The 257,110-nt window shown below is 32.1% G+C and overlaps 3 protein-coding genes across 6 annotated transcripts; 2 read left to right on the forward strand and 1 right to left on the reverse strand.

Annotated features, from left to right (window-relative positions):
- Positions 1-84,086: 84,086 nt before the first annotated feature.
- On the forward strand, positions 84,087-173,640 carry DNAH2_1 (Dynein heavy chain 2, axonemal; the record flags this gene model as incomplete). Of its 2 annotated transcripts, XM_035732276.2 has the most annotated exons (46): positions 84,087-84,128; positions 88,024-89,423; positions 92,355-92,690; positions 94,211-94,399; positions 95,763-95,900; positions 98,976-99,494; positions 101,726-101,850; positions 102,692-102,971; positions 104,248-104,459; positions 105,872-106,072; positions 107,453-107,681; positions 109,461-109,727; positions 111,304-111,465; positions 113,496-113,879; positions 115,569-115,848; positions 118,161-118,378; positions 119,710-119,991; positions 121,532-121,771; positions 125,870-126,198; positions 127,624-127,921; positions 129,720-129,998; positions 130,682-131,018; positions 132,024-132,160; positions 133,773-134,072; positions 136,715-136,959; positions 138,706-138,904; positions 139,592-139,921; positions 141,528-141,716; positions 144,635-145,001; positions 146,132-146,299; positions 147,649-147,866; positions 149,115-149,333; positions 151,268-151,413; positions 152,937-153,031; positions 154,508-154,623; positions 155,333-155,524; positions 157,801-157,989; positions 159,256-159,465; positions 160,840-161,151; positions 161,767-162,119; positions 163,179-163,485; positions 164,994-166,136; positions 167,546-168,067; positions 169,001-169,303; positions 171,155-171,557; positions 173,486-173,640. In XM_035732276.2, exons 1-46 carry the CDS (start codon positions 84,101-84,103, stop codon positions 173,638-173,640), a joined length of 13,551 nt encoding a protein of 4,516 aa, XP_035588195.2. In that variant the 5' UTR covers positions 84,087-84,100. The 2 variants fall into 2 exon arrangements, with proteins under 2 accessions (XP_035588195.2, XP_051067715.1); XM_051214526.1 differs by lacking the exons at positions 84,087-84,128; positions 88,024-89,423; positions 92,355-92,690; ... (9 more) ...; positions 111,304-111,465; positions 113,496-113,879 and adding an exon at positions 150,207-150,230 and having other exon boundaries at positions 115,559-115,848.
- Positions 173,587-185,311, reverse strand: YARS2_1 (Tyrosine--tRNA ligase, mitochondrial). Of its 2 annotated transcripts, XM_051214527.1 has the most exons (9): positions 185,165-185,311; positions 184,976-185,134; positions 184,865-184,938; positions 184,652-184,831; positions 183,146-183,260; positions 183,033-183,111; positions 180,607-180,836; positions 179,821-179,887; positions 173,587-179,064 (listed from the first exon to the last, which is right to left on the reverse strand). In XM_051214527.1, the coding sequence occupies exons 5-9, from the start codon at positions 183,245-183,247 to the stop codon at positions 178,586-178,588; spliced, it is 957 nt and encodes a 318-aa protein (XP_051067716.1). In that variant the 5' UTR covers positions 183,248-183,260; positions 184,652-184,831; positions 184,865-184,938; positions 184,976-185,134; positions 185,165-185,311; the 3' UTR covers positions 173,587-178,585. The 2 variants fall into 2 exon arrangements, with proteins under 2 accessions (XP_051067716.1, XP_051067717.1); XM_051214528.1 differs by having other exon boundaries at positions 177,413-177,606; positions 178,615-179,064; positions 184,652-184,938; positions 184,976-185,311.
- Positions 185,312-192,178: 6,867 nt separating this feature from the next.
- On the forward strand, positions 192,179-209,202 carry TRAPPC1 (Trafficking protein particle complex subunit 1). Of its 2 annotated transcripts, none has more exons than XM_051214530.1 (10): positions 192,179-192,217; positions 192,248-192,499; positions 195,143-195,979; positions 199,151-199,216; positions 203,104-203,536; positions 204,823-205,079; positions 206,079-206,165; positions 206,295-206,697; positions 206,823-207,225; positions 208,597-209,202. In XM_051214530.1, the coding sequence occupies exon 3, from the start codon at positions 195,143-195,145 to the stop codon at positions 195,566-195,568; it is 426 nt and encodes a 141-aa protein (XP_051067719.1). In that variant the 5' UTR covers positions 192,179-192,217; positions 192,248-192,499; the 3' UTR covers positions 195,569-195,979; positions 199,151-199,216; positions 203,104-203,536; positions 204,823-205,079; positions 206,079-206,165; positions 206,295-206,697; positions 206,823-207,225; positions 208,597-209,202. Both variants share the same exon structure in this region, with proteins under 2 accessions (XP_051067719.1, XP_051067718.1).
- The last annotated feature ends 47,908 nt before the right edge of the window (positions 209,203-257,110 follow it).

A 257,110-nucleotide genomic window follows, 5' to 3' on the forward strand; every position in this document is an offset into this window, starting at 1 on the left:
ATTGTTTAGTGTATTGTTCTCAGATTTTATTAAGGTATTCTGTAATTTTGTATTCATTTTGTTATCTCCGCTTGTGTTCTCATTCATTACAATAGGAAAACCAATAAAAAATGTTAAACTTTGACTATATTATAATTCTGTATTGAATATGGCAATCAGTATGACCCATCTGGTTAAACATTTTCTAGTCATAACGAAAGATAATTATGTTTATGCTTTTGTATGGACCTCAAACAAAATATTGTTATATCAAGTTAAAAGAATAACTTATTGCGTAAAGTTTATAATTCTGAAAATCACAGATGTGGTTAGTCAATAAGAAGAATAGAAAAAAGAACGTTTTGAGATAACGTATATAAATAAAAGAAAAACGGTAAGGAATAAACTGGTATGCCTTTTTTAATTTGTATCGGAATGTGTATTCTTAGCTGGGTACTTGGTTATACATAAATTGTATCGAGAATGGTTCTATAAATTTTAGATATTCAATTATATTAAAAAGATGATAAAAGTCGCTGAGTTTAAATTGAGAGAATCTTGAGTACTGAAATCTGTGTAAATAATTATCTTGTTTAATCAAGCCATGTTGCCTGATAAAGAACATATGAGATTTTTAGGACAAAAGAAGTGATTTCGATATTCTACAGGTTTTGTATTCTGTGGTGTTAGATATAAGAGAGTATGTAAGAAAAGTGGAGCATTCTGAACCACTCCAGCTAGAATTCTAATATATGTTTCTTTTGGTAGATTATTAAGTATCTACTTAATGGTATTTTTAATATTGCCGTTACCATAATCTTTCAGTTTACCAGTTAACAGTTGAAACATTTCTTACCTTTCCAAAATTGCTGTTCATTCATCACCCATTTACTACTCAGCTTTGTATCACATATGACCTGGTTATGTACAAATAGTATAAATAATACGATATATTTTTGAGTAAGGGGAATAATATAATTAAGATAGGATAAATCAGCGAGCTGTCTTTGTGTTCTGAGTGGTAACTGAGTATGGAATGAGTTTTTGTATCTCTGGTCGTTGTTGAGATTCATTGGTATTATTGTTCGAACGGAGGTCATCCGTATTATTCACGTGATGCAAACTCCTCATTATTAAAATAAACTTGGTAAAAACAGATCAAACTTTCTTGATTCAGTTTACTAATTATCACATGAACTCAAAAATATTTTTTGTTCAGATATTTACTGTTTACAGTATCCATTTTTATTCTGGTTTTATAATAGAGAAGTAATATGCAAAGATGGATAGTGGCTAGCAGTGGAATTTAGGACGCGTGTTTCATCCCATTTGGGACTCGTCAGCTGAATGTACCTGCATCCCGGAGTTAGTGTTCACCGCGAGACTTGAACTCAGTACCGTTCCAAGTAGGATGAAACGCGTATCCTGGATTTCACTACTAGCCACTATCCATCTTTGCTTATAAAGCTTTTGACTTAAAGCAATATCGAGGCAGTCCTCACAGAATGTACATATCCCAAGAAGAGACTGATCAATTGCAGTCCTAAACAAGAATAGGAAAATACAAGCAAACAATACCATGAGGAATTTTATGTTGTCGAATAGTTGTGGGATCGATCGCTTAAAATGTTATGAAATCGATATTTTGATACTTAGAGTTTAAATGAATTGTCTTTTATTAATTATCCATGCTGCAGAACATATTCAGGAATTGATGTGGTTTTTTGAATAAAACACAATAACTAATTGTATCTCATGAAAATTATTAGATCACTTTATCCATGTTGTAAGTAATAGCTTAATAAAACAAATGTCTTGACATTTCAAGGTTAATTTCAATATAGATTATGGAAGACTAATTTATTTCGGATAAAATTTCTTTCCTTTGTAGCTGACAAGTATCAACAAAATTATACTTCATAAAAATTCAGAAATTAATTAATTTTGCTAGCAAATGCCGTAATGTGTCCGAGGATGAGGAGAGTCACTCTCCCTCTCGAAATGGTCTCACCTAGACATGCGTTGGCAGTCACTTCCAAGGACGTCCCACTCACTGCCGTCTCGTGGTGGGGTTACTGATTATGAAATCGAAAGAACGAAAAGCTAATATCTGACTCGTTAACCGGGTTGCTGGACACGGATGGGTAGTCGAAAAACCCTCATTCAAACCAGTGCTGCACATAGGCTCCAGGATCATAAAATGCATATGAACCAATTATTGGTCACTGTCTACCATCGGACTGCATCTCCTAAAGTTGCCTCACTGCCTTGTGGATCAGACCTTTAGGTCAAAGACTCCGGGTGTGCCCATCTAAGTAGTCCACCTGCTTCGGTCTAGGCACCCGGGCAGTATCGCAGCCCACACACAAATCAAGTGACTAGTGTGGAGAATATGTATTCAGTGCCTCTTTGTACCAATATATATGTGTTCAAATAAATAATAATAATAAATGACACATTATATATTGATATACAGGAAATTGTTTGTTCAATATTGAAATCATACTTAAAAAAACAAATACCAAAATGTAATTGATTTTACACCATCTTATATGTTCAGTGAATTAAATTGAAACCTAGTAGCACTCATGATTCACCATACCTGTTGAATCAAACCACACTTGATTTGTCTTATGGATAAATTCAATTGAAATTATTCTGATCTTGTTTTTTCTTATTTTGTTACATACTATTTAAGTTACCTAATATTCAACTTCATTTACATTCAAAAATAGACTATCATAAGTTCTAAATAAAACTGCCAACAACTGACAGTTTTTATTCATATGACTTATGATTAATATGAAATCGTGTTTCTTGTTTCAAATTCAATATACTATTCTTTTAAATGTTACACAATTCTATTTAAAGATAGGCTGTCAGTAGGATAAAAACAACTTTTACTTTCATTGATTTTTTTTGTTGGTTTTAATCACCTACGATGATATTATTTATGTGTTTATGTTGCGTCATTTATTTGCCAGTCTTCAAATCTCAGTCGTCTACACAGTAAGTTAAGTAGTAGTTTCATCTAATTTATCAGTTTTAAATATCATTTCTTTGAACATATTCTACTTAGGTAATTGATTATCGATAAATTATAGTTTTTTGATTCTGATAATATGGTAGTACATTTTGTTTAAACTGTTTATTTAATCGATTTCAATATATCAACATTTTTGACATAGTTTCATCAGCGCTGTTTTGATAGTGTCCGAGGAAACTTCTACCTGGATTAGAACGCTTATTCGACTTCTATCAAGTTAAATCTGTGGCCGTAGCGATATTCACGTCTGTCAATGAAAGAGCGAGTATAATACACAACTGACTTTTTTCTCTTACTGACAAACAAGGTCAATTGATGTAGACACTATGTGTAGGTTTCACGTTAGGTATAATAACCAAATGGTCAGAGCTAATGTTAACCAAAGGGTATTAAAAAAGCCAATAAATCAGTTAAATGGTCGTGAGTCTTAATCGACCAAAGTTGTTAGGTCATGTGTAAGATGAGTTTAGCGACGGTCTTCTTCGATGAGTAATTCTGTCTGGCGTAGAAGTAATTTAAAAGACAGCTAGTGGCTAATCAACTGAAATATGGGATTTAGCTATGAAGTCATTGGCTATTGATTTGAATCACGTTGTTAGATGCAGACTACCTTGTTGGGGTTTGCAAAATAAATTCGTTCAATGCTTAGAGATGTTGGATGAAATCGATCATAATCGGTTACAGTGGTACAGGTATCATTCTCCAAATCTTTAGGTCCATTATTCATTCGGAGATACCTATTCATCCCATCTCATATTCTTATTCTTTAATATTTCTCATTAGTATTGGTGCTGCAACTTTTTTGACCACTTCTTCATGTTAATTTTCTCATCGTACTGATATAGTGAACCGATACTCATCTTTTTTAGCCATTTTTCTGATTAGATATTTATACTTGGAATAATGCTAATTGATGCTTAAGCTACATTAAATCTCATTAGGTTACTCGAATACTCAAAATAATCGTTTATTACCAACAGTTGGTCATGATTTTAAGATCTTGTTTCAGATCGGCTATTGAATCTGGTAGTTTAAATGGTCATATAGTCATTTGTATTTGTAGCTCTGACGTTCTGAAAGTAATGATTAGATTTTTGACTAAAATGAAAGCTGAATATCAAAGTTTTGACAACTTATCATATTATTTTTTCTATCTATCTCAACCTAGAAATTTAGATAAGATCAGTTATATTATAACCTTCATAGTTATTAATTCTCCTTTAAACAAAAGTAATTCGATCATTCATGTAATGATGGATATCATTTTTCGACCGACCGTTGCTGCTACCTTGAAGTGGTGGTCGGGCTTGTCTATCGTGATGAACCAGTCGAGCTATACTGGCTGGAACAACCATTCCTCAAAGTCCAACCATGTCAAACATATCGGTTGAAGAGCAGTAAGATTAAAAGCAGCAAACACGAGGTGTGAGGGCGAAGTCGTACTGTTGACTGTATGGAGGTGTGACGGCAGTAAAGTGTTTCCTTCATACAACCAGCATAACAGCGACGCTGCCTGGGGTTAAAAGATGCACACCTCGCCTTATCCCACAGATATCCGTCTCCGGCGGTAAGGTCTCAACAAGTACGGAGCTATTACGGAAATCACCCACAAAAAGGTCATGTGTGACCGACCTCAAGCAGTTTTCTTAACTGAACTGTTTTAATTGAATATATTTCCAGAGATTTTTAAAAATATTTTATTACCATGATATCTATATTAATTATATAATACATAGAAACTATAGCATCATCTTTAGTAAATCAATTAGTTTAATATTAATTTATTTCCTTATTGTTATATAATCAATTTATTAGATTTTCTCATCGAATAATTCAGAAGATCACTGTTAATCAAAACAATTAATTGTAATTATCTTCATTGGCCAAAATATTCCATATTCTATAATTCAGTTATGAATAGAAACCTTTATTCATTTATTCATAACAATCAAAACAATCAGATCAAATTACTTTTCCTTTTTCTTTCTTTCATTTTTTTAAGAGAAATTTAAACTTACGAATTTAAACAAATCCTAATTGAATCACATTGTTTTATTGAATAAATTAGTAGTGTTAAAAGGAAAAAAATGAAATTTTGCCAAAAATATCTTCTTTTTTTTTGTTTGTTTGTTTACATTTTTCACTGAATACAAACAAAAGAATTATTGGACATGTTAATTAAATTAAATAACATTCTATTATTAAAACAATTGGTTCATTTCATACTACTAAATAATGCAATGAAAAGTTAAAGTTTATTAGAACTTTTTAAAATGTTAATCCAGTACAGTTTGAACAAGATTAATTTAGTAACAGATTCATTCAAAGATAGTAATAACAATCAATGTGAAGAGGAGATAAATACCTAGATCTCTATTATGGATATACTAATAAGTAGAGAAGATGATTGCTACATTAAACATTCTATCTGTTGGAAGCCTACATAGTCAGGGCGTTATCTCAGATTTTATAATTATTTTCCACTTGAGTAAAATGCTTATTTGATAAAACCAGTCGTGTATCGCTAGCGATCGTACTGAGGAAGAAATAAGGATCTTAACTAAAACACTGATGAAAAACTGATATCGATTGAATTTCGTAAATTGATAAGAAATGGCAATAAATTGAGGCTTACGGCACTCTCGGTACGTAAACGTTTACAAATCATTTGGTTATTTAGAGGTCTAGTCTTGAAATGAAGACGTAAATAGGTAATCAATAGAACTTTGTAAACGGGCCAACTATTCATCACCAAAATTTCAATCTTCATGCCTGACCAAAAACTTAAACAACATATTAATAAGTGCTACACCCAGTTGTGTTTAGCAGTTTGCATATTTGTTTGAACATACGTATGTAGAGAGTAGCGATCATCAACCTTACATATGTGCAACTGAACGTCTTCCTCCAGTGTTAAACATTCGTTTGGGAAAAGTCATAGAACTAGTATCAATTGATTTTCCTATTATATAGCAGTGCACAGAGGTATACATTTAGGATTATGGTAGTCTTAGTTGTGTGAAAGTTTATACCCACCTTTTAAGTTCAAAACAGTCTGCTATCATCAGGAACCTATCCTGGAAATATAGATCTAATATCTATTGTATTGTAGTCCACGCTAATTGTCACTTTATTTTATTTATTATCTTTTTGCTACATAAACGTCCTAACAAGAAACCTTATGACCAGATTGCTAGAAAAATATTATGCTAAAACGTCACCTTGTTCTACTTAACTTCACCTTCTTGTTGAATTATTTAAATTTGTTACGGATTTTAACAAAATTAGAAAACATTGTTGATAATATTTTTTGACTCGAATGCGATCGTTTGAAAAGTAATAAATAGTAAAAACCGATAAATATAAATCATATCTAAAGTCTTAATGAAGACGTAAATGTGAAGTAGTAGTTGAGCACATTTCACTGAGATAAATCCCACTTTGGTTCATTAGTAATGTAAATGCAGCTATGAAACATCTTAAAATGGGCATATTCACATTATGCTAGAATGTTTTTAACCGTAGGTCATCTTTTAAAAGGTATCTTAATCAAAGATATAAACATTTTACTACAATTTACTTGAACGAATCTATGTCAAATAAAATTAGTTTGGTAGATGACACATTTGGTGCTCTACAGATAAAGGAAAAACCCTAATACTCATCATAAATGCAATACTAAAAAATGAACTGTTTTGCATCTTATAAGCTTTGATATTTGTACCTGATTGTGTTACTAATAAAACTCTAACACAAAAGTATTACCTAAAATTGTGTACAGCAAACTGACTGTGGATACCTATTTGAATGATACTCTCACATACTTTTTTCAATAAGGTTTGAAGTAGTATAAATGTAAAATGAGTAATGAACATGTTCTAAAATTTATGACATATTATTATAACTTATCTAAGTACACAGTTCATTACTAGAGCAAACAGTCTAGATCATAATAGCATAGTTTGGAAGACTCAAGATATTATCTGCAGATCCTTCTTTCGTTTTCAATATCCCATATTATTCTTAACATTCAAACTTCGATGCCTAATCTCTATCGATTTTTCTAATGTTACTACCATTAGCTTTGTATAGAATTTGTAATTAGGATTTCTTCTTTCATTTGGATATTTAATTATTTAAAAATAAAGGGAAAAAATAATGCGATACTTGTGTATATATGAAAAACGTTGTTTTTCAGAAATATACCTTAAATAACCAATCTAAATCCCAATTCCCATTAGTTCTACTCTATTTCCTTCATACGATATATATATAGACGAACTTGTGCTTTATATAAAGGTTCTGTATATGTTCAACACTAAACTAATTTAAGATCATCGAAACATCTATTTTGATTGTATGTAGGCTTTTGTTGTTTTTGTATACATATATATATATATATATATATATATATGTAAGTGATGTTTATGCCTTCTATGTTTACGTCGACAAATACAGAAATCTATATGATAATCAGACATGATTAAATTTGTCACATTTTTATATTTTCTATAAAATTTCTCGCCGTTTGGTAAAGAAACTACATTACTTACCATAGTTTTACATAAAAATCTAAAGAAAGAAACTGCTTTTATAAGTTGTGACATTCTATATTTCAATAAGTTATTTTTGAAAAAAACAATACTTTTTCCTTATAAATTGTATTTAGATTTTGGTATTCCTACAATTTCAGTGTAAAGTCTGTTTTGAAAGATTTATTTTGAAAATTTACTGTCTGATTTCTTTAATTTAAGTAGGTAGTTCAAGTTTTCAAGCAGTAAGTGAATAATGTACAATTTGTTGACGTACTGCTAACAAAAATATTGTTCTTTTATATTCAAGTAATAAATTATCAATCGTGTTGTGTGTGAGGTAGTTACCTACCGAAGACAATGGAAAATGATCATATAGTCTAGAGGTTGACGATTCATGTAAGGTCGAAGGCACTTATTTTGATCTTTGTGTGCAGGATCGTCAATACATACTGTTGAGGAGTCCTATACTATGATCAACATTTATTTGGTTCATAATTTCAATGTAGTAAATTGTGATCTCTTTCATGAAGTTCTTACATAACAAAACGTTGAGTTCCCTAGTTAGATTAGGTTTTCAACCTTAAATCTTCCTGTCCTTACATAAATAGACTTCAACCAATATTAACATTTTTGGCGTTACATTTGAACAAATGTCTATAGAATAATCTTAATGTATGGAGTCATTATTAATTGTTTCAATTATGTATCGCAACGATATCTGTCTTGTAAAAGAACGTGTAATATTAAGACTTATATGCAGCAACTTACAAAGAGCTCCAAAAGTTAATAAATAGTATTTTTAATTCACAACCGAAATACTCATTCAACACTAACAAAAACAGAATAACTAAATTATTCAGCACAATTTACGAATATACAATTGACGTTGTAGCATTTAATTGTAACGGTCACTGTAGATAGGTTTTATTAGACAAAGATATAGGTCGACCACAACTACCTAATAATCAAGTGTAGTCACTCTAAATCACACTGTTTAATTAAAAGACAAGTTAAACTGTCGTTTGTGAATAGCTTGTACCTTTTAAGTGAATTATATGCAAAGTTCAGTAGGTTTTGAACTCCTGATTACTGATCGACTTGTGAAATTTTAATCAATAGTTTGAAAGGGCGAAATTTGTTTGTCAGATTAATCTACTATTGAGTGACTAGTTTACAAAAGATGTATTAATTGAATTCATTTGTGAAGAAAATTTACTAGTTTACCAATTTCCATCACAGATAGAAATCATATGGATAAGTACTTAAACTATGTGCATTGGAAAGCTGATACATTCGATTTCATGACATAACAACACGAACTTATTTAAGAGGTTTAACTTAGACCTATCAGAAAAAGAATTATTAAATTTGAAACATGTGGGTTATTAAATCTATTTCTTCTCAAAAAGGTTGACTCTAAACTGAACCTATTTTGGAATGTATGGATGATAACAGATCCATTTTGATAATGGTGTAATAAAACTTCATTATGTTTTAATTCAGTTTTGATTCAGAAATATAGAAATCTCACAGATCATAGTACTTCACTGACATTTGACTTTACGAGAACATACCAAAAAAATACAACAAATAAGTGAAAATACCTTCGTAAAATTAACCTTCGAATAGATACATTCATGATTCATATAATTTCCTTTATATAACATGTTTTTTGTACTCAAAAACAAAGAAAGTTCATTAGCATCTCATCAGATATAACACTTATTCGTTCAAGTAATTGACAAAAAGATAATAGCTGATTTTGAGGTTAATGTATTACATTTTGCCAAAAAACAATGTAGAATGTAAATGTATATAACTAGATTAGTATTTGTAAATGCCGAAACAATTAGTACACGATGATAACTTAAATGAATAATAGAAACCGAAATAAAGATCATCAAAATAAAACGAAATAATAATGATATTAACGGTTTTATTCATTAACATAATTTTCTTCACAGTAAGGAATTCTCAACATAAATTGAGCAATATTTTAGTAAATTTATCTTTAACTTATACTTGGATTGTAATAAATGGAAAATTGTATCCTATAAATACCTTCTCAGATATTCTAGTCTTTTTTATTCATCAGATACTGAAAGCCTGAATTCTGTAACGTCTGTATCTCAATTAATAAAAAGAGTAGATATAGAGGAAAACAGGCCAACAAGCACATTATTTCAGTTTGGAATTTCCACTAGTTAAAATTGCTATCGGCTTTAAAACTTTCTGTTGAGGACGTTAGATCCCCAGAACTCACTTAGAAAAAGTCCTGATTTTGTAATTTTATTCTCAAAATTTGAATTTTATGTTGTTCGCGCCAAAAGACGCTTAGTTGACCTACAGCTTACATTTCCCATTCGGAAATCCTTTACTGTCATTGGTTGACGGATTTTTTAGTACGCTATTTTGTGGCTCTCTCAAGAGTGTTTCTATCATTGTATAAATAAGCGTAACTTGTGTGTTTAGTGACCTCGTATTTCTGGGTGCATTTAGAATACACTTTCTATGCCTCATCAAGACTTCTTGATCTAGTTAGCATGGTTGGGGACAACGGATTAGAATGGCCTATCGTGTCACTGTATCGTTAACCTTCGTTCTGCTTACCGAGTAAGGTGAACTCGTAATAGCATTCAAGCACATCACTTTCGCAATATTAGATAAAAAAACGCTGCTGAAATTCATAAATATTTGTTTCAAACGAATCTTAAACAGAAAGATTTATTGCACGGTTGTAAAATAAATGGCGCATACGATTGGATAGATCTCCTTATCGACCGGTGAAAAAGTTATTTAGCATATTTAGAAGTGAAATAAAATTCCAAACCATAGATTCCTCACTCCATTTAATAATAATCAGGAGCATGGAAGATAAAAATACTATACTCTTTCCACTGGTTTCATTTGAATCTGTAGAAAAGTAAATTCAAAAAAATAACGGCCTACCCACAATGTATTTGGATTAAATGTGCTAAAACTCTAGTTTTCACGACCTCAGGGAGAAAATTCTAAGAAAGCTCCCTGACTCTCATGTGCAGTAAGATCTATTGTCTACAAAATAAAGGGATTAGACTTAGTGATTTTTCTCTCACAATAACAGTTACCCTCACCCTTCACACATATAAATCTCAAATTATGGTTATTGTAAATCAAAAAGTCATTTAAACTGCTTAGTGTAATCCCGAGTTATACATTTCACAAAACACAACTTTTTAATTTTAGACGACAAATTCATTTTAGTTTAATTATATCAATAAAACATCAAGACAAACTTTCGATTAATAAGATTTCCACATATAATGCTTGTATTGAATACCTATTTAATGTTTCATGAATTCTTCAACTATTCGAATTCTTAGAACATAGATATTTCAGTTTTATATTCCATGTCAGATTAAACTTCTTCTTTGAATACCTTGATCAAATGACTTGGAAATTTCATGCAAGTAGTTCCTTTTATGAATTTAAATAAATCCAGAACAAATATTGATGCAGAATAATACGAATTCATTATATTTCGTGATTTCTTGTCAGCTGCTTACAACCAAATATGTGTTAGAATTTTATATAGTTATAAGAAGTAGTATGGAACAATTGACATAAGTGAATGTAAAGAACTGGAATGACAAAAGTTATCAATAATAACTATATATATATGTGTAAGAACAGGTCAGAGATTACTAGGTGTTAGAGTTAAGGTGGCGGAGTTCAGAGACAGATAAGATAAATTGTGTGATAATTTAAGAGGTCATAAAGGAATCATGGAATAAAAAACTGATAAGATGGGTTACGTAATAATTGAATAGAATTTGAAGAGTTCATATGATTTATGGGAATCAAGGGAGTGGATATGTGTGTGTGAAAGGGTGTCAGTTATTTCTAATACATATTAGGTTGTTAGCAGCTGACGAGAAACCACGAAATGTAATGAATTCATATTATTCTGCATCAATATTTGTTCTGACTTTATTTAAAGACTAAGAAATTTTTGAACTTCTCTTTGTTCCTTCTTACCATGATATAAACTCAACAAAACATTTCTTTTTCACTGATTAAAATCATGAGTCAACTGAAGCTAGACCGCCATGGAAAACCTGAAAGCACTGAATGGCCGTTTCGTCCTAGTACGAGACTCCTCAGCAGTGCGCATCCACGATCTCGCATTGCGCGAGATTCGAACCCAGGACCTATCAGTATTGCGCCAGGCGCTTAACCAAGTAGACCACTGACTCATGATTTCAATCAGTGAAATTTCTAAAATCTCCACAAAATCTCTTCTGACAATAATCATCTCCTCACGAGTGACTGACTACAAGAGATACTCCTGGAGTCCTAGTGAGAAGCCGTTACCAGTGGAGTTCAACCAGGTCTGTTGTGAGATATCAACTCACTGAAGATAATGGTGTACGGTGGCACAACTTCGTGGATTAGTTGAAGTTAGACATTAACACTGTTGGACGCCGGCCAGCTCAGTGGTCTAGTAGTTAAGCGCTCGCGCGCGAGACTGATAGGTCCTGGGTTCGAATGTCGTGAGGTGTGGGATCGTCGATGGGCACTGCTGAGGAGTCCCATACTAGGACGAAACGGCCGTCCAGCGCTTTCAGGTTTTCCACGGTGGTCTAGGTTTAATTGACTCATGATTTCAATCAGTGAACTTTCTAAAAAATCTCCACAAACCCCTTCTGATCGTTTTTTTTATCGATAAAATCTTAAACGTTACTTTATTTAAATGAAAAATTGCAAATGAAAGAACTATTTTGTTACATTTAATATTAATATTACATAATCAACGATCCCCCCCTTAAATTTATAACATGTTTCTTTTGGGAATTTATAAAATTCACGCCTTCTTAAAAAAATTTGTGCTTATTCAAAACGGTATTTGTTTCATTTAAGATTAAAAATTATAAAAGAAAGAAGAAAAAAAAGTGATACATAAAATGAAATTTTATAGATTGAAACTAAATAAATAATTTAGTCATCAACAATTTAACAACTAACGCAAATTGAATTTTCAACGTTTGCTTCCCATGAGAATTATGCATTAGTGTATATAAATATATATGAGTTTAGAGAACATCTTTCTCTTTTTTTCTTTCATAATTTTTCTTTATTTTCTATGTTCTTTACAAAATAATCTGACCACCCCGTTTAGCATTTTCATTTTAAGACATAAAATACTTTTATTGTTTCATTACAGTAATAAGTATATAAAAAGAATGTTGAATGGATGTATTTAAGAAGAGGTAGGTAAAATTAAATTTTGTTTAGTATTTCTTAGTATGACGTAGAAAATTTTATAGAAAAGGAAATAAGGAAGGAACACAACACATTTAATCAAAACAACAACAAAAATCTAACATTGATCTATACATTATTCTTAAATAAAGTTGAAGCGGTTCTTTTGAAGCTTGTTATTCATTGGAAATTCGATTAATACATTAATATAGTAAGTTTAAAATTAATTGGAAAACGAATAATAATCATGAAATAATTTTATTTTTTTGTATTTATTACTGACGACTAAAAAAACAAACAAATTAGTTGGAATGGTAACTGAAAAGTTAAATATTCTGTTAGTCAAGTAATTGCTGAAATATTGACATACTCAACTTAAATACCATTTACTTGATAATTATTATTCATTTAATTATTAACTGTGCTGTTTCTGCGATTACTTTGAATTTATATAATATAACTGCCAGGGTTGAAGCTATCACAAGTTCACTTAATCTGGGAACGAGAAACAAGACTCTGTGACCAAAGACCAGTAAGCTAACTATTGATGCGTCCCAGCCCCGTTAACTAGAGGGAGAAGTCCAAGCTTGGGATGGGGAAGTATATTCTGTAAACAGCCAGGAACGAGCGATAACAAAAAACACAATTCAAAATGTATATATACAGTACAAAACCGTCCTTAGGAGAGTTACCAAATAGTATACTAAAAGACGCAACGGACCAATAACATTTAAGATATTTCCCAGTGGTAAATACGACATGAAGGTGACAAGAGCGCCTTTGACGCAAAAATAAAGAAATTCAAATTTTCTAAATAAAATGACAAAATTAGGTCCTTTCCTAAGTGAGTTCTGGGGATCTAACGTCCCCAACAATTACATAACAAAATGAAGTCGAAAATTTTATCCATTTGAAATTAAGAGAGTAACAATTATTAAGTTGATTCTCTCCAAACGAATCCGCTTATTTGATAGTGTAAACAAATAATTATAAATAAAAATATTTTTGTTTCATACTTACTTGAGTTATCAATTCAGTAAACAAATACTTACTGATTGGTCCATAAACAGTTACGGTAAGTTCACTTGGTATTGTTTTGCTTGTATCTTCCCATTAAGGTTTATGACTGCAATTGATCAGTCTCTTATTGGCATATGTGCATACTGTGAGTATGCCTCGATATCGCCTTAATTCACAAGCTTTTATAAGCGAAGATGTAGAGTGGCTAGCAATGGAAACTAGAACGCGCGTTTTTTCCAGTTGACGAGTCCCAAGTGGGACGAAACGCACATCCTGGACTCCAGTTTTAGCCACTATCCATCTTTGCTTATAAAAGTCACGGTGTCCATTTAGAACTATTTGGTTTGAATCGTGATTTAATTTTTGGCTTTGTCTATACGTATATTACATTCGCTATGTCAAATTAAATGATTTCATATATTCTAAATGGTAAGAGGAAGTAATTTATGCTGATTTCATTTGAGGATCAAGTTAATATTAAATTATATATTGCATTAAGCCATTTAAATATTAGGTTGATAATGTGATAATTTAAATTTCTGAAAAAATTAGTTGTCTATTGACAGACAAAATAGATATGCTTAATTCACCAGTCAATTTAAGCTAGACCACCATTGAAAACATGGAATCAATGGACGGTCGTTTATTTCTTAGTATAAGACTATTCAAAAGTACACATCCTAGATCTCAGTTCTGCGTACGAGATTGTGGATGTGCACTGCTGAGAAATCCCATACTAGGGTGGTGGTCTGGCTTAGCCTGACTCGTGAATTCAACTTTGAAAATTCTACAATCCCCACAATTCCCAAAATAGATATGAATTGTTTTAAAGACATATCATGGCTTGTAGAATCATTCCAGTCAAAATTGAAGCTCCTATCTACCGATGATATCAAATAACAATTGTATTGCACAATAAACCTTAATTTTTCAGTTAATAATCGATCATATTTAAAAACAAATTATAGCAAGAATAAAAACCTAAGTAATTCTAGTATGTTAATTAAGAGTCTGTTCAAAGAAAAAATTACTGCTTAGTGTGAATTCACTGTGGTAATATCCTGATAGATTTTACGACAGTGCATATCTCAAAATCACTACATCATGATAAGGAAGGCATAACTGACAATAAATTGACTAAAACTCAACAAAACTTATGAAAAATGGTCTATTTACCAATTTATTAATGGTAATCTCTAACGATAAAGAAAGAGCCAATAAAGTATCGACTTTATTCATGATAATTTAACCTAAAGAGGAAACAGCACTAGAGATCCTGAAAAACTAAATTCTGTGATCTCTGCTAATGAGGTGAGCTATGAATTGTTTTCTACGGTATATACTAGATACGAGTAGTAATTAACGATAAACTGCTCTTTGATTCATTTTGGTGTGTGTATTAAGGAGCTTACTTGAACGCGTGAGGATAGATGTGGAGAAGTAAATCTCTTCTTCACAAAAGTATACTCGAGAGATATATTACATGATTAATTAAAGATGAATTCAAATCAACAGTTCTCCTCTTGAAGACTGGTAAATTCTGATCATCCGATGAGACCAGAAACATCCATCTAAACTATCCACACACATAAACAAACCGTTCATAAGGGAGTTTAGATCAGAAAATTGTGCACATGAGAGTCTTCAGCGATTCAGTAGTTCATTCCTGGTCTTCATGTTCACCTTTCATGCACACCTTTTTAATTCCCAGTTTTAGAATGCACGTAAACTCTTTTATGATCTTTGTGTTGTTATTAACACATATTTCTTTCTTTTTTATGATCTTTCTAATATTCAAGTAAACAGTGATCTCATGTATCATTTTCCTACTGTTTTTATCAGCTTTGGACAATTACGTAAATTATGCCTGTATGAAATTTAAAAGTAAACCATAGTGTTTAAAATCGCATATGTAGGTTATTTAGCTGAAATTCTATACGCCAACTAACCTGATAATAAAACCATACCTGTTTTCATACTTACTCTGGCTAAAACATTAAACTGAAAAATGAATCAACTAATCAACAATTGTTTAATTAACAGGCAGCTAATGATTCACTTAATGACATGAATTAGAATCGCTTGGATGGAAACACACAAGCCGTATAATTTCTCATTCGTAAAATCCCCCTCACAAATGTTATTAGACATGGTCGACTCACAATGTATAAAATCTTATGTAACTGCTAACTGCTTATAGAAGTTTACATGTATCTGGGAAAGCAGTCACATTGGTAGAACAGGAGGAAGTGTCTATTTTCGATCCAAAGAATATATCCAAAACGGTCTTAAGTCAAATGGAATTAATGGCTTTTAAGAACGATGTTTCAGAAAAATTCTCTTCTTACAAGACATCAGATTGGTAGACTGAAATCTTTCAGGATCATCGTTCGACAGTCAAACTTCAGTCCTCCTAAATTTGATAAAATCATACCCATCAAACGCCTCAAGCTGAACTTATGTATCCTTGAGAAAGAAATACCAAATATTTTATTGCAATGAAAGCGTTATCCCCATTTTGCTACATCAGTTTTGCAACTCTCTTATTTCGATTACATCACTTCCTTAAAATTCATGATTCTATTTTAACTGACTGATTCAAAATCATGTCACTATTAAACTACTATCGGTTTGTGTTTATTTACTTCACTTCATAATCAATTAATTCTTTAGATCTTGTTGCTATGTCTCGCTACATTTAATTCAATCACCATTTCACGATAAAGATATACATCCAAATCTAATTAGTTCCAGAGTTATAATTATAGTATCTTCGTGATCATTTCGATTTTTAAATACTACAGATTGTAATGATCTAATGGGAAACTCATGAAATCAAATCAACGCTTCCTATTCTGTTGAATGTTTTGAAGAAAATAAGGGAAATAAATTCACGAAATTTATAATATGTCCTCAAAAATTAAATGGATTTATAAAAAATAGTTTAAAAATAAAGCAGTAATTTCTGATAGTTTTAGAGAATTCAACAAACAAAAAATATGTCACATATATATTCTATGAGAGATCTTGACAAAGATATCACTCATCTCTTGATTATTTCTTCTGACATAAGTATTTTATATTTAAGGTTATATTTTGAACTCATTCATGTATTCATATACATCTATAATCCATGATTTATGATAAGTGACCTTGTCATGAAAATGTTTCACAACAATCATTATCAGGAAACTGAATGATTTCATTTTTATGTATAAGTCCTAATAGTCCGGTTTATTTGATTACTTGATAATGAAAACGAATACTAGAAGGTAAAAAATAAAAGCGAGATGATAGGATACGATCATACTTTTACTTGTTTTTTTCCTAATAATTGTCTAGCCGTTTATTCTTTATTCTTTGTTTGATTTCTAACTATTGTAGATATGTATATGTAGAATCGGATTTATTAGTGTTAATGCTAAGATTATTCTCTTAACTGAGAATCATTAGTAAAGTAGAGATTAAGGTAATCTAATGTTTTGACACTTCTAATACTGCTTTACAGAGCATCACTTTAACGAAGTGTTTTCAATGCATAGCCTCATCATAAAATGACTAAAAGTAAAGATGACTATATAAACTAATTATCTTTGAAATGTGAGACAGTCATAAAATAAAATTTATTCAGTTTATCCAATTTAATCCTCATAGTTGCAAATGATGATGAATTGTATGCAAACATGGAAATAATTTAGTCTCAACTCCTTCAACCATTTTCATTCTGAGTTTATGGAGATTGTTGAGCATCATCAATATCATAAACCAATATATGTCTGACCAACATTGAAAACTTGGAAGCACTGCACAGCCGATTCGTCATAGTATGTGACTGTTTAACTGTATGCATCGATGATCCCGCACAGAGCAATCGAACTCAGTGAATTTAGTCTCTCATGAACCACTAAGCTCTAGACTACTGAGCCTGAATTCAATGGTGTTGATGTTTGGTTTCAGTCAATACAACAACAAAGTTGACTGATTTGTTTACATATTTGATGTTTATATTTTTTTCGTCACCCCCCTCTCGTTAAGGTAAAATATTGTCTGAAAGAGAAATTGTGAAGTGAATCAGACTATATTTTTTATAATAACATGGTAGCTAATATATATGTTTATTTGTTAAGGACAGTAGATTCTATTCACTTTCGAATCGAACATTGAATTTCTTAGAAATAATTCACTTTATTAGTATGATGCATAGTAATACTATATAGTTAAGAGACCAATTTTCACTTTCAACTACATTTGAAATCCTTCATTCTTATAACACTCTAGTTCATCATGAACAAGAAACATTCTTGAATATTGATAGACAAAGAATTAACGTCTATACAATCACTAGTTAAATTGTTCTTATGTAAAACTAAATATAGTCAGCTCTGTTTTTTCTATTGTATCCTTCTTGTAAAAAATGTTTTATAGTTATGGATTTTTCTCTTTTTTGATGATATGTCTGTGAAATAATAAAAAAACCCGGTAACAATCAACTATCAAGTTCTCTAAGGTTTACATAGACTTGCCAATTAATAATAATCAGAATCAAAATCATATTAATTTGACTAGGCAACTCTAATTTACATAGAAAATTGGGTGTTTTTTTCTTTTGTTACAAATGAAAAATATTATTGTATCAGTCTCTTACTATCGATTTCTAAAATCCCCTAAACACCTATATCAAAGAGTTTAATTAAATTTTATACCATTCAACATTTACCTTACTGTTATCAATTATTGGACAATCTAAAAGCACCAATAACAAATCTTTCAACAAATTAAGAATGAAAAATTTTAGAAAAGTGTTGTACTTTGCACTAAAATGTTTGTCTTTTTCTGCCTTTTATTATAGACAACTAATCGATAGGTATATTACTTAGTTTTTCAAATGTCCCAGTCGTTGATTGTGTGCAGTAACTGAGAAACATTCGCATGTTTGCATGTTTGTATTATTGGGCTAAACATAAAGGTCTGGTCGATTAAGTGTAAAATGGTTTAATGGAAAAGTAGTGTCTATATAATTGTTAAGTCACTCTTTGAATATTATGATAATTACTGTTATCAGACAATAAATCTAAATAAGTTTGATTGACAATAAGACTGATTAAAATAATACATTATTAAGTCAATTATTCTTATTACACATTATTAAGAAAGATCCACGTTTCAGGATAAAAGATTTATTCCTTTAGAAACACAACTTTGAAGCTTGGTCAATCGAACCTTTGCTAATAATCATTAAAAATATGTGTGTTTATCGGCGACATTCATTATATTAGGTAAGAATTATTTTCAGGTATTCCAAATAACTGCGTTCTGTTTCACTGAATGATATTTTCTTTATCGTACCAAGAATTTCCGTGATTTCCAAAAATCGCTACATTACATTGCTTGATAACTTCTCGAGTAGTTTATAAAGCGTTCTCACTCTTAGAATTTATTTTGCAGATACTTGTCGTTTGTAACTGTATATGAGATTTCCATGAATTTATTAGTCAAAATCTATATAACAGGAAGATTAAAGGATTTTTAATGCAGAATATGAATCAGCTATATTTTCCCAATGTCATCATAATATGTTTATCATTATTTCGAACCGTGGTGTTCGTGAGGTTATCCGTATATTTAGAGAAGAGTAATAATATGCACTGGTTATTTTAATCTTTTCGCTGGTGTTTAGGGATGCAGTTAATCAGTCCGTTTTGGCACATGTGTATCCTGTGCAGACCAACTCAGTGATGCTTTTATTTTACAAGTATAATAAGCGGAGTTAAATGTTGGATAAGGATGGAACCTATTGCTGGGCTCAAGTTTTGAAATGTACATCAAACATGGAATTCAGGTACATCAGGTAGCTGATGATTACTAAACGTAACTGTTGCTATTCATTATCTAACTCGAGGTATTGATACGTTTGGCTAATTTAGCACAAATTCTGTAGCTAAAATCATTTCTATGTCCGAAGTTGATTTTCACATAAAAAGGCTACCACATAGAATGATTGGTAAAATTTCGGATTTTTTTAATTTATACAGATGATAGTCGCATGTTTATAATAACTGACTGCTTGAAAGTAAATAATGTCATGCTGTCTAGTATTCATCGACTATGAAATCATGTTTATTAAAATATTATCTGTTGAATATTCAAAACGAATCAATACTACAATTCAATTTATTTGATGGTAAGAGATGAATATCACGAAGCCTTGAACCTGAGTTTCATCGCTTAATTTGTGTTTATAAGGAATGAAAATATATCAACGAATAAAAACTTCCTACTAGATAATTCAAAACTGAAAACTAGACTTTTTAAGAACTATTTAGTCTGCCATTAAATTTCTGTGATCCATGACAAAGTATAAATATGTAAATGGAATACAGAAGATGGAATTAGTATTAATTAGTCAAAAAAATATGAGGAACCAAGTAAATTAGAAGTAAATATTTGGCAATACAGTAATGGTAAATGACTGTGACAGTATAACCTTTTAATTAAGGAGAACTGTTTAGTAAATGAGAGATATGTATTTGGTTAAAAGAAATGGCAACAATATTGAATTGCGATCACGGAAGTTATGAATATAGCCAAGTTAATAGCATGATAATTGGGATAAAAACGATGAAAGCATTTAAATGAACTATTTTCATGCATACACATTTGTCTCTGAATTGAATACAACCAAAGATTTTTTCAGTATTTTTTGATTGAGATCATGAACCGATTGATGTTAGACCACCACTGAAAACCTGGAAGCACTGAACGGCCGTTTCGTGTTATTGTGGGACTCTTCATCAGTGCGCATCCACGATGCCGCTCGCGGGGTTCGAACCCAGTGGAGCTAATCCATGTCGGGTAAAAATAAGTGTCTACCTCAGTACAATGGGAGATGGTCGTACAACTTTGTGGATTGGTTGAGGTTAGACAATAACACCATTGGATGCCGTCTCAGTGGTCCAGTAGATTAAGCGTTCGCGCGCGACACTGAAGGCCCTGGGTTCGAATCCTGCGAGCGGGATCATGGATGCGCACTGCTGAGGAGTCCCACAATAGGACGAAACGGCAATCCAGTGCTTACAGGTTTTTAATGGTGGTCTAACATCAATCGGTTCATGATCTCAATAAAAAACCTAACAGTCTCCACAACCCCCAAACTGATTTTTTTAGTCTAAGAAAAATTTAAAGTTTGAATTTTTGTCAAATTTTGTAAATAGCGTTAAATAATAGATACGAAGTTGGTCCAAAGCGTGATCTAAACAGTCTTAAAGGTCTACATATCCCTTAATAAATTTGACAATACTGAATAATTCCAAAGCATATTTTTATCCATAATTGTATAAACGTACTTAGATATACAGTAGCCAGTTAGCAAGTAAATATATTTTATTCATTAACTGGAAGAAAACACTTTGAATTGAATGCAATGAGACTGTTTGATATTTAGTTTAACATTAGACCCCTACAAAGATAATGAAATGTCGTTGTTTTATCACTAATTTTACATTTTATTACATTGGCTTAGAAATGCAGTGCTTAACAAAGACTAACACTTATTTTCTGGTCCATCAGAGATGTTAGTACATATGTGGTGATTGATTTGTGCTGTATAGGTCGCAGTGTGAAAGACTGGATGGTGTCTGGTTCTGTCGAAAACTAATGTGAAATCACCCACATGCAACATATATATGTAATTCTGAACAGTGAACATTTGTCCCATACATATAATTCTCATTTCACCAATTGATAATAAAATACTTGGTTTTATTGTAAACTATTCAAACTTTTGACTTTTATAGCCATTAGATGCAACACTAAAAAATTGAGAGATATTAGTGTTGTATCTTCTCAATAAAGCTACCCATAAAATGAACTAATATTCACTTATGAGCTTAAATATTGCAACTCAAAATCTATATGAAATATAATGCTGTTTTATATAGTGAGAAGTGGTCCATTCAATAGAAATTAATTAATATAGAATTGTAGACTCAGTGATACAAATTTAACAAAATCATGAATTATCCAACATTTATGTTGTAATATAATTGATTCTTTCTAATTTAATCGACTTTTACAAACATTAGTCTTGGCCGAACGTTTTCTTAATTATCGATGTAGTTTAAACGAAAATAAACACTTTTTCAGGTATCCAAACTCATATAAGAGGTTGATAATAAATATTTGTACCTGATAGTACTTATTTTATCATATATCTGAACATTAATAATCACTGATAAAGTCTTCTGGACAAAAGGGAGATTGGATTTATAACTTCAACGAACTTCTGTGAGCTTTAAATATGCATCACTAGCTATCTGAATGATACCCTGAATGAAACATCAGAAACCAATAATTTTTTGTCATTGCAACTAACTGATACTCTCGCCTTAATATGTTCTGATATCCAAAAATATGTCCAAAAATATTGAACATCTGTAGTTAGACGAAACAGAAATTATAACTATCAATGCCTTAATCAGTAAAGCTATCAAAATTTTCTTAATTTTCCTTTTACAAAAAATGATACTGTTGTGTTTCTGAAAATCAGTTACCATCTTCAAAATTAGATAGCCATCATAACAACAACTAGTATTTCATTAAATAAATACCATTTCATTCAATTGTCCATAATGAAAAGTAAATTAGTATTCGGAGTTTGATTGTTATAATCACTAACATTGAACCACCATAACTGTACAACATATTGGGAGCAGTGGAGATCGTGCTATAAAGTAATATGAAAAGTTGATTTGTTGATTATTCGTCTTATAGTGGACTACTCATTTACCATATTTCCATTTACTCAACCATACCCAATCTTTTATTTATGAACAGTCTAAAGTCATTATTATTCATGTCGTGTTTTTATTTCATTTTAAAATAATCATGACAGGAAAATTTGTATAGTAAAATGTTCAACTTGAAACCAATAAATAAAGATTTCACTGGTTGAAATCATGAACCAATTGAAGCTAGATCACTATGGAAAACCTGGAAGCACTGGACGGCCGTTTCGTCCTAGTATGGAACTCCTCAGCTGTGCGCATCCACGATCCCGCACCCCGCGAGACTCGAACCCAGGACCTATCAGTCTCGCGCCAGGCCTCCAGGTTTTCCATGGTGGTCTAGCTTCAATTGACTTATGATTTCAACCAGTGAAATTTTTAAAATCTCCACAAAACCTCTTCTGAAAATAAAGATTTCTAAAAGAAATTTACCCTGACTTTTTGTATGAAATGTTCGGTTCAGTAATAATTAGTAGAAAGCACTTAAGTGATATCATATAACCAGTTACATCAACATTGTTAACAGTCCATCTTGGGATGGAGCTTGTTCGTCTGTTTGTTTCGAAAATTTGTTTCTCTTCTAAGGACGAATTCCGTGAAATGTGGTCGAAACAAATCAAAATTTTTTTCTCTACGCTCTTAACCACAATTTATTAGTGCAGACTATCGAGCTTCCAGTTAGATGATACCGATTCGATGATCGGTACCCTAGTATGTACTAAGACATCTGATGCATTGTATATACTTCACTCAGTGTTGTAAAAAGGTTTGCTGATTAATCAATGAGCAGTAATTGTCTAGCCCTTGTTGATGATCGAAGTTGATGAATCAAGTTGAAAAATTCGTAACAACCATAATTACTGAAAATCGCTTGCATTGCGTTTTAATGTTTGATGACTTGGTTAATTTCTGACACAGCATTCAACGTATTACCATAATAACTGGTAGTTATCGGAGACGCTGTTAGTGCCCGAGATGCGACTCCGATTGTATTGTATTGCTATTTTTATTGCTATTAAAATATATATAATCATCGACTTAACTCGCATAGGTGAATAATGGAATTAAATCAGTCAAATATGAGAATGGATTTTCGACACATATTTCATATAATCGTTGATTCAGATAAACGATCAAAAAAGCGGAGACAAGAGAGCGAAACGAAATACCGCGCGGTGGAGAATACGAGTGAGCCAACTCAATTTAATCAAGCCTCAATCCATATTTGTAGTCAGATAAAAATACGTTACAGACATGTAAAGAACTGCGCACACATACGCTCATATAAAAACAGTCAAAGTTGATAAGTGAATAATGAACAAGGTGATAACGTGACTCAAGTTGAATGAATCGATTGATCTCTCTGGAAGCTAGAGTAAACTATATGTGCTTGCATAGCACTACAAGCTTGTCTATAAACTTATCTAACCCCATTATGATACGTTCCATTCATTACAATAGATTGGTTTACGATCTTTAGCAAGTTATCCCTAATCATGAAATATCTATATCATGGGATTTTCTTTACAGAAACTTAAAGTATCAAGCTAACCACCTTTAACTTATTTTCATTTGTCAACTTTGAATCGGTTCATTTCAGTGAATTTACATGAAATTACTAATCAATAAACAACGTTTATTTGTCAACTTTAATCACTTCATTTTATGTAAATATATGTAAACAATAAACAATATTTACATCTTTTGAATCTTGTCCATGAAATTCTTTTTTTCCTTTAAATTTGAAGTTTTAACTACAGTTTCTCTTTTTCTTTTGAAATATTCTTCAAATCAGAAAAACCTAATTGTTGATCACGATAAACAATGAAACAACAAAAGAAAAGGAAGAAAGAAAAGAAAAAAAATTTGTTTACAAGATTCTTTACATAATTTTCTATTATTTGTTGTATAGTTGATTAATTGAAAAATATAAAATTGACATAAAAACTGAAAGAATGAAAATCATGAAATGTTGTTTGACATTAATGAAATTGCCTATATTATATAAGATATAGAAGATGTAATCGTTAGATCAAACTGACATGGTATAGAACTGACAATGTTTAGAATGGTCGCACTGAAATATAAATAATAATCTCGTTTGACAATGTAATTTTATCATAACATTCTAGGTTAAGTCGCTTGGTTTAATTAAAACCTTACAGGTCGTAAGAGGTCGATAAAAACCTAATAAAACAAAACAAACTTTTATGACTTTGTTCAGTTCAATGTTTATGCTGTTTTCAAACAAACTAAAAGGATTTAAAATGGAGCGATAACAATAATTTATAAGGAATAATACAAGTTCATCTTATTGTGGTGTGTGCTATTGATATCGACAGATATAGGCAGTATGTGTCATCAATCGAAAGTGAAATGCCCGTAAGCAGACGGTTAAGAAGATCAAAGAAAAGAGAATAAGAACAAAGAAGAATTGGTGTGGAAATGAAAGAACAATGATGTTTGAGACGATCGATTGACATTTTGCAAATAAATTGTTTACTATGTGATTCTCAGATTATAGTAAGAAATTCTGTAATACATTCGATTGTCCCCATTTGTGTTCTTATTCACTACATTATTACTTATTAACAGATATATACTTATTCAAGTGAAGTACAATATTCAATAAGGGATATTAGTGACTGAAAGACTTGAAACAACTATGATTATCGGTATATATATATATATATATATATACATATTTCGGTTTTACAACTATTTTCAATAATATAATCAGAAATAAAATAATTATATTCATAAGGGAGCTTTGTTGTTTAGATTGTTTATTAAAATTGTCAACAAAATAATTCACATTTAAATGATATTTAGTCCATTCAACAAAAAGATGATATTTATTAAGTTATATCAACTTCAACTCAAACAATTATAGTGACATCCATCAATAAAACTGCTAAGTGAAATGTGAAACATTACAATCTATTTACGAATTATGGTACTTTAATCAGTTGTGTTACATACTAGACTAAATAGTTCAATAGAAAACAGCTTTTCAAAAGAATGGGCAGTTTTTTTATTTGAAATATTTTAAGACATCATAAAAATGATTATCGTGTTTACAAATTTAGTAATCAAGTCAAAAGTTGCTTTGGAAACTCAGAATATAAGGATCTTATATATATATATATATATTGGAAAATGTTTTCATAAATCATTGTCATTAATCAAATATCAGGTCATATGCAAAACAATACTTTGAAAATTCTATAATTCATATATAAATGAAAATCTATTGCAATAGAGAAAAATCGATACTTTTTATGTATAGTGTTGTAGAGATTATTAAGTTATTGATTGAAATTTTGAAGTGATTGATGTAAGATCATCATTGAAATCCTAGAAGCACTGGACGGCCGTTTCGTCCTATTTTAGGACTCCTCAGCAGTGAGCATTCAATCGGTTCAAGATCTCAATCATTACCTTTTTATGTATTTCATTATTTACCCGTACCTGTCAAAGTAGCTACATTGAGCGAACAGAAAGGAGGGTATATCTTAAATTTTTTGGACATACTCCAAAAAGGAAGACTCTAAACGGTGCATCAGGTCGATATCTTGCAATCTTTTTAGGTGATTATTAAGCAAATAAACTTCAGTTTTTTAAAGTCTGCTGAAGCCGTTGCTATCAGACGTCAAAAATCTGACTTATGTGTTCAAAAGGAGACGGTTAATAATCTTTCCTTGCCTAGGTGACAAATACCCTTTCGCTGCACCTTAACTTTTTTTTCTATTACTTTAAACTCTTTCTCGTATTTATTACATCATTGAGTTTTATTTCAACTATCCTCCAATTTAACAATCTCATTTTATCAACTGAGCTCTACTCACTTTATTCCTATCAATGTTTATTCATTATGTAATCACTTGTTTCCGGTCGTTTGAACTGTTGTCACAATCAAGGTTGTAGAATGTTCTTTCAAATAGTTTATATCTTTGAAATATTCAGTCTAATAAATTTATTTACACCCTTGCTATACTATACTGATATGACTTTAATATAACTTCCAACCAAACTCTTTCATGTAAGTAATTTAAACCCATTATGTAACTATAATTGTAAATATCACAGGTCGTAAGCAGCTGACGAGAACCTATGAAATAAAAATGAATTCATGCTATTCTGCTAGAGTGTTTGTTCTCGATCTTTTCAAAATGATAAAGGGAACTATGTGTATGAAAAAAATTCTCTGTTTATCTAGATAATGTAACATAATTGTTGTTATGAAGGGATGAAAGGTAAAATTTAGATTGATTTACTCATTATGATTTTTGTTCAACACTAATTCCGTTTAATTTAATTTGATAATCATTCAGTGTAGTATTTGTTTTGTTTTCCTCTATGACATTTTATTAAGTTAACATGAACTATATTCAATATATGATTTGTTATAATTAAGTATTTTACGTTTATGTGATATCATTCTGATTATTAAATAAAAAAGGGTGCATTAATCACTATATAAATGAGTGTATATCCGACTAGACTTGTCGTGGTTGCTCATGCTTCTGGCTACTTGTAGAATACATTTCCTATTACCGAACATGGACTTTTCTCTCTCTAGTTAGCGGAGCTGGGTTGCGTTAGAATAGCTAACTTCCTGTCATTGTGTCACAGAATCTTCGTTCCGTTCTCAAACTAGGTGAACTCGTCATCGCTTCAAACATAAAAATTGTATATGAACATTTTATAGAATATATAAACAAATTTTCGGCAAGCATTATAATCTTTTTTTGATTAGCATCATGAGCTGATTAATGTTAGACCACTATTGAAAACCTGGAAGCACTGAACGGCCGTTTCGTCCTATTTTGGTTTTACTCAGCGTTGCGCATCCACGATCCCACCTCACGAGATCCAAACCCGGGGCCTTCAGTCTTGCGCGAGAACGCTTAAACTCTATACCACTCAGACGGCATCCAACGGTGTTAATGTCCAACTACTAAGGAGTCCCTAAATAGGACAAAACGGCCGTCAAGTGCTTCCAGGTTTTCAGTGGTGGTCTAACATCAATCGGCTCATGATCTCAATCATAAAATTAATCATCTCCACAACCCTATACTGATAATCATTATAATTGTTCACTATTTTCCACACCTCTCTACGCTGTATTATTAAATAGACATAATTGGTTAGATATACGTTAATATATTTAATATTTTTACTTCAAGATGATTTCATTATGAACGTTACTAATTGATTTGAGTTCATTACAAAATTCTTATAAATTGATAATTACATTTATATATTATAATCTAGATGGTATATTTACTATCCTGTCTTACCATTACGTACTTTTTGCATTGTTACCATACTTGTTAAAAGTATTGATTAAATATATTTTGATGTTTACTTGATTTCAAAAAGAACAATTTAACATATGATCAATAAATTTGTTTCTAATCCTTTTTTGCTAATTAACTATTCTATTAAAGATGCTATTTTTATTGTCTTCTGTAACCCAATCACTGAAAAGGATCATATAAAATTGTTTTTCTGTCTCCCTCCTGTTTTATTATTTCTCTTTGATGGTATTTTTCAACATTGTCGAATATCATATGAAAAATGCTTGTCAGAACATTCTAGGTAAGTAATCTTCTACTTTTCAAAACAAACTGATTCTTCTTTTTTTGTTTGTAAATCAACCAGATGAAATATTATTCTTCATCAATAACTTTCAAAGTCAACTTTAGAAATTTTTTTTTATTTTGATGATAATACCATTTTAAAGGTAATTGAAAGATACTGAACATTACAAATTATTCATGACTAATTTTCATACTACTAGAAATGGGCTATTTCAGTGTTATGTTTAGTTTTACTTCGAATGTCATCATTCTGTGATTTATTACACCAATAATCGATTACAAATAATATCTGTGTAGTGAGTGCTCTTTAAAATGTTTGTTTTTTCAGAATGTGATAGTAAACTACTTTTTAGAAATTTTCATAAATTTAAACACAATTTATTGTTCAAGTGAATTATCTAATTGAACTTGTAGAAAATCAAAGATATTTTATTGTTTCAGTTGTGTATTGTTAGCATGTAGAAATATTTGCAGTAGATCATAGTGAAAAGGACTGCTGGATGTGATTTAGTATTAGATCTTCATCAAATTAGAAGTGTCAACTGTGGTTAGCGATCTATGACACTCAAGTGAATGATACTATTTCAATGTGCCCCAATAAATATTGGTTCAACTGTAAGAATTCAAACTAAATACACTATTTTGTTGTTTTGAGAATGCCACGTTTCATTCTTGTTCTTTACATAACCATTAATAATAAAAGATTATCTTAATAAGTATATCTACCATTTTCTCTTCATATTAACTGTTTTGATTTTTATTACTCGTATGTGTAAGGTGGTTTTCCATACACTTCTCATTGCGTAATTTAAATGATTATTGTTTTAATAAGTTTAATTGCCTATTTCCTAACCCACCACTTATGTTATAATTTCTGTCCAAGCTATCATGCTGTATTTATTAGTTTTATTAATATAACCCATCATATTTCTCATTATACTATCAATTTAAACATTATAAAGTTTATTATTTTCAATAGTTGAGATCATGAGTCAATTGAAGCTAGACCACTATGGAAAACCTGGAGGCAGTCGACAGCCGTTTCGTCTTATTGTGGGACTCCTCAGTAGTGCGCATTCACGACCCAGCCTCGCGTCAGGGGCTTAATCAACTAGACCACTGAGCCGGTATCCAACGGTGTTAATGTCTAACTTCAACTAGTCCACGAAATTGAGCGACACACCCACCATTGTCGTCATTTTATTATAACTAATTATTTCTTTTATTGCCAATAATAACTCACAGATTGACTTGGTTTTACAAATACACCCTTTTCACAAATATAACATCATTTCGTCGTAAAACCTGACGAAAATATAACAGGAAACAATAATGTTCGTCAAGATGTCATATTCAAGTACCTGAGTTAATTGATGACAGACTTAATTAGATGAATTTCAAAAAATTTTCAGGAAAAAATTCTCATATTTGGAATTTAATAAACACTTCTTAGAAAAATTTAAAATTATCAACGAAGTTAACAAAGAAAGCAATAATTACTTACGCCTGTTACTCCTAATGGAGCATAGGCTGCAGACCAGCATTCTCCAACCCACTCTGTCCTGGGCCTTCTTTTCTAGTTCCATCCAATTCTCGTTCATTTTCCTAATGTCTGTCTCGATTTCCCGGCGTATTGTGTTCTTTGGTCTTCCTCTTCTCCTTTGGCCTTGAGGATTCCGTGTGAAAGCTGGGATCTGATTTCTTCTCTCCCATAGTAGGTTATTGCTATTAGTGTCCGGCCAACGAATAAAGCAATAATACTCTAGTAATTTTGGTTAATTAAGCTTGGTGTCATGTAGATATCTTCCACAAATAACATCTTAATTATCTTTCCAGCTAAAGCTTTTTTAGCGTTAAAACGAATCAACTTTGTTTGGCGATTTATGTAAGGCTATACATATGTAACCAAATATTCAGACTTCCATAATTCTGGTTCATTCACGAACATGTAATAACATAGGTGGGTTTTTGATAGAGTATCGAAATATTTTTCATTATTATTAAAGATCAAATTGCTCTTACTATTTTTGTTTCTCGATAATCATCGATTCTTTACTATAAAAATTAAACTTTTCAGCAGCTTCAAAAATGAATTAAATATTTCCTTGAAACATAAACAATCACTTAATTCTTCTACTGCCTGATATAATGGAAAGAAAAGTCAATTTCGATTGAATTACATCCGTTTTGATTCAACGTGAGGATCTATCAGTCTAGTATTTGATTGTTTTTCCAGTATGATATTTTCTTCTGTATAATAAACGATATTCTTGTATTCACTTGACATAAAGTATGCTCAGTATGTGATTTGTTATTTATGTGATTTCGTCCTAATTATCAATCAAAATGGGTGTACAATCAATGTATGAACCACTGTATTTTAGACTATTATGATTCGTCGTCGTCATAGTGTTTTGGGGCTAATAAATCTTCACTTATACCAGTTTTTGTGTTTTTACTTTCGCATCGTGGGAATTGCAGAGGTTCCTCGTTTCGAGTATAAGTGATCAGTGTTTTCCCGGTACAGCAATCGGCGACGACCGAATATAACACTACCATGTTTGGAAAACACCATTTTCCTCTGTCTTACAATAGACTAAGTTATTGTCTTTTCCGTGCCCTTTCTGTTTACATTATCATTTTGAGATGGTAGAGAAGATTTGTAGCTCAGGTGAATGATTTTGGTGGAGTTTTGTTCTCTGAGCTGGATGGTTTGGTCGTGGAGCTTTCATCGTTCTTCTGAACGACATCATCAGCACAAACTTCAGATAGAAGTCTATCCACGACCAAATCATCCAGCTCAGAGAACAGAACTCCACCAAAAACATTATCATTTTACATATTTTGTATTTATAACTATTAATGTTTACCATGTGTTTACTGCATTCCTTATTAATTTCTAAGTCACAACAACAATTCTGTTTTTAGCTTCTTCAATATTTTTTTACTTCCTTTGTTACTATTTTCGATAGATTATTGTCAGTAATAAGTATAAAGTTGAATAGATTTTTGGGATTTTGTATATTTTTTTTCCAAAAAGAAAAAGAAATAAAACTGTCAAAGAAACAATGTTTTCACCGATGAACATACATATTCACCTTTACTTCTTTCTGTTTTTGTCGTTTTCCTGCGTATTTCCGAATTCTATATTACAATTATTACCTGTCTATATTTAACTTATTAGTTATGTAGTCATTTAATAAGGATTTTTTTTTGGAAAAAAATGTCAAGTAGATCATTGAGCGATTTATCCATTCAACGTACTTATTGTTTAGTCTCGTAATAAATTGTTGTCAAAGATGATGAACAATTTCAGACTAACTGATTGTATTAACATTGTACATAATGTAATTGATGTATTTATGTAAGAGAAACAAAAAAACACAATAGTCTAAAATGTCTTATAAATTACTTAAATGTCAAATAAAGTTAGAATCATAATTAATGGTTGAATACTTTTCAATTATTTTGTTTACTTATTCATAGCCGCTTCCTTACAAAAAAACAATTGCCAACTTATAAACTTAATATCAGAAAGGGTTTTCGTGAATATTATAGTAGTTTTAATAGTTGAAATCATGATTCAATTAAAGCTAGACCACCATGGAAAACCTGAAAGCATTGAACAGCCATTTCATTTTATTGTGGGACTCCTCGGCAGTGTCCATACACGACCGCGTCTCGCGAGACTTGAACTCAGGACCAGTACTTCCAGGTTTTTCATAGTGATCTAGCTTCAATTGTCTCATGATCTCAACTACTGAAATTATAAATTGAAGTAAGAATTAACTTATAGTAAAGGAAATGGAATGTGTGATATGTAAGTTCACAAATCCTTATCCAAGGGGAAAACTATGGTTTGATTTGACTAATCAGTTAACATTATATTTGTAACTTGTGAAAATTAGTCAACAAGCAACAGAATAAAATAATAATAATTTATCATTAAAAGACTTGTATGTTAAATTACAATCAATATGTTGATTTCATAAGCATCTAAACTTTCCAGCTAGAATTTATTAAAATTTCTAGGATGAATGTTAGTAGAAACCTGTTATATTCCTGTTAAGTATAATAGTTTCATAGGGAACAACTATAAAATACAGAAAACAACTACGGAACAATCATAGAACTAATTTATTTATAAAAATTAGGTATATGATAACTAGCTATTCTTATTTTATTATAGTTGTAGTAATTCTCAAAGTTCTATTGTCGTACAATAAAACTAACATTGACGGTTTTATTTAGAATACTGACATTTGTGTAGACTGACAGTTGTTTTGATTTCAAGATGTTCTTCAGTTGCAGGAATCCTGCCCTTGGTTTTTCGATCTGTGCCTTCCCATTTGCATAAAATCCCATTGTTTATAGATGGTACTTTTCATGTTCGTAAAGATTCCCGAATCGTCTAGTCGCATCCAAGCTGTCCATTGCATTCCATGCCTCCCCTTAGTTGTGGAGGTTTTCGTAATCCAGTCGACCACCAGAAGAAAGAGGAAGGGGGAGAGTTAGCAGCCTTGTCAGACACCAATCTTCAATTGGAATGTATCCATCAACCGTCCCTCATCCACGATGTTTCAGTGTAGTCCGTCGTATGAATTCCGTATGATGTTGACGGTACAGCATAGTGTTGAAGAAGGTTTAGTAGGGCTCTCTTGACTGTAGTATGTTCATTGAGCATGCTAGATGCCCATAAATCACTTGGTAAACGTTTCATTTCCGTAATTGAATTGTGAGCATGTGAATTTCTCATTTTCACACAAAAAGCGTCCATTATTACCTTCAGTTTGCGTTTCCTGCCGGAAAGAATCTTAAACAACATTTGCTAATTTTCTTTTTCATTACGCTAACTTGTGAAGATTTTCAAGAACATTTTTGTACTGTATATATACTCATGAATTGTGTGCATGTTCGTTCGTGCTTCTAACTCTTTGTTGAATATATATTTTTCCTGGCTGAATCTGTCTTTTTTATTCTAGTTAGCAGAGATGGGGCACAAAAGAGTAGCTTAGCTCTCTCATGTTATAGCGTTACTGGTTTTTGTTACATTTGCCATTCCCAAGTGATGTCATAATACCGCAAACATAGCAGTATTAGATAGCTGAACCGACTTTACAGCTTTCAGTAAGATAGAAGTTTCTATCTTCAACAGCCAATACCAGGAAGATATTCATCTCATTGTTTATGATATAAACAGGTACATATAGATAGATATATTCCAATACAGTGGTTTTATGTCTAATATAACCATAAAATAGCAATAAATCATTAGTTTACATCTATATTTAGTAAAAACATTTCATTTAATTCATGTTATCTTTAACTACCTAATGACTATATATATGGTTATTATCATAATAACGTTTTAATTTACTATCCCTCAATGTTAATATTGATTTTCTCGAAATAGAAACGAATATCATTGAATTGTACATCATATAATAAAAACAACTTTTATGCCAATAAGAGACTGATCAATTTCAGTCCTAAAAATCAATGGGAAGATTCAAACAATCAATACAAAATAAATTTAAACTTCATCCATTGCACAAGCTAGTAGCTATTAGGACCCAATAGCTAAAGGGATAACCCGATAGTGTTTGAAGTGAACGGTACTTGGATCGAGTTCTGAGGTGAACAAAAACTCTGAGATGAGTGTACGTCCAGCTGACGAGTCTCAAATTGGGAAGAAACACGTTTCCTGGATTCCGCTACTAGCCTTCATCAATCTTTGCCAATAATTTGTATTTGTGTGGGATTCTGCAGGAATGTTGAATGATAAATGCCAATATTTTCATCCATAAAGATGATGGAGTTGTTGATTGCTAAAATGTCCCGCATCTGATGAGAGAAGTTTACATCATTAAATCAGAATTTCAATTTTAAAGATGGTACTAGATATGTGGGCAATCTGGATACGAATACATGTTTACACCAAGAAACATATTTTAATCGATTTAAAAGGGTAGAAAGAAGTGTAACCTGACATTTCAATTTGACATAAATACAATAAACTAATCTATTATTAACAGAAAATAAATTTCAACCTAATTACCCGTTTCATTTTTTTGAAAACTGATTATTAGTTTACAACCTATAATGTTGTAATAAATCTTCTCGTACAGCTAACTTTAGTTATGGACTGAATCCTTCATCTTTAAATACTCCATTTGAGACATATAGTATGATGTTACAAAACAAATGTAAAACCTGAATGATGTAAAATGATGGTCTAAAGCAGTGTTGTTCTGTAAATCATTTCATTATTCATTCCTAGCTCTTTTCTAACACATTGAAAGTTTCGAGAATTTTTGAAGTGCTGAAACTTACTTACTTACTTACGCCTGTTACTCCCAATGGAGCATAGGCCGCCGACCAGCATTCTCCATCCCACTCTATCCTGGGCCTTCCTCTCCAGTTCTATCCAGTTGTTGTTCATTCTTCTCATGTCTGTCTCCACTGCTTGACGTAATATATTCTTTGGTCTTCATCTTCTCCTTTGGCCTTGAGGATTACAAGTAAATTCGTGCCTTGTGACGCAGTTGGATGCTTTCCTCAATATGTGTCCTTTCCACTTCCAGCGCTTCCTCTTGATGTCTTCCTCCACTGGGACCTGGTTTGTTCTCCCCCATAGTAGGTTGCTGCTCATAGTATCTGGCGGACGGATCGGAAGTATTTTGCGTAGACAGCTGTTAATAAACACTTGTATCTTCTGGATAATGGCTTTCGTAGTTCTCCAGGTTTCCACCCCATACAGTAGAACTGTTTTGACATTTGTATTAAAAATTCTGAACTTGGTGCTGAAAATACATCATTTTTTACTCCATTCGCGTTTTTATTGACTGTCAGGATGAGAATTTATTATTATTATTATTAGAAGCTTTATTCAACATTAAATTTTTTGATACAACATAGAATTCTCAGCATAAAGTATTTCAACAAGTTTCCTTTTCTTATATCTTGATCGATTGTGACGATAAATTTTGAATGATGACCAGTTAAATGTTAGGAGTTCGGTAATCCACATTTGATTAATGTTCATTCGTTTCAATGCATATTGTCAGCCACCATAATGTCGCTGATTGTACCTTTTTGCATCCCGTATAGCGAAAGGTTGTAAACTTTTCATAAACGCGCCTGAATAGATTGTGAGCACAATAGACATAATGATGTGCTAAAACAAACAACAAAACAGATAACTTGAAGACATATCTAGATCGGAGGAACAGATAGCCCAGATATTCAAGCAGGCCGCTGTGTGTATAATTTAAACTGGTTATTTTTTAGTTTCGACACAGTATATGGTGTGTGCTATTTGTGTTTGAAGATATATGTAGTAGGTAACAGCAGTCAGAAGTGGAATGCCTGCGACCAGATGATTGAGAAGATTGAAATGAAGAGAAAGGAGAAGGAAACTGAAAGCACTCAAGATAACATCGGTGATGAAGCTTGTAAGAGAAAATTCAAAGATGTGCAAACGATGCACTTGATGTACGATTTTCACACTTTACTAATGTATGATTATGCACTAAACAATAAATTATTTCTTACCTGGTTTCTCGTTCACTACAAGTATGCCGACGAATAACATGAACAATACGGGATTTTTTCTTATGAATTAATACGATAGTTGGACACACTTAATAAGGTTTAACTGATAATTGAAATTGAAATAATGTATTATGGTATTTCAAGTAGCAAGTAATGAACAATGAACGAAGTGAGATTATGAATAAAATGTTTCCTTAAAATTGAAAGATAACATTGGCAATCCACTCCATTCTTACAAGATATTGATTTCAAATTGATTTAACAGAACATATCAGCTAAAATCAAGTCCGTTAATAAAGAATTAGCTTATGCATGGTAATAAATAGCAGTACATTATACACACATAAATGTAGTTACGAACCAGTGATTTAGACAATACAGGCCTGCATTAAATTTAAGTATTTAGTTATTATGAAGTAAAAAATGAACATAATGGTATTTCGCGCGATTGTCATTGAGAATATCCTGATACATAAGTAACTCTCCATAGAAGTACATCATTGTACGTTCGATTAAATAAATTATAAACTATATTCATATAATAGTAATAAGTGTCACGTTTAATTCATTCACTGACTAGATAACATGATATCAAATACTACTAATTATTCAATTAATTACTGGGATAGTTCTCAAAACACCATAGTAACAACGTTTATAACTATCATAATGGATTAAATCTCACATCAATAGTACAAATAGACTTCATTGATCAGTCATAATGATCTATATTACATTAATAGAACAGTAAAATCATTATCTTTGTTACAAATATAAACATAAATTCATATTGAAACATAATACATTACTGAATTGTGACAATAAGTATACATTCTGAACTTCCGTTGTTAAGTTTCAGAAGGAAATTATATAAATATAATTTTCAAACTTAATCCTCGTTAAAAAATTAATTTCCTGATAAAACCATATAAAAATCTATGGAATTAAATTGATTTCTGTCGTTTATTTGTTTTTTTTTTTCAATCAAGAATAGTAGTTGTAGTCGTTATAAAGATATTGATAATAAAAATTTATCATATTTATTCGTGTACATCATAACGACAGTAAATAGGGAAAGAAAAAAGAAGAAAAAAAGCAGACCAACAGTGAAAATAAAGAAAACTGATCATATCAATGATAAAAACAAGGCTATGTTTTTACTTTTACTTACTTACGCCTGTTACTCCTCGTGAAGGATAATAGGCCACTCACTTGTATTCTCCATCCAACTCTGTCCTGGGCAATCCTTTTTAGCTTCTTCCAGTTGTTATTCATCCTTTTCATATCTGCTTCTATTTCCCGACGTAATGTGTTCTTTGGCCTTCCTCTTTTCCTCTTCCCTTCAGGATTCCAAGTTAGGGCTTGCCTCGTGATGCAGTTTGATGATTTGCGTAATGTATGTCCTATCCATTTCCATCGTCTTTTCCTAATTTCTTCTTCATTTGAGAGCTGGTTTGTTCTCTCCTACAAAAGGCTGCTGCTGATGGTATCTGGCCAATGGATGTTGAGTATCTTGCGTAGACAACCATTTAAAAATACTTGTACATTCTTGAGGGTGATTGTTGAAGTTCTCTAAGTTTCAGCTCTGTACATTAGAACTGCCTTGACGCTAACCAGAAAAAATAATACAAACCATTTAGACAAGACTATGTAGTTTTATTTATTAATTTATTTTTTAAATTAGGTATTATTCTATTCTGTCGTTTTTTCCCTTTGATTCCATATTTAATAGACAAGAATACTAGTTTTTCTTTGTCAAACATTTAATTAACTTGTCAATAAAATATGTATTTTAAGGATAACTAATATTTATTCACATAAATAATATCGTATCAATGGAGTATAAGTGTCTTGGGTTTTGTTTATTATTTTAAAGTTTTATAACATACAAATACAGTGATTTAGAGATTATGGCGTTCGCACGCAAAACTGATAGGTTCCGTGATGATGGATGCGCACTGATGAGGAGTCCCACAATAGGACGGAATGGCTGGCCAGTGCTTTCAGGTTTTTTTTAATGATGGTCTAGCTTGACTCATGAACTCAATTATTAAATTATTTTAACATCCGCAAAATCCCTTTCTGCTAACAGTAAATAAATTTTAATATCTATGAAATAAAGGATAAATAGATAACATTGATAGTTGAGATTTAATAAGTACTTCAATTTTCAGTATATATAGATTACCATATGGATAAATAGAAGACACCGTAGTTTGATGTAGGTAGCTCTCTCAGTGTACATGTTTCATTTTAAGTTATTCACCCAAGGACATTTTATAAATAATTAAACTTTTTGGTTAATAATTTTGTAATAAAGTTTACTATTGACTGAGATCAATTTTCTATATGATTGAAAACAAACCAAATGAATACATTTGACTAATTGTTAAAGTTCATTAATTTTTACATTGATGCATAAGGTTTGCTTTCAAATCATAAGAACAATAGTTTGAAGAGGCTAATGCTATGTCGAGCACACATAGGCTACCCTAGCTTCTGGACAGACCAATTTATTCATACTACTCAAGCTACATTTTGACTTTGTCACTTAATCGTTTATTATTCTTGACTGTTTTATGTTCCGGTCTTAAACAATTACCAAAAATAGGCCAAGTATACGTCCATATTAGTTGTTTAGACATAAATGTAAAAGGTGCGGTATAATTCCGATTATGTTGCCAAAAATTCGTGAAAATATTAGGTTTATGTTCTTTCTCCTGACAATTATATATCCCCACGTGTGCAGTGACATCAACAAAAAATTAGTTGATGGTTCCTTAATTTGGTAGTATCCGTTGGATATTTTGAGTATCTCCACTTATCGCAAGTGGTTAGGACCACTAGAAATGTATTTGAATGCTAAAGGTAGTTAAATCCCATGATATTCAGAATGATTTTAAGTTTTTATTCTCAATACTACTTATTTAGATATTTACTTCATCACTATTTTCTTTCAAGCAGAACGACAATAAACTTTCAACAATATAATGTTATTGACAAAGATACTTCGTACTTCATATACTTTCTTCTAAGTCTGATACTAATACATACGCTATTTATGTGCAAGCACAACCTGCTACTCGAATGAGATGGATAAGAATTGATAGGAAGCTTTTATTGACAACTGAAATCGAAATATGTACACAATCTTATTTATAAACACAGATCTATGTCCCTCAGAAAATTAAGCATATTCTCAATTAATAGTGAATGTTTGTCTACTTGAGACGAGTAAACCAAATCTCAGAAACGTAGCGTGTATTCATAGCATTTCTCACTTGTCGTTTGGCCTTGAGTTAATCCATGTTGAAAGAAGAACAACTTTTCTTAACAGCCTATTTATTAATACTTATTCGAATGCAAGTTATTTGTATCATCAGCAAGGAATAAATTTAGCACTTCAGTAAGTCATAGTATGTTATTATGTCAACAGTATTTATTGTACCAACGTAGTCAAATTCAGTTAAAGTGGAATTTTCAATAAGGTCAAAAGTCAGAGTTTTGTTATACATAATACGAATACTAATACAAAACATAAATAATAAACATTGAAGAGGAAAACCAACTTTATTCATCTAGCTTTGCCTAAATGATAACGATGAACAAAAGTGATCAAAAATAAAGTACACATAATCTCCACTTACAATACCGCTAAGTGATATAATATAAAACGCTTGTTGTGCCTTTAGGATTTCTCAAGTAATTGATACTTAGAACTGATGTGAATAAACCATGTTAACGAAGAAATCATTCAGTAAGAACTCTTAACTGATTGAGCATTTTCTACTGTGGTCAGCACTTGAGTCTCAAGAAAGCCATTTTATCCTTCTTAAGACTTGTCAACTGAATATTAAGAATTCAAAACTTTCAATGAAATTATACTACCAATCTTAAAGGTTGAGAAATACACTAAGAGGTTTATTACACTTCTTAGCCACTGGGTAAACTATCTGAATAAATCAGAATAATTTTGGCAGAAAAGTAAGAAAGATTGAACAAACTAGTCCTGCAAATGCTATGAATTTAAAACGTTTTTTGTGACTTTTTCCATCTTGGTATCAAGACGATTTTGCTGCAAAATGTTATTCATCTAGGTATAAAGAAGTTTCTTCCTGGTTACTTTATAAGTTCAAAAATATTTTTAGAGATAATTAATCATTGCTTTTATAGTTCAGTGAACATTTGGTGAAATGAAATTACCGAATAAAGATATGAAGAAACTTATCCATAAAATTTATAATCTATTATAGCGTATTTATTCCATCGGGACACTCATTAATCAGTGGATTATTCATAAAGTGATTTCTTTGAGAGTCTACTCTTGGAGTGTTATGTGATAGATATCAGAGAAGAAAGGCATTCAGCTACCTAAAGGTCTGTAATATCAAACACCTGGAAGCAAAATCCCAGCCGACCACAAAATGTATGTGCATAATTTCCCAAATGTTGAACTAGACCAATAAAAACTGGGGGTATTATCCTTAGACCTGAAATTCTGTCAGATATCAGTTCGACTGCTCCTGTGGAGCAAGTTATATTTGTCATAGTTCTAGGAATTTACATTTTAATGCTCGTGAATACCTCGCTGAGTGGCTAAGCAAAGGACTGATAAAGAAAGTGAACAGCTCGATATTAGCTCATTTAGTGCCAGTATAAACCAATTCTTTTCAATTATTTGTCGGGTCCGTGATTTTTTGCAAAAGCCTTTCAGACTCAAAGTCCTACAAACGGCTAAAGCAGTAGTCATCCGGATTAAGAAACCGGGGGTATGTGTACAAAAGAAATATTTTCAACCCATTCTCTTCCACTGGCCGAACACAAGGCCAATTGATCAACAGAAATCCTAGAGATTGAGTGATCTAATTTGACCATTGTGTTTGCAACCTTTCGTAGTCAAATATAATCCACTAAACTTTTGATCAAATTTGTAGTTGTACTATTATTTCTATCATCATATCTGATCTATATTTATTCGGATTATGGATCTTAAAATTTCACTTAACACATAAGATGATTCAATTTAACATCTTATATGAGTCATATCAACATTAACAATATATTCTACTTTGTTTCACAATCTTAAATTCACATCATATAACTTTAAACGATGCACTTTGCCGTAAACCTGACCATTTTTTAGGATTATTAATTCGGATATATAATTGTAGAACCTGAAGAGAATTGATCGAAAAGAATATTCTACTTGATATTGTTTTCTTGGATCTTCCCATTGATGTTTATGGCTGCGATTGACCAGTCATATATTGGCATATGTGCATCCTATGCGTATTGCCTTGATATTGCCTTAAGTCATAAGCGTTATAAGCAAAGATGGATGATGGCTAGCAGTGGAATCCAGGACGCGCTCGTCAGCTCGTCAGCTGGGTGTACCTGCATCTCAGAGTTGATGTTCACTCCGAGACTCGTACCCAGCACCGTTCGCTTAAAATGCCATCGCGTTATGCATTTAGTCACTGAGTCCTGATAGCCACTTGCTTGTGTGATGGGGTGGAATTAAAATTCACTTGATATTGTTTGCTTGAATATTCTTCGTTTATAAATTAATCTTTTTATATGGTGAGGATCTTTAAATAATTTTATAGGCCTTTCACGTTATTTCCACATCAAGAAGACAAAAGAAATCTCGCTTGTCATGTACAATTGTTTTAAACATCATATAAACATAATTATGGAAAACCTTTACGATTTTGTGTGATAACTGCCATTACATTTTGCATTTCGAGCAAAACAAAAGTTATCCCTATGTTGTAATTGAATAATTGATATATTATTGGTTTTAATGAATTTCCAACAATCAGTTTAAGGTTGTACAGATTGTTAAATTTAACTCTTATACCTCATACTTTGTATGAACACAAAATACATAATAAAAATTTTCAATAGTAACTTTGACATTTGTCAACCTTTGTTCTTACTCTTTATTGCGTATTATGTAAAGTACTTAAAATTCCATTTAAATTCCACTGAACTATTGACAAAACTTTAGACCATGGACTTTGTTTTGTTGAGTTTCTTATATAATACTGTTTTAAAGTGAATAAGCCAAGAAATTGTCATTTACTGATAGCTTCTTGTTTTCCAGTGTCAGTGGTGAAAATGTTGTTAGGCGTTTAAACCGACTACTTTCTGGATTCAAATATATGTTTCTATGGTTTCTTATAACTATTTTATGAGTAATTAATACTTAAAATCTAGAAAACTTATTAAACTCACAGTATTTCAGAGTAACAAAGAGCTTAAGGCTCATGACTATATGTAATGCTCATCAGATGACATGCAGCATTCGCGACTATAAGTGAATTTATTTTAAAAAATCCATAACAAACTATAAATGTTTTTCTATACTAAAACTAGTTTTGTGTAAAGTTGATTTTCACCATAAGTGAGCACTAACTGTGTTAAATACTAAATATGAAAGATCATCAACATTATTTTACCCTGAAGTTATGGTCCATATAACTGCACAGATTAACAATTACCGTAAGATTTAAAATTCGCCCTAATCAACATATGATTTAAGCCTAATATATTCAAATCTTTGAGTTGATAATTGATTATTAATATCTTTAATTGCAAACCAACATGACCATCATTCAATGCCATCAAAGATAATAATTTTGCTGTTAACATGGATGAACTCTATTAATGTACATAGGAATAGCTTATTCAGTTTTTATTTCAGTAAAATATTATGACAAAAGTCATTATTCATAAGATTAAAAAATGGTAAATAATTATGCCAAAACCACATATATCTTATAATAATAAGCTGACATTGACAGAATAAAAGGAAAAGAAATTAAAGCATAAATTTAATAAACAACAAATTATGAAATCGAAATTTACGAATAGCGCATATAAAATGAAGAAAACATTATAACATTAAACAAAGTTCATACGAAACAAAACAAACAAAAAGAGATTTTCAGTTTAGGGGTTGTGGAGATTGTTAGCTTTTTTATTGAGATCATGAACCGATTGATGTTAGACCACCATTAAAAACCTGGAAGCACTGAACGGCCGTCTCGTCCTATTATGAGACTCCTCAGCAGGGTGTATCCACGATCCCACTCGTGGGATCCCAACTCAGGGCCTTCAGTCTCGCGCGCGAACGCTTAATCTACTGGACCACTGAGACGGCATCCAATGGTGTTAATGTCAAACCTCAACCAATCCACAAAGTTGCACGACCATCTCCCATTGTACTGAGGTAGACACTTATTTCTACCTGACATGGATTAGCTCCACTGGGTTCGAACCCCGCGAGCGGCATCGTGGATGCGCACTGATGAAGAGTCCCACAATAACACGAAACGGCCGTTCAGTGCTTCCAGGTTTTCAATGGTGGTCTAAAATTACTTCATGATCTCAATAAAAAAAGAGATTTTATCTTAATATTCATGATAATCGAAAGCATTAACTGTTTATCACTTATCATTTAGTAAACAATTTAGTTTGAATGATCATACTGAGGTCAAGTTTTATTCATAATTAAACTAAGCTTGAATGAAATATTGACATTTTTAATACTTTTTTAAAATTTATTAATTGAATTCATAAGTCGATTAAAGTTAGATCATCATAGAAAACTTGGAAACACCTAGAGGCCGCTTCGTCTTAGCATAGGACACTTCAGCAGTGTACACCCATGATCCCGCTCGCGAGATTCGAACCCAGTACCTTTGGTCTGTTGTTTATAAATATAAAATTTGGAACTTGACAAATTTTCACCCTTCACTTTGAATATTTCAGTGTAACTATAAGAGAAAACTAATTATCATATATATATATATATATATATATATATATATATATTGTAGATATACATAATTTTTTGTTTTACGATTCATTAACCATTCATCTAATTAAAAGTTTCATTTTTCACTGTCATATATTCAGTCATTAGAACATTTATAAAGTAGTTAATTATAATAAATGAATTGTAATTATTCATAGATGTTATACATTTAATTATTATATTATTTTAAATAGACAGTTTTATAAGAACTTCCAGTGGATCAATCAATCTGACGTTATTGTATAGTGACTGAATTGTTGTATATAAATTTTTCAAAAGGAATAATTCAATCCTTAACAAATATTGATATTTGTGACTATTTTTTAAAATATAAAATAACTGAACAGCTTCACAGAGCAACAGACTGATTATCAACTGAGTGTACTGTATCAGAATATTTTTTTGATTTAAGGAAATTGTGGTAAGATACTCAGTGAGCGGGTATACGTTGACCCTACTTCGTTTGTTTTATCTAAGTTTTATGTGATACATTTACTAAAGATAGTAAAAGAGAGTTGTCATGGAGTTTGTTTAAGTTGGAAATTAAAAATGAAACATGGTTAACTTTGAAAGCCAGTTACTCAGTGGATGTTAAATGATTATACCCTAATAAATATTGATTTGTATCATTTCATCACTCTCAGTTCATCTAGTACTTCATAACACATAATGCTAGAGACCTATATTCAATAGTTTACAATAGTGAGATATGTTCATATTTTGTCCAATCTTAAATCAAACTTTTACTGTTCTCAAGTATAGTTGTTATTTGTAGTCAAATATATCCCTATATTTTCAACGTACCAAGAAGCAGTCCTTTTTGGCCGATATTTATATACTAGGTCGGTTACGTCATTTTCATCAGAGCTTTAATTTACCGTCATATGACTGAAGATCGATTGTACAGTTGGTCTAAGGTGAAATCCTAAATATCATTAGGCTCCTTCTGAAATACAAATATCTCCGCTTTTGAATTTACAGGTTCAATGCGGACTTTGATGGTGAAAAATGTGTTTACTTGACTTCATGATACCACAACATGATTCGATGTATTTAACTATTTAGTATCAATTTCGCATTAAGCTCAGTCACAAAAAATACATCCGTCTATCAATGCATATTCTTACTTCACTCAGATCTGTGGACAAATGTCCTAATTATATTATAAGAGCCTTATCTTTTTGGAAAAATCTCAGACAATTAGTGACGCAGCTCTTAGCACAATAGAATTTCTTTGCTTCTTTACTTAATATGAGTATGTAAAGACGTTGCGGCTTAAAAACATCTTGGAAAACGTTTCTCCACAAATTAAACAAACCTTCCTGATTAATCATAGCTATGAAAATCTTAAACAAATACTTCATGCATCATGATAAATAAACAATTCCTAAAAAGAAAACAAATGTTTATTCAAGGATTCATTGTAATAGAAGTGCATTCTTAATCAAGGTTTCAATAATTAACTCCAAATAAAATTATTTAACATCGTAGATATTCAAGTGTTTGCTAGGAAAATCCACTATTGTTGCGTAGAAATGTACATACTGAAGCGTTAATAACTGATATGTTTATGTTATTGAAATTAACTTGAATAACTAATAAAACTTAGATCTTCTTGGTTAGGTTTAGTGAAAAAAGGCAGTCTGATTGTTAAAGTAAATCTTAATATTGATGAGGCTAGTAAATAATCCAGTTCTTAACCTGACCTAACGGTGATAACGTTCTTTTGTTTACATTTGAATTATGTATTATCTAAAGATAGAACTTGAAATTTAAAAATTCGCGGTATGATAGAAATTCTTTAATAAAAGTTAAATTTATATTACCGAGTGGATGAAATATCACTATGTAATCACGACACGACTCTATGCTAAACGATACTCCTAATCTAGATACCCTGTTCAAAAGCCTAACCTCCCCTTACCTCTGCATAAAATTACATACATATTTGCCTAACAACCATTATCTCCTTCTTCCTCCTATTGTATCCAGTGCATCTTCAATCACAAAAGGAAATTTTACAATTAAGAATGTATAAAACTATCAAAAAGTGATGACTCAGTAAATACCATCTTAGTGATAACGAGATAATGCACTAAAAAATAATTAGTTACTAATGTATCATATTTCTATCTTTGCTCATATTCATCCAACGATTGATATGTCTGTTGATTTATTATCTAATAACCAGTGTTATCATTAATTCTAATTATTATTTTGTCATAATATTAAACACACTACTAATTAAAAGATAACTATCGATCTGTTTACAACAAACACTGTTCTGTTCTTGTTTTCTTTTTGTACCGTTTTAATTGAATTGTTCAGTTTATTTACTTTTATTGTACAATTTTATCAATGTAATTTTTTTCTTTTCAAGATTATTTGCATGAAAAGAAATTGAATATAGAATATAGGAAATCGCTTTGTGAGTGAATCAATTGTCATTAACATGACTATATTGTTTATTTTAAACTTTGTCTTTCCATTGCATTATCAAACTTTAACGAAAGGACTAATTGTTTTAAATGATGATAACAAAAGATCACATAGGAATAATTCACCGAGAAAACTCATTTGAATATGTTAATACTTGCAGTTTTATAACTATAACTACAAGCACTCACTTTGAAGTTATCTATATCAATTGTAATTGTTACAATTGATTGATCATTGGGTGGTGATCAATGTCATGTATGTCAAGCTCTTCTTAGTGCAGATCGAATCCTATCGACCAAGTTGCAGTGTGGCTACTAGACTAGGTGACTCGACATTGAGTGCACTATGTTGAGATAAGATGGTGGTTAGAGGTAGTCAACAGGAAACACTGGACCTAGGTTTCGTGCTATTTGGAACTCGTCAGCCAGGCATGCCTGTAATCTTGAGGTAACTGATACTCCCTGACGGATTCGATCCCGTGTCATTCAGCTTCACGGTCAAAGATATCACTACTGAGCTATGTGGGCCACGACTCGCCTCCAGTAGGACTGAGATGTATTTACAATTGATTGGTCACTGGGTGGTGATTAACGTCATATATGTCAGTACAATTATCTACGTTACTGATAGAATTCTCTTAATTTCTGTTAAAAGAATCCGGTTATTCTAAAGTGATCTGCATATTGTTATGCTTTATACTAATTAGCTGATTATTAACACTAATATGGCTGTTGGTTATGACTGTATAATAACAGCTACTAACCACATTTTCAACGGAATAAGACAAACTTTTCGATGAAAGAGAAGAAACAAATCTGCAAGGTGAAGTTTTACTTATGTATCAAACACTCACTAAACCACCGATTTAAAACACTGAAATATATAAAGTTATATATCATTTCAAAAGTCTGATCAATGAGTAAATCTGAATGCATTTAACTAGCAAATAAATAATTCTTTAATGTATAATCAATTGGATTGACTAACAAAAGTATCTGAATTACAGAGATATATATGCTTTTCTGTCTTCTAATTTATACAATATAGAATTAGTCCATTAATGAAAAAAGTAAATGTCAAAACAAACATCTAAGATGATAATTAGTCTTCTTTAATGTTTAATGTATGCCAACATTTTGAAAGAAAAATATCTTGTCACAAGGAAAACATCCTTTCTACTTCATCATGTTAAGTAATATATTGGGAGAAATGTTAACGCATCTAAACAGACATTCAAAAATTTGATTATATTTGTAAACGTTGGATGGATTGAAATGCAACATTACTGACGATTCAATGAATATATAGTTCAAATCTTCTTAAAAGAAATTATCATGAATATATCAGATTAAAACAAATGTTTACCAAATAATTAACTAAACATTTTCAGATACTGAGTTTAGTTGATAGTTTAAACAATTTATTGTAGGATTTCTTCCACTTGTGTTACGTTAAGCATGTATATTCTATTATTATTCGAATTTAATTAAGACTTGTGATCAGAATGACTTTAATCCTTACAATTATCACAGAAATGAAAATCTAAAATAATGAGTTTTATATGTCAGAGGGATTGAAAGCTAATTAAGTAATTGCATGAATGTATGTGTACAGGTTCAATTATTTAATTAAAGATATAGCCAGTGATAATGACTAAGCAAACAATTCAATGTTTGTTATTGTTCATTACAGTTATCATTCCATTGAGATCAACTGTGGATTATATTTATACTAAATGAAGTGTTATCGGTAATCTATTCTTAAACTTTGCTATACCTGATGATTTAGAAATATACTATACATATTGTATGTAATCGAATGCATTCACATTTTTTGTGAAATTTCTTTTTAGAGTGTTCCACAATTTTGGCCCAGACTCCTGAGTTTTTGTTCGAGTCAGTCTTGACCGAACACATTAGTAGATTAGTAGCTCTCCTAAGAAAGGATTTTTAAACATAAAACAATAACCACTATTATTTTTTTACAGGCATTGTATGTATGTATAATCTTGATTTTTAGTTACATAAGTTTGTTAATTGTGTAGGTATTTCTTAAAAAAATGAAGAGCAATTGGAAACAACTGAGAAAATGTCCAGCACCATGTTTGATGGAGAACCCTGGTAGGTGACTTATGCTTTCCCATGAGGGGTAACAAACGTATATAAATAAGAAGCAATATTGTTTACGAAAAGATTATTCCGATAAATGTAGAATGAAACGTTACAGTTTAGAATCTAATATCAATCGATAAAATCGCCTTATAAAAGTATAACAATACAGTCTGAACAAATATTCTAACGTGTGATTGCAGTTAACCTTGACATTCATTTATACGGTTCCATGGGGGCAACAGTTCAGTTCATTTAAATCCTCAAACAATGCCTAATAACAGCATTTCATTAAAATTCAAGTCAACCGAATTCATTTCCGATGTATTCGCTCAACAGGTTTGTTATACTATAAATTAAGAGAAAAAAAACGTTTATTTACGAAAAGTGTTTAATCATATTTAGATCATCCATTATAGCCTTATATCTGTCTTTGCCATCTAAACAATTAACTCTGTACTTTCTTTGTTATATACAAATCTTTAAAATTTGTATAAACTTTGTATAAATTATAAGGTCATAGGGAGTAAACTAGGTGATGGATAATTACAAACAACAAAATGATTGAAAAAAAACTCTTAGTTGTTATTTCAAAGGTAAAATCACTTATTGATTAGATCTTTTGTCAACATTTCAATACAAATACTTCGAAACAACATAAAATTGTAACTGCTAGAATGATTTTATGCTGTTCATTGTATATGGTAAGTATGATTTTAAAAAGTACAATGACAATTACTTTGTTAGCTCAGTTTTTTTATATAAGTAAACAAAAATGTCATTTTCAAATAATAATTAAAGAAATAATAAATATATTTTTAATGATATCTCAATGAGTAGAAAAATTTTATTTCTAACGTTTCGTGACTTAACGTAAGCCGCTTCTTCAGAAATGCAATTATTCTACTCACTGAAATATAAGCAACAGTATATTTATCATTAATGTCCTACTCAATGCCTAATTTATTTGAAAATATCTTGTCCAACTCTGGCATTGATATCTACAATAATTGGAGAAATGGTATGTTTATAAACTCACAAATTGTTTGACTGAAAAATTATATGGTTTGAAATACAATATGGTAGAAACAGCCTGTAAATTTAATTTACGAGATGACTAGGAATTATTGAATATTTCAGAGATTTGTTTAGTTACAACGCTGATATATGATTAGCGAAGCTAAGTAGACCTGTCCGTAAATTACATCAAACATTATTTATGTCAATTTATTGTGTGTTGGGAAATATTTTTAGGGAAATCCAATGATGAAATTTAAAGTTAGCTTATAACATATCTTGATGCTAATCATATAATAACTGATATTCATTGAGGCAACAATTTGCTCTAACTGCAAGTCATTCAATCTAATAATTTTTTCGTCGAAATCATGACCAAATAAACAATAGACAACCATTGAAAACCTGGAAGTATTGAACAGCTACTTTGTTCTAGTATGGGATTACTCAGCAGTATTCTTGGAGGCATCCATGACCTCACACGCGAACACTTAACCTTTAGGCAGTTGAGTTGGCATCCAAGGGTGTTGTCTAACTTCAGTCAATTGACAATATTAGGGGACCGGTTTCCATTGTCTTTGGTAGATATTTGCCTCACACCAACAGGAATTAGCTCCACTGGTCACGGCCTTTTAGATTTCTACTCGAAGCTAGCTCTAGGGAACACCATAAAGTAATTTTACAAGTACTTGTCAAATGCAGTAGTTATTTGATGAATTCTATAATTTGAGTTTTTATATGCCACATTAGTGAGATGTACATAATTCTCAGGTAACTCGACTTAGAGATGAAGTATATCTGAGAACTATTCAGTGATCAATGAATAATATTTCCATAATAAAACAAATTGTGACTTACTCGAAACTAAATCCATGAATACAAATAATAGGAAGTTCTAAACTTTCACAAATGAAATATAATCCATACATATTGTCCAATCCGATAGTTATGCCAAATAATTAGTTCTCTGCATAACATGCTGGCAGTTGAAGCGAAGGACACTAGGCTGCATCTCGGAGAGACTATCGATACTTGAATAAAGGTACACATAACTAACGAGACCAAAATAGAAAGAAGCTCAAATTATGTACACTACTGTTAGACACTAGTGAACTTTGCTTAAAAATAGTTAACTCACCATCGATATTGTAGCTCTCGAATTGTGGTTATTTTTGTTTTTTCTAACAGATTTTATCATTAGAAATGACAGAAAATATGTTGACAGTTTGTTAGTAGGCAAAAGTAATAATTCCAAATAATCTTATAATCAATTTCTTCCTGACATATGTAAATTCGTGTATATCACAAAATAATACTTCACTAATCTATATTACAGTTGTCGACATTCTCCCACTATTATCTTTCCTACCTAATACAGTGGTACTTATTTATTAGTGATTGGAAGTTAAATTATTATATATTCGGTACATACTATGAAAAACAATCTAGTTTGAGCATAGAGGAATGAAGATGTAAGTAGAAATAAAATCATGAGTTACAATGAGCTTTAAACAAACAATTATTTTTTTGGTTTACTTACCATTCTACGTGACTAGATTTGTAATAAAACTTCTAAATTTGTCCAAAACCTAATTTAAATTATTGATCTTCATAACCATTGTATTGCTGATGTTTTGTTCACATATAATTCATGCGTATATAAACCAGACTCTAAATGACAGGCATTGCTAAGTGTAAACAGGAAACCATAGGAAACTAAGGAGTTTTGGACAGTCAATTTCTCTATATGTGTGAAATCATTAATGAATGTTTATGACTCTGTCAGGAATCAAACCCAGAAACTTTAGGTTTCTCATCTAGGGAAATACATTTGGTCATCTGGGATGATAACCGATAGATAGTATTTTCACCTTCAGTCAACTTTTGATGCCGTGCATTCATCATTCTTAGGCAACAATGTTATTTATTTCATATATTATCATCATTTAAAACGAGTTGCTGAAATTTTGGCATAAATCAGAAGTTTCTTTACTTCAATTAAATGTTAAGTGTTTTATTAAGTTAATATTCATCTAATCTAACTTTTCTAATACAATTATATTAATTTTCAAATAATAATTACGTCACATCAATTTGATTAGTACGTAAGAGATAATGATCTTATATTCATACATCTGGCAACAATATGAATGTAAAATAAGTCGAATAATCAACAAAACTTTATAAAAAAGCAAAGGAATGAAGATATACTGGATTTGAGATTGTTGTTATGACAAAATTACAACAATGTAATAATTTAAAACAATCTGCAAAGAATATAAAAAGCAAATGTCTACAATATATTTGCAAAACTGAAGACTATATATATAGGATGAAAAAATAAAACTGTTCTCATTTTGACTTTTATATGCACTTTAAGCCTCCGAAATGCAAATAAACCTTTGTAAACTGTAGCGATGGTTTATAGCAACACAGACTTGTCTATTATTATTTCTTTACCTCACTATACTACACGCATCAGTTTACACATTTGTTTTGTATTAATCAGCTTTTTTATGTTTTTGATTAAAACATTTCATGAAACTCCTACCATCTATGTTTTCCGTACTAATGAGATTAATAATGTTAGTACCAACAGCTACGCATGAGATTCATTCTGTGTAAGGCTAGGAAGACCTGATTAAGGTGTAATGTAATTCTGTTATAGCCTTGACAGAACCTGAATAAAGTCCTATTTTAAAAGTCAGTGTTAGAGGTTATTACTTACTATTTACACTGTGATACATTAAACAAAAAAAACAAAAAAGAAACGAACAGCAACACATTGAATACAACAACGAAATTAACAAAAATGCCTAATAGTTATAATAACAATTAACAAACTACACTAGGAAAATTACATAAAAAATAAATGAGTAAATCATAGCAAAAGTGAAGTGAACTACAATATATAATACCAAGTAAAAAGTAGTTTTTATTCTCAGTTATAATTGTTACATAAATCATTATTAACTTTTGTAACCATAACAATATCTAAACTAATATTAAATAATAATAGTCCCTTTCTTACTTTGATTACTTAATTTATCATAACTATTCAGTTTATTGACTTTTTTCGGGAGGGGGGTTTAAAAACAAAATACACTAATCGATAACTTTTCATTATCAATATTCATAATAAATTCTTCTTTTTCTTCTTTAAAATGAAACCTTAGAAACATAAAAAAATTCTTTAGAAATACATCATAGTAACAAGGGAAAAAGAAAAAAATTTTTTCATATGTCACTTTGTATTTTCTTTATAAAAACAAACAACAGCAAAAAAAAGTGAATTTTGACAGTTGAAAAATTCTAAGCACAAATTTCATTTTGGTTTTTTATCAAAATAATATTTCATGACAATAACCTTGAAATGATTGGGGGTTTCTCAAAAAAAAATTATTTTTAATGAAAGGAAAATTGAAAATATGAAAGTAGATAGGAATCAGTAAAGAATAAATGAGTAATGAATATGATATTAGTAAATATCATTATTAATTTAACGGTGTTTTATTAATGAGTGTAAACTAATGAAATATCTAAGTTTATCGTTTTATTACAGTTGTCGTCAACTAGAAAATCTACTTTGAATATATATAGATATTCGCCATTACTGTACAGATTAATTAAAGTGAAGGGAAAAAAAGACATAAACGCGCGAAGGATTTGTTGACAAGAAACAAATCAGTGTCCAATAATTAGATGAATATTGTATTTATGATAATTTTTCTGACGTCTGAAAGATATTTGTGAAACGATTAGTTAAAGAAGAATAATTCAACTCTTATCAAACTTAATATTTGATAAGAATTAAATATACTAAAGTGTTGCTGAATATTTACAAGCGTTCATAACTATACGGATCAAAAATGTGAATATAGTATTTCTTACAGAAGTGACTAGTCTTAAAATGTGATATATCAATTAAGTTTCAATACTTTTCGTACCAAACCTTGAAATATCTTTCTTCGTATATAAACATTTTTCCTCTGCGTGAAACATTCAAACCAATCCAATTAGAGGAGAATGTCGAAAATTCTATGTTGGAAAATATTAAAGTGTTGGAAATTTTAGATTCCTAGAATTCACCTAGTAAATGTCTTATCTTCGTAATTCTGTTTTAAAAATTTGAATTTTTTGGTTTTCGCGCCGAAAGCAGCTATTTTTATCTTCACGTCGTATTTCCTATTAGGGAGGATCTTAAGCATTATTTGTTCGTTATCTCTTATAGTTTGCAATTTTGTGCCGTTTTCCTAGGACATTTTTTGCTGTGTATATACGCTTGATTTCTGCTTATTGTTATTGTTCGTGTTTCTGGCCACTTGTAGAATATATTTCCCTCTTCCGAACTTGGACTTCTCTCTCTAGTTGGCAGGCCTGAGACGCATTAAAATAACTAGCTTATTGGTCATTGTGTCAAAAAGCCTTCGTTCCGTTCTCACATTAGATGAACTCGTACTCTCTTCAAATAAAGCAGATTTGGCGACGAGGCCGGTACAAACGTGGATCCCTCAAAAGTGGAATTATTGCTCGAGAAGCAGCTGAAACTTATCCAGACTTCAATAGATACAAAGATTACGCCTAACACACAACCAACCACTTCTAATTCTAGTGCTACTGCACCATCAATTGATGATATCGCAAGCAGAATCTTTGAGTTTCATTACGATTCTGTGTAAAATGACACATTTGATGTGTTGATTCGGCATTATGAAGACATAAATAAAAATAATATATTTGTAATATCCCAATGAGTAAAAAATTGGATTTTCTGACGTTTCGTGACTTAGTGTAAGTCACTTCTTCAGAGAATAAATAACTAAGTCACGAAACGTCAGAAAATCCAATTTTCTACTCATTGGAATATTACAAATATATTATTTTTATTTATAACAATCAACCCAATGCTCAATTTATTCGAAATTATCAAATCAATCCTTGGTAATGACACCTACAAACTCGTTATGAAGACATGTTGAAGTTTGATTTCGCTAACCAAGATGACGCTTGGAATGTCTGCTTGCTGCTTAGAAAACTGGGTTCAAGTGAACTAGATAGATACGGTAACTTAATTCTGCCTCTAAACCCACATGATCGCTCATTCTTGGACGCCGTCCAGTAACTGAGCCAACAGTTCACTGTTCAACACACAATGACCATGAACAAAGACGCCAATTTTCCGACGCATGTGGGCATTGTCAACCGCGAATGCGAACGCTTCTGGTTGAAGTCGCTGACTGAAGACAAGTTCAAAGCCCTCATTCTCATCTGCAGTCTCCAATCGCAAAAGTTCAGTGATAACACAACACTGTTGCTGTGAAGGTTTTTTTCCAAAAATTCATTTGCAGTTTATGATATCAGCATTACTTGGATTTTAGTTTTAGGCCCTGAAAAAAGTTATTGACAGAATTGATACAACAAGCCAGTTCAAAATGCTTTTCAACATTAAACTGACTATCACTTATTCAGTAAGAATTTAAAAGCTATTCTGAAGGAATTCCGGACCAGAAAGAAACAATTGTCTTCTGCTACATTATTTCCTTGCTGTTTTTAATTTGTGATTAAGATTGTTACAAGAAACAGTTTATTTTCACACAGTTTAAGTAAGTATCTATTGAAAACATTTTACTACTTTAAAACAACTGACTGCTCAATTTGGAATCATATAATTTTGATGATTCTTTTGTTAGTAAAGTTAAACCTAAGTCTTCCCTCAAGCTTCCTATTTAACATATTTAATTGTCTCTTCACGTAGATAATATCAGAAAGTTATTTTCCATGCACTTTACGTCGTTATATCATGTTAGTTCGTTCGACAGACAGTGCTATTGGCCGATACGAGACCTCAAATGCAAGATATAACATTTATCAATAAAAAAAAATCGTCTGAGCTGGGCATTATTAGCATAACTCACCTCAAATAACTATAGTGTGAGGAAGTCATAAACTTTCTACCCGTTACGTATCACACGTTCACTTTAATGAATTACTGAGTCCACAATAGCTTATTCAACGGTGATGAACATCTACTTATCCAAATCTTATCAAAATAAATAAAATGTGTGAAACTCGAAAGTTTGTGTTTAGAAGTGTATATAGTTGATCAATAACTGTTAGTTTGATTATTACAAACACTTTCTGAAACACAAAACAACAAAAATTATTTACCACATTTACCGCTAAGTGACTAGCAAAGAACTACGCAGAAATGAAACATTTAAAATACCATGGCTTCCATTTTGTAAACCACTTAGATTACTTGTTCACTCAAAGTAGATAAACTCAACAATGCTGTAGATTAAAGTTCATATTAACTGGATGCTATTTTCATGAAATTAGTTCCCTTTATAATTTGAATAAAATCAGGGCACCAAATGAAGCAGAATAACATGAATATTCTATATTTCGTGCTTTCTGGTTATAGAGATTGCCCGTTCATTAAAATTTATCAACAGACAAAAAACGCAGCCTCTCTTTGATCTGCCGAGTCAGTAGTAGTTGAAAACTTTAACTCGATGTATGTGCCCAGAAAGAGATACTGATCAATTTATCTTTCTATTGGTAGGTTGACAGCCTTGACTAATATTAGCAGAAATTGTTATTCTTGTTATGACGCTTCTGGCACCCAAAAAGCGAGTTTATATTACGTTGCCATACAGAGGCGACACAAACAGTCTCATGTTGAGACGAAGACTTAAATTAGCTATCAACCGGACATTTTATGCATCCCAACTTGTCATTATCGAAAAGACAAGGTCTATGTTTCACCAAAAGCCCGAACAGCACGAAAGCGATAGTCTCACATCCCATTGTGTCTATCAATTTACATGTATGTGTGGAAACACGTACATAGGGAGGAGCAATCGTAATTTACAATTAAGGGTAGGTGAACCAAAATGGTTGCAGAAACAAATGGATTCCAGTGGTCAAATAAGATCACAGGATAGACAGACATCATCCTCCATTGCGAAACATTTGATTGAGACGAGTCATGAGGTTGACATCAAATCAGCATTTGTAGTGTTATACAAAAGCCTTCATGAACGTATACTAAGGTTTATTGAAGCCTTGGCTATACGGAGACCCCCTTTATGTGTTCAAAAACAATTTGTACTTACACTTAACCTATCCTGGTAATACAGATTTATTATTCAGAGTGTTAATCACATTTGTTTTTGTGTGCTTTAATATTTTTTCCTTTATTATGACTTACCCTTAACTTGTCTAGTTGACCTTTTAATTTTCATATATAAATGTTCTTAACAAGTATATGTGTGATCAGATTGTTCGAAATGTATTGGGCAAATAAATCACATGATTCTGAAAAACTTCGTCTTCTCATTGCATTATCGAAATTCTTGTTATTGTTATTTTTATTACTATTCCGTTAATATTTCCTTTGTTACTTAATCTTCGCCAAACTAATTCGTATTTCATGAACGCCAAAACCGTCCTTTCATTCATTGGTTTTCTCTACCCAGTCAGTTCTCCAAACTCATGCCAACTCCTCAAATATCGTTTGATTTTTGCGATGGAAATCAAGAGTCGATCCAGGCTAGACCACGATTCAAGACCTGGAAGCACTGGACGATCAATTTTTTCGAGTATGGGACTCCTTAGCAGTGCACACTTACGATCCCGCACGCGAAACTCAAACCCAGGACCTCTAGCCTCGGGCGCAAATACTTAACCTCTGAACCACTGTTTAATTGTTGCGCAACTTTGAATTTCAAAGTCTAAATAATTGCCGCTGCATTTCTCTAAATTCTCTGTAACTGTGTTTAAGCAGTCTGAAACTTGAGTAAATTCTTCATGACTTCTTTAATTATTATTCGGTTCATATAATCTGTTTCAGGAATTCATTTAATTACTGACTCACCCTTTTCCTATAATTTTGAAATTCATCTTCAAATGACCCCGTACATTTTCATGAACGGATAGTTATAACTGTTATTGTTAATCTTTGTTACCTTACTTCATTTCGTCATCATTGTCATACTATAACGTATATTAACATTAAACCTTTAGAGACATATGGTTGAACTAATAGAATTACATAGTTCATATACCGTCTAACTTCAGCATAAATCCTATGTTCTTTGATAGCTTGTTTCAAATAAATTCTATGTATAATTACATCTATCAGTTTTAAATTGCATGTGCTCTATGTATACATTAATTCATTGATGATAGTACATGAATCATTAGAGTAATTAATCAAAATATAACTATATTCACAAGCTGAAATAAATAAGATGTCATTCATTATCTAGCTAAGATTTTTCAATTCACTTTATTTCAACTACTTTTTAGAAATAACTTTCAGCAACGTTTACTTCTTTGATTACAAATAGATAACTTTAAATGAAATTGAAAATTAACTGTATGACAATTAGTTATCATTCTTCTATCAGGCATATCACAACAATCGATAATTTATTTTATATTACTTCACAGAAGACCGGCATCTTTCATTCGCCTAAGTTTCACTGGCGAAATTTGACAAACCTGTGTTGATGTTTGTACTTATAGTGCGGTGTGTGCTACTGATGTCAACAGATATAAGTAGTATGTATCACCAATAGAAAATGAAATGGCTTATGGCAGAATGTTAGGAACATCGAAAAATTTGGTTGGTCAAAATGTCAAGCTATTACATCATTTTACCGAAAATCTAATTTTCAACTTCGAGTCTACAGGAGATGAATATTTTAACTCAACAATACTATAAGTTTCATACACATAGTTCCCTTTATCATTTTGAAAAGAGCAAGAACAAAGATTCTAGCAGAACAGTATGAATCTATTTTATAAAATACAAACTTAAACAAAAAAAGTTTATTTTATAATGGACTGGCATCATAAGAAGAATCCATGAAATTTAATTCACCATAATGATAATTATGGAAATACATATTAATGAATCCCAAATTTTAATTCTAAACATTTTCCGAAATAATTCAACACTCAGTCTGAAATAATCATTACTCATCTTCAGTGTTAATCGTTCACTTTACTGAAAAGTTCAGTAAATACACCGATGAGATTCTTTAACTGACATTTTATAACATTCATTTCAGTAAAAGTTATCACTGAAAAACTGAATGATTATTCAATTATACCTGTGGTTTGTGCTACTTATATCGATATAAGTAGTATATGACGTTAGTCAGGAACAGAATATCTGGCAGCAGAGAGACAAGAGGATCGAACAGTAAAGAATGGGAACAGAATGCAATTTGTATGAAAAAGCAAGAACAATGAAGTCTGAGTCAAGTTGAATAATATACATTTAGCAGATTAGACATTTACTATATGATTGTTAGATTTTATTAACAAGTTCTGTGATTTTCCCCACTCGTGTTCTGTTCACTGCAAATCCATAAGACCTGTAGGTATATGAGAAGAACTACATACTTCTCTGCAAAAATCATAACTTATAAAATCAATCAATTGAGAAGTCGATATTCAATCACTGATAAGACTTGTTGATTATAAAACTGAAAGATACCTTCTACCTTGAATAAGTTTTCACAAAATATCCATTAATCTAAGTCTCTTTTCTGAATAACATCAACATATAAAACTATAATAAGAGAACTTATATACATAGATTAAACTTTTCTTATTTCAGTATTTATTTATCTATTAAGAGAAATGACACAAATTTGAAGTTGATTAGGCATGACCTTATATATATATATGCATGAATAACTTCATATCTTAATTAAAGGAAGGTAATATTTACTTCTCCTTCCTGTTTTAATGAAGCATATCACATGTTTTATAAGTTCTATTCATTTCATTAACTTGTATCTTGTGTTTAATCCAGAGTATATTTCGTTTATATTCTTTATATAACTGAAATGTATACTAATAAATGATTTCAATATATCTATGGTATACCTTCATCATTTCCCAACGGAGTTCGTTCCCATCTCCTACATATAGTTGAAGCCATAGGAATTCGTGCATTTAACCCCAATTTATGTGTACAGAAGAAATTCGTGACCCCCTATCCCTTCCATGGCCGGATACAACTTAAAAAGCGACTTTTCTTATTATTTTATTTTTGTTATCATAAGCATTATTTTCACATCCTGTATTTGTTTGTAATTTTCCGCCTCTTTCTGTTTGTATTCTCCACTATCTACTTATTTACACACTTCTCATTACGCAATGGTTTTGATGTTTTATGATGATTATTTTAAGTTTATTTACCCACGTCTGACCTTCTATTTCCAATGCTGAACTACTGATAAGACTTTTGTTATCATATTTTACTATTCTTACTACTATCAGTATGCAGTGAACACGAACACCAGTGGGGACAATTGAATATATTTGACTCACAATTACAGAACTTTTTAGTAAAATCTAACAATCAAATAGTAAATTCGTAATTTGCAAAATGTCCATCGATTGTCTCATAATGACTCAGACTTCATTGTTCTTGCATTTTCATACAAATTGCATTCTGTTTCCATTCTTTACTGTTCGATCCTCTTGTCTCTCTGTTGCCAGACCTTCTGTTCCTGACTAACGTCATATACTACTTATGTCAGTATAAGTAGCACAAGTACACCTGTTTTCCCATTATCAACTTGTACTTTTACCTGTTATATACGGTGACGTATTCTATTTCATTATGATTATTGACCTAAATCCCCTTGATTAATTTAACATTTTCATATAAATATTCTTGTATATTAAAGAAAAGCCTGATGACGATCTAATATCGACACTGATCAAACATTTCGCCATTTGTAAATTATATTTCATTACGTGTTTCACAAACGCAATCGATTTCATTCCATCTTCGAAAAGTTCATTTTTCTCAAAATACAACAGTCAACATAAAATATTTTAAATTAATCATGAAAAATACTTTCATCTCTTTCCAAAATATCAGGTATCAGTTTTATCGTAAATTAATATAGTAAAGTATTTAGGCTTTTTAAAAAAACTATCTAACTGTACTATAACTACATGTTTCTTTTCCGTAAATTTGTATCTGATCCCAATTATAACTATTCCAACTATAAATTATCTCTACTCCTTACGCTGACTAATGTAATTTACCATTTATGACTTTATAACTGATACAGTAGTTAAAGAAATCATTACGCTACATTGATGCTTTCCTACAAAATTTCGATATTTAGATGAATAGCGGATATTTAAAACACAGACAATTGAGAAATAAAGAGATCTCAAATGAGAAGCTATAGAGAAGCATGTAATAATGGTTTACTTATTGCCATTAATTAAACAGATTCCCGTCCACTAATTTGAGATAAATATCACAACCTCCAGGTTTGAGGTGGAGCTTGTTAGTTTAGATTACTAAATTGTAATTGATTGATTCATATCTCTGAATTCAGTCAGTTTGTGAAATTATTTGACAATCATCCAATAAAAACGATATACAGCTGTCTCATTCCCTATATGGTACTTTCCTCTAACCATGACTGATCAATAGGACTTTGAGAAGTCATCGCAAAGACTGAGGCCAGTGACCATATGGTTACATTTTCGTTCATAGATGAATTTCATCACGGAACGATATCAGCTATAAGGCCATGGTTCTACTAATGTGATATGATAGAAAGAAGTCAAAATTCGATTATGAGTTTTATTCAACATTACTTCTGTCCTGATTCAATGTGGTGATAATTCAGTGCAGTATCTGTTTTGTTTTCTCGTATGATATCCTATTCTGTATAATATACGATATTCTTGTATTCAATTGACATGAACTATGCTCAGAATATGATTTGTTATATATGTGATTTCATCCTTATTATTAATCAAAATGGGTGTACAATCAGTACATAAATGAGTTTATTTTCTACTAGGGTCGTCGTCATATTTTGGGGTTAACAAATCTTCATTTATACCAGTTTTTGTGTTCTTACTTTCGCGTCGTGTGGATTGCAGAGATCCCTCGTATCCAGTATATGTGATGAGCGTTTCCGGCATAACAATCAGTGACGACCAGATATAACAAGCAACATTCAATTGACAAGTTATGACATAATACATTTAAGAATTCCCATTCTAGTACAAAGCAGCCATTTGGTCTGCTCTAGTTTCTCATGATTCATATGCTGATGTCAGCAATTACTGAAAATCACTTAGAAACAACAATCTTTATAAATACTTCATTAAACAAACGCTTTATTTAGGAGTTTTTATGAAATCTCTTCAAGCTTTACTTATCTTATTTTTCTGAACATCAATTACATAAACGTTTAATTCAGTAGACTATTAAAAGTATTTCCCTTTTTATAAGATCAGGTACAAACATAAACACTGTCTTTTTAGAAACTTTTATCGCCTTTCTTATTATTATTAACTTTATATATATATACATAACACAATAAATGATTCTGCTGGAAATAAAATAGTGAGAACATTTGTGTAAGCAATCTATCATTCTGATAAAATTTCATTTGATGAAACATACATCGATGTAACTAAAGATAATGATTAGTCTAGTTGGTTAATGTAATCTTAATCCACTTTTTAAATCAAGTACAATTTTATTTTATCTTTTTTACCTACGCTTATCTTCTAGACCACTGAGCTGGCATCCAACGGTGTTAATGTCTTACCTCAACCATGTGCTCACTAATGACTAGCTTCGTGAGGGCGTTCTCGTAGTTATAGTAAGAAGCCGTTACCAGTGGAGCTAATTTATATCAGGTAGAGACAGGTATCGACCTCAATACAATGGATGCTGGTAGCACAATTTCGTGGGATGGTTGATATTAGACATTAACACCGCTGAATGTCGGTTAAGTGGTCTAGAGGATAAACCTTAGCGCTCGAGACCGAAGGCCTTGGGTTAGGATTCTGCGGGCAGGATCGTAGATGCACACTGCTCAGGAGTCGCACAATAGGACGAAACTGCCATCCAGTGCTTCCAGGTTTTCAATCATGGTCTAACATCAATCGGTTCATGATCTCAATGGAAAACTTAATAGTCTTCACAACCCCATATTGTCAATTAAAAACTCTTATTTTCGAGTATTAAACTTTAAGTAAAACACTACAGGGTTTCACTAAGTTTATGTTTGACGAGTAAGTTGAAATCAACCGCGATTAAATGGCGTCTTTAATGTATGAATACAGCTATCATATAAAAATTAACAAACATTTATTGAATTTCCGTCAAACATTAGCAAACTAGCAAATGATGTTTTATCTTGAATAAAACAAGTTAAAATAACGTTTTCATTAAAACACCATTGACATTTGTTTCTATATTCAACATAAAAGTCTTTAATATAACTATACTTTTGTCCTTATCCTAATCATTATAACATAAAACAAAGTTTTATGTGTTATTACAGTGTATTTAACCATTCGTAAACAAAGTTGTTGTTTTCTAACAGTTTTATCAAAGTATTAATGGTTAAAATGAAACTCTTTAAAATATAAATATGAATAATTATTTTAATGTTCTTTCTATTGAATAATGTTGTCATAGTTATGGGATTGATAAAGAATAATCCACGTGAGGAATACCTTAAGTGAATGATTAATTCAGTCATATATATTTGCCTATCTACAATTAATTCCTAGTAGACATATATAGAACTAACTATCTTGCTTATCATAGTTAAATTTACATTCGATTCACAGTTAAATAGACTGGATCCCATCTTGTGTGTAAACAGTTGTTTTAAACACTATCAAGAATGTTTTTTTCTAAATCGATATTATAGTACACAGCAAAGTCTAATGAGAATGAGGCTATATCCAGTAAATAGTTGATACGCTTTATTGACAAGAGTTAACTAGATCAAAACTCAATATTTTCAATTATCTTCCGGTTACCTACGGGAACTGATATCATTATTCAACATTTATTAGTCATGGAATCTAGGAATTGATTTCAGTTTTGATTTATACACAAAAAGTATTTCATGTACCTTAAATGTATTACTTCTTAATTTTAACTAATTTTCACAAATTGTGATATAATTTTGGTAAGATGGTATTTATGGAATTTTCGTGAAAACGTATTGAATAACTCATACCATCTTTTCATTTATAGTTATAATAGCTTGTGAATAACAATAAATGAAGTCTTGAAAGTTGTATAACCGTAATAAAATTGATAATACGTGTTATGACAAACAAAAGCCAGTAATTATTAAGTATTATTATCATCATCATTATTTCGCATTCACTGTGTTGACAACTGTGAAGTTAATTAAGACTAATAATGATAAACCTTATTCAATATGAATTTCTTTAGGATACTCTTATTAACTAAACAAATCTTGATTAAAACGAATACAATTTCGTAAAAGAAAAATTTTGATTGCATAATAATTATGACTAGACAGAAGAAAATGAAATAAGACTGTTACTAATCCTTTTTTTTTCAGAATTAAATCGATTTTAACAATATAACTGATGCATATGTAACCGAACTGAATATGATCTGGTTATCAATTAGATAATGATATCGAGTGCGAAATATCTTTATCAAATCGTATGTTAATTAGATATATTACTACCTATTTGGTAAAAAAAATAGACGAATTAATCAATAATTAGCCAGCAAGTGAAGACGTAAAGGTGAGGATTGGCAAAGCTAGGACAGCATTCCTACAACTGAAGAACATGTGGAACTCAAAATAACTGTCAAGCAATATTAGAGTGAGGAACTTCAATACGAACGTCAAGATAGTTCTACTTTATGAAGCTGGAACTTGGAGAACTCCCACAACTACCATTAAAAAGGTTCAAGTATTTATAAACAATTGTCTACGTAAAATACTGAATGTCTATTGGCCGGATACCATCAACAGCAGCTTACTGTCTGAGTGAACAAACCAGCTTCCAGCTGAAGAGGAGATTAGAAAAGACGTTGGAGGTGGATAAGACATATATTACGGAAATCACCAAACTGCACCATGAGGCAAGCGCAAACTTGGGACCCTGAAGGTTATAGAGAAAGTGGAAGACTAAAGAACACGCTGCGTCAAGAATCGGAAGTCGACATGAAAAGAATGAATAGCAACTGGAAAGCATTGAATGGAGAACGCTAGCGGGCAGCCTATGATCCTCCATGAAGGGTAACTGGTGTCAAAACTTAAAACTATGTATTTTTAGAGCTAAATATTATTTAATTAAGTAGTATGTAAGACGAATGATCATAATGAAATAAATAGAAACTTCCACTAATTATTTGAACTGATTAGTTCCAATATGCTTTAGTTTATTCAACGGACATTGTGTTGAATAATTTTGCATTTTACCATATTATTCCTGTGAGATAGTTTATTACTTCTTAACAACTTTGTTATAACAAATCAGAATGTTCAATGAGGCATTCTAACTTAATACAATTTGCATTCATTTCAGTACGAAGCTCACGTTGCTCCCAGATGGCCAAGAAACAATTTATAGTATTGTATATATATTCCAGAAAAGTGCTATTACAGATCCGAACATTTTTACATTAGAACAGTTTAAAACTATTTATTTATTATAATTTGTAACTATTTTCTATTTTCCCCTTGTCAACGTCAGTGATTATGATTAATCAACCTCTGTTGACATGTGTATCTTAAGAGGATTACCTTAACATTGTCGTTTATTCAAACGTATTTGTTATAAGTATCTATCGGCTGGTAGTGGAATCTATGATTCTCATTTTATTTTATTTAAGATTTGTTCACGAGATTTCTCTACATCTATAGTCGAGGTCTACACAGAGAATCGAACTCAGTGCCGTCTTTTTCGGACAACCAACACGTTAACTAGTATTCAACTTCCTCAAAAACGTGTGACTAGATGATAGGATCAAAACACGTTACTTGGGATGAGCATATATCAACAAAGGTGGGCTAATCTGAGCCCTTTTTCTCAATAACGGTAAAATACAAACCCTTGAAGATCAAGTTCATACTCATGATACATGCCAGTAGCTACCTCAACTCAGTAGCTAACTGGATAATATATTGACCCTCAAAGAGAAAGTTATCAGGTTCGAGTGTCAGTATGAAAATCAACAATAAGCCGTCGAGTATCGAATAGACTGAAACACACTTCCTGGATTCTACTGATAGTCACCATCCAACTTTAATCTTGATTTCCTAGTAATTGCGCAATTATTAAAATACTTTTTCGATTCTGCTTGATGTAAATTTCATACTTATCAAAAATGAATCCTATCGTTTTTGTAATGTTAATATTAACTACCAACAAAAATGTTGTCTACTGTCAAAAAGCATAAACAGTTTTCCATTAAGTAACAAGATTGTTGGTCAAGTAAACATACTAAAAGTGTTATGCTATTAATATAAATGACATTCATATTTCTATTTTTAAACAACTTACGTTTGTAATAATCTAAAACTTGATCATCTATATTATAATTTTACCAAACAAATTAGAAAGTATTCTTAAACTAGTTCACTCTTGATTATTACTTCTCTAGAGCTAGAACTAACAACTCTATAATACATTTGTACTATTCCATACAGATGTACATCTATGAGTCAATTTAGAATTATAATTTTAGGTATAAATTATTGTTATAACTTGTGACCACCGATTAGAGGGCAGTGAATTATCGATCGGACCAAGGACGAGTAAAACACGTGCCGAGCAGCCAAGAGCCCTAATTGGTCCTGCTTTCCGCCTAGCCCAGCCAATTAAGTCCAGAACACCAATCCGAGCCTCTGCGATATGAATTATGTACTTCAAGAATACTGAGTTTATATACCAATCAAACAGACCACAACGTAGCATAAAATAGAAAATAACATTTGTACAAAATTTGGCCAAATGTGGCTGTGAATGTGGAAGGTAGTAATTAATATACTGGGTATAACTCAAGAATGGTAAAGCGTATAATAGTAGTTTATGGGTCAAAATAAAGCTTATAATAAGAGGAACACGAATATGAATAGTTTAGTTACATAACAGTTATACGATAAAAATATACTCATAGTAGTGGTCCATCAATAGATCCCAAAAGTTACCATTCATTATTCTTGTCGGGACATAACAATTATAATTAAATATTTCTATGTTATATATCTAATTTGAAAACCATCTTTTTTATAGCATCAAATGTAGTGGCATTATTCTTTTGATAGAAAAAATAATATATAAGAGAGTAATTTGATTGATTAAAATTGGATTTGATATCTTGTTGAGTGTTTTTAATTAAATAAAGGGTAGTTATGGTGATTATGGATGCATAAAATGTCTATTACTTATCCAAATCATTTTAATTCAACTGATAAAATATGTTGTATAATTTATTATTTCTTGTATTGTGGTGCATGCTACTTATATTGATATAAGTAGTATATGACGCGAGTCAGCAATGTAATGTCTGGCGGCAGAAGATGGGGAAGATCAAGAAAGGAAGAGCGGGAATAGAAAGCAATTAGTATAGAAATTCAAGAACAATGGAGTCCGAGACAATTATTGAACATTCTGTAAATTAAGTATTATAGTATGGTTTTTCTATTTTACCAAGTAACTGTAATTTTGTGCTAAATATAATTCGGTTGTCCTCACCTGTGTTCTCCTTCACTATAGTATGGCCAAAAACTAATGGCTTATAACCCTTGAGAGTAATCAAAATTCATTAAATGTAAAAATTTTAAAAATGTAAAACAACTGTTATAGATTTATATGTATCATTACTAAGGTTTTATTTGATTGTAGGGCAAGCGAAATGTCACTAAGCCCTAGCCAAATCATCCGACAGTTTGGTCATTGAATATCGATCCTCGTCAGGGCCAGGGACAACCAACGCGCATCAGTTAATCGTACGCAATGGACTGGTCCATGCGGCAGTGGTCTTACTTTCGCTTGTATCTACTTTAACTAATATATTTCTGTAATAACGTCCTCTGTGTTGTACAGTCTTCAAAGCATCTATGGTACCTTGATACGTCAATGAAGTAGTCCATGTAAAGCGCTGACTACGAGGTGTAACTTCGACGTTAGCTAGTTTGTCACACCATTCACGTATAACTCGAGTAGGCCTTCAATCATTTCGACATAGATCATCTACTTTGGTGATCCACATGATAAATTCGAATAAATTGAACATTGGATAGATTGTTGTAAATAAATTAATATATTTGTAATATCCCAATGAGTAGAAATACTAAATTTTCTGACGTTTCGTGATTCATTGTATGCCACTTCTTTAGAGAATAAATAATCAAATCAACATTAATTCAAGTTGGATTAATTTGATTAATTTTAATCTGATTATTTGTTCTCTGAAGAAGTGGCATACAATGAATCACGAAACGTCAGAAAATTTAGTATTTCTACTCATTGGGATATTACAAATATATTACTTTTATTTATGTTATAAATTTAGTAAGTGTCATTGGCTAACTTATGTTTGCAATTAAGTCCATGTATGAATGTTAATGAATATATAGTCATTTCAATGAGTATACAGAATTTATGTCAGTTACTGTAGAATTTATTACTCTGAATTTCTTCAGTACTGTTAATTATAACTTAAAACATACTGGGCTTAATATGTATTGTACTGTTCGAAAAAACTAAAACATAAAAAATGTATACAAGTGATAAAAGATGACTTCTGTAATTATTATTTTCATAATATATAACTAAGGTAACATATATTCCTTATCAAGGAACGAGAAACAAATAAACCTTTACACAGATGTGCAAGGGTCTATGATAACTACACTGAACGTATTGTCTAGTTTTTACGGATAGATATTTCACAGCATTATTAATATTGTACATGTTCATGCAGAAGCCGTAATAATTTCATGCTGGATGACAACTGTTTAATTTCTAGTCTTACTTTATCATTATCACATATCATACTAAGTGTAAGTACATTTCTAACCGTTTCTCATATTAAATGATTATTGGTTTGTATTATGTCTTATAAATACAATTAATGGATGATCGGTATAACGAATTGACGTACTGATTACAGAAGAAGGGCATTTAACGACAAATTACAATAGTTCATTTAAAGTTGCTATCTAGATCATTTCACATCTTAAACTGCTCATACATTTCTACTTCTACATTAAGAATTTATTGATCAATATCTAAACTTTTACTGAATGTTTCGTATATCACAATGTATGACTAAGGTATTTAGTTAGCGGAGAGTTATTACATTAACACTGTGATTTTAATTAATTATATATTGTTGTGAAGTAGCTAAAAACATTAATTATTAGGCAGTAGTGAAATGATTCCCAGAGAACTTTAGAAAAAATCATTTTTAAGTCATAAATTTCAGAAAACTTCCAGATCTAATCAAAAGTAAGTTCTTCTCATGAAATTCAAATAATAAGAACACATATAGAAATTATTCAGAACTAATAAAATAATTATTTTCTTGAAAGGAAAGCTTTTTATTTTGTGTTTGTTATGTTATATATGAATAAATCATTTTGCTGAAAGGTAAGATTTTCTTAGCTGATGAGTTATAGAGTCTTTTGATGTCATTTTATTCCGTTATTTGCATCATTTCAGTCGATTACAATGTATCATCATCTGTCATCGATTGACTAGCCATCAATTCATCCGTTGACTAACCAATATCCTCACAATTAGTTCTAAAACTTCCTTAATCATTCTAAACCCAATGTAAAAATAAGTTCTATCATACAAGTGTTCATTCTAAAAGCATGATACATGATTTCTACATCTTTTTTTCCTTATACATAAGTGAAGAGTCTGTTACTTATTTAATAATAAAAGATAAAAGCTAAACTGAACCAATGAAAAACAAATCAAATTTACAGTTGATGTGTTTTGTGTTTCGTGTGAACTTTTATATATGGTGATGAAGAGTTCGAATCTAGTTATAAAAACGTTTAGAATTTGGTCAGTGAAACAAGACTAAGTAATCGCAATAAACATCGGTTATCAAATAATAATCATATGAAAGTTTTCCCGTTTTTTATTGATTTTTTTAAATTTAAAAATGTATAATTTAAATGTATATTGCACTTTAACATGATTAATGTACTTTTAACTTTATACTCAAATCTGTTTTAAACTTGAAATCGAAGAATCAACTGCCTATGTATCCGTTAGCTTGACTACAAAATATTTTTTTTCATTTTAATTCCTAATTTCAACCTAAATTTCTAATCTTGACCATAATCTCTAAGTCTAATTCACAAGCCAAATTCTTAACTCTATTCCTAACATTTCTAACAATTATTCATATAAAAAGTATGTATACATTCTAATACTTCTCTTTTTCTCTAATAAATTATTCATTCACACCACCTACATTATGACTGGCTAATATCAGAGTTAAAATTTTACAAAGTCGCCTATGGAGTCTTTCAGGGTTGTCTGAGAAGTGTATCACTGATATCAAATTAACGATTTCAGTTCAAGAAATCAATACTCAAATTATGGAGTTGAAATATATATAAATGCACTAATATTATAACTGAGCTACAGCCAACATGACTTAATGTAAGGAAAAAGCCAAAGATTTATGATGCACGAAAAATAAATCAAAATTCACTTCGCCTGAGGCCCCTCTGAGGCTCCTGCCGGTCCCAAGCCCGGGTAAAGGAGGAGGGTTAGGCATATGGTAAGCGACCCCATCTCGTAGATAACTAACTCTCTAAAAAATCGCTAAACATAAAAAATAATTCAAACCATTTAAACTCTGCCCTAGGAGTTAGTAGGTCCTCATTTAGAAGATTTGTCACGCCTCATGGTGAGGGCCGAGTTCCTTCGAAAGTCGCGAAGCTGATGCCTTTTCTGAGAACCAGAGCAACCATTAATTTAGGTACATGAAATACTCGTACAATGTGGGAGACCGTGAGAGTCATGCAAATTGTTGCACATTTAAAAACTGGCTTTTTAATATTTTGCTTACACTGAAAAAGTCAAATTTCCAATAAATTTAACAGAGTAGCACTTGCTATTAACTAATAAATAAATTAAATTCCACCAAATGACTTGCCATTTTTATTTGATTCCATGTAAATATTTCTTTTATTTGGGATAAGCTTGGTTATCTGTTTCTCAAACAATAATTTCACTTTAGCACTGGATAGAAACATCTACCAGTTTTACCCCATTGCTAGTTGTTATAACTGGGACACTGTTATTTGTACAAATCAAGGAATAAGTAAAAACAAAGATGAAGGAAAGTGATTTTATTCATCCCTTAAAAAACGCGACAACTATATGGTGATGAAATGCATTCATTTTTTTACATTGATTTTACTGTCATTTGGTGATTGGTCGACGAACATCATGCACGACTGATGTAATTGGAATACACAATGGATTCTATGCTGAATTAATACAAACGAATTTTTCGGTTTATACTAAAAGGTATACTATAATATCTTATCCTGACAACATGGTTAAATACATTTTACTAATAATGTTTACTAAGCCATCTTTAGTTTAAATACCTGACTTGTTTAATTATGGTCAATTTCAGATATTAATTTTATTGATTATATAATTAATTCTCAATTTCTAGGACAACATAGATTTGAAAAATTTGTTAACATTGGTTAATAAGCGAGTGGTGTTTTGTAAGCTATCAGATACTATACATGAATATAAGACATGATGTAATCATTATTGGTAATAGTTCACTATTTGACACAATGTATGAATGATCACTCGTTTCAAAGAGGCAAATGGTTAGATTTCTATGTAAAATAACGCTTGAAAAATCAGAAAATAATACTTACCGATAAATTATATTTAAAGATATAATATAATATTTAAAGACTACATTTAATCACTCTTATTCAAAATAGAGTTATGTGCGATTATAAGATAATCATTACTCGACAAAACTATGGTTTTCTAGCAAAGATGGATAGTGGCTAGCAGTGGAATTCAGGACGCGCGTCTCTTCCTATTTGGGACTCGTCAGCTGGATGTATCTGCATCGCAGTGTTGATGTTCACTCAGGAACTCGAACCCAGTACCGTTGAATTCAAACGCCAACTCGTTATCCACTTAGTTACTGAGTTCTGATAGCCACTTGCTTTTGCAATGAAGTGAAGCTTTAATTCACTTAGTGTTGTCTTACTTGTATCTTCCTGTTGTTATTTAAGACTTCAGTTGATCAGTCTCATGTTGGTATATGTGCATCCTGTGAGGATTGCCTCGATATAGCCGTATGGTTCCCTAGTATTAATTGATATACTTCTACTAATTAGATTTATCGCTTCAAAATGAATTTTAAGTTATGAACTGAAAATAATGTTAATTTACACAGATGAGTCACTTTACGTGAACATACATGTAGTTTATACAGGGCCGTCGTATCACGATCATTGTATTCAGACGTTTAATTTTAAGATTTAGGATAGCTAAAAGGTTGATAAAAATCTGAAAAGTTAGTTGCCAATAGTAAATTACTTGTTTTGTAGTAGTCAATTCTAATTGCTAGTTAGTGGCTTTGTCTAATGTTTCGGTTTACAGCTCTCTACAAACACTATTCCTTTTGGTTACATTGTCCCTTAAACTAAGCTAAATGTCTTAGTTTAGCAATCGGAAATTTTTTATTACCAAAATCGTGGTCCTACAGAAGGTACGTTTAGCCCTAAATAGCTCAGTAATAATATCCTCGATGGTGAACTAAATGACTTCAGCTTGAGTCCCATGGAAAACCTAATTGCGAATCCCCATATGTGGCAAATAACACAAAACCTAGGTTCATGGTTTGATATTGATTGCCTTTAGTCAGCCGATATCAAACTACTGTCGAATCACTTAGACTCATGTTGATATTCTGAATTGATTGAGGAAATTTGATCAGTAATGCAAACAAACGATGTAACATTTCTTGCCATTAAGTAATCCACCAGTGTAAGTTTATCATGAAATTGTATCAACCATTCTAGAATCGAAATTGTAAAGTTCAACATATAAACTTGGTTATTTTGAATATAAAAAGTCTAGGACAGACATTTTTCATTGAAAGTTGTGCTTCACTGCTTACTGTGTAGACTTTTTATGCATGATCTAATATGTTGTGGAAAAATATAGTTGGTCTATAGAAAATTAAACTTCGGCTTAAAAATACACTATACTTTATGGTGACAAAGTCATGATATTATGAATTTAGAATATATGACAGTAGCTTGGTAACTGGCAAGCGCGATAAGATCACAGTAAGTCAGCCAGTCAGTTACAACGTAGGACCAGACACATGTGTGCGTCGTTCCAAGTTGCCACACCTCAATAACACAAAAAGATGAACACCGGATTCGTAGAAGCTGTTAACTCAATGGTTTAATGAATAAAGGAAAGATTTTATGTAAGGATATAATACAGAAAGAAAGAATTAGTTCGTAGAATGAAAGATATGAAGCGATTTTCATATCACGATTTAAGGGAAGACGGAGAGTGTATACACGGACGCCATTGCGATCGACTTTGAGCCATGTCACTCGGAGTCTCCAACCATTGATTACAATAGTCATGTGGACCCCAACAAAGTAGTGTGCATCTACCAACATGACTAAGACTAGAAGTTAATGACTTTAAGCACTGATGCCACGTTTTGGTTTGGCCACCCCTAAATTTCTTCCAACCATTCCCAACACAGTAAGCATTGCGCGTCGTGGTAATCGAGATGCGATTCTCCCCCTCGAGATGTAAAATGTTGCTTCGGGATTGGGTTGCATTGAAACCCGAACTAATGATAGTGAGTGAAGTAATTGGGCGTGTCGATCGCTTCACTTATCTTGGAAGTCTCATCAGCCCTTGTGGTCTGGTGTGTGACGAAATCTCAGCACGGATACAGAAGGCTCGACTAGTTTTTACCAACTTGCGTCATTTATGGCTTAGGCGAGATATCCGTGTTTACTGCGCAGCAGTTCGTTCCGTCCTACTTTATGGCAGTGAAACATGGCCGGTAAGAGTAAAGGATATCCGTAGGTTACTAGTATTTGATCATAGGTGTCTTCGATATATTGCTCGTATATCCTGGGACCATCGAGTAAGTAACGCAGTTGTTAGGAAACGGGTACTAGATAAGGATGGCTGAAGTGATGAAACTTCATCAGTTGAGATGGCTGGGACACGTGTTACGTATGCCCAACCACCAACTGCCTCGACGTGCGATGTTCAGTGGTATAGGAGAAGGTTGGAAGAAAGCTAGGGGCGGCCAGACCAAAACATGGCGCAAGTCCATGAAGTCACTGACAAGTAGAGTGAGTCATGTTGGCAGGTGTGGACTACCTGGTTTGGGACCGCAAGATGATAGTAACCGATGAATAGAGACCCTGAATGACATGGTTCAAAATCGTTTGCAATGGCGCAGTTGCATACACTCTTTGTGTTCTCCCAAATTTTAATCTCCTGATTCTTCCTTGTCTCTTTTTTCTCTTCCCAAATTTATTTCACTGGATTATACTCTTTAAATAACATCTTCAAACCCTAATTTTTCTGATTACAACTTATAATTTTACTACATCTAGCACTACGGGATTTGAATCGACCACTGCATCTCTGTGCTAATGTGGTGTGGCAACTCGAAGTGATGTACGTACGTACGTACGAAGTTCTACGTTGTTATTGACTGACTGACTGACTGACTGACTGACTGACTAATCGGTATTCTGACATACGTGACACGTGACCCAACCATCTCAGTCGATGAAGATTCACAACCTGATAAACTGATTTACCATCATTCTCTAAAACCCTGCGTCTAACCTCACTATTACTGACACGATGATTCCATCAGATGCGAGCAATATTTCTAAGACATCTGTGTAGAAATACTAGTTGCTCACGGATATCTTCCACTCTTAATGGCTACGTTTGGCAGCTGTAACGAAAAACAGAACGAACTGCTGCACAGTACACTCGTTCTTTAATTGATAGGCGGATATCTCATCTTCGCCATAGGTGATGTAATTTGGCAAAAGCCAAATGAGCTTTTCAAATCCATGCAGAGATTTCGTCGGACACCAACCCATTAGGTCTGATCATACTCTCAAGGTAGATGAAGTTATCAACGCGTTCGACCACTTCACTCCCTGTTCTTAGTTCAGGTGTTGACGCAGGCCGGTCCTGAAGAGATCATTTGCATTTAGAGAGGTGAAATGCATCCTAAACACCCTATCATTGTTGCTTAGTGCTGTCGAGAGACTTTGCATTTTATCAACGTCTTCACTAAATAGGACAATATGATTCGCGTATGCTAAGCCGATAAGTGGACCTCCTGGTAAGAAATTAATGCCTGATAATTCAGTCGACAAGAGAGTTATTTCCATCAGTAGGGTCTGTGATGAATTTAAACCAAAATGGAGAAAGTGGACAGCCTTGACAGACACCACTTGAGTAAGTAATTAAGTAGTTCAAATCAAATGTATGCACATGTTTACATCTATGAAAATCAACTGTTCAATCATAATTTTATAAAGAAACTCTCTGATCCCAAATGAATGAATGAAAAAAATAAACAAACAGAACAAATATTCACTACCTCATGATCTATTTATTATTAACCCATTACAAACAATATCTCAGAAAATCAATAAAACGATCCAATCAATTAAAATACAAATTCAACAAATACGTTGATTTCAATGATTGACGTCATGAGTCAATTGAGATTAGGCCACCATGGAAAACCTGGAAGCACTGGACGGCCGTTTCGTCCTAGTACGGGACTCCTCAGCAGTGCGCATCCATGATGTTGATTGTTAATAAGTGGATTCAATGATGTAACCATAACATTTAAACGATTAAATGGCAAAATGAATAGTATTTATTTCTGATTATATCTCCACGCTATATATATTGAATAAGCAATAATCTTTAAGGAAATGTAAATAAAATGATTGTCATATAATTACCTTTTAAGAGTTTATTTATTCATCTCTTAGGATAGTATTTAATTGAAGTAAATAAATTTTTTATTAACCCACAAGTTAGATAATATCAGTCGATAACTTTTTGTTTAAATTAATAAGTTTCTTTATATCTTCCTCTTTCTTCCCCTCTCTCACTCTCCCTCTCTCTCTCTCTCTCTACCTATCTATCTATATATTTATCGTTCATTTGTTTATCTATTTATTTACTTATTTATTTTGTTTAGTTAAATATTGTTTATGTTAATTTAGTTAGAAACATCTGCTCATTTATTGGCTTTTTTTTCTCTCTAAGATTACTACTGACAAAATAAATCTACAAGTTAACTTAATTGTAGATTATTAATTTTGTTTTAAATAAACGTTGTTATAAAATGTCTCTTTTAAAAGAAAATCTTGAATGAAAATGTAATGATAAATAATAGTTGATTGTTGATTCAACAAAATGTCAATCTACATAACTTTAATTGATTGAATTATCACTGTACCAAATATACCAAGTAGTATTTGAATAAAACTTATAAATAATATATACCTTTTTTTCCTATTGTTGAGTTGAAATTCTAAATTTTAACCTGAATATTTAAAACAACAGAATAATAGATCATATTTCAATATAATGCCATTTGGTAGATGAGGGTTATAAGTGTAAGAAGTGAGGTTAAGCTATTGTACTTAAGATCATTGGTTATATATGTCTTTAAATTATTTCAGACACATATAGGAAAGAGTTGTTGGAATCATCTCAAGAGAACTTATCATTGAGTCTTTTACTTATTTTTCCTTAATACTGAACTGGCTAGATGTTTGGGAGCGTGCGTTAGTAATGTAGTCACACATTGGAACACAAAAAATTTATTTTAGTAGTGAACCCGAATAATATCTTTAACCTGAGAGTATCTAATGTAAATTAACACTACATTCTATATTTCGTTACTGAATATTATATTATTGACAGTGCGATTCAATTAAAACACTATTAATTATGTGCGAATGCCGTTGTTCAAATATAATGGAATCTAGACTGGATTTAATTAGCCACAGGGTGACTATCTCAATTATATGGTACTTATCTTTACTGAAAAGACATATGTTCTGGTGGTGGAAGTTATACAACTCTTTAATTTAAAGCAACATTTTATTTCTAAAACTACTGACGTTAATTTCTAATAAGGTACGATGATGTTCATGACTTCCAAGTCCTTGGAAAGAATGTTTTATCAGTTAGATGTTACTAAAACACTGTTCTTAGTTACATCTCACATAAATATAAAAACGTATAAAGCCAAACGTTGTAGTCATATGAAAGCATTATACTGATTTTTGAAGTAAAAATTTCTCTAGCCTAAACTATCATTGAAGTTATGTATCACTCCTGAATCATAGACAAAACTTTCTTGATATGCTCTAATGAGATCTCTTGGGATCCGAAACTATTGGAGGTATCAAGAATAATGAATATAATTATTTATTTATATAGATTTGGTTGGTAAGCACTTAAATGAAATATACGTGTATTGAAAAACACTGACTTTTAATGATGAGTATCAAGAAATCGAAAAATTATTCGCTTTAGCAATGTAAACTAACAACCCATTCAGTTTCATACGAATCAAGTAAGGTAATTTAAAATACTAAAATTGATCAAATCGGGGTAGTCAGATCAATATTCAAGCTTTATCTATGTCTAGCATAGAAATCCTCAACAGAGTAGGGAAAACTAAGACAATATTACAAATGTGAGGGAACCAGTGGTTAGATCTAGTGAAGTATCTGTATTTGACAACAATTAAAGGCTCCATATAATTGATTTGAAATAAAAATATGGTGCTAACGGACGAGAAAAAAATAGCAGAAATCCATCCAAATGTACAAATATGAAACTTGAACCCCAGATGCGATAGACTTGAAGGTAATACTTGGTAGTTTTTTTCTGTAGCAATATGATTGTGAATATTGAGTAATCCACGAAAAGTAAAGTCCACACCTCTATTATTATAGCACGCACATGCTACTTGGGAAATGTTCCAGGAAAGATCGTCACTTTAACCATGTCTTGAATGCTTTATATTCGTTTATATGATGATAATATGAATTAGGTTTAAATTAAAACATAAGAAAATGTACCATAACTTATTTAAAATAATCACTATTTATTATGGAACCTCACGTTTAGTTACTTTATAAAAACATATTTCATTTGAAAATAAAGCAATGGATAAAAAGATATATTTTAAGTAATGAACGTTATATGTTATATAAAGAATAAATAGTAAACTATGTGATACTAGTACAAATCAACTTACTAATAATAATAGTCGTCTAGACTGTGGTAATATTTCGAATTTTCATAGGTAACCAGCTTAATTTCATTATCCTGAGATCAAAATATTGGTGTTACGGTCTAAGATCTCAATGAGACAGTTTGTAAAGTTCTTTATAACCGTTAAAAACGGGAGTAGAACAGTATTCAATCTGATGGACAGAGAGAAATCTCTGCTGAAAAATTCTAATTACTAAGAAAATTTGACCTCTTAAATATAACTTTTCACTTGTTCACCCAATATACGTGAATTGTTTACTTTTCATTTTTACAGTACAACGATACACTCAAATACATTTTTACTAGATTTCACATTATCTGACAAGAATTAGGTTAACGGTGTCCAGAATGTTGAAAATTATCAAATCTTGTTGGCTTTAAACTATCCAGGCTCAATTATTGCGCGCCAACTGTTGGGATATGAATATTTTGAGATGATTTATCAGCAAATATTTAGTCTTGGTAAGTGTGAAAAGGAAATTCCAAACAAAGGACAGGAAGATTAGCCTATAACCACAAATAATCATTTGATTTAGATAAAAGATTATATATATATATATATATATATATATATATATATAATGTGGGCTTAACCTAGTAACCGACACTACAACCTACACAACTTCAAATACCTTAAAATGAGTTACATTTTTGCTGCAGGGCTAATTCGGAATTTGGACAAGATTGGAAAAAGTTTTTCTAGATCTTTCTTAGACCTTATGTATCTTCCATGATTTTAACTAAATCTCTAAAACAAAGCCCTGACAAGACTTTCCTGAAGAAAACATAGAAGCTATCTTATGTTAATTACTGAAACTCGGAAAGTTAATTTCTTAGCCTATGATCGTTATTTCGATATACGGCACTGAATAAGGAGATGAAAAAACAAATAGACAAAGGACCAGATTTATATTACATGGTACATTTGCTACAAAATCCAGGATGTACATATGTACTTTGAAAAATAGGTCTGTAGTTTAAGCATGTACATATAGTTAGAGAACAGATTACAACTAAGTTGGCTGAAAACCAGCATAATAATTTGGAGCTGTGATTAGAACATCTTTGGTACTACTTCATTTCCTCTAATTCTAAGTAAGTATAAATAATAGTTCGACATTAATGTGTTTATGAAATTCCCCAGATAGTCTATTCACTTTGCTCTCTCTTACCATGGTGAAAATCAGCTCAATATTGCTTCTAATGAATCGATATCAAGTTTTTACCGCTAAGTAATTCCCCAAAGTCAGTAGCTCTTTAAGCTTTCGACATTTGATGCTAACCTCATTACTTTTAATGAACTCACCTAGCTGAAAACTCTCGGTCATGCATCCGCACTAAATCACGAGTAGGAACATTGTCTACAACCACTAGCCAGTTTAGATCAGTCACTTCTAGATATATCGATATTGTATCAGTTATATCTTCGAACCTCTTTGCTTCTGACTTCTTATTTCACTGTATTGGCATGTTCTGATTATAAAAGGCGTTACTGTTTAACGTGTTGTCAAACCCCAAATCCTTGTGACATCTTTAAGTTTAACGATAACTTTGATTTTATATCCCATCAGATATGTACTGATATTGTTGCTTAACTCACCCTTTATCAGCTAATCAGATAGCCACACATGTCATCTAAATTGTTCAGTATTGTTGAGAATGTTTAATCTTATTTTTAATATGTCAAGCTAATAAATAGTTACTTAAAATAAATAGATTGTGATCGCGAGACTAATATCTATGGACGAACTAATCAGATTTACGATAACAGGTCTTGGATTTTGGCACGAGACTCATTCATCTATTCGGCTAAATAGCGTGTTGGTATTTTAGCACCAGTTCCCTCAAGATTACAGTTACACCTTGCTGATGAGTGCAAAGTAGCACGAAACCCGGATCTAGGGTTTCCTGTCGACTACCTCCAACCACCATCTAATCTCAATATATAGTGTCCGTAATGTAGAGTCACCTAGACTGGTGGCCACATTGCAGCATGATCGATAGCATTCGATCTGCACTAATAAGGACTAGACACGCATGACATTGATCGTCACCCAGTGATCAATCAATTGTGATTACATTTCAGTTCTACAGGAGGTCGTTCGCGGCTCGGATAGCTCAGTGGTAACGTTTCTGACTGTGAAGCTGGGTGACATGAGATCTAATCCGCCAGGGAGCACCAGTTCCCTCAAGATTACAGGTACACCTTGCTGACGAGTGCCAAGTAGCACGAAACCCGGGTCTAGAGTTTCCTGTCGACTACCTCCAACCACCATCTAATAATAAATGTACAATGCTATAGATAATTTGCCATTGTACGAATGACTCTATCCGTTAAATAAGTTAAGAAATGGCTTAACCAAGTTGGTTGTGAACAAACTCAATTGCACGTGGGCTGCTATAGACTCTTACTTTCAATTACCTGCTGTTATGATAACAGAACTCCTAACGACGTCTACTGATCACAGTGATATTGTCATCATGTGATTTGTCTGGATATATATCTCGAACTATAACTATTGTGATTGAAATTATTAACTACTTATAATTAAGAGTCATGAAACCAAAAGAAACTCAAATACGCCAATTCCTGACGATTTAAGTAACGTCCGGTATATTTGTCTTGTGTGTATAGATTATACTTAATGTATTATTACATTAATGTTTGGGCGTGAAAACTTTATCATCGTTTTTAGAATTGATATATTTTTGGTCCACCACATGTTTCATTGCACATTATCAATCATTCAAAAAGTGAAATCCAAAAATAACATCCGTAAATTAGGCTAACTCACAAAATTACTAGTTTCTTTATTTAACTTTACCTTTTAAATACTTAAACAAAGATCAGGTCATTTCTTTATGTTTTCATTCAATATAACTAAATAAAATAGCTACAGAATTAACTTAACAATCTAAGATAGTCACTACTGGTTGATGATGAATAATGAATTATTTTTGTCGTATCGTTAACAATAAACCAACTAGGCAACTTATATACTCATAATATGACTATTATCCAGTATTTATCGCTTTGAGCAAAACTGATATTTTTTTCGTTCTTCAATTATACCGAGAAAAACTATGCAATTGTGGCAGTGGTCATACTCTGTTTCTTTGGCTACTCTTACTAATATATTTCTGTAATAACATTGTTCATATATGAGTAATTCACGCCAAATTCTGACATTGAGTTGTGATTTTGACGTAAGCAGTTCCTGTCCAATTCGAGTTAGCTACCAATTCTCAACACTGATCACCCAAGTTAGTGAATTACATTTTGTTCACTATGGTGGGATTGTCTGTAATAAAGTTACTAATGTGTTAATTGAATGATAGCTAATGTATTCTGTGATGTTTCAAATAATCTAGAAGAATCTTTTGTTCCAGTCTACAGGTACATGGTAGATAGTTGCGAACTAAACTGCTTTGTCGGAAAGATATTGCTGATGTCACTATCTCGAACGACCAGAATCTCCTTTGTAGAAAACAGCCACGAAGCTAGAAATAAAGTCACTGACTGTGACAGGTAAATAAAAACTGTATAATAATATGCTTATAATGTACAATCACTGTACTTTTGATCGTATAAATCCAATTGTTACGGGAGAACTGAAGACATTTGTCTGATTAAAACCTTTTTCTTTGTATATTAATAATTTTACAGTGTTTTTGGATGTATTCGTTTTACATAACTTCTGAACTTGTTTGTCTATATCATTAATTTCGGACATTTCGGTTTCTTTTAGTGGCCCGTTGAGTGTGTTCGTCGAATGTATCAAGTGCAAAAATCTCTTCATCGACGTAGCTTGCTGCGTTAGGTTCGTCGTCGGCGGGCTCACCATTTTAGTGGCCCGTGGATCTGACTCCAAGATCGTACGAATGTTTGTTATCGCCTATTCTCGTATATAATCGTCGACTTAAATCGCGTTAGTCAATAACAAAATTAAATAAGTCGAATAACGAGAACTGACTTGAGGATACATATATTTTGTATATGAAGCGAATGAAACAGAGCAAAGTAAAATGACATGCAGGGAAGATGGCTGGGAAGCCAACTCCATTTTAGTCAAGCGTTACTCAATATTTATAGTCAGACAAAATAAAGCTACGGACATGTGATTAATGAGATAAGAAGGGCACACACATATACGCTCACATAAAAACAGTCTAGGCTGATAAGCGAATAATTGACAAGGTCAAAATATGACTCAAGTAGAATGAATAGAATGGAATGTCCGAAAGTTAGAATAAGATATATGGGCTTAAAATAATGAATGACACAACATTCTCTCTGTTATTGGTTTGGTATTTAGGAGTTTTTGCTCCGGGAACCTACAAAATTGAAGGTTTGTTCTGTAATTGTTATAATTATTGTTGTTAGAACGACATTTGGGTCGACTATTTGCAAATCGCGAATAAACTTTGATATCTAATTGGAATTTGGTTCTATTGCTAATTCGGGTTCGTTAATCGCAAATAGATCGAGCCAAAACTCGGACTTAACACTAATCCCTAATTGTTTTGACGGAGATTTCTTTTCTCGGCTGGATGGCTTGGTCGAAGTTCTCGTCGCTATTCCCAATGGCATCGCCAGCACAAACTTTAGGTCACGCTTCTGATTTGTCATACAGGAAACCTCTAAACAAATGATGCGCATAACGGCTTACCGATTGTTGCGGCAAAAGGACTGGAAATCCACAAGTCTAAGGGTTGCTGTGTAGCTTTATATATTGTGGTTCGAATATTGGTTTGTATTTTACTCCAGTAGCTCAAACTTCCATCTTTGCTCACTATAAACTGTAGTGGCTTAGTCTTTTTAGTCAGTCACCTTGATAACCGTTATTATATAAATGCTAACTGTGGTTTTGGAATCAGAAGGCAATAGGAAGCGGTGACTACAGTTTATTAGCAAATAGTACGGATAACAAATCTATGAGTACATCGAGCGGATATAAAGTATGAAGGCGAATGTGTGTATGTGAGTAAATACAGAGGCGAATTTATTGTCAAATCGAATAAATGCACGGCAAGGCAAAAGCCAATAATAGGATTCGAACACATATAAACATGGAAAAGTGACTAATTCGTCTAGCGATACTTAAGCGACTAACATTTAAGCTATAGATATATGCGTAGTCTGCTACATGTGATCAGGTATAAATGTTTTTGCAGGTATGATGATGATAATAACAGTACAAAGAAATAAGCGAATTTTTAATGTCCGAGTAACGCTGTCTGTTAAATAAGTTAGTTAAAGGGTTTAACAAAAATTACCCATGATCGAAATTCATTGTAGGAGGGTTGATATGAAATAACTAACTTTTTGTTATGTGGGTTGTCGTTTATTGGTAGAAGGAGTAAAAGTGTCATTTTTCCGTTGTTTTATTTGAATCTAAAGATTGAAAGTTGGTTAATAACGGTTGAAGAGACCAAGAGAGAAAATATACGATTATCTCCCCATGCACTTCCGGAACTACGTGAACCCACTTGAAATCGAAGATGCACTAAATAAGACAAAAATAAACAACTTTAATAGCCGCTTATTGTCAAAAGATGACGTAAATAAGTCGAAGTGAACTGGCTACAATCAGGGGTATTTGAAGGTCAGAAAAAAGGTCAGGATAATCGTTTTATAATAGATTGTGGTGTGATCTGTTGGTAATGACAGACCGAATCCGCTCATCTAGTTGGTGTCCAGTAGAACTTACAAAGTTAACATCATTTCAAGTGGTAAGGAAACCATTCATAACGAAGAATTCAGAAAGAGATATCACAACCGTCGCTATTGGCAGGAAAATTTTGACCTAACTGGTTCTACCAATAAAAATGTTTGTGGAAATATTGTGGGCCCATACTCTATCCTAACTGGACTTCGTCTGTACTTACTCCAAACTCAGACGACTTAACGAAACAAACAAATAATGGTGATACTGAAATAATTACAAGTGACGTTTTTTAAAAATTATAGTTAACTGATTTCAGGACGTAAAAATGGTTTGATGGGAATCAGAATGGGTTTTGTGGAGAGTTTTAGAAATGTCACAGGTTGAAATCATGAATCGATTGAAGTTAGACCACCATGGAAAACCTGGAAGCACTGGGCGGCCGTTTCTTCCTAGTATGGGACTCCTCAGCAGTGCCCATCGACGATCCCGCACCACGCGGGGCTCGAACCCAGGACCTACTGGTTTCGCGCGCGAGCACTTAACCACTAGACCACTGAGCCGGCATCCAACGGTGTTAATGTCTAACTTCAACCAATCCACGAAGTTGCGCCACCGTACACCATTGTCTTCAGTGAGTTGTTATCTCACAACAGACCTGGTTGAACTCCACTGGTAACGGCTTCTCACTAGAACTCCAGGAGTTTTTCCTGAAGTCAGTCACTGGTGAGCAGTTGATTATTATCAGAATGGGTTTTGTGGAGGGTTTTAGAAATTTCACAGGTTGAAATCGTGGATGCGCACTGCCGAGGACTCCCATACTAGGACTAAACGGCCGTCCAGTGCTTCCAGGTTTTCCATGGTGGTCTAGCTTCAATCGACTCATGATTTCAACGTTTGATGGAAAGTTTAAAATTCCAGACAATTCATTTCACCAGGTGTGATTGTTGTAACTGAACATTTTCACTACCGGAAGTGCCTGCTTATTTTCAACCCGATTATTGAGCCCTATCACTCGATCGTTTTAAGTAATATGAAGGTCATGTTATGACAACTGGCCATTTTTCAACTTTAACTCTGAATGGTTGGGGTTACTGAGGAGACAGATGGTAAGTTCACTTAAACCAAAATTAGTAAACGCGTACATAAAAATGTCAATTTTATCAATAACTAGCTGACATACGAACTTGTTATTTGAAAACATTCGTATACGTCATGATTTATATTGTCCCCATGAATCATGAAAACCAGCTGCAAAAGCCATATGTTCTCGACTGTTATGTATTTTATGTCCATTTTATCAGCTTTTGACTTTTTTATGAAGGTGAATTTTCAATCCGCCAATTAACAAGAGCTTGTGAAGCAATAATGTCAAATAAATCTAGATACCTAGAACTATGTTCAAGACTTAATGATGTCATTTAGGTTACTCGCTTATAAACGTTATATCAGGCGTTTTGTCAACATAATATAATATGCTAAACCCTTTAGCTCGATTGTAGGGTGTAGGACAACTTACTTTATAGAACTGTTGCGCATAAATGCGGTCAAATTTTGACCATTTTCTCAAATAACTGTTTAAAACTTTGATTAAACCAAATAAATGAACTAAGTTATTCACGGAGTTGACTGGTCTAGACCCTTTATATCAGAAATAACAACATGATTGTAAATTGGGACCAACGTTTGTGTTATGGAAAGCAGTTCTTGTACTTTAAATGTTGTCTGATGATCTTGAAGATACGTGTTCACTTATTTAACTTTAACCTAGAGAAAATGATGGGTGTAAACTCCGTCCAAGGTGTTCTTAGGATTGCATGTGAAAAAGCATGCTAATATGCTGATGATTACTTATTCTACTGTCGTGATAGACCAGAATAATTAAGAAACGAGATCTCATCAACAGTTCAATAATTACAGTGATATTTCTGCGCTCTTTTGACTCCATATAAGACATGTTTAAGTGTCTGCCTGCAAATGCAGTTCAGGCATGTTATTCTTATTCAGGTGTATCAGGCTGTTCGACATGAATCGTATCTGACATAACTTGAACGTAGTACATAGAAGTTATCAACCTGGTTAACTGAAATAAGGTATATTGCACCACACAAAAAATTGTCTGACAGTGACATTCCCCTCTTTTCCCCGAAGGACCGGTTGTATGTTGTGGCTAAGCGTACGTTATTGTGGAGCTATTCCTTTTGCTCACGGTTGTACCCGGTCTAACATAAATGGGTTGAAAAAACAATGCATCCTCTACATTTGTTACAGCCAGTATCTTTGTGATTGATCCTAAATATCTTAAATATTTTCAAGGCTTAAAATATCAGAATTACTCGTAATAAACATGTCTACAGAAAAAAGCTGACTACCTTAATTTTTTCATGGGTTTCTAATTTCGAATGCAATGTGATGGTAACTAAATTGGCAAAGTGAATGTCTGCGTCAATCTGCGACACGGATGCTAACCTTATTAGTTTTATATGACATATGATAAGCTGAGATGGATAATTCATCTATCCATGTCATATCACGTTTCAACCCACCGTTCTAAGCACCCCTTCTTCTGACTAACCAGCTTCGATATTATGCGCTGCCGATGTTTCAAATATATTTTCTTTCCTAATAATCCTAAATCTCTGATTTCATTGCCTTTGGAATCGTTTTATTTGAGGGGATTTAAACAGTAGTACGATCAAATTCTACAGACCCGATACCTATTCAATACTATCGTCACCATTAACTTTTTATGATCTAAGGTAGATATTTCAACACATTCTTCAATCTCCGTGACTTTAGTAACGTTTAGTTCATACAAGCTTTCGAACAAAAGACATAGCATATTAGGCTTCACTGTCTGTACATCAGTTGTCTGATATTCGCTGGATTATAAGCCAACTAATACTTCTAAGCTTGATGAGGTTAAAACACGTGGAATCAGTTCATCTATAGAACTGTGGTTTACAAAATTCATAGCTTTTCACCGATTCAGTTAGCCGTTTTTGGCTAAAATGCTATGATATTTTCCATTTTAAAATTACTGGGAGTGGCGGATGCAAGTATCAAACTTCAAAACACGACTTATCTCTCATGTTTACAAATAAATTGCTTGACATTTTCTGAAACTAACTGTTCGACGAGATGTAATATAGAAGCCTAATGATAGTCTTCTTCCCGAATTAATAATGTCTCTTAGCTTCCTGAACATTGATAGTGACCAACGAGGAAAACTTTTTCGGTAGGATAAAAACTGATTTTCACATACTAGTAGATCCGTATGACTCAAAACCATTTTGTCGAGATCAAAAGTTATTTGGCTGTTTTCTGACCCGTGTGGCTTAATAACAAAATTATCACTGTCCCTTTGGACGACATCAATACTTACCTCACGTAAAAGTTAGGATCTTTATTATTCCAAGAGCTTGTTAATCAATCCGTTCTAATGTGATCGGTTGCATTTTTAGACTTTGCTATCTCTATTCAATCTTGAATTGCTGTTGATTTCTTGCTTCGTTGATCTGTTTTTCTTGGCGTTTTCTTCAGTGTGTGTTGTAGCGAGTTTCTGCTCTTCTGAATAGTTTCAGTAAATAATTGCCTTTAAAAGCAGCTAAGTTACAACTATTTTAATCGAGTATTTAATTTGTGTGGTTTAATTTCATGCATACAATTGTTTCCGAAATTCTTGTGTTTGTTTGATCAAGTAATAAGTTTAGTAAAGGAATTTTGTCTGCTTATTCTCTTCCTTTTGACTTGATCGCCTCAAAGGTATTGTTAACCAACTTGTGCTTGTTTCTTGAACTATTGTCTCTTAGTAATATAAATGTTTCATTTCCATGACGTATTCAGACCTTCAGTTTAATTATTGATGGAACTATAGCCCCTAGTCTTGCACACCAGTCTTATGATTAACCCCGATATAGGCAAATCGTTTGAATTCCTTAGATTTATTTGTAAATCTTTTCGTCAAATTAGAAATAAATTTCAAGACGCGGATCAATGAGTTTAATTGAGCTTGAATATTACATTTATAGATTTTATAAGAGCTTACAGTTGCTGCTGAGTATCTCTGATTCGGTACTGAATCAAGTGGATCTGTAACTCTGAATTTCATCACGATTTCGTTATTGTATTATTGTAGGGATTTGATTTTGGAATTGTGTTGACGAGTTGGTAGAGTGATAGCTTAGTCACATCACATGATCTTCTAACTACGAGACCATAATTTTTAGAGGATCCTGAGGACTAATGCTCAACACTTTATTGTAACTACAAGCTTCCATCTCAGAATGCATCTTTTACCCTTAAGAATGATAACATAGGCTACCCTTCTTTAATTAGCCATGTAATGGTGAGAAATCTTCCAATGTCACAACGTTTTAACTGGTATTCGGTCTTAGTAATAGCTTGTTAAGCTACCAAGTTATATTTACGTTTCCCCATTTTGTGATCCATCACTACCAATATGAACTAATTCGTACCTTTTCAAATCACTATGAGATGTAAGAAGTGATCATTTGACCTCTTTTGAAGGTTCATTGACGTTTATTTGAGAAAGGTGAAAATTGCATAGTGGAAACTGTTTATGAGAATAGTATGGTTATTAATAATTTTCCATGACCATTAGGTCTTAGTTTACCTTGTGTTAAACAGTGGCAGTGATATCAGCAATTTGAATTAATTGATCTAGATGAGGTAACGCTGTCAAGTATGTAAAATTCATGAAGGTTCGTTGCGGTGTGCTGTTTTTCCCGTTCACACTAAGTAATTGAATCTTAATTTCATAGATTCGTTTTACTGTTTATCAAAATTCTGTCACCTCGATAATTAAAAGATACTTCATTCTAAACCACTAGCTCATTCAAAATTGGCATCAATGAAAAAATACTCAACAGTAAACCAACTACATTTCATTGTATTTTAAAAACGTTTGATTATCATTCAAAGCTTGGTTTTTTTATATGACTAACATTTATTTTATTACATTTTTCCCATCTTCATGCATAGAAAATGGTATGTTTACCCATCATAATAATCTTGATGAAGACAAATCACAAGGTGATTCCAAAGATTCGAAAACACCAAACAGTTTGCATCTAAATGATAAACTTGACATCTCAACAAACAATGGTCCTCACGAAACTGAAAGTGTTGATAATTTGGATAATATATCTAGTCCTACACCGAAAGGTGACATAATCAGTCTAGCAGATCTTATAAAAAATCGTATCTGTTTGACAGATTTTGATCCAGAATCTCACTGGCATGATATACATAACAGCATAATTGAAAAAGAGTTTGCCATTGATGGACATAACTTACTTATATGTTATATGTTAAACAAAAATGAATTAAAATTGCAATTTGAAATACCAAGATTTCTATGCAATGAAATTAACTATTTTATTTTCACACCAAATATAAATAAAGAAAAACTAACTGTTGATAATTTTGATTTATGTATACAATATGGTAATATATCTGGTTCAGCTATTCAAAGTTTACTTGGTATTATGTCATCATTATTTGCACCAAATCTATTTACTAATATATCATGGCCAGATAGTATACGTAATGATTTTTCATTACAATTACAACGTTTTATGTCATCATTAACTGATACAAGATGGAAATTAGATAATAAAACTGTATTATATATTCCATTAGGTAGTTTAAATGTATTACCAGAAATAGCTATTAAAGATAAAGAATTAATAAATCGTTTAGAAATGATTATTATACATTGGACAAGACAAATTAAAACTGTATTAAATATACAAAATATAAATGATCATTCAACTATTATAAGTCCATTAGATGAAATACAATTTTGGCATAATCGTTGTGATGATTTAACTGGTATTAGTAATCAATTAAATAAATCAATTATTCAACAGATTATCAATATTTTATTGATTGCTAAATCCACATATATTACAAATTTTTTAAAGTTAGCAGATGAAATTAAATGGAATACAGAACAAGCACAAAATAATATTAAATTTTTAGATAAAATTAAAGATCTATGTTTACAATTAAATGAATTAAAACCAAAGGATATACCTGATAAATTACCACAACTTATTAATATGATACGTATAATATGGACTAATTCAAAATATTATAATAATAATGAATTAATAACTAATTTATTTAATAAATTATCTAATCAAATAATCATTCGATGTTGTTCTATTATATCATTAAATGATATCTATAATGGAAAAATTATAAGTAGTATATTCAATTTAAATCAATGTATTTATTGTTGTGAACAATATAAAGATATTTATAATAAATTACAATTAATGCATATACATAATTCAATAAAACCATGGGATATACAAAAAAATAGTATATTTGCACAAATTGATGCATTTATACAAAGATGTCGTGATTTATTAGAAGTAAGATTTGTTTCTTTTCTTTTTTAAACTAATTTTGTTCATATAATATATGTATACTTAGTATTGTTTAGGTGAATCTTCCTATTAATGTTTAGCATTGCAATTGATTAGTCTCTTATTGGCATATATGAATACTGTGTGTATTGTCACGATATTGCATTAAGTTACAAACATTCTAGGCGAAGATAGATAGTGGTTAGCAGTAAAATTTAAGATGCGCATTTCGTAATATTAGAGACTCGTCAGCTAGATGTATCCGCATTCGCGTTGCTGTTCACTCCGGGTCTTGAACCCAGTACCGTTGATTTCAAACACCATCGCGTTATCCACTTAGTTACTGAGTTTTGATAGCCATCTGCTTGTGCAATAAGGTGAAGTTTAAATTCAGTCAGTCAGTCAGTTAGCTGCAACGTAGGACCAGGCAATACATGCATCGGTCCAATATGCCACATCTCATTAGCACAGCAGGACGAAGACCGGATTTATAGTAGTTACTTCAATGATGGTAATATATAAAAGAAAGATTACATATAAGGACATAGTACAGGAAGAAAGAATTAGTTCGTAGAATGAAATATGTGAAGCGATTTTCATATCACGATTTAAGGGAAGACGGAGAGTGTATACACCGATGCCGTCGTGACCGATTCTGAGCAATGTAACTCAAAGTCTCCAACCATTGGTTACGATAGCCATATGGACCCCAACGAAGTAGTCTGCATCTACCAACATGGTTAAGACTAGAAGTTAATAACTTCAAGCACTGATGCCACTGTTTGGTTTGGCCACCCCTAACCTTCATCCAACCATTCCGAACACCGGTTAGCATTGCGCGTCGTGATAATCGGTGTTCTGGCATACGTGACACGTGACCCAACCATCTCAGTCGATGAAGATTCACAACCTGATAAACTGATTTACCATCATTCTCTAATACCTTGCGTCTAACCTCACTATTTTTGATACGATGATTCCATCAGATGCGAGCAATATTTCTAAGACATCTGTGTAGAAATACTAGTAGCTTACGGATATCTTCTACTTTTAATGATCACATTTCGCGGCTGTAAAGTTGTTTTACTTGTATCTTCTTATTGTTATTTAAGATTGCAATTGTTCTGTCTCTTGTTGGCATATGTGAACATTAACTCTGGAGTGCAGGTACATCCAGCTGACGAGTCCCAAATAGGACGGAACGCACGTCCTGGATTCTACTGCTAGCCATGATCCATCTTTGCTTACATATAAAATAGTTTTATTTAACTCAATGTTTAATTTGCTATGAACATATCAAAGAGTAACTAAGTAAAGGACTTCAGAATAAGAATTCAGTCTAGTTTTTAACATTTTAACCCTGATGGCTTACATGATTTATAATTTTTTATTCACAAATTTATTTAAAAGAAGAAATGTAAATAAAAAAATATTGGTCAGTATGTTATGGTTTAGATGTCAACTAAATGATAATTCTAGTGATGAAATCAATTGAGGTTTCAAATTTCAGACAAATAGTACAAATAGTCATTTAGTCAATGAATTGTTATTTCGTCTAACGATGTGATTCTTATTTCAGGCATTTCATGCACATAGGAAAATCCAAGCTTTACCATCGAGTTGACTTCCTAGTTAGGTTTGTCAGACATTTTCATAATTTGGTTTCGTCATTTATATCATGCTCTCAAGCTAGTTTAACTATTTAATTTAAATAGGAAAATATAATGTAAAATTAAGTGCTAAAGTATATATGATAACCTTATGAAAATCTACTATAAAGCTACGCTTTGTTTCATTAGATAGGTTATACAAAATAAATGTTTCGGAGTTAAATAATGTTGAGTAAATCTTACACGTAACTATGATTTTCCTTTCTGATAATAATGATAATGATGATTCAGTCTTCTGATATAGATTTGAATCGGTATTTAATCCAGTTGTTTGGTTTGATAGCGTAACTTCTGTAGGGTGGCATGTAAGTAATCAATCAACTGAAAGGATTGGCTTATCAGTCTTCAGCAAATGTTTGACTACATTAAAGACTACCTTCATTTTATCGTATGATTCAGCATTATAACCATTCTAACCATTCAAACAAATTGTTATTCATGAATATTCAATAAAATGTATCACAATACATGAGAATCGAATGTTTATCACTCCAGTAACTATTAAATAATATGAACCCTACAAAATCATATGAAGAAATAAATTGTCTATTTACATTCTCGGTTATGAACTATGGCTCACTTTCTTTATTACACGAAGTCATCAACTCAATTCGATATTCCTTTTTTTGTATTGGGGAACTGACGATATAATAAAGTATAGAAAAACAGAGATTTTAACATGTGACAAATAAGTCATTGCACTTCCTAAAAGTATGAAATTCAGATATTCAACGTCATGAAAGTTCATTTAACTATATCAGCTACAAACCTTTTCTCTGTTTGACAGTCATTGTTTCCTTTGTAGTGCAGCGTCGAGTCGCGATTGTCTATGATCACCACTACAGGAAGACTACGTGCCATTTAACCGATAACATCCTTCGTAAGTCAAATATCAGAAGGCAGTTGATGGCTGTAGTCGAGATGTATTCGTGAGTGATCTCGTGGTATCGAAAGAATACCGAGATCGTGCCAAAGGAGTACAAATGTGGTTACTGAACGTAACCGAATTCGTGCAAGGTCACAATCAAAGGAAGGAGGAATGTCTTTAATACAGATAAACAAGCAAGTACAGTAAAACAATCACTGGTACAATTGGTTATAATAATAATTGTTTCCATTTAGCCAATCGTGTTCTCTTGATAAAAATAGGTCACTACACCCTATTCATCTAATTACGCCCGAAGTAAATTAATTTGCTATTTTCAGTGATTCATTAGCTTTACTGCATTTTGTAGAAAAACTTTATTTTCTTTTACATCTATTTAAGGTATGTCAATGTCTAAAACATTTTGGCCGATACGAAGATGGTAATAAAACAACAATGCCAATACTTCAAGGAATTCGTGGCCCAGAAGTTGAAAACCTCCTGTTAACGATTGAACAAATGTTTGAGAAATTGATGAATAACCTATTTGAGAATCGTCATTGTATATTGGATATAAAGGCCACATCATGGCACGACAATTATAATCGTTTTAGAATTGGTATTAAAGATTTAGAGGTGATGATGCAAAATGCAATTAACACAGCCTTTGAAACGGTCACAACTATACAACAAGGTGTCGAAATACTAGATATTTTTGCTCATCTTCGAAGTCGTGAGGTGATTTTTACTTTTTAGGAAATATATTTCTACCTTGATTATTATTAGATACCTTAACAAATAGACACTGAAGCAATTGACTAATGCATAACTGAAATCTAGCAAACAGTCTGTACCTAAGAATTAAGGCTACCAATAGCATTAATAATGAAATGTATAAAAAATAACTTCAGACAACTAAGCTATTTTATACACTCGAATATTCAGTAACAAGTAGACATAAGTAAACAACACCAACGAAACTCTTCTCCACAAACCCGAATCTTCGTCACCACAATAGGAATGTTATTAAGCTGAAATTAATATCAGAATTACTAATTGTGGATGAGAAGTGAACAAGAAGCATGCCTAAATTTCAATATCACTGGATAATTACAGATGGTGAAAATAATAATTATCCAATTCAGTATTCTCATCAGTCTCATAACGCCCCCTAAATTTCAATACAATTCGAACATCTGAAAATACGAAAAGTAACATGGTATGCGAACTGAAAACTTAAAATAGCAGAATGATGAAATCGAAATCGAAATCCTGAGAATACCGAATGTAGCGATCTGAAATGCGCGTTTTTTCAAATAATTAGATTGATTTACGTTACTTGGTAAAATCATATAAAACTTTCTGACATTATTACAACCTTACTACTCATTTTTTACTTAGTAGCAATTATCCATTCACAATTCTTTTTTTTTTCAGAGCTTGATAAACATGTTAAAATGAATGTCTAAATTATAACTTGATCATATCCTGTTTTATAAAGTCTCCTAGCTGCATACCGAATATCTGAGGCATTATTGTTCATATGTATTATTTTTGTAAAAAAAAATAATCCCCAACATTTATGATTAAGCTAGTGTTACTCCAAAGACACATCTTGACATGATTAATCCTTACCATAAGCTTATATATAGTGTACTCAAATGAAACATAAGCAACTTATGCTTAGAAATCGAAATTGAACTTCATATTGATTATAACATTAGGCAATTAGAGATCGAAAGCATTTAATTTCCTTTCTAAAAACAGTTCTTTTCAACACTGCCACTTAAAATTGAAAAAACGAGTACTAGAACTATGTTGACTGATGCCATATAGACAATACGGCAAGATTACATTTTCAAACTATAAGAGGTGAAGAATATTAGGTTCTAGATTTAGTCCTTGTACCTAATCGAAACTGTGTGAAAGATTCGATGATTACAGCCTATAGTTAGGCATTAACTGTATTAGATACCGGCTCAGTGTTTTTGTGGTTAGGTGATCGTGCGCGAGATTGGTAGGTCCTGGGTTGGAGTCCCGCGAAGCGGAATCGTGGATGCGCACTGCTGAGGAATCCCACAATAGAACGAAACGGTCGTCCAGTGCTTTCAGGCTTTCCATAGTGGTCTAGCTTCAATTGACTCCTGATCTCAACTATTGAAATTAATTAAATAATGTGTTTTTAATTTTCTGCATATAGGAAACGCTGAAATTTATTATTAATTTTCATTTGGTTTACTAATGTGTATTACTTTAAGACTATTCGAAGAACTATTGATCATCGAACAAGTGAATTAGTTTCACGTTTTGGTGATTGTTTAAATCAAATCAAAAAAGAGATGACACAACGTGTTAATACTGGCCTCCCCATACCAACTGAAGCGTATTATAGTGGACAAGCTTTATACTGGAAATTTTTACGTCGCCGATTAGAAAAAGATATGCTGGTTGGTCATATGAATATTTGCACTATTTTTTTTCTTATGGTATTCTAAGGAACAAAATGAATAACTTTTTTTTTCGTTTAAAGAATAATTAGTGTATAAAATGATACATATTTGTTTCTGTATGATTTTATACAATCTGATGAATTATTTGAATGGAAACATTTGATTCTTCAATTGTTATAGTTCGGTTACAATCTGTGCAAAATGACTTAGATGTCTATGCAAATACCAGAACGTCCTAATATCAGTGGTCACCGACCGTAACTCCTTATATTGCATAATAAACTCAAGCCCATGAAACCCAAGAAAGAAGAGTGGAATTAATAATACAAAACTGATTGCTTTGAGAAGATAAAACTAAATATGGAAGTAGAAACATGTATAAACTAACTCATTTGGTTCACATTAGTTGTATTTGAAATAGAAAAATCTTTATTTGTTCTATGTATTCCCTGATTGTCTAATAGTGATAATTTTGAAACGTTGAGTAAAGAATAAAAACAAAACTTCATTGTATGACCTCCTTAAAAATGTAATACTATTTTATGACTTTTTAGTTAATTCCTTCAACTATTTAATACTTGTTCATTAGACTATGATTTGCAGATGAGTACAAGATAATTAGCCATGTTTATGAAAAGTACCAAGTTAATAGATAATAATCACCCACATTTGTGTTTTTAACATGTCAGTTCTGTTCGTAACAAACTATTTATATCTTTTTAATAAATATAAAAAAAGATTTACATCCATGATACCCCCGCCTTCAAGCAGAATGCTCAAGAAATGCTAAAGAATCGATTACATTATCATGTATTTATACTGTCTTAATTCCAACTGTGTTACACTCTAAATTTGAAAAGTTGTAATAATTCATAAATATAGTTTTATTTAGTAAATTACTTGATAGAAAGATAAATTCCTGAAGTTTTACTCACGAATTTCAAAATCTTTTTGTTACCAAATGTATTTATATTGGGAAAGCACTTGCTGAATTACTGACGTTCATGTCAGACGATCTATTGGATTTCTTCAGTTTAAACCATTTCATCATCATTAGTACATAAAAATATTAAAATAATCTGATATTTAACTCAGCTATTAAAATATTCTTATGATTTTTCCCGCACTGAATAGGCGTAAGAACCACATAGACTGAATAAATTACTCTATTTATCTGAAAATAATACCTACAGCACATATAATTTCACGGACGGTCAGAATAAACAAAGCAATGTAAATGTAAACCTTGTTTGACTCAGAAGTCTCTTTTCGACTTGTTCAAGATCACAATGATAAGCATAGATAAATTATTATCAATATATAAAAACAAAAAATGTTTATTTCTTTATTTGTTTCCTAGGCTTTAGATCAAGCTTTTTTCTTACCATTATCTGACGCTGGTATGTCAGAATATCGTCAACAATGTACACAACTAACTGATGCACTAGATGATTTAACTAAGAAAATATTTAATGAATTTCAAACAACCATTGAACCAGTAAGTTTAATTTAATCACAGTCAATAAAAAGTAATGATAATAATAGAACTAATTAATCCAATTGTTCTTACATGGATCTTCATTATAACTCTATTTGAGAAAATAATAGCTGTATGGAAACTGAAAAGAGCATAAACTAACATGGATGAGATCCAATCTAGATGATATTCTTTATGAGAAGTAAGAAATGACATCATTCAATTGTTCAACTTAGAAAATTCTCTTCTCACTGTTGTGACTTTAAGTCCGGCTAGTTATCACGTAATTTATTCGCCAATTAAAATACGACTTATTCGCTCTGGTACTGTACTAAACCAATGACGTTCATCCGGTCTGATCAGCCTAGCGTCTTATTGGCCCGTTGCTCGCCTAGCCCGTCCAGCTGAGTCCAGAATGCCAATAACAGCCTCCACTATGCGAATCATACTTGGTTTATATACTGACCAAACAGACCGCAACGCATCATAAAATAGGAAATAATATTTATATAAAATAAAGCCAAAAGGTGGCTGTGAACCTGGGAGACAGTAATTAATAAACTGAACATAACTTAAGAACGGTAAATCGTTACTTACTTACTTACTTACGCCTGTTACTCCTAATGGAGCATAGGCCGCCGACCAGCATTCTCCAACCCACTCTATCCTGTAACTTCTTTTCTAGTTCCATCCAATTCTTGTTCATCTTTCTCATGTCTATTTCCATTTCCCGGCGTAATATGTTCTTTGGTCTTCCTTTTTTCCTTTGGCCTTGAGGATTCCATGTGAGGGCTTGTCTTGTGACGCAGTTGAGTGCTTTCCTCAATGTGTGTCCTATCCACTTCCAGCGCTTCTTCCTAATTTCTTCCTCCGCTGGGATCTGGTTTGTTCTTTCCCACAGTACGTTGTTGTTAATAGTGTCCGGTCAACGGATCCGAAGTATTTTGCGTAGACAACTGTTAATAAACACCTGTATTTTCTGGATGATGACTTTCGTAGTTTTCCAGGTTTATGCCCCATACAGTAGAACAGTATTTGTGACTTGTATTTGCTTGGGTCAGTCTTTCTCATAAAGTCTTTTATTATAAGAGTGCCACCTAGATAACAAGAGTAAAAAGCATGTCTACATATTTTCAAATTTTTTAACAATTTTGTTTGTCTTAAAGTTTATGCAATATGATTCAGCTTGAATACTTCTAAGTTCGTATGGTTCTTTCCAAAGTTCCAGAAACATTTTTATCTCTGCAACTAAGTTAAAATAATTTGTTTTTTGAAAAATTATGATTATTTGAAGGTGGGAAGTCTTAAGTAATCGATTTTGAACTAAGAAATAGATCGTAATATTTGAAAAATCCTAAAGTTTAAACTCTATCAGAAGGTTGTCCTGAGGCCCTCCTCACTCTTCCGACAATATCATGTTCTAGCATAGACAATCAGTTATTAGGAAATCAGCAGGAACATGATAAAACATTGTTTATCACCAACATTTTCCTAAATATAACCGGGAAGCAATTCATCAATAATAATATATTGAGGAGTTTTCTAATAGTCGATCATCATAAATGTTTGGTATTTCTTTGAATCATTTTAATATGGTCCTCAATAACTTAGCATAACAAGCAAATTTTAAATAGTCTATCAATTAATTTTCTCTAACCGCCTGTAACACTTTATCGTGTTTGTTTATTGTGAATATTTTATGTATAAGCATACCATTTTATTAAATAAAACACGTACTTTTCTAGGGATTAGTCTTATACTTGATTTATAATCATTTTGGAGGCTAACGTCAATGATAGTTTTGCCTACAGCTATCATATCATTGTTTGTAATTCATTAATTGGCATTCTTTTATTTTGTTTTAAAAATTGTAATTCCATCTCATCAATTACTAAAATCTTATTTCATGACATATTTATTCCCACTAAACTGGCTTCATCAGTTATCTGAGTAAAAAACATCCAAACCTTTTGTGATAGTGGAACCCTGATAGCATTCTTTTATAAATTCATGTTAATGAGTGATTTTAGGTTGATTATAGAACACTTTTTTTCAATTAAGACTTGACGTTAGACGTACAACAATTTCGAACATCCACATTTTAATCGAAACAATTAATTTTTAAACATAATCCAGTCGGTCAGTCACAACGTAGGACCAGGAACGTATATGCATCTATCCAAGTTATCATACCTCATTAGCACAGCAGGACGAACACCGGACTAATAGACGCAGTCGACTCAATGGTGTAATATATAAAGGAAAGATTTTATGTAAGGATATAATACAGAAAGAAAGAATTAGTTCGTAGAATGAAATATGTGAAGCGATTTTCATATCACGATTTAAGGGAAGACGGAGAGTGTATACACCGATACCATCGTGACCGATTCTGAGCAATGTAACTCAAAGTCTCCAACCATTGGTTACGATAGCCATATGGACCCCAACGAAGTAGTCTGCATCTACCAACATGGTTAAGACTAGAAGTTAATAACTTCAAGCACTGATGCCACTGTTTGGTTTGGCCACCCCTAACCTTCATCCAACCATTCCGAACACCGGTTAGCATTGCGCGTCGTGATAATCGGTGTTCTGGCATACGTGACACGTGACCCAACCATCTCAGTCGATGAAGATTCACAACCTGATAAACTGATTTACCATCATTCTCTAATACCTTGCGTCTAACCTCACTATTTTTGATACGATGATTCCATCAGATGCGAGCAATATTTCTAAGACATCTGTGTAGAAATACTAGTTGCTCACGGATATCTTCCACTCTTAATGGCTACGTTTGGCAGTTGTAACGAAAAACAGAACGAACTGCTGCACAGTACACTCGTTCTTTAATTGATAGGCGGATATCTCATCTTCGCTATAGGTGATGTAATTTGGCAAAAGCCAAACGAGCTTTTCAAATCCATGCAGAGATTTTGTCGGACACCAACCCATTAGGTCCGATCATACTCTCAAGGTAGATGAAGTTATCAACGCGTTCGACCACTTCACTCCCTATTCTTAGTTCAGAAGTTTACGCAGCTCAATAAATCTAACATTATATTTTTATTTCATTTTATTTATTCATTTCAGGATCCATTGAAATGTCTTGATTTACCTGTATTAACACGTAGTACATTACAATCTGGTATGCTTGAACCAAATTTCAATGGAACAACTCTTAAATTACTTAATGAATTACATTATTGGTCTAGGCTTGGTTTCGAACTACCAACAAATACTAATGAAGCATATCGAAGACGAATAGAATTAAAATATCTCTATGATATCATATTAACCATTGTTCGTGATTATAATCATATCATAAATTCATTAAATAATGATGAACGTGCATTATTTAAAGAACGTATTAAGATGTTAGATATAAAATTAATACCAGGTTTAACAAAATTACATTGGACAGTAAAAGGTTTAGTTGAAATGTTTGTTAATGATTGTCGTATACAAGCAAATAAATTACAATTAAAAGTTGATGAATATAAATTAGCAAATATAAATATTAAAGAAAATTGTGAAGAAATTGCACAAACTTTATTAATTAAATTACAATCAAATCGTATTTATGAAAATACTGAATTTGATGATTGTCAAGTGAGTAATTTTTTTCCTCATTAATATAAAAATAATTTCAACAATTGAAATCATGAGTCCGTTGAAGCTAGACAACCATGAAAAACCTGGAAGCACTGAACGGCCGTTTCGTCCTAGTATGGGACTCCTCAGCAGTGCGCATCCACGATCCCGCCCCCGCGAGAATGCGGATGCTCCCTGCTGTGGAGTTCCATACTAGGACGAAATGACCGTCCAGTGCTTCCAGGTTTTCATGGTTGTTAGCTTCAACGGACTCATGATTTCAACTATTGAAGTTAGTGAAATTTCCACAAAACCCCTTCTGATAATAAAAATAAATGTTTACATTAGTGAATAAATCTTGATGTTTATTAAATTTTATATTCATACAATAACTATGAGGGAAATATTCCATGTGTATATATACCTTATGGATGCTTATACAAAACCTACTTTAATCATTGACTTCATAAAGTATAAAGAAATTGCACTAATTACGTTCCATTAAGATTTAGAGAAAATCATATTTTAAGCAGGAACACGTTTCACTTACTTTGGTATGATGATTCCTCAATGATTGAAAATACTGTATAACATAGCTCAGAATTAATCATATTGACATAGATCCATTCACTCTTTATCTCCTTTGATATTCCTAGTCTCCAAACAACCTCACAGTTTTTATTGACCAAATTCATTTATTCTTTTAAAATAATACTATATCCACTGTTATTTGCTGTCACTAAAGCTGTTACTGATTCTACCATTCACCTTCATAATTTTATCTCACTATTTTAGCATGAGGTGGAAACTAGAACCCAAGCGCATGTGCGGCAGGTTTTACGTTACGTTTTACTGAATGATTAACCCTTAAATCGGAACTTGTGCGATAATTATAAACCATTTACAAAAAAAACTCCCTATTCCAATAAACAGGCAATTTTATTGGCTAAATCAGTTTGATTTCAACTATGGTCGTTGCTTTCATCGATATCTTGAGTTATTAATGTTTTTCCTGGAATGAATTCAACTCAGAACTGTAATTTATTTCATTATTTACGGAAACTTTTATATAACCATTAATAAATTTCAAATAGAAAGCAGACCAATATCAAGGGTAATGCTGATCAGTTTATATAACCGCTTTAAACCACATTCACATAAGTATCTACAAACTATAACTTAATGACATATATTAAAAATTTATCTATTAATTCCATCGAAATTCAATGAATTATTTTTCTTCGTTGTCCACTTATTGTTAATCAAATAATAACTACATATTCTTCTATGACATTAAGAATAATATCAGATGGGTTTTTGTGGAGATTGTAGTAATTTCAATGGTTAAGATCATGAGTCAGTTGAAGCTAGACCACCATCTGATATTAATCAACATATGCTCACTAGTGACTGGCTTCACGAGGTATATCCTGGAGTTCTAGTGAGATGTAGTGACCAGTGGAGTTCAACCAGGTCTGTTGTTAGGTAGTAACTCACTGAAGACAATGGTGAATGTGTCGCTCAATTTCGTGGATTAGTTGAAGTTAGACATTAACACCGTTGGATGCCGGCTCATTGGTCTAGTGGTTAAGTGCTCGAGCGCGAAACCAGTAGGTCCTGGGTTCGAATCTCGCAGGGGGCGAGGTCGTGGATGCGCACTGCTTAGGAGTCCCACAATAGGACGAAACGGCCGTCCAGTGCTTCCAGGTTTTCCATGGTGGTCTAGGTTCAACCGACTCATGATCTTAACCATTGAAATTAAGAATAATAGTCGAGCGGAAAAATATTTCTTCTCAATTAAGATTCTCATCAAGACTGGAGACTAATATATAGGCTATACAATAAAGTATCAGATGGACACTGAATAGATCATGGTGGTTCTATTTAACAATATAATCAGTTAGTAATACAACATAATTCAAATAAAAATCGAGGTGAAATTTTCGTAATCAAATGATTATCACAACTAGTTACGTAAGAGTAACATTGGGGATTGAACTTGAACATAAATCTAAATGTTTTATGTTATTTAAAATTAAGAATTGATAACTAATAAAATGGGTACGATAAAGATAACGTAATAGGATTATTCAGCAAGTTATGTCATATTAAAATTAGAAAATGTTAACATGATCGAAGTTTGAAAGACTCGAAAAATGTGATAACAACTAAGATAAATGGAGAGGCTGTATAAACTTTCCCTTATCTTTTATTTTACATATCATAAGCATATATTTTTTTCATTTTAGTCTGAGCATAGAAAGGTAACAAAAGAAAAACTTATTGCCATCCATAAAGATATCATAAGAAAGTTGCATGAAGTGAAAGAAACATTTGTTTCTGAAAGTGCCGATATTCAAATGCATTGGTGGAAGTAAGTTTTATTCTTTTTATGTAATAGTTATGTTAACTTTATTGGAATAATATCTCTCCTGTTAAATGTAGTCAACATTCTGGATTTATTACAAACTTAATAAAGATAATTTAAACTCGAAGAGGTTAGAATGTTTCCACAACTCACTCATCTTGGTAAGAAGATATTAATTTTTATGCACATACAGAAACTTGTTGTGATGATAAACGTTTTCCATTCGGTCTCAGTCTTGCTTTAATTTTTACAAATAAATCTGCGTAATTCCTATTGCTTTCCTGGTAGGACAGTCAATCATCTTTGAGATGGTGGAGAAAATTTATGGCTTAGGTGGATGATTTTGATGAAGTTTTGTTATCTAAGATGGATGAAGCTTTCATCGTCCTTCGAAACACTTCACTTCTACTTGAAGTTTGGGCTGATGATGTCGTTCAGAAGAACGATGAAAGCTTCACGACTAAACCATCCGGCTCAGAGAACAAACTCCATCAAAAAATCAATCAACTTTACACACCAATCATATTGGATTGTGACAAGTTATTATTTTAAAGCTACGTCGGTGATATAACACTGAAATCCTAAACTGTAAATGTTGTTCCTAAATCTTTAATTCACTCATTTTTTGTTTAAGCCACTGGCCTTTCTAACTTTCTAATCTTCATCTAAACAGATTTTCTTCGGTGATCCCCAAAGTTGATTTTGTACCGTTAAGTGACAAATATAGTTTGAACTAGTTTTTTATCCAAAAATCCCTAAAACTAGTTCAAAATGTTAAATGTTTTGGTTATTTCGCTCATATTTAATTTGATAATCGTTGTTAGTTGTTATTTTTTTTAAATCTTAGATATACAGAGAAAATGGATCATTTTTGTGAAGAAGCATTCAGAATAAACGTTAAATCATCATTATGTGAATTGCAGAAAGCAATAAACGGTGATGGACGAAATGATCCTAATCCTCTATTCAAAGTATCATTGAATTTAGATAATGATGTTTTAATATTTTCTCCAACACTTGGTCAACTTACACTTGTTGTAGCTTCATTAGGCAGTAAATTCGCAGAAATCATTTCAGTTATTCCTCGTCTACCTGATTTGTTAGCCCAAGCTAAGTCTACAAAACCAGTGAGCTTTTTTTAATACTGTTTGTTGCTTGTTTTGCAGATTTCATCGCTCACCTTGAGCAATATTAATTATAACCCTGAACTAACCTTCCACTTAGTAGCTCATAAATAGATACAGTTTTATTCTGAAATCTACAACTAGAAAAGAATGAGACCTAATTATGTACAACATTCTAACATAGTATATAGATTTCTCAACATCTGTAACCAGTTTTTTATCTTAGTGCCAAAGAACTTCAACGTACCGAAACTCATCTTTTTAAACATAGGTCAGTTTTATTTTATCATCTTCGTTGAAGTTACTCATAATTTGAATAATAATCCCATATTTTTGATTTTCGCACAGAAGGACTAAAACTTTTTATTTTTGTAACTTTACAGCTTTGCAGTATCGAGTCAGCTTTTCATTTTTCACTGTCATATGTGTCTGGGTTCTTTTGATATTATGAGTCACTAGAAATTAGTTGCCTTTGAGTAATGACTGGTTTTTAATAGCCAAACAACTGTTAACCCAATGCATATCGAGCCAAATAAGATGTAATTGACTGACAAGACTTTCCTCGATTTATTACTATCCTAATAGACTATTCAGTCAACACACACGTACAATCTTGTGAGTTCATACTTCTCTCATTATATAGTCGTATTGAAAAAAATTTAAACCCTTTATATGGCATGCTTTACTACTCAAACAGCCATGTGTTCGTTGTGATCACTTGATATTCATTAAATCATAATAGTGGTATGTTTTCTTCTTTAATCAGGTAATACTCTCGAAATTAACAATAATGACTATTATTGTAATAATGACAATGAAAACAACGTTATCAAGTTGGCTGAAATCAGATTCTCGATGGCTTTTATCATTTAAAATCATACCATCAATTGTGATATGAATTGTAGATAGCTGAATGATTGTTTTCATCTGTTCTAAATAATGTTCACATTCATATGATACGCTTGTAAAATTATTTATTAGACTGATACTATTATAAGCTTCCAAGAGCACCAATGCATATTTGCGTATCTTTACCACTTTGGCGTAACCTGAGTACGAACTACAAAAATATGAAAAGATAGTAAGGTTTTGAGAAAACATAATAAAAAGGAATGCAAGCTAGTAAACAACATCTCTCAACGAACTGATTTTACTTTAGTTTAAGGTGATCAATTGTATAATGCAACATTTAGCTTTTAAAACAAAATGAATGAGTTTGATTTATAAATAAATGGTACATATTTGACTTAATTTTTATCTTATTTGGAACTAATTTTAGCCAATTAGTGAAGTTATTGCAACAGATGAAGAAATTAATAAAATACAAGCAAGTATTAAACGTGGAATGCAAGAAATTGGTACAGCAGTTCATGAACCTCTTAGTTATTGGGATCAATTTAGAGAAATATGGGAATTGCCTAAAGATGATTTTATACAAAGATATCGACAATTAAATCCACATGTTACTTCAATTGATGCTGATATATCTAGGTGATTGTTTATAAAGCTTACTTCTGATCTATATTTATTCGATTTTTAAGTATTTTCTCTAGAATTCTTAGTTCACTAGTTACCACAGTGAATTCAGAATACATAAGGTTACATTTCACCTGTCAGTTTTGAAAGAAATACATTTATCATATAAACAATTATTATTTACTCTGATATGAATGTAAGATAATATCATTCAACCTACTCTGATACTGATAGTTGAGACGCTGTTTTTATTTTCAGAACTTGCGCTCGATTATTAAATTACTTCGTACAGTTAAGAAATTACAATATGGATGTAGAGTAGAGCCAGTCATCAAAATTTGATTAAAAGTTCTCACATAATATAGATAATATGAATAACTGATCACTTAAAATTTCTACCTTACCGGTTGTTGGCTTATGAACAGGTAGATTTCTTTGTGCGTTATATTCTCTTACATATCATATGTTGACACCATTGGGTTCCACCTCAGTGATCTAGAAAATAGGCGATCGTGCACGAGACTGAAGTTCCTCGGTTCAAGTCACGCGCTCGAGATTGTGAATGCGCACTGCCGTTGAGTCCCGCATTAGGACGAAACGGCCGTCCGGTACTTTCAGGTTTATTCATGGTGGTCTACCTTAGATTGACTCATGAATTCAACCGTGAAAATATTACTAAACACCTATCCTTATATATTTTAATGGAGACATTCTTGCGTACATATTGAGACGTAAAACTAATTGAAGTATAGAATAAAATGACTCACTTGGTTTTCATTGATTATGTTTCTAGAGGAATTCATGTAGTGCTATTTTGATTGGTTATATTATAGCAGATCTAAATGAAATAATGTAAGCAATATTTTAATCGCCGAATATTGTGATGTAGGATGTTTAAAATTTTGAAGATCCCACTAGATCGATTTATACACCGTGAAGTTTTGATTCGTATTTAAGCATTTATCAATTAAAATTAATAGTTGGAATCATGAGTCGATCTAAGCCAGACCACCATTGAAAACCTGGAAGCACTAGAAGGCCATTTCGTTCTAATATGGGACTCCTGAGCAGTGCACATCCACGGTCCCACACAGGGCACTCGAATCAAAGACATTTGGCTTCGCGCGCGAACGCTTAATCTCTATATCCCTGAGCCAGGATCGTGGATATGCACTGCCTAGAAGTCCCATACTAGGATGAAGCGGCCATCTAGAGCTTCCATGTTTTCAATGGTAGTCTAGCTTAGATCAACTCATGAATCCAACTGTTAAAATTACTACAGTCTTCATAAATCTCCATTTTGACAAAATCAGAATTAATTGATATTGTCCACAGACTTTATTATAAAATTTCCTACAACTCAACATAGTGTTTAAAAACAGATATCTAGATGCATAAATTACATTACTTACTATTTATCATTTCAGATATACGGAAGTAAGTAATAAAGTCTTAGATGCAGACACTATGGTTACGACAAAGTTTTTACAATTGGACTTTAGTTTATTAAAAAATGCAATAGCTGCTCACTGTCGAGACTGGCAGATGCGTTTAATCAACCTTTTACTTTCAATGACAGAATATTCATTAAATGGGGTTTATATATATATGAATGATGTTCAAGAAAGGTAAGATTTTATTAAACTTTTTAATTATGATATTACTAATGATAAGTATAAAAAGCCATACAAATGTTTATATAGTTCGTTAATGATTTGTATATCTATGTGGAACAGAAGAAGAGTCTTGTATAAATAACATTATAAATGAATCACTAATCAACTACATGAGTAAAGAATGTGGAGTTAAGATTGAGGCTGATAATAGCAATAAAAACGTAGCCAAGGTATACATGAAGAATATCTATAACTATTCGATACAAACGGGGAACAGAATGATTATGGCTATAACCCAATATCCGGTGAAGTACGTGGGATGTAAAATAATCAAACAAATGATTTTTGTATCTATCACTTGAGTTGGAAAATTCTGATGACTTTCCCCCACCATGGTTGTTAAACGAGGATGCCCAAACATTAAGAGCTTAACTGAGACTTTACGTATGATAATGAAATGTAGATTTTGAACGGTTGTAAACTTTGCTTTCCAGCACATTACTGTTGTCTGTAATCTTTTTTCTTCGTTCATGCTAAATGTGTCTGTGTTTACTGAAATATTCCATATTTTGCAGTATATTTGTCCATAATAAGTTATGAATGATGAAAAGTATTTGGTCATCAATGAGTTTAAGTGTTGACCTAATACAACGTTTATGCTGACATCTCTACACCGTTATTCCCGTATATATAAAAAGTAACTTGTCTTATAATGTTTTTTTTCCATCATAAACTAATGAATAACGCGCATGATCCTTGCCGTTGTTATGAAAGGGAAAATGTGATTGTCTACGTGTGTATATATATTCTCTTTTCATCGATGTTTTCCTTTGGTCAAGGTCACCTCGTTCAACGTTATTTGAATTCTTATATCAGTGGTGTTAAAATGATTATAGTTTAAGGTAATGCAGTATCGTATGAGATTCTATAAATGTCGAGTTTTTCACAATGATGATCTACAAAACGTTTTACAGTAAACAGTTATGATATCACTTTATAACTGTCTCTGTTAGGTGATAATAAGTACAACTGACTTAGAAAAGCTTAAGAATTTTAAGAATTTCTAAGTTTACACAGTGGAAAAATTCTTAAGTAGATAACTGATAATAACCAGGAGGGCTATGTAAACCACTGGATGCTAGATCACTGATCTTAAGTTTAAGCTCTCGCCTTGAGACCTGAAAATTCTAGATTTTCGCCCCTCTGGGACAAATGCGCACTGCTGACTAATCCCATACTGGAACGAATTAGCTGTCAAATACTTCCCAGTTTTCAATGATTGTCTAATTAAGATCAATCTGTGTTGTGAAATATGGAATTCAACAATCCATATAAACATCCTATTGTGATTTTATTAATAAATAATGTGAACTTATTAATTTTTTTCTGTAGAATTCTTCGACCACCATTGAATTTAGATGAACTTGGCGATTCTATCCAACTATTGGAACAAATATTATCTGAGCAAATTGAAATTCAAGCGAAATTTGGACCTTTGGAAGAACAATTCGCTATTCTAGATAAATGTGAAGTAACGTATTCTGATGAAATATCAAATCGTAGAGTAAACTTGGCTAATGATTGGGTACAATTTCAAAGTTCATTAACTTCAGCTGAAGTGGTAAGGCATTAAATTTTCTGTTTTACAAAATACATATACGTACATTTTTAGTTTCTCCTACTATTAAGTGGTGAAAACAATCCATCATTTCAGTAAACGAATTAAATTAATGAGTACAGTTTAATTTACAAGGCTCTCACTGTAACATAACTAATCACACTATTATATTAGTATCTTGAATATAACCGTAGTATGCATTGAATTTTTATTTATTGAATTACTGAATTCATAACTAAGTTAATCAAATATGAAAGCTGTAAAAGAAAGACCACTTACGTTTCCTCTTTTGTAATAGAACATATTTTCTGATATCAGACATCGTTCTTAAAAAACATATGTTTACCTCAATTTTGCTACTTTACTGAAAGTTACAATAAATCCTGAAGTTTTCATCATATAAGGTATTAATTCACTTGGTATTATTTGGCTTGTATCTTCCCATTGAGGTTTGAGACTTCAAATGATCAGTCTGTTATCGGCATATGTGCATACTGTGCGTATGCCTCGATATTGCCTTAATTCACAAGCTTTTTATAAGCAATGATTGCACAAGCCAAGTGGCTATCAGGACTCAGTAGCTAAGTAAATAACGCGATGGCGTTTGAAGCGAACAGTACTGGCTTCGAGTCCCAGAGTGAACATCAACTCTGAGATACAGGTATATCTTGATGACGAGTCCCAAATAGGACGAAACGCGCGTCCTGGATTCCACTGCTAGCCACTATCCATCATTGCTTACATATAAGGTATTATTTTGAAGACATCCCATCAATATTACCAGTTGTAGAACACTGATCAAAAGTATTATTTGTTTATGTCACCATTCATAAAAGCTAAATAAACCAGTTTCACCGAATTTCACAGTATCATAATATCTAAATGATCAATAATTTCTCTTTATCATTTATATGTTTAGCAAGACTTCGTGAATGGATAGATGACAAAGAAAGATTGGATGAAAATATGCCTATTTTCCGTTATCACCTAAGATTTTGTTTTACTTAAGTCTTCCGATACTCTGTTTAGATTCACTCGGAAATGTCAAGTTAAACTTATGATTGAATGATAGACAAGCTAGTTAAAGCCGGCTAAGATTTGATTGGATTGAACTAATAAAGAGAATTGCAAATAAGTTTTTCTGGATGATTGCTTATTGTTTAGCTTTTTCTGACAGGTCTAAAATGTTGATAATTGTTACCAACTGTTAATTATTTTTAAGATCTACACTACTGACGAATATTTTTTATCACTTATCATCATCATTTCTGTTTCTCCGATCATTCACCGAGATCATTACAAAATTTGATACTAAATGTGAGGTATTATTTTTTGTACTCATAAGCTCCGATACGTATATGTTTTAGAAGGTAGGATAATTACAGAAACAGAAAGATACGAAGAACTTAGGTCCTGGCATAAATATTCATTGATTCAGGTTTCCACAACCATTACCAATAAGGCTGTAAAAATAAGATTTCATCGAACACAGAAAATGAATGTACAGTTATTGTGTTGGTCATTCAACACAAATCAGTCTTTGTATATTGAATTGTATGTTGTTATTTGACAGTTATGGACTGCAGACATAATTTCACCATCTGTTGTAAAAATTTACAAAGTGCTCTTTCATGACGACGCATTATATCCAATTGACTACATTTGTTATGACAGTTGTACAGCATGTTTATTTAACACCTCATAAATTGTAATGAATTTCTTTTAACTTTTAAAGTATTAAAACTTTCTAAAAGTTAACTATTGTTATTTTTAATACAAAAGATGATTAAAAAATCCAAAGAGAAATTCAAAGTTGGTTTATTGAATGATACGGAAGAATTTAAACGTGCAGTATCAAATCTTTTACAAGAACTACAAATGAAAGGACCATATGCAGCTAATCTTAAACCACAAGAAGCAATTGATATTATCAACCAATTCTTGGAACAATTAGATAATCTTAAAAGTCATGAATTAGAACTACGTCATGGATTAAATTTATTTAAAATAGAACAGCCACCTTTTAAAGAAATTGCGATCATAGAGAAAGTAATTATTATTTCATTAATTAATTATAATTATTATTTTGACCTCAAACTATTTATTTTGATACCTCTACTTGAAACAATGGATTCATTAGTGTAAATCATTTCATTTCAAAATACTTAAAGGAAAAGTAATTAATCAAATTAATCAAAATATTAATCAACATATGCTCACTAGTGATTGGTTTCAAGAGGTATTTCCTGAAGTTCTAGTGAGAAGCAGTGACCAGTGGAGTTCAACCGAGTGTGTTGTGGGATAGTAACTCACTGAAGACAATGCTGGACATGTCGCTCAATTTCGTGGATTAGTTTAAGTTAGATATTATTACCGTTGGCTGCCGGCTCAGTGGTCTAGAGGTTAAGCGTTCGCGCCGGAGACCGATAGGTCGCGGGTTCAAATCTCTCAAGGCCAAGTCGTGGATGTGCACAATGCTTTCGGACTTTCCATGGTGGTTTAGCTTCGATTGATTCATGATCTCAACTATTGAAATAACTATAATATCCACAAAATCTCCTTCAAATAAGTATTTGTTCATGGCTTATAACTGTTTACAAAACTTCATATTATAACATATAAAAGACAATCGTTGGATCATTCTAATAAGAATGGACAAGTTGTTATTTACACTTAACATTTAATCCCACTGAATGTATTGTTAAGATAATTTCTTAAAAAAATAATAGCTAGTAATACTACCCTAAAATCATTAGTAAAGGGAATTCTTAGTTGAATAATAGTGGTAGTGAATTATACTTCATATGAAGTGCATCATTATTGTTCTGAAACTAATTTCCATAACTGGTTAATATAAATTTTAATTTAACTGAAAACCAATACGTAAATCCTGTTGATTGAATATTGAAGCAAAATTACTTTGTAGTGTATATTCAAAACTCAAGCATAACTTTCTTGATTAGGTAAGCTAAGTGTGGTTACGGCTCCCTGTGAACTCAAAGAAGCGTTGAAAAAGCCGAAAACATTCTATCTGATCATCGTTCGGGAGAATATTCCATAATCTTCACGAGTAACTACACGATTGGGCAAGTGCTAAAACCATTCGATGAGGATTGGATAATGGTATTGATGATTGAGTTTTTACTAAAAACTATAATTACCCGAGTGTTTTGTATTATATATGACTGGTTGAGCTAAGATTTTTTTCCACTCGTTTTCCGTCTTCTAACTTGTTACTTGGAGGGTTCAGACATTCGAGTGCTCAATTTGTATGCGGTATAGAAAAAAACTCAATTTCTGGATATGACTCTAAGAATTTCGGAACTGTTTATATTTTTAATCTACTAACATACATATGCACCCTAAAATTAGTAGTGATAAATTGTGATGTGATATTATTTCATTCATTTTATTACTGGAGGCTCAGTTCAACCTAGTTTAATGCTTTTAACAAGTTCACGGAATGTGTTTAACCGTTAGTAGTCCATTGATCTGACTGTAGCATTAGGTTGTATGAGATTTTTTATACAAATAACTATTTGTAACTTTCTAGATTTCATATCAAAATTTTACATCACAAGTACCAACTAGACACATCCATTTTCAAATGTTTACACCCCTTAAGGATTTAGATATATTGAGCACTATTTGGACTACAAACATGGAGTGGGAAAATAACTGGGAAAGTTGGAAGGCTGGACGATTTTATGATCTACAAACAAATGAAATGGAAAACTTGGCTAATGCACAATTTCGTAAATTTACCAAATGGGCACGTGATTTGAAAGTTAGTTGTATGTATGATGTTGAATTAATACCGGGAATTTTTCAGTATATAATCACCATATTTAGTATCCATGATTGCACTGATTTTGTCATTTACAATTTGTATTCACATCGGGTGCCAAGATGTTGATCTTATGCAAGAAACTGATAACAGCATTGTAATAAGTTACACGTTCATTATCGTAGGAGAAATCAGTTGCATAACGAAATGTCCGACTGACATTTTCCTTAGCCTTTTCACAACATAAACAAAATAAGAAGAGACCCCATATTTGATAACTTGTCGAATTCATACGTTTTCGTATATCTTACGAAATATCTAGATAGTCAATATATTCTGGTTGAAAGCAACTAGAGTTCATTCTTTATATGTTGATCGAAAAGCGTTATCCACTAGGTTTTTTGAAGAAATAATGGACAGTAAAATAGTCAAATCGGCGGTTAAAGAGAAAATCTTCCTGAAGCTACAATTCGATGGAGATATAGCTAGTCATATACTACTGTAATAAAGGAACGCTCAATTGCGAATAAACAAATTATTGCTCGACACAAAATTATAGAGAGGTTTTTCATAAAATGTGAAAACCATACATTCAGAACTGCATTTGTAAATCCTCCATCAATTGCCTCAAACTTCATCGTTCCTTCCTTGTTATTACAATTACTCTCTGTTTTCATTCTCTTCGGTTCGATCTCCCCAACCTTGTGCTGTCTGTCGACATAAGTAACATACTCCACACTATGAGTTAGATTAACTAAAGCAATGAAAAGGGCTTTCAGTGCAGCTAACCTCGATTTACCGTTTACTATATAATTATCATCACTTACCATATTCCTTATTTCTCTTCACTCTGTTTTCTCAAATATACGCTTCACTGACCCATTATCTGAACACTTCTTATTACGTAATTTTATAATTTTTAATGAATGTCATTTCAGTGTCCATTTTTTCATGTTGTTAACATAAGTCCTATTATAAAACATTGATTCAAGCCTTTAATATCTGTTTCACAACTACTACACCAGTGATTACACGATTAACTTGTACTTTTTATTTATTATTTAATTATATAACCTATTTCACTATTATCACTGACTCACAAATTTCATTGATTGGTTTAACAATTTCATATATGTATATAAAGATTGTTGTACATTAGAATAAAGCCTGATGAGGATCTAATTGAAGATAGTATGATTAGTTATATATGTTCTAATTATGTACTGTTTACTTCATTTCTCTCCCACTTGTGACCTGATTGTGATTGAAGTATAATTTCGTATTTAGTGTTCTGTATGATCAGAGATAAATCTCTGTATGTGTTTTCATTCAAAGTTGGATTGAGTACAATGGAGATCTAATCCACTTATCATCTGGGTTTTCCTATTGGTTACTGGGTTAGAATGGGTTGGAGGACCAAGCTCTAAGGCTTTGGTTTTGGTTCATTTGTAAATTCGTGAAATAGAAGGTCATCAGTTTTACGGATCATATAAGTAAATTAATCCGTGATAATATTAGACTTCAATCAATTCACGATATTTTACAATAATCATTCGTCGCTTGCAGTGGATAATTGTCTTACACTCGACACAGATGAAAAATACAACTTAATGTCATTTTGCTAAGAATTTCAATTTTTTAACAAATCACAATCAGTAAACTGTATTTCTGGTCATCCAGCTTATTGAGAGTAACTATCATTCAAGCTCAACTATCCGTATGTTTTATATTTATTCTAGTGATTAAAACTATTATGCATCGTTTAAACAAGTGTCACAATATCCAAAGGCTTAAACAAAAGTAGGTATGCTATCATCATAATTTTCGAATCTGTTATGACTCCTTATTGACATAATGAGCTAAAAGAATGAAAATGGTGAACATTATACAAAGTAATATACTGTTCACACTGATGATTTATTATATAGAGGATGTTTAGATAATCTTCCAGCTCATTGAAAGCATTATTATTATCTCATTCTTTTCACAATTTCGTATAACATTTTTATTTCTTTGTTTAAAAAAAACAGGATAGAAATTGGGAAATTATTGAAGTTAGTAGAAAAAAAGTTGATCAGTTTCGTCGTACATTACCATTGATCACGGATTTACGTAATTCAGCTATGCGTACAAGACATTGGGATAAGATTAAAGAAGAAATGAATACACAATTCAATGTAGATTCTGATGAATTTACATTAGAATGTATAGTAGAATTAGGATTTGAACAATATTCTGATTTAATCAGTGAAATATCCGGTGCAGCAACTAAAGAATTAGCTATTGAAAAAGCCCTTGATACAATGGAACGTTTTTGGCAAAATAATGAACTTGATATGATATCATACAAAGATAAAAGTATTTATAAGATTAGATCTACAGATGAAATATTTGAAGCATTGGAAGATAATCAAGTATGTGTATTCACTGATTGGTTATCTAATTATTTTTTATATCAGTAACTGATAGTGGTTTTATGTAAAGTTAGATTCTATCTATTGAAGTTTGTGTATTATATGATGTGTAAATGTAAACAATTGTCTAGTTAATTTACCTTAAACGTTTCTCATTTTTAAACAAATTAACTTTGACAAACCTGAACTGAAATGTAAAACAAAAGATTTAAAGGATTAATATAACCAAAAAAGAAAAAAAACCTATGTGTATCAGGTTCATTTGATGTATTTATTGAAATCATGATAACTAACAGTGATTGTGGATCATATTGTATTACTAGAATTGATTTGGAATGAAAATGTGGATCATTAAATTCTACCAAAATTGATAAAGTGAAAATTCACTGCAAGGTTTAAAAAAACTTAGGATTTGATTCTGTGTAGGTCAAAAGTTCAAAACTGGAAAAATAACGATTATCTGATTATTAATGATGATCATAATTGTTCAACAGTTATTTGTAAGTTGCACATTCATAAGGAGACTAATTTCAGGCTGTTCAAAATCTGCATAAACGCTGTTTTAAGGGTTAAAATTGTTCCCATTGTTTGAACAAATGTTTTTTTATAAATTATATTAAGGCATAGACACTTAAGCTCACTGAGGCTACAACTGTCGTTAAACTATATCAATGGGCAGTATTCGTTGAATTAAAGGTGAAAGCAATTATCATAATCTGTTATTTAAATGCTTAATCCAATATAAAATCAATCTTTCAAGTGTTTTTATTTGGTAAATAATAACGTTGACTGAACTGTCTAAAAAACAGATTGTCTTAAAAGAAATACTGTAACTTTGAGTCAATATTCACGTTTTATTCTTTGAAATTTAGATAACCTTACTTTGTTTCTTTTTGTCTGATCTTTTCAAAAAGTTTTTAAACTTAACCCAATGATTTTCCTTAATTTTGACACTGAGAAATGTAGATACGGTAGATTGTATTTGTAAATCAAACAAACTTTACATAAAGTAACAGAGATTTACTTCATTTGTAGGTTATATTCATCATAGATTTACCCAAACTAAGGTATCTTTGGATAACATAGAGGACTAGATTTCTGTTCTGTTTTAGTGTAAGATTACCCAAGAATGTGTACCTACGACCCCACAAGTACCGAACCCAGGGCCTTCGTGTCACTCACCAAATGCTTAATGTTTTTAAGGAAGTTCGTTTGGTTTTAGTGAGACTTCATGACTGGTGAAGTACATACATGTTGCAAGTGAAACGTTTATCACCAATAATACTTGGTGATAAATGCGCTACGTCGTAAATTGAGTGGTAGTAGAACTGTACTATTTGGTTCCTACATAATTGTTCCAATGATTAGGTGTTCGACACGAATTCAAAAGATCCTTGATGGGTTCGTGTGCGTGAACTCCTGAGGAGTCCCATACTAATAAGAAACGACTGCTTAGGACTCTCATGTCTTCAATGGTACTCTAACTGAGACCAATCTGTGACAAATACGATTTAGAAATTTTACTTTAATTGGTTCTAGAAAATACATTAACTATGGGTGTTCATTGCCTTAAGAAAACTCAAACTAGAACGAAACATTTGTTCAGTATTACCTGGTTTGTTATGAAAATTACTTCCGAATCAAAATGTCATTATTTTTGTAAAATTAATGATCTGATACTTTTTCCAGGTTCAATTGTCAACAATGAAAACATCGCGATTTGTCAAACCATTTGAACATCTTGTTGATAATTGGGAACGAGTACTTTCATTAATTACAGAAACTATTGAAGCTTTATTAACTGTACAAAGGCAATATATGTATATGGAAACTATATTTCTTGGTGAAGATATTCGTAAACAATTACCAAAAGAATCTGTATCATTTGATATGATCAATATACAATGGCAATCGATCACAACATATTTATTTGAAACACGTAATACAAGAACATGTGCAAGTAAACCAGGTTAGAATTTCTACTTAATCTGTCAGTGATTTAACTAATACTGAATAGTATATGCACTGTGATATACAACAATGAGTTGAATAGTATATTGAATTTATGATATACTATGTTGCTGTATTTACAGATTCTGTTTCCTAAAATTACAGTAAGGTTGATCAACTATTTAACAATTCAAGTAAATTTATCCTATTCTGAACTTCGTATATTAAATGAGATTCATTCATATACATGAAGCTTAAGAGTAGATTTCCCAGATTGATAGACAAACAGACACTATTGTTATAGTGCCTGGTACGGTTATGCATTGGTCCAACTAATAATTGATTAGCACAACCATATGATTATAACAATAATGATAGAAATACCAAACCGTGGGAATATTATTTGACATGATACCTTAGAAGAGATATTGCAATTCAAGATTAAGAGAAAGATAAAGAAAAAATGCATCTTGGTTACTATTAAAAATTCTAAACCATGTCATCCAAAACATAATATTATTTCACAAAACCATTGGTTATTAATCCATGTTGTTATAAACTGTGATTGTTTCATAACAAATAATCCTTAATAGATTTTAAATACTATATATTCGTTTTGAACTTAATTATAATTACAATCAATGTCGAAGATGCATTTACTTTTAGTCATACATCTACTACTTAGAAAGTTTGTTGTTTTTCTATTTTATTCATCTTTCCATCATTGTCACCTCTGCCAATTTTCTCGACCTCCGCTTTCTCTATGCTGTTCTGAAATGTCATATTGTAAATAAGAACGATATTGTACCAAATATTTCAAATCCCAATAAATTCCTTATTAGATACAGAAACATTGAGCATCACTACTATGTACTTAAATTAATTTGAAATTTCACAATAAAAGTATTATCATACTGATAATTAACATGTGCTCACTAGTGACTAGCTTCGTGAGGGAATTCTCGGAGTTCTAGTGAGAAGTCGTGACCAGTGGAGCTAATCCGTGTCGGGTAGAGACAGGTATCTACCTCAGTACAATGGAAGGTGGTCGCGCAACTTCGTGGATTGGTTGATGTTAGACACTAACACCATTGGATGCCGGCTCAGTGGTCTGATGGTTAAGTGCTCAGGTGCGAAGCCAGTAGGTCCTGGGTTCGAATCCCGCGGGGTGAGGGATCGTGGATGCGCACTGCTGAGGAGTCCCATACTAGGACGAAACGGCCGTCCAGTGCTTCCAGGTTTCCAACGGTGGTCCAACATCAATTAATTCATGATCTCAACCAAAAAAATAAAAGTATTGTTAACTATTATTATTATCATCCACAAAGAACGTCTAATTCCCACTTAAAGTACCAAAATAAAAACACGAAGTTCAGAGAAATGATATTTTTCCAGCAAATTTGTTATTAAGTTGTACAACCGTGTACGACCTGTTTCTATTCACAGAGGTTGAGAATTTCAGAAATAATTTCACAAGTAAATATCATTGATATTATTTAGAGGCTTAAATGATTCTCCATTTTACCATAATATCGACCAGAAAGTATTATTTGATTCACAATGATGATGAGTTTCCATAGAGCATTGTAATCAGTTGATGAACCGTTGAAATTGGGATTCACTTGCATTGATAATCCCCATAAACAAACAAGATATTGATAGTTGCATTCATGAGTCAATTAAAGCTAGACCACCATGAAAACCTGGAAGTACTGGACGGCTATTTTTTCCTAGTGTGGGACTCCTCAACAGTACACATCCACAAACCTGCTTGCGGGATTCGAAACCAGGACCTTCAATCTGGTGTGCAGGCGCTTAACTTCTAGACCACTAAGTCGGCACCCAATGGTGTCTAACTTCAACCAATCTACGAAATGGCCGTCCAGTGCTTCCAGATTTTCTATGGTGATCTAGTTTTAGTTGACTCATGAATTCGACTATTAAAATTACTACGATCTCCACAAAACCCGTTTCTAATAATAAACAAGATACTTTTTTTTCTTTACACATGAACGATTTTAAAACGTTCGTTTTTTTGCTCCTTGTATTTATATAACTATTGATCGATTAACGTTTCGATCTTTTTGTAAGTGAGATTATTGCTTATTATTTAATCATTTGAACTTCTGGTTTTAACCAAACCTGCACATATTTTGACAAGATCCAATTAAGAGGATAACTCAAATATGGTATTTGTTAAATAAAAATAACTTTTATTCACTAGATTGCTATTTCATTTCAATTGAATTTTATCCAACAATACATATACGGGATAAGATAATCATTAATGTTGAATTTTCCAATTCAATATTATGATCCTTTTTTTATCAGGTTTATTGGATCAAATCAATAAACTTGTACAAAGTTTAGAAGAAATACAACAATCATTAGATATGTATTTAGAGACAAAACGTCAAATATTTCCTCGGTTCTATTTTATATCAAATGATGATTTACTCGAAGTATTAGGACAAGGTAGAAATCCCGAAGCTGTTATGCCACACCTGAAAAAATGTTTCGACAATATTACTCTCTTGAGATTAGAAAAGGTAAGTGAAAATAAACCAACTGCTATATAATCTGGTTTTCACAGTATTAGTTAGTTGTATATTATGGTGGCCATGTATCTGACTCCAGTTAAATATTATGCTGATTGTTATCGAAATATACATGCCGCCAATTCTTGTATGTTTTTATCAACTTAATTCGCGTCAGAGAATAACGGGATAAAATAAGCCAAATAGGAGAATGAATGTTGAATACGTATATTTCATACAATCATAGATCCAGACAGACAATCCGAGAAACGAAGGGATGCGCGGTGTAGAAGTCATGTGAGCCAACTCGTTTCGATCAAGCGTGACTCAATATTTATAGTCAGACCAAAAATAAATTACTGACACTTAATGAATCAAAAAAGCAATTAACAGACATGCGACCATAAAAAAAACAGTCCGGATTAACAAGCGAATAATCAAAACAAGGTGGGAATATGGCTTGAGAAGAATGAATAGATTGGTCTGTTTAAAGGCTACACAACCTATATGAGCTTGAAATAGTACCTGCCAACACAATATCTAATGGATGAAAAGAAGTGACCAACCTATATTTTATATTTTTCTGACTGATACTTATTTTTCCTCTCTAACATAACGGTGTTCATTATTGAGGATTTTTACTCAAAGACAATTAACTGCACAAAATCACGTTAAGTTAGATAACAGTGTAATTACATTCTGGTAACTTGATTGGATGAAGATGTCAGCACCACATTATTAGAATTCAGTGCGGAAATTTTAATAAGTTAACTTTTGCAAATCACGACTACAGATTCGATGACTAGAAAGCTAAAGAAACTTTATAGAAGTCATATGAGTTGCTGAATAACCAAGTTCAAATTAACTAATATGGATAGCAATTAGGCCAACTACTTTTAGTTGTTTTAAAAGGTTTTAACTTATTGTTGCCGACCACGGATTTCAGCTTTTCATAATCACATTCAGGTAGTTAGAATGATGAATAGATAGCTAATTGACTGATAGTTCTAAACTATACAACTTGTTGTCTCGCTTACGTGGATTAATTCAGAACGGGCCTTAGTCAAGTGGTAATACAGTTTAATAAACAAGTGACGAAGAAATTAGATCTGATCACGATTCACAAACATAACACGTTAACTGAAGGAGAAGACAAAATAAACACAACTAGAACATGGATTCAGAATGAATTATTGATTTTGGCAGGAGAAAAGTCAATATCATGCAGATATTGATTTTACCCGTAAATATTCTTACAATCGTATATTGGCATCGTTTGTAGGAATGCGAATTTAATTTACCAGTCACTTTCTTTGAATTTTATTTTTATTTCTTATATTCAGACAAATTTTCTAGTATATAATGCCTTATCAATGTTTTCATTGGATGGTGAAGAAGTGCCATTCAAAAATAAAGTTCGCCTTGATGGTCCTGTAGAATCATGGTTAGGCGATATTGAAGAACAAATGTATAAAACATTAAAGGATATGTTAAGAGATTGTAGAATTGCTTTAAAGAAAGCAGCAAACAAGCGTGATAAATTTATTAAAGAATGGCCAGGGCAGTTATGTATTACATCAAGTCAAATTCAATGGACAGCTGATGTTACAAGAGCATTACAGTTGGTAAGAAATAATGTTGTTACTGTATTTATTTGAACCGTTTTGACTGGATTTTAGCAAATTTGGGTGTATATATGTAAATAGAGACTGATCAATTGTATTCCACAATATTGACAAAGAGAAGATCCAAACCGTTCAATAAACTTTGATTGTATCCCTCCCTTTGAAACAGTTAGTCCCTTTGATAAATTCGGCCAATATGATGAGAAGATAAAGGTTATCAGAATTATGTGATATATTTTCTCAATACATTTCGAACAACCTAATCACGTATACTTGTTGAGACATTATATATGAAAAATAAAAAGTCATCTAGATAAATTAATGGTTAAAAGGAAAGATGATAATAAAGTACACACAGACTGTGAAAACCACTCTGTATAATAAATTCGCATTATCAGGGAAGGTTAAGGGTTAGAACAAACTGTTTTTGGATATATAAGGAGGTCTCGTTTTTTGTCTAGCCAAGACTTCAATAAACCCTAGTGTGCGTCCTCGAAAGCTATCGTATAAAACTCCAAAGGATGATTTCATGTCAACTTTATGACCGGTCTCAACCAAATGTTTTGCACTGTAGGAAGATATTTGTCTATCTTGTGATCTTATTTGACCATTGGGATTCATTTGTTTTTACAACCATTTGGGTATGTGTTCAGCCACCCTTACATGCTTGATTTTTCGATAATGATGAGTTGGGCTGTATAAAAAGTCTTATTGATAGCTAATTTAATCGTTTGTTTCAACATGAGATTTTGAGTCACTTCTCGCTTGTAATGTTATGTAGACTCGCTTTTTGGGTACCAGAAGCGTCATATGTCTTATCATATTACTACCTTTCCAACAGTTTATAAATATCAATGAATAACGTTATTTATTAATGTTTCAGTTGAGCGCTTCGTGTCTCCTTCGATAGAATCGCTAGTACAAAAACGATTGATTCTATTGAATAAGCCTTTTATTAATCCGTGTTTGTACTGGATTGAATAGAGACTATGGAAACAAAGATATTGCTCTGTCCATGTCGGCTTTCTATGCAAGTAAAGTCTCCCCTACTAATTAGTATGTCTAGAAAAGGGAACTGATTATTCAGCTTTTCTTTGCATGTAAGAGAAATGGTTTTTAACTTGTGTTAAGTTCTTTTAACAAGCGGTCATATCTTCACGTTTGTCACCTATTTCTATGATGTCATCCACGTACCGCCGATACAAACACATCTTTTGAATTGAGTCTGCAACTAGATTTTCCACATACCTCATAAACAAATCAGCAAACAATGGTCCTAAAAGACTTACCCTTGAAAATGAAATTCGCATTGTCAGTATGTAATAATAAATTGTTAAGTGTCTTTACTGGCCTTATTTACAATATCTTACTAATTAACCGTCGTCAACCTACCAAAGAAAACATGTTTCCTTGTTCATTTATTAAATAGGACATAGTTAATTCAGTGTTCCATAATATATGTTTATGAGTATTGTTGTGACTTTATATTGAACTTGGTAATGATAAATATGTTTCTAAAAATAATTTCTTATATAAACAGGTATCAAATAGACAAGACAAAAGACCATTGAAATCATTAAAACATAAACAAAAGAATCTTTTAGAAAAATTTTCAGAAATAATACGTTCAAATTTAACAAAAATTCAACGTTTAAAAATTAATGCTCTCGCTGTTATTGAAGTTCATCAACGTGATATTATTGACAAACTTTATAAAATAGGCTGTAATGATATAAATGCTTTTGATTGGTTAAGTCAACTTCGATTTTATTGGGAAAAGGTAGGTTGAAATCAAGTTATTAACTTTTACATAAATAAAATAATTTTATCAGAATGGGTTTTGTGGATATTATAGCAATTTTACTAGTTAAAATCATGAGTCAATTGAGGCTAAACCACCATGGAAAACCTGGAAGCGTTGAATGACCGTTTCGTCCTATTATGAGACTCCTCAGTAGTAGAGTTCTAGTGAGAAGCCGTTACCAGTGGAGTTCAACCAGGTCTGTTGTGAGATAGGAACTCACTGAAGACAATGGTGTACGGTGGCGCAACTTCGTGGATTGGTTGAAGTTAGACATTAACACCGTTGGATGCCGGCTCAGTGGTCTAGTGGTTAAGTGCTCGCGCGCGGAGCCAGTAGGTCCTGGGTTCGAGCCCCGCGTGGTGCGGGGTCGTCGATGGGCACTGCTGGGGAGTCCCATACTAGGACGAAGCGGCCGTCCAGTGCTCCCGGGTTTTCAATGGTGGTCTACCTTCAACTGACTCATGATTTCAATCTGTAAAATAATTTTAGTGTTAAAGGTTCAATTGATATATCATAAGAATGATAAATTATACTGATATTGTATAGTTATTTCTTTATCAAATCTTTATGATTATGAAAGAGATGATCGATTCAGCAATATGATAACTTTCTCTACATTCTAATATTTGGCTTTATGTTCAAAATACGACAATATGCAGCATAAATGTTTGTTTATTGTGAGAAGTTACAAAGTATCTATATAATACATAAATTTCAGTCATATATTTGCATCTTTCGGTGTATTCTGTAGTCTGAACTGTCTTCTCCCCTGATCTTTAAGTGTTCACCCAACACCGTGCTTTGGATGCACTGAAACTCTTTACTCCGTCAGACAACTGTTGTAGCTCCTACGTCACTTTCCGCTACCCATCGCCTACAAACAGTCTAGTGATTAGCGTCCAATACACTTAGCTCATTATAATGTTTTAATCTTTCAACTGATTGCTGAGCTGTTGAGCTCTCTAAACCAATCATGTTTTCAACAAATTTATAAGTTAGATTAAAGGGTATGAAATTTCAAACATCTTATTATGAAAATATAGTAATTAAAGGATTGTTAATTGTGTTTGTAATTTTTTAAAGACAATTCATTTATAACCTGATTCAATGAACGTTCAAAAATTTTATCTACCGGATCTTAATGTAATCAGTCGTTCGTGTGATGGTCACTCAGGGGTTCAAAGGTTCCAAACATAATTATGGAAGATCAGTCCGTCAGCTAGAACGTAGAACCAAGCACATATGTGCATCGGTCCAAGTTGTCATACTTCATTAGCACAACAAGATGAACACCGGATTCATAGAAGTGGTTAATTCAGTGGCGGTAATATATAAAAGAAAGATTGCATATAAGGACATAGTACAGGAAGAAGGATTTAGTTTGTAGAAAGAAAGATATGAAGCGATCTTAATCTCACAGTTTAAGGGAAGACCCTAAATTATTGAAGATATTTAGGGTTTAAGCTATTACATAGAAGTAAACTAACATTACAAACTTTTTCAGTACTCTATAGCTTTCAGTAGTTATCCAAGCACCGTCAGTGTAAAACGACCATAGGATATTTCAACAAGTTATCTACTTTTGCTTGTTTTAACACATCATTATGCTTATTGATCGCACAACCTATGAAGGTGCTTTTATGAAAAGTTTACAACCTTCCGTTGTACAATTTACAAAAAAGATATCATGTTTGTTGGCAATATGCATCTAAAAGAATGTACATTATTCAGATGTCGATTCATAGACTGCTAACTTCTAGCTGGCGACCACTCAACATATGTCGTCAGAACCGACCAAGAAGTAAGAAATGGAAACTTGGTGAAATACTTTGTGCTGAGAATTCAATATTTTACCAAAAATATAATAATAAATAAAGCTAATAATAATAACGAATCATACATTCAGTTTGGTTGTGAAATATAGTCCAGAATAATTAATTTCGAAAGCTAAACAATCCCACTTTGAACAGCAACTAAAAACATAAGCCATTGAGGCTAGGTTTTTTATTATTTGTCCTAAAATTTTGATCTTATATACCGCCAGTTTTTGAATTTCCTATTATAAATGTGCACTATGACCTAGTAACATCACGTTAGTGAGGTACGAAATAAATGAACTTTAAAACATCCATTTTCATTTATGACTCTCCACTGGAGGTTTGGAAGCACGTCGTTTTATTGGTCAAAAAGTGCACGAGACGAAGGTTGTGTGTAAGGGTTGAGTCGAACAAATTTCATGTTGTTCCTCAAGAAAAATCCACTAGCTCTTTTACTGTGGTTGTCGAGAGATTAATAAGACATGGAAGTCTCCACATTCCTAAATCTTCCATTAGAACATCAGAAGGTCGAATAAATGATTGGAAACATTGTTTTACTATTTAAGCTTATATCTCTTGATACTATAAAAGTTAGTTATATGATCACAACGTTTCACACATGACAAATCAAAGTTGACACAAAACTAGTTGAGTAGTAGACTTCTTGTTATTTGTTTATAGTTAATGAAGATTGAAAGATGTAACAGTAATTAATGGGCCTGAAGATAGTTTACAGTCAATATTGTATAAAATGCTATATATGAAATACTCAATGAAAATCTCGACTAATTCACTAAGCAATAGCTATCCAAGTTCTATACTTCCATGTCCTCATCTCTTATCAAACATGTGAATATTATATTGTTAGTGATAATTACTCTTAAAAAAAGAAGCAGGTATGCTCACCACTTCAGTGAAATATGCCACTGTGTTGTTTAACTTTTGTAAGATTTGTTTCTGTGTAAAATTATTTAACCTGATGCTTACGCGTAAGTACACTTTGTAAATACTTTATTCATATGAAAGCCAAAGTTAAAACACGCTCTAAAAATAATCCACCAATTACCAGGACATAATAGTAACCAGTTATCCAGAAACAAAACACCAAACACGCTAAACAGCATCATTATAATATGAAATGATTAGCTGCTACAAATAAGAAAAACGAAACACATCTTCTTGACTTAAAATTCATTAATGTGATAAAACCATACAGCACAAATTTAAGCAGTATTAGACTATAGAGTTTAATCATACCTATTTATATCTGTGACATATAATCAACATTCCTTATTGAAATTAAGATGGTGGTTGGAGGTAGTCAACAGGAAACCCTGGACCCGGGTTTCGTGCTACTTGGCACTCGTCAGCAAGGTGTACCTGTAATCTTGAGGGAACTGGTGCGAGATCGAATCCGCCAGGGAGCACCAGTTCCCTCAAGATTACAGGTACACCTTGCTGACGAGTGCCAAGTAGCACGAAACCCGGGTCCAGGGTTTCCTGTTGACTACCTCCAACCACCATCTTAATTTCAATACATAGTGCCCGCAGTGTCGAGTCACCTAGACTGGTGGCCACATTGCAACATGATCGATAGCATTCGATCTGCACTAATAAGGACTAGACAAGCATGACATTGATCATCACCCAGTGATCAATCAATTGTGAGAACATTCCTTATATTACACTAAAAGAAATAATGCTGAGTGCTTTCTTTTAGATTAGCAACTTTAGAATATTAGTTCATTTTAACACAATTGTCACTCATTAGTTAATACGATTGTTAAGGGAATATTATTAAATTATAAACATCTTACTTGTGTATTCATTTATTTCTGATAAAAAATGACTAAACAAATTTATATTTATCAGAAGGGGTTTTTGTAGATATTATAGTAATTTTAGTAGTTGAGATCATGGACAGCCGTTTCTTCATATTGTGGAACTCCTTAGCAGTGTGCATCCACGATCCCGCCTCGCGAGATTCGAATCTCGCGCTTCCAGGTTTTCAATGGTCGTTCAACTTCAATTGACTGATGACCCCAACTACTGAAATTTATTTTTAATAAACCTTAAAATGAATTTCATTTGTTGCAAAACGTTTGCCTAGTTTTCCAGAAGATGATTAGTGCTCATTTTTTTATAGAAACATACGAATACACTTATAAACTATTGAAATTTTTTAGTTCCTATCACATTAAATTTATTTGTACACTTATTTTTACTATTTTTACGATTTTTTTATATTTTACATTAGGAAGCAGATGACTGTTTTGTTCGACAAACAAATACATCTTTTCGTTATGGTTATGAATATTTAGGCAATTCTGGACGACTAGTTATTACACCTCTTACTGATCGTTGTTACATAACACTGACAACTGCATTACATTTACATAGAGGTGGTTCGCCTAAAGGACCTGCTGGAACTGGTAAAACAGAAACAACTAAAGATTTAGGCAAATCGCTTGGGGATTATGTAATTGTTGTTAATTGTTCAGAAGGTTTAGATTATAAGTCTATGGGTCGTATGTTTGCAGGTTTAGCTCAAACTGGTGCATGGGGATGTTTCGATGAATTCAATCGGTGAGTTGGTACTGTAATCTATCAAACTCTTAACAAAATGAAAGCTCCAATTTGGTAGACTGAGATCAAACGTAGTTAGTGTTTTGTCACATTTGTTTGATAATAACGCGAAACATAGGACTAAAGAACGTAGAGCAACTTATTATATCGCGCCACATTTTTTCAACTTTAGTTTGAAGGTCAGATATAGAGATTTGAGTCATCTTTCGTATTTGTGTTCAAAAAGAGCTCATGTTTTCTTTACGATTGTAACTAGGAAAAATTTGGTGAACAGTTTATGTCACTTTTCTTACAATTTTGCTTCACCATTTTCATAATTACTAGTTACTACTCATATACTCTATCTAACTTAATAAATATTATCTTAGCAAGTTTCTTTTTCCTATAACATGGTACCTATTAAAAGTGTTGAATTACTAACTCATTTTATTGTGTTGTCTTCGTTATCGTTATCACTACAGCATCTGACTTCCTAATATTAAAGTTGGTAATGGTTAATAGTCACGTAATGCACTTCGTTATAATACCTTCATTCACAAATCATCCTGATTGCTTCAATATTTTGTATATAGGTGTATGAATCTAAATCTATGTTAAAGCCTGAGATGAGAATCAAAACAACATAGTTCACATTATTTCATATAACGTGTGCTCGTTAGTTGTGTGTGTGCTGCTTATGTTGACAGATATGATTAGTTTGTGACAACAATCGGAAGTGAAATGCCTTCCAGCAGAAGATTAAGACGATTGAATTGTAAAGAACAGGTAGGGAAATAGAAGGCAGTTGTATTGACAATAGAATTGAAAGAACAACTCGAGGAATATATGCAGATAATGTATTTAATGTATGGCTTTCAAATTTTAAGGAGGCACTCCGTAATTTTGGATTGCACAATAAAATGATATTTCCCAACTGAGTGCCTGTTCACAACATCGTAATTTATTCCAAGAAGAATTCTGGTTAGCAATCTTGACTGTTCGATAGCGACTATGTCAATGATAAGACAGGTATCAACGAAGCCAAAATATATTGGTCGCGCAATATCGTAAACTGAATGAGTTGTAAATGATCTGCACTGAATGCCAATAAAATTATACAGATCAAGCAGTTGCCGCGAAGCCTAAAGACCTCGGTACAGATTATCGATTTGGTTTATGGTGCGCAGTATAGAATAAAACACAAAATAAGACGAAATACCTGATCGACGCTATTTGGCTATCAATGGTTGTTTAACTAAAGTTGTTCCATGATATAAAGTAACTTCAAATTATGTATACTTATATTCTTAACCAAATCAAGGTAAGACAGTTAACAGTCCTTCTACCATACCGAATTAGTTTTATTTGTGTTAACGTCAAATAAGTACATCATTATTTTAAGTGTGTACATAACTAAATCTTTCATTATTTAATCTATTCTGACAGTATAAATATAGAAGTATTATCAGTCGTAGCGCAACAAATACTATCAATTCTATCTGCATTAGCGGTAGCTGATCAATCAGACAATCAAAATACTAAAACAAGATTTATGTTTGAAGGTCGAATGATTCAGTTAGTATGGTCATGCGGTATATTTATTACAATGAATCCTGGTTATGCTGGACGTACAGAATTACCAGATAATTTAAAATCTATGTTTAGACCAATTGCAATGGTGGTACCAGACTCATCAATGATAGCAGAAATTACATTATTTGCCGAAGGTTTTAGTTCCACAAAGGTAGTGCTACAATGATGTAGAATTTTTTTTCTTTGAAGTAATAATTATATGAAGATTTTGGTTTTAATATCAATTAACACAACAGATATTCCAGTTCATGGCGATTCTTTTCAACATCTTAACAATTTTAACAAACGTGAACAACATGAGTATACTAAGTGAAAATCATGCAGTGCACTTTGTATGATGAATAATAAATAACTGGATCATTAAACGTACTAGAAATTATTGGATAAATGAGAGGCTAAAGGTCAATTAAATTAATTCGATGTTGTAAAATCAATTTTGAGCAGTTCATCTTATTTGACCAGAAAATCACTGTCACTCTTAAAATAGTTCGATTTGCTTACGCACCTAAAAAGATATATTCGAATAATTCGTTCAGAAACACCATTGACACAAGGATACTGTGAGAATAAAAGTTGTTCGGTACACAATTTCATATGTCTTTATTCATTTCATCAGTATCAGTGTGGATCCAACTTCATCAAAGATCATTTGGATCAGGTGCTAACCAAATGTGTAATATACTAGATGTACAAAATCGGGCGTTCTTCTAAATAAAACGATAGAATCCTCTAATATATAAAGGAATATATTGAGATTATGTTTCCTGTTAGTTTATAGACGTTGAAGCAACTAGATATTAGGTTGGTTGTAATAAAAGATTTATCTTTTGCAAAAGACGACCGATGCTCAAAAACATAGATCAGGCTATTTTTGTCACAATTTATTAATGTTACTTTAGGAATCCAATCGATTTTATCTACCAAGAAACATCATTTGTTTGGCAAATGGTCTTGGTAAATTCAGCATCTAAATTCAACTTTCTTTACAAAGTAAAATCAGCTACCTAAATACCGTAAATTAAGATAAACCTGATAGTCAGTTGTACTATTTAATCACCCTACCCTATACCATGTGTAGTCGTCGGTACGAAATAACTATTCGGTAACATCTTTTAACTGGTTCTTTAATCAATTTCAGCTGACAGAAAACCATTTTCAACATATAATGTTAAACTCATACTCATAAGGGTTTGTATCATTTCATCGTTGATAAGTGTGTACAAATTTAGGTCACATTGTAAGAATGATCAAAAGTTAGTTGCAGTTATCGACAATGAGACAAGCCAAACCACTAACAATTATCGATAAAATTTCTGGAAAGTGCTAGGAAAGCCAGAAATTATCTTGGATTTTCTTTAGGTAATGTTTTGTAGTTTTGATAAGTAAGCAAATCCTTGATAACTTTAAGCTCACCGTATCACATTGGCCTTGACCACCATGGTGATGGTTACTTTTTTAATGTTCGTTGTTTTGTTACATGATCTGAAGGTTCTAACTATTACTATGTAAGCATTACTGTTACTTTTTCGAATAGAAAAGTTCTCTTATAAAAACTTCCTTCTCTCATTCCTTATAGAGATTGAGGTTAAATTACGGTTGAATTGATACAAAGTAGGAACAACTAAGAGACGAGAGTAAAAACGGGAAATTTCATTTGAGTTTTAATAGGCTAGGAGTAAGGCTTAAGTACAATTTAATATCTAACTGGACCAAGTAGCTTAGTAGATCATGCGTTGGCGTTTCAAGTGGCATATACCGGATGGGAGTTTCAGGGTGATAAACATCAACGGAATTCGTGGACATCCAGGTGTCAAGTCTCGAGTGGAATGAAATCTGCGTCATCGATACCACTCTTCGCTACAGCCCAGATATAATATAAACTAATTGAATAAGTGAAATCTCTAACTTTTTATCTTGGTAATTAATTAGAGTATTTCTTTTACTTGCAGATTTTAGCCAAGAAAGTATTTACACTGTATAATTTAACTGTACAACAATTAAGTAAACAAGATCATTATGATTTTGGTCTACGCGCACTAGTATCTGTACTACGTTATGCTGGTAAGAAGAAACGTGCCAATCCAAATATGTCAGATGAAGAATTGTTATTATTATCATTGAATGACATGAATCTAGCTAAGCTTACTTCAGTGGATTTACCATTATTTGAAGGTATTATTACTGATTTATTCCCAAGTATTGAACCACCTACAATCGATTATTCAAAGGTACGTCATTGTGTAGAAACATTATAAGAATTATGAAAAGTACTTTAACATTATTTGCATGTCATTTACTTAGTTAAAATAAGCTAGACAATATTTTTTTATCATACCAAATTTACTGAAATTTTCTAAATACATTTTTGCTTATAAAGATTAGAAGCGAATACGAACCAGCTCAAAAGCGGAAACATATGATAACACACGAACCCATATTAGTGTAAGACTAATCAAAATTTTAAGTGTGATAGTATTCTTTTGAAATGGTATAATACTGTTTTAAGAATAATTATTACACATACATGCTTTTACTGCCTATTCTGAACAGCTGTACCGATTTCCCACAAGCTCCCCAACAAGAACGAGAAGATCGGCTTAGTGTTTTCTTCGTCATTGTATAAAGCCCTCCTAAATAACTATGGAAATGAAATCCATAAATAACTTAGTATTAAATCAGAATTTGCTTCGGTTGTTGAATTCGTTCATATCTTTCCCAAGGTTAGGATATTAAACATAAGTACTTAAAAATGTCTTGCTTCTCATAGAGTTAAACCACTTAAATCACTACACTCATTACTTTCGAAAACAACTTAGTTATAAATATGTTCTAAGATTATGTAATTCGCATAATATATCATGGTACTTTCATGTACATGAACCATAATTATTATGTTAAATCATTTTCATAGATTAAAAATGCTCTGCAAGAAGAATGTAATAAAATCAATCTGCGTATGACACCGTTTACACTAACCAAAGTTATACAACTGTATGAAACCAAAAGTTCGAGACATTCAGTTATGATAGTTGGCAAAGCATTATCAGGGAAATCTACAACATGGCGCCTACTTAAAGCGGTCCACAATTCATTGGCCAAAGTACCTAACTCTGACTTTGAAATGGTTACAGAATATTCATTAAATCCTAAATCCTTATCTTTAGGCGAATTATATGGAGAATTTAATTTATCAACAAATGAATGGACAGACGGTGTACTTTCAAGTATTATGCGACAAACGTGTTCAGGTAAACTATCATGTTTATCCATGATAACGTTAGGATTGTACGTCTATTAACTTATGAATACTTTTCTATTGTAAAAGATATTTACTACTTTAGTGAAGCATTAAAAGAATAATAGTGAATGGTAGTTAATTGTAGGACTCTTTTTACTTAGGTTATTTCTTTATCAAATAGCATATGTAGTCATCGGTGCATATGTTTTTTTTCTTCTAATCGTTTTAATCACATTAATACTTTTCTATTCAATGATACTAAATACTCAGCAAGTAATTTATGTTCATGCAGGTTATCTATATCACAACCTCAAGTATTTAGTTTGGTACATTATCTGTTCATGTATAATTTTTGGACTAAAACTACAACATCATTCTGTTACACCGATTACAGACCGTTTTCACAACTTTCCTTGCACTTCGCAAAACCCATTTGCTGTCTCAGTTCAAAACTGTTGACTGAAAACATTCATAGAAAACAAAGTGTGATCTGATGAAAGACAATTAACAGCTGATCCTTATCATTCAATTGACTAATCAGTAGTACTCGACTAAAGATAACAACTCAGTGATCAGTTAATGTAAATATCTCATTCTAACAGGAGATCACATATGATCGAAACAGCTTGATAGTAACGTTTTTCTGTGACTGAATAATGTGATTTTAAATGCAAAACGAGAACATCAGTTCCCTTAAGATTGCAGATATACCTCATTGAGTAGTGTCAACTAGTACAAGGTCTAAGTGAAGGACTTTACTTTGGTTGCTTTCAAGCACTCAACACTAAAGATGAGGTTAATTTACTATGAAGAACTAAATTTTCCGTAGTTATGTTGATAATACTTGTTTTATGGCTTAAAAATACTCTTCAATATTTAATATTATTCACTGGTCTAGGGTGAGTGACAAAGAGATTCTATCAACTACCGATTTATGCAAATAAATTACAATCAATTCACACTGGTATTTTTTGTTTGTCTAACAGAAATTTACAAACGTTTTTAATCATTACAGATGGGTCGCCAACATTAAAATGGATAATATTCGATGGACCAGTAGACACGTTATGGATTGAAAGCATGAACAGTGTTATGGACGATAATAAAATCTTAACATTGATCAATGGAGAAAGAATTTCAATGCCTGAACAAGTAAGTTGTACTTTATTATTTGTGATTATTTTTGAAATACGTCACTGGAAATAAACTTTTCAAACTTCACTTTGAATTGAGCATTACAACTGCAGTTGTCTTATTTGATCCTGGTGACAATTATCTGTAAAATGTGTTTATCAGGATGGAAAAATTAATTTTAAATCCATAGTTAGGTCCTAAATGATTTCCTGAGGAGACTAAATTAAGAAAAGATGATATAGCGAGGTCCGCGTTGCCAAAATGAGTATTTTCTAATTTAATGGTTGAGTTCATGAATCAGTTAAACCTAGACCACCATAGAAAATCTGGAAGCAATGGGCGGCCGTTTCGTCCTAATATGAGACTTCTCAACAGTGCACATCTACGATCCCGCTCTCGGGATTCAAACCCAGGACCTTTGGTTTCGCGCGCGAGCGCTTTACCTCTAACCCACTGAGTCAGCATCCAACGGTGTTAATGTCTAGCTTCTAATTATTTAGTGGTTCCCACCACGATTTATTTTATATTCTGATTCACCATTTTGAATAACACCTTCCACATATACAAAAGCCTACTCGGAAAAGCTTTGTTGCTTTATAATTAACTATAGGATTCTTCACCTTATCTCAAGTTGATGTATATGTTTGATGTCTAATATTTCACTATATTTCTATGTTCAGTATTCAATTTTCCCTTTATTTGTGGAGTAAGTGTATTTACTTAAAACAGTTCGATTACTAAATTTTACCTAACATTTTCAGCGCATTCAAAAAATTACAGAGATAATTATATCCCTTATGATGCTTTGTATGATAAGTTCTAATCAATCTTTTTATTCATCGTATTAAGAATTCATTCATTCGCGTACATTCAAATATACATATGTATATTAGCATGAAAATACAACTCATGTTGTAATTGTTTTATTTAGATATGACTTAATAATTTAAGAGCTTCATTAATGGTAAACTACGTCGACGGTTTAAAACCTTATCGTATGCAGATCATCTTTTATAACTTGTGGCCTCGTACCCTATTAATATATGATGTAATTATACCGCCAATTAGAGAACAGTGATTTATCGACCGGATCAATGACGCGCAAACCCGTATGAGCAGTTCAGAGTCTTAACCAGTCCTTCTTTCTACCTAACACTGCCTGTTAAGTCCAGAACACAAATCTCAGCCTACGCGATATGAATCATTTATTTCAAACATACTGGGTTTATATACCAACCACACAGACCACATCGTACCATAAAACGGAAAATAACAGTTGTACAAGATTTAGCCAAATGTGGCTGTGAATAAGGGAGGTAGTAATTAATAAACAGGATATAATTCAAGAATGGTAGATCTTATAATAATAGTTTATGAGTCAAAATAAAGCTTATAATAAGAGGAACATGAATATCCATAGTTTAGTTACGTAACAGTGATACAATAAAAATATATATATCGTAGTTCTCAAGAGTTACCATTGATAATTCTTGTCGGGATATAACATCATCATCACCGACGTTCAAGTATTAGGTATGATTAAAAAATTCTTAGATTTGTGTTTGGTTATTGATCTGAATTCTTATGAACTTATGAACTAATTCTTGTTTTTCGCTTTTTTTATACATAGGTCTCACTACTTTTTGAAGTGGAAGATTTATCTGTAGCATCTCCCGCGACTGTATCACGTTGTGGTATGGTTTACAATGATGTAAATGATTTAGGCTGGTGGCCGTATGTTGAATCATGGTTGTCGAAAAAGACAAATAAGGTATTAGTTGAAGAAACAAAACGTTTCTTCACTAAATACATTGACAATTTATATGAATATATCAGATTGAACTGCAATATTATCATTCCAATGAGTTTAACTAATACAATTATTTCGTTATGTAAATTATATGATAGTTTGGCGACTCCTGAAGTATGGGTAAGTACTAAATCAAAATAACAACAGATTATGTTTATGCTTAGAAATGTTTTTTTGTCAGAAGTCATCAGTTGGTTGAAGAAAAATATGGTTGCAACATTCACGCGGGAATTTTAATCGAATAATCGAATCAACTCAAATATTATGAAACAAACTATATTGATCTGACAGTATGACATTATCATATACAACGGAATACATGGGATTTGTCACAACCTTCGGATCTATGATATCGGTTGATGCTCACTTGCAAATTCCATAAGTTCTAAAAGACGTTGAGGTTGATCTAACTTAGTTGATCGACAGAATTTTAGCAATCTGATGATACACTTGTTTATGATGCAGTATAAATGAAAACTAAGAAAGCTGAGTAAAATGAAAGGTCCAGTAACTAGTGGAAATTGGAAATATGTGAAAGGTAGAAATAGGTAGTGTAGTATAAAATGGTGTCTTATCAATCTCGGCACTATGAATGGATTATTTTTTAGCAAACAAAGATAAAAATTTAGTTGAAATCAAAAGTGGATTGTTTAAAGAACCATCTAACTGTTTGAAACATGGATACGCATATAACCATCTGTAATTAACTTGCGAATTCCTAGACACATATAAATAATAATTTAACTCACATTACATTTTATGTATCTGATTAGTCTTGTTAATTAAACACTATATTCGGTTCCTAAGCTATTCTCGTAACCCCCAAGCTAGAACTACACAGCGATCTGAACACGAGAGAAAAGGTGTAAGTATGCGAGAAGTACTTTACTCCAAAGGTTCGTTTTAGTACAGAAAATATAGGGTTTTTATAGTATTTCAGATGTCCTTGGGTTTCCCGAAAATTCTGGAATGATACTAAACATAGTAGCAGTACAGTAATCAGCCAATCAGAAACTCTATATGTGACTTTTCACTTTTTTGATGTTTCTGGCTAAACTTCAAGTTAACACTGATTAGATAAAGTGCTTCTTGGAGTTTCCTGAGCCTTTCTTGTCTTTTGCGAGAAGTTTTCTGGATCACTGCAACAGTATCGCATTCATTTTCTTAAGGTTAAAGATATGATTTAACAACACTGACTGGTGCATATTGGAACTAAATATGATCTGAATATTTTTAAGATATAGTGTTATTGAGTTATAATGCTACTATTATATAGGCGAAACATGCATTGCATTACATTATTTGCATCTTTGAATTTAAGTCTGGAATTATCCCGGTTAACTTCAAACATAATTCTGCCGGCTCCGCAAAAGCCACCCATTTCCTGATGATTTACGAGTTCTGCATATAAGCCAAATTATTTGGTGCATTAGAACCATCGTACCTCATGGACCTTGAATGAGGGCCAAACATTTTTTATGCGTACAGATAAAACCAAACAGTTACACGAGATGCGAATTAAGATATAAGTAAGGAATTAAATCATAAAATCCGCATAAAACTGTCAGAACCTCAATTTCCATTCCAAAATGATTATCTCCTATGACCCACCAAACATCATGTGACGAAAATCACCTGTCAGAATACCGACTTCGATGGTCTCGTCCCTGTGATAAACCAATTGTGCGTTAACACGCGCGAGCAGCCTTGAGTCAGCTCTTAGTCCTTATTGATCTTTTGTATGGTAACTTCTTGCCCAACCCAGCTCGCTAAGTTGAGATCACTAATACCAACCTTCATTGGATGAGTCGTATATTTCAAGACATACATGTTTTATATACAGTCAAACTAGACCGCATCACACCATAAAATAATTATCTAATAAGAATATATGTAGTAACAGTCCATAAATAATTCCTAGCAGTTACCGTTCATTTATTATTCGTTCGGATATAACAGATTTTAACAGTTTAAACAAAAAAACTTAAATTGTATTAAGGTTCAAACTACCGTTTTCTAGAATTCCAGTCAGGATATTTATGGATTTAAACATGAAACCAAGCTACGCAGCGGTTACCAATTTCCAATAATCCACTACTATTTCTTACGTCATAAAGCTAAACATCGATTCAGATCTTTTATTCAAATTAAAACCAAGAAAAAATGAATTATTGAAAGTAGACTGAAACAGCTATTTAAAGGCTCTCAATCCGATATCAGTCTATAGAAATTATTTGCGGTTCATTTAAGTCTCCATCAGTTACCTAACTGATTTGTATTCTACACGCCACTGAGGATAGTCCTTTATAGTTAGTAGTTTTATTTGTTGCTAATTTGACACACATTAAAACCGTTAGTCATATTTCATAATAACAGTTTCGGATTACATAAACGAAATTTACACTAGTACTTTCTATTATTACACTGTTAATATTCTTAATATTACAGCAATACAGAGATGTTCATCTTTATTGAACGAACGCCGATCGGTTTTTTATTGATGCAAAATATAAATTCAGAAAATGAAATTGTTTTGCATTCATTGTCAGCTAAGTGAACATCTGATAGTTCAAAGGTCTAGTTATACACCATTAATGTGAATCTTCATCAATAACTTATCCAAGCTTTTGATTTTGATAGTCATTTCATCATAATGAAAAATTAATATTACGAGGTATTTTGTTCATTTACATAAAAACGCATTACCTTTATTTACATCTCTTACGTCATTCTACCTTTTATTACCACTCGAAATATTCTAGGCAAATCCTGCAGATGTAGACTATTATCCGCGTTTATTGGAAATGACGTTTCAATTTTGTATGATATGGTCTGTTGCATGTCTAGTTGATGAAGATGGTCGTAAAAAAGTTGATGCATATATCCGTGAAATTGAAGGAAGTTTTCCAAATAAAGATTCAATCTATGAATATTATGTAGATCCTAAATCAAGATCATGGATTCACTGGGAGGAGAAGTTAAATACTGGATGGAAATATTCACCGAAGTATGTTACTTTGTTTCTTTTCTTATAATTCTGTTGATTTGTATCTAATCTCTTGTGATCAACTACTGAATTGATCACTTAAGCCATTTGTTTCTTTTCATGTAACTTTTCTTGCAATTATACAAATCAGCATTAAAATGTTTCATAAATTTCTTGAGTCTGCCAGTGATAATTAATGAATTATAATTTGAATATAACTGTAGTCTGAAGGAAGGACAAACTAATTACAGATATCTAAAACTTGGTTTACATATCAAACGCACTTTTTATATGCTATTTACATACAAGTTCAAGTAAATTCTTTGTAGAATAGCAGTGAAAACGTTTATCATTACATCAAAAGATTACTTCGTAAATATTATCAAGACTCTATATAGCGCCTTAATTTGTAACGATTTGCATTATACAGTTGTTGATATTTTGACTGAACTTTTATCAGCCTTAGTTTCATAATGACTTTATCTAGATCAGCATAGGATGACAATATAATATGACTGATCAAATGTTAGTATGATTTCGGTGGATTCAGTAACTAAATGGATAACGCGTTGAGATTTGAAACAAACGGTGCCGGGGTTCTGAACATAAGCTCTTGGATGTAGGTATATGCAGCTGAAGAGTTCCGAATCGGAGAGAGCACGCGTCCTGGATTCCACTGCTAAGCACATTTCATCTATTCTTTGTTCACACGCTACCGCTTCGAGACAATCAATCATGTAAATTAAATTCTTCTGCAAAGACTTTCTAGTTAAGTGATAAAATTACTGGTTCCTCAAATATTCTTAAATTATTCGTAAAATACTTATGTATACCTGTCCAAACAGAATATTCCAGTGTTACATTCGTTTATGATTAGAAATTTACTTCAAAATACCATATGTAAATCATTAACCGTAATCGAAAAAAGGTGGAAATTCAGTTTTTCAACTTTAGATACAGAACAATATGGCTAAACTCAAAACGATACACTGGAAGGGCAAATAGTCGTTTTAAATTGGTTTAAAACAATTGATGGTGAAATGAATTTTGTTGAAACTGACTTTCAGAGAACTCTAAACTAATGCATATATTATGAAAGAAAAAAATATATTATCTTACCGTTATCTTAGTGATCTTATATTAAATTTCCCTGTCATAATTTTCTTTTTACTCTACAGTTTTTTCTACTTCGTCAAACTAACACCTACTTTAAGGCCTTGTTTCAACATATCTTGTTAAGTAGCTTACAATGACAATGTTCTAGTTCTCTATATTTCCTGTTTCTATTCTTTGTTCATTTTGCTTTCTGTTTTAAGGAATAGTTATCTATAGTTTTGCTTAGAAGCAAGCATACTAAAAATCCTTTGTTGTAACAACTTTCTACCTTCGTCAGTAGTGATTATCTTAGAATATATAACTGCTTATTCTTGTCACTATGTTCTATTGCCTCGATGAGTTCTGTAGACAAGTGAGAAAATTAAAACCAACACAGTTTTATTCTAATTCATTAATTCTTTTCTACCTAATCAAATTGCAAAATTTTTTTATTTGAATCTATGGATTATTGAAGTGTGCGGATAAGTAGTTCCAGTATGAGATGAAACGTACGTACATTGTTTATCATAATTCTTTTTGACATATCAACTGCTAGTTTTATGGCATAAAATCCACTTTTATGTATGTTTTTTATTCCCTTACAATTTTTTTTTTACCAATAATAGAACCTGACTACCATCATTAATCATTTGCTTTATAATTTACTTTCAGTGTACCATTTCATAAAATACTAGTACCAACTGCAGATACAATTCGGTATAATTTTCTCCTGGATTGCACAGTTAAACAAAAATATCCTGCTCTACTAGTTGGTTCTGTTGGGACTGGAAAAACATCATTAGCTTTGGATTTATTAAGGAATTTAGATTCAACACAATGGATTAATCTAATAATTAATATGTCTTCACAAGTTGGTGACAATTTCATATGAATTTTCATTTATATTATGTATATGATTTCTACTTTCCTAATTTCATTATTATTATTGTTATTATTAGTATGCTATTAAACTAATAGTTACCAATAATGAAATCTTTTTTTTGACGTTAACATTCGACTAGTAATATATTCCTGCAGAGGACGTTTTAGTAAACCGTAGCAACGTTTGATTTCTCATGATGTATGTGGTTCATATCATTGTATCCGATTAAAGTATTTCGAATGACATTAGTGTAATTTGACAACTCACAATTAATCATATTGTCATCGAAAAAAGTGCACACTCAAGTTCATTTATAAATACGATCTCTATTTTCCTTAAACGAAAGAGTATGGAGTTTCACTTATTTGTATAGCATAACACAAAACAAGAAACGTTTTTTTAAATAACTATACTATGGCGATTACCAAGGTATATTTATTTTATAGTTTTGAGTCACATTGTTGAGACTTTGCCCGTTAGTTTAGACTTACAATTGCTTTCATCTCTTCGGCCTATTATTGAGTACACTCGAGTGTATGATAGACCAACTCAGTTAAATCTATATTAAGAGCTGTATGATAATAGGTGTTATAATGTCGCAACATAAAAAGTAATGTGAACATGATCTCACAAAAGATGATATGTGCACTATAGTAATTTTCTTCTTTTATATAGACAACATCAAACAATGTTCAAGATATTATTGAAGGACGGGTAGAGAAACGTACAAAAGATACATTTGTACCTGTTGGAGGTGGTAAAATGCTTACATTTATGGATGATTTTAATATGCCTGCTAAAGATAGCTCTGGTTCTCAACCACCTCTTGAATTAATTCGTCAATGGTTAGAATATGGATTTTGGTATGATCGTGCAAAACAAACTAGAAAGAAAATAAAAGGTATGCAACTTTTTGCAGCAATGGGTATACCGGGTGGTGGAAGAATGATATTATCTCAACGATTACAAGCCCATTTTCATCAAATTGTTGTTACATTCCCAACGGTACGAATTTTGTTTTGGAATTAAAAGTTATCATTATACTTTTTCTAAAACTTGAAGAGAGTTTTGTTTACACTTTTATGTTGGGATTAGATGAAGATTTTGTTAACAGGCTATTTTAAATTTGATCCATGCAACATTCAGTATTTTGATTGTTTTCCTTGTGTGCATCTCCATTGTATCATGATATTATTATCTAAACATCTCCCAATACTTCATAAAGGTAATCAACTACTTTTGTCCATATATAATGTATCGATAATTTTTGACACTATGTTAACACAGGCTGAGACGTTTTAGAAATAAAATCGTTTTAATTTTCATAATGCCAGTAAAACTTTTGAGTTACTAAATTTCATGTGCGTGTAGTTTGATCAGTTTCAGTCCCAGTTTTTTTTTATAACCATTAACTTTTAGCGAAGTTGATGGACTATTATAAACAGCTTTTACTTGTCGATACCCACGAAACCATAAAACTTGAGAAGGTTGCATCATTATTACTTTACGAAATCCGAAATTAGTAACAATCATCCTTTCATTATTCGTCAATCTTGTGAATAGGACTTATAAAAAAACACAATCAAATATATAATATCAATAGCGTTTACTCCGAATAAGGATGAATAAATATTAATAAAGTATCACAACAAATTCCGTTTTAAATTGTCCGTAACCAATAAATGTTATCAAGTCCCTCGAATATGTAAAGTAATATACATATCAATTACTCAGAGCATAAAAAATAATTTAACTCAATGATAGCCATTCAGCATCTGATCGAAAATGACTGGTTAAAGGTAGAAACTTAATCATAGTCAAACCCACGGGGTTATTCATATTAAACCTACTTTATCTTCATCTTGTGCTTGACAAGTTAAAATGAAATATAGTTAGGAGTTAAAATTAATGGAAAAATTCAAGAACTTTTCACCCGCGAATTGGTAATTTAACATTGTGCGATTCATAATGAAAGTTCAGCTAGGTCTGAATGTTTAAAATGCTTAAAAATTAAATACTGGAACCCCTATTGACGCTTAATGCTTGTTTTAATCCAGATATTTAATTATTACATTGATTTAAATTGACCATTGAAATCACACTTCATGATAATTTTTTTGTCATATCACTTGAAGTCTTCAACTAAAAATTTATAACATCACAATGACTTTCGATAGGATTTTTAGTTTTCTCTCAGTTTAGCAATAGACAAAGTCAACCACTTTCTCATTACTAGCGCTTAGTAAATTTTAGGCGGTTTTCGACTGGAATCTACTTAACTAACACTTCATTTTAAGTTTGATAATTGTTATTGATGAAGTACAAGCTTATGTATTCAGTTTGAGTCACCGTCTAGATGAACGAACCAAGATAGGTGTAATAGTGTTTAAAACTATGATCTACTGGTTGGTGAATATTTGAGTGAGGTAAGACTACTTATTATTCAACAACTAATTATTTGAAGGATAAATATTTTTTGCAAATAATAGTGTAATTGACGTTGATATCGTCTTCTTTAACCTTGATTGTTTAATCGTTACGTTTTCATTACGTTCTTAGAAAACATTATCAGTTTAAACCCTAATTAGGAGTTGTTTTACTTTTGTATCAGGAGGCCAATCTTAAACGAATTTATGGAACTATGATCACTCAAAAATTACAAGAATTTCAAGATGAAGTTAAATCGATGGCTGATAATTTAACTCAGGCTTCAATTGATTTATATCATGCAATTGTTAATAAATTTTTGCCAACTCCAACAAAAATACACTACTTATTCAATTTAAGAGATATTTCCAAAGTAAGTTTCTTTTATTATTTATAATTTACAGTCAGTAGTGAAATTGTTTCACAATAAACAAATCTTTTAGTCAATCGATATATTGTTTCATATGATTTAAACTAATTTATTGCTGTCAAATTGAAGTTGCTTTTTGGTGGAGTTTTGTTCGCTGAGCTGGATGGTTTGGTCGTGGAGCTTTCATCGTTCTTCTGAACGACATCATCAGCACAAACTTCAGATAGGAGTGAAATGTTCGAATTTCTCCATATGTGTTTCACAGCTTGTTCTGTGCACCTCGATGTTGATTGGTTCTTATTGACCTCAAATTTGTCATTGTTTACTTCTTTGTTTTGATTGTGTCTCCCATTGGTCTGATTTTTGTTCCTATATTTGCACATGAATTTCCTGATTGGTTGGTAAATTGGATTGATTTCAATATGCTTGTTGATTGCTGATTGACCTGAGTGCCAGGCTTCTAAATATTCTCTGGTGTTTTTGGAGTTTCCTCTGTCTAATATTTCCACATTTTTCCAATCGAATGAGTGTCCGCAGTTGTCCACGTGTATTGATATAAGTGAGGAGATATCATGGCGGCTAATTCATGTTCATGTAGGCGAAGGTGAAGGGGGCGTCCGCTTTGTTCGATGTAGTGTTTGTCGCAGTTGGTACAATTTATTTTGTAGATGATGTTTGATTTGTTTTTCTTTGTTATTTCATCCTTTGGTTTGCATAGGATTGATTGTAGTGATTTTGTCGGTTTGTGTGCCACACTTATCCCGAAGGTTTTCAGCAGTCTCGTTGCGGTTTCTGATATTCCTTGTATGTATGGTAGGGTGGTCCTTTTGTTGATTTTTCTGCTTGACATGGATTTGAATGCTGCGTGCGGTTGGTATTTTTTGATGAAGTTGATTGGGTAGCCGTTCTTTTGAAATACATCCATCAGGTATTTCTCTTCATTTTTTCGTGCCGCCAGTGTGCTGCAGTGCGTCCTCGCCCTCTTGAAAAAAAGTGTGTACGCAGTTGATTTTGTGGGCTCTTGGGTTGTTGCTATTGTAGTTGAAGATTTGATCTGTATGGGTCGGTTTTCTATATACTTGGGTTTCCAGTTTTCCTGTGTCAGTTCTAGTGATCAATATATCCAAGAATGATAGTTTATTGTTTGACTCCTGTTCCATCGTGAACTTGATGTCATCGAAAACGTTGTTGATCAGTTTGTAAGTGTTTTCCAGCTCATTCTTTTTGACGATGACGAAAGTGTTGTCTACATAGAGAATCCAAATTTTTGGCTTGATCACTGATAGTATCGCGGCTTCTATTCTTCGCATCACTGCCTCTGCGATGAGTCTTGATATTGGTGATCCCATTGGTGTCCCTTTCGTTTGTTCGTAGATTTTGTTGTTGGATTGAAAATATGTTGTTAGGCATAAATCGATGAGTTCCAGTAGACTTTGAATTTGAAGCTTCGTGTATTTGGTGAGATTTTTGTCGTTATTGAGCAGCAGGGATGTAGGTTCTTTTGTTAATTTTGGTTCGATTGAGGTGAATAGTGCTGTTATGTCGAAGGGTATCATCAGTTCGTCGTTGTTGATTTGAATGTCCTTAATTTGGTCCGGGGGAAATTCGAACACTTCACTTCTATCTAAAGTTTGTGCTGATGACGTCGTTCAGAAGAACAGTGAAAGCTCCACGACCAAACCATCCAGCTCAGAGAACAAAACTCCACCAAAATCATCCACCTGAGCTACAAATCTTCTCCACTATCTGAAGTTTCTTTACTTTGTTAATCTCTTTCATCTTAATGAAAAAGTATTTGGTTCGTTATAAGCTTTTAATGAGTTATTTAATAGTTCAATTCATGAGTGAATTAAAGCTAGACCACCATGGGAAACCTGGAAGAACTGGATGGCCGTTTCGTCCCAGTATGGGACACATTAGCAGTGTGCATCCACGATCCTGCCCGCGGGAGTCGTATCCCAGTACCTATTGATCTCGCGCGCGAATGTATAACCTCTAAACCACTGAGCCGGCATCCAACAGTGTTAATGTCTAGTGCTTCCAGGTTTCCCACAATGGTCTAGCTTTAATTGACTTATGAATTCAACTATTTAATGAACAAAATCTCCACAAAATCCTCTTTTGATTTTAATCAGTTGTTAGAATGAAAATTGAACAGTGTTTGTATAAGGCTATTTCTAGTAACGTTTTATATAATAAATATTAAGATCATAAGTGGTTCTAAAGGACAGAAATTTTTGATTGTCCTTGAAACAAATATTTTTGTGAAATGTTCCGATGAATCAGTAGTTGTTTTCAGGGCTTCTGTTTAGCTAATGACACACAAAAATCCTGCTGGTGAGATAGCCACACAAAATCAAATCATTTTATGATGAGACTATAACTGACAGACGACCTTTGATAGATGCTCAATTGACTTTTAGATTGTCGACTTGCTTAGTCGGGGCAAATGAGAGTTATAAATGAAGATTAGGATTTGGGTTAGAAATTGGAGTTAGGGTTTTCAGCACTAACTGTTATCAGCTCAAATGTCAATATGTCATTTCACGCTAAAATCTAAGAGCTGCTCTTTAAAATATGATTGATTCGTCTATAAATTATAGTCTTGTCTCTATTACAAAGGCATATTGTTAGTACAAAATAATATTATGAGCAAAGAGTGCAAATAGTAATAGTGAAGTAAATATATAAAACTAAGGAATTTTCTTCGAAAAGAACGGATGAAATTGAAGAATGAAAAACATGGAATATCATAAAACCGAAGATTCAGAGTGAAATTAAGAATGAATGCAATTTTACTACTACGTCACATGGTATGTTTTATGATTAAGAAAAATTTGCTTTACTTTCTTCGTTGTCATTCTTATCCTAGATGTTTAGCTTACCGCATATGCGTGAGGTCATTCTTTTTTATATTTGAGATCTTTCAAGGTTTACTTCGAGCTAGTAAAAAGTATATTGATACTCGTAACTCAATGCTTCGTTTATGGATTCACGAAGGATTACGTGTATTTTATGATCGTTTGGTAGATGAAAAAGACAGGGCAACATATCTCGATCTGGTAGGTGAATCATTGGCCAGTTACTTCGATCAAACATATCATGGTTTGTGTCCGTCTAAACAGTCTCCAATATTTGTGGATTTTATGAATCCTGATAATTCATATGAAGATGTTACAGATTTAGATAGACTACGTAAATTTATGGCCCAAACTTTAAAAGAATATAATGAATCTCCTGGTATGGTACACGTAGATTTAGTCATGTTTCGTGATGCTATTGAACATAGTAAGTGTGTTTTTTCACTTTTTGATTTGAAAAACAACACGTTTATTCTTTATAGCATTCAAACACTTAACTTATCAGTAGAATAATTACTGACACCGAAGAAATAACTTGTCCCTTAAGTATACCACATTATCATCGCCTTTATATCATGCAAAATACCAATGTTTTACTTTGCTATTCAAAAACACTGAAATTTCCTAGGACTCAAATTTTAGTATACTTACTTCATGGCATTTACATACCTTTACACTGTGAGACCATAATTTATGGACGACCTTTGAGTGACGCTAAACTGGCCTTGAGAATGTCTACCTAATAACTAGGATCAAACGGGGATTATAAACCAGCGTGGGGAATCAGAATTATGATTTGCAGTTGATGATTAAGGTTAGGAAATAAATTTAGGGTTTTCATAACGAACTGGCATCAGCTTTAATGCCAAAATTCTATTTAGCCAAACGGATGAGTGGATTTCGTGCCAAAATCCGAACCTGTTATCTTATACCTGATTGGTTCGTCCACTTATGTCAATCTACAGACTCAAATATTTTGCTATAATGTACGAAAACAATGCATCTAAGAAATCGAATTTCAATTGAGAACTGCAAACTTAATAGTAAAATCAGCTTATCGAGGAGATTGAGTTTCAACTAATTAGTGGATCAAGGATATGAGACATAGTAAGAGGAAGCTTTCATCTTTGACCATACACTTCCTTCTGTGATCACTTGAACAAAATGGATTCTGAGGTTATGCAATTCATAAAATAATCTTAAAATTCATTCATTTAAGCTCAGTGTAAATTCTTTTTCATAGTTTGTTCAGATGAGCTTATTATGATCATTCAAAGCAAACTATGCAAAAGATTATTTGACAACTTTCTAATTTGTAAGCGACCACAGTTTAAATTTACTATATTATATTTCAATAGAATTTCATCCGGGTAATGGACTTGATGAAATATACTGATAGAACACTTTCACCGTGTCATGCATTATGACATTACGTGTAACCTATACTAATACACTTCACAAACACATTGATTATAACTTTTTAAGTATACCTGATAGTAATTCGTCTAGCATTTAATAATAATGCCAATGATAATAATATCACTCTTTTTCAATTAGCGTGCAAAGTTGTTCGTGTAATTAATCAACCAAGAGGTAATATGCTATTAATTGGGATTGGAGGTAGTGGTCGTCAAAGTTTAAGTCGTTTAGCAGCCTATATATGTGAATATAAAACATTTCAAGTTGAAGTCACAAAACACTATCGTAAACAGGAATTTCGAGAAGGTATGTTGTATTACGTTCTTTTACAATATATTAATAATTTTATTATCACCATTATAATCTTAGAATTTGTTCAGTTAAATACAAGTTATAGTTATCTGTGCTCATCGAACTAGTTTGAGTCGGTTTGATGCTATTCTAAACCGAAAGCTGGATTCTTTAAACAATCTACCACTACTGGAGTTTTCACCCATGCAGACTGCAAACTATTACATTCTTTACTTCATGTTAAACACATGAATTCTTCCTTAGTGAGTTAACATATAGAAAGAATACTTTTGTGTGGGAGTGTAATAATATTACACGAAATTTCTCGTATAATAACTTTCATTCACTAATTATTACTATGTCCCGACATCGGATAGACCTATAGTATTTAGGAAGAAGCTGTATGGTATTATGGAAGGCTCAATTGTAGTTGATATATAACAGAAATTAGACGAGGAACTTTCAGTTTTCATAAAAGATCTTAAATTGAATATTTCTGCATTCTACTTCTGCATATTACTGTAAATTGCGGTTCTAAAATATAATATCTTAATTGGTTTAGAAATTTCATTCACTTGGTTTCTATGATTTAGTTAAAACTTAAGTATTCACAAGCATCATAAATACTTGCTGATTGTTGTATGCTGTGGTAAATCATGAGACATTCTTTATTGAAGGCTAATGAAAGTGAATCACAACCGAAAGTTAATCAACACTAATTTCTTGCATGAAAACGTATAATATGTCAATCATATGTTTACGATGAATACTATTAACATCATGCAGCTTAACGACATGTGATTCGAAATGAATTCATGTCTGTACAACTATCTTTTCCTTCAAATTAGATCCATATGCTCCCATTTGTTATGTTCAGTAAATAAGAAAAGTAAGTAGCTAGAATAAATAGTTTCTCCAAAAGGCAAGCCGGATGTCTGTTTTTATAAAAATTTAAAAAATGAACGGAATCACTTCAAAAACCAATAGGACATATGATGAGGTTTTTACCTTTTCGTTTCGACCCTGTAAGCAACAGTGAATGATTGGTGTTTGTGTTCTGTAATTCAGTTATCGTAGATGACGAGTAACTTAGTCAATAAGAATATGTGATATTAACACAGTTGCATTAACAGAGTGTAAGTTTGTTCGAAAAGTTAACCAGTTGGTAAGAATCACTCATATCTACAGCAAGTTACATATGCATCATTACTAAACAGTTAGGAAGTAAACGTTTCATCACACTTATACACTGTCTTGTTCAATGATAACAAGAAATCATAGTAATTCATATTCTCTTGTAACTGCCTTAGTATTGTATGTTAGCAAATTGACTGTTTTAAATTGTATTATTATATTGAATATAGATTTAAAGAAAATGTATTTTCAAGCTGGTGTTGAAAATAAACCAACAGTATTCTTATTTACTGATGCACAAGTGTTAGATGAGTCATTTTTAGAAGATATTAATAATATGTTAAGTTCTGGTGAAGTGCCTATTTTATACAAATCAGATGAATTTGAAGAGGTTAAACAAGAATTACTTGAAGTTGCTAAACAAGAAGGTATTGCAGAGTCGACTCAGGTAAACTACAAGTGAAAACATTCACTTTAAATTTAAATACATGGAATATCGTATTTTGATTATTAAGTTCACCTAATTGGTTCGTTGGGTCTAAAACTGGTAAAATATTCTTCAAACTCATCTTTCCTTATTCCTATATGTCAGTAAAAGTCAATTTTCAACATAATATTTGATCCATACTAGCACAAGTAGACAATTTAAAGTTGCTGCTGTAAGACTATTCAGAAATTTAGACCACTCCGATTTACTCACAAACTGGGAACAGGTTATTTGAAACTCATGAGTTGTATACTACTTCCGAATTATTCAGTTAAAATTCACCTTCACATACAGTAAAACTGCTGCATCAGCAATACTGAATCTCCAGCGACCACCTACCCTGACGCCTTATATAAGTTAACATAAAAGTAGATTGGGATAGAGATGAGACATCCAAGTCAGGATACGACGTTATTCTGCAATGCTATAAACTATTGATCTGAGATGTTTCTAGAAGTGCACATGTTTATTGTGACGTTTGCTGGATATTCGTAGCCTTTGAATGGATCAAAATAATGTCAATAATATCTGTATAACTATTCTTCGTCTTCCCCTTATTATCTAATTCGGTATTTTGTCATACTTTTTGTTTTCTAACATCGTTTATTATAATTCTTATACTCAGTTTTCTGCCACTAACAGTATGCATAGTTTCTTCCCCTTGATTTTTAACGTCGTTAACTTGTTCACCATAGCTTCTAGAATCCAATGTGAAAATTAATCAGTGGTTTAGAATTGATATAATATGCTCCAAACCCAATACTCTGAAAACCTGATTTGTTTAATTTTATTACCATTGATCTCTCGTCTGTTTATTTTATTTGTCATTTAATTCTTTCCATGTTAGTTTAATTCATTTGTTAAATTCTTTAGATTTAACCAACCTATTTTCGTTGCACAGTGAGATTTATTTCAGCTCATTCGAGAAATGTTAAATATGGTATTAAACATTATTTGAATAAGAATATAACGTTAAGGTAGTTACATCGATTGGAAGAGGTTGGTCAGTGGTTGAAGTACTTGACTTCTAAACATTAGGTAGAGGGTTGGGATCCCATCTCATTAAGTAGTGTGGCTCAAATTTCAGTAATTAAACATGTATTTAGTAAATCAATTATTTTTATTAACTGTTAGCTATTTAATTCATGGTGGTATAACATCAAACATTTATTTCTCATATTCATTTGGCATTCTGTTTTATTAATATAGGCAATATTTCGTTTCTTCATTGAACGAGTTCGTGCTAATCTACATATTATTTTATGTATGAGTCCTATTGGTGAACCATTTCGTAATCGTATTCGAATGTTTCCAGCATTCGTTAATTGTACTACAATTGATTGGTTTAGTGAATGGCCACTTGAAGCTTTACTAGAAGTAGCTGAGAAATATTTAGCATCCGTTGATATTAACATTAATGAAACAGATGTAAGTTTTTCTCCACTACAATTACCATTATCAATTTCCTTAATAACTTTATTTAAGGATAAATCACTTCATTTTTATTCACACTAACTACCTGTCAGTTATAGAAATAGTTGGTCTGTTAATAAATACTATTTCAAACAATCAGTATTCTCATTCAACAAGATCATTGAAGAAGCATTAATTGAGCAATAATTTTCATTTGATTACTTATTTACCAAGAAATGTAATTTTATTTTTATTAACCACAACATATATGGATTCAACTAGTGAATGCACATAACAAATACAACTTACCAGTCAGTATACGTTTGTCTTCATTGTCTAGTTAAAGAGTTGTAGAAAAAAAGTTAGTTATAAACAGTGAACTGAAAACACTGCATGCTATCAAAAATTGACAAGATCTCTTTCTACTGTACAGGTCATAAGCACCTTTATTGATCTTTTTTCACGTCACTTTTTCCTCATTTCACTTGTAGTTGATATTTCGCTATGGAAGTAATGAATTGAATTGATAAAGCATTGTTGTTATTAATGTCGATTACCACAAAATTGTGTAATTCCTACTGTAGAGTTTGAATTAACTCCCGAAATCCACCCAGCTAATAGTCTTTTTGATCTGCCATTGGTCCATATGTTAGTCAGTTATCATTAATCTCAGTTATTTCATTTCTTTTCAGACAATTACTTCTAAGAATTATAATCGATTTTGTTTTATGCTTGAATCATACCAGTAACGAGAACAAAACTATGTGTTTGGCTTTGACATTTGATTAAATAAAGTTACTGATATTCTGTATCACAATATAATATATTTAAGTAGCCTGTCATTATTGAGTATTTCCATAATCTTTTTTTTCATTGATATATTTTTAGCCCCAACTTTTGGTTAAAAAACAGGTAAGTTTTTTATTGTAATCAACATTGTATGACGTAACTGTAAGCTTATAATTATTATTCTGATAGGTCATGTTTTTGTTATGTGCTAGAATTTATTTAGTTGTGAAGCGGGAATTGATTGTATAACAATGAGAGAATTTATGAAACATGAGAAATATTTGACCAATAGGATGAACAGAGTAACTGAGTGTATCATCAGATTTAAATGAATGAGTTATGTGAATGATCACCAATAAATCCGAATAGACATAATTATTATGATAATAGTAATAACAATGGTAATAATTAGTAGAATATAGTTGAACGGTTTTTCATGAAGCAAGAGTGAAGTACGAACAGAAAAGAACAAAGAATTATAATAAAACTGTAGACCAAGACCACGGTAGAGCGAGGAATCAAATAAATTATCTTTGTATGCATAGATTGGGCTTCAAATAATGGATGACTAAAGCTTCTGCAATTTAAATTAGATTTGGACACACACCTGAGATTTTATAAATGGTGTTAATAGATGAATCTAAAGCTAAATATTCTTTCGCAACTACATCTTACAGAATAGATTATTTTGTTTATCAGTGTTGTTTTTTGCTGAGCCATATCAGTAGATGCACCCCGAATTTAACGAAGAGATGTCCTCGACGACTAACTGAAATCAGTTGTAAGGTAACTGCTTCTGTTTTGCTTTGAAACTAACCAGTACCGAAAGAATCTATAAAATTTTACTTGAATTGTAATCACAATATTACTCAAAAAAAGACTCATAACTCAATGGTTTACGTCAACTTTCAGTCAGCTTCCAGGATCATTACCCAAATTATCCAATTAGACAGTGTTTCGCTCTCGACGTAGTTGTTTCCTAACATCACTGAATCTTGATAAAAATCATAAAAACTCTATCACAGTACTAGCTAGTAAAATGCAGTGAATTAATATTTAATTAAGTGGATTATGGGAGGTTTTCGAAATCATATCTTTATTTCATATTGTTCGAAGTTTTCATTTGTGCTTTTAAACATTTCTTTTTTTTGAATAAACAGGGAAAAATGAGAATAAGTGTTGCGAAAATATTCGCTAACATGCATCGATCAGTTACTGATATGGCTGTGGTCATGCTTAATGAATTGAAACGACATAATTACATTACACCAACCAATTACTTAGAATTTGTATCTGGGTACAAAATGTAAGTGTAATTGGTGGAAATTCATTATGGTATAATTTATAATGATGGTTACTAGTATTGCTAAAACGAATATGTTAACGAATAACCAAATGATGTTTGAATGTTGTTCAAATTCTAAAAGCTTCAAAACAAAATATTTAAAGGCCACATGGAGGGGAAATGTTTTACTCCAGATGAATGCTTCTCATTATGTTCTATTCTCTGAAGTGAATAGCAGAATTGTGAAGCTTTGACTGGTGTTTCGTAAACTTTACCAATTGTTACTTGAGATGGCACTTTCAAAATAATCTATATGTCCTAATAAAAATATTTCAATTCTGCTACGGCTACTCTTAACTATTTCTCATCTAAGGTCTTAATGTCTTCATATACCTCTGTACTCCCATTGACCATTGTTTCCTTTCGGCATCTGATTATTTTCTAAATGATTTTCATCGTATACTTTGATAGATTGAATCTATTACACTCAACCTATTGACTGCATGTTGACTTACGTTTCAGGCTTCTAAAATTATTCTAGCTTCGTAGAATTTCCTCGATCTAACATTATGATATTTTATTAGTCAGATTCAAGTCCATTGTTGTTTGTGTGTACTGAGATAGGCGACGATATCCAGTCATCAAACAAATACAGGGAGTTCAAATACAAACTTATGCACAAAGCCAATACACACAAATTAAATTAAATTCAATAATAAACAAAACTAATTATATACAGGCACTGTTTAGAGGAGTTGAAACTCTGTGCTACTCCTACTTACCATGCAAATTAAAGGGATTTAGTTGCATTTTATTGGCATCGTTATTTAAACAACCTCATCAAAGCTGTCTTGGAAATCAACACCGTTTTTCTCATTACCGCTTGTTTAATTACCTTAGATGGCTATATGGAAATAGTTTTGTCTTAGTCACCTTCAAATTTCAAACATTCTCACTTCTATACTTATTTATCAAAACGCCCATTTTTTTATTATTAAAACAATAAATGCAAATTTCATGCAGTTTGTCAGTCATAATGTAGAATTATGCAACATATTTGCAGTGGTTTAAGTTGTCGCCGTACACGAGCACAGCTAGATGAAAGTATCAAATGTCAGAGTATTAGAAGTAATCACAATATCAATTACAGTTAAAGACATTAGACATAGAATAAAAGATCGGCAAAGAAAATACAAATTAATGCGATAAAAAAGGATAAATTTGAAAGTCGAGATATAAGGTAAGGAAATGAGTGAATACATTTGCATCATGCTGAATGATACCGAACCATACCACCCAAAGTCTCCAACCATTGGTTGCATTGATCAACTTTCACCTGAAAATATTGGTTGTTAAACATTGAGGATGTTATAAATTTGAATACTGTCTAGTTACTTCTGTTTACGTAATCATGATATCGACAAAAATACAAGGATAATATTGAAGAATTTTATTTATGCTAACCATTTTTATGTACATAGTACAAATGAATATTTCGCTCATACACTTATTCATACTCTGCATTGAATTCTTTTCTTTTACAGTCTTCTTTATCAAAAACGTCAAGAATTGAGTGATAAAGCAAATAAATTAACAAATGGTCTTGATAAGATTGATGAAACAAGAAAAAAAGTTGAAGGTAATTTTAATTTTTGTATTTTTCATTGTCAGACTTTATGTTACTGTTTTTTCCCTTTTAAAACAATTAAATGAGTCCTCAATTGATTGGATAGTACGTTAGGAGTTTTAGGCGAAAATATTCAGTTCAAGTCGATTGTGAGGATTAACACAGATTTAGGTACATTTTGCTAAGAAGTCCCTAACAGGACAAAATATATATCATTGATTCCACTCCTAACGACAGCCTATCTATTCTAAACACGTGAATAAAATTAAAAATACCTCTGACCATTTCACTGTTGAATATTAACATGTTCGCAGTTATTTCTAGCTAATTATACATTATTTTAACCTGATAACTCAACACAAGCGCAATGAAACTACCTAGAAGCTGAAGGCAAAAAATGATGTATATGCGAACTAGCATAAAACATATTCATCCCGTTGCAAAGTGATAATCCACGTATTTGTTTATTATTCATAGTGTTAATGTTGAGAATTGTTATCTTTTCTTAGTATACTTATGTTTTCTTCAAGCAACAAAAACAAATTCTTGAATATTTGGATCAGTGTATAATTAAAACAGATTGTTTCTTTAGCAAATTCACCTGAGTAAATTATTTCATTAACACATTCCGTTTTAATTAAAAAAACTTCCGAGTCGTAAGTGACTCCATTCAGGAATGTATTGATGGGAGTATATAAGAAGGAAATACACATACAGCATAAATATCGCTTATCACAGTGAATTAAAATAACAAATCTAGGTATGTTCGTATATGGAGACTTTAGTGTTGTTACATAAACTTTGGGAAAGTGAGGTTTCATGGTTAAGTATTCCTACAAAGGCTGTTGGCTATCAAGTCAAATTTTACTTCGAGATCAGTAACGTTAGTTGATAGTGTGTCAAAATCCATACTCATTTTTCTAGGATACAGTAAACAATAAAACTTGGACCACCTGGATATAACTACTTTTGTCGCTTCTAATTAATATTAAGACAGCAAACGAGAACCAATCTTGTTCTCTCTAAGACCATAATAATCATTGCAAAGTCATTACAAAACAGATAATATAGCACTTGTAAACCAAACATATAAGTGTGATATATGTTTCATAACCCTAATCATTAGCAATTTCAACAGTTTGTGTTCTTAGTCTATGCTTTATTATTTTGGGAAATTTCAACATACCTTTACCTTTTGTAAGTCGAAAAACATTGCTGTACATTAAAAATTACACTTTTCAGAATGAACTAATATTTTAGACAATAAAACCTAATACTTTATGCCTCCTGAAGTCAATTACAACTAACAATGCTGATAGACGGTAAAATAAAACAAAAGACTCAAAAATAGATTACTTTACTACAAACTTTAAGAATCTAATTACTAATACACAACATGGGTATATTTTCTTGATGTTCCTTGAAGTGCTTTTGAATATAATTCAGTGAAGGAATATGTACAAGTTTAGCATTACTTTTAATTTTCAGTAATGTCTGTGGAATTAGAAGAAGCTAAAAAGAAAGTGTCAACATTTCAAAAAGAATGTGATGATTACTTAGTAGTTATTGTTCAACAAAAACGTGAAGCTGATGAACAGGCTAAAGTAAGTGATCTTTTAAATTTTCAGTCAAACTACTACTGTAATGTGTGCTACTGATGTCGACAGATATAAATAGTATGTATCATCAATCGAAAGTGAAATACCTGGAGGTAGAAGGGTAAGAAGACCAAAGAAAAGTGAACGAGAACTTACCTTCAAAGCATGGAAGATGTTTAATATCAGAATTGAAAATAAATAAAAATATTACTGTGAGATAGTTTATTTATCAACATCAAGAATTATCATGCGAGTAAACTGTTTTCAAATCCTTACACTTTTACAAACAAACTGTTGACTACCTATCAACAAAACAAATTTCTATACTACATTAGTTCACTGAAACCAGGGACATTTTGAATTTGATTAGTTTATTAAATTTTGTTGTCGAAATTTAATCTAAGTTTTAATGAACATTAAGATTTAAACATGTATAGATCAATCATTATTAGATATGGTATAGTTAAGACTCAGTGATTAAAATACCTAGACTTTTAACAAATAAATTGAAGATTGAAAATTGATCTTCCCTTCTCTCACTTATTTCGTTTTGATACCTTAAGTAATACTACTTATGATCAAACTATAGAAATGCTGGCTCAAATCTTAGTATATAAATATGGAATTGGCAAGTGAATCTTAGTAATTTATCTAAACGGATATTATTGACAACATTGACATCGTAATTTTTTTCACCTTTAACTATTATTTCTAGTCTGTTATGCAAACTCAAGAAAAAATTAAAATAGATGAAGCTAAATGTTTACATATGGCTGAATTAGCTCAAGCTGATTTAGCACAAGCTATGCCAGCTTTAGAAGCAGCTGTACAAGCATTGGAGTCATTAAATAAAAAAGACATCACGGAAATTAAATCATATGGCAAACCACCTCTCCTAGTGCAAAAGGTTTGTTTGTTGTATTTTTGTTTTCATTAAATTAATGATCTAGTTTTATTGTAAGCAAATAAGTTGGTATTTTCTCTATATTTTAATCCCGGAGATGAAAATGAAGAATAAAATCTTTCATGTCTTGGGTCTGAGTCCGATGTGAGGCATCATGAATGAACATTGCCGAGTTGTCCCATCCTGGGACGAAACAGTCGCCCAGTGCTTCCAGGCTTTCAATGGTGGTCTAAAATTGGTGAGTTTATGATCGCGATAAAAACTCAGCAATCCCCACAACCTTATACCAATAAAAACTAGTGAACTGAATATCGTTCATTTAAGTGGATGAATTGACGGCATAGAAGACTGTCTTTGCTAAGTAATATTTAGATTTTATTTGAGTTCTGTCATTTTGCATTAATGAGGTCATTAATTCAATTTTTATAAACTGTCATCACTTGGTTACGTTGCATCATCCCAGGCTGTCGATATAACAACCATAAACTCACTATATTTTTTACCATATCAGTAAATGGGGTCGTTTTTAGTACCTTACTGACGACTAATTTGTTTTAATTACTTTTTTTTATCAAATCTACAACGAATCTATGAATAACAGAAATCATAAAGATATTTACATAAACTTGATACTGACCCACAGTTATATACTGTTTATTAACTAAAGAGTTGGTCCTAAGTGATTTACTTTGATTGAAACACTTTATCGTCACAATACGAATCACAATGATTTTTTAAAATAACTTGTCTACTTTAAATGTTACATGGACTTGTAAGACTTTTAGGTATTTTTAACTGATCAGTAGGACTTCGAATACATTTGCATAAGATTAGCGAAACAGATAAATGATTCAAATTGTTTGAAAAAAAAAACAGTCATTAAGGATAGTGAACTGTCAATCTCTAGTATTTACTTCAGCTTTAAATTTAGTTGATTCCATTACTGTTGTGTGTAGTCGTTTGTTTGCTTCAACTACGGTAGTTGATGATTACGAACAACTGAGATTATTTTAAAACGAACGAAATCTATTGAGACATTGATATGTCAGCAACTGACGCACACAATTGTCCAGCAACAATCCTTAACGATGGAATCCAAGAAGAAGGGATTAGTATGGAAAAAACTGTTTTATCCGAACGAACTATAAAGGTATATTAACTTCCAGGTCTAATTTATGGATTGCTATATGTATATTCTTACTGTATAATTATTAAGTAGCTAGTCTTTATTTACATGTATGTCTTTCAATTACCCCATTAACTACTCCTGTATGATTTGCCATTCTTAATTTGTTGCCAGTTTATTATTCATAACTTTCCCTACTCTGTCGTTGCGTTCTGAACTCAACGGACAGTACAGAGAGAAAAGCTACTGAGTCGAGGACCAATGAGAGCTTAGCGTCAACTCAAGGTTATTAGTGGTGCCTTTGTCACGTGATATTATTGAACGGACATAAGTCATAACAAAACTTGATACCTTATGAAGAAAACACCAAAGCGGAACAACATTCCATATATAGTAAAACAACAGGACCTTGAGATACAAGAAGGTCAGCTACCTGAACGAGACAACAGTCAATCAGAAAATAACAAAAGTAGTAAGGAAATACGAGTTAGGGAGATTTTATTTGTGGTTGTTCTTACAAGAAAGAATTACCGCGCAGCTAGATAACCTGAGATTTCCTTAACAATTCTTTTACGAGATCATCTGGTTTAAACGACTCAATCGACCCCCAATCGTAATGTCAAGTTGGAAAATAGTCTACAGTGTAAATAAGGAATTGCATTTGAGTTAAATATTAATTCTCCTTAGTCTTGTGATATTCCTGTGGTGCACTAAAACTTCAATTGTCAGGCGACAACAATTAGGTTGAATGTTCATTCGTATTACTCATTTAAATTCACTTGTTGTTATCGTAACGATTAGCTTGATTTCTCCATTACTATTTCTGCTTAGTATAATTTCCACATGGTAAAATGTTTCTCTTGATCAAACCCCGATTTCATTACTTCTCCCTGCTATTCTTTATCTTGTCTTGTACAAAATGAACTCAAAGAGACTAAATTTTATTGTTACGAATTCATCTTTTGAAATACTTTGTACAATAACACTCCGAAAATTAGAATCAATTCCTTCCATTTTGATTATTGTGTTTATTTCCACAAAAATTATTTTGTTTTAAGAGATTAAGAAACAAATTAACGTTTTCAGAAACCTAATGAGTCACATATTCTCCCAGTTACTTGCCTACAGAATAAAATATAAAGTTTTCTTTCAGGTTCTTGAAGCCGTAATGATTCTTCGAGGGGCTGATCCAAGTTGGGCTGAATCAAAAAGACAATTAGGTGAACAAGATTTTATTAAACAACTTATAAATTTTGATAAAGACAATATTAGTGATAAAACTTTGAAAAAAATTGGTCAGTATTGCTCACAAGATGATTTTCAACCTGATGTAGTTGGTAAAGTAAGTATAATTAATAATTATCATTCATACTGTCATTACATTATCATAATAGATGGAATGACAAAGTGGTAACTAAATGAAATGTTTGGCTTCAAACCACTCTATCGTATCAAAACCAAACAGGTGTATATTCAGTTAGTAACTGAGTTAGATAATGATATAAGTGTAAGCGTTAATCATAAGTAAAGGTGATATAAACCTAGATAATGGTTGATAATATTCTACCAACGACTACAACACTATGTAAAATGATGTTGAGATAATTCACTTTGTAAAATATATGACCAGTAGTCAGTATTTCAGATATTTTATTTTAATTGTTATCATGGTTTGCTTTATATTTTACTTATTAATTAGGTAAAAAACCCTTTTTTGATAGTCATAAGTTTCATTGTCAGCACTTAACCTACAATTGAATAAATTTGTCTGAAATAATGGAAATCAGTCAGTGTGGCATGGTCAAAGTCAGTTCAGATGGGAATTTCATAAAATAACAAATACTGAACAACATGAATTTTTTATGGGATACACAATCATTTCATTCCTAGAAGAATATAGTATATGTTAAGTTAATGTTCGTTTATGCTCAAACTTGTTTCAAATGGCTCATAAATTAGACCTATACTAACTTTTGAGGCAAATTTTTTTAAGATACGGTTATGTATTCAGACCTCAGTCTATAGTCTTCCGTCTCCCCAGCTCATTGGTATCAATAACTGTCACAAAATGTGCAGGTCAGATCAGAGTTTACGAACTTGTACTTGTTAAATGAGCCACATTATTGAACTGACAAGACAGATTTATACTTTTTCTTGCGACAATTCCTTATTTAGTCTTTTTTAGAACTATTCGGGATTTCATTTCAACCTGTAGTGCAAGTTTTATAATGAAAAGACAAATACGGTGGAAGATAATTTATTTCTTGTCTCCTTAACCTTAAGCGACCAGATAAGTCACTACACTTTTCTCCTTATAAGAACGTTGTGATTCTGTTTATCCCCTAAAGGTAATTTCAATCGTCACACTGAATGTTAATGTTAGTTCATCATCATTCAAAATTAGAAAAGCAGATAAACTAATATGAAAGATGACATCTTTTATACTTATGAACTACACCAAGTGAAGTACAACAATTTTCACAGAGGTTTGAGGTTAAAGTTGAGTTTAAAATAACGAAGATCATTTGAAATTTTTTAAAATAACATTTCTACAAACAAACTGTTAACAATTAAAGAGGGTTACTCATAATGCTTACAATTCTCATAGGTTTCAAGTGCAGCGAAATCGTTATGTATGTGGGTTCGAGCAATGGATGTTTACGGTCGTGTTTACAGAGTTGTTGAACCAAAGCGTCAGAGACTTAAACAAGCTGAAGAAGTATTACATGAGAAACAAGCACAATTAGCAGCTGCACAAGCTAAACTTGATGAAGTGAATGCTGAAATGCGCCGTTTACAACAAGAATATAATGAAAAGGTAGATCATTGCATTTATTTTGTAAAATTTATTTCAATTTGTGATAGTACTTATTACTTTAAATAGTCTACATATATTATAACTAAATTTATCCTTAAATAGGTAATAGTAAGTTCTCAAAATTTACGGACGAGACTTGTTGACATTATGATTAACAAATTAATAGTTACATGTTCAAAATCCCTAATTTTACGATGCATTATGTAAGAATTATGATACCTAAGGAAATTAACTTGTAATTTTACTACATATTTATGATCTGTTAGTGGGACATAGAACAATTAAGAGCAGAACTTTAAATACTGTAGTATTTTTTTCTTAATCCAGGACATTACTTAATACTTACTTACATAGATGTAATATTAAATACAAATTTTCATATCTATTTGATAAATTTCAGACGTTAAAATACAATCGTCGCAAGACTCAAATCACCCATAAAGGTGTAATTACATCTAGTTACTCAGTTTTGGATCACCACTGCTTACTCACTGACAAATAACCTGTTTACGTCCTTTCTTAAGTTCATAACATTTTAAAATCCTTCTTGTAACCTTTTATTTCTTGATTGTTAATTAATGAAACAACTTGAAACGATATATTTTAACATGGTGTTTACACTGTTATGTCTATACACAATTTCCAAGTGTGATTACTTTAAATTCTCTTCAATATTAGTATCGAACATTGGTCAGCATCCGCCTAAAAGTAAATAACGATCTAACTAACCCAACTAATTTGTAATCCTAACACAAATCTAATTTAACTCCTATTACTTAATCCTGACATTATGAAATTATAGCCGATGTCGTTTGGTGACGAAAACCCCACATGGTTGTATCCCTAACTCATAACATTCGCACAACTCTTAATATGTCAAAATTAACCTTTTTTATGGTAACAAATAATAGAGTTTGTAGAAAATTATGAGTCATTTCGAAACAACTGTTTCATGGCAGTTTTATTGCTTCTCGTCATTAATTGTTTTGGAGCTAGGCAACGCTTCTTGATTGGTTAATAAGTCTGTCAAGGTTGTCAGTATAGTATACACTTACTTCAAGAACTAGTTGGAATAAGAAATCCTGTTACCCGCTTAAGAATATCGTAATTTCTGATTTAAAAATAGTATTCTGGTGTATATGTTTGAGTATCCACAAACTTTTAAGGCTCGTCACAAGTCCTCGGTTTGATCTTTAATTGGGTCTTGTGTGCCAACTTTCAATGGAGTATGTAATCTAAACTAAATTTCCATTCAGTTATTAACTTACTTTTCACTCTTACTGCTGAAGGATTTACTTAACAGGTTTATACGCTGAATATGCTTACTATTCGATGTTTATTTCACTTTTTCTCTTCTAATATTATTTTCTTTAGATGGAACAAAAAGAAGAGTTACGTAAAAAAGCTGAACACACGGAGAAAATGTTAGACAGAGCTAGTAAATTAGTCAGTGGTTTAGCTGGTGAGAAACTACGATGGGAAGCTAGTGTTGCTGATCTACTACGTAGAATTGATCTATTACCTGGTGATTGTTTATTAGCTTCCGCTTTCTTATCTTATATGGGTCCATTTTTAAGTGAATATCGTGAGAAATTAATTACTAATTGGTTGGAATTAATTAGAACTGAGAGTATACCAGTAACTGATCCATTTGTCTTTACTGAATTTTTAGCTGATCCAACACAAGTATGTGAAATAACATTCATTATTATTTTAACTATTTTTCGTAAGTTGTAGAAAATTAAATATGCGAGAGTAAATCATGTTTTAGGGTCATGATTTTTTATTAAATTAAATAGAAGCCAAAAATCCATATTTCTTTAATTGATAACTCAATAAAGTGGACATAGATAAAAGCGCCAACAAAAGGTATTTAGAGTGAAAGTTTTATATTTTTTGTTTGATGATTAGCCTCAATTTACAGAGAACTGACAAAAGGCTGTAATACTGAGTTCTAAAGCTTGGATAAAGTTAGTCAGTAAGATGCAACTTAAAATTTCCAGTTCTAATCGTTCGGTATAATATTCACAAACTTTGTTGGGCTTCATAAGCTCTTTCTAATTTGTCCCATTTTATTACCAACTATCTACACTCCATAGATTATTAAAAATATCTAAATTTATTCTAAGTATTGTAGTGAATGCAATGAGTCGATACAGTGTTCATTTTTCCGTGAATATGAAGAATATCATTTCTATGACTTACAATATATTAAACTAAATTGTTTTCATCTTAGTTTACCCCACGGCTTCACAGCTTCTCGCTAATTCCATACTAACTATTTTTCTCATTTTTTACAAGGTTAGAGAATGGAATATACAAGGATTACCACGTGATACATTTTCAGTTGAAAATGGTGTAATTGTAACGCGAGGTAATAGGTGGCCATTAATGGTTGATCCACAAAATCAAGCTTTAAAATGGATTAAATCAATGGAAGGCAAAGAATTACGAATAATTGACTTACAAACACCGGATTATATGCGTACATTAGAAATTGCTGTACAACATGGTCAACCAGTTTTATTGCAAAATGTTCATGAACAATTAGATCAGGCTTTAGATCCATTATTAACTAAATCACTGATTAAAGTTGGTGGTACATTATTAATGAAATTGGGTGATAAAGAAATTGAATATAATGATAAGTTTAGGTCAGTACCGAATTTTTCTTTATTTCAATCATGAAGATATATTTTAAAAGTGCTACGTAAATTTCATTTATTGTCAATTTATATTTTTTCTATTTACTCAATGGCTTACTCAAATGTTTAGTTTAAACGTCTGGCGAGACTATAATTTATAGACGAACCAATCAGATATAAGATAATGAGTCTTGGATTTTGGCGCGAAATTCATCCATACATTTTTAAAAAATATCATTTTGGCATTTATAGCTGATATCAGTTCGCGACGAAAACCATAAATCTAATTCCTGACCCTAACCATCAACTGTGAATCCTAATTCTAGTTCATTGCCCTGGTTTATGACCCTCATTTAGTCTTAGTTAGTAGAACATTCTCAAGGTCACTTCGGTTTCGCTCAAAGGTCGTCCATAAATTAAAGTCTCACCAAAAGTCTCTTTAAAGGTTTTTCTATACACTTAACTGTATTACAGTTTTTTATTCAAAGTCGTTATCATTTATTTTGATTTGTCTGACTCTATTACACTATAATTATCATCACTCAAAAACTGCTTTTGATTTGTGGGTTATTACGTATCTTTTTGAGTAAGTTTAATTATTCATTTGGGTTTTGTTTTAAAGGTACTTAACGATAACCATTATCGTTAATGTTATTCTCACTTTAGTTTAAATTAGACATTTCGCACCAAGTTGGAAGAACAAATAACTAGTGTAATGTAAGGAATATAAAAATTTCTGAAGAACTTCCGTGGAATTTCTACTATTATTTTCAATCTCTTGACAATGATCAATATGTTTATGAAGATTCATACTGATTAGTAGTTGCCTGACATAGGTTCGTCATGTTAACGTTAAAATGTAAAGTTTGTCCTTAAATTTTGTACTCTATTCAGATAATTATTAATAAATATAAGGTGTTTCATACAGGACAGTTCAATTATCTTACTTACCAATTCAATATTCGTTATCACATTATGTGAATATTAAACCGTATTTACATCATTTTAAACTATTCTTCTTTAAAAGCGAATGAATTAAACTAAATTTGATATATTTTTAAATTCTAGACTTTATATCACCACTAAACTACCTAATCCTCATTATACACCAGAAATATCCTCTAAAGCGTTAATTGTAAATTTTGCTGTAAAACAACAAGGATTAGAAGCACAACTGCTTGGTATTGTAGTACGTAAAGAACGTCCTGAATTAGAAGAACAAAAAGATAATTTAGTCATAGGGATTGCAGCTGGTAAACGTAAACTTACAGAATTAGAAGATGAAATTTTAAGACTGTTAAATGAAGCACAAGGATCTTTATTGGATGATGAACAACTTGTAAATACTTTGCAAACATCGAAAGTTACATCATCTGTAAGTCATTTTTTGATTAAATATTTTATTATTTATTGAGCATATTATTCTATTGACTGAATTCATGAATTATTGCTAACTTTCGCTTGATTCGTTTTATAAGAAATATTGTTGTTTCATTTGTTTAACTGAAGTTTTATTACTGAAGACTAATGACTGATAACAAAAGTAAACTTCATAATGTCCTAATAAAATCCTAGAGTACATACTATATATCGATTTATATTTGAGAGTAAAAATATAATTGATGTACTGTAGTGAACAGAACACCAGTGGGGACAATCGAATGTATTTAACACAAAATTACTGAACTTGTTAATAAAATCTAGCAATCATAAAGTAAATGCTTAATTTGCAAAATGTCCATCAATTGTCTCAAAATGACTTCATTGTTCTTGAATTTTCATACAAATTGCATTCTGTTTCCATTCTTTACTGTTCGATCCTCTTTGCTCTCTGCTGCCAGACATTCTGTTCATGACTAACATCATATACTACTTATGTCAATATAACTAGCACACACCACAGTACTACTAATTCACTGAAACTGAAGGATAGTAAACAACTAACTCCATCTGAATAGTTTAGGAGAAACTCATCTATAAAATGAATGAAGAAATTTAATATGCCCTAAACTACAATGGTTTTCCCATATTTAGTTAATTGTTGACAAAAACTGTATTTCACTTCAAGTTCAAATAGAATACAATGTAATATAATATTAATAGCATTTTACTCCATTATGGTACTGTTAAGCTAGTCAGGAATAAAAATATTTTTTATGAAATGAAAAAGTTTGTATTACATGAAGCTTCTGTAAGACTGATGAGGATTGTTTCACTCATTTAGCCTCCTCGATGAATCCATCACTAAATCTAAGGTACACTAATACTTTCATATATATCAGGTAGCTATAAAACAAAGGTTGGAAGTAGAAAGTATTTGACCTTCCATACATTTGCTCATATTTAATAAAACCTGAAAGTTGTATTACCTATATTTTTGCAAGTAACCGGTTTACAAGTACTTTCTTGACTGCTTTTCTGGATAGATTGAATTTAGTCTGGTCCTTGCCTTCTGTTTCTTTTTGTCTGGTTATTTTTTAAATTACTTTTTCGCTATCACTTTATTTTATTTTATCATTAACTCAAATTATGTGATACCTTGAAGTAACTCAGCAATAAGCTCCATCCCATATTTCATTGTTTATGTAACTAACATGAACATTTTAATATCGTGGTCAATACAAGATATCGATCATCTATATTAGCTTTTAATTTTGACTAGTTGGACCACTGAATCTGATATTTAGTAAATAAGTAACTTTCATGGAATATTCAAGCATCACTAATGATGGTTTACTATATAATGTTTTAATTTAAACGTTTATTCTATGATGTTGTCTTCTGCTTTAGAGTATTTCTCAATATGAAAACTGAATTCTGTTTACTTTCTACCATGTTCATATTTTGTCTCATGAAGTATTTCAACCTTTTTTTCATCGTCAGGAAGTCACTGAACAATTGAATGTTGCTGAAAAAACTGAAATACAAATTGACAAAGCTCGTGAAGGTTATCGTCCATCTGCACAACGTTCTTCAATTTTATTCTTTGTATTGAATGATATGAGTCGAATAGATCCCATGTATCAATTTTCTTTAGAAGCATACATTGATTTATTCACTTTAAGCATTGATAAAAGCCCAAAATCAACAAAATTAGATGATCGTATCACAAATTTAAATGACTATCACACTTATGCTGTGTATCGTTACACATGTCGTGGTTTATTTGAACGACATAAACTACTATTTTCATTTCATATTTGCTTAAAAATACTTGAGTCAGCTGGTAAAGTTAATGAAGATGAATATAATTTTTTTCTACGTGGTGGTGTTGTATTAGATCGTGAAAATCAATTTGATAACCCATGTACAACATGGTGTACAGAACAATGTTGGGATAATATTACAGAATTAGATAAATTAGCTAGTTTTCATGGTATTGTTACATCATTTGAACAATATTCAAGAGATTGGAATTTATGGTATACATCAGCTGAACCAGAAAATAGTTCTTTACCTGGTGAATGGGATAATACATTAAATGAATTTCAACGTATGCTTATTGTACGTTCATTAAGACCAGATCGTGTATCGTTTTGTGCAACACGTTTTATTGTAAATAATTTAGGTAGTCGATTTGTTGAACCCCCTGTTTTGGATATGAAACAAGTAGTTGATGATAGTTCAACTAGAACACCATTAATATTTGTATTATCACCAGGTGTTGATCCTACAGCTGGTCTATTACAACTAGCTGATAATTGTGGAATGAGTAAGAAATTCCATGCGTTATCATTAGGTCAAGGTCAATCACCGATTGCTACACGATTAATTAAAGAAGGTATACGTGAAGGAAATTGGATATTTCTTGCTAATTGTCATCTTTCATTATCATGGATGCCAGCATTGGATAAAATTGTTGAACAATTGGGTATGGAAGAAATACATACTGATTTTCGTTTATGGCTTTCATCAAGTCCAAACCCAGCTTTTCCTATTTCAATTCTACAAGCTGGTATTAAAATGACTACAGAACCGCCAAAAGGTTTACGTTCAAATATGAAACGGCTTTATCATCTTATTAAAGTAAGTTATACTTTGATAAAGAAATTTAATTAGCATTGATTTAATTTAGTATATACGTATGTATATGTTTACAGTTCTAATTGGTGCAGGTTTATCTCGTTATTAAAACTACAGGTTTAGACCATTTTACAAATCCCCCATAACAACTCAATTATCGATTTCATTTATTCTACAGAAAAGATAAGGGCAAATATTGAAATCAAATGCCAACGTTCTATCATTAGTTTTTGTCTTAAAATGGAAACAAATGAGTTGTAATAAACATTTTCAATCCTGATAATGATCACCTTTAAAAAATCAGTCAGTGACAATAAAATCTTTGGGAACTTTTGGAATTTATGGTGGCTGCGATGGTTCACCTAGAATCAAACCACAAATAATCTATTATTTTTTCTTCCAAGAACTAAAAACATATATACTACATTTTTCAAAAGTGATCTCACTGCTCAGCCATATAAGATATTGCTGTAGTCAACATCTTCAAGTGTAAAAATTTTAAATTGACTAGATTTTCAGAAAGCTCCATCTACTATTCAGTTTTAAGTTCTTGAACCTGTTATTAATATCAAGGACTCCATCCGATCCTTCTCTTTTGAAATATGTTCAGGTACATACAGCTGACGAATCCCGAATACGATTAAATGTACATCCTGGATTCCACTGCAAGTCACTAAACGTCTTTACTTAAAAGAATTTCACCTATTCTCTATAAATGTTAATTCTACCGAAGCTTTCAACCACACGAATGAGATACGTGGGAAACTGAACTCTAAAATATAATTATTTTTCTAGAGGACGGTTCTTTTATCTAGGAATAAAAATAAATTGATTACAAGCCTCAACTCGTGAGGTATCTGAGGCAATTACCATGTCTGTATGCCTGAAATGAGAAAGGCTTCCTGCAGTAATAACATAAAGATTCATTACAACATACGACAGCGTAAATGACAGCTGATACCTGTGTCTAATGTTAACTGTAGTTTGCTAACAACCAAAATGGGAAATAAGAACATGCAAATATTGAAACTGTTAGGTTTAAACAAAGATTCAGCAAATATATGAAACTGGAAATGACTGTTTCTGTGGTTAATAGGAAGTAATATTAATGATAAATACATTAAATATTATAAGTGTTTACAAATAATTTATGATATTACATAACAAACAAATGCGTTACACCTCATGCCTAGAAATTAACAAGAATAAAACTGTTTACTGATTATAATTAAGTAGTATGAAATAACATACAAGTAAGAATTTGGATGGTGGTAAACTAGGAACAGAATGTTCTAGCGAACTTAACAAAACATTAAGTCAATGGACATAAATTTAATTTTTTATTGAACTTCATTGGAGTTGATATTTTATTTTTATGAACTTAAATATATACACATACATTTACTTTACAGGAAGATCAATTTTCCTTATGTCAGAAACCAGAGAAATATAAAAAACTCCTATTTTCATTGTGCTATTTTCATTCAGTATTATTAGAACGCAAAAAGTTCCTTATGCTCGGTTGGAATATTCCATATGAATTTAATGATTCTGATTTTGAAGTATCTGAACATTTGTTAACAAATTATTTAGGCCAATATGATGAAACTCCATGGGATGCATTACGCTATTTAATTGCTGATATTAATTATGGTGGCCATGTTACTGATGATTGGGATCGTCGTTTATTAAATACGTACATTAGTGATTATTTTAGAGATGAAGTATTGAAAGAACCATTTTATAAACTATCGTCACTGCCATATTATTATATACCAAGAGATGGTACATTAAATGCTTATCGTGAATTTGTTACACTTTTACCACAAATTGATCATCCAGAAGCATTTGGTCAACATCCTAATGCAGATATCACATCACAAATTCAAGAGACACGAGTTCTTCTAGATACATTGCTTTCATTGCAACCTCAAGTAAGAAAATCTTGTTCATTGTCTATTGATATGACTTCATTATAATCATTTTTATCATGAAGTTAAGGATATTTACAATTATTATAGCGGTATTTTTATCATTGCAGTTAATCGAAACGAATAAGATCAAAGCAAATTCTTCAGAAATCTCAGTAAAAATATTAGAAGAAAAAGCATTCTTCACGGTACAGAAGTGTCCTTAAAGTAGATTCTACGCGAGGTTGTGGATATGAGTTTCTGTAGCTTCTCACTAAAATGAAACACGCATCTATTACAATTTTGATTCTTTTACTAATGCTAATACAAAACAAAATGAAACAAAGAAAATTTTCTATTGTCTCAAATTTAATTTTTGTATTGACTTTTGAATTTGTGAGGAAAAAACAATTTTTGGAGTAAACTATTCATGTATCTAAAATTGATACTGCATAATCGAATTTTTGTGCCTTAATGAACTTTTCGATTACAGTAATTTATTCAAACTGTAACAAACTTGGGATATACAGGATATTTAAGGGAGTAACACCAGTGATATGATGGTTCACTCAGCATTAAGTATATTCACTAAACCTAAAATAACCAATATTTTTTTACATTTTATAAGCAGTTTGTAATTTAAATAGGATATAGTAAATCTCAAAGGCAAGTAGCTGATTCGCTAGTAAAAATAAGAACTTATACCATTACATAAAATCTATAGTACGTCGTTAATTGAACTACAGTATAAGTTACTATCTATTTTAGAGGCTGATATACATGGGAGTTACAAACTTGACATCTCTCTAAATCATTTTATCATATAATCGAAGTTTTCGGGATCCATTCGTCTCTTTAATGGCTGCTCAACAGGCGCTTCTATGTGATATAAAACTATACTGAATTTCTGGCGTTTAATTATCCTGTTTCATAATCCTTTCGTAAATGTATTTTCAGGTATCACAAGGTACAGGTGTTTCACGTGAAGAAAAAGTTCTTGACTTAATTGATAATTTACAAAAGCAGTTGCCTGGAGATATTGATTTTGAAGGTACTATGAAAATGTTTGCAACAGATCACTCACCATTAGTGGTTGTTCTACTGCAAGAAATACAACGTTACAATCACCTTCTTGGTTTAATACGCAATCAACTATCAGATTTAAGTAAGGGTATTCAAGGCTTGGTTGTAATGTCATCAGAACTCGAACAGATATTCACTTCAATTTTTGACGGACATGTTCCAAAACAATGGAGCAAGGTAAATTTACAAATCACGAGATTTATCGGCATTATCTGATATTGTGCATGTATATACTTGATTATCCTAAAACTAGTATATATAATTATTTCTTTATTTATAGATTTATAATCATCCTAGCTACACTTTGAACTTTAGCTTCAACCACGGCCTGACATAAGGACTGATCAGCTTCCTCCTTACTAGAGATCTCTCTGCCGTAATCACCGGCTATGCCACACTAAACTAAATCCAGGACACTGAGGTCTCAAATTGAGTACGGTATTTTTAGGGCACTAAATTAGAATCTGTTTGACTACATTAACGATTTTGATCAGTTCGCAATATTTTGTGATGGTTTTTTCAGTAATTTTGTTAGTAACTATCTCATTTTTTGCAAGGTTAAGTTCTACCTGTTGTGGTTTCTCGTGAACATCTCATTTCATCTTGGAACTAATCAATGGTAAACAGATTTTTATTTTAGGATAAAGGGGTTTGTGGATATTTTCGACTTAAAATTAGCTCCCATCACAGACTACTGGGTCCCAACTCATATCCCTGACAATGATTCCGTCAAAAGCCATTCATGAACACTCCTTATATGTTCAAAATCATAATGAAAGCTCACTGGTAACCTTAGTGACTTACCTGTATATATTTATTTCCTATGTCAATAAAGAATATCATAAGGTCGTGTACGAACGGCTGTCGTGATAATCATGGTCACTCATTATCACAAAACTACAACTTATCCATTATCTTACTATAGGGTAAATTCTAAATCATCCAGTTGTAACGGAGTGAATATTGTGAAAACTGTAATTTTTTAATTTCGTGCGAACAAGTATTGTTCATACTTTGTTGTATCAGACGCTTGGACTATTGCATTTGTACACTTTTTCATTTATTCGTTTTCATGCGGTATATGAACTGTTGATTTGTGTTTTACTTTCCTTAAGTTATTATTAATTAATTACGTACCCATTATGCAGTCTCGTTTTTATTTATGGTGTACGTATGTTCACGCTGTAGTTTATTATTCGTGTTGCCGAGTTTTTAGTCATAATAGTAATAGCACAATAGTGGTCTTATCTGCTTGTTGTGTCTCTTAACGACATTAAGAGAGTCATGCTCCTGACACAATAGACGTTACGTCGGCCACAGCTAAAAGTTATCGTTACCAGTCAAAGCACATAATTAATCCAAGTAATGGATATTAGTCTACGTGAAGGGTAAGTTTACTTAAGGTAGAAAAGTATAATTCGGATTGGTTAGTTATATCGAATGTTATTAATTCATTCTTCATGAAATATCCGTTTAGGGATTTTACTTTATAAAATTGTACTCTTCAAAGTTAATAAAACTATCTAAGTAAATGAAGGTCTCAGAATGTTTAATAGCTTCGTTTCTGCTACAAAACTAGACATGAATGTAAACCAACTGCAGAGAATCATTTTTTTTCTTTTCATCGGGAAAATTATCTCGGATATTTCCAGGCTTTGATTCTAAATACTTAGGAGATCGGGTTTCATCGCATTCACCAATGCGGGAAGTAATCGTTGCACTCTGAGTTGAAAAGCAGCTTATCCCATTCTATACTAACCTTATTGTCAAAAGTTCGGGAAACTTTCGGGTTTGGAAGTATATGACAAATGTGTTGTAGAGTGATTCAAAATGAACAAATATAAGGACCAATACTATCGGCACATATTGTAAACTAGTTACATTCCATACAACTTAATTCGCAATTGAAATTCAGTCCACAACTACCAGCTTAATATTACATAGTACAATAATTTTCAAGTTATGAATTATTATTCCTTTGCTACAGATAACATAATTTTCTGTCATTTTTTCAAAAATCTATTTTAGACATATTCTTCACTAAAACCTTTAGGTTCATGGGCAAGAGATTTAGCAGCACGTGTTGAATTATTCGCTAAATGGGCTAGTACAACACATCCACCAAAATTATTTTGGATTGGTGCATTCACTTTTCCAACAGGTTTTCTTACAGCAGTTCTACAAACATCAGCAAGAAAAAATAATATTTCTGTAGATAGTTTAAGTTGGGAATTCAATGTACTTGCTACAAGTGATCCTAATGTTTTAGTCACTCCAAAAGATGGTGTCTATATAAGTAATTTATATTTACAAGGAGCTGGATGGGATAGAAAAAATTATTGTTTAATTGAAGCTGCACCAATGGAATTAGTATGTCCAATGCCTGGTGTACATTTTAAACCAGTAGAAAATAAAAAGAAATCATCTAAAAGTAAAGTATACATTTTATTCATGAGTTGCTCAATGTTTCATTTACTTGATATGGATTAAACTAACGATTATTTTTGCCTCACTCCTAGTAAACTATAAGCGTAATCTAGTAATATCTTTGCAAAAAATATTTATATCAGTATGGGGTTGTGGTGACTATTAAGTTTTTGATTGAGATCATGAACCGATTGATGTTAGACTCCTCAGCAGTGCGCATCCACGATCTTGTAGCGTGGTGTCGAGTCGAGATTGACTATGAACACCACTACAAAGGAATGCGTGCCAGGGTATCCATAAAATCCCCCGGAAGCCAAATATCAGAAGGCAGTTAATGAACCAAGTCGAGATATATTTGCTGGCGATCTCGTGGTATCGAAAGGATACCGAGATCGTGCCAGGATACAAGCTTGGTTACAGAACGTAACCGAATTCGCGCGAGGTCACAATCAAAGTGTAGAAATAATGGATGAACCGATAGAAACAATGGTACAATTTATAACAAAGAACGGACTTACTAAATTGCACCAATATATCAATTGTTTGTGAAATATCGTTATTTATTATGAGTATTATCGTTACGTTCAATGTTTGTGAGATAATGTACGCGTAATTAAAATAATGATATAATAAGTCCACAATTATGATTATAACCCAGATGATAATCCGAATTGAAAGAGAGCGTGTTGAATTTTCGAAATTAGTTTGTGTTTGCACGTTGGGATCACCAATTCTGTGGTGGTCGGTACTCAATATAATCCTTAAATTTGTATACAGTTCGTCCTGATAACAGTCACTAGATGACGCCCCAACTGTGTATTAATCAGAAGGCGAATACGAAGCGTTGATTAAGTTTATTATTGCACCACTCATAGATAACCCAAATTACAGGTACGCTAAGCAAGCGTGAAAGAGTGGTGCTGAAAATCAAGTAGGTGAGCGAGTCGGCGAGTCAATGAACAGGATTAAAATGTACGTATATATATATATATATATATATATATATATATATATATATTGAGTGTTCGCCAGTTAAATGTAAGCAGTTCAGTAAATGAACATCTGAATAGTGTACATTCTTTTCGTTGTATATTGCCAGCAACCACATTGTCTATTATTGAGTTCTTTGTAACTTTGACAACGAAAGGTTGTACACTTTTCAGAAACGCAACAGAATAGGTTATGCGATTAATAAACATAATGGTATATTAAAACAAACAAAAATAGATAACTTGTTGAAATATCTGGATGGCAGGAACAGGTAGCCCAGATGCTCAAGCAGACCGCCCTTTATAAAATGAATATGTGGGTAGGAAGTAACCAATGCTCAAGCATACATATTCATACAAGTGAAACAATAATAAAGGTAAAATGCTCTAGATAAGTTGTTATTGTACGGATGACTGTCCGTCGAATAAGTTAACAAAAGTGCTTTACCAAATTGGTTGTGAAGATTCTCAATAGCACGTGAGATTCGGTATGCTGTTTAATTTAGCATATTTTTGTTTCTCAAACAGAAACACTCTGTTGTGTGTCAAATAAGTTAACAAAAGGGCTTAACCAAATTGCACGTGAGATGCTATAAAATTGTATTTTTCTAGCTGTTTGTATATGACAGGTTTATCAATTGATTTCAATATTTATCAAGACTGAAATATTCCTTTGAATGAAATAATCTTCGTCTTATAATTCGAACTTATCGTGAATATTATGATATCGTTTTTAGCATGATTATGAAATGTAATTTGCATTGACAGTTTTATTTCTAACCCAGAGATATTACGATGATAGAACTTTGAGTAAAATCAAAACTGTATCTATTGTATATCACTACACAACGTAATACAGTCTTCGAGGCACCAGTTTACTTATTTGTAAAGATTTACATTGATTACTATTTCATTGTAAAATATTTCTGCTCATTTTTTCTAGATATTTATGTAGCTCCATGTTATTATTATCCGAATCGAGCTGGTACAACAGACAGACCTTCATTTATGCTTGGAGTAGAACTAAAAACCGGTGAAAAACCACCTGAACATTGGACTAAACGAAGTACTGCACTTCTGATGAACTTGGACGTCTAATATTAAAAATCATGACAACAATGGAGTGTATCTATAACTTACGATTTTTTATATCATTATTTCTATATTCTTTAGGTAATTGATAAGACCTCATCTAAGAGGTTATTTTTGCTGTTATAAAATATAATTTCAACAATGTCCAAATATACTATAGTATTTGTATCATTAAAAGTTATCTAACTGAGAGTGAAAATTCACTTGTTGTTTTACTTGTATCTTCTCATTGTTATTTAGGAATGCAATTGATCAATCTCTTTTTGACATATGTGCGTATCACCTCGATATAGCCTTAAGTTACAAGCTTTTCAAGCAAAGATGGATAGTAGCTGGCAGTGGAATCCAGGACAAGTCCCAAATAGAACGAAACGCGCGTCCTGGACTCCACTGCTAGCCATTATCCATCTTTGCTTAGTTGAGAGTGATTTCCGTAGTTTTAATTGGATGTTTACTTATTGGTTTAATGACAGCTGTAAAATCCACGATTAGTGATTATTAACATTTAAAATGGCTAATTGAACATAACTGCTTCTCGCTATTTCTACTGTCATTTTATTATCACTGATCGCGTCAAGTGTATGTAGTTACTAAGTCGCTTAACACCCATAAATTGCAATGGATTATATATTTAATTTCCAACCGTGAAAACATAATGCAATTCGTACATACATTTATGGACCGTCTTTAGTTAAACTGTCTTTGGAAACCAGGAAGCACTAGACAGCTTTTACTGCTTAGGACTGGACTACTCAATAATGCTATCCGAGATCACACTTGGCAATAAACTTGGAACCTTCGTGTCTAGAATCAAACACTTGACCTTCAAACTACCGAGTTGGTATCCCATTGTTAAGATTCATAACTTCAGCCAACCCCATTAACTAACAATTATCCAGTTTTTATCAGCGATTACATGTGAGAAGTGATACCCAGAGTTTTAGACAAGCAGCAGCTAGTGAGGTCCAATCAAGTCGGACGTGAAACTCAAGGCATTGGATAATGGTCGCCAATTTTGTTGATTGCCTTTAGTTAGGAATGTAAACCACTAGATCGTGCTTATCGTTAAACCGGAAGGTCGTGATTTTTATTTTTGATATGGTAGTGAATGAACACTGCTGAGGGTCGTCACAGTGGCACGAAACGGATGTCCAATGTTCCAGTTTTCAATAACTATCTAACCAAAATCAGATCGTAGTGTAGAACTGCATACTTAGCAAGCCCCCACGCTGACAGTTCACGGATTTCCTTAATAGAATGCTTGTTATTTAATGTAACATAGGAATTCATACTACGTCAATTCCCTGTGAAATACGCTTTATTGACTATTCATTATAACGGTTGGTTTTCCACGTTTACATGTATGGGACATTAATTTACCTTGAACGAATATCTACACTAGATCCCCTTTCAGTGTTTATTTTACAGGACTTCAACACAACTCACATCAAGAACATGTGATTAACCTGATCACAACGTAAATATATTTCCACACCAAACCCGACACAATCCAAAAACAATGAATAATTAATAACAATAATTATAGGGATAGGGGAATATATATAACTCACCTGACACCTGTCAAACTATCTATATATCTGACTAAGCAGACAGCCAATCATTCTCGCCCACACATCACTATTCCTCATAGTAAACTGGTTTGCAACCCAGTTTAAAAAACTCAATGAGCTGTTTTCATCATATGCAGTATATAAATACAACGAAAGGTTCACAAGTAAATCATCCAGCCAAGAGAACACAACACCCTCAATGTCTTTATCCTGAGCCACGAATATTTCCTTATCATTTAGTTGTTACAGCGTGCTGTATCAGTTTAGTGGAAGGGAAGAGAATGATCCCTACTAAATCTACATAGGGAAATCATAACTTTGATAGGAGAAAGTTTGGGTGATAGGGGATTTTGAGTAAAAAACGTTTCTTACTCAGAAAATATAATAAATCTGTACAGCCATGAGTCCCAGCAAAATATTTGATCGAAATAGGTGTATTTAAACTACATGGTGCCTGTTAAGTGTATCGCGGCAGTACACAAGCATCCAAGTTATAAACGCATCGAATTTCAGGCCTTAAATTTATCCAAAACTTACATTGTTTTCTTTAAGAATGTATATTATGAATACTTTACTGTAAACTGAATCCATGAAAAACACGTAGGATAAGGTGTAAATGATATATCTGCTAGATCTTTCCTCACTACCTTTCCCAATAAAAGACTTACAAAATTTAATACACTTACGGACGAAAATATATATCTTTGAGATCAGTAAGCCGCTGTGTATTCACCATAACAACCGCATCACTTGCGCCCTTAATCACCTCTTGATAACTTAACCTTTACTCGTTCCTTCTAACGAAGACGGCTATAATGTCGAATTTCAACCCAAACGCGTAAGTTTATGGATCTCAGTGTAAAATGTGCTAACCAGATCATAGATCCTATCAAATCGCAGTCTACTGAATATTTTTCATTGTAAATACTACCGCTTTCGGTATACATCTTACTTTTTTCGAAACTGGTACTTTGAACAAAAATCTTGATGCTATTAATAATGATATGGAACGAAGTTTAATGGTAGGTCCATCCAGTTTCAGCAAATGTTGGTCATTAATTCTGAAAGGACACTGAATTTCTATTGTTACCCTTAAGATATATACATGTCTCATAAAGTTTGACATAGACCCAAAGTAATGAATTGAAATTCCTTTTTTGCTATAAAATAACAATTATATGTAGAACAAACACTGATTTAGCATGGCAAAAGATAGATGGGGGATGTTATATATTTTCAAAGCATGTAGAGAAGTACTATACCTATAAAACTTCTTTATTAGCTAATTCCTTAGAATACAATGATTTTTTTGGCAGTGCAAATCAAACTTGGATTTCGACCAACTAATAATCATCTATAACGTGCTTACGACACCATATGAAGTTAAACTTTAGGCAGAATCAGTGAAACATGACCGGTAAGAGTAGAGGATATTCGTAGGTTACTAATATTCGATCATAGATGTCTTCGAAGCATTGCTCGTATATCCTGGGACCATCGAGTAAGTAACGCAGTTGTTAGGAAACGGGTACTAGGTAAGGATGGCAAATCGATTGACAAAGTGGTGAAACTTCATCAGTTGAGATGGCTGGGACATGTGTTACGTATGCCCAACCACCAACTGCCTCGACGTGCGATGTTCAATGGTATAAAAGTAGGTTGGAAGAAAGTTAGGGGCGGCCAGACCAAAATATGTCACAAGTCCATGAAGTCACTGACAAGTGGACTGAGTCATGTTGGTGGGTGTAGACTACCTGGTTGGGGACCGCGAGATGATAGCAACCGATGGTCAGAGACCTTGAATGATATGGCTCAAAATCGTTTGCAATAGCTCAGGTGCATCCAATCTTTGTGTTCTCTCAAATTGTAATCTTTCGAATTCTTCATGATCCTTCTTTTTTTCTCTTCCCAAATTTATTTCACTGGATTATACCCCTTGAATAACATCTTCAAGCCCTAATCTTTCCGATTACTGCTTATACTATTACTACCTCTACCACTACGAGGTTTGAATCGACAACTGCATCTCTGTGCTAATGTGGTATGGCGACTCGAACTAATGTACGTACGTACGTATGTACGAAGTTCTACGTTGTTACTGACTGACTGACTTCAGGAAATTTTATGTATCACGTTAGGACATACTCAACGAAGTACGGAATTTCTCGAATCTTTCTTGATAAAATTAATTCATTTACAGCCATATGCACACTAAGTTCATTTTTAAGAAATTGTAATCATCACAAGCAGAGGTAAACGAAACTTATAACTTGCCAGAAATAACAATGAACATTTTTTACACATTTACAATACACACATGTTACATTACAACTATACATTTTAGAAAGAGTCTATTGAGTGAAATTCGATTTAGTTGCGACAAACCAATGTTCATTTTTACCTACAAATAACAAAATGAAACGACAATCAAACAAGGAATGAAAAGTACACAGTTACGGAACTATTCAACTTGACTTTTAACTGATCGGCAGATAAAGCCTAAACTGAATATTAAATCGTGAGCCAGATATTCTAAACATAGTACATATAAACCGACCCTTTGCACTTATTCTTAAGTAGCTACTATATGTAGCAAACAGTTGAAGAAAATGGTCGCTGATAGAAACTCTGCATAGATTTAAAATATTTGATTATCATGTATTAGTGTATCCTGTCAATAATGTCATTAACAGGCTAGCTTTCCTTTTAACGGTCAAGTACAGAATGTGGCGATGTGTTGGGTAACTGTGCGAAATGAGACAACTATCTCAATATGTGTAGTCGCTTGTGTGATTTAATTAAAAAGTAATCAACAGTTATGTTAGTACCCAGATATTATTGAAGGAAGATGTATTCAGCTTGAAATTTAATTAATGAAAGCTATAAAAGTTCAGTAATTAAATAGTACCATAGACGATTCTCATTTGAACTGAAAGTTGATTAAACCAAAAGGCGACACGATCGTTGAAATAATTCACTGTTTATCTAAATGAGATGAATTGCAGGTGTTTAAGTTAATATATACAAGATTCCAGGAGTCCGCAGCTCGTAGCTTAAAATAACAGTACTCGGAATCTATTATACTTGTACACACTCATTTATTCTCTTTATTTGATATTTCTAAAAGTCTGTGATGGAAGGACACTTCCGGTGCGAAATTCGATGAATAAAATATGGGCAACAAAACAATAAAATAGTATATCAGTTACATGTTCATGTAATACAAAATAACGAGTATATTATATGCAGACTGAACACCTTATGCGGTTATCTAACTTTGTTGATTGCATGTTGAGGGCATAAATATCAAAGCCAAAGCCCCTTAAAGTAAACAAAAGATAACAGTGAGACAGATTAACTTAGTAGGGAAATAGAATAATTTATACACATATACAAAAGGCTAACTTACCTAGTCGTAGGATACCTAAACCAGTGCTTTGATCAAATCTGCTAAATGCTGCTTGTATATTTTCGGGTGACATTTCAAATTTATTGCCCTTCTTTAAAAGGTTAACATTATTTAGTACAACACCTCTCATGAAACATGTTTGTAAAGCTTCAGATCGATCTTTAAAGTTTGAGGTCAGCATAATTAGGTCTAAAACACTTTCTAAAAGTTGACTATAATCATTTCCAGATCTTTTCAAAGAATCAGTGAAATCTTTGGGATAAATAACTGGCAGAAATTGTGCAGATGGTTTCAAGCAGGAAAGGAGATAGTTACGTTCTGAACTACTCAGTTCATTTTGAATTATTTCCAGACTGGTTTTATCAACTGGCAGGCTATCATTCGGGCAATTTACAGAACTCATAGGAAAAAATATTCGAGTTGCAAGTTCTGAAGCTTGTAAAGCATAGACTAAAAAGGTAGAAACAAGTGTTTTTTCCTGATAGCTGAATCCACTAAACATCAGTTGAGTAAAAATGTGGCATATTAATTAAAAAGTTACTTATGATCTCTTGGTTAGAGATCCAAATTACGCAAAAATCCGCTTCAGTTTGGATAGCCAGGTAGTAGCATTACCCTTCACTAATAGCATGTCTAAAAGTATATAACGTTGTAATTCGCTAATAAGTTGCATGAAATTAGATTAAAAATCGGTTAGTCAACGTTCGAATATTATGTTTGCTATGACGACTACTTATCAATTATGAAGTTTACATTCAATTTATGAAGTAAAGTAACCAGCAATAAGACAATTATCGTACGCTGAGCATAACGAGAAACTAGTTAATGGACGTACAAGAACAATAGTTGTTTCATGGCTTGAAAACATCATTGAATAAAAGTAGTGTGAAAAATTTTGAAAATTACACTTACTGAAGTAACTATAGCAAATGATAGACTGAACAGACAGTATGTGAAATGTTGGTAACCTAGTTGACTAAATATCACAAATTATGAATCATTGCATATAGACGCCATCGTATAGCCTGACTATTATTATCTCACCAAAAGCCAGTACTAAGGTACATTGATATCAGACAGAAATGATTGTTAAGTGAATACACACGGTTAACACTGAAATACATATTATATGGACAATTATATAATCATGAGTGACAGGGCTTGGAAAAGTAAACAAAAAGTGAAATGATCCACAATATAACTCACCTCCATGAACTAGTAAAGTGAGTTCTCTTGCCAGAGCCTTTTGAACTATACGACGATTAGGATGCTTCTATGTTTTTAAATACAAATTCAAAGAAGATAAATGGTGAAATTATTGTGAATAGTAAACTATCGCTAAGTATTGGCGAAGGTTATAATTAAGATATATGACTAATATAATTTATTGACCAAGTATAAAACTATGTACTCGTCTTTGAGTCACCCTAGTTGTACGCAAATCAAAGTAGAGGAGAGTTCAAACCGGCGATTCAGTGAACGAGAGCTAACCAATAACATGAAAACTAGTAAAATTATACCAAAACCTCTCTATGATTAGAGTATCATCACAGAATGAAATGTAAACTAGTATCTGACAAAATATGAGTGCTAAACACTCTTAGCCTATACAGTAGATGATTTCACGCACGAAGACATTGGCAAATCAATCCCATAGGGGAACCTACGTCAAGAATTCGATCATGTGAGGAATTATCACTTGGCCACATTTTATCATTCCATATCATTTATTAAACATCATTGGATTCTTTACTTTACCAATCCAAAACTCGCTCAGATCATTAAGTCCCATTACATAACAATAATAACCAGCATTAGTCCCACAAATTAAAATTATTATGTTTGCGTTTTGTAAATAGCTAATTAACACGAACTAGACGAAATACAAAATAGTCACTCAAAGTCAAAGATGAAAGTGTAAATTCTTAACCTTAAATATCTTTTGAAAACAAGTAATAAGTTTTCTGAATGAAGGTGTAGCAAATAACTTACTTTATGGTTAGTTAACAATTGATCTATTTCCTCAGGTCCAAAGAAGGTCAACTGACGAACCAGTTTATCGGATATAATACTATCAGGCAAATTTAAAATCTTTTGGTAGAAATTGTAAGGTTTCAATTTTTCACTCATTAACCATATAGTATCCATTCCACACTCTGAGTTGGGAACAGATTTTCCTAATTTCTGACCATCTGGGGTAGTCAGCAGAGGAACAGTTAAGCCTAATCGATAAAATAATATATTTGGTTGGTTTAAATATTCTGCAATCGATCAAGTTTCATGATTGTCATAAATTATAACTTACACAATACAATGAAAACACCAAGAAAAACAATGATCATAGTCGTAACTCAAAGAACCTAAATCATGCTTGAATTTGAATCAAAGGTATATAGTTTAATTATCATATGCTTCACTAAACGAATCCCGTAACCTTACAGTCTATTCATTATCCCTTATACTTAAGTTATGCTTATATTTTAACAATAGCATCTAAACCAAGCAAAATATTTTATAGGGTCCTACGTTTAAATTTGAACGAATAGTTTTACCATAGTTGCGCCAAGTGCATGAAAGACGTTAGGAGAGTTATATTTGTGAAAACTCAGTGGTAGAGTCAATGATAGCATTAAATAAGTTGATTAAATTATCATAGTAAATATAAAGTACAAATTGATGATAAGATGACAGGTATAATAATAAACACAGGAATATTAAGCAGTACAACAGCATGAACATGTACATCAAGATAGGAAGTACGTCAAAACTTGTGAAAACAAACTTATTAGGTAGTGGTCAACAGAAATAACGTGATATGAAGTATGTGAACAATCAATTCCGCCATGCGAATGGTAAAGAAATACAAAGAGAAGTAGAAGAAACAAACAAAGGGTGGACAGAATTAGCAAGATAGTCTACTTAGTGGCTGTTGGCAAGATCAATTCTTATTACAAAATCTTGAAGGCATTCCATAAATCACTTTGCATATTTTGGTTCCATATACAATATGACCACTACCGACCAACAGAGATGAGTGTTGATTCTGTCTGACTCTTTTGACAGCACGAAAGATCATTAATTGGTTGGTCAACTTGTCTGGTAGTACGGCCAATCTAGTTTCTCCCACATAGGTAGCTCAATTCATACACATTGAACGAGCAAAACCAAGTGGATTATCTTCGAGTTGAGCAATTAACACTGAAAAGCCAGAAAATGACAATGAGAATTGAAATTTGGGATCCCTAAATGGCCGAGGCTGAGGAAATTCAGTCAGTCAGCTACAACGTAGGACCAGGCACATGTATGCATCGGTTCAAATTAGCATACCTCATTAGCACAAGATGAACATCGGATTCATAGAAGCAATTAACTCAGTGGTGGTAATATATGAAAGATTGCATATAAGGATATAGTGTGGTGTGGGTTACTTAGATCAACATAAGTAGTATATAACGGTGGTCAGGCATAGGATGTATTTTAGCATAAGATCAATAAGGAAAGAACGGGAACAGAACATAATTGATATGAAAATGCCATGTTGGTAGGTGCAGACTACTTGGTTGGGGTCCGCGTGACTATCGTAACCAATGGTTGGAGACTCTGTGTGACATGGCTCAGAATCCATCACAATCGTGTAGGTGTATACACTCTTTGTCTTCACCTAAACCGTGAGATTAAAATTACCTTATACCTTTCTTTCTACGAACTAATTCCTTCTGTATTATATTCTTAAATGCAATCTTTATTTTATATATTAATAACACTGAAGTAACCACTAAGAAGTTGATGTTCATCTTGTTGTGTTAATGAGGTATGTTAACTTGAACTGATGCATACATGTGCGTGGTCCTACGTTGTAACTGACGGACTAACTATCTTCATTGCCTTCTTTGTGTGATACATACTTATGTTGGTGCTCAGTTTTAATGGCATTTATGTATCAAGTAAATACTAAAATATTTTTTTGGTATTTAAACTAATTACAACTTTTCATCACATTAAGTTTCTCAAGTCAAGCAGCTTAGATCCTGTTTAGTTTGGGAATTTATCGTGATACCAGTACTGGTACTATCGTCATACAATCCGCATTTATTTGACTTCAGTTTGCTGGGAAATTAAGCACAGGAACTTACACTGTTATTATACTAAGTCATAAGGTTTTTCTATCTGTTTAAAATGTTGCGTCCCTTCAGACTTGAGTGAACAGAAAACGGAGAGGAGTTACGATGACTGATTGTTATCAGTACATAGAAGAAACAGAATGTGGTGATAGTACACAATAAACGGCTGGTCAAAGATAAGCTACACTGGTACGAACGAATATGATAACCAAACTCATTAGAAGTAATACCAGTATTGAAGTAAAATGCAAAGTACTCTCTGAACAAATACACAACATTAGGAGAGATTTCACTTACCAAAAGCACGCCGACCAAGTTTGCGATAGATGAGGTTCAATCCACAAGTTATGTTGCCGATCTGATCATGCCCACCAACCTATAAAAGTTTATTCGAACTTAATGATGTATACCTGCACATAACAATTAAACCTTTCATGTAAGTATAGGAAGTCTATTGCTTGTACGATTGGATAAAAAAATTCCCCAAGATCCATAGTATTTCCACTTTCCATTCTTATTTTAACGCTAGAAAATGTGATCAGAAAGAGTTAAAATAAACTGATACGTCATTAGGTATGGGTTAGAATAAATCAGTAATCATTCTGATGTAATAACCCTTTAGAGCACTTTAGGGGAGCGGAGTAATTTTTGGTTGTTCTTACTTAATTTATAGCATTCTACACTTTGATTTTTAATATGGATGATCTTTTCTAATCTCCCGAAATGACCAACACACTAGCCGCGCGATAACAGAGTATACCATAAAAATTCATTAGGTAAAATCACCATAAAAAGGGAGATGACGCAGTTCTTTTGCATTACCTTGTAAGATACTGGTAGGTAACTTACTTAGGAAATTGGTAGTAACTGTGTTCTATCCGCATTCATCTCCCCGATATTTTGTGAGTTGAATATTATGCTGACAAACTCATAATTTAGTTGTTTTTATCAGGTGACTTTTAGGATAGAAACAGAAATACACTTATTTGGAATACACTTCGCAGTACACCAGCCGTTAATTTCGGTCGTAAAACTATAACACCTTTGACCATAAGTGTTGAAACGGTTGTCACCAAGTAACATCAGGAATAACATGGGGAAATCTATTACGTTGGTGGAAATGCTAGACTAACCTTGGGAAGATCCAACTACTTGTTAGGGTCAAAGGAGGATTTATTTATTTATTTATTTGAACACATATATATACTGGTACAGGAGTGCGCCAAATATATATGCGCCACACAAAACAATGAGAATTTAAGAGAAAGAAAAAAGTGGGGAACGTAAAAAAAGATATAAAAAAACAATAATGAAGAGATTGGTGTAAGGTAGTTTAATAATAATAGTAATAGTAGGGGAACACGAGGGCACAATCAGAGGATTATAGACTAGTGTGATAAACTAGAGGGTCCTCATCATGAACTAAAACCAGCTGTAATGCCGAGATGCTCCATATCCATATTTATGAATGAATTTCAGACCAAACTCCGCGACTCTCTTGGATCTGATTGGTTTGTTTACAAATTATGGTTCCACTGACCCGTTCACATACAATACAAGGTTAGTATATAATATGATCTTGAATTTGAGATTACACTAAACTGTTAAAATAACAAATACAGGTCTTTAGAAGTCCCTACTAAGTTGTAGAATATATTAGACTCGGCACTATACTACAGGAAGTGTATAAAAAAATCAAATATTTTCGCAGTGTTCACCTCCACAATCAAAGGTGCTAGTTGAAGGAAATCGTGACCTACATTGTTTTGCAGATGGGTTAGTGTAGGGCGCTCGGTTAAAAATAAAGCTATATCATGCTATAAAATACAGAAGCAGTGTAACGAAATATATTTGTCACCCTACAGGTTCATTTTAACAGGTCAAATAATAAATATATGTATGATGGATGGACCAACCTTTCTTTTTCCAATAATTCAGACAACTTGAAGTGCGACAAAACTTCGCACGAAACGTCCACCACATTTTTGTGAGTCAGCCAATCGGAATTGTTAACGACATTAACTGAACCTAGCTTTCCAGAAATCGATAAAGCTGGGACAATTTGTGTCCAGTAATTATGGATTATCTGATTCAGACTGTGCTCTATGAGACTAGAATTGGAAGCATACTGTTCCAAGGATTGGTATTCACGTTTTTTAGTTCTGCCAGTAGGATCACCCAGGATACTAGTAGATCCACCAACCTTGAGAAAGTTATAAAACTTGAAGTGACTGACATACAACTGCAACTATATCTTTGCCAGATAAATGACAACGAAGCAAACCACAAACAGCCACAAGGTTTCCTAACTGTAGGCTGTCACATGTAGGATCGAATCCAGAATAAACAGAGAAGTTTCCTGTCGTTTCAAGGTCTAACAAGTATTTTTCACTTGAAATCTATTCTGTTTACGTCATATGCAAAAATACCTCTTATTTGGAAGAATTTCCGAAAAGTAGCCATTTGTAAGGTAGTCACTAATCCTTTTTTGCGAGTGGTAATTCCTAAGCACATATCCGACAAAACACTCCCTTCGGGACACTAGGTGTAACGCAAACATCGAAACTGCTTGATTCAAACACGTGATTTTCTTAGACAAAAATAGTGATATTCAGGTTCTTCTTCAAAGTTGTAAGGGGTAGATCTTGGTTGAGAAAATTTTTGATTAATGTGTTGATTCTTCGGATTCCTAAAAAGGATGATTGAAATCTAGAGGATAGTATCAGGGATTCCTGCTAGCCATTTTCTTATGACTCTGTGTGTCTAGGTTTTAAAATGAACAAATTAAAGGCCAACTTACCACTTGTATTGGTTTTAAATCCCATAAATTTATTATTGAGTAGAAAAACCTGCACAATATAAAGATTTAGTCCGTTCGTGGCTTTTGAATCCCCCGTAATGTCCGCTAAGTTGCCCTGATTCTATTGAAAGGAAGATGGGGGACGTGTAAAATAGAAAACGGCTATGGGCCATCATCGAATAATAAATAATTCAGCTTTTAGTGTAGTGGAGGATAGTGTAAAGAGCCTTGACCCCTCAAATCACTGTTTATGGTGATTTACGCAACTGCTGAATTCCGAGGTTGGCAGTTCCCTGGGTCTTTTCAAGGAACCTTGTAAGGGTCTTATGAGGGATTTGTGGAACATATCTGATGTTTTTAATCCTAATCTCACTAAGGCCGCTCAATGAAAGACATATATAGTGAAAGCTCTTCTAGACACCAAAACTCTCGTGAACCCTCAGCAATGCGATGTGTATTATATCATGATTATTCCTATCTTCTCGCCTATTTGACAAGAAGGAAAAGTGGCTGAACTAATCAGCACAAACCATGACTTGGTCTGTATATTGAATGTTGGAGTTTGACCTATGGTTCAAATACATTTTCCTCCACATCCATTGTTCATTCATAAACATTTTCAGGGCAAAGTAGCAGTGGATAATAAATACTAACTGTTGGCGTGTCAAGAAAGCACGACCCTTAATTGACACAGATCTGAGCTCATAGGTGCTCCAGTGACTATTGGTTTTTATGAAGATTTCGAAATTGACTCGTACATTCCACCGACGACCGACCAGGAAGCTGTGAAGATTACCAATCCAGATTTAATTTATGAGTAGTGCTTTTGTCATGACTTACATATTTCGTACTTTCACTTAACTTTTACTGTTATTAACTGTAAATTGTTGTTCAAGACGAAAATAGTTTCCTTATACACTGATCAGATGTTTTGTCGACTACCACACGCTTGAAAACGTACCCTCGTAAACATCTTGTTCTCTCTCGCATAACAAAGTTTTTGAGGCGACTGTGGCTCAACCTTTGGTCACTGTCTCAACAGTTATCTGTAAAGGTTCTCCGAAACAATTATCGATTGTATGTTCTCCAATTTCACTTCAGAACTTCAGAACGCTTATGAACAAGCAGCTGCGCAATCACCAGCAGTTAACCTCTATTATAATACTGAACTCATTCACAAGAGTCACATCGGTTTAAAAGTAAGAAGACATTGTTGGGATCCCTCTCACGTAAACCTCTCTGTACGTAAATAATTATGAGTAGCCCGAGGGAGTAGAACATTCAAATTTGAGGAAGTAAACCTGAAGATAGCGTATGATTTGCTGAAAACTGAATATCAATAGAAAGCTATACCTTGAGCATCATAAACAGTGAATTAACTGGATTTTATACATTCATGGATACTCGATAGCTTTTGAAGATTACATGACCTATATGTTCATTTTCTGATGAGATTATTTTATCAGTTCTTCTGATGCTTGAGGCTGCATTATGCTGGCTAAATGGCTATACATTATTCATACATGAATCTACTGAACTAACCCATAGTTTTATACTGTCTGACAAAAAACCGAATCAAAGATGTCTGATTTTCTAAGCATTGTGTACGGTCTACTTTCGTACAGGTTTGTCTGTGTTTTCACGCTAATTCATGAAAGTCCCCCGTTTATGTATTTCATATACCTACAACCCTTTGCCCTTACTCTAGATTGTAAATTCAATATTTCCACCCTCTCATTCTCATTTTTCGTTAGATTTCAGTTCTTCATAGTAATGGTGTTGTTCACTTTGATTACAACTTCTATTTTCCTTACGTCTCATTTATTTGTGAGGTGCTCACAAATTATGTTATATCTATTTTTGATTGACCTCCAATCTTGGCACCTGCCACCATGGTTTCCGGTAGTTGACTACTATTCTTTAAACTGAACGTCAAGATCTATACGAAAATTACTTATCTTAAAAGTTGATTTCTCGATGTACCGCGTATAACAGAGCACTAGAACACCAAAACCCTTCCAAGTCGCAAGAAGAAGACAGAAGACTAATGAAAGGAATACGATTCCAACCAGTGTCATTCATAGTACAAAATTGTCAGGTATTTATAGTTTTTAGTGAGAACGAAATCATCATTACAGTCCTCCAATCCGCATGCAGGGGGTTATTAGCATTATTCAATCGGGAAGATACACGTTGGAATCCTAGAATATTCTTCCGAAGGGTGATTGGATGAAACGTCTTCGGCTCCTTCTGAGCCTCTTACAGCTACCTCGAGTTCACCGGTGGTCCGTCGTCACAGTACTGGAGTGTTGTTCTCTGATTAACAGGTAAATCTTTTTCTTGTCATTGGTTATAACTCTGCGTTCTTTATCAGTATGCCTACTTCATGTATTGTAGATTGATTTATTTTATGTTTATGAGCAACCCTGTGAACTGCCTAGCTTGGTGATGCTGTTCATCAAGTTAAACACGCGCAATAGATATTTGTAGTTTTTGTCATTAAAATCGAACCCAGTAAAACTGTTACTTTTTTCTGACATGTGGGAAGGAACAAATATATAACGTTTAGCTGGAAGAAATGCGGAATATAAAAGGCATCACTCCGGAGTGCAAAATTAAGTACTGAAACACAATTAATTGCTGTGGTCAGTCGAAGAACATAAAAAGAGTGATAGTGTGAAGACCGAAATTCCAGTATTTGGTCTGAATGCATAGCAAACGAATCAGAGTTTATCCGATTAGGCCGGGATATGTTCTTCGTTAATAACGTACGAAGCGTTTTTGAGTGACTCGCAATGAAGTATATCAAAATACAAACTATATGCTCAATTTAAGCTTCTCTAAATAAGGAAAAACACAAATTATATCAATATTCAAAATACCCCAAACAGTACAACCTGTACTACAAATCATAGATTTCTGTAGTACAAAATAACGTGCGAAACAGCAAAAGAAATAGTTAATCTGTACATACTCTCTATCTGAGTCAACAAGACTCAATGAGATGGGATCAAGCGATTCGGACAATCGTACCCGGCAGACGGTTACAGGTCAACAATCACCAACGAAATCACGCCGTAACCCTGAGTTTAGCAAAACATGGCTCCATCGTCAGTGACCCAGCAACATCCATCAGTAAATTTAATTGGGAAAGATTATTACTTAATCAAAGTCAAACCATAAAAGCCTGAACAAGAGACCTCGGCGAAGTTTAGACCACAAGACCGGGAAAAAGAATTTGGAAATAACAACGACTTTCTGTCGAACATTCTGGAGGAATTTTCAGCGTATTCTTTCTGTTACGGTGAGTGTAAAGTTCACTTCGATACGTCCATGTGCAAATACGTGAGAAATCCGTCTATGTATGCTTTTCCGGGCGAATATTAACTTGTCGTTCTACCGTATTTACTACTGCTCCGATTGTAATATGAGTTAAAATTGACTGTTTGGTGTTTTGGAGTTTTATTTAGGTCAACAGCAAGGACGTTTTTAGAGCGAAAGGAAAGAAAAATATGTTTTCTATAAATACTATCCTTATTAGCATGAGATTTGTTATTTGAAAGGTGGGTAGTAGATAAAGAAAACTTTCCAGCAGAAACTACTGTTTTGTTCGCCAAACATCAACATTTTCCCTCTTCCTCGCTAACGTCGTACTCTTTTTTCCAGCAGGTGTACGTTACCATGCTTTCAAGCATCTAATGAGTTCATGTTTTGAGGTTGGAACACTGTCTGTAACACACAGAAAATATTTTCCAACAATTTCTTCGTCATGCTTATACGAGACTCGTAGATCAGGATTTTGTGAAACATCAAGGGTAATGTAGTAGACATCCACTGGTTCTTTAAGCGTCTACGCAGTCACAGTTTTTGTTGTAATGTGCTCTTTGAACCATATAAATTGCTGTAAGTTAGGGTTTACTTAAACGAGTCTAACTTTGTGCTTACTTTTATTCAGGGGTGAGAAACAACTTTGTATTATTTCCTCTTAACAATCTGCACAGACATTTTGAACTGTTTTATGGTAATGATAATTAGTTTCTAAAGATGTACTTTGTAAACGCCTTGACCAAAGTTGTGTTGACCGTTTCAAAAACTATCAACTGGAATGAAACATCTCTTTCTCAAACTGATAAGAGGGCTATATTATTATGCTGGAAGCCTTGCATATGACTTGCTGCAACACTAAAATACCATTTTTAATGACATTTTATGCATCTTACCAATAATATATGAAAATCGAAATCGATGCGTTACTTGTTATGAACAGACTGATTTTTAAAGACGGAAAACTGGATATTTGGCAGGCATCGTCTACATCCTTTATATGGACAAAAGTGTTTTGTTTATTCAACAAGTTCTTTCCTCAACAAATATACTGTTGTATGTAGTCCGGAACGTGGCATCAACAATCAAAACGATAAATTGTGTCGCATATGTATTAGATGCTCCTTTGTACCAATATTTGTGTTCAAGTAAATAATGAGTAATGTTCGTAGGGATATTCTCTTTGGCTTCAACATACTTAACACTAACTGGATGAACTTCGCACTTGACGTTGATATTTTGACGGTAACTTGCTCTCGATTAAAATTTAGTGTAAACGCTTACATTATCACAGAATCGGAACGTTCTAACTCCAAATCATAATCATGACCACTATAACTCACTTTCACACATCATTGTAATGATATTACAGGTCTTAAAATGTGACGTCCCGCGACAAACAACGGTCATGCGGTAAGTAACATTTTTGGGACTTTTGTTCACTCAAGGTTTTGGAGTTTCTGGTTCTGAACGTTATAAGGTCAGGAACCTATGCAAAGCAACCATCTCAGAATCTATCAACAACAAGAAAAAACTCAGGACGATAGTAGTGTCTTTTTCAAACGACAATTTTTATGTATTAAAAGCAGAAAGTGATGCGTTCCTCTCACTATATCTATATGAAGACTCAGACATATTAAATGGAGTAGGTGTAGACCTTTTTCATATGGATAATATGCATGTATCCTTCCAAGTCCCAACTCTCGGAGGGTCGGGAGGAAGTAGAAGGCTCGCCTGACTAGACTTGGTTGTCTATCTAGTATAGAAGTTAAAAGACTGGAAATTTTATTCTGGATAATTTGCCTGGCTGCATTGAATCAGGTAATCTTTTGACTCCCAAACAGCAAGATTTTCCCAATGAATTTTTGTGCCAAACTAATCCATTAGTGGCAGGAGCAGACTTGGTGATAGGTCGAGATATAGGTCTGCTTATGAATAAAAAATATATATATATGTTTCGACAGTGGAGTTTTTATGGTGTTTCACCTGGGACACATTCAGATCTCCAAGTTGTACGGTGAACGTCTCTCGCGGGCTGAAACCGGAGCGTGAGAGTTAGTGAAACTTTGTCCGTACGGAAGCTCGTAAACGGTGACCCATCGCAGGGTACTACCTTAAGTCACACATGTTTCTTACTTTACGTTAACGAATTGTTGATCGCGCATATGTTATCATTACTCCTTTTCGTAAATAACGTTGCATGTGAAGGGTTGTATACAGCGACCTTGATAGGCTTGGAACCCAAACCAATCTATTTGAAATAGTCTGATGGTCAAGAAGTTGATGCCAAAAAGTTAAATCTGTAGTAGTAAATAAATTCCAAAAGCAAACATTTCTCCAATTTCTAGGACGAGAAGTGACTAAAGATGCCATAAGTATTCGGAGTTTGACAACTCTTTAACCATTTACACCTTTTATAAACGGAATATGACAACTTGGTAAAGTCGGAGGTTAGAAGCGAAGGGGTTCGAAGATATATTTGATATAATGTCGACATATCGAGAAGTAAATAATCTAAATTGACTACTCGTAGGTGACACGTAGCATGGCGTGCCCAATTGTGATCTGATGCAAATACATGAACGAGTGCCTTCAGCTAGGTGAGTTCCTAAAAACTTGTAGTTGGTGTCGTGTCGCGGTTGACTATGATCACCACTACAGGAAGACCACGTGTCAGTTACCAGGTTAGGCACCTCCGTAGGCCAAATATCAGAAAGCACTTAAAGGTCGTAGTTAAGATGTATTTGTTGGAGATCTCGTGGTATCGAAATAATACCGAGATGGTACAAAAATCCACAAGCGAGACTACTGAGCGTACGAGAGTTCGTGCAAGTTCACAAACAACGGAAGTGCTTTTTGGTACACTTAATCAAACAGGTACAGTAAAAGAATCACTGGTACAGTTGGCTGTGATAATAATTGTTTCCATTATGCCAATCGCATCCTTTATACTAAGGCGATCATTAACAAATATCGAAGACTTACAGAGCTATTGATCCTGGGAATTTATTTACCGCTACATTATCTTTATTTAGATATCGCATATCTTATTTAAGTATATCCACCCAATAAAAACTGTTTTTTGCACATGCAAGACTAAAAATCTCGACTGAACGAATCAGTTATTAGATTTCATTTTTCTCATCGAGCGGTCGACGACACGAACACTGTACCCAAACAAATTTTGCCAATCTTACGTTTGAGCAGGCACAGGATTTTTGACAAAAAACGTCTCTCAGAAATCATCACAGTTTAGTTTGGCTACTGTCCTTATTACCAATGACTAACGGTTGGTTGAATGTTTTATGGAAGGTTGAAGAGCAATTCGTTACCAGCTTTTGAATGTGTGAGTTACTTGGTAGGTTTGTACAATATGTTCTTATTTCAGGCATATTGCGGTCAGTATACATGTTTTTTGAACAGTGGGTAGCTAAAAATTCATACTGTCTTTTGCCAGCGTAATATACGACTGTTGTGAATCAAGGTATCTTAATAACGGACGATATGTTAAATAACCGATTGTGAACATTCCAGAGTTGCCATTTTCATGGAAATTTAAAGGAGACCCTACTTGGAATTTTTCGAAAGCTTTGGGCTACTAAAACTGAGGTCACTTGCTTTTGGGTTGGGGTACTTCCTGGTATGCAGAAACGTTCCCATTTTCCTTTATAAATCCATAGGATTTCCGCAGTTAGAATTATATTTTCGCTAGCTCCACGGTCATATGATAATTGTCCACTCCTCTCTTTAGAAATTTTAAGGTTTATTCAGTAGTGCTGGTTTATACCCTTACCTACTCAATATTCAATTATTTGATAATTGACAAATACCCACGAATAAGTAGACAATCTTGAAAAGAAGAAATATATTATGGTGACCGACAAGTTTCATCGATGTGTCAAAACTTAATTTTTCTGAATAATTCGGTATATTACATCAAAATTGTGTACCACGTCAATCAGGATAATGAGGAAAGATTATTGACAATTTATATTTAATTACACTGAATTACGTATTCAGACAACATGAAGAAGTTCAGTCATCGCATTTATAGGTGATAGTTATACAGTAACATTGGTTGATTTGTTTGTTACAGTTTGTAGTAGTCAAGGTACTCTGAATAAAGTGCAAAATCATAATTTATGACTAAACAATATAAATTCGAAAATTACCAATATAATGTGCAAAAGTGGTGCCAATTGGAAAAATGTGTAGTGTAATGAAGCATACTAAGCTTCTTAATTCACTTCATAGAACGTTGCCTCGATGAACGGTGTACACAATCAGACAAAAATGTGAACAAAGTACCCTTTTGATGACAGAGTTCATTTGGCAAGCATCTTTATAAATTTACTAAAATTGCAAAAGCCAAAGATTTGTATGCAACAGTTTATTTTTTTTGTCAGTAATGTTTACATATGTCAGTCAATTTAGTTTAGGGTGGTTGGAAAGGAAAAATAAACAATGATTGGTAATTTAAAGATTAGTCCAATTAATGAATTTGGATAATGCAGCACACAGTTTATCTGAATTAATTTAGGCAGTGATAAAATACACTGCAACAATTTTGAACATAACTTGTTAAGAGGCGCATATATTTAAGGATAAAATGTTAACTAGATAGATTGGGAAATTTATTCAGTTATTTGAACACAAACATTGGTAAAAGGGGGCACCAAATACATATACACCATACAATAACAATGAAAATTTTAAGAATTGGAGAATGAAGGGACAGTGTTCCAGCTCTCACACAAACTGAAAGATGAAATGTAGCACATATATATTTGATACCTTCTTGTAGCAATGTTTGTGTGTTTAAATAAATAAAAATCAATAAATGAAACATAACGACGGTTTGGATGATATTTGGGTTTTGGTGAACTACGAACTTTGATTTTTCACTAATGATAAACTTGTCCGCTTCAAAAGTTATAATAGTTACTAATTGAAATCTTCCTTTTAGCACAAAACCATTTGCGTCGGTTTCAGTCAGTCAGCTACAACGTAGGACCACGCACATGTATGCATCAGTTCAAGTTAACATACCTCATTAACACAACAAGATGAACATCAACTTCTTAGTGGTTACTTCAGTGTTATTAATATATAAAATAAAGATTGCATTTAAGAATATAATACAGAAGGAATTAGTTCGTAGAAAGAAAGGTATAAGGTAATTTTAATCTCACGGTTTAGGTGAAGACAAAGAGTGTATACACCTACACGATTGTGATGGATTCTGAGCCATGTCACACAGAGTCTCCAACCATTGGTTACGATAGTCACGCGGACCCCAACCAAGTAGTCTGCACCTACCAACATGGCCCGGATCAGGAGTTAGTGACCTCAAGAACTGATGCCACATTTTGGTTTGGCCTCCCCAGTCAGCATTGTGCGTCGTGGTAATCGCTGTTCAGGAACACGTAATACGTGACCCAACCACCTCAGTCGATGAAGATTCACAACCTCATCAACTGATTTACCACCATTCCATAATATTCTACATCTAACCTCACTATTACTTACTCGGTGATCCCAGCAGATGCTGGCAGTATTTCTAAGACATTTGTGGTCAAATAATAGTAGCTTGCAAATATCTTCTACTCTTAATGGCCGCGTTCCACAGACGCAGCTGTTCCCCTCTACCATGAGGACAGTTTCTACCGTATTACAAATTCCATGATCTTGAAAATCATGCCTCCCGAGTTAAGTGCAAGGATATCTTGTTTTTATTTCGAGTATTGTGATTGACTAGTTGGACGAGACGAAATTAACGCTAAACCATACCAATTAATATCCCTAGTCGGCCAGACTAGTGAGCTAGTTAATATCCATAATGACCTACAAAGATAACCCGCTATCACTGGCTTTTCTTTTTTGCTTGAATTCATTCTTAACATTCCTCTCTTCTATGGCAACTGAAGGGCTGCTATCGATATATCATTTACTTAATTAAGAAAAGTTGATAAGCTGGTTGATGAGACGGAGACTTGTCATCTAATGAAGTAGTTAGGTATTTCACGTATTCTCGACCATTTCCGAACTTAACATGTAATGTTGGCTGGGATAGGGAAAAGTTCGTGTTATGTCTTGTGGTTTTGTGCCGTATTATTGTATAACGTAATGATACCCTCAATTAGAGAACAGTAATTTATCGACCGGACCAATGATGCATAAAACCCATGCGAGCAGTCTAGAGTCTTTACCGGTCCTTCTACTTGTGTTTATTGCCAAAAATGATGAATATCAAATGCTAATTTTAGCATTGTTATTGTTTTAGATGACGGTGTATAACTTATATATATATGGAAAAAATGGTGATAACCTATTTTACCGTGAATGGACTCCAACAAAGCAAGGTGAATGTCCATCTGATAACGACTTGAAGTTGATGCGTGGTATGTTAATTGGTCTAAAAGGATTTTGTCAAAAAATTTCACCGTTGGACTACGAAATTAATCGTTTTTCTTACGTTACTAACACATATCGTCTTCATTTTTACGAAACCCCTACACTAATGAAAATTGTTCTTACCACTGACAACTCTTGTGCACCAATGAATGATGAACTTGAAGGGATATTTCAAATATATACAAAATACGTTTCACAAAACCCGTTAATTAAATCCGAAGGACCTATTAAAAGTCAGGTCTTTTCTGAAAAACTTGATCAATATGTTCAGAGTTTGCCTGTATTTAACAAATAAATAACTTTTTTCCAGTTGTTTCATTTTAGCTATTTTCACCTTTTCTGTTTCCGTTAAATCAATGATTTACTTCTTACAGGTTGTAATAGTGTTGTGATTGTAAAAGAGGGTTTAGCCACACAATGTTTACAGCTGTACGTACAAATCCATCAGATGGAGAAGTCATAGTAACTGACACATTAAATGCACCTGTTTCCACATGTATTACAAATGTTATCCCAAATTCTATCATATCAAGTGGAGTTGGCGAGGAGGATAACTATTTAACAGGTCATTTAATGGGTGAATACACTGGTCCAGTTGAATCCGTTTTACCTCGAGAATTCAGGCAAAGACTTCATAAACATTTTGCTAGAATCGAACGTGAATTTGAACGAGAGTATAGAAGGTTATATAGCGAAAACTTAGCATGTATGTAAACCAGTTTTATCTTTAATTTCACGCGTAGTGTTCCATTTTTTTCATAAATTATTTTTTGAACATATTTCATAGTGTCCCAGAGATAACATGGAATCTAGTAGTAACGTTTTGATTATTAGTATTTAGAAGTGAGACAACTTATCATTTTTAAGCTCTGAACGATTATCTAAGTTGATAATCTAGGTACATTTTTGTTGAATTGGCAAGTTTATTACGGGGATGACGGATATTTATTAATAATCAAGTCAATTAATATCGTTACTTACGGGCGGTTGTCAAGAATGAAATCATTTGTTGGTCGAAATAATCATATTTGAACGTTTCTACAAAGTAATCTTTAGAAACTAAGACCATTACCAGATAGGTTTATTTCTGCAAAAAAATAAACATTTGTATAAATCATACCTTTTAATCTTCGATATATCTAAGTGAATAACATTTATAAAATTAATTATGAAAGAATTTCAATTTTTCTCACATACCATCTACACATATATTGAATTACTTCAGTTTATGTTGCTAATAATAGAAGTCGTTTAGTGTTATGCTGTATATCCCTTCCCATGAATTTTAGTTGCATAGTAATACAAAATAGATTTATATGTTGCACCCAATTCCTGATTTGTACTCGTACCAATCAAGATTCCTTTGTTTGTTCAAATATCTTTTGGATCACCAATCTTCTAGAGCTAATATGCAACTCCGGCTAGTATTATTATCATTATTATTTGATCGCAAACATTGGTACAAGGGGGCACCAAATATATATGCGCCACACAAACTAATGAGAGTGGGAAGAGAAAAAAGAGGAAGGTAAGGAGCGTAAAAGAAAGGAAAGAAGAACAATAACGACCAGATTGGTGTAAGGCAGTGTAATAATAATAATAATAATAATAATAATAATAATAATAATAATAATGGGGGAAACGGAAAGGTACAACCAGAAGAAATCTTTCAGCTAAAGAAAATGCAATCACTTTTCTATGAAGAAAGTAAAAGAACGTTACAGCAGGATCACCACTGGTTTCTATTCTGAGCCATATCTGATAACGTCTCTAGCCACTGTGTCGCACCATCTCTTGACCCCAGCCTGGGAGTCGTGAAGGACCAACAGAACCCAGCCCGTTGCAGCTTTCTTTCATACCCCGACACCGTGTCATACGTTGACCACCTCTCCGCTTTTTCCAACCAGTCCCACCGTCAGCAAATAGTGCACGATGTGGAATTCTCTCGGACGACATTCGTAGAACATGTCCAAGTCACCGAAGTTGATGTTTCAAGATGGTGACACCAAGTGGATTATCGTCTCTGCTCCCGAACACACGATGCTGAACCTCTGCATTACTGACATGTAGTTGCCACTGGGTGTCAGCAATCCTTCGGAGACAACGATGATCAAACACAGAGAGTCATCTAACATCCTCAACTCGGAGAGGCCAGGTTTCACAAGCATAGAGCAAAACTGCTCTCACCGACGCGTTGTAGATCCGACCTTTTACAGCCAGACTAACACCATGAAGGCGCCAAAGATGGCCCAGATTGGCATAGGCCGCTTTGGCTTTCACTATATGTGTATTGATCTCATCATTCACGCCACCACCAGCATTTATGCAGCTACCTAGATACACGAACTTCTCGTCTACTTCTATATGCTCACTGGCTAGTAGAGTGGTCAGCACAATCATCGAAAACCATGTTGTTAGGTTAGGTATGGGTGTGAACCCTATTGTCATATTTTTGTTTAGTGTTTGTAAATTGCTACTTTTTGTAACAACACTTAAAAGAAAAGGGTAAGAGTAGTCAATAAAGACAAGATGTTAAATTTAATAAATCGGGCTTAAGTCAATAAACGGGATATTATTAAGAGGGATTTATAGATTTAAAAACTCGTTCCACATCGTTATCATTTATCGATCGTTGATTTCAGACTATCTGGACTTCGCCAATCAATGATAGCCTGTGTTTATCTCATATATCAGTTTGTCAACACAAGCTGCTTTTATTCTACTCGAAGTTTGATCGCTATTTTAATCCAAGTTAGATAGTACCTTTACTTGAGTAAAACAGCCTAACCGATTTAGGCTGTTTAAAGATCAGCTACCTTATCAATTTTTTTACTTTGTCATCCAAACTTCACCAAGAATTAGTAGTACATTCCTTATTTCTGGTGAAAGCGTAGGAACTCGGGTCTTTCTCGATAATGAGTTAAATTTTTAAAGTAGTAATCGGAAAATAAGTTGGTAATAGTGCTATGGAGTAAGTCCTAACAAATATTTCTACATATATTTGAATTTCTACATAAATGTTTGTAGGATTTGTTTGGCCAGTTTTGTAATTAGCTTAAAAATCAACAGATCGGTTTATTATTATTCAAATGATTTCATATTTCTTACACATATTTTCATCTCATTTGAATTGAATTATTCTGAGTGTTGTAAACATTTGTAAAATGTTCATTAATTTTAACTTTTCATCAGATGTTTAAAAACTTAAGTAACATTTAACTTTTTGTCGATTAAATATATTTTTCTTTCTATTCAACAGTGAATATCTTGGTGACTTATTTGTACTCTGTTTAATCTTACAGACTTAATTTATTCAGAATGAGATTAAAAAGGGAAAGTGATTTTCTTACAGTTTATCTCTTAACTTTTTAAAATCAATTTTGTTTTAGTACTCTATATTCGGTAGGATTTTTTTTTGGAATTTTACATTTTACAATTTCATAACTAGAAACAGTATTTATTCAAGTTTACTTGTTTAGTACAAATAAGAAAATTTTCATCAAATCAGTTGTTATTTTATTAGGATGAATCTGAACACATTTCTCATATATTAACTAATTTTAAATCTTAGCTTTAAAAAAAATTGTTTCTGTGTCTTCCATACATAGTTTTTTGCCTTTATTTTTCTCATTTTTGTTACAATATTAACATACACATATGTATACATAGAAACATATTTTATATAAATATTTAAATATACTTCTTAATTAATGCTATTTATTAAGGCTTACTTTTTTTGTACGTTTTCTACTCTTATTTAGTAACTCAATATATTCAGGAGTTCATATTTTATTATGATTATAGCTGAATCGATTTCGATTAAAAATAATTCTGTTGGAACACACTTATTATGTAAATTTTATTTTAAATTTTTAAGTACAAGAACGTTTGGAGAAATTTGAAGATGGTGATCATTCAGAAACAATAACCTTGGTAAAAAAATGTAAGTTTTACATTTTGATAAATTCTTTATAGTTCCATTAGTTTCCAAGAGGATACTTTCTTGTACTATGTTGTGTTTATTTTTATCTTTAAAGAAATCCATTGATGAAATAAGAGCCTTCGATTGTTTGCATAAAGTAACACTGACTAACAGACCCGTGATAATAACATTTGACCTGATTTGAATCCGTTACTGAGATAGAAGTAATAAATACAACTAAAGAGTACCGAGAACTGTTCTATGTCGTCTGAGTCTCCACAAGCAAGAGTCGTGGTGTCAGTAACACTATGTATAGTTTTGGCGGCAAGCGTAATGTCTGAGGTTTTATGTGGAACACTTTTGAAAACATTCTTGTCTACTAGTTTTCACACCAGCGTCCACCAAACAATCCTGTGCTCTATGTTCGGCGAATACTGGCCAACATAAAATTAAACTTACGACGGAATTTCGAAGCACTAAATTTCCTACAAGATACGTGACCCAAATGCTCTGGTACGGCCGAGGGTGGAGAGAGTTAGCTCTTCCTCTCGAAATGCTCTCACATGGCCACGCGTATAGAGCCACTGCCAGGGAAGTCCTACTTACCGCCTTCTCACGGCGGGGATGTTGTTTACGAAATTGTGAGGACGAAAAGGGAATGTCCGGCGCTTTAACCGGGTTGGTGGACACGGATGGCCCACCTAGGGGAACTGGGAAACCCTGATTCCAAACCAATGGTGTACATGGGCTCCAGTATCCTGAAGGAAAAAATGGCGTATGAACCAAGTGTTGATCACTGGCTACCATAGGACTGCATCTCATTACGTCGTTCCGTTGCTTTGTGAATCAGACCTTTAAGTCAAGGGCTCTGGGTGTGTCCTCTGAGAAAACTACCTGCTTCGGTTTTGGAACCCGGGCAGTATCACAGCCCTCACACAAATCAAGTGACTTGTGTGGCACATATGTATTCGGTGCCCCTTTCTACCAATATTTGTGTTCAAATGAATAAATAAATAACATGACCCAGACAAACACCAGATTTCGGGGTTGAGGGTTACATTCTGATCACACAATAGATTAAATTTCTTAAAAATATACGGTAAACAGAGTGTGTCTTATCATTGTTGAGTAAGACTACCGTTTCTTAACGACCTTCAAAATATGTGTATGAGATAACCGTCATGCTATAAATTTACTACTAGTTGAGTTTAAAACATTTGTGTCCTTCATATTTTGCATGTTGTACGGAAGGCGTTAAAACGTAATGGGGAAGCACAGAATGTTTTGTTCAGATTGTGAATGCACAGTTTTACTGTTACTGAACCTCGTCGTTCTGTAGTTAGTTGGGTTCCAATAAATTCCTATTTAAATGAAATATTTTCTATATAAATATTCAGAACGTATCTTGTATGCTTTGTTCTTTCATATAATTTTTTAGAATGTTACATTTTTTCACTTATTAGTAAGTAGGTTTCCTGTATATTAGTAATAAATATAACCATCTATTGAATGTGTTGTTGTCTATAAGCCCGGTGGACTGGTTTGTTAAGCTTTCATTGTTCTTCTGATCAACATTGACACATACTTCAAAGAGAAATGAGCTATTAGAATTTCTCTATGTCGATCTGAAAATTTGATTACTTGTTATCTATAACTATAATCTTTTGTCTGTTTTCTTTAACTTTTTTCTCTTCTGATCTGAAATATGACTTTATGGTTGTTGATAACTTCTTATTGACTGATAGATTTGGCTAATTTCGATTTGTCTGCTGATTGATGCTTGGTTGGAGTGCCAAGCTTTCAAAAATCCCCTTGTTTTTCTAATATTTCCTTTATCAAATACTTTAACGTTCTCTTGATCGAACTCATGTTCACAGTTATCTACATACATTGATGTTATAACGTTACGTTTTCCACGTGTACACGGATTGGACTTTAATTTGCTTTAGACGAGTATCTACATTAGATTCCCTCTCAGTGTCTATTCCACAGAGCTTCAACACAACTCAGATCAAGAACACGTGATTAGCCTGACTAAAACGTAAATATATTTCCACGCCCAAAGCCGACAACAGCTCTACACAACCCAACAACAATACAGTAATAATAAGGGTAAGAGAATATGTAACTCATCTAGCACCTGTCAGACTATCTACAACTCTGACTAAGCAAACAACCAATCATTATCGTCTTCGCCCACACGTCAATTGATAACAGCGAAACTATGTTGCATCGTTTAACAAATAACTGGTGTTCGTATAGACGTAGACGCAGAGGACAGCCACTTCGTCCTACATAATGTTTGTCACAGTTGTAGCAATTTATCTTGTATATGATCTCTGGCTTGTTTCAGTTGGTCGTTATGTCCTTTGGTTTGTGTTATATCCCGACGAGAATAATGAATGGTAAATGTTGCGATCTACTTATAAACTAATACTATACATGTATTTTTATTGTATAGTTGTTAAGTAACTAAACCACGTATATTCGTATTCCTCTTATTATAAGCTTTATTTTGACCCACAGACTTATCATACAATTCACTATTCTTAAGTTATGCCTAGTTTATTAATCACAGTTTCTCACAGTCATAGTCACATTTTGGCTTGGTCTTGTGCAAATGTTATTTTCTATTTCTGGTGTGATGTGGTCTGTTTGGCTCGTATATAAACCGATTATGTTTGAAATATATGATTTATATCGCGGTGGCTGAGATGTGTTCTGGACTTAACAGGCAAGGAAAAGGATCAATCGGGGCTCTAGGCCGTTCGTTCAGGTGCATGTGTCATTTGTTGGTCGTATAAGTCTGCGTATCTAAATTTGGCAATCATATTCGTGGTAATCGTATAAGTTAAGGATATAACAGTTTGCATAAAATTGTTTGCAGCAATTTTATTTGCATATGGGCTACACTTATTCTTAGTCGTCTTAATAATCTGTTATTGGTCCCAGAGATGTTCTTAATGTAGTGTAAAACTATTCGTCCGCTGATCTTTGTTGTTGGTTGTGTGTTAACCGTCGGTTCCATAAAGATTCTTTGGTGAAATTTTGTAGATAGCTATTTTTTCGAAATAAATCCATTAAGTATCTTCTTTCATTTCTCTACTTCTCATGGTAGTTAAGTAGGCTTTTTATTATGTCGGTTTGGGCAGCCGAATAGTGTCATTAGACCTCATATTTCGAGTGTGACTCGCGCCCAAGTACCTTGTAAATTATTAGAGTAATAAATTACTTAAGTGAATTGGCGTATCATTAATTTAAAAATATATTAGATTGATGCTTAACCATGAAGCCATTCATTGTCAAACTAGGTGATATATTTGATCGAAATTTCGGAGAACAGTAAACTTTATCTTCCTCGACAATTCATGTACCATTTTTTCTTAATGATTGTAAATATGAATAGTTATACTGGAAAGTAGTTTCATCTCTGGTTGAGTATGCATTCCAGTCTTTTGTTTTGGTAACTTACGCTTTGAAATTTCATCCATTTGTTCTTTTACCCTAGTAGTCAGTATATAAAGTCTTCGTAAATATGTTGATCGACTGTCAAGTTACAAACACAGTAAGCTTTTGATAAACGTCTAACCTTGAATAAAATAGTAAAAGACTAAAATATTCACCAGTAATGTCCCTCTTGTTGCTCACAAGATCGCCGTAATTTATGGTGGTTTAGCATGCAAACATTTACACTACGGTAAAAATAGGTAAAGGTTCAGTGAATATACGTTAGAATTGCTAATTTCATCAAACCTTTTTTAGATATAAATCTTGTAGATCTATAGTTTTGTTTGTCGAAGATTCACTTTTATGTCAGAAGATTTATTCCCTTTTTCAAAGATTGTTTGTAGTTTCAGTCGTTAATTTTTAAAACTTCATGTTAATACTTTTGTCCACTTCTTACGTAGTGGGGGCAAGTATGCTGTCACAGCGTATCAAACAACAATATAAACAATCCACATCTCGTCTAGTTTCAAGTCTTCGTCAATCTACAGGTCATTCTTCCAGTAATATAGGTCAAGGATGCACATATTCGGTTACCCAACCAGGAATAACAACTACAACTTGTGTTGGTGTAACTTCAAATACTCTTTCTGTTGCCGTCAATAGTTCGTTAAATTATTCAGGGAATATTGCTTTGCCTAGTGGTGGTAGCACAACTGGACATGGGACAGCCATTTTTGCTGGAAGCTTTTCAGGACACAATGGAAATTTCCAGTTGATGAATCGAGTGGCTGGACATCGAGATGGTATATGGGAGGTTACTTCATTCAGGAGGTTTATTGCGACTGCATCTGCTGACAATACTGCTCGTCTTTGGATTAACGATGGTCAATTAAAGTAATAAGATATGGTGATTATATTTAACTTTAAATACATCTATTGTACACATTGATCATTTAATAGTATTCCTATCATTGTTGCTTTGCAATTTTGAATTTGTGTTGTATGGTATTGTTTATAGATGTATAGCGCATGTTACTATATAATTGGGTGGAGAACTGAGACTTTTCTACTTATGTCTATTTCATTATCGAATCCTTCGACAATACAAATCGGTCCCAAGTTTGAGTTTAGAAATACATTAGCCTGAATTTGATCGAATATGATTCATGGGTTAGTCGAAAGAAATAACGTTCATTTTTAGAATTATGCACAAGTTAACAAGTGCGTAAACAAACAGTTAAATCAATTAGAAATTTAAGTTTTCAAATGTAAATATTAACAAGTTGATGGATATCATTGATCAAGTTAATGTGGCATATATATATACAATATGTCCTGAATCGTTCATTGTTTAAGTTACTTCTTATATTAGTGTATTTTATTATGGGGCTCCTCAGTAGTGGTCATCCACGACCCCACAACTAGGAATCAAACCTGAAACCTTCGACCTTGTGGAAGAACCACTTAGCAATACCTAATGATGCACAATTCTAGCTTCAATCAATCCATGATATTGCCCAACCATCTTTCATCGGTCTCGCTGGATATCCTTTTCACACTCGGAATGGTTCTGGGTTCTCTTCTCGGTTACGGGGTCGTGAATGCACACTGTTGAGGAGCCCCATAGTAGAAGGAAATGGCTGCACAGTGCTTTCATACTTTTACTGGTTATCATAGGTTGATTCGTGATCTTAATGAAATCCGATAACCTCCCCAACCCTAAACTGACAATTCTGTTTTGTATTTGATCTTAAGATTATGTACGAATATCTAATCACTAAGTATAGATACTTAATAGAACGTAAGGTCACTAGTGTTTCCGAATTTTATGTATAATTTTAGTATATGCACTCAGATATGTGAAAATATTTTACATTTATTCTATGGTGTCACTTGTTTAATTAGTCATTTAATATTCAGATGCTAGATATACATTGAAAGGTCATTTCATGTGCTTTAATCTTTGCATATAGATAATATTTTTAGCTTAATCATTATGACAAAAATCACCCCAGTTTCAGGTATTAACTTCCACTTTTTATTCGAACAACATTGTAGTAGGGTTTCATCATCATGACTCTGATAACTCTATATAAATATATTCATCCCTTTCTTACAAACATTTATGTGATCTTATAACGAAATTTTTCTCTCCATTTTTAAAAAATTATTTATTTTAGTTGTTTATTAGTCTATATGGGTCATTCAGGTTCAGTAAACTCTGTTCGATTTCGAAATAAAGACAGTTTAATGTTAACATCTAGTGGAGATGGAACTGCCCACCTTATTCGTTTGCCATTTGATTTAATAACTAAAGCTGCAACTTCACTTACAAGTGGAAACACATCAGGAGCTGCATTGGATGCCGTTGCCTCGGCTCTTGCTTCAGAAACTGCTGGAACAAGTCCTATGGGTTCGGGAATGAGTACAATTTCAGGTTCGTGATATTTTTATAGTTGGAATCTTTTTTACGCTAAACAATAACTAAGTGATAATAAGAAATTTAGTGTTACTGTGTAATAGTTTTGTGGTGCTCTTGGGAGACTTTGATTGTTTAACCAACTTAATGAATGTCAACTCTAGACAGAAGTGGACTTCTTTCATTCCTTCACAAATATCATACCCAAGTACGTCTTTCTTGATGATCTTATTTATTGCTACATTTGAAGCGAAAGTTAATAATGATATTCTCAAACTAATTCAGCCCACAGATCGTTTAATCTACTTCAAATATGCAGCTACTTAGATGAACTTAATAAATATTGTTTGGATATTTGTGGTACATATCCTAAATGTTTTATTTTGACAGTTATAACGTTATTTAAAGGTGGTCAGCCAGTTCACGTAATTATCTGGCTACTTTAGTTTTCATGATAAGTAACGTGATAGTTTTGCTTACTTGTATTATTCGCACTTCAAGTTTATTGTTCCTTCCAGCGTAATACTTCGACGTGTACAGATTCATTGCTACGCTAAATTTTTGTAGATTAAGACTAAGATTTCCCGTATTTGAAACACTGATAATATAACTTGAATTTTGGGCATAATTTTTGTAGCATGACTGACTTGAGAAAAAACAAAATATCCTAAATGTCCATTATCTGTGTTGGCTGTCTTGGGGACGTGTGCATTTTTTGACTGTAGCAACCAGTCAAATTAGTCTTAAGACTTGACACTACTGTTACTTTTATGAGTAGTTTAGAACTTTATGCTCCAAAAAGCTTCGTACCGTATGGATTGATCTTATCGTCAGAGGGCTGTAACATTCTAATCTACGTTCGTTTCTAGTTGGTAAGTTCAAATAATGTCTAGACTCTACCAACTAAACAACTTTTAGCTATAGGCTTAAGCTGTTCAGCTACTCAGTTTTTGAGATATTCAATTTGCACATTTTAGATAATGTAATATCCTTTTCTATCTATCTTTTAAAATGTAGGAACTGCTATCAAGTCAGGGATTGATCCGGTTGGTTCGTATGATTCAGATGAAACGATGAATTTATTAGTTGGTTCTACAGAAGAAGGTAAATCTAATAACTAATCTTATTTTTGTTCTATTTTTAACCTCATTCAAGTGTATTGCATAAAATTACTTTTTTCTTCGTTAATTGAATTTAAATATTTTTTGTTGTTCTGATCATTTAATGGTAAAGATCCTCCAGTTCGCATTGCCGCTATCCCACCTATCGCTGTTCGACATCCTCACGCAATATTTCAGTCTGCAAACTTATATTTATCATCATCTGGTACAGTTTGGAACTCTACTGGTGCTTCAGGATGCAATGTTATCGACTCATCACCTTTATCTGCTGCTGATTTTGTTTACGGACGAGAACAGTTAGTGACAGCATCGTGGGATCGTCTAGGTAGAACATATGATCTTGCAACTGGACAAGAGCTAGAATCACTTACGGGACATGATGATCATTTGACAGATGTACGTTGTGAACCAGGTGGGTTTCCTGTTGTTGTCACGTCGTCAAGGGATTGTACATTTCGTTTGTGGGATTTTCGTCAACCAGGAATGCGGGTTCATGTTCAACAGGCCCATAGTCAGTAAGTTATCTTTCATATTTCAAATACATACTCTGTTTCGTTGATCTAATTTACTTGACTTCATTTTTTATGTTTATGTTTTTTGATTTTCTTTTCATATTTTCATACTCTTTATAAAACAACAGAACAGTTTCAACCACACAATTTCTGGCACCCGGTTCTCCTGAACGTCTTATAAGCGCTGGTGCTGATAGGTTTTGTCGTATTTGGGACTTGAGACAAAGCCGTGGTCCAGTTGTTAGCATTAGAACCGATGCAGCAATCAATCGCTTGGGCTTGTCTGGTTATGGACCAAGTGTATCATATCAGCCAACAGAAACAATTAATCCTGCTCCAACTGTAATTGGATCGTCTTCCAGTGAAGCTCCATCTCAAGCTGCTCAACATGGGTCTGTGTTAAGTACTTCAGTTCATAATCCTTGTCCTTCCAGTTACCCCAAGTATATTGCTCTACCGCTGGTCAATCGAGGAATAAAGCTACTTGATGTAAATGGCAACAGAATTGGTCGGTTAACTAGATCGTCACATGTGAGTTTCGATTATTTGCGTTTACGAAGGAGTAGTATTCCTTTTATTAATTAGCGTTTGAAATTTCCTTCTAAATTTTGTTACTATAGCTTTTTCAGCTAATTTCTTGTGTTATGTTGTTATTCTTATTGTTTTCACTGCAAAATTTCGAGGATATGAATCTTTTGAAAAGTTTCGTCTTATATAGTGTTTCCAGTTAACGGACTACAGTTATCATGTATTTTTTTAAACTGATATCAGTTAAATTGTTTTAAATCCTATCCCTTTTTAATAAGTGTGAAATGAATGCAGTAAGTTGGAAGTAATTTTCCTTGTCAGCTGTCTTCAACATAAAACCTAACACTAATGTTAGTCGATCCAATTCGCTACACTTTAAATCAGTACAGCAAGAAGAAATCAAAAAGGTGAAAACCATAAGATTAGAAATACCATCGAAAACAATTGAAGTCTGGACATCGTGAAGCACATTTTAAGAGAACCAGATCGATGAATAAAGTATCAGAAATGGATTAACTCGAGATTTAGAGAAATGTAGCAGATGATTTTAGGTGAACCATTATGATTAATTTTGCCCCATGTTGCCTAACCAAAAAACTGTTAATTACGAGTACCATAGGTCTTAACCGAGAAATCTCCACTTATCGACATAGCCCAGATCGTCAGTTAGTGTCTTTATGTATTAATGCCATTTTTTGGTCTGGCCACGTTTAACCTCTTTCTAACCTACTTCTGTCAGATAGTATGACGCATTGGTCCAATCAGTGGTCAAACATATGTAATTGTCTGGGGAAAGTATATTCTCTGAACTGAGGCTCTAAAAGACTCGTCTAAGTGTTAGTCTGACTCTAATGGTAGTTAGCATAGTATGGATTAATAGTGCTAAATGAATTCACAAGTAGTTTATGTCTGAGGGATTCAGTATATTATTTAGAGTCAACGGAATAGATTATGATAAATATTAGTAGTCACTTTTTAAGCACTTTTGAAAATGAAAGCAAGTAATTTCTCTAATGTCATGTTTAAAAATCAATACTTCTAGGATTTTTATTAAACTAACGAGTGGTTAATATATTCGAGGTCCATTATATTTGTTCAAGTTTGATCAATCAAATAAAATGATTAGTTATGTTGCCTAGTTTATCATATATTTGTTGTATTATGCACATATTTTTATTTGAGTATTGTTTTAGTAATATTGTTGATATTTTGATCATTCTTCGTAAAAATAGCATTTTGAAATCTCAACTGACATATAATTTTACAAACATTCATTTATCAAGTGGCTACAAAAATATTATAGAATAAAAACGATATTTCGAACTTTGTTCTAATTATTAATATTTTGTGTTTAAAACATTTCTTGATGTACAGGGTCATTCTCGTATGGTAACTTGTGTTGCATGGGCAAATGAAGGTGTTCACAATCTCTTCTCAACTGGTTTTGACGGTCTCTTATTAGCTTGGCAAATTCACATTGGAAATGTTTAGTATATAAATCTTTGAAATCTATTCTTTTACTGCAATAATTCGTCGACTTCAGTATTATGGTGGTTTTCTATTTCATGATATGATGTCATATGTGTATGGCTATACCTTTTACACTTTGTAAATACACTTTACACATATGTAAGATATCAACTACCTGTCTACTCATGTTTTCATAATGACAATAACTAATTTTCGTTTTTTTTCAAAGTAGTAATTTTCTCTTTATCTCATTTTCTTCACGTTACTGTGTCGTTATTAGTTGTCTAAAATATTTTCACTAGGAATGGTCAAGTCAATCTATTACTATTGTCTTCAATGTTTATTTGATCATCATTATTATTATTATTATTATCTCTACTATTCATTTTGTTATTACTTGTCTGCGAACAGATTGACTTTATATTTATTACTTATAAGGGTGTAAATATGTATTTATGGAATGTTTTGTTAGTAAAACAGATTGTTTTCAATATAAACAGATCAGTTATATATAATTTTAATCTCGCGGTTTAAGGGAAGACAAAGAGTGTATACACCTACACGATTGTGATCAATTTTGAGGCAGGTCACTCGGTCTCCAACCATCGGTTACGATAATCACGCGGACCCCAACAAGGTAGTCTGCATGTACCAACATGGCTAAGACTAGAGGTTAGTGACTTCAAGCACTGACGCCACTTTTTGGTTTGGCCACCCCTAACTTTCTTCCAACCATCTCCAGCATTGCACATCGTGGTAATCGCTGTTCAGGCATACGTAATACGTGGCCCAACCATCCCAGTCGATGAAAATTCACAACCTCATCAACTGATTTACCACCATTCCATTATACTCTACATCTAACCTCACTATTACTTACTCGGTGATCCCAGCAGATGCTGGGAGTATTTCTAAGTCATCTGTGGTCAAATAATAGTAGCTTACGAATATCTTCTACCGTTAATGACCATGTCTTGCATCCGTAAAGTAGAACAGGACGAACTGCCTTAATTGAATTCAGGTTTACTTCGATAAAATCTAACTGTTCGTTTTTGTTGATAGTTGTGCAAAATTGTTCTGTTTCATTTCCGATTCACAAAGTGTTCCTAATATTTTCCTTTTGAGACTTTATTACATGCCAGTAGATTTTTCTTCTTCAGTCATGGGCGTTAGCTCTGAAATACGATCAATCCTAAGGGGCTGTAGCCTGTCGATATTAGTTAAAATTGATAAAGCTGTTCTAATTAGAAACAACATTTGTTTTAACACATACTTTTTTGGAATGAGGAGCTGTACTGAGACTCTGTTATAAGAAGTACGTAGTTCGGCAAAGCCAATTTATAAACTAAATCCTAAGAAAATCATCTTAATTGGTTTGAACCGTGTTTTAAAAGTAATATAAAATTAGTGTAAAACATGACAATAGGCAGGAGGAACGTATAATAGCTTCTGGAAGTTAAAAAGTATTTACTTAATCCATATGCATAACATTCAATCATCTATTTGTATCTGTCGGTGTGCTCTGTAGTCTGAACCATCTCATCTGGCCCTCAAGTGTTCTCCCAACTTCGTGCTTCCGATTCACTGAAACTTTACAAATATATTCTTCTTTTTAAACTCTTCACTCCGTTTGACAACTGTTGCAACTTCGAAGCCAAGTTTTGCTAAACACTACTTACTAACAATCTTGCGAGTAGTGTCCAGTATAGGAGCACTGTTTGTTACCTTGTTGCTCTTCTCTTGATTAGATTAAGTTAATTCAACAGTTAATCATCACCGATATTTTTGTTTATGCGGATAAAGGTATCATACAATTGAAAATGATCCACTCCCAATGTTTATGATTTATGGACCAACGGGGATTTAGCTAATTTGTGAAGCCGTAACAAAATTTCGTACTAAATCCTTTATGTCATTTACAAATTTTTGTTTGATTATACCAAGTGTCAAATGAATTTGAAGCATAGTTAGAAGAATACTTATTCGATCTATCATTGAGTTGATGAAGACCCGTGTTCTAGTAAGTTCAATAGACAATCCTGAATGTGATCATCTATTTTAGGTCACACTACATTTTGGAAATTTCTTCGAGAGACGTCAACATACTTTAATTAGCATAAATCAGTTTTGGATTATGGTAAGATAACTGTCAAACTATGGTTAGTGAATACCAAATAAAACTAATTTACTGACGAAACTTCAAGAATTATAAGCTGATTATCCATGCTTCTTTGGTTCAGTTCATTTAGTGGTTGGTAAAAAATACAAAATGAAACACATTTTACTAAATTGTCTCAGCAGTAAGAACTGCATTAGTCAAATATAACGCCAATGAAGTCAGTAAAAATTAATCATCTTTCTGTTATCTAGCTTAGTAGAATTCACGTTTATGATAAACTAAACTCCATACAAACAAGTGGAGTTAATAAAGTCACATGATAGACCAATGCTTGTCAGATGCACACTTTAATGGTTAGTTGAATTAATCAACTAAGTTGTTGTCCAAATAATCTCTGTCTAGGTTATTCCTTCTGCTTATTAATCCGCATGAGCTATTTGGTACTAAAACTCCATGTTTTAGTTATTTTTCTTGTGTTTAGTTGCGTCAGTCGTATATGAATTTTATTTTACCCAAAAAAATCGGAATTTTTATATACACATGCGTTGGTTATAAAGATATTCACACTAAACTTATGAAACATGTTAGACTATGACGAGCTCACATTTATTCAAGGTTGGAAATGAACCTAAAAGTTTGCTTTCAATATTGTGAGCTTTTGTGATATAAGCAAGTACAGTTTTAGGTTCATATATGATAAAGTATTATGCCGATTTGACTGTATTTTACATATTGGTCTTAAATCTATTAAAATTTTTGTGAATGAAACTAGGCAGGGTACGTTCGATCAATGATCTTATAAATAATTTTGCCGTTTGTAATTCTAAATCCATACATATTAATCTTGACTTAGAGTAGGATCGTCTGGATTTGGGAAGTTTTATTACATTTCCTCAGGATTGCTCTAATGAAATAGAACCTGCTGTTATACATCAAGAAATTTTTTAATCAAGACCAAATTAATTGCCAGTTTCTTTTCATCAGGAACAAATTGACCCTATCTTGAACAATTTTTTCCAACTTTGTTGGAATGAATTATGTAGGAAGAAAGTTCAGCTTATATTGTTATTGTTATATATATATATATATATATATATATATATATATATATATATATATATATATATATATATATATATATCCGGTTTTTAATGATATTGTATGATTGTTCATTTGGCGTTCTGAGTACCGACACATGCGGACGTGGTTTATTTCACTTCAACCACGCGAACAATTGGTCATCAATAATCTCATTATTTTATCTATTTATTATCGTACATTAACGCAGACTGATTATTTAACGTCCTGCTCATGAAAAAACCAGGCTCACTGATTATTAAATGCTCCTACCATAAAGTTGACTATGATATTTAACTTGACGATATCTTATCTGATTAATGTTTGATTTTAGAAATCAGTAAATGAGTAGTCACAAAACCCTGCTTCAGATATTTCCAGACAGATGATTTTGTCGATCGACTGAATTTCTTTCTCTAACTCGTATTAAGATTCTTATGTTATATACATTAGTTTGATCCATAGTCTATATATATCATTTTACTGGAAATTAGCATCAACATGAAATATAGCAATTCATTATCAGTCATGTTTAATAATTTATGCGTAAAATGTTACGTGATGACAAAACGTAGTGTGCTTGTGATCAAATTGGGGGTTATATATGTATCAATCCGCAGTTGTTAATAAATTGAGTAATTTCGGAAGTGCCATAATCCTTCTCACACATTTCAACGACTTGACAACACATAACTACTTGTTACATTCAGTAGTATAATCTCCTCAAAAATTTTCCAAATATATATGTATAATTTACAAAGGAAAATAAGAATATTTTTATTGCTAATAAGTGATTATTTTGCTTGAGGTATTAAGTAACAAATTATCTAATTCAATGGCATGATTATACAATATATAGTGCGAACAATCCTTTATTGTAATCTTTAATGCTAAAATTTCATTAGGTAACTTATTCAAGAAAATTGACTGAAAACTGTGAACAGATGAGATAAATTTACAGTTTGGTACTGAATATTCTGGATTGTAATTTTTTTATTTAAAATTTGATGATTCTAAATCAAAATATTCCTAGCGAATAACCGGAGGTAATTTTGCAAATCTCTCTTAAATAGTCAGTAAATTTATTTAGCAAGTACAGATACTCTCTGAGCCGCTCTTTTTTTGTGTATATTTAGGTTAGCGATGCTAATAAATAAACACCAAGATGAAGTAGGTACAACGAAATCATAATTCAATGTTATGACAATTGCTTGGTACATTAAGTCAATCAGTGATATGTCAAGTAATTAATGCACGTGATTAACCTAAATATGACTTTAATTTTTAAGGAATAAAAACTACCAGTAGTGGCCTAATTTTCCAAGGGATATATATATATATATACCGATTCGGTCAACTAATAAAGAGTCTCCTTTTAACTAATGTAGCCGGTTACGCTTGTCTATACATCGAAAAGTTGAGTGTCGATTTTAGTATCGAACAGTACACTTTGAAAAACTGGCCATTACCATTACCACACTTCAATTACTTGACAAAATGTTGATTTTACATAAACAGTTTTCATCATATAAATGTTATTTTAAATACAAGATAGGTAAATATCTAATGTTTAAATTTTCAATCAATAATTCAACTGTCAACTTAGAACTGTGACTTAAGAATGTTCATGACATCTCAACAATGTACCATTGAGTTAATCCGAAAAGAAAAAACAATTACCATGTTACCAAATATTTCATAGTTATATGTGAATGGAAACTGTCATTAAATTAGTTATATCATGGATGATTGTTATCAATGTTATTAAACATTATTATTATTATTCTAATTATGTACCCTAATCATGATCAGAAAGTCATAAACATTTACATTATCTATTAGTGAAACTATAATTAGTTAACTAACTGATTCATATTGATGATAATAATTAGATTTTTATTGATAATATAAAATGAAAATTTGGAGTTTAACTGAATGTTATTACCAATTAATTAAAGTATTCAGTTTCAGCTGTTCATTGTATTTTACGGGGGAAATATACACCATATGTTTTTAGTTCACAAATGTTTTCGCAAAAAAATTTTTATTTTGTTGTTTTTGAATATTGATGGAATAAAAAAAGGTATGGATATATGAATAGATTCATTTATTACATTGGCATATTATTCAACCTTGATAAATACTGTTGATTTATGCATTGAATATAGTTTCCTTGACGATCAAATATAAGATATTTATTCTTTGAAGATAATACTTTCGTGTATATATAAGATTATATTTAAAATAAGTGAAGTTAACTTATATAATTACCACATATTTCTTATTAGTTGATAGTTGATCAATTAAGTAATGCATGGAATTAGATGATCAATTCATATTTGATCGATTTCGAAATTTGTATTGTAGGTTATTATATTAAGCCCATATGCCTTATTCTAGCTTTCGGAGAGGCTAATCTATTCATTTTACTTGAGTCATATTTTGACCTTGTTAACTATTCGCTTATCAATATTTACTGTTTTTATATGAGCGCATATGTATGTGTAACTCCGTCTGAAGTCCCTCCGGGGGCTACTGCCGGTCCCAAGCCCAGATAAAAAAGGAGGGTTGCGCATGGGGTTGGCGACCCCATCCCGTAGAAAACTAACTCACTAAAAAAACGCTAAGTATGTAATATGTGTGTATACACTTCTTATCCCACTATTCATCACATGTATGTAACATTTTTGCATACCTATAAATATTGATTAACGCTTGACTAAAGAGGATTTGGCTTACCCTCCATCACCACTGCGCGTCGTTTCACTTCTCTTTATTCTATTCGCTGCAGGTACAAAATATATGTATTCAAAAGTCCGTTATTGACTAACGCAATTTAAGTCGATGATTATATACGACGATAGGCGACATATATATTTCAACAGTAATCATTCATGCGATCTACTTGGAGTCAGAACTAAAGTGAAGAGCCCGTCAGCAAACATCGTCCAATCTAAATGACATCTAAATGAAGGGCCTCACAAATTTACTGTTTCTAATGTTGAAGTCAATTAAACGTAACCAATATTAGGACATTATCTATTTTTTTATAAATAACACAGATCTTCCTAGGGTATTTATTTAAATAAACAAAAATTAAGGAGTACAGTAAAAAACAGTATTTAAGAACATTTCATATAAGTCAGCCCCAACATGAACCATTTGATTTGATTTTATCTGACAAACAACAGTTCTTGATTCACATATTACAATTTCCAAATAATGTACTCTGCCTTAAATCTGGCCAATTTTATGGATTATTAATTTTGATATGAGGTAATTGTAGAATCTGATGAGAAATTATTGAAAAGAATATTCCTCGTTCATATCATTAGGATATCTCAAAAATTTATTTATTAATGACTTTCCACCCTATACTCAATTTACTTGAACCTATGAAGTTCAACCTTGGCATTGATATATATATATATATATATATATATATATTCATGTCTTGGAAACCAATAAATTAAAGTGTTTTAGAAGTGAAAACCTATCAAACAGTATCAATAAGGCTGGAACAAAGTATTTTATCGAATAACAGGAAAAAACCTAGTTAGTTATAAAGAACGAAAACTTTATAATTATGGAAAGTAATTCATAAAATGATAACTTTTGGCACCTGTAGCAAAAATCAAATCACTTAATTAATGGAACTCAGTAAATGAATTTAAATCTTTTTGTCTAACATTTAGTCTTAAATTTTACTCCAGGGCTAGGGCTATTTTCTTACTGATCATACCTAAGTAAATGAAGTGTGTTTTATACTAAAAAACCTACATATTGTGTGTATTGTTTTAGTGGAAGTTCTTATACTTTAGATAATTTATGTACATCTTATTCCATTTTTTTTAGAGAATAAAATGACATTTTTTGTTTTAACAGTTAAAATCACAATCCGATCTAAGTTAGACTACCACTGAAAACCTGGAAGCAGTGGACGGCCGTTTCATCCCAGTATGGGAGTCCTTAACAGAGCACTTTTATAGTCTCACACTCAGAAGTTGAACTCAGGACCTTCATTCACATGCGCGAACACATGATTTCAAGTGTGAAAATATTACAATCTCCACAAATCTCTATTATTTTATTTGTTCTTTTCTCTATTTACTAGTTTTTATATGAAAATATTGTTTAGAAAAAAGGAAGAACTACTTTTTCTTCATCACTCATCGGTTTGACATTTTATTTTGAAAACTTATTCTATTAATTTCATTAGAGTATTAATTATTCAAAAAACATTCTTATTTACATTTATGTATAATTTATGCATAATCAATTTGAAATTATTGAATTTATGTAACTTCAAATAATCATATTGGACATTGAATTAACTACGCAAAATACTTCGGATCCGTTGGCCAGATACTATCAGCAACAACCTACTATGGGAGAGAACAAACCAGATTCCAGCGGAGGAAGAAGCGCTGGAAGTGGATAGGATACATATTGAAAAAAGTATCCAACCATGTTACAAGGCAAACCCTCACTTGGAATCCGCAAGGCTAAAGAAAAACAGGAAGACCAAAGAACAAATTACGCCGAAAGATCGAGACAGACATGAGAAGAATGAACAACAATCGGAGAGAACTAGAAAGGTAGGCGCAGGACAGAGTGGGTTGGAGAATGCTGGTCGGCGGCCTATGCTCCATTAGGAGTAACAGGCGTAAGTAAGTAACAATGAATAAATATATGAAAGTATGTATATTTTCATAATGTGATGATAGTATGAAAATTTTGCTTTTTTTTTCTTAAGAAAATGTGTCAATTTTATCATAATACGCTTAGATTTATTTCAGGTACAAATCAAACAATATGTTTTCTAATAATGTAACTTTTTGTTGTCATTATTAGCATAATTTCATTTAATTAGAATCAACATTAATGGCCGTAATGATAAGACATACTTCTAATTAGTTAACTAAGAATATCAGTAGTAATATCAGTAGTAAAAGTATTCAGAATAGTATTACTATTTATTTTGTGTATACATTAAATAGTTTTGACATTCACTTTATATAGGTCTATTAAAATATTTCATTTTTCGAATGAGTTACCAAGTGAACATTAGATTGATTGGTTTTTATTATTTTCTCTTTTAACCTATTTTTATTTATTCTGAAAAATGAGTTCCTTAACTTTCTTGTCTATTTGATTAATGTGATAGGTAGTGATTTATATTTTAATTCATGATGAAAATATTTGATTATTTATCAGTAAGGAATAAACAAAATGAAATCAGGTTTTAAATATTTGTAAATGTTATACCTAGAGCTTAGATTCTTAATATGCTGTGTATAACGTGAGCACTCGAACGTTAGAACACTCCCAAGTTGCAAATACGAAGACAGAAGACAAGTGAAAGGAATGCTATTCCAAACAGTGTCAAATAATTTTATAAAATTCTCAGGTATTCATAGTTTTTAGTAAAAACGAAATCATCATTATAGTCCTTCAATCCGCATACAGGGGTTTATTAGCATTTGTCCAATAGAGAAGCTCCACGTAGGGATACTGAAGTTTTCCCCCAAAAGATGATGGGATGGAATATGTTCGGCTCTTTCTGAGCTTCTTAGGACTTCCTCGAGTTCACCCGTGGACCTTCCTCACAGTAAAAATTAACGTTATATCATTAGGGAAATAAAATAGGTGTTTGGGTAGTTTGATAGAAGATCATTATTATCAAACGACTGTCTATATCAATGTTTGGTGCAATTACATTGTTTTATACTTATTGTCACCATGAAAAATAACTATATTTATTATGTTTATAAAAAACCTGAATTCAGAGCCTATCTAAAATCACTGATTGCAGCCGATCAAATATACAAGGATCTGTAAGACTAGCAGTAAACTGAGATGATTTTGTAAGTATAGGGGTAGTATATCTATTCTTAAATAAACTGTTATTATTAACAAGTCTCAACTGTGTGCTTGCTAGGGACGGACAAACCAAAACATGGCATCAATCCATGAAGTTAATGAAAACTCGACTTAGCCATGTTAAGAGATACAGACTACCTGATTGGCGTCCACGTGATTATCGTAGACAATGGTTAGATACTTTAAACGACATAGCTCAAAATTGTTTACAATGGCGCAGGTGCATCCATTTTCTGTCTTCCCCGGAATTCTAAGCTTTTAAATTACTCACAACTTCTTTATTTCATTAAATTTTCTCATCTTTTCGAGTCTTATCTTTGATGCCTAATTTTTCCTGTAATCACTAATACTGTTACTATCTCCACCATTCTAGGACTTAGCCTGGAAATTTCATCTCTCTGTGCTCATGGAAAACTTAAAACGATGTACATACGTATAGGTCCTACGTTTTAACTGACTGAACTATGGGCTTAGAGAAGGATACTGATAATTTGATCTTTGACACTGACCCAATAGCAAAAATAAATGCATGATATCACTGTCAAAAATCTATGTGACATGTTAGTAAAGTAGTGATTCTGCATTTTTAGAAATTGTTTAGTCTATGATTATGCTTTTATACAGCCTACTTAAATCACCATCACAATAAAAGTAGAAAAGTTACGACAGCAAATTATTCTTATTGATTGTTCATTATAATGTTTAAAGGGAAATTACGAAATAGTTCATTAGGAACTTAGTTGAGTTTTCAGAAGAAGAAGAAGAAGAAGAAGGTGGATAGATAGCATTAAGCACTGATGTGCCAGGAACAAGAAGTAGAAAGGAAATCAGGAGTGTTTCATATATGACTTTAGATTTGCCGAGCAAATATTTACGCCTGGTGATTGCACTGTTCAGAGTCTTTCTTTCCCTTGTTCTAAGACTTTTTGGAACATGTTCAAAGAATCTAAGAATAATTTTCATCATCAATGATTGCCATCTTAAGGATTGGTGTTATGGAATTAAAATTCTGTCATCAATTTGCTGTAGCCAAAAGGTATATTTGTGTTTGATTTAAATAAGAGGAGGATACACTTTTCTGATATTACTAGATGACAGTCTATGTTTCTTCTGATATTCACTCAAGATAACAAGTTTGTTATGGTGATGATTAGCATTAAGTAGGAAACTTATATTTCTGGCTTCTTATCAAGTGCTTTCAACCACATGACCTTTTTGTGAAGCCTGGACAATGAATCGCCTTTGGTTTATATATGTTATTAATGACATGCTTTATATGTAATGAACTAAAGTTCACTATTTATACTAGTCTAATTTTGGTACTTTTTAAAGTCTTTTAATAGGCTGATCATTGGCTTTAGATGATAATTAGGATAATACAACACATTTTAGATGCGCTTCTGTACAATGTGTATAAATCTTTTCCAAAACATATCGTTGTCCGGAAGAATTAGAGTATTTCAGCTAATTCAGCAATTCTCCAAATCCAGTCAGTTTCAATTTGTCAGATGCTGATTTAAAAATGTTCATCTGACAATAATAAATTGATGCTATCTGTGACATAGTAGGGATAATTATATTTTAAGGCAAGTAAATTTGATGAAATCACTTGTAGTTATTTGTAATGGAAGATAAACAACCAGTCATCTTGTTTAATATAATTGAAAATGATAGAGGTTAAGCGTTCACGCGCGAGACCAAAATCCCTGGGTTCGAGTCCCGCGAGCGGGATACTGAATGAGCACTTGTGAGGAGTCCAACAATAGGACGAAACGGCAGTTTAGTGCTTCCAGGTTTTCAATGGTGGTCTAACATCAATTAGTTCATGATCTCAATCAAAAACCTTATAATCTCCACAACTCATTACTGATGATTAATTTTTAATTTCTTTTTTTGAATTCATTTGGTTCTGATAACCATTTTTATCAAATTTAGTTTTTTTACAACTGATAGTATATTTATTTTCTCTTTGATTGTACATGACAACTTGTAGCGATGGGCAATTATGATAGAATTGTACATTGTTCATATCTGTCAATCTAGTTAGTGAAATAAATGGTAGTTACTTTAATTGAGTACTCTCTATTTCTAGTCTTATATAATTAGCAATGAACATGAAATTAGGACTGAATATTTAGATTTTACTCTCAGTACACTGTATTAAGACTCTATTTTGGTATCGAGTAGTGTAAATATTAAAGTTCAGGTTAACTGTGGCTTAAATTATTACCATGTAGACTGTTAGTAAAGTTGAAAAGTCAGATAAGGGTCTAAGAGACATCGTGGAGGCCAAATCTAGTTTTTCTTGATCTCATCATTAGAGTATACAATAAGATTAAAAAGGACAATGAAGTATTCATGGTAAGTTTGCTATGTTGAAAGCTAGGTAGCATTTAATTTTAATTCGATTTTCCCATCGTATATCTATACTTAGAGTCAAGTGACAAATTATTTATTAATGATTCTATAAGTTTGTTAAAGCCAAACCTCAGAACGTTTCTCTATTTATTTGCATCCAGTAAATTAAATGGTTAGCTTTACTATTTCGTATGCTGTTTTATCTCGCTCTTACCGAACTAATTGTTATCTGCATTTTTGCTTTGGTTTAGTTTTGACTCCAATTCCGGTCGTTAAATTGTGAATTCATTTTAAAAATAAGTGGTCAGCTACCTCTACGTTGTAATGAAGATATACAGTGAAACAGTTGCCTTAGTCAATACAACTAGATGGTTAGAGTCGACTGATGGGAAGATTTGGATCTAGCTTGCATATTACTTTCTACTCATCAGTAAAATATATATGCAATTTTGAACGAAGTGTTCAGTGATGGCTTCAATCCTTTTCTAACATTTGTCCTAGTTACAGGCGCTTTCAGTGAACCATTCAGTTTTTGGCTTGTTTTCTGTAGGAACAGTTGAGTTGTTAGTACAAACCTGTTTCACGTTAGTCAATCCTTAGTAATGATCCGGTTTTATCGAACAAATTGTGATATAATCATTAGTATAAATGACTTAACACTATTGTGAACTTTATTTGGTGTTGTGTAGTTGTTAGCATTTTGCAGAAAGGGTTCAAAATTAGCGTAGATGAAGATCTTGACTAGCCGAAACACAATTGAGAGATAAACCCGAGGGAAAATAAAGCAGGACCACTCACAAGAACAATCAGGTTAAGTATCTTAACCTTCATAAAGTATGTGATCAAATTCTATCGTAATTTAGTGATACAATTGTACACATGACTTAGTAACTTATATAAATACCCTGTTGGTTCGTGAGTTGGATTCAATTATGACTGCGATGTTGAAATCTGACTCTTCGATTAATTTCGTACATTATACTTAGGTTAATCCTATTAAGCAAAGATAGTAATAAGGAACAAATATAAAATGTGCAGGAATAAATTTATTTGCTCCATTCAAGTATTGGCAGACAGACAGTGGTTTGTGACTGATGCTAGTCAAGTGACTTTCAGTTAAATTTGAATTAATTTATTACATTAAAACAGATCAAGAGTAACTTAAGCAAACAGAGATAATTAGGCATGCATACAACATAACCAATATCATTACAATTACAAATACATAAATCAGGTACGTTCACACAACAGTTCGTATCAATTCAAGACACGATTGTAACTTAGATTATTTTTTTGATTATTCAGTTCTGTATGGATCACTGCAATCCCATATATAATCTGTTAGTCCTGAAACATTTTATTGACAAAACAAAACAATAATTTTAAAAAGAAACGCTTCAAAAAGCACCATTGTAAAGGAAGTAAAAAAGTAAATAGATATTAGCTAAGCGTATGTTCTTTCTAAATAGAAGTAAATTAAAGTAGGTTTTTTTAGGTGAAGAAAGTCTACGGAGATAGAATGGAAATTAATGCCGAAAATCAAATCTCCTTTATCAAAGATAATATGCGGTGAGGATAGTAAAATTTTCATGAAATATATTCATCATTCCACTTCATCATTTCGACTTTATCATTTTATTTGTTTGTTAGTCCTCAAAAATGATAAACTTCGATGTTACAGGATATATAGCAGTATTACGGAGAAGTATAATTCGCATTGTAGTGAAGCTAAACTAATAATGAATGGTCGAATTCAGTTTGAGAAAAGTCAATAAACATGTCTTAACACTGATGAATTGCATCAGCGACTGTAAAACACTTTCTATCAGTCACTAATATGACATGGATGTACCTAACCAAAAATCAAAGTTTATTAGTTCGATTCTTGGGATCAGTGTTATCTACAGGGATTTGTACATATATGATTGAACTTTCAAGCTGGTACTGTAGTGAACAGAACACGGGTGGGGACAATCGAATGTATTTAACACAAAATTACAGAACTTGTTAATAAAATCTAATAATCATAAAGTAAATCCTTAATTTGCAAAATGTCCATCAATTGTCTCAAAATGACTCAGACTTCATTGATCTTGCATTTTCACACAAATTGCATTCTGTTTCCATTCTTTACTGTTCGATCCTCTTTTCTCTCTGCTGCCAGACCTTCTGTTCACGAGTAACGTCATATACCACTTATGTCAATATAAGTAGCACACATCACAGTACCATTAAGTACAGACACAAAGTTGTAGAGAAGTAGTAAAAACGAAACAATGAAACTGAAGAAGTATATTTGTTTGGATAACTGTCACATCACCATATCCACTGACATTCAAAGTTTTTAATATAAAAGTGGGTAAAGACTGTGAGATCCAAACGTGAGGCGACTCAGAAATGTACTGAACAGTCCACTAATAGCCTATTTCATAGTTATTTGTTTCGTCGTTGCCCCAGTTTTGTTGGGTCTTCGTTTGACTTGTTTCGAAAGATGATAGCTTGGATCTAAACACTTTTGTGTTAGGTCTCATCTTGAACAATTGCTAAATGATATCAGTTTGAATTATTTTTATTTTGAAGTTACGTTACTTTGAGCAATCAAGGGGAACTTGTAAAGTACAATTTTGTGTCAGTATCCAACATGTAGTTGTATTAATTAAGCTAGTGCTGATGAACAGATATAATTATATGAGTCATTAGTAAACAACTGCAAGAGTAATAATATAAAGTATCCACTATTAAGTTATCTAATTAGTCATTCAACTGGCATACCTATGATGAAATATTCCAAGGTTTAGCAAAATATGCGAGTAAAACAGGCAAATGATAGAATAATGTTAAACAGATTTCTAACGTTACCACAGAAGCATTTGTACGATACTATTTTGCAATTCCAAAGACTTATCTACACGGTTTCTTTTACCTTTGTTATTATCAGACAACTTTATGTTCACAAAGCTGTGGAGTTATTCTAATTATTATACCATGTGTGATGTCTAAACATAGAATTCTGCGAATTTTTAGACCCTGATGCAGAAAATTGAACGAAAGTTATCAAATCCTATCCGGATAGTTTACAATACATCCATATAGTTGAAAATTTACAACCTCCAACTAGTCCGTATGTCAAAAATAAATAAATAAATATTTTTTCACGATGAAATTCATTTCTTCTTGGTTACTTTTGTCCCCCACCTTTTCTCTATAGCATTATTTACTAGTGGTAGTGTTTGTCCTACAAATTTATTATGACTCGTTTTATTTATGTACCTCGGTGATTATTTAACTAAAAAATATTTTAAAGAGAGCAAGAACGAAGAGTGATGCAGAATAATATGAATTCATTTTATTTCGTTAGTATAAGAAGGGATGCGCACTGCTGAGGTGTCCCACAATATGACGAAACAGCCGTCCAGTGCTTCCAGATTTTCCATGGTGGTCTAGGTTCAGCTGACTCATAATCTCAATTATTGAAATTATTTCGTTAGGTTCTCATCACCTGCTTACAACCTATAATATTTTTAAAATCAATGTTATTACAGATATTATCGTACTTATACATACGAGGGTGGGTAAAGATGAATATATGTGTATCATGATGTTGCGAAGATTTCAATAGAGTTAATAAGGTCATAAAAAATTTTGTTTCGGATAAATAAAGTTTGGAAGGGAAAGTTCCAGAAAATTGAAATAGTGATTGGAACTCACGAAGTTAACAAATATTAAGTGATTGTGTAATGTAGCAACTAAAAATAGATGAATGGTACTAAAGATATGAATTGAAACCAATCAGTTATGAACTAAAGAAAAATGACAATGATGTAATTTAAACTTCAGAAAGAATTGAAATAATGAATGGTATGATAAATAGAAATGGGGTTCAATGTTACCACGGAAAAGAAAGATTTATTACTGCTTCATTTTGGGCACATAGATCTGGTCTTAGATGTTTGATTGCTATCGCTTTGGCAAATTTCAAAAGGTTGTAGTTTGATTGTTTGTTAATCACTTTGAAGGACGTCAGTGTATTGACTTCATATCCTGTGTTAAGAAGATGTTTTCCGATGACACTTCTGAATGCTTTTAATCTATTTGACCTTAAACTTTTTGGAATATGTTCAGCTAATGACATAAACTAAGTGAAATCGTTAATTGTATGAAAAATTTTATTACAATGAAGCAGAGGTTGTTTGTTAAATAAAGTTAAAGTTGAACTTATAACAAAAATTAGGTTGAATACAACTAAGTAGTATAAAATTTATGGAAATAAGCGATAAATAAGACAGTAATATAAACTAGATTACCAATAGTAGAAAAATGTAATAACAGCTGTTTTTTTCTGTAACAAAAGAAACTTAAATGACTTTCTATATGGCGACGTATACTTTTATTGCCAAGTCACGAAAATAAAATCAATATTAACAAGTCTTTCATCTACAAAATTATCATTTAACTGTGAAAATTAAAAATGCCCTTTCCATTTAGTTTAATCAGTTGTATTTATTATTCAGATTTAAAGTTACTCAGTTTCATAATTTATAAACGTGAATCAAGCTCTTGAAAATATCGTCAATAGTAAAAGTGATTACAAGAGTTTCCAAAAAAAAAACCAGAATAGAAGTTTTCTAATTATAATATACTTGAATTTAGTTATCAATAATAACTATGATGAAAAATGAAAGATGGGGTATATTTTCACTAGTAGCTATGGTTGACATTAGAAGTGAAGGTTAAAATATTTTGTTTATAAATTATACAGTCTATATACGGTAAAATTATCTTCATCTTAATAGTCAGATCGACAGAGATAGTATAAAGAATTAGACAAATTATTTAGTAATGCTGACACGTTATTATTACTTAAAAGATGTACTATATTACTTAGTATGAACTAAGGACTAGAAAATATTCATTGGTAAACTAATAAACCTTCTTTAACTACAATCAATCTTATCTTATAAAAGACAAACTAGTAACTCAAAATTCTTGAATGTTTGTGCTTCATAAGATCTTAGTTTGAAAAGTTCTACCACTAACTTTCATCCGTTGGTAAACCTGAAATTTAGAAAAAATCAATAGGTTTTCTTTCTATTTCTTTGGTGATTATTGCCACAACTACCACTTCTAAGATCTTTTAATGAGACCTGTTTTCCTGATCTTTGTGACCTCTACCTCACTGCTCTGCAGTCTGAACCATCTCATCTGGCCCTCAAGTGTTCTCCCAACTTCGTGCTTCCGATTCACTGAAACTCTTCACTCCGTTTGACAACTGTTGCAACTTCGAAGCCAAGTTTTGCTAAACACTACTTACTAACAATCTTGCGAGTAGTGTCCAGTATAGGAGCACTGTTTGTTACCTTGTTGCTCTTCTCTTGATTAGATTAAGTTAATTCAACAGTTAATCATCACCGATATTTTTGTTTATGCGGATAAAGGTATCATACAATTGAAAATGATCCACTCCCAATGTTTATGATTTATGGACCAACGGGGATTTAGCTAATTTGTGAAGCCGTAACAAAATTTCGTACTAAATCCTTTATGTCATTTACAAATTTTTGTTTGATTATACCAAGTGTCAAATGAATTTGAAGCATAGTTAGAAGAATACTTATTCGATCTATCATTGAGTTGATGAAGACCCGTGTTCTAGTAAGTTCAATAGACAATCCTGAATGTGATCATCTATTTTAGGTCACACTACATTTTGGAAATTTCTTCGAGAGACGTCAACATACTTTAATTAGCATAAATCAGTTTTGGATTATGGTAAGATAACTGTCAAACTATGGTTAGTGAATACCAAATAAAACTAATTTACTGACGAAACTTCAAGAATTATAAGCTGATTATCCATGCTTCTTTAGTTCAATTCACTGAAACTCTTTACTTAGTTTGACAACATTTTTATCTTCGACACCAATTTCTGCTACATACTACCTACTAACTCTCTCTCTTTGTATATATATATATATACATATATATATATATATATATATATATATATATAATTCTTCCCTCAACTTTTGTCAATCATCTAGAAAACTGAAGAAAATAAGAATTTTCTAGTTTTTACAGTCTAGTTTATCAATGGAACATCGCTCTTGATAATTTGTTAAATAAAAGTACAATTGACAGATATGATTATATTTTTCTTATATAGATTGAATGATAATACTTATGTACGGATAGAATACAATAAAAGAATGAATGTTTCTATATTAAATATAATAAAATATATTTAAAGTATACTATAATGAAAAGAACATCACTAATAATTTCATATTTTTACTATTATTATTAGTTATATTAATAAATACTTATGTCAGTTTAAACATTGTTTTATTCATATTTATTTCACTATCATTTATTCAATGTTTGTTTGAATAAACACAATAACTATTACAATAATATATCATGGGCTATTAAGTATCTTATTATACTTATTATTATTATTATCATTATTATTATTATTATTATTATTATTATTAGTAGTAGTAGTAGTAGTAGTAGTAAAATCAATAAATATAAGTATACTATCAGTAGTGTTATTATAAATAACATATATATGTATGTATTCTATTCAATTCACTAAACGAAAGTGTCTTTTTTAATCTTATTTATTTTTATATTTGTTATTTTGATGTTAATAATTTCTTTAATTAAAACGTTACAATAATAGTATTGTGGTGTGGTTTACTCATATCCACATAAGTAATATATAACGGTAGTTAAGCACAGAATGTAGTACAGTGGAAGATCGAGAAGGAAAGAACGGAAATGGTACGCAATGGTTATGAAAGTGCATGAACAATAAAATCTGAGACAATGAACTGATATTTTCAAAAGGAACAATGAAATTTGAGACGATGGATTGATATTTTGCAAATTAACCATTTACTATATAGTTCTCAGATTTTATTTAGATGTACTATTATTTCGTGTCATATATATCCGATTGTCCCCACTCATGTTCTTGTTCACTGCTGGTTTTTTCATTATCAAGTCTTTTTTATATGGTTTTATTAAAATGTCTTAACTAAATTAACGCACATAATAGAATAATATTTGAGAAATGGTTGAATTATGCTTTCTAATTTATTTTTTTAGAGTTCTAAGGTCTATTAATAAGGTCTTGTATATATGTTACAATCAATTCATTAATGCTTTCTGTTGAGATCATTATCTGACACTATTAATATGTGAATGTGTAATACATTGGAAACAGTAATTATCGAGACTTATATGTTTAAATGGTTCATCTAACTTTTGTTATTTATGTCTAAAGCGGTAATATGTAAGAAAAGATAAACTGAATTTTCTTTTTCATTTATTTGATTTGATTAACTAAAGGATAATATAATCTAAATAATTTTATGTAAACAATTATCATTAAATTATATGAATTTACTTTTGTGATCATGTTTTGTTGATATAAATCTTGAACAAAATCTAACCATTTGAAAAAACAACAGCAACAACATGAAACTAACTAATTGTTTTTTTCTCCAGAAACAATAATTATTATTTATAGCTACTTAATATTCTATTGAACTGTTTGTCAATAAGAAACAAACAAACAAGCAGACAAACAATAGACTATTATACTTTTAATGATCAAACATTACCATTGTGATGTGTACTACTTATATTGACATAAGTAGTATATGATGTTAGTCAGGAACAGAAGGTCTGGGAGCAGAGAGACAAGAAGACAGAACAGTAAAGAATGGAAACAGAATACAATTTGTATGAAAATGAAAGAACTATGAAGTCTGAGTCATTTTGAGACAATTGATGGATATTTTGCAAATTATGTATTTAATATTTGATTGTTAGATTTTATTAACAAGTCCTGTAATTTTGTGTTAAATACATTCGATTGTCCCCACTGGTGTTGGTGTTTACTACACCATGTTGCTTAAATCAAGATTTGGGAGAAAGAAGGATGTTTTTGTGACGTCAATAATGTATAATCTTGTACATTCATTACTGAAACAATTTCTAAATCAATTCGTTAATAACCTGTTTTCTCCTTTAAATAAGATACTACTAATTTAATAATTACAAATAAAATTATAATATTTTAGTAAATCAGATTAAAAAAAAGTGAAGTATTTTTAAGTCCAATCTTTCATGTAGTTACTATTTTGGTTGACTAAAGCTCGTATATAAATAATCAATCACTAGAAATGAGTTTTATCATGTGGAATTTAATAATTCATTTAAAACACTTCATTCTTCAGATAATTAAATTAACCCATAGTGTCATTGAATCAGAAAATGAGAATTCAGCGAAGAAAATTGTCTTTTCGAGGAAATCATTTATATGGAAAATGTATGTCTATAGGAGGATAGAAAAAATTGTATCACCAAAATGGATCGGAGGATAAATACACATTGTATGTGTATTTATAAATTTACGTGCTCATGCGGGGCTCGTTATATAGGCCGAACAAATCGATCACTTTCCAAACGCATCTCAGAACACTATCCGGCTTGGCTTGTAAAAGGACAATCACTAGTTCTATACAGGAGCATTTAATCAATTTCGGACACACCGCTCCCAAGTATTCTTCTTTTAAACTGATCTACAGAGTCAAAGGAATCGGATCGAAGGGGTGTCGAATCAATCTATGCACTGCTGGGGCATTGGCAATTCACGAACTCAAGCCCGAACTTTGCGTGCAGAAACGATTTGTCCAACCTCTCATCCTTCCTTGATCTTAATCCCCTTAATGGGTATGTTTCTGTTTTTGTTTTTACTGCACTTTTATTTTATTGTGATCACATTTTTTAAAGTTACTATTTTGCATTTTAAGCTCTAATCAGTTATTATTATTATTACCTCACACGAGTTTTCTTGATTATTATTCAGTATATTATCATGACCTTTGTGTTTGTTGCTTTTCTTCATATTTGTCAATTGGACTATTGTCTGACCCATAAACGATTTTCTTCCTTGCCCCTTCATTAGTACGTAGTCTCAATTTTCAAAGTAATTTCCTATTCAGTTTATGAACATTTTTACTCATGTTGAATGACTAGTTTGTATCTATGCATTTTATGAAAGAATTATATTGTTTAACAATAATCCATACTGACGTTTATGATAGTGAAATTAGAGAAAAATGCGTGCCAATAATGTTTAAAATTGTTTTTTTTTAAATTTGTTCTTTTTGTTTTGTCGAAAGTGTAAAACATTCTATCTCCATTTATTCAACTCAAGGCCTTTTTGAATTATTATTATTATTATTATTATTTTAAACAAGTATTTAGTAATTTGTTCGCTTTGATGGTTTATGAAATGTAATGTCGGTATTTTACAAAGAATACCCATTAAAGGATGATTATAGTATAGTTAGTGAATTCACTAGTAAAGCTTTAATATGTTAAAAGGCTAACTGATCCTTGAAATTTGACATATATACAAATTATTTATTCAAGTACCATTTATGCATACATAATTCGAATGTTTCGTCTACCCGACATATTTTAAGATACAAATGTGTATTACTGTTCAGGAAAAAGATTTAAATACTTTATTATACCGATTAGACATTTTTAAAAAAAGCTAACCATTTATTCAGAGTTTTTCTACTAAACAATGTCTAGTGTAAAAATAGACATATTTGTTTATTATCACAAAATTAAGCTTAAACAGTAGGTACATATAAAATTAACTATCAAACTAATATTAATACGATACACTGTATTAAGATTGGTTTTTAGCATCAATATGTGGAATAGAATCTGGCAAGTTTCTTTAAAGAAAATCAAAAGATTTTAATTCAAGAAATATTCAAATGAACACTGAAAAAATTTAGTAACAATCAACACAATTATGAATCGTGCAAATATAGAACTTTCTTATCATAATGTAATCAAAAATATGGCGAAAGTTTTGTCATAAATGTGTAGGCAAAACAAATGAGATAACGTTTCCATGCATTGATAAGTATCTGTTATGAGAAGTGAAAAAAAGTTGACTAAATTTATTATCTCATACACATAGTTCCCTTTATCATTTTGAAAAGAGCAAGAACAAACATTCTAGCAGAATAGCATGAATTTATTTTTATTTCGTTGGTTCTCGTCAGCTGCTTACAACCTGTGATATTTAAAATCATAATTAATGGGTTTAAATTACTTACATAAAAGAGTTTGATTGGAGGTTATATTAAAGACATATTCATATAGTATAGCAAGGGTGTAAATAAATTTAATAGACTGAATATTGTAAATATATACCTTATGTGATGAAAGAACATTGTGACAACAGTTTGTTTCTAACCATTTGAACCAACGAAATAAAAATGAATTCATGCTATTTTGCTAGAATGTTTGTTCTTGCTCTTTTCAAAATTTATTATCACTTAAATTACTTTAGATATATTCAAAAATGAGAAAATATGCACAACTTCACTTGGTATTGTTTACTTAAATCTTTCCATTGATGTTGAGGACTGTAATTGATCAGTCTTTTATTGACATATATACATACTTTGTGTATTGCCTCAATATTGCCTTAGTTCACCAGCATTGTAAGCAAAGATGGAACACACCAGTGGCTATCAGGACTAAGTAGCTAAGTGGATAACGCGATGGCGTTCGAGGCGAACGTCAATGGGTTCGAGTCCCACAGTGAATATCAAATCTGAGATGTAGGTACATCTGGTTGATGATGACCAAATAGAACGAAACGCGCATCCGAGATTCCACTGATAGCCACTATTCATCTTTGCTTATTATGCACAAGTTAGATTTTTAAAAATGTTAAGTAAATTAAGTGAAAGAACTACACTTTCTACTACATGAATCGTTTAGAAGATAGTTAAACTTGGTTGATACACCGTATGAAGATTTTTTGGCAAAATTATATTTTATAGCGTTTTGGCATTTTAGTTTCTGTCGCTTCGTAATGAAAACCCTAAATCTAGTTCTTAATCCTAACCATCTAATTGCTTACATTGCTTTATAATCTACGTTCTAGTCTGTAGGTAAACACTCTCAAGGTCAAGTTAGCGTCGCTCAAATGTCGTCCATAAACTATAGTCTTATCGATTTTCTTTCCATTAAACGTTCTCAGTTTCTTCTATTAGTATCAAGTTTCTTGATTATTTCAAATAATGAAATATATTTTTCAAGGCGATATATTGCATATTCTAATTAACTCTAATAATTTTATTGAAGATATAACTGAACGACCATTCTGAGAAATGTACAGTTCATACAATGTTTAAAAAAAAATTGACGTTGGAAGTTTAAACTAATTTTCTGAACTATTTTGAAAGAAAATGATTATCATTTTGAAAGATAAATTCTTTTTATTTCAAGATGTCTATAGGTTTATTAATTAAATACACTGAAACTACTTATTGAATACTATTCTCAGAAGGGGTTTTTTGGATATCATACTAATTTTAATAGTTAGGATCATGAGTCGACTAAAGCTGAACCACCATCGATAACCTGGAAGCACTGGGCGGCCATTTTGTCCTACTGTGGGACTCCTCAGTGGTGCGCATCCACGATCCCGCCTCGCGAAATTTGAGTCCCACATTAAAGCAAAACGACCGTCCAGTGCTTCCAGGTTTTCGATGGTGGCCCAGTTCCATTTGACTCATGATTTTAACTATTAAAATGAATATTATTCATTAATATACAAATCTATTTTGAAGCCTTTGATCATAACTTCTTAGGAGTTGTGAGAAATTCGTTTATCAGAGTATAGACTAATGAAGTAAAGATTGATGAATAAAACAGTCATGGTTTTATATCTGCAGCCTGTAATACCTGTTGTTGACATGACAAGTCTTTAAAACAAATATATCGATTCCGGCACTCTGAATGGTAATTTTATTATTTTACTGATTAGGATTCTTTTAAAACTGATGATTTATTCGTACTCAAAAATATACAATGAATTAAGTTAAAGAAATTTTTCAGAACGTGAGAGAATGAACATAGATACTAAAGTAAAAAGAACTCAGGATTCTCGGTAAGTGTTTTATCTATTGACAACTAATCGGATGACTTCTTTCATTTCTATTAAAATACAATGATGATTCTGATTCATTTACTTAAATATATACTAATCAAATAGTTTGAGCGTCATGGAAATGACAACAAATAATCATAAAATGAAATACTGCTCACTTTCACAAATCTTACATCACTAAATTATAATAGTTGTAGTGACTGTGCTTCGTTGACCAATCATTCTCGTAACCGTTATCATATAATTCTCAACGGTGTTTGAAATCAGAAGGCAAAGAGAAGCAGCGACTGCAGTTTTATTAGCAGATAACTCAGACCACAAAGCAGAGGCAAATGAATGAGTCAGCGAACCGAGAGTGTAGTGTTAAATGTACATGTATATATATAGGGAAGTGAATGGATCATCAAATCAATTAAGCAGATAATAATAAAGCTAGCAGAATGAATATATGCGTAGGCGGTAAGCAATGGTCAAGCATACTTATTTCATACATGCACAACAATAATAAAGGTACAGTAAGTTGTTATAGTACGGATGACTTTGTCCGCTAAATAAGTTAACAAAAGGGCTTGATTGAGTTAAATGAGAACAAACTCAATTGCACGTGAGTTGCTATAGTCTCTAAGGTACTTCTTTATAATCATATATATATATTACAAAAAGCGTATGCACAGTGTTAGTAACAGTAAAGTTGTTTGATTTTAGGCGAGTAAAATTAAATCTATGCAAAATGAAGAAATCTAATCATATAAAACTCCTGGGTTGATACAGACATTTTGATTTCATGGTTAATGAAAAAAAAAACGAAAAACTTTATATGAGGACACATTAAAAGTATCAAAATTTTCATCATATCAACTATAAACTTAAACAAATTAACTTTTATATATTCTGTAATATAGTTCAGAGAATTTACCTTACAAATAGGATTGTTATATGCAAATATACTTGTCTAGACATATTCTTCCTCAAACAATTACTGATATATGAAAAAAAGGTGGATGCCATTTTGCTTATTTAGCTAATACTGAGTGAATTTAGATTGGAAAATTGTAATTATTTTGAATTATTTTATAGTTTCATCATAACTATACTAAAGGCCCCTTGATTTAAATAGATAGTCATGGACTAGACTATATTTGCATATTTCAGTTAATTTCATTCTTACACATCTAATACAAAATGATTTATCTCACACTGTATTAAGTGTTTCATTGAAGAGACGAATAAGATCCGTGATATTGCTTCCGTCAAATCTTCAGTAAAATTTGAAAGTGTACTACATAGTGATAGTTTTTGTTCTTTAAACCCGCAGTAAATCAGTATGTTAAGAGGAGTGTTGATTTTATAAGTTTTATTTTCTATTTTGATAGATCAATTAAAATCGAAACAAATTAACCTGCTATAACAAAACAAAAATTTTGTTACTCTGTTGATTGAAATCGACTCGTTCGACTGATGTAAATAATGTGATAGAGTAATAATAACATAAGACCCTCCCAACAAATGAATATGTATAATAGACATGATTGTTTTTAGCTTTCTAATAATCTATTCACTTAGTTATCCTGTGATTATTTTTAAAAAATCTGATTAGATTGACTTTAGAGAACACTGCAATAACGTAACCATTAGTTCGAATGTGTTAAACATTACAGTAATAGCTCCATGAGAGCTATCATTCACAAATTAGAACTTGCTTCACTTAGTACATATTAGAATTCACTTTTTGACAAGTTTACTCTAGATTATATATATTCGTTTAGTTAGTTAGTTTATTTAAACTCCATAGTTTAATATTTTGTCTACTTAGTGTTAAGTATTTTGAACAAGAACCAAGATTAAAGGAATGTCTCAAATGCTATGATATGGTAAGAACAGACTAACCACTGATAGTTTTCATAATTTCATATCGAATAATTGTATACTTTTTATATTTTAAAGTATTGAATAGACGTTTTCGCTTAGTACTATACAAAGTTACAATGTATTTAGAACAACAAAACTTGATACATTATGTGATTTTATTATTAATTCATAGGAAGTTTCTTGGTGAATAGTTTTTAACATAAGTTGATTATTTCATGGAACTCTAATTTCGTACATTTCAATGCATATTCTATTTAACTTACATTCATGATACTTAAGAGAATAGGATGACTCCTAATCTGTCATTGGGACATATTTTCTTAATCTATGGATTTCCTATTATCCGAATGATTTTTCATTTTTATTATTTTCATTTAAAAATCAGAATAAATACTGTACATGAAACTGACTAGCCTATGTATTGGTTAAAATACAAGTATTTAAGTGAATTTTAATAACTATACTGAAATTTAATGGTTATTCATTTACATTTCTGTTAAGAATAGTAAATAATGTCTCTATAAGTGATCTATAGGTAAGCAACACATAGATAAACAATCTTAACCATTAATAATCTTTATTTAAGTAACATTTATGATCGATCTAAGCATCAAAAACTATTATTATGTTTCTAACGTAAACATTCATAATTGAATAAAATATCACAGGGCGTGATTAACTATTTATTGAATATCAATCTTTAAATGAATATCAATTTACTGTTCTAATATAATATTGTAAATGATATTTATTAATTACGAATTTTCAAAACGTTTTGTAAATCATTGTTTATTTGTTGCCTATGTAGTATAATTCATTAAAATAATTTGGTTCTATAATTTAAAGTAAATATCAGCATCTATATTACTTACTTACGCCTGTTACTCCCGATGGAGCATAGGTCGCCGACCAGCATTCTCCAACCCACTCTGTCCTGGGCCTTCTTTTCTAGTTCCATCCAATTCTTGTTCATTTCTCTCATGTCTATTTCCATTTCCCGGCGTAATGTGTTCTTTGGTCTTCCTCTTCTCCTTTGGCCTGCAGGATTCCATGTGAGGGCTTGTCTTGTGACGCAGTTGGGTGCTTTCCTCAATGGGTGTCCTATTCACTTCCAGAGATTCTTCCTAATTTCCTCCTCCGCCTGGAGTCCCTCCGGGGGCTGCTGCTGGTTCCAAGCACGGATGAAGTAGGAGGGTTGGGCATGGGGTTAGCGACCCCATCCCGTAGAAAACTAACTAGTCAAAAAAACGCTAACCAGAAAAACTATTCAAACCTTTTAACATCTATATATTTTACTGTTATATCTAGAAGGTTGTTCTTGATATACTGCGTATAACGTGAGCACTAGAACGCCAGAACCCTTCCAAGTCGCAATGAGAAGATAGAAGACTAATGAAAGGAATATTATTTCCAGACAGTGTCTATTATAGTACAAAATTGTCAGGTATTCTGAGCCTTCTACAGCTTCCTCGAGTTCACCCGTGGTCCTTCGTCACATTTACATATATGATTCTATTCTGTAATATTGAAATTACCAAAGAAATTTAGAAATCAATAAAAAAAATGAAAATAGAATATCAATTTATGAATCATTCTAATAAAGCTTCTTCTTTAGGATTATTAAATTCAAGATACAAAATGATATTTAAATCGGTTAAGATCACTAGGATACTTTGTGTTGGTCTAAATGTATCAGCTATTCAGAGCATTAAGAATACTTTCAAATTTGATGAATATTTAGATTATTAAAGTAAATAAATTTCAATTGTATGAACGAAGAATATTCTTTTCAATAATTTCTCATCAGATTCTACAATTATCTCATATCCAAATTAATAATCCATAAAATTGGCCAAATTTAAGGCAGAGTACATCATTCGGAAGTTGTTATATGTGAATCAAGAATTGTTGTTTGTCATATAAAATCAAATCAAATGGTTCATGTTGGGACTGACTTATATGAAGTGTTAACTTCAGTCAGTTTATAAGTGAAATGAAATTGTGAGATAAATGATCAGAATAAATATGGTCAACATGGGTTGAGAGAGAGAGAATAGTGGAATAAAAATCAGAAATTACGTAATATGTAGAATAGTATGAATTAGGTCAGATAGAGTAGATAGGGGTGGATGCTGAATAATTTTCTCAAAATGGTTATGAAATGTAATAATAATAATAATAATAATAATGATAAAGATAATAATAATAAGTTTGGGACATAAAAATGAACATTAATCAAATTACGTCACCGTATTATGAGATTGATTATGAACTAGTCGGCCCCGAAGTTGGCCAGGGTAAAAGAAGTGGTTGAACATATTTCTTTTGGATGGAAAGCTCTGGATTTTTTATCCGAATAGCAATTGCTTCAGCCGTCTGCAAGATTCTCAGTCTGACGACATTAGGTAGACTGCTGTTAACATGATATATTATTGCGAAAGATTGCTCCATGTTGGCTGCATGTCCCGTCTGAATTAAATGGTCTAGAATGGAGCTGTTAACCACTTTGACTACACCTTTACTTAACCACACTGGGAGGTGCTAACAAGCTCGAGTGTACAAATTCCTAGAACATCTGCCAATACAACTTTCTCCATAGGAGCAGATGAATTGGTGGATACAGAAAGGGGTGGCTGGTTTAGGCAATTTATCTTTCAGCGTCAGTGTGATTATTGGACGTGTGGAAAACATTAATTATAGTTTACCTGCATTAAGAGTTCTTTGAATTGATCTGCTTAACTTCAGTGTTAGCATTTCACTCGATGGATCGCCTCTGAATTTTAAGCGTATATAGAGAGGCTTTTTATTCATAGTTAGGCATTCTCTATGTTCACTTTTACTGAATATGCTTTTATTTATAAATTTCTCAGGATATCCATTTTCTTTCAGGGTGATGTATAATTACTTTGTTTGATCTTCGACCGTATCTGGAGAGCATATGGTTTTGATTCTATGATGCAGTGTCTTAATAAGATTTCTTTTGTCTTGCCGAGGAACAAAACTAATAAAGTTTGTATTTTGGCTCGTTCAAGTAGTTTTCCTGTTTATGTTTCTTCCTAATGGTCCGTCTTTTGCCCTTGTAAGTAGAACATCTAGAAAGACTATTCTACTCCCAATTTCTTTCTCACATGTGAATTTTTTGGACGGGTGAACTGTATTAAGCTGTATTGTGACGTAATCCATAAACTGGAACTTAAGATCTTCTATTAATTCACCAACTGCGAATTTCCTGCGATCAATATTTATTTCTATCTCTGTCAATTCATTTTATATTGTGTCACGTTTATTAAGTGCATAGCGTTTTAACGTCTTTCTGTTTGGATGAACGTGACTTATAGAACAGTTTCAGATAATGGCGTGATTCAATACAGTTTTTTTTATAAATTCCAATGATGTTTTAATTTCTGTGAACTTCGCGCTATACTTCAGGAACTCACTGAGTACCTTCAATGCAATGGGTTAATCACAAGATTTTGCTCGGTGAAAAATTCCCATCATATTAAAACACAATTATATGAACGAAGAATATTCTTTTCAATAATTTTTCGTCAGATTCTACAATTATCTCATATCCAAATTAATAATCCATAAAATTGGCCAGATTTAAAGTAGAGTACATTATTTCAATTTTCAAAATATTCACATTTCTTCTAAGATTTATTTTTGCAGCCATTATTGTAAGATTGTAGAGAAGATTTGTAACTGATTTGGATGATTTTAATAGTCTTCTGTTCTTTGATCTGGATAGTTTGGTCGTGAAACTTTCATCATTCATCTGAACAACATCATCAGCACAAACTTCAGGTAAACTTTTATTTACAAAACTCCATCAAAAAGCCATTATTATATTTAGCATTGCATAATCATCTCTATATATTTCTTTCTATCCTCCTATTCAATACTTTAATTAACTTAGACTACTGTTAAAACTGTGAATAATATTTGATTGATCAAATGTAAATGTTTCCAATACAAAGATAATCATTTTCAATATACAAATTAATTGACTATAGTTTTCTATTCATACCCTTTAATAAATTGTTAACTATATATAAGAAGGTTAATTAAAATAAGCCTTTTTATTGTTTCATAAATGATGGGTTATATATTTATTTAAATGTTACTTGTTTTTTTTTCTTGTTTTTCTTACCAAATATGTAACAATATTTTATTTTGTTCAAATTTTAAATTAAACATAGTAACCAAAAGCATTAAATGGTTACAACATTCTAAAAATGTTTCACAATATGATAATTTCATCTTTGAACATTTTTAAAACAATTTTTATTTCATCCATTTTTATCTACATACTAATTTTTTAATTTTTAATTTTTTAATTTTTTATTTTTAATTTTTTAATTTTTAATTTTTTAATTTTTTATTTTTTTATCTCTTGAAATTCGGAGTAATATTCATTCATATAATGAGTAGATTTGATAAATCTATTTTGTTTTTCTTCCTGTAATTTTACCAAATGTAATATTTACTATTAAAATAAGAAAGATTGATTCAATGAAGAGTTCTCTTTTTTCGGTGAGTTCTTTTTTTCAAAATTGTATAATTGTAAATATTGAAATAGTGGAGAAGATTTATGGTTTCGGTGGATGATTTTGATGAAGTTTTGTTCTCTGAGCTGAATGGTTTGGTTGTAGAGCTTCCAGTCTTAATCATCAACTGTAAATCATAATCCCAGTTCTTCACACTGGTTTATAACCTTGAATTGGTCCCAGTTATTAGGTAAACATTCTCAAGGTCACTCTAGCGTCACTTAGATGTCGCTGATAAATTGTAGTCTCACCAAAAATTGTTACATAACATTGATATTTATTTCATTATTTTTCCAAATGAAAATGCAACCATTCATGTTGACCGGATTGTCAGAACACTTTCCAGGTATTTCACTTATTCCCTAAACATAATGTTTCATATATATTTTTATATAAATTTGAAACAAGAGATAATTTTTAATGAGGACTAATAATCTTTGTTAGTCAATAAATGTTTTTAGCGCTGTGTATTCTAATAAAAATAATAACCAGTAGCATTTTTTTTCAAATAAATCGCGCAATGAGTAGATTGTTACAAACAAGAATAATATATTTGTAATACTCCAATAGGTAGAAATATTAGATTTTCTGACATTTCGTAATTCAGTGTAAGCCACTTCTTCAGAGAAAACAAGTGGCTCACATTGAGTTACTGAACTTTTTTTTGAAGAGGCGGTTTACGCCGAGTTACGAAACGTCAGAAAATCTAATTTTTTTTTACTTATTAAGATATTACAAATATATATTATTCATTTATTTTTTTAGTTTGTATCTTTTTTTCATGCGTTCCTTATCATTAATCAGTATTCACTGGTAAAATTTAGTTTACGTTTATTTTTCCCAACTTGATTTTCTGGCGAAGAAAATCGTTTAAAATAAAAAAATGGGAATAATTCAGTGAGATTCAAATCTACCGATTATAATAAATTATCTCACTGTATAGTTTATAATAAGCATTAATTTATTATTAATAATGAAATCAAAAGGGAACTTCTATTGTTCTTAATGAAATGAGCGATTGTTAAATTTAGTGAAAAATAAAGCAATAACAGCAAAAAGAAAAACATTATGTTGATTTAATTCACACAACAAGTCACAACTAAAAAGGTAATATAATAGTATTTTTTTATAATGAATTCATGTAGAAAATAGGGAAAAAAACGATATTTTTTTGTTTACAGTTGGACTGTTTCATTATACTAAACTTGCCTAAATCAATCCTAATTAAGTAATGTGAAAATTTATATTATCTTTAGTAATTCTACCAAAACTAAGGAATTAAGAAATAACTTATTTAGTCTCTGGTTATATCCTGTTAATAGAATAAGTTTTGTTATAGAAAGAAAAACTGAATAAAATATCATAGACAAAAGTTTTAATTATATAGATCACAAGTATTGCTTTATTTTTCTTAAGAACTTAAATAACATGTTCTTTACGTTAAGTCATTGATAATCATCATGAACATGATGTTTTACGTTCTGACAAGTAATCCAGATTAGTTCTTTGTTACTTTATGTAGATGTTTTAAGTGTGTTTCCAATGAAACTATAATTTATGGATGACCTTTGAGTAACGCCAAAATGACTTTGAAAGTGTCCATTTACTAAGTAGGGTTATATGAGGGTTTTGAATTTATGCGAGGTACTAGGATTAGGATTTACAGTTGTATGTTAGGGTTAGAAATTTTATTTAATCTTATCATCACGAATTGACATCAACCATAATAATGAAATGGTATTTAACCAAATGAGTGTATGAATCTTGCGCCGAAATTTAAGACCTGCTATCTTAATTCTGATTGGTTCGTTCATAAATTATAGTCTAGCTGTTTCTTTTGCTTTATTTAAATATTTTATTTCATTTATTAATCTTGTATCCAAAATGAAGTTGCGTATATGGATATTACTCAATTACATTTTGTATTATTCAATGGATTTATCTTATCCATAAGTTTACTGCATTTTAAGACTGGATTGCCATTTATGATTCATAAGTAATAACCGAAAAAGTTGATATGCGTTTTATTCAAAAAATTAGTATCTATGATAAAAGTTAAAGTGTTTCAACTGTTTTTTAGACAACTTTTTAGCTTTAATTCTTGTAATAAACTTCGCAAAAATGCAATTATAAACTTGTCCTATATCTAACAATCTATTCTTTCAAATATTTAAGACTATTCGAATAAAGGATTATTTCTCAGTTTAACTTTTACATAAATTATACTTACATTTTGTAGTAGGATATTACAATCATAAAATTTTGAATAAACGATTCATATGATAGGAATGAATTACTCTTCAGTCACTGGTGTCACAACTTAATATCGTGCAAGAAATATTCGTTACAGTGAGGATTACCGAGATCTTTCATAAATCTATTTGGTTAGACATCTACGGACGTAATAGCCTCAAAGATATACGCTTATGTTTGAGGTTCGAGCCCAGAACCTATCGGTCACGCGCGCAAGTGCTGAAGTTCGAGACTACTGAGCTGGCATTCAACTGTGTTAATGTCCAACTTCAACTAATGCATGAAATCAAGTGACACATTCACCATTATCTTCAGTGAGTTACTATCTCACGACATACCCGGTTGAAATCCACTGGTTGAAGTTAGACATTAACACAGTTGGATGCCAGCTCAGTAGTCAGATGACAGGTAGTTCCTTTTGAACAGTATAATTCTTTCAGCAGCTGGAACTAATTTGAATGTTGTTGAGTAAAATTATAACAAATTATGAATTGTGTAAATAGATTAAATGTTTGTTTTTCACAAGACGTTTGATATGATTATCAAATACAAAACTTTTCTATAGAAACGATATTATCAAATGAGATTACGCAATAATCAAGGGCTAAGATTATATTTTTTCTACTTTGCTCTTGATTATTGCATAACCTCATTTGATAATAAGAGTCTCGAAACAAATGATATCATCAGTAGTTGAATAAAATCAAAAGGATAAATTGCTATCTCTATTACAACTATGTATTACTTCCGATTTATTATTCCGTGAATGGATAAATTTTGCATTATAAGATAAGCAATTAGTTGATAGAAAATTAGTTCATGGTTGGTTCAACTAGTTTTGTAGTATAGTTTGATATAACTTTGTTAAAAGCCATATTTCACTTGTTTATTTATGGTTGATATTTATGCATAAATAAACAATTTAATTTAAAAGGTGAATATTATGGGAAATTATAGAACTAAAATGAATAAAAAATGCTACATCTTAGGAAGTTTATTGTATTTTGAACAAATTATCATTCATCCATTAATTCAATATAAGTTTTGGATTTCCTGTGAATATGTTAGACTAGTAATAATCAAAACATAAACAAGAAAAACTGATTTTATAGGTATGTTATACTAAAGATAAATAGCTAATATGGTTGAATAGCTTTTCGTGTGGATTGTTTTTGAAATATCATTTCGTGAATGACCTCAAGATTATGGAGTGCCCGTGAGTCAAGTAAGAAATTGCGTTTACAATTGATTGATCAGTGTGTAGTAACCAATATCATGTTTGTCAGGTCGTTCTTAGAGTAGATCAAATTCTATCGACCAAAGTGTAATGTGACCACTAGATCAGGAGACTCGAGATCGCATGTACTATGTTGGGATGTAAGATGGTTGTTGGAGACAGTCGATCTCCAACCACTACTTCACAAGAAAGTGCGTTGACCTATCTTGATCTATATCAAGGAAAGTTCACACCTGTTTATATATATATATAGTGAACTGATAGTATTAGCTATACATAGATCAATATGCTTTCTGTGATTAGTAGTGTATTATGGATGACGATATGATTAATTGAGATCTAGTGTGAGACCAAAGGTAGTAACCAAAGAACAGTCTAGACCAGAAATGGTTTATTATTCTTTGATTTCTAAGAAATTTTGAATTGACTTAAGTTTATGATAAAAACTATTTTAAAATTGAGTAGTGTTAGAACTTAACAGTGATTTACTTTTTATAAGAGACTTTCAAAATCAATTATTATTGAGTTAGAATTTATCATTTTCAGGAGAAAGCACTAGCTAACTAATCATATTCCTACCATCATCTTTAAAGAAGTTGTATTATGCTCATTTGAACATGTCTCTTTTTTAAGACAATTAACATTTGTAAAGCAAGAAGTATTAAACCATTCATTATGTTATTGATAAGTTGAAACAATTAAGACATTCAGTGATTTTTGTTCATTGAATTAGTTGTTTATTACCACTTTATGATCGACCAGAGAAACAATATAATTACGTATTAGAGAAAATGCAAATAGCATAACTTTTTAGTAAAATATAAAAAGAAACATTAACCAAACTATTAATGAAATATCATAATCCTTTAAAAAGAACATATAGACCTAACGAATTGTGTTAACCATTTATCATGGCTTCTCAATAATTTCAAAGACTTAATATTATCTTTATTTCCTCTTCATTATTCACTAATAAATTTTATTATCAGCATGAAGTAAATTCAATAAAGATTAATTTTAATGAAAAAAAATATCAATTAATACCTAACGTAAAACACATTACTATTATTATTACTATTACTACTATTACTATTATTATTACTGACAGTATCATTATTATTATTACTATTGTTCTGTTCTATTAAGGTCTAAGAAATTAAACATCTGGGAAAAATGTAGTACAAAATCAAAATTAATATAACCCCTTAAAGGTAACTGAAATAAATTTATAGATAGCTGATATGTTATGTATATAAATCGATAGATATTTTATTATCAAAAATTAATACGGATGATTTGTGTGTGTGTGTGTGTATGTGGGAAATCTATCATGTGAAGTGTACTTTTTTCCCCGCTGATAAACAACTCGTTATTTGTTCACTCTAAAAAAAATATACATATATGTACACAGTATGATCATTGAATTATTATCATATTAAATCACATGGTAAATTGGTATTTTAAAAGCAGAATGATGTGTGGGTTGTAAATTGATAATTCTCCATAGGATCTTATACACTTATTGTTCTGTAAAATAAAACTAACCATTTAACCATTCATATTATATCCAATGACAATAATGAATGGTAACTGTTAGAGTCTATTTCTGGACTAATACTATACATATATTTTGATTGTATAATTGTTAAGTAACTAAACTTTCCATATTCATGTTCCTCTTATTATAAGCTTTATTTTGACATATATAGTATTATTACACGATTTACCGTTCTTGAGTTATGCCCAGTCTGTTAATTACAGTCTCACACATTCAAAGCCACTTTAGTTCAAATCTTGCACAAATGTTATGTTCTATTTCATGGTACGCTGTGGTATATTTGGTTTGCATATGAATCCAGTATACTTGAAATACATGATTCATATCACAGAGTCTGAGATTGGTGTTCTGGACTCAACAGACTGGGCTAGGCAGGAAGAAGGATTGATAAAGATTCTAGACTACTTGTATAGGTTTTATGCGTCATTGGTCTGGTGGATAAATTACTGTTCTCTAATTGGCGGTATCAATACGTCATATATTGATAGGACACAAGGCAACAAGTTATGACAGTTATCAAACTTGTTAAATGGTGCTTATATATATATCAGTTCATATCTAAACAATAGTTAGATAATCTTGACACAGATATGTAAATATTGTGGTGACATCCAACAAATGTATCAAGACAATCTTTTTGTTCAAATTTTGAATGAAAACGGAAACATGATTTTGAAATTTAATTTACCATATAAGGTAGAATAACAGCTTAATATAATTGACTCGTATCATTAGTGATAACGTTCTGTGTGAGAATGATGTTGATAAAATAGCTTTCGTGAAACGATCTTTTAGCTCCCAATAGAGTTATGTTTTACTTTCCAATCTACTGAAAGCTGTTCACTTGCAAGTCTAATAATTTTGATTTTTCTGGTTAAGGTGATAACTGTTAAGTTTTTTAAATTCTTTGTTTGCTATTCCTGAAATTTTCACCTTGGGGAATTGATCTAAGATATGAAAAAAGTCTTCCAATAAAGCATATTGTGTCATAATGTAATTTAGACACACAGACGGACTTACTTACAGACTCCTGTTACTTATCATGGAGGAGAAAGGCCGTTCACCAGCACTCTACATCCAACCATGTCCTGGACAATCCTTTATAGCTCTTTGGCCTTCCACTTCTCCGCTTCCCTTCATCATTCCAAGCAACGGCTTGCCTCGTGATGCAGTTTGGTGATTACTATAATGTATGTTCTATTCACTTCCAACGTCCTCTCCTAATTTCCTCTTCAGATCGGACCTGCTTCGCCCTCTCTCACAGTAGGCTGTTGCTGATGGTATCCAGTCAACGGATATTGAATATCTTGTGTAGACAACTATTTATAAATACTTCCACGTTCTTCACGATGGTCGTAGTAGTTCTCCAAGTTTCAGCTATATACAGTAGAACTGTCTTGAAGTTCGTTTTGAACATTCTGACTCTGGCATTGGTTGAAAATTGTTTTGAGTTCCATATGTTCTTCAACTGTAGGAATGCGGCCCTTGCTTGGTCAATCCTCATATTTACGTCTGCATCCGATCCTTCTTCTTCATCGATGATGCTTCTCAGATACATGAAAGATTCCACATCTTCCAGAGTTTCTCCATCAAGTGTGATTGGATTGGTGTTATCCTTGTTGTATTTGAGGATCTTGCTATTTCCTTTGTGTATGTTGGGGTCTATTGATGCAGAGGATGTTTCTACACTGGTTGTCTTCATCCGCATTTGTTCGTGTGTATGGATAGGATGGCTAGGTCATCTGCAAAGTCCGAATCGTCTGATTGGTTCTGAGCTGTCCATTGTATTCCGTGTTTTCCACCAGATGTCGACATCTTCATAACCCAGTCGAACACCCGGAGAAAGAGGAAGGGAGAGAGTAGACAGCCTTATCTGACTTCGGTCCCTGCATGGAATGTATCTATCATCTGTCCTCCGTGAGCGACTTTGCACTGTTGTCCGTTGTATGAGTTCCGGATAATGTTGACAATCTTCTCAGGAACTCCATAGTGTCGAAGAAGTTTCCACAATTTCTTTCTATCTACACTGTCAAACGCCTTTACACAATCAATGAAGTTGATGTATAGTGACGAATTCCACTCAATTGATTGTTCGACGATGATCCCTAGTGCTCGATCGGTTCTTATGGAGTCCATCCTGTTGATCTCGAAGTTGGGCGTCTACTGCGTATTTCATCAGGTTCAGAAACACTCTGTTAAAGACTTTCCCTGGTACTGACAGTAGTGTAATGCCTCTGTAGTTTTCACATTTGCTCAGATCTCCTTTCTTTGGAATCTTGATGAGGTGTCTTTCTTTCCAGTCCATCGGCACTTGTTTTCCCTCCTAAATCTTCTTGAATAGAAGGTGAAGCATGTTTGTAATTACTTCTATGCCTGACTTCAGTGTTTCAGCTGGTATATTATCGGGTCATGCTGCTTTCGAGCCCTTGATTTGTCTGATGGCCATTCTGATTTCTCCTGTCGTTTGTGGATTGACATCTATAGGAAGGTCTGTGTGTGCTGCTTCGATGTCCGGTGGATTTATTGGAGCCGGCCTATTCAGGAGTTCCTCGAAGTACTCTACCCATCGGTTCCGCAGTTCTTAAATTTCTGTGCTTCGCCTGCCTTCTTTGTCCTTGACCGGTCTTTCTGGTTTACTATATCTCCTTGCTAGTTTCTTCATTGTATCATAAAACTGTTTCATATTTCCTTCTATCGCAGCATTTTCCGCCGTCGTTGCTAGTTCTTTCGCGTATTTCTGCTTCTCGGCTTTAATGCTCTTCTTCACTTGCTTGTTTGCTTCTGTGTACTCCGCTGGTACTACACAGGCGGGACTAATTACAAAATCACAAAGTCATCCTTACATTCATTTGTAACTCACTATGACCTACGAACCAAAATAGTTCGTGACTTAGAAGCTATGGCTCAACGATATTTGGTCTCTGACAAAGGTTTTAGAACAGCATTAACGTGAAGACAAACATTGACAAAGATAGATCTATGTTCACCATGCGTCGAAATCAAAAATTCTTGGCAGACCTCAACTCTTTGTCTTTTGATAGGTCATTTAGATGTAATAAAGAGTGTGCAGAAGACAATTGGAATAGCAATTCCAGTGACATTTGGTTCAACTTACAATTAGTGAATTAAGAGTTAGGATTAAGAAGACACTTCCTTATGACGTAAAAGACAATAATATGTGAATTTGGGTATGATGTATTTCTTTCTCCTCTATCAATATGGCCAGAATAAATGAGAAGACACATCAAACTATTTTAAAACTGAACAATTTGTATAGTCTCCTTGATGTACAGGTTTCCCTGCCGTGTATTCAACTCCATCAGAGGTGGTAGTTTTTATCCCGTTCACCGATTTATTCGGGAAGTCATAAGCCTACAGAAGTGCATTAAAAAAGAGGTAGAACATATTACCCTTTTTCTATCCATATCGCACAAATTTGAGCCTGAACCTCTTAAAAGTATCGTATATTTGTTGATCTAAATTCATTTGTCTGTGTATTTATGTTAGTCCTAAAAGTCGATCAGCTTCTATGAATATATTAAAGCCACATTAGTACAAATCATATTAAGAGTAGAAGATAATACTTTACGGCTTTAATTATCCGCTGACAGACTTTATGATTTATATAACTAGTGATATGATACTAGACAAAACTTTATAATATAATTCAAACTTGTTGGTACTCTCCTAAGATTTAGTAGTAATTCGAAAATTCCCCAGAATTCCCTGGTACGGCCGAGGGTGGGATGGGTCTGCTCTCTCTCACATGGCCACGCGTACACAGCCACCGCCAGGGAAGTCCTACTCACTGCCTTCTCACAGCGGGGGTGTTGTTTACGAAGTTCAGCGGACGAAAATCGAATTCCCGGAGCTTTAACCAGGTTGGTGGATACGGAGGTTTCACCTGAAAGAGTTGGAAAACACAGACTCCAGGCTCCAGGATTCTGAAGGAGCAAATGACGTATGAACCTATTGTTGGTCACCGGCTACCATAAGATTGCATCTCCTTACGTTGCTCCACTACCTAGTGGATGAGACTTTTAGGTCGAAGGCTCCAGATGTGGCCCCTTAAGCAAACCATCTGCTTCAGTTTGGGCACCCAGGTATTATTACAGTCCTCACACATATCAAATGAGATCTGTGTAGCGCATATGAATCTGGTACCCCCTTGTACCAATATCTATGTGTTCAACTAAATAAATAAAAATATCATAATCAGAGCATTGTCATTAAAAATGATTTAATTGTTTCAATAATGAATGTTTTTAATACATTACTAATATTTTCTATGTTTCATCTTATTATTGGATAATAAAATATTTAAGAAAAAAATGATAAAAACAAGCGTAACTAAAACTCAAATTTAAACAGATGCACAAATATCATATTTCAATAAAAACAGTTCGTTTTTTCTTTAATTACCGCAAAATGTTTCGTTTTCATGATAATTCACTGGTGGTTTTTTTCATGTATCTATCAAATAAACAAGCAATAAATATCTCTGTGTTTATGATCTATGCTAAAAATGTTATTTAAAACAAAGAAGGAAAACTGCTCTAATTATTATATATATATTAATTAATCCACAATAAACATATTGTGCGCCATAAAATTTCATAAATTATTTAAATGCATAAAAACAAATTTTACTAGTGATACATATAATCAATAAATAGAATTATAGAAAGAAAAAAGAGAAAAAACATTCACTAATTATAATCCATACATAGAAAAATGTCATATTCTGAACCCCTCTGCATCGGTTTGGGCACCCGAGCATTATCACAGCCCTCACACAAATCAAATGAGATTGGTGTAGCGCATATGTGTTTGGTACCTCCTTGTATCAATATCTGTGTGTTCAAATAATAATAATAATAATATATTCCGAACCCTGTATATGAATAAAAGCCACCAATCATTGAAAAGATTCATATTTTCCATGCAATAATATTCGTATGAAGTTTAGTTTAAACTGTGTTATATATATATATATATATATATATATATATATATACATGTAGTTCCATGAAAAATAAATTACTATTAACTAATTGTATGAAATATTAGTATATGCAATAATTTTTAATGTTTCATTCATTTTTATTTATTGTCCAACAGTCAGATGTAATGAATTACTCGTTTAATCAACTATTCACACCTATTTATTTTATCTCTCTTACATCAAAGTATGAAATAAACGGTATCAGTAAACAATAATAATAATAATAATAACAAAAGAAACGTACATAAATAAGCAAATAAGGAAATACTTACTACTTTGTATTCCTTTAAATATAATATGTAAATAAGGGAGCAAGTTATTTTTGTTGATTAAAAAACCCCCCAAAAATTTGAAGGGAAAAAAATGCCTAGTGAATAATAAAGCATAGAGTAATGATGAATAATATAAATAATTTTTTAGATACTGATTCATAATACCGGAAATAAATAAGATAATTTAGAGAAAATTTTATTTGATTAATACCTGATTTATTAGCTCTCTCTCTACATATATATATATATATATATATATATATATATATATATAATGGTTATATGTAGATATAGAAGAAATCTAATGTAAGTAGTGAACTGGATATAAACATTTATTTGTATTGCTTTTGTTTGAAAGAATATGGTTGACTTTGATCTAGAAAACTATGTAAATAAATACTGAATATATATGAATATATATATTACATTTTATTGTTAATGATAAACTAAAATATGGTCCATAGAAAATTGAACATTAACTATTTATAAAGTATAATCTATCACAAAATGACATCATCTACAAAAAAATTTTGTTGTAAATTAGGGGAACATTAAACAGATGTAAATATTTTGGGGTTGATTGAATGGTGCTGAATAAGTTGAACGCTTATCGGTTATTCGTGCTTTTCGTCTCCATATGTATTTAAAGAAATTCATTCTAAAAATTGTAAATTGTTTACAACTACACTCAACTTTATAAGGCTAGATTGAGTTTACTATATAGTAAACTCTGATTTAGACAATCAACATATTTTTTGGGGAGGTGATCAATGCTTCTCAATAAAAATGTTAGTTTTAATGAACTCAACACAAAGTCAGTTGTCCAATTAAGAAACAAAGTGTATCCAATATGGTATAAGCCGTTTCACATTAAGAAACAAAAGATAATGTTCGGCGTATACGATATTCAGGTTACTTTGTAGTTACCTATAAAACAATTATAGAGATCTTTTGTACTTAAGTCATGAACTGTTACCCCATGAACTAAAGGTTCCATCTCGACGCCCATAACAAGTTGTTTGTATGTATCTTGTACTTTATGTCCAAATTTAATAACCCAAAACAGTGTATAAGAGTTATAAATAAAGATGGATAGTGGTTGGCGGTGAAATCCAAGACGTGCGTTCCGTTTTGTTTGAAACTCGTCAGCTGGGTGTACCTGCATCTCAGAGTTAATGTTCACTACTGAAATCGAACACAGTACCGTTTGCTTCAAATGCCATTGGGTTGTCTACTTAGCTACTGAGTCCTGTTAGCCACTTGATTGTCCAATGGCGTTAAGTTGGAATTCACTTGGTATTATTTACTTGAATCTTCCCATTGATGTTTAGGACAGCAATTAGTCAGTCTCCTATTGGCATATGTGCGTACTATGCGTACTGCCTCGACATTGCCTTAATTTACAAGCATTCTAAGCAAAGATGGGTAGTGGCTAGTAATGGAATCGAGTAGCTAAGTGGATAAGGCGATGGCGTTTCAAGCGAACGGTAATGGGTTCGACTTTCAGAGTAAATATCAACTCTCAGATGCAGGTGCATCCAAATGACGAGTCTCAAATAGGACGAAACGCACGTCCTGGATTCCACTGCTAGCCACTACCCATCTTTTCTTGGAATGCTTGTAAATTAGGGCAATATTGAGGCAATACGTACAGTATGCACATATGCCAATAAGAGACTGATTAATTGCAGTCGTAAGCATTAATGGAAAGATTTAAATAAACAATATCAAGCTGATTGTATAAAAGTACTTCCAAAATGCACCGCTTGTGATCAATCCAAGTTATGTTTATCGAAACTAATTTCCAAGGAAAACTCAGTATGAAACAAGTTAAATCCTGAAGGATTTTTAACGAATAGTAGTGATATTGAAATCTTTGAATTAAAGCATTATTTATCGGAAATCAGACCTCTTCTAATATTATAGTTGTATTTCTACCATTTACCGATGAATTATGTATTTATCAACGTTTTTGAAAAGTTGTTTATTAATTTCCTTTTTATTTCAGATAGCTATACAGTCAACATATAATGTATCAATGATGTTAATTAACACTTATGAAGATTCATAAGCTTCAACGGATATCTCTTTAATATCAGTGTTACAGTTAACAGTTTGACATTTTCAACAACATTCATAGTGTAAATTTGTTAAATTCTGTTAAGGAGTCTATTTTTGTACTTCTATTACAATAAAATTAAACTGTGGAAGTTAAAATTTCTTAATAGTCTGAGTTAACTCAAATATCTAACTACATTATCGAATGTTTTTTATAGAGAAACAACCGATTTAAGTTATCTTATAATTCGTTATTAACTATCAAATAATTTTTACATCATTTCTTTGCAACAAAATTTTCAAATGATTGTTATGTAAAAGCAAAAACACCACAGTAACACCTCGATTCATTTTATTTATTAATTTTCTAACCGATTATTTCCTAAATCCCATTTTACATTTACATTTATATATATATTAACATACTTTATGGATAATTTGAGATTATATTCCCTTTTTCATGTAATTTGATCAATGTATTATCTAATTAAAAAATTAATTAATAATTATTTTCTACATTTATAGTCTTATCTAACATGTTTAAGATAATGACAAAATATAACAGAGGGAAGGGGGGGGAATGAAAGTTTCATCGCTTACACTTACATTACATACAGATTGAACGTAAATGTCAATTCATTCACTTCAGAACATATAGTAAGTTATTTTCAATGATAAAAGGAGATAATTCTCACAGTCAATTTATTCGATGTATATATATATATATAATAATTTATTCATGTTATATATAAATTTCTTTTAAGCTTTCCTACGCAATTAATATAAAGCTTCAGGCAAATTTAATTATCTTACATGGGAAAATAATCATTTAGATGTATTTCTAATACATCCATTTGTTTTGCCTAATTAAAGCAAATATCATGCTTTATTAAACCATAATAATAATAATAATAATAATAATAAATGGAAATGAAGTCATTTTCTATTTTCTAAGTTTCAAGTTTTGAATATTCGCAAATAAACAAATAGATACAATAATTTGTTGAATATAAATAATGTAGAATTGAATTTTGTGAACATAGAGTTTCTATATCTTTTTTTTCCTTTTCAGTTCATATTAAAACTTTTATTAAAATTTATTATCTACTGAAACCATTCTATTTATAAATGGTTACGTATTGGGATTGATATGTTTAAAATGTATACACTTTCTTTCAGGTTTTATCATATATTTGAAATTAATTTTAAAGCACAATGAAAACTTTACTCTTTAATTTAGCTTAGCTCTTAAAGTATTTGACTTTTAACCAGAAGATAGAATTTACGATCAATGAATATTAGTATAGGGTTATGGAGATTATTAAGTTTTTAATTGAGATCATGAACTGGTTGATGTTAGATCACCAATAAAAGTCTGGAAGCACTAAACAGCTTTTTTGTTTTATTGTGGGACTTTTCAGCAGTGTGTATCCACAAACCCGCTCGTGAGACTAGAACCCAAGGCCTTCAGTTTCACCCGCGAATGTTTAACCTCTTGACCACTGAGCTGGCATACAACAAAGTTAATATCTAACCTCGACTAATCCAAGAAAATTAAAAAAATGAACTGATTAGTGACGTATTTCAAGTTTATCTAATTTTTTAATTCTGATCAAGTTCTGTCTATGAAGTTGGACATAGATCACTAGTCTGTGTGACTTAACATTGCTTCTACTATATTTTGATCTTTTGTGTTTTAAACTAGTTAAGAGGAAACACTTAGGATAGGTTTCGTAGTAATTAGCACTTATCAATCAAGCGTATTTACAAAATTGAGTGAACTGATGCTCCCAGTAAATTCTAACCTGCATGATGAATATCAGTGTAGTTAAATGGTTAACTTTTTATGTAATTACAGTCAATAAATGTTTTATTATACAGGCAGTTTAACTCACTAATTTCCAAATAAATTTATTACATGGAAGGAGTTTTTGTGAATATTATAGTAATTTTACTAGTTGAGGTCATGAATCAATTGAAACTAGACCACCTTGGAAAACCTGGAAGCACTCAATGGCCGTTTCTAAATATGTTATGCAAAATTATTGTTTTCATCATTACAGTAACTTAATCGGAAATAGAATAACTTAGATTGAATTCATCAAATACTTCATGTGTATTTTTCTCATTTGTAGAAACAAACAATGTCACGTAACTATAAAGCTACATTGAATGTTCGACTATTTATTATCATAAACTTATACAAATAAACAGTATTACTTGTAAACTATCGTTTCAAACTATTGTCATTATTCTATTAGGAATAATTAATTTATTATTCATCGCATTTCACAAGTAAGAACGTTTTCTAAAGTATAAATACACAATACTTACTATTGTGATCATTGAACAATATCCATGTGAAATATGTTGTTTCTGGATATATTTTTAACTCTCAATGAAATAATTTCGTTTTATAAGTTACAAAACATAAAGAAGATGAATATTGTAACTAATATTCAAGATAATAATTGAAATAATGTAAGATTTTGGTGGATATTTTGATAAATATAAAAGAAATGCCTTTGTGTACGTTTCATCTCAAATAGTAACCATCATAGTTTTTCTTTTTTGATTATTTATTTGTTGATATCACAACTATTGAAAACTAGATAATGTTTAACTTCGCAGATGAATGACTCTGTTGAAAATCGATCTCAGAACATTCAGATATCTCAGCAAGCGCCTAATCTTCTTGGCTTATAAGTAGTCATCCAATAGATTAAATGTGGGATAGATGTTAGAACTTTGTTTAAAAATATTCCATAATTCTATAGTACTATAGTAACATAACGTTTGCTATGGTTAAGTCTTAGACTTACTGATATACCCTACTTTTAATGTTAGGTATGGTTGGAAGAATATACTTGTTCAGATACTAACCTTATTGATTGATGTATCCATTCGTTGTATGATTTTTTCTTTCCGTAATCAAAAATCCTTATTTTTATGAAGGTAGAAAAAAGTTCATTGATAATGCGTCACTTGATCGTATGTCAGTAAAACTTCATGATAATATTTTTATTTAGAATATAAAAGCTATTAATCAGAGGCTGAATGTGCAAGTGATGAAAATCATAATTCACAAAGGAACAATAATATCATAATGACGCTTTACAGAATACGCAGTAGAATAACTATCTTCTTAAATTTCATATGGATAATTTGTTTAGAACGAAGTCAAATTATTTATTCAATTTTTGAAGCTCATAAATTCACTTGCTATTGTTTACTTGAATCTTCCCATTGATGATTAGAACTACAATTGATCAGTCTCTTATTGGTATGTGTGCATACTGTGTGTATTTCCTCGATATTGCCTTAATTCACAAGCATTCTAAGCAATGATGGGTAGTGGCTAGCAGTGGAATCCAGGATGCGCGTTTTATCCCATATGGGACTCGTCATTTGGATGCACCTGCATCTGAGAGTTGATGTACACTCTGAGAGTCGACCCAAGTACCGTTCGCTTGAAACACCATCGTGCTATTCACTTAGCAAGTGTGAACATCAACTCTGAGATGTAGGTACATTCAGCTGACGAGTCCCAAATGGGGCGAAATGTGCGTCCGGGATTCCACTGCTAGCCACTATCCATTTTTGCTTATGAAGCTCATAGTTATGTATTTTACGTTTTTAGTGACGTAATAAACATGATTTAGTGTAAAATGTTCTACAAATATTTTATTTATTTTAACCTTAAGAAAAAGTTTTATTATGTTTATTAAGATCAGGTGATCTAATTTACTAAAATCTTATGCAATAATTTTTCATATTCGGCAATACTAAATGTAAGATGGTGGTTGGAGGTAGTTGACAAGAAACCCTGGACCTAGGTTTCGTGCTACTTGGCATTCGTCAGTAAGGTGTGCCTGTAATCTTGATGGAACTGGTGCTCCCTGACGGATTCGATCCCGTCTCCGATCCTAAGTCTAGGGTTTCCTGTTGACTACTTCCAACCACCATCTTATCTCAACATAGTGCACGCAATGTTGTGTCAACTAGACTAGTGGCTACATTGCAACTTGGTCGATAGGATTCAGTCTTCACTAAGAAGGACCTGACATACTTGACATTGATCACCAAAGAGTGATCAATTTATTGTAACTACTAAAAGCTGTTTCGCTTACCTGTAGGAAAAAAAGAATCAGGATCAATACTCAACAATCACAGAATATTGACATCTTTTGAAGTGTTCATAATTCCAATTTTAAATTTTCACTTATATTCATTACAAATGATAGTCTTAAAGATTCTTTTTATTTGCTTAACAGGCAAAATTAACGGAACAGTAAACATCTGTTTAAAAGGAATTTTGATCCGAAATAACAATACAACAGGAAGAACAACAATTAACATCTTTACGCAGCTATTACCATTAATTAAAATTAAACTTTATGTATTTCAGAGCAGAAAGTCTGTGACAGGACTGTGAACCATTGTTTATTGTTGTCAGTCATGATGTTAGAATTAATCAATATGATATTTCAACCAATATCACTGGTTCCGGTAATCTGAATGATTTTTTATTCAATGCTTCTAGTATATGGTTGCATTTGTAAGATAGATGAGAATAATCAGATGAGAATAACACTTAATACTCAAGTTTGGTGAGGCAGTAATTTATGGACGACCTTTAAGAGACTGATCTTGAGAGTGTGCACTTAATAACCAGGACCAAATGAGGGTTATAAACCTGTGTGCGGAATTATAATTATGAGATGGTGGAGAAGATTTGTAGCTCAGGTGGATGATTTTGGTGGAGTTTTGTTCTCTGAGCTGGATGGTTTGGTCGTGGAGCTTTCATCGTTCTTCTGAACGACATCATCAGCACAAACTTCAGGTAGAAGTGAAGTGCTCGAATTTCTCCATATGGATGTCGTTCAGAAGAACGATGAAAGCTCCACGACCAAACCATCCAGCTCAGAGAACAAAACTCCACCAAAATTATAATTATAATTTACAGTTGATGATAAGGGCTAGGAATTAGATTTCGAGTGTTCATAACGAACTGACATCACCTATAATGCCAAAACTCCATTTATTCAAATGGATGAATGAACTATGCGCCAAAATACGAGACTTATTATCTTATACGTGGTTGGTTCGTCCATAAATTCTAGTTTTATACTCGAGTTCTATTTGAATATATTGCAGTCAACAATTTTTAGTTTTTTTTCCTCGACTACAAACATAAATTAGGGCAATAATACATAACAAAGAATTGAAGTTTTGTAAATTTACTTATTATATCGAAAATAATGTAACATAACTATTTCTTTCTATTCTTTATACAAGTATATGTTTTCTTCTCTTTTAATATGATCTGTATTTATTAAAATATTATTACCCCCTTAAAAAAACACTTTATCTTCTACACTTGGTAAAACATGAATTCGCACCCCACCCTCTGTATTATAAAACTTATTCACGCGTTAACATTATCCCTTAAATAAGGATTTATTTTACAACACTCATTGATTTACATTAAATAGTTACAAAATTCTAATTCGAGAAGGAAAAAAAGAAAAAATTTTTTTTATTATTTAACTTTTCTCGATTCATGGAATAGAATTGTACATGAAACAAGAATTCAAATTGTTTTGTTTAAAATAGTTTAGATCTTTTAGTAGAGAACAAAGGACAATCGTATCATATTATTTCTATACACCTAGATAATTATGGATAATTGTCGGTAGAATAAAAAATTCTTTGTTGTTTCATTTAAGCGAATGTGGAAAAAAGAAATGAAAAACGTAAATTCCTTAAAATTTATTTTTTGAGAAAAAATTCTGACTGTTTGTGAAAGAAGCTGTTTACACATGAATGTCATTTAAGTTCAGTATGTGAATTCACTTTAGAATGAGATCATACGTTTACAGTTATTTATAGACCAGTATACAAAGAAATATAATAGAACAGTCATATAGTTGAATATAACCAGTAACTTTAATCATAAAATAATTTATTAATCTACATAATTTATCATCAGAGAGGTGTTTTGTGGATATTATAGCAACTTACTAGTTGAATTTATGAGTCAACTGAAGCTAGACCATCATAGAAGACCTGGAAGGTCCTAATTTCAAATCTCACGAGGCAGGATCGTGGATGCACACTGCTGAGGAGTTCCATACTAGGACAAAACGGCCGTCCAGTGCTTCCAGGTTTTCCATGGTGT

This window comes from Schistosoma haematobium, chromosome 2 (assembly GCF_000699445.3).
Source record: "Schistosoma haematobium chromosome 2, whole genome shotgun sequence".
In the NCBI taxonomy this organism is placed as follows: domain Eukaryota; kingdom Metazoa; phylum Platyhelminthes; class Trematoda; order Strigeidida; family Schistosomatidae; genus Schistosoma; species Schistosoma haematobium.

Bases quoted from the DNA above. Each gene is read 5' to 3' on its own strand.
- YARS2_1 (XM_051214528.1), bottom strand. From the start codon at position 183,247: ATGGAAAGTGGAAATACTATGGATCTTGGGGAATTTTTTTATCCAATC. The intron at 183,112-183,145 runs GTATACATCATT...AAACTTTTATAG, and splicing joins GGTTTAATTGTTATGTGCAG to GTTGGTGGGCATGATCAGAT. The intron at 177,607-178,614 runs GTAAGTTAGCCT...TGTTATTTGTAG, and splicing joins TTTAGGTATCCTACGACTAG to GTAAAAATGAACATTGGTTT.
- TRAPPC1 (XM_051214529.1), top strand. From the start codon at position 195,691: ATGTTTACAGCTGTACGTACAAATCCATCAGATGGAGAAGTCATAGTA. The intron at 206,166-206,294 runs GTAAATCTAATA...TTAATGGTAAAG, and splicing joins AGTTGGTTCTACAGAAGAAG to ATCCTCCAGTTCGCATTGCC. The intron at 206,698-206,822 runs GTAAGTTATCTT...ATAAAACAACAG, and splicing joins GTTCAACAGGCCCATAGTCA to AACAGTTTCAACCACACAAT.